This window comes from Procambarus clarkii, chromosome 85 (genome assembly GCF_040958095.1).
Source record: "Procambarus clarkii isolate CNS0578487 chromosome 85, FALCON_Pclarkii_2.0, whole genome shotgun sequence".
In the NCBI taxonomy this organism is placed as follows: domain Eukaryota; kingdom Metazoa; phylum Arthropoda; class Malacostraca; order Decapoda; family Cambaridae; genus Procambarus; species Procambarus clarkii.
In genome coordinates, this window is record NC_091234.1 from 20,120,173 (window position 1) to 20,408,066 (window position 287,894).

At 40.6% G+C, this 287,894-nt stretch overlaps 7 protein-coding genes and 2 long non-coding RNA genes across 21 annotated transcripts in view; 4 read left to right on the top strand and 5 right to left on the bottom strand.

The window, feature by feature from the left end:
• LOC123746722 (uncharacterized) overlaps positions 1-30,289 on the top strand; it is a gene marked incomplete at its 5' end in the record, with an annotated part of 42,440 nt that extends 12,151 nt beyond the window's left edge. Inside the window, 6 exon segments of the mRNA XM_069316795.1 lie at positions 6,613-6,789; positions 11,440-11,578; positions 13,463-13,885; positions 14,105-14,267; positions 14,512-14,857; positions 30,158-30,289. Coding sequence (XP_069172896.1) covers positions 6,613-6,789; positions 11,440-11,578; positions 13,463-13,885; positions 14,105-14,267; positions 14,512-14,833 — 1,224 coding nt within the window.
• Positions 7,666-8,989, bottom strand: LOC123750549 (probable serine/threonine-protein kinase DDB_G0278665). The gene has a single exon (XM_045732656.2). The coding sequence runs from the start codon at positions 8,600-8,602 to the stop codon at positions 7,700-7,702; it is 903 nt and encodes a 300-aa protein (XP_045588612.2). The 5' UTR covers positions 8,603-8,989; the 3' UTR covers positions 7,666-7,699.
• An 11,790-nt stretch (positions 30,290-42,079) lies between the features above and the next one.
• On the top strand, positions 42,080-63,911 carry LOC123746718 (probable maleylacetoacetate isomerase 2). Of its 2 annotated transcripts, none has more exons than XM_045728442.2 (8): positions 42,080-42,161; positions 49,082-49,133; positions 53,877-53,938; positions 58,390-58,470; positions 58,874-58,951; positions 59,966-60,092; positions 61,752-61,854; positions 62,888-63,911. In XM_045728442.2, the coding sequence occupies exons 1-8, from the start codon at positions 42,147-42,149 to the stop codon at positions 63,009-63,011; spliced, it is 642 nt and encodes a 213-aa protein (XP_045584398.1). In that variant the 5' UTR covers positions 42,080-42,146; the 3' UTR covers positions 63,012-63,911. The 2 variants fall into 2 exon arrangements, with proteins under 2 accessions (XP_045584398.1, XP_045584397.1); XM_045728441.2 differs by having other exon boundaries at positions 42,132-42,176.
• Positions 63,912-65,948: 2,037 nt separating this feature from the next.
• Positions 65,949-76,376, bottom strand: LOC123746719 (probable maleylacetoacetate isomerase 2). Of its 3 annotated transcripts, XM_069316801.1 has the most exons (8): positions 76,274-76,375; positions 75,433-75,484; positions 75,231-75,292; positions 74,859-74,939; positions 70,521-70,598; positions 69,366-69,492; positions 68,216-68,321; positions 65,949-66,593 (listed from the first exon to the last, which is right to left on the bottom strand). In XM_069316801.1, the coding sequence occupies exons 1-8, from the start codon at positions 76,286-76,288 to the stop codon at positions 66,482-66,484; spliced, it is 633 nt and encodes a 210-aa protein (XP_069172902.1). In that variant the 5' UTR covers positions 76,289-76,375; the 3' UTR covers positions 65,949-66,481. The 3 variants fall into 3 exon arrangements, with proteins under 3 accessions (XP_069172902.1, XP_069172903.1, XP_069172904.1); XM_069316802.1 differs by lacking the exon at positions 74,859-74,939 and having other exon boundaries at positions 76,274-76,376; XM_069316803.1 differs by lacking the exons at positions 75,433-75,484; positions 76,274-76,375 and having other exon boundaries at positions 75,170-75,237.
• LOC123746717 (kinesin-like protein KIF12) lies at positions 74,108-171,864 on the top strand. 7 transcript variants are annotated; one of them, XM_069316796.1, is made up of 22 exons: positions 74,108-74,260; positions 81,344-82,171; positions 103,801-103,914; positions 116,142-116,220; positions 127,016-127,234; positions 132,808-132,873; positions 141,697-141,837; positions 143,899-144,040; positions 144,644-144,738; positions 145,516-145,657; positions 148,939-149,057; positions 149,200-149,304; positions 150,513-150,612; positions 151,643-151,744; positions 153,857-153,999; positions 154,421-154,506; positions 155,445-155,498; positions 156,489-156,657; positions 156,908-157,026; positions 157,644-157,802; positions 162,431-162,540; positions 165,361-171,864. In XM_069316796.1, the coding sequence occupies exons 2-22, from the start codon at positions 81,387-81,389 to the stop codon at positions 165,450-165,452; spliced, it is 3,141 nt and encodes a 1,046-aa protein (XP_069172897.1). In that variant the 5' UTR covers positions 74,108-74,260; positions 81,344-81,386; the 3' UTR covers positions 165,453-171,864. The 7 variants fall into 7 exon arrangements, with proteins under 7 accessions (XP_069172897.1, XP_045584392.2, XP_069172901.1 ...); XM_045728436.2 differs by lacking the exons at positions 74,108-74,260; positions 81,344-82,171 and adding exons at positions 85,082-85,227; positions 86,690-87,085; XM_045728437.2 differs by lacking the exons at positions 74,108-74,260; positions 81,344-82,171 and adding exons at positions 85,143-85,227; positions 86,693-87,085.
• Positions 171,865-174,959: 3,095 nt separating this feature from the next.
• LOC138358676 (uncharacterized) lies at positions 174,960-178,047 on the top strand. The gene is made up of 4 exons (XR_011225528.1): positions 174,960-175,401; positions 176,442-176,662; positions 177,283-177,352; positions 177,912-178,047. It is a non-coding gene; the product is annotated as an uncharacterized lncRNA (long non-coding RNA).
• On the bottom strand, positions 177,881-189,502 carry LOC138358675 (uncharacterized). 4 transcript variants are annotated; one of them, XR_011225525.1, is made up of 6 exons: positions 188,738-189,502; positions 187,047-187,235; positions 183,842-184,004; positions 182,181-182,344; positions 180,838-180,936; positions 177,881-177,978 (listed from the first exon to the last, which is right to left on the bottom strand). It is a non-coding gene; the product is annotated as an uncharacterized lncRNA (long non-coding RNA). The 4 variants fall into 4 exon arrangements; XR_011225527.1 differs by lacking the exon at positions 187,047-187,235 and having other exon boundaries at positions 188,738-189,500; XR_011225524.1 differs by lacking the exon at positions 188,738-189,502 and having other exon boundaries at positions 187,047-187,382.
• Positions 189,503-195,140: 5,638 nt separating this feature from the next.
• Positions 195,141-271,377, bottom strand: LOC123746715 (dynein heavy chain, cytoplasmic-like). The gene is given in 62 exon segments (XM_069316779.1): positions 195,141-195,726; positions 196,336-196,504; positions 196,704-196,901; positions 198,517-198,720; positions 199,111-199,217; positions 200,150-200,293; positions 200,463-200,646; positions 200,747-200,941; positions 201,391-201,604; positions 201,723-201,964; positions 202,845-203,055; positions 204,230-204,453; positions 205,815-205,991; positions 208,271-208,482; positions 210,942-211,146; positions 211,621-213,927; positions 215,404-215,529; positions 218,303-218,438; positions 218,890-219,033; positions 219,262-219,460; positions 219,633-220,258; positions 220,364-220,587; positions 221,532-221,738; positions 222,044-222,221; positions 224,793-225,028; positions 226,852-226,884; positions 233,047-233,112; positions 233,369-233,515; positions 233,681-233,867; positions 234,387-234,621; positions 234,773-234,902; positions 235,018-235,151; positions 235,763-236,045; positions 236,777-236,923; positions 237,667-237,897; positions 238,035-238,200; positions 239,929-240,096; positions 240,459-241,738; positions 242,144-242,345; positions 242,708-242,916; positions 244,231-244,383; positions 244,708-244,860; positions 246,302-246,481; positions 250,061-250,144; positions 250,289-250,360; positions 251,875-251,925; positions 252,672-252,806; positions 254,702-254,833; positions 257,528-257,770; positions 257,924-258,112; positions 258,608-258,724; positions 260,035-260,278; positions 260,692-260,813; positions 261,141-261,361; positions 261,485-261,671; positions 263,376-263,504; positions 264,152-264,278; positions 264,386-264,559; positions 265,068-265,146; positions 265,149-265,160; positions 267,404-267,631; positions 271,245-271,377. Coding segments are annotated over 62 exon segments (13,998 nt in total). The 5' UTR covers positions 271,264-271,377; the 3' UTR covers positions 195,141-195,466.
• A 4,296-nt stretch (positions 271,378-275,673) lies between these two features.
• LOC138358726 (surface protein-like) lies at positions 275,674-282,397 on the bottom strand. The gene is made up of 4 exons (XM_069316890.1): positions 282,278-282,397; positions 277,679-278,246; positions 275,825-276,222; positions 275,674-275,730 (listed from the first exon to the last, which is right to left on the bottom strand). Exons 1-4 carry the CDS (start codon positions 282,284-282,286, stop codon positions 275,674-275,676), a joined length of 1,032 nt encoding a protein of 343 aa, XP_069172991.1. The 5' UTR covers positions 282,287-282,397.
• Between the last annotated feature and the right edge of the window lie 5,497 nt (positions 282,398-287,894).

Genomic DNA, 287,894 nt, shown 5'->3' on the forward strand with positions numbered 1-287,894 from the left:
CACACACACACACACACACACACACACTCAGGAAGCAGCCCGTAACAGCTGCTTAACTCCCAGGTACCTATATACTGCTAGGTAACAGGGGGCATCAGAGTGAAAGAAACTCTGCCCATTTGTTTTCTGCCATCGCCGGGGATCGAACCCGGACCCTAGGATTACGAGTCCCAAGCGCTGTCCATTCAGCTACAGGGCCCCCTTGTGTGTATGTGGGGGGGGGGGGGTGTGGCTTATATAATAGTTTAAGTAGTCTCCAGGATGACGACCACAACAACTCTCTATGTTCCTAATTACCACTAGGTGAACAGAGACATCAGGTGAATTAAAACGTTGACTAATCATCTCTGTCCTGTTGCCATGGGATCGTTCCTGATTTTGATTGGTGCCACCGGAGGCGGGTAGTTTATTGTGCACCCCATACTGATCCTGTGAGCGGTAGCGCAAAAATGATTACAGAGGGCACAAAAGGTCTTTATCAGACCTGAGGGGTGACTATTACATTAACAATTACATCTATCCTTCACACACTATAGTTACAATGTCAGCTAGTTACAGAGAATATTCTATTTCAAGAGCTATATATTTACTGTAAGTCATTATACATTAATGGTAATTATCGCTAATACATAATTGTTTGAGCAATGGAGATATTACAGAGTCACAGGGGAGCTGCAGTTTATTATTAGTCTTCACAATACACTACTTGTTTCTTAATCTCATATGTCGTTTACCTATTGGGAGCGAAATATGGATACAGCGCAAGGATTTCAGCTATTTTATCCAAGATAGGTTGCGATATCATACAGCGTGAGTTTAGATTTACCTCTAAATGGCTCAATTTTACAATCCAAGATAGAGTGTTCGAGTGTGTGTCCCTGGCTTTGTCCACACACTTTACACTTTACTTCATCTAGATCCCTATACAAGCCGAACTGCCAGAGATACTTGTAGCCAAGACTTATTCGAGCTGTGACAACATCTGTAGGCGATGAGTCACAATAACGTGGCTGAAGTATGTTGACCAGACCATATACTAGAAGGTGAAGGGACGACGACGTTTCGGTCCGACCTGGGAATCAGATTCACGAAGCAGTTACGCACGTACTTACGAACCTGTACATCTTTTCTCAATCTTTGGCGGCTTTGTTTACAGTTATTAAACAGTTAATGAGCTCCGAAGCACCAGGAGGCTGTTTATAACAATAACAACAGTTGATTGGCAAGTTTTCATGCTTGTAAACTGTTTAATAAATGTAACCAAAGCCGTCAAAGATTGAAGAAAGATGTACAGGTTCGTAAGTTCTTGTGTAACTGCTTCGTGAATCTGGCCCCAGGTTCGTAAGTTCTTGCGTAACTGCTTCGTGAATCTGGCCCCAGGTCCGTAAGTTCTTGCATAACTGCTTCGTGAATCTGGCCCCAGGTTCGTAAGTGCTTGCGTAACTGCTTCGTGAATCTGACCCCGGAACCATTCTCAAGTCGATTGTGAGATGTGACAACATCTGTTAGTCAGCTGATGTAGTTATTTGCCCCATACACATGTTTTACACATGTTGTTTTCACACATGTGAAAAGTGTGTGGGCCTTTTCACTGTAGTAAACAATGGATCTGCTAGTTCCAGGTTTGCACTGTTCTGCTGTCTTCAAATTGATGACATTCCAGACTCTTATCTTATTTCCCGTGGCTCAAAATCCCTGGAAACACAAACCGAAACTGTCTCTATTTTCCGCTTGTTACAACTTGTAATAAAGTTGTTACATCTTGGCTTAACGTGTTTATGACGTATTAGAACGTTGTTACAACTTGCTATATTGGTTGTTATAACTGGTTAGCAGGTGTTAAAACTTGTTGGAACGTTATACCAACGTCGTACAGGTGTGTGTACACCTGTACGGTGTGTGTACAGGTGTACACACACCTGTACAGGTGTGTATACACCTCTTTCGGTGTGTGTTTGACGGGTATATTCTTGGCTCGTTATACTTGATTCCGATGTGAAATTAACCCTATTTCTCACCATACCTATCCCTCCCCTCTCAAGCCTCGACCCTCGTCCTACCTCCCAATCTTCTATCCCTCCCATCCTCTTCATCGACCGCCCTGATCTTCGACCTGTGTAGAAGAGAACACCAGGGCCGCTTGGGCACCATCTGTAGCACAGCCGCGGGTACGAATGTCCAATTAAAATACCCATTAAATCTCTCTTTGATGATTTCCCTGCGAAAAGCTTGTGGTTGTGGACACCCAGTTTGAAACCTTCAAAATCTACTTCAAACATGGGGTCTTAATTAAAGCCTATGCTCCAGGGGGGAAGGGAGGAGAGAGAGAGAGAGAGAGAGAGAGAGAGAGAGAGAGAGAGAGAGAGAGAGAGAGAGAGAGAGAGAGAGAGAGAGAGAGAGAGAGAGAGAGAGAGAGAGAGAGTGAGAGAGAGAGAGAGAGAGAGAGAGTGAGAGAGAGTGAGAGAGAGATAGAGAGAGAGAGAGAGAGAGAGAGAGAGAGAGAGAGAGAGAGAGAGAGAGAGAGAGAGAGAGAGAGAGAGAGAGAGAGAGAGAGACTGTGTGTGTGTGTGTGTGTGTGTGTGTGTGTGTGTGTGTGTGTGTGTGTGTGTGTGTGTGTGTGTGTGTGTGTGTGTGTGTGTGGGTGGGTGTGGGTGTGCGCGCGCGCGTGCGTTCTTGTATATCTGTAACAGTGCTGAAGTAGGTGAGGGAGTACCTCCCAGGAAGGAACCGGAAAGTCACAGTGAAAAACAAACACACCGTTTAACTTCCACCACCGGAGCCGACACCTCCACTACCCCAAAGGGCCGGTGCGGGACCCAATACGTTGTAGGGACATGTCAACGGATCTGATATGGGACACTAACTCCTTTATATCAATGTTTGCAGAAGCCAATTTAATGAGATCAATCAGAAGAGGATTGAGATCCCATGTACGAGAGTCCTTTGAATAGACCTTACCCCCAAATCTAATACTTGAAGGCCTAGATGTAGTGCAGAATGATGCCATGCGCATCATCCTGGGTTGTCCTCGAATTGTCAGAATTGTTAACATGAGAAAGGAACTAAAATTATCTTCAGTTTACGAGAGAATAGTTCTACTTAGTAGTTTGTTTTGTGCCAAAACTTTACAAAAATAATGGTCCCTCTAGCTCTATTCCGTTTAAATAGAGATCCATTCTAAACAATTCTGACTGTTCCCTCAATCCGCCGCAAAAAGCTCCTTACAGTGTGTGGCTCAGTTGTTGTGCCTATAATCTTCTGAAACTAATTGTGTCTCTTAACCCTGATAAAACTGTTCACTATATTCCCCCTTGGAAAGATGTGGAGGTCTCTCTGCATTATACCCCCATCAGTGTAAAACAAATGTATAACACTGAAACTATGAGATCTATAACATTAGAAGCTATTGACAGTCATCTTCAAAATCTCAAACCAACTGAATCCTATGCCTTTACTGATGGCTCTGTGCAGTTAGGCACTGGTAGAACAGGTTGTGCATGTGCAGTACATAAAGGGAATGAAATGATCATGTCTAGTACACAGAGATTGAACAACTGGGCAAGCACGACACAGACCGAGCTATTGGGTATTTATCTAGCCACTGAGTACCTTAAGCTCAATGGTGGTGAAGTGATATTCTGTGACTCTAAAAGTGCTCTGCAGTCCTTAAATAACCCATCACAATGTATGTCTGAAGTAGCTTGTAATATTAAATGGAATGGAGTTTTTGCCAATGATAATAACTATTGTATAAAATTTGTGTAGATCCCATTCCATGTTGGAGTTGGAAAACATGACTTTGTAGATCGATTGGCCAATGAGGCTTGCAGGAAAGAAAACATTGATTATGACTTTGGACTATCTAATACAGTTATTATAAACATACAAATTAAAGAAATTAATTCAGATTTAGAAGAACTAAGAAATGCCCAGAAACCTGAAAGCTGCAGTATTAAATGTTATGACAAGTTTTGTAATAATAAGTATTTGTATGGTCAGCACAGTAACCGGACCAGGCAATGTGATGTAGTCATTGTGGTAATTTGCCTTGGCTATAGACTCATCTGGCAGGTTAGTGAGGCTGAGCCACTACCAGAATACTCAGATTGTAAACTCTGTGATAAACCTTTAATGCACTCACTAGAACACTATATTGATGAATGTGAAACCGTAAAGGATTTTAGACCTCCTGGCCTCTTGTACCACCAGCTGTGTAATTATTTCATTGACTCAGGTATCCTGGATGACATCCTAACAATTTATCCAAAATTTGCTTGTCCATTTTAAAGAATGAGGAACAATTTTCTTTTATTATTTTTTAAGTTGCATCTCTTATGAACCCATTCCTGCCCTTGTGTGGCAGTGCACAATAGAAAGTTGATTTTACATATTCATATATTAAAACATAGACTGTAACCATGATATTATATAGATATTATATATGTGCTTCAGCCTACAGTTTAGACCTATTGTCTTGTGTATGACCCTCTGTCCTGCGTGACAGTGAATACCAACATTATCCTCACTTTAGTAAGACTTAATTGAAATCCTCAGATTAGGCAAAATTGTAATTAAACTTTGTCAATATTTATTTATTTATGTATTTATTTATTTATTTATTTATTTATTTATTTATTTATTTATTTATTTATTTATTTGTTTATTTATATGCAAGAAGTTACATTGGGTTTTAACAGAGAATATAGAAAATAAGTTGAATTAACATTCTTGTGAAGCCACTAGCACGCATAGCGTTTCGGGCAAGTCCTTAAACTAAGAGAAAAAATAAATGATAAATTAACAGTAAAATTGATAAATAAAATGTTAGCAGGTATTTTACAGGTTTTCTTTACAAGTACAGATAATTTTAAGTAGAATAATTACAGTAAAATCAACAAAAAATGTTTACAGGTAATTTGAAGAAATTTTGACTCAAAAGCAGATTAGAATAATACACAATAATAACAATAAACAATAAAGAAACAAGGATTACTAGGTACATGAGGATAACATTTCAGGGTTATACATTGGTTCACTGAAGCACAATATGAGGATTATTTCCAGGAAAAGTTTCAAGGAATGATGCAGTAGAAAATGCACTCAATACAACAACCATGATATCAGATTATATCTAAGATTACAATGGTAAAGTAATATGGCTTAGGTACAAATATTGGGGGATTGAGTAGCACTAGATACAGTGTGAAGATATAGCACTTGGTAGAAAACCATGAAGATGAAATTAGGTACTTTTTGGTTTTATTTTTGAATAAGGCAAAAGTTGGACAGCTTTTCAAATCATTAGGGAGTGAGTTCCCTAGACTAGGTCCCTTTATTTGCATAGAGTGTTTATATAGATTAAGTTTGACTCTGGGGATATCAAAGAGATATTTATGTCTGGTGTGGTTGGCATGTGTTCTATTACATCTGTCCAGGAAGAGTTTCAGAACAGGGTTTGCACTTAGAAAAAGGGTTTTATACACGTAATTTACACAAGAGAATGTATGGAGTGAATTTATGTTTAGCATGTTTAGGGATTTGAACAAGGGAGCTGTGTGTTATCTGAAGGTAGAGTTAGTTATTGTCCTGATAGCAGACTTTTGCTGGATGATGATGGGCTTGAGGTAGTTTGCAGAGGTTGAACCCCAAGCACAGATACCATAAGTAAGATAGGGATAGATAAGTGCATAATAGAGTGAGAGGAGAGCAGAGTAGGGTACATAATATCTGATCTCAGAGAGTATACCAACTGTTTTAGAAACCTTTTAAGTTATGTGTTGTATATGGGTGCTGAAGTTGAGTCTCTTGTCTAAGTACAGGCCAAGGAACTTTCCATCATTTTTATTGCTAATGTTTACATTATCTATCTGAAGTTGAATTGCATTTGTTGATTTGTTTCCAAATAAGATATAGTAGGCCTTTTCTATGTTTAGTGTGAGTTTGTTGGTTGACATCCACAAGTGGACTTTTTTTAATTCATTGTTAACAATATTATTTAACATGAGTGGGTTGGGGTCAGAGTAGATGAGAGTAGTATCATCAGCAAACAATATAGGTTTAAGCATGTTAGAGACATTAGGGAGATCATTTATGTATATAAGAAACAGGAGGGGTCCTAGGATGTACCCCTACGGTTAGTGGTAGAGTAGGAGAGGTTATATCATTGATGGCTACATATTGGTGTCTCTCACTAAGATAAGATCGGATATAGTTCAGGGCAAGGCCACGGACTCCATAATCTTGGAGTTTAAGTAAGAGGTCGTTATGGTTAACAGTATCAAAGGCCTTTCTCAGGTCGATGAAGAGTCCAATCGGATATTCACTTTTGTCAAGGGCTGAGCAGATTAAGTCAAGCAGACTAACAATGGCATCATTGGTACTCTTTTGGGAGCGGAAGCCAAACTGACAGGGACTAAGTATATTGAATTTTACATGATAGGAGTAGAGCTGTTTGTAAATAATTTTTTTCAAATATTTTTGATAATATAGGTAGATTCGATATGGGTCAGTAATTATTTATGTCTGCCGTGTTACCTCCTTTATTACCGATCCTAATAAATAAAATAATATATAAAGAAGTTAATAATAATAATTATCATCTCCTCGACACAGATGCTGGTGAACAGATTCAGTCTGATGGAGAAGACACTCTTGACTATTGGCTCGGCTATGTATCTCTCAGCCTCCATCTTTGATCATGCCTGCAAGCCCAACTGTTTCATCTCCTTCACCGGCAAGAAGGTTCAGATTAGAACCCTCGTTGACATGCCCGTCCTCGACTACAGTAAGGTAAGACGGACGGAAGGGACAGACTGTCAATTTGACAGAGAGAATTGAGATGGTGGTAAGTGTAAAATGGTATACATGGGGTCTTGTTAAATGGTAAGCCACGAATGGCTTTGTGATTTGTATTAAGGCTGATTCAGTACTGTTTCTGGTGAAAATGTTTTTACACTTAGTTATTGAAGAAGACTTCTCCCAACCACTTGGGCTGGGCGGTAGAGCGAGGGTTTCGCGTCATGTAGGTCGGCGTTCAATCCCCCGACCGTCCACAAGTGCTTGGGCACCATTCCTTCCCTCACCCGTCCCATCCCAAATCCTCATCCTGATGACTAATGACACATCAGAAGATGGAGAAACGGTAACCTTTTTGGTCCGTACTATAACCGTTATCAAGTCATTATCATGTCATCATCAAGACACACATGATTTCATTATGGTCCATGATGGACCGGAACATTGTACTCGCTTCTCCATCTTCATCATATGGGTCATCATATCTTCAGCCACGTTATTGGGACTCATCGTCTCATCGACTCTGGTGTGAGAGTGAAGGGAACTATCAGGTGGAAAGCACCAAGCCATTACGACTATATAGCACTGGGAAGGGATCAGGATAAGGATTTGGGATGGGACGGAGGGAAGGATTGGTGCCCATGGTGTGAGAGTGGTTAAGGAAGACCAAAGACATTAGGAAGAATTTGTTCAGTGTCCGAGTAGTTAACAAAATGGAATACATTAAGAAGTGATGTTCTAGAGACAGACAGGCCGTGTGGATGCTTGTAAATGAATGGAGTTTTACCAATTCTCAACACACTCACACACACATTAATAACACAAAAAATATGTAATTTAATAAAAGTACTTTTTATTTCTTTAATTTTTATTATAAACTTAATAATGTTAAATCAGTTCCTTCTCACAGGGTGAAGATACCATACATTTTCTCCCGGAGAAAGCATAAATAGTCCTCCGTCCGCGCCTTGTCCCTCATAACCTGCTCCTTAGGCATCCTCAGTCCGTCTCTGTCTGTCCCCCACTTGGCGCACTTTGCCTCATACCGCTCAATCCTCTTGCGGTCTCGGTGGAAGGTGGAGTCCGTGGTGGTGTCGTCTCTGATGTGGTCTTGTAGGCGGCGGAGCAGGTTGGGCAGGGATGGCCGCCACTCTTGGTTGGACAATGTCGCCTCTTGGAACAGGTTCACTAGTACCGGATCTTTGGTACCTGTTACCTCTAGGATCTGTTGCATCAAGCGACCGTAGGAAAACACATCGGCGGCAAATGTGCTGCGGTGCCCGTCAAGAACTTCTGGGGCGAAGAACGGGAGATCCAAGTAGTCGTCTTTCGTGAAGACAGATTTCCCGCTCTTGCAGGCCAGGCCGAAATCAATCAGGCTAATTTTAGGCTGCTGGGGTGATCCTTGAATCATAATGTTATCGGATTTTACATCATTATGAACATAGCCCTTTGAATGGATGTGCAATAGTTTTATGCCGACCTGGAGTCCGATCTTCACCAAGTCGTACTGTTGGTCCCACATTACCTTGTCCAGGTTGGTGCTTCCTTTATAAGTCGTCAGGAGAGCTGAGGGGTCGTGAGACACCGCCAGTAGGAGGGGCGCGCCTCCAGCCCCCTTCAGCTCTGACAAGACGCTGGCTTCCCGCTCGAAGCTCTCAGCAGCCGATGCATCGATGGCTACTTTAAGTGCAGCCTGCTCTCCGTGCCAGTTAACAAGGTCCACTGTACCGAAAAACCCGAAACCAAGAGTTTTTATTTTCTTCCTTAGGAGCTGCGCCACGTCGTGAGCCCCAAGACGCTCCATTTTGCCAGACTAACTAGTCACATGGCCAGCTAGTTAAGCAGGTGCTAATATCCTAGATGCCAGACAATATAGTCAAGAGGATCACCAGGGCTGGCCAGAGGGGCAGGCAAGGGAAAATGTTCATGGTCCTCACACCATTTTGATCACCCGTCAACTTGTCTTAGCAACACCGTACACATTATTGACAGGACTTTATCCCTCAACTTGTCAAGTGCAGTTTGACGGCGACTGTCAAGATGTGTGGTAGTGATGATGGTGAGTAGTGTGGTAGTGATGGTGTTGGTGAGTAGTGTGGTAGTGATGGTGAGTAGTGTGGTAGTGATGGTGGTGAGTAGTGTGGTAGTGATGGTGAGTAGTGTGGTAGTGATGGTGTTGGTGAGTAGTGTGGTAGTGATGGTGAGTAGTGTGGTAGTGATGATGGTGAGTAGTGTGGTAGTGATGATGGTGAGTAGTGTGGTAGTGATGGTGTTGGTGAGTAGTGTGTTAGTGTTGGTGAGTAGTGTGGTAGTGATGGTGGTGGTGAGTAGTGTGGTAGTGATGGTGGTGGTGAGTAGTGTGTTAGTGTTGGTGAGTAGTGTGGTAGTGATGATGATGGTGAGTAGTGTGGTAGTGATGATGGTGAGTAGTGTGGTAGTGATGATGATGGTGAGTAGTGTGGTAGTGATGATGGTGAGTAGTGTGGTAGTGATGATGGTGAGTAGTGTGGTAGTGATGGTGTTGGTGAGTAGTGTGTTAGTGTTGGTGAGTAGTGTGGTAGTGATGGTGGTGGTGAGTAGTGTGGTAGTGATGGTGGTGGTGAGTAGTGTGGTAGTGATGATGGTGAGTAGTGTGGTAGTGATGATGGTGAGTAGTGTGGTAGTGATGGTGTTGGTGAGTAGTGTGGTAGTGATGGTGTTGGTGAGTAGTGTGGTAGTGATGATGGTGAGTAGTGTGGTAGTGATGATGGTGAGTAGTGTGGTAGTGATGGTGTTGGTGAGTAGTGTGGTAGTGATGGTGTTGGTGAGTAGTGTGGTAGTGATGATGGTGAGTAGTGTGGTAGTGATGGTGTTGGTGAGTAGTGTGTTAGTGATGGTGTTGGTGAGTAGTGTGGTAGTGATGGTGAGTAGTGTGGTAGTGATGATGATGGTGAGTAGTGTGGTAGTGATGATGGTGTGTAGTGTGGTAGTGATGGTGAGTAGTGTGGTAGTGATGATGGTGTGTAGTGTGGTAGTGATGATGGTGTGTAGTGTGGTAGTGATGATGGTGTGTAGTGTGGTAGTGATGATGGTGTGTAGTGTGGTAGTGATGATGGTGTGTAGTGTGGTAGTAATGATGATGGTGAGTAGTGTGGTAGTGATGATGATGGTGAGTATTGTGGTAGTGATGGTGTTGGTGAATAGTGTGATAATGAGGATGCTCGCGCAGCGAGCAATATGATAAAAGATTGTGAAGAAACTGAGTTTCTCACCTCAACAATCTTACCCCGTAGTGAGTGATTGTAAGAAGTCGCGCGGCGCTACTGTCTCCAGAAGTAACGAGGTGATCTTCCCCGCTAGATCGTTAATTATCGCTGTGATCCTTAATCACTGAAGGGCCTGAAGGTCGTCTTAGCGACCTACGGACTATCCAGATCATCGCCGCTTTCAAGTTTGGTCTGAGTAATTAATGTTGATAACTTTGGTTATTATTGTTTTATGACTTGATTATTTGATTGTTATTAATGTCTTGGTGATATGTAATCTTTTGCAGTGATTAGTGTGTGTGTTTGGGAGTACGTAGTGTCTCTGGGAGTACGCAGTACCTCTGGGAGTACTCAGTGTCTCTGGGAGGACGCAGTGTCTCTGGGAGTACTCAGTGTCTCTGGGAGTACGCAGTGTCTCTGGGAGTACACAGTGTCTCTGGGAGTACGCAGTGTCTCTGGGAGTACGCAGTGTCTCTGGGAGTACGCAGTGTCTCTGGGAGTACGCAGTGTCTCTGGGAGTACGCAGTGTCTCTGGGAGTACGCAGTGTCTCTGGGAGTACGCAGTGTCTCTGGGAGTACGCAGTGTCTCTGGGAGTACGCAGTGTCTCTGGGAGTACGCAGTACCTCTGGGAGTACTCAGTGTCTCTGGGAGTACGCAGTGTCTCTGGGAGTACGCAGTACCTCTGGGAGTACTCAGTGTCTCTGGGAGTACGCAGTGTCTCTGGGAGTACGCAGTGTCTCTGGGAGTACGTAGTGTCTCTAGGAGTACGCAGTGTCTCTGGGAGTACGTAGTGTGTCTGGGAGTACGCAGTGTCTCTGGGAGTACGCAGTGTCTCTGGGAGTACGCAGTGTCTCTGGGAGTACTCAGTGTCTTTGGGAGTACCCAGTATGTACACAGTGGGAACCTCATCATGGCTTCTACTAATTGTCTAATCGCTACATCATGTTAATGTGATATCTTGGTGCATTGTAAGATTATCACGGCGATTGTAATTGTAAGATTATGCTTTTAGATTTTGATTCGTACAGAAGTGTACAGTTGTAATTCCGATTCACTTTCTAATTCTGAGGTGCATTGAACCTCGGCGGGTGCCTGTGCATACGTTAGTTCCCTCTACTGTGAGCCTTCACAGTGGTTACCATTGATATTGGCACCGTAGCATGCAGGGCAGTCTTTGCAGGTAGGTCAAATATCCTCAATCGACTTGAGAATGGTCCACGACGGACCGAAACGTCGTCGTTTCGGTCCGTCGCTTCACCTTCTAGTGTGTGGTCTGGTCAACGTCTTCAGACATCCTTCCTCACCATTATCCCTGACTTACTAATATCCCTAGCTTTTTCTATTACCCCTGGCTCTTATCCTGGCTCACTGTTAACTCTGGTTCACCATTCACAGTGTCGCATTGGCTACGTGGATCCGGTAAACAGCGTGACCAGTCGACGGGAGAATCTGTACAAGAAGTGGTTCTTTTGGTGTGACTGCAGCCTCTGCCAGGACGAGGAGAGGGCCCGGATTGAGAACTCCATCGTCTGTGGTGGGTATTTGTGTATTGGAAGGTCGTGAGTGAGGTAGATGAGTGTGTGGTGAGTGTGGTGGGTGAAGGAAGGGACGTAGGTTCGAATCCTCGTCACGGCCTTTGTGGATTTGTTTCCTTACATGTTTACGACATAATTGCCTTTCGAGTTTCCACTGATATCAACTAGTCTTATTTTTTCGAAATTTAAAAAGGTTGTTCCTCGTCCTAATCTATTCCCCGTCTGTATCATGGATGTAGTGATCATGTCCCTTTTGCTCCTTCTTTCCTATATAGTCATGAGGTTGACGTCACAAAATTTTTCCTCATAGCTGAGCTCTTACTAATTCTGTACAAATCTTATTGCAAACCGATGTATATTATATTGTTTTTGCTTCACAAAGTGAGGATTCCATTCCAGTGCCGCACACTCTAGCAGTGGTCCCATACAGACTCTGTACATGGTCTTGAAAATGTTATTGTTTAGAATTATAAATGTTTTATATACTTTCATAGATTCTTTCTGGTCTCCTGCCACCTTATTCTCCTCGTCATCACCTTACACGTGTTCTCTGCCACCACTCCTGGGGCCAGATTCACGAAGCAGTTACGCAAGCACTTACGAACCTGTACATCTTTTCTCAATCTTTGGCGGCTTTGTTTACAATTATTTAACAGTTAATGAGCTCCGAAGCACCAGGAGGCTGTTTATAACAATAACAACAGTTGATTGGCAAGTTTTCATGCTTGTAAACTGTTTAATAAATGTAACCAAAGCCGTCAAAGATTGAGGAAAGATGTACACGTTCGTAAGTGCTTGCGTAACTGCTTCGTGGATCTGGCCCCAGGTTCGTAAGTGCTTGCGTAACTGCTTCGTGAATCTGCCCCCTGGAGGTTGTCAAGGTCTTCCTAGGGTGCTCTACAGTCCTCCTGAGTGTGCACTTTCATATCAATCTTGTTTTGTTTCATCTCCCTTAAGTACTCCTTTACCCTACTCAGTGTTCTTCCCGTTATCCTTGCTTATTTCTCCATATTATCCACTCACCTTATTTTGTACAGCAATATCTAAAGGTGTATGACCTTTCTGGAAGAAGCAACTGATCTACCCAGCTTCCCTCGTGTCTTTTGGTAACTTTGTTCTAGAACTCTATTAAGTTTGTTAGGCATGACATCCCGCCACACACACACCGAAACTACGACGTTGGTACAACGTTGGAACAAGTTTTAACACCTCCTAACCAGTTATAACAACCAATATAGCAAGTTGTAACAACGTTCTAATACGTCATATACACGTTAAGCCAAGATGTAACAACTTTATTACAAGTTGTAACAAGCGGAAATTAGAGACAGTTTCGGGTTGTGTTTCCAGGGATATATATATAATTAATATAATTATATAATTGTATATAATTAATATTCGATATTCCTCTCTTTAAAACCAAGTTGCCATTTATCACAAAGTTTATTTCCTTCGGGAGTTCCATCATTTTCTTTCTCAATACTTGAATATAATTTTGAAAGGGATACTGATGTATAAATTAGAGCATCTTGGGGTCCCCCCCCCCAGTTTCTTAGACATTAGGCCTTTTCACAGGTGTTGAGAGAGGCCCAACAGCTTCCACTCGTATCCCTGGTGAGGGGCAGGTGAGAGATGTGAGGAAGGAGAGTGCATAATGAGAAGGAGAGGGAACCACATATGACTTGAAATGAGAATGCGCCATTTTTGGCAATTTATGAATTGCAAAAAAATATAGCTGATGACTATATATAAATATAACTAAATATGACTATAAAATAAATAGCTGATGACAATGTTTCTCTTTTATGAAACAAAAAGCGAAAACTATTTGATTATTATGTAATATATAATAGGCTTTTATCCCCCCTCCGTTTTCCTTGTAGAGAACGTCGAGTGTAAGGCGCCCGTGTTCATCCCCGAGACGAGGACAGGCCAGCCGGGCGCTGGGCAGCCGGGCGCTGGGCAGCCGGGCGCTGGGCAGCAGGGCGCTGGGCAGCCGGGCGCAGGGCAGCCGGGCGCAGGGCAGCCGGGCGCTGGGCAGCCAGGCGCTGGGCAGCCGGCTACAGGGCAGCCGGGCGCAGGGCAGCCGGGCGCAGGGCAGCCGGGCGCTGGGCAGCCAGGCGCTGGGCAGCCGGCTACAGGGCAGCCGGGCGCAGGGCAGCCGGGCGCAGGGCAGCCGGGCGCAGGCCAGCCGGGAAGATGCAGGGAGTGTGGACAGGAGGTGCCGGCCGCCACCGTCAAGAGGTACCAAGACGCCGTCGCCTTTACCAAAAACACCCTCAAGACCATGACCGAGGAGAATCCCAGTATCCGTTTTCTCTCAATTTTCTCCTCAATTTCGCCTTCATCAGAGCAAAATAGATTCTATTTTGCTCTGATGAAGGCGAATTGACCCCAAAAATCCCGTTTAGCATTTTCTATTTTTCACATGTGGTTTTCCCCGCATATATGACACTTCAGAGACTATATTAGATGATAACCTTTGCTAATGGAGTACGGAGAGACGTTCCTTAACGTTGAGGCAGATGTGGAGCAGCTGCTGGAGGTGATAGCGATGCAGGGTAACCTCTTCCACCACAAGAACGTCTGGAGAGTTCGTACTCTCGACTTCGCCTTCAACGCCGCCATGTTCAAGGGCTTCTGGAGTCGAGCTCTTGATTACGGCGAAGAGAACCTCGCAGGAATGAGGTGAGGAGAACTTGACATGATTGATGTCAGGGGACTTGACAGGTAGAAGGGGAAAAGGTGGGGGGGGGGGGAAGGGATCCAGGACGGACCCAAACGTCGTCGTCCCTTCACCTTCTAGTGTGTGGTCTGGTCAACAACAAATGTACTCTATAACATTGTCCTATCTAATTTTCCTGATTAATATAATCTATCTTTCATGTTCCAACAGCTAATATTGACTAAAAAAATGCACTTCTCCCCACAGGTACTGCTACGGAGCAGATCATCCTACCTACTCCATATTCCTTTTCAAACTGGGTAAAGCCAGGATCTACTTCAAGGAATTCCGTGAGGGCCTTCGACTACTGGAGGAGGCCGAGCCCCAGATAATATTTGCTCTGGGTCCTGACCACTTCGTTGTCAAAGAACTGAACCTCGCGAGTCTAATGGCTAATGAAGACATCGAAATCTGCTTGGAGCGTCGCCTTGCCGCCAACGAGAAGAAGATGCTGGAGGCGCAGATGAAGGGCAACTGTAGGCAGACGATGCAGAAGAAGCTCTTCCAATATCTGAACCCTGTTGCCTAGCACATCATAATCTACCAAATGCAGGTGAAGTCACAATAACGTGGCTGAAGTATGTTGACCAGACCACACACTAGAAGTTGAAGGGACGACGACGTTTCGGTCCATCCTGGACCATTCTCAAGTCGATTGAGAATGGTCCAGGACGGACCGAAACGTCGTCGTTCCTTCAACTTCTAGTGTGTGGTCTGGTCAACATAATCTACCAACGTGTGAAACCTCAGTTCCATAGCAGCTCAAATTCAGTGTATTTTGATGAATTTCCATTTGAAGAGTTCATTTCAAAGTGTCGTTGGATTCAACACGTCAGACTCCACATCAACGCGGAGATGTCATCGCTAAATATTAATTTATGGTTGTATAAAAGCACTTTTTGGTTGTTATAATGTTAAGCAAAAGTGCCGCACACGAAATTCACATTAATTTTGTAACACATGATGAACAAATGAAAGACCCAGGTACTGAATGTCTGAACCAGTTTAGCAGTACCCGGCCCCAGCCAGGTTCCTGGTACTTGGGATACTAGTTGGAAAGTTACTTGCTGTTTCCGGCAAGTGCTTTCGTTTAACTCTTTGGCAGTTCTCATTATTCTGGAGTTGACTTTGCAGTTCTGGCATGTTCGGCCGCTGCATATTTTGGCCTAAGATAAGGGAACAATCTTCTGTTGTTAGTGCTGCTGCTGCTGCTGCTGCTGCTGCTGCTGCTGCTGCTGCTGCTGCTGCTACTACTGCTGCTGCTGCTGCTGCTGCTGCTGCTGCTGCTGCTGCTGCTACTGCTGCTACTACTAAGTCAACTACTACCACACAACAGTGTATAATACTGACAAGCTAATATCACCGTCTGTTAAGATGAGAAAATATTCACGCCATACAGCAGATGATACATATATATATATACTGTATATATATATATATATATATATATATATATATATATATATATATATATATATATATATATATATATATATATATATATATATATATTCTGTAAAAGCAAACTATGGTTTACCATTCAAACGGTAAAGCAAATATTGGTATAATTAATATCACAAAATTAGGAGATGAAAAAAACTGCTAAAAATTAAAATAATATAAACTAATCAAACTATGAAGTTTTAACAATTTGCTCAGCCTCAGCGTTCTACATCAACAGATTGTGTGAGGGCCATCCTGGATAAAAATCACTCTCGCATATTCCTCAAATAACATCTATTGAGTCCAAATGACTCAAAATATCTACAAAGTCCAGTATTTTAAGTCCAAAATACTGTGGCACCATACATGGTGTTCTTCACTATACTATGGCACCATACATGGTATACATGGTGCTTTTCACTATACTATGGCACCATACATGGTGATCTTCACTATACAGTACTATGGCACTATTAAAAAGACCTGGGAAACTTTGAAACAGACACATTAAGAGACAGAAATAGACCTAACACTGACCATGAGGCTGTGACACAACACACAGCTATACATACAGGACACAGCTATGCATACAGCACACAGCTATACATACAGGACACACATCAGTGAACTTTGCGTCCACTACCATGTTCCAGAGACAATTTAGCATCACCATCCCTACTTCAGATATCATACTGCCGGAATTATCAAACAAATACTTATCATCCTCAAAAATGTCCTTTAACATCGAGCATATATTAGGGGAGGAGACCTCTCACTACACATAAAATATCAAACAGCTAAAGCATTGGCTAAATATCTTCTACCAAGAAAAAATTAAGCAATATTTTATATCTATAAATTAAGCCGCCTGGACAATCATAGAAAACGAAGCTCTGACAACAGAAGATCAGCTGACGCGATCAGCTGACGATATAAACAAAACTCGGCCCATGGCGCCAAGTGCATCAAGTGCTCTTTAAGACGTGCAGTCACCGGGAGGATAAGACCCTTTATGCAAACTACACGTACCATCAAGAAGAAGAATTCTTAAGACACGTGTTAGCCATCTCCGTTTGCCTGAACCGGAAATAACAACAAGAAGTTACCCAAATAACCACTGACGTAGGTAGCATTGTGGTGCGTCTCCCAACATTAGCTCTCGTGCGGGCGGAAGGAGGAAGGAGGAAGCTCTCACACGCCACCGTGAGGAAGAGAGGAGGAAGCCCTCACACGCCACCATGAGGAAGAGAGGAGGAAGCCCTCACACGCCCATGAGGAAGAGAGGAGGAAGCCCCTCACACCACCATGAGGAAGAGAGGAGGAAGCTCTCACACCACCATGAGGAAGAGAGGAGGAAGCTCTCACACGCCACCATGAGGAAGAGAGGAGGAAGCCCTCACATGCCACCATGAGGAAGAGAGGAGGAAGCCCTCACACGCCCATGAGGAAGAGAGGAGGAAGCCCCTCACACCACCATGAGGAAGAGAGGAGGAAGCTCTCACACCACCATGAGGAAGAGAGGAGGAAGCTCTCACACCACCATGAGGAAGAGATGAGGAAGCTCTCACACCACCATGAGGAAGAGAGGAGGAAGCCCTCACACACCAAGAGGAAGAGAGGAGGAAGCTCTCACACACCACCATGAGGAAGAGAGGAGGAAGCCCTCACACACCACCATGAGGAAGAGAGGAGGAAGCCCTCACACCACCATGAGGAAGAGAGGAGGAAGCCCTCACACACCACCATGAGGAAGAGAGGAGGAAGCTCTCACCCACCACCATGAGGAAGAGAGGAGGAAGCCCTCACACACCACCATGAGGAAGAGAGGAGGAAGCCCTCACACCACCACCATGAGGAAGAGAGGAGGAAGCCCTCACACCACCATGAGGAAGAGAGGAGGAAGCCCTCACACACCACCATGAGGAAGAGAGGAGGAAGCCCCTCACACCACCATGAGGAAGAGAGGAGGAAGCCCCTCACACCACCATGAGGAAGAGAGGAGGAAACTCTCACACGCTACCATGAAGAAGAGAGGAGGAAACTCTCACACGCCACCATGAGGAAGAGAGGAGGAAGCCCCTCACCACCATGAGGAAGAGAGGAGGAAACTCTCACACGCCACCATGAGGAAGAGAGGAGGAAACTCTCACACGCCACCATGAGGAAGAGAGGAGGAAACTCTCACACGCCACCATGAGGAAGAGAGGAGGAAACTCTCACACGCCACCATGAGGAAGAGAGGAGGAAGCTCTCACACCACCATGAGGAAGAGAGGAGGAAGCTCTCACACCACCATGAGGAAGAGAGGAGGAAGCTCTCACACCACCATGAGGAAGAGAGGAGGAAGCTCTCACACCACCATGAGGAAGAGAGGAGGAAGCCCCTCTCACACCACCACGAAAAAGAGAAGAGGAAGCCTGACAACCACAAAAAGGTAGGAACAAGTGCGTAATTCACCCTCACATTCCCGCGATATTGGAAGTAACTCTCAGATCAGCCCCAAATACTCAAAATAATCCAGCAGTTAATCACCCCCAGGATTAAGACTCGTACCAATTAATCAACATTCTCTAGCCTCGTCCGGTGAAGCAGTTGTTGTGATGTCAAATAAAATAGGCTTTCCCGTTTTATAAAGTCATGTTAATAATAATTTTATATTGTCTTTATCGACATAACACAATTTGCATACATAATTTTTTCAGATTTTTACAATAATTTAGCTGATGGTAAACTGATTGAACTTGTTTGAGACAAGTTTTTTTTTTTTTTTTTTTTTGAGGGGTGGGGGAGCTCTACTATTTTTAATGTAACTGATTTTAATGATTTTATTGAAGATATTTATCAGCCTGATCAGAGACCGGGCCGTGAGGACGTTGATCCTCGGCACCAACGCAATGGAAGGAAACTTTGCTTGGATTATATTAATTTTCATTTAATAATAGAAAATGGCGAGTTACAATGAAGGGCTTTGTTGTTGATTATTTACATGTGGCTGAAGCTGTCGGCGACACATGTGTGGTTTTGGCTGACACATGTGTGGCTGTCGATGATACGTGTGATACTGTAAACAAACCAGTATCCAGGAAACTTGCACAGGAAGCCCTCAGTGTCTCACCATCCCAGCTAGACGCTGTGATAGACGAGCACCGAGCAGCAGCCTAGCATTGCCCGCTAGGCTGTGTCGGGAGAGGAGAGATGTTCACAGCAGTGAACGGTGAACACAGCCCTGAGGAGAAGGGTGCACACGGGCTCACCACAAGTGAACAGTCACGATGAACAAAACATCAACAGAGAGGCGGTCATTAGCCAGAAAACTGTAATTAAAATGAGAGAGAAAGGGCGGGAAGGAGGGATTTTTGGAGAGAGGGAAGTAGAGAGTTGTCAGAGTGGGAGAGAGAGTGGAAAAGGCAGGGAGATGAGGGAGAGGGAAATGGGGGGGGGGGGGGGGCAGAGACCCAGGAGAAGCCGGCCACCCCCTCATGTTACTTTATAAACGTAACACCTACCACCAACCACTATCACTAACCACACCCACCACCATCGCCTGGCCTTTGATCAGGTGTCAACAGCTTGTTGACACGAACAGCCAATTAGCTCTCATTCATATATATATATATATATATATATATATATATATATATATATATATATATATATATATATATATATATATATATACATATATATATATATATATATATATATATATATATATATATATATATATATATATATATATATATATATATTTATATATATATATATATATATATATATGTATATATATATATATATATATATATATATATATATATATATATATATATATACATACATACATACATACATACATACATACATACATACATACATACATACATACATACACATAAACACATGCGCGTAACCTCTAGCAGCGACAACAAAAAACTTATGATTTTTCGCATTGGAGGATTTTTGGGGGGGGACACTAGACGCCAACCTGGATTTGGTCCTTTTGAATCCACCTTGTCTTAAGGGTGGATCTTCAAATCATTGAAGTCAGCAAGAACAATATAATCAAGGCCAGACTAATGGTGCCGCGAATGTGAGACATTCGAGGGAGCCTCGCGGACTGTGAGAGAGGAGGAAATATTCGCAAGGTCTCACGCTCGCCACATCTCTCGTTTCTTATGCATTCCATAATACTCAACAGGTTCTCGGAAAATCACATCAGGCTTCCCAGGTCCCCGGCTATAAACATGTAAATGATTTCGGCTCCTCACTGTGGTACCGAGGGAGGGAGAGACGGGGATGGAAAGGAGGGAGGGAGGAATAGGGAAAGAAAATAAAGAAAGGAATTTAAAATGCAGAATGAGGAGGAAGAGACAACTGGAACCAAATGGAAAGTGAAGTAACAAAGGAGGAAGGGAAGACACAAAGCAGGGCCACGAAGAAGGGAGTAGAACACAGACCGAAGCTAGTCTATACCTGCAGTTCTGAACCCTCTACAAATTTAATAGATGTAAATTCTCCAGAAGCAGTAGAGAGAAGGATGACTATGCTAATCCCTGCCACTGGGAACCTCGCTTGGGTAGAGACTAAAAAATTTTACAATTTCTAGAAAGTTGTAGAGAAGGAATCAAAGTACGTGATTAAAATGTACATATGGATGAAAGTATTAAGCCACGGGAATATAGGGCTTAAATATAAACCCAAATTATAATACGAATGAATTCAAAATTAATAGGTTTTGATTTAGAAAATAAATAGGAAAATAGTGGTTTGAAAATAGGGTTGGAGGTATCTGGTACAATCATAGGCTTTCTTGGGGTGTCTAGTCGCCAACGAAAATCTAATTTGTGCTCCTGAAGTTATCTGTGACGGACAATATCACGAGAATGAGGCAGATAAAACTGATTTCAAGCAGCTACAGGTATGTCAAGACTTCTGTTAGCTGTCGTCATACTTCAAGACCTTCACCGTCCCTGAATACAGAGACTAGGTGTGGCCTGGGCGGAAACAGTACCTGAGGCTTCGCTAGCCGAAGGCTAGGCTTGTCTGGTGATAACTTTCTCTGTCAGGATGGGGAGCTGACAGCGGCCCACAAGTCCATATAAACATTTCAAACTGCCTGATCCGGCATTTTCTGTCTGAATTTGTCCCTAAGTGACAGGCGTTTACTTGTGTACTTCATTTTTACTTGTTGACTATGACCCTTCAGTCCCAGTTTGTCAAGAAGTTGAAGATCAGCATTCATATTGAGCATAAATTGTGTGCTATGACATTCAGGATCACATACACAGAAGACTCATGAAATTTGTGTATATTATATCTGCATGTAGCTTGTCCTTCATGGTATCCGAGACCAGATCACAGCTGTGAGAGATGGGAACACCTGTTTGGAGATCGATATTGATGTTCGGCGTTGTATAACAGTTACGGGGACAGGTGTAGTTATGACTGCTGAAATAAATATGGTGTTATGTGCAGCGAATTAATTCTTTTTTATGACGAAGGAATAAATGTAGCGATACTGACAGCAAGATGCAAGATAATCAAAGGTATTTCTGTGTCTTTTCCTGTTGATGCATTAGTGTTTTATGGTAGAGAACTGAGTGTTGACAACGTTCAATATAAAGCCATCTACAAATAAAGTTTTCTCTCGTTACTTCTCTAGAAACTAAAGTGATAATAATTCTAATAATAAAATAAATTAAAAAGTAGGAAATAGACTGAAAACGGAAAAGTTTCCGAAGTAAAAATGAAGATCTAGACTTCCAAGGGATAAAATATTTGAGAGAATTGGAGTAATAGTTCTGCATACTGTCGCCTGGGAAGCTTGCCTGGAAGTAATGGTGTAAAAACTGCACAGTCAATGCACCAATACCCAGTTTTATTGGGGCGTCTTCAATATAGCAAGATGGTAAACTGCATCCAGCGACCTCCCAGGGCAGTTGGGTAAACCGCTCTTTTTTTCCAACTTTGAATTTGAATTTGACTCGAGGCGTTAGGTCGGGTGCAATAAGATCCCATTTTCTGTGGTTGGGAGTGATACAGCGGGGACTCGTATAAGGTCTAAAGTTGGAAGTCATGATATTTACTGCTAGGAGCGACCGTATTTAATGCCCCATTTTGTGTAAAGCAATAACAGATGCACCTCGTATTGGCGGTCGTAAGTGCCCGTTAAATAGTGTGTGTAGTGCCTGTTGCGGTGTTTCCTGCAGGGACTCAGGCTGTTGTGGAGTGTTTCCTGCAGGGACTCAGGCTGTTGTGGAGTGTTTCCTGCAGGGACTCAGGCTGTTGTGGAGTGTTTCCTGCAGGGACTCAGGCTGTTGTGGAGTGTTTCCTGCAGGGACTCAGGCTGTTGTAGAGTGTTTCCTGCAGGGACTCAGGCTGTTGTAGAGTGTTTCCTGCAGGGACTCAGGCTGTTGTGGAGTGTTTCTTGTAAGGACAATCTGTCTTCAGGGAAGAAATCCGCTCACGGGAATGCACTGAGAACGACTACATAATTAGTACTATTATCTAATCTCTATCCATGGTTAGATAGGTTAAGGTTAGGTTAGGGTTTTTGGTTTCATTATGTTTGTGTACGTTAATATGGTGTATTATTGATGATAATGTGAAATATGAAATTCGAAAACTATTTGAGCGTACCCGAGAATTTCGTTTACAGAAAACCAATTTCATCAAAGAAGACGTTTTCATCATATATTTTATATATTTTAAACCATCGATTTAAAATACAATAAAGATATAACTTGGGAATAATCTCTGTTCGGGACAAAGGTTCACTTACCAGTTTCATGTAGACTATTACTGGAACTTGTAATAATGGTCCAAGATGGACCATTATTAATGGTCCACACGACTTGATCATGTTCCAGGATAGACCGAAATGTTATCGTTTCTCCATTTTCTGATGTGTAGTTTGGTCAGCATTGGAACCATAATATGCTTTTAGATCATCACAAATATCTAGATAACTATCGAGGTGGTTTGAGAGGGGAGTAGTTTATCACGGTAATGGATGGGCTCTGAGGACGGGCTCAGGGACACACACACACACACACACACACACACACACACACACACACACACACACACACACACACACACACACACACACACACACACACACACACACACACAACACACAACACACAAGGGGAACACGCACTAGGGGGACACAGGTGGAAACTGAGTGCCCGAATGAGCCACAGAGATATTAGAAAGAACTTTTTTAGTGTTAGAGTGGTTGACAAATGGAATGCATTAGGAAGTAATGTGGTGGAGGCTGACTCCATACACAGTTTCAAGTGTAGATATGATAGAGCCCAATAGGCTCAGGAACCTGTACACCAGTTGATTGACGGTTGAGAGGCGGGACCAAAGAGCCAGAGCTCAACCCCCGCAAGCACAACTAGGTGAGTACACACACACACACACCTGGTAGGGGGGCCTGGTAGCCTGGTGGATAGCGCGCAGGACTCGTAATTCTGTGGTGCGGGTTCGATTCCCTCACCAGGCAGAAACAAATGGGCAAAGTTTCTTTCACCCTGAATGCCCCTATTACCTAGCAGTAAATAGGTACCTGGAAGTTAGTCAGCTGTCATGAGCAGCTTCCTGGGGTGTGTGTGGTGTGGAGCATACAACCTAATGGCCTCGATGAGGACATGAAGCCTGCGGCTTGTCAAAGGCCTCCCCCATTTGTCCTGATGACTTTTTTCATATTGGATTTTTAAATTCAGCAGTGTTTTAGTATTTACGGCTTCGGCGGGTAGGCGGTTCCATGGGTTTATAATACTGTGGATGAAGAAGAATCGGTTCTCAGTCCCACACTGTGGCTTGTTGAGCTTGAACCCGTTGATCTTTATATCTCTTTATATATCTCTTATATATATATATATATATATATATATATATATATATATATATATATATATATATATATATATATTTATATAAAGAAATATATCTCTTTATTTGTGTTGCATTTGGATCTGGAAATTGTTCAGTATTTTACAAATTTCGATGAGATCCGATCTGTCGTGTTTGGGGCCAGATTCACGAAGCAGTTACGCAAGCACTTACGAACCTGGGGCCAGATTCACGAAGCAGTTACGCAAGTACTTACGAACCTGGGGCCAAATTCACGAAGCAGTTACGCAAATACTTACGAACCTGGGGCCAAATTCACGAAGCAGTTACGCAAGTACTACGAACCTGGGGCCAAATTCACGAAGCAGTTACGCAAATACTTACGAACCTGGGGCCAAATTCACGAAGCAGTTACGCAAATACTTACGAACCAGGGGCCAAATTCACGAAGCAGTTACGCAAGTACTTACGAACGTGTACATCTTTCCTCAATCGTTGACGCCTTTGGTTATATTTATTAAACAGTTCACAAGCATGAAAACTTGCCAATCAACTGTTGTTATTGTTATAAACAGCCTCCTGGTGCTTCGGAGCTCATTAACTGTTTAATAATTGTAAACAAAACCGCCAAAGATTGAGAAAAGATGGACAGGTTCGTAAGTGCCTAACATGTATGAATACACTCTGGCTTCCTGTCCCCCCGGCACAAGGATGAAAATACGTTTTCTGTAATTTCGTAAATAAGAAAACGCACTTGTTAATGGACTGACTAAAGAAAAATCAGTGTCGTTGATAAATAATTTATTGGGGACATGTAGCCTTCGTATAAACATCCGGCCTACATAAATATCCATATAGGCCCTACCTTTGCCGCTTGTGAATGAAGGATTTACCTGATAAACAAATATAAACATTTAAATAATTCAACATCGATGTAATTCAACAATTTTTTTAACAACATAAGTTGTTTTTTAACAACTTAAGGATCCAGAAGTCCTTGAATTCACTGTGTGACGAAACCTTTCACCTCAGAAGGGATATAGGTTATAGTTTTAGATTCAGCTATTTACAACAAAATTCCAAAGTAGCACGGGCTATGGTGAGCCCGTAATGGACTTACCTGGCACAGGTTCGGTGCTGTAACTCTCCAACTGTCCGGATATAGGTTTTAATAGTCCATAATAAACTTGACCTCCCCGGCAATTACCATCAAAGAAAGCACTTACGAGAATCACTGTTTCCTTTGCAATTCAATCTTTTTTCAGTTGAATTTGTATTTGCGTATATAAATTCTGCAATTATTGGTTAAGCTATAACAACAAATTGCTAAATGTTAATGGCTTTTTGCAAAGGATGCGCCTGGTAAAGTTACCAGAAATAATTCTTTGTGGGAGTGCATGCACTTTCGGCCCGTCTCTCAACTGTCAATCAATCAACTGTTACTAACTACTAATTGTAGTGTGTAATTAGTGTATAGAGTGTGTATAGACTTAGTTAATTAGTGTAACTACTAATTGCATTGTATGTACTAGCTCTATCTATAAATTCATCAATATTTGTATTACTCCTTATATGTATATACTTTACCTAAATAAACATTTGAATTTGAATTTTTAATATTTTTTTTGTTCTCACACACACACACCTCCAGGAAGCAGTCCGTAACAGCTGTCTAAATCCCAGGTACCTATTTACTGCTAGGTAACAAGGGGCATTAGGGTGAGAGAAACTCTGCCCATTCAAGTCTGTTTATTGAGACAAGAAAGAAATACATCTCAAAGGGATAGAGTAGCTTAGGCTATTTCTACTTCCCTCTGCCCATTTGGCTCTGCCTGCGCCGGGAATTCGACTCAGGAACCGAACCCAGGCTATACGATTACGACTCCCACGCGCTGTCTACTCAGCTACTCAGACCCCTGAGTGCATTGCACCACTCACACTGCACCAAACGTTTTGAGACAGTTGCGTGTGTTCCTTGCCCTTGGCTGGATGTAGCTGAGTGCATGCACACTATACACCTCGAGTGTCAGGTCTTGTACTCTAGCGAGCCTCTGGTAACGACGTTGTGAGTACTCATTCACGTTGAGTTAATTGTGTTCGCGAGTGAACTTGAATATAGTGGTGTAATCCAACCGCTTAAGGGAAGGTTGTCCCATCCGCCCGGTAAGTGCTAACTGATGCCTCTGTTCACCTAGCAATAAATAGGTACCCGAGAGTTAAGCAACTGTTTTGATTGTTGGCGTCTGACAGGATAAATCGCTTGTTGTTGTTGTTGTATAGATTTAGCTACTCAGAACGAAGTGTCCATGTAGCACGGGCTATGGTGAGCCCGTAATTAGAAAAATCGTCAAGCCATCACGATTATATAGCACTGGGAAGGGGTCAGGATAAGGATTTGGGATGGGACGGGGGAGGGAAGGAATGGTGCCCAACCACTTGTGGACGGTCGGGGGATTGAACGCCGACCTGCATGACCGTCGCTCTACCGTCCAGCCCAAGTGATTGGGCACTCATCCTATTAGCGAAAATTTATACATAACTATATCTAACCTACACATCTAATAATTATAATGTCTGCTAGTTAAAAAAAAACTGAATTTCAATATGTATTTACAATTAATTATTATTATACCTTGTTGGTAGGTATTTTGCTAATACATAAAATATATTAAATATGGGATTATTACAGGATCATTGGCAAGCTGTTATTTATTATTTGTGGAGTTACATCCTAGAGAGAGTCAGTACTTCCCCCTTAACCTTGGTGGGACCTCGATACAAGCCTAAAGTATATATGTACACGGGCTTCCTGTCCCCGACAAAAAACTAATTATTCGTGAATGCTCTTTCAGTATTTATAATTAGTCATACAGCATAAATTTGGTACTCTTATAATCACGTACCATGTGGATGGCATCATCAGGCTACTGGTGCACGATGTTTCTCACAGCTGTTGCTATAGATGAATTAAATTCCTAAAACTCGCTTTATGTATCCACACAGATGTTCAGAGTAAATATATGCATTTGGGATTATAATTATAACAGTACAAAATTTGTACAAAATGGCGACATTTGGGATACGCGTTTCCGGAATGTTGATATCTGTGACCTTCAGGAGACGTCGCTCGGTAGACTATAAATGTTCATATTTTTACGCACATTCCCAGTATTGAATGTTTTTTTTAGATATATATAGAATGTCTTTGAAAGGTGTTAAACTTAAAGACACTATACGCGATCAATTTTCGTCATCAAATCTCCAGTGTTTAGTTTTCTGAACATGTTCAATATAGGATTTATAGCACCACAAACCTAGCTCCATTGTAGGCTGTGGAGGTGGAGTTACTGAGGCATCCAGACTCACATAAGCACTCTCATGGCCATTCTCTGAATTATGTACACTATATACCTTCATTATTTTATTTTACCAAACTCTATAAGTCTCCTGATGTGTATAATTTCACCAATTACTGCTACTTAAGGTTTCCAATAGAAACAGTCAGTAAGATACCAAGTTACATGGGAGTGTGTACTACGCTCTCAGAGAGATAAGAGAACACAAAGCCACGTTTAGAGATTATGATAACACTAGGCAGGCGCAGTTGTCTAGAAACACTAGTTGAGCAGCAAAACCGGTTCAAGAGGTCTCTGTTTTTTGCTAGAGTAAGGGATTATACAGTGGGGGTCGATATTCAAGTTATTGTTGACTCTGGAACGGGGAGTACCATTGAGCCCTCCAGGGATCGAACGACGGTAGTACAATGTAATGTTAAAGTATGCCATTATAACTGTGGTACGTGCATGTTGTATTATACAAATATTGTATTTTATGTATAAGAACGCGCGGTCAAGAGATGCAGATACATGTATTAGACGGGTCCCTAACTGGGCAGTATCATCTAAGTGAACTTGTGATCAGGAGAACCAACTGCATGTAGCCTATTTTGTTATGATATTTTGACATGTATTATAAATGTGAGTTCGGTATTATTTCCATTAGTACTTCACTAAAAGTATCACTCATTATATTTTGAAAAAACAGTGTTGGTCTAGAGTGGTCAGATGTGGGAGTGTGGTATTACGTGATGAGGAAGGTTGGCTGCTGTGTTTAGCAATTTCTTTCCTAGACAGTTCTCTTCTTCCCAGTTTGCAAGATGTTTCAGTAGTGTCGACGGGAGACTGAGACGAGCAGGTTGTGTGTGGTCTAGTTAAGTGCTTGTGCTTTGCTTGGAGTCAGAATTGTGGCACATTACTGTCATGATATGTAAATCTTGTTTAAGCTCATTAAAGAGTGTGCTTTGTCAAAAGTAACTTTATTGAGATCAGTGAGTAACATTGTGATATTCTTCGTATGTTTTAATTATCAGTGTTTGGTGATTGTGTCATGGAACTTATTTGTATTATTTGTGCCTTTCCACAGATTATAGTGTTTTTTTAAGTAATGTTTATTTACTTAATCTCCCCCAGTTAATGTAATTGTGATCATTGCTGTCTTATATGTGTTTTCAATTTGCTGTATGGTGCCTATTAATCTTCGTTTAAATTACCAATCAAGCTGTCAATGCAATCAATCAGAGCTTTAATATACCTTCTAATCTCTCTCATCTCATTTTTTTCTTTCTTGCAATGATCCTGTTATCATTTTATTAATTCCGCTAGAATTTACCTACTTAAAATTATCTTGTTAGATTAAAGACCTGTCCGAAAAGCTGCGCGTACTAGTGGCTTTACAAGATTGTAAATACTATGCTATGTATTCTCACAAACCCAATGTACCTTATATAAATAAATAATTGTGGGAACAGGCCAATAAGGAGTCTTGGAGACAGCCACAAGAAACAAAAGCATCAACAAGTAGGATTGGTAACAAATCAAATAAAATGTTTATTCAGGTAAAACTACATACATACATAGATGAGTTACAAACATAATGTTGGTTTTCTAGATAGAGCTTAGTACATACTTTGCCCGCTAATACGCGCAGCGTTTCGTGCAACAAATGCCAAGCTACTCAACAGGTCAAGAGAGTACTGTCCAAAGAGTTCCTAAGAAGGTCTGTTGATTGATTGATGAAGATTAAGCCACCCAAAAGGTGGCACGGGCATGAATAACCCGTAAGTGGTGGCCCTTTTGAGCCATTACCAGTATCAAGAGCTGATACTGGAGATCTGTGGAGGTGCGACTGCACCCTGCGTGACGGGAGATGTCTCCACCAGAAGGTCTGTGTCGTGGTGATGGTCTTGTAGGAGAGGACACTTGTATTTGACCGTTTTCTTGACGTTGGGAAACCGTAAGAGGACGGGCTGGAGGTTCAGCTGTATAAACAGGTTTTAGCAACGGGAGCCTCAGTGCGGGTGACTAGGCTGCAACAGCCTTCACCGTTACCACAAAATACCTAACACGATAAGAGGCTACCGTGACAGAAGCCTAAAAATAAATGTTGAACCACTTGATTAAAAACAATTTGCATGGAGGTTTCTCTGAATTCTCAAATTGAAATTGAAATTGAAATAAGTTTATTGAGGTAAAATACACACAAAGGTATGAGGTAGCTCAAGCTATTCTAACCCTGTTCAGTACATCGTGTTCATACATACATAGACACACATCACAAACAATAAACATATTACCAAACATTCTGAGATAAACATATACATTTCCTCCTTCACAAGTAGTATGTTAAAATTCTCAAAGACTTTTACATGGTTGATCTTGCTAATCTGAAAACATATACGGAAATTGGTCGACATAATCTTCATTTGTACGTAATCCAATCCCAATACAAACCTGTAAGTTTCGAATTAAGCATAGTTTCACTTTGTTTTATAATCATAAATTGCTCGTCTTGTGTGTGTACTCTTGAATTGACATAGTGAATGATATCTTAGAACTATTGAATTTTGTGATATGGTGCTATATAGATAATTTTTATTATTATTATTTTTATTTTCTACCACAGACGTGGCCACACATTTACAATGCCAACTAGCATATATACATTTTCTTCTGTCCTCCATGGACAGGGTGAAAGATTTGTCAAACATATAGTTCAGAGATTTATTGAACAACCAGTCTCCGTGGTGTAGTGGTAAGACACTCGCCTGGTGTTCCGTGAGCGCTTTGTCATGGGTTCGTATCCTGGCCGGGGAGGATTTACTGGGCGCAAATCCTTAACTGTAGCCTCTGTTTAACTCAACAGTAAAATGTGTACTTGGATGAAAAAACGATTCTTCGCGGCGGGGATCGTATTCCAGGGACCTGCCCGAAACGCTACGCGTACTAGTGGCTCTACAAGAATGTAACAACTCTTGTATATATCTAAAAAAAAAATGCATTAATGTGAATATGTATGTGTATAAAGTATAAGGCTGATCAGAATTGCATTTCACCATTATATATAGATAAATGTAAGATAAAGATTTAATAACAAGAAGTGCCTCATATGGGCCAATTGGTCTGCGGTTCCCCTCATACTAATGTAGTCTTCTGGGCATGGCGCCATTTTTTGCTAATCACTTCTCATAATTATTAAATTGTGTGACTTGCAGAGGATGGAAGACGCGTCCACATGCATGGTGTGTCTGCTGGTGTATGAGATGAAAGGGAGGGAGCCGCTGGTGCTGCTGTGTGGCCACGCCATGTGTAGAGTCTGTGTTAACAACATCATCAAGTCTGGATCCCACACATGCCCCAAGTGCAAGAAGCAGCACACGCCTCAGGCCCTGGAGAACCTCTCTGTTAGTTACGATATTATGGCTGTAGCCGAGGAGTACGCCTTGATCAAGGTAAACACTACACTACTTAATGTAGATTTACTGCACTGTACATCTTAACCACTTACAATGTGCAGTGGGTTGACCAGGCCACACACTAGAAAGTGAAGGGATGACGACGTTTCGGTCCGTCCTGGACCATTCTCAAGTCGATTGTCAATTTGCCCGAAACGCTTTGCGTAATAGTGGCTTTAGGTATGTACTAGCCCTATCTATAAATCCATCATTCTTTGTAAAATCTCTTGTATGTATGTACCTTACCTAAATAAACATTTATTTATTTATTAATTGACTCGACTTGAGAATGGTCCAGGACGGACCGAAACGTCGTCGTCCCTTCACCTTCTAGTGTGTGGTCTGGTCAACATACTTTAGCCACGTTATTGTGACTCCTCGCCTGCTTAACACACTACATCTCTCTCTCTCTCTGCAGAATAACTCGTGTTCTACACACCAGCAGCAGCTGCAGTTCTGGTGCACGCTGTGTCAGCTGGCTCTGTGTGGCCGCTGTATCCTCTCTGGTCACCTGGACAAAGGACACGAAGTAATGATTGCAGATGAGTTCATGCAAGAAAAAAAGAAGAAAGTTGAAAGTCACGCCAATAGGCTTCGTAAAATCCACCATGGTCTTAAACGTAGAGCAGCTAATAAGTTCATAAATACCATCCGTAGCATCATTGAGCAATGTGCATTCTGTGAAGCCCTCAATGAATTCAATAATAATATAGAAAAAACATTAATTGAAGCCCAAAATTCGATCAGTATCAAAGCCATTGCTTCATCCGAATGCATAATGTCAGTACTTGAGGCGGATTTTACGAACTTTTATACTGAACAAAAAGCTTCATTGTTGGGGCCCAGCACTTCAAGACTCGGTCAAGACACTTTCAACGTATCTGGTGAGGAAGATACAGAAGAGAGAGTTGGTGGTCATGAAGACATTCACGCTTCAAACGTTGGCCAAGAGGCTGCAACTTCAGTAAGTGAAACGGAAGCTAAAACTCCAAGAAGCCCTTGCAAATCCTCAGCTTCAACAAGTCAGGAAGGAGTGATAGCTTCATCAGGCCAAGAAATGTATACAGCTCCTGCTGCTGACCAGACAGGGACTACAGCTTCCTCAGGCCAAGAAGGAACGGCTGAGCCAGCACATCGAACTGATGATGTGAGTGAACTTGAACAGGAGGAGGAGACAGCAGATGATAACCTTGTGTGGCCACTAACTTGTTGTGTTAGTATGGGCAAGGATCTTGAAGGAAGTCTGGTCAATGAGGAGGGAAGGCTCCTCTTGATAACCTCAACCAACAAGCAGACGGAATCCCTCGTTACGATTGGGGTAAGTTTACTTTCGACGAGATCATTGAGAAAATATCTTAGAGGGAGTGGGGGGGGGGCCGAACCTAAGCTATTCAACAAGTCTCGGTTCATTTGTCAAAGGTATGTGTATGGAATACTTTCACCATTTTCTCAACATTATATTCCTTATATTTAAGCAATGAAGAAAAGTTGGAGGAATAAAATTAAATTAGAACAGCAGCGTAACAATTTAAAAAATCATGAATGGAAATGAGTTACGATCCTCGTATTCTCACTCTCTTTTGGACGTTCGTTAAATCCGCGTTATTGTTCTTAATTTCGCCCTACTCGGAAAGCTAACTGCATGAGAAAGACATGAATTGTCAAGCTTATAGGGAATACGTGACAATGGCTGGGTTAATAAAAATAACCCAACGCACGTATATGAAAAAATTGGAAAGTGACGACGTTTCGGTCCTTCACGAACCCTTATCATGACTTGAGAGATCACGGATCGAATCGGCTCAAGGCGTCATGAGGATCCATGACGAACTGAAACTTGTCTTAAACCTTGCACATCATTGTTCTAAACCTGTGCTGCTGTATGACGTTGTTAGCGTATCATGTGTAATCAATATAATTGCTATTAAAATCAAGTGTATATAAAACATTTAAATAAGAACTAGAGTCTAGAGTGTGATTAGCGAACCCGAGGACAGCTTCGTGTGTGTGTGTGTATGTAGGTCAAACACCTGAAGAAAATGTAGGTGATGCACATTCTACCATTATCGGGCATTCACACTACCATGCAAATAATTATTTGTGACTGTCATATATTGCCATTTTCCATGATAAATGCATTATTCACTGTTGCTTTGCAAGCCATAAATTGCCGGTTTTATAATTATAAATTGTAATTGTGGTTAACTAGTATTTTGTATGTACAATTTTATTGACTTTCAGAATTTGTCTTGTGTGTTTCGTTATTTGTACAAGGATAGCAATTATGTTTGTGTAATGTGTGAATACTTCATGTGAATTTTGTACCAAAATATCACATGGAAGTCTCAGCAGCTCGTTTACATTAATATATTTTCAGTTGCATATAGTCCTGGGGACCATTCAGGCTTGTTTGCATTAATATATTTATATATTTTTAATGTTGCAGCTTGATGTGATATGGCGGCTGCTGGACCCGAAAAACACCGAGGTGTTCCTGGAGTTGGGAATCTCTGACCATTCCCTGGGTCGCATCAACATCAGTTTACGTTCTGGTATGCGACTAGCTAACCAGTTCGTGGCATTGTGCTTAGGCTACCAGGGGCCCAGCCTGGTCGGTTCTCGTATGTATCGTGTCGAAAAGCAAGATGAGAAGGGAGAGATGCTGGTGGGGGGCCAGTATATGAACCCCAACATAAACAAATTCGTTACCAAAGGCATTGTGGAGGGGCTGGAGTGGGGCGGTGATCATGGCACAGAGAAAATAGAGGGGCTGGTAATGAGCTGTAGTGGAGGACATGAGAGAACTGGTTCGCTCTTCAGCATCTGTACGAGGAGTGATCCTGGTGTCAAAGTGGATAACCCAGCATTTGGGATGGTTGTGTCTGGCATGGAGGTGGTGCATGCAGTCATCTGGCACAACCCTATTACTGATGTTACCATCACCAGGTGTGGCCTTGTGGTGCAGTGAGATCGCCAGTACCTGATGTAGCTTTGCTGTGTTATTGCTCTCTAAATCTTTACACTGTCACAAACATAGACGATTGGAGATTTTAGTTCTTTTCTGGTGTTTACCATGTGCTGTGTTAATCAAATTTTCCCCAGCCATGATGTTCATACCTCTGATGAGGCTTCGTGCCTGAAGAGTTCAGACACGAATATCTGGCTTTGGAGTCACGTACATCTGGCTTTATTCCATGAGAATTAAAACAGCTTGCAATAGTGTATAGTTTGTACTAGACGAGGCTTCACCCTGCTAGCCATGATGGTTGCTAGCAGTGTGTGTGTGTAGGGAGGGAAGAAGAGCTTTTAACTAGCGAGAATAGTCACACAAAATATATAACAAGATAATTTCGATGTTTTTTATTTGGAGTTTGGGTGGTACGTTTTTGGTATCGTAATAATTGCAAAGTGAAATGTGGAAGAAATATGTTGTCAAAAACATATTGTGTGTATGTCAGGTGTGTCAACACTAACCACAAAAGATGCTTATTTATATTGTGGTTAAAATATATTTAATTTCAATGCTCATCAATGTCTTACTTTGTTAATATCTGGAGATTTGTTGTCAGTTGCTTTGCTATATCAAAAGGCACTTATAAAACTCACTTGTAAACGTCTTAGTCAATTAATTGGTTATCACTGGTTGTAATTTAAAATTTGTTACAAAAAAGTAAAAATACTACTTAAATAGAATGTTTCTGTATAATTGTTTCTCTGTACTACTGAAGTCCTGTGCATACACTCTGCTTTTTGTTAAATTAAAACAAAAATAATTATAAATAGCATAAGGCCCTTCGTTAAATGTAACAAAAACTTCCTTCCCTGGGTACATACTTGTGAAGGAGAAGCTTATATAGTTGCAGACGATGTCACAATAACGTGGCTCAAGAGCTGATTCCCAACCCACCATTATCGAGTCGACTTTGAGGACGGACCGAAACGTAGTAGTTTCTTCATTTTCAGATGTGTGGTTTGGGAATTACGTTGTATAGTTGTTCTGGTTACCTCAGGTGGCAGCAGAGTGGCTGTTGGTGCTTCTTCTCTGACCTGGGGCTGGAGTCTGACTTGTTTGTCAAAATTATTTTGTAATTTTCATCTTTTTGAATTATGAATGAATGATAATGTGTGTAGTAAGCAGCGAGGCTTCGGAAAGCCTATTCCATCCCGACCTACTTTGCTGGACACACTTGAATAGACTGCTGACCCTTGCTCCTGTCCAGACCTACTCTGTTGGACACCGCCAAGTTGACCATTGTTGTTGTTTTAGATTCAGCTACTAGGAACAAAAGTTCCAAGTAGCACGGGCTGTGGTGGTAAGTTCGGGTAAGTCCCGTAGTGGACTTACCCGGCACAGTAGCGGGGCTGGATGAAGTTGACCGCTAATCCTATGACTTTAAGCTTTGACTGGACACTAGCTGACCCGTCTGATGTTTATCTTCCCTCCACTACCCCCCAGTAACACGGGAGACATCTCCCGTCACGCAGGGTGCAGTCGCACCTCCACAGATCTCCAGTATTAGCTCTTGATATTGGTAATGGCTCAAAAGGGCCATCACTTACGGGCTATTCATGCCCGTGCCATCTTTTGGGTGACTTAATCTTCTTCAATCAATCCCTCAGTAACAGTAACGTCTCGTATGTTGCAAAGTGCGACCAGTTCTCCATTACCTACGTCTTCCACTCTCCTCGGACAACCATATGACGCTCGACTGCATCCCATAGTGTTTTGAGTGAAGTCATTAAATATACAATGCGATCACAATAACGTAATGTATCCATGAGAAATCTTTGGAGAAGGACGCCGGAGGTTCGATCCCACCGTCCTGCTCCATAGATTTCCCAAAGTCATATTAAACTATGTAGTGGTGTTGAACTTATGTGTGTGTGAGAGAGTGAAAGGCCACCAAAAGTTCTTGCTGAAAAACCGGTAAGTGTATTTTCAATACTTTTCCCCAGTTATATAATACATTCAAATCACTTCCCAATATACAGTACATACAATCTGACTTCTATTATGCACATACATCCTTCAGTGAAATGGTATATAACCCGTTAACACCATCAGTCCATCCTCCAGAACATGTCTTCCATTATTTTAAGACGGGCGAGCAGTTAAGTATTGATGCCCAGTCATCTCTGAACGTGGAGGATTGACTGGTCACTAACTGTTCGCCCCTGTTCACTCAGCAGTATGGGCAGGTTCGAATCCTCGTCACGGCCCTTGTGGATTTGTTCATTTGTTGCATCACGTTAGTGTTATTTCTATGTATAGTGTGTAGTATAGGCAGGTCGTGTTTAAGGAGAACTATGGTAGGCTAAGGCTTACCATGAGCTATGGGAAGGGAAAAGTTCGCAGCCTGCTAACAGGAATCAGAACTTTTCTGCTCCTTGTTCTTACCTGTGTAAAAACTAAAAATACAAGCTATTAATGTCGCTCCTTGTATCTGGAATAAATAATATGAATAAAATTGTATGAATAAATAAAATGTATGTAATTATTATAGGTGTCATTTACACTGTATCAGAATTAGGAGAAAAATATATTTTGTACACTAAAGCAGCTCGCCTCGGCCAGCCCCAAGAGCTTACTGTGTCTTTATCTGACTTTGGTATTAGGCTTAAGCTAGGCCAATCAACAGCGGAATTAATGTGTTGTCGGGGACAAGAAGCCTGAGTATATACTGTATATGTTCTAGACTTGTATCGAGGTACCTCATGGTCTGCCCTCCCAGGATGCAACCTCATAACAGTTGTCTAACTCCAGGGGTACCCATTTGCTGCTAGGTGAACAGGGGCATTAGGTGAAATCTAGTGTGTGATATCATGACCCAGTTCTTGGTCATGGAGTTTGCACCTGGAGTGCTCAGGATTGAGGGAGGTTTTTCACCACTTACCACAGGTAACAGTAGCATATATACAGTTGTTGTTGTTATAGATTCAGCTACTCGGAACAAGTTCCAAGTAGCACGGGCTATGGCTACTGACTTACTGGCACAGGAACGGTGCTGTGTGTGTCCGGATATATACACATAAATCTCACTTTATAATAAACTCTACAGACTCGAACATTTGCTGAAAGGAAACGTACTCAACCATTTCTGTCCCCGCCCGAGAATCGAACCCGGGATCCCTGATTGTGAGTCGAGAAGGGAGTCAACTAACATGCGGTACTACGAGACTCAACCTAATATATATTTAAGATATTTTCTATATTGAATGAAGCATGTTAAAGTTGATGAATCTATCTTTGGGGCCGGTCGCTGGATGGAGTTGATTAAAATTAAGTCTACTTAACTTACTTTTTGCAAGAAGGTACAATGAGATGGTGAGATTACATAAGATTGGTATTTTTACATTCATATATAGCCACTAACACGTATAGCGTTTCGGGCACGTAATCTAACATATCTGGGAAGATGAAAAGGCACATTGCAGCAAGGTGAAAGGGGGGGTAGAAATAGCCTAAGCTACTCTATCCCTTTGAGATGTATTTCTTGCTTATCTCAATAAACATACTTGAACTTGCAGCAAGGTTTTATATCAACAAATAACTACAATATAAGTTGACAGAGGTGATTACACTGGTGAGGATATGTCTTAAGATCTAATATTGTGGAAGTGGGTAGTACAAGATACAGTGTGAGTTTAGAGCACAAGTTAGGAAACTATGAGGCTAAACGTAGGTATTTTTTGGCTTTATTTTTGGGCAAGGTATAGGTTAGACAAATTTTTAATTCATCAGGGAGCGAGTTCTAAAGACTGGACCCTTATATTTGCATAAATATAGTACTGGATTAGTTCAGGATTTATTTATATTAGCAATAATGTAGCTATATAGCCCTTGACAGTGCTCTCTATTAACTAGCTTAGCAAAACGAATTCTTAAGGGTTCATTTCCTAAACCCATTATGTGCCTCAGTAGCTGCATATGATCCAATGCATGAAGCAGTTGTGCTATAAAAACTTTGTTGACATATACATTAACTGTTTAACTATATAGCTTAACAAGATTGTAACTTGCTTAGCTAATCACCTAGCTGAGCCTATCATATATTTGCACCTCTAATCATTTTCCCTGCCGCCCACGGAATGGGCATGGGGTGCATAAGAATTAACTAAACGGAAAAACGTTATAACCCTCCATAGGAGTATAGGCCTAGCTGAAGGCCAGGCCTATAAGTCCAAACAGATAGGACTTAGATAGGACCTTAGAATAGGCCCAAACAGATCACAATACAAGTGTTGGTCTGGAATGTTGCCGGAGGCAAGACCATATATGTCTACTTCATTAGTTGTTTTGTTTAAATATATTTTATCCTTCTACCAGAGTCTTGGATCAAAAGCTGAATATGGAGCCTTTCAATTAAGCAAGCAAATTGATGAGTTTCACCTAATAATATAGGATAGAAACTAGAATTTCTGGTTGTCAGGTTGATAATGCGGGTGACAAGGACCCCAATGATGAGGTGTGGGGTTGGGCCCCTGTGGGCCCGCTGGGAACAGTGTTGCCAGTTTGGGCTACAAGTAGCGAATTGGGCTACTTTTGAGAGCCCCGCGCTCCCATATTTTTAATTTTGCTACTTTTTGGGCTAATTTAAAAGCAAGATGTGCTAATTTGGGCTATTGAATGTACGATTGCGAGTTACATGAAAGTAACTAAGCTATAAATAATTGTAATTAATAATAACTGCAAATAGTAATTAATACTAAATAATATTATATAATAAATTAGTCTCAATTCAATGCAGAGTTTTCTTCCAAGCACAGAAACTGTAAATATAAATACAAGATAATAGATCGATAAATAAATAGACAACTTTCAAATATTGCACCAAGTAATGGCAAGAGGAAAAAACTAGACAGTATACATTACATTTGAAATTTATAATGGATGAATGGAAATAAATTGGTGTATGTTTGTATGTATACCAGACAAAGTCCATTTAATAGCAGAATTTAGCTATTTTGTGTAAAAACTTTTATATCTCATATTATTAATTATAACAGTAATCGAAAAAAGTCATAGTTTGTATATACAAGAGATGAAACAGAGAGCCATGAGCTAGAGCGATGTGCTGAGTCCATAAGGAGGCCGAGCTTCCAGAAATACCTTCCTGTGATTGGCTGTTGCGGGGAATACCAACACTCTTTTATGAATCAAATTTTAACTAAGAAATAGGTCCTTGTGCACAACAACAAGGTTGTTGCGAAAAAGAACAACAGTTTCTGTTTTGCACCTGACAGAAATCTCCATCTAACTGAATAATTTACTCGAATAAGAGGGCAGAGCAGAGTATCATTATTTGTGTCAAGGCAACCGCCAATAATGACGTCACAAGTTAGGTAGCCAGCCCATTTTTATATAACACTCGTTACGTCCTGCAGTATTTAATTATCACTATATTAATACTTTTAAATACTTAACATTTCACTTTTAAAGTAGACTAAAGTTGAAGCAGAATGTCATAAGCAAGGATGTTGTGCTAAATAAAGATGATTTATTAAGTAGATGGAGCCTTTAGCCGATTCCTTCCTGTGATTGGCTGTTGTGTGAATGTCAACAAAGAATATCTACCAATGATATGCCATTTCTTATGCACCCCATACCATCTTGGGGCGGAGCTAGGAACTTCCTACCCGAGCACAACAACCCGCCTTATGGGTTGCTGTTTGGCTATTTATAGTGCGTTGGAAAAAAACTAGATGGCGTTAGTGGTATTTTGTGGGGTAATTTGTTATAAGTGTAATTTGATGTCAACAGATGGCGTAAGCTGTACCTTATGGCCACTGTTAACCAGCCAGTTAGGTGTTCTCTTCTGCCGACAGATGGCATCAGCTGTATTATTATTATTTTAATAATATTATTACATTAATAATAATATATTAATATTACTTTAAACACTGATCTATACGTCTGGTAGCTTATAATAAGGTTTTATACCATGCTGGTATTAGGTAACTAGAATTCTGCAATTACTTTTTTTTATCTACTGTTGAGGATATGTAAGACAAATGTAAGGTTTTGAGGCTAAGTAACGAAGATAGTTACAAGATACGAGCCAGATGGTGTTGAGATTGTAAAAGAGATTATGATAAGAACTTAAGCCAAAAAAATCAATGCATAAATGTTCGTAAATATGAGACTGGGATTTATTTCTCGAAAAGTTAGCAATAAAATACGCTTCTAGTTCTTTATTTTCAAAATTAAGACCAGAGATTCAGTCTAACGAAGCTGCAAGCTAAAACATAGTTATCCTATAATGTTCATCTGTAGCTTGACCCTAAATACTCGTTTATTAAACGAATTTATTATTAGAGTTCATTAGGAATCAACGGTGTTGAAGGCAGAGGTTCCAACAAATACCTTCCTGTGATTGGCTGTTGCCGGGAATGCCAACGCTTATATGAATAAAATGCAAAATAAGAAATACGTCCTTTTGCTCAATAACCTTGTTGTTGTTGCACAAAAGAATAACAATTTCTGTATTATACAAGACAGAAATTTCCATCTAACTGAATAATGTAGACCAATAAGAGGACGGAGGCATATTGTATCGCCAATATTATTTGTGTGAGGCAACACCCTCTGATGACGTCACAAGTTAGGTAGCCAGCCCATGTTTCTGTAACACTCGTTACGTCCTGCAGTATTTAATTATCACTATATTAATACTTTTAAATACTTAACATTTTACTTTTAAAGTAGATTAAAGTTGAAGCAGAATGTCATAAGCAAGGATGTTGTGCTGAATAAAGATGATTTATTACGTGGCTGGAGCCTTTAGCTGATCCCTTCCTGTGATTGGCTGTTGTGTGAATGTCAACAAAGAATATCTACCCCCATACCATCTGTGGGCGGAGCTAGGAACCTCCTACCCGAGCACAACAACCCGCCTTATGGGTTGCTGTTCGGCTATTTGTAGTGCGTTGGAAAAAAACTAGATGGCGTTAGTGGTATTTTGTGGGGTAATTTGTTATAAGTGTAATTTGATGTCAACAGATGGCGTAAGCTGTACCTTATGGCCACTGTTGACCAGCCAGTTGATAGTGTTCTCTTCTGCCGACAGATGGCATCAGCTGTATCATTATTACTTCCGAATTCCCTTTTAAAAACTGATCTACAAATCCCTTGGCTTATGATAAGGGTTTATACCATTTATGATAAGTATTAGATAACTGGAGTTCCGCAATTACTTTTATTTATCAACTGTTGAGGATATCATCATATAACGTCTGGTTAGGACGAACTGCTCTCGATTGATGAAGATTAAGCCACCCAAGAGGTGGCACGGGCATGAATAGCCCGTAAATACTGCTCGTAATATTATTCAGGGGGGGAACTATCAAGTGAAAGCGCCAAGCCATTACGACTATATAGCACTCGGAAGGGATCAGCTCGCTACTTTTAGGCCGTCAGCTCGCTACTTTTAGGCCGTCAGCTCGCTACTTTTAGGCAGTCAGCTCGCTACTTTTAGGCCGTCAGCTCGCTACTTTTAGGCTACCAGCTCGCTACTTTTAGGCCGTCAGCTCGCTACTTTCAGGCCGTCAGCTCGCTACTTTCAGGCCGTCAGCTCGCTACTTTTATGCCGTCAGCTCGCTACTTTTATGCCGTCAGCTCGCTACTTTTAGGCCGTCAGCTCGCTACTTTTAGGCCGTCAGCTCGCTACTTTTAGGCAGTCAGCTCGCTACTTTTAAGCCGTCAGCTCGCTACTTTTAGGCTACCAGCTCGCTACTTTTAGGCCGTCAGCTCGCTACTTTCAGGCCGTCAGCTCGCTACTTTCAGGCCGTCAGCTCGCTACTTTTATGCCATCAGCTCGCTACTTTTATGCCGTCAGCTCGCTACTTTTAGGCCGTCAGCTCGCTACTTTTAGGCCACCAGCTCGCTACTTTTAGGCCGTCAGCTCGCTACTTTTAGGCCGTCAGCTCACTACTTTTAGGCCACCAGCTCGCTACTTTTAGGCCGTCAGCTCCCTACTTTTAGGCCACCAGCTCGCTACTTTTAGGCCGTCAGCTCGCTACTTTCAGGCCGTCAGCTCGCTACTTTTAGGCCACCAGCTCGCTACTTTTAGGCCGTCAGCTCGCTACTTTTAGGCCGTCAGCTCGCTACTTTTAGGCCACCAGCTCGCTACTTTTAGGCCGTCAGCTCGCTACTTTTAGGCCATCAGCTCGCTACTTTTATGCCGTCAGCTCGCTACTTTTATGCCGTCAGCTCGCTACTTTTAGGCCGTCAGCTCGCTACTTTTAGGCCACCAGCTCGCTACTTTTAGGCCGCCAGCTCGCTACTTTTAGGCCACCAGCTCGCTACTTTTAGGCCGTCAGCTCGCTACTTTTAGGCCGTCAGCTCGCTACTTTTAGGCCACCAGCTCGCTACTTTTAGGCCGCCAGCTCGCTACTTTTAGGCCACCAGCTCGCTACTTTTAGGCCGCCAGCTCGCTACTTTTAGGCCGTCAGCTCGCTACTTTTAGGCCGTCAGCTCGCTACTTTTAGGCCGTCAGCTCGCTACTTTTAGGCCACCAGCTCGCTACTTTTAGGCCGTCAGCTCGCTACTTTTAGGACACCAGCTCGCTACTTTTAGGCCGTCAGCTCGCTACTTTCAGGCCGTCAGCTCGCTACTTTTAGGCCACCAGCTCGCTACTTTTAGGCCGCCAGCTCGCTACTTTTAGCAATTTGGATCTGGCAACCTTGACTGTACCGCGTCCAGTAGTGCCGCTGACGCTGGACGAGGCGGACGTGTATCGCTCTTCTCAACATGAGTACCACAAATGTAACTTTTTTATATGTAATTATTTCATGTGTAAATTCTAACAATGCTTGTTCATATGTGTGTATAGATCTGATAATAATATTACCACTTACTGAACATTTGTTAATTTATAGAATGTGAATTTATTTATGTATTTATATATATATACAAGAAGGTACATGCGAGAGTACATAGCATTGATGTGCTTTATATTCTTGTAAAGCCACTTGTACGTCCAGCGTTTCGGGCAGGTCCTTAATCTAATATATTAAGTGGGTAAATAAATAAATAAAACATTTATTTAGTACAAATTTATGAAATGTTAAGAGGTACATTGTAAGAATATTTGAGAGAGAGTAGTTATATTAAAGCACATTGATAGCTTTGATTGATAGCTTGATTGCTTGATTGATAATTTGATAGATTAGTAGGCACAATACATCAATCAAATCAAATCGTGTTGATTCAGGTAAAAGTACATGCATAGATGAGTTACAAACATAATGTTGGATTTCTAGGTATAAATAAAATAAATAAATAAATAAATGTTTATTCAGGTAAGGTACATACATACAAGAGGTTTTACAAAAATTGATAGATTTATAGATAGAGCTAGTACATACAATGCCGAAAGCCACTTTACAGAAAGGGTTTCGGGCAGGAAAAACATTAAAAACAGGTAGAGCTTAGTACATACAGTGCCTAAAGCCACGAATACGCACAGCGTTTCGGGTAACTTTAGTTTAGTTCATTTATTATGCACCCTATACCTATCTTGTGGGCGGTAGTGGAAAGGGTTACAGAGGCACATAATGGGCTCAGGGACTGAACCCCACAATTCATTTAGCTAAGCAAGTTACAATCTTGATGAGCTAGTTATAAAATTCAGTATAAGTCGTCACACCTTTCAGGCAAGGTGTGGTGGAAAAAAATACTTTGACTAAAACTTAATTAATATCAATTGAGATTATAGTACAGTATAAATTGTGTTGAAAAAGGAAAAAAAATAAGGGGGGAACATGGCAGAAATCAGTAATTAAACATCTTCAAGAGGAAACTAGATTGTTTCCTTCAAGGAGTGCTGGATCAGCCGGGCTGTGGTGGGTATGTGGGCCTGCGGGCCGCTCCAAGCAACAGCCTGGTGGACCAAACTCTCACAAGTCAAGCCTGGCCTCGGGCCGGGCTTGGGAAGTAGAAGAACTCCCAGAACCCCATCAACCAGGTAACCAGGTATACAAGTGGGTCAACAAACAGTATTGTTTAAAATAGCAAGACATGGGTTGACACTTAGGGAGTAAGGTAGGTTACATGGAGTTTATTAGGTAATACTTAGTTCTACTCTTAAACAACTGCATGAGAGAGGTACAGCTTTTGATATGATTGGGAAGGTCATTCCACATTCTGGGTCCCTTGATTTATTTAAGGAAGTATGGAAGGAAAAGCAGTATTTGTGCTGCTTTTTCTGCCATGTTCCCCCCTTTTTTATTTTTATTTTTATTTGTTTTCAACACATTTTATACTTTAATCTCAATTAGTATTAAGTTTTAGTCTTTAATGTTTTTCCTGCCCGAAACGCTTTGCATAATAGTGGCTTTAGGCATTGTATGTACTAGCTCTTTCTATAAATCTATCAATTTTTGTAAAACCTCTTGTATGTATGTACTTTACCCGAATAAACATTTATTTATTTATTTATTTGTATTTATTATTTATTTGTAGAGCATTTCTAGTTTGGTTAAGTTGTACTCTTGGAATATCAAATTTGTTTCCAGTGTGGTGCCCATGAGTTCTGTTACAACCTTCTAAGAAGCTTTTAGAGTCAGGATTGGCATTAAAGTTCAGAGTTTTAAATATATAGAGTACACATGAGAGGATGTGCAGTGACTTAATATCTAACATATTCAGAGATTTAAGTAAGGGTACTGAGTGTTGTCTGGGGCCAGAGTTTTTGTTATTTATTTATTAATGTATTTATTTTGTTATATACTTATTTATTTAATTATAAATACTGTATATACAAGAAGCTACATTGGGTTTGTGAGGGTATATAGCATGGTATTTACATTCTTGTAAAGCCACTAATACGCGCAGCGTTTCAGGCAGGTCCTTAATGTAAAAGATAATTTTAAGTAGGTAAATTCTAGCATAATTTATTAATTAAATGTTAACAGGTACATTTGAAGAAAAAAGAGATTATTAGGTATATTAAAGCACATCGATAGCTCTGAGTGATAGCATTGACAGCTTGATTGATAATTTAACAAAGATTAAAAGGCACAATACAGCACATTGATAGCACATATAAGACGACAGCAATGATCACAATGGTAAAGTTGTTTGGCTTAGGTACATATATTGGGGAATTGGGTAGCACTAGATACAGTGCGAGTTTCAAGCACTAGGTAGGAAACTATGAAGATGAAATTAGGTTCTTTTTTATTTTATTTTTGAATGAGGCAAAAGTTTGACAGCTTTCCAATTCATTAGGGAGTGAGTTCCATAGACCAGGTCCCTTTTATTTGCATGGAGTGTTTACACAAAGTTTGACGCTTGGGATATCAAAGATATATTTATTTCTGGTTTGGTGATTATGGGTTCCATTATATCTTTTCAGGAAGAGTTTCAGAACAGGGTTTTGTAAATGTAGATGGCACAGGAGAATGTATAGAGTGAGGTTGTTTAGCTTGTTTAGTGATTCAGACAAGGAAGCTGTGTGTTGTCTGATAGCAGGGTTTTGTTATTGTTCTGATAGCAGATTTTTGCTGGGTGATGATGGACTTCAGGTGGTTTGCAGAGGTTGAACCCAAGCACAGATACTGTAAGATAGGGATAGATAAATGCATAGTATAGTGAGAGGAGAGCAGAGTTACGTACATAATATCTGATTTTAGAGAGTATACCAACCGTTTTTGAGACTTTCTTGGTTATATGTTGTATGTAAGTGCTGAAGTTGTCTCTTGTCTAAGTGTAGGCCACAAAACTTTCCATCATTTTCATTCTATCAATACAAAAACAAATCAACTCTGACTAAAAATCAGGTGAGAACATTAATGTAAGGCTGATCTATTAGCTCCCAATAGCAAAATCTGGTTACAGCATAAGAGTATCTTCCAACATTCCTGAGTTTATGAAGTAATTACAGAGCTCAAAGTATCTTATTCCATTTGGTCTGAAGTCACTTATAACAGGGCTATCACAGATATAGTGTTGGAGAGTATGTCCCAGCTCTTGTTCACATAGTTTACAATTGGGATGTTCACCATTGGGGGGATTCATTACCTGCAGCCACCTGCCATAGATATCGATATCCCAGCCTAATTCTGGCAATTACAATGTCACACTGTCTAGCGGATGTTTTATGTTGCCCGTACATATAATTCTCTGTCCTAAACATATCATAGCTCTTTATACTCGTGCTTTCTGGCCTTTGTGTGTCAGTGACTGCTCTTCCGTCTTCCCTAATTTCCTGAAATATTGTGGCTTTTACAGCAGAGATTGGAATGCCCATATCCAACTCAATATCAGGCTTATCACATGCAGTTTTAGCTGCCTTGTCTGTGTTGTCATGCTGGATAACACCTATGTCAGATAATATCCATACAAGTGAGACTGAAATGCTTGCTCTTTGCATTAATGATGTTGTTTATGATGATTGTTACAACATTCTTAGTATCTGTTTTGCATGTTGGATTTTTAAGGGCCTGAGCAGCTGACTTTGAATCACAGAAAATTACTCCAGTTTGGAGTTTCAGCTCCTCCCTCATGTTGATTCTTGTGCATCTGGGGGCTCCAAGAATTATCCTCATGATTTCATTTTGGATTTTCTCTAAAGCCTTCAACCTATTGCTAGGAAGACTAATAAAGTGCGGGTCATGGTAGTTGACTAGTAACCTGATGAACATCATGTTGAACATTCTGGCATATTTGACATTATTACTGATGTGCTTTCCAGCAAGCGTTTTAAGAGGACTTATTCTTTCTTTAAGCTTAAACTGATTAATGCCATCTTTTATAGTTTTATTACGGATAATCGTCCTGTAGTCGGTGGTGGGAGAGTTGTCACAGATTTCCCAAACTTGGCATTTTATAATGGTCCTTTAATTTAGGTAAAGAATTAGATGAACATTGATGGTTATAAGTGAGGTGTAGATGAAGTGATTATGATCAAGTGCAAGTTTATGTTTTTTGGTTATATAAATTGTTTTACTTTTTAAGTACTGTACAGTACAGTATTTAGTGTTTACCCAAGAGCTTATATTAGTAAGTGTATATACCTGAGGAATGTATATAAATAAGTGTATAGACCCGAGAGTGTACAGTATATAAATAATGGGAAAAACAATAGTTGAACCTTGCATATATACAGTATATAAAAAAAAAAAAATCTGGATAACTTGACGACCTTGTCTGTTATTTCCCGGGGCTGAAGTCAGTGGAGACATGGCGACAGTACCCAGGCAGTACCCAGACAGTACCCTCAGGCTCCCTCCACTCTATATAATGGTGCCTTGCAGCTGCCTTTACTCTTAATCACAGGACAGATGGTTGGGCACGTTTCCTATCTCCTAATGGTTCTGTTTACCTAGTAGTAAATAGATAACTAGGAGTTAGTCAGCTTGTGTGGGGGTTACAGCCTGGTGGGAGGGGTCAGTAGTTTGACCTTTGGGGGGGGGGGCTCACTATAAGTATATTATGTACTGTACTGTATATACATAGGATTCCTGTCCCTGACAAAAATCATTATTACAGTACGTACAGTACTAATACAGTACTGTATAGCATTCCAGCATGCATATCAGCTGACTTTAGTTGACTGGGTTTATTCAATTTAGTTTATTTACTATATTTTTGCTACTGTATACCCATGCATTGAGCAATTCATGCCTCTGTCCTAGCCATGAGGGGGGGGGGGGCATAATAAATGAACTATCTGCCCGAAACGCTGCACGTACTAGTGGCTTTACAAGATTGTAAATACTGTACTATCCAATGTATTCTCACAAACCCAATGTACCTTCTTGTATATATATAAATAAATAAATAAATAAAAACTAAATCATAAGATCCTAGCCATAACCAATCTATGGATTAGCCTAGCTTTGTCTTTGTCCATAAACTGTTTTGTGGTGTGTTTATACATTCTTATATATATTCTTATATAGTCCTGCATTCTTTCTATTCATTCATTCTAATAATTTTATTCATAATTCATTCATAATTTTATTTAATTAAAATTTAAATTTAAAAATATAAATTTATAAATTTTAAAATTTATAATGTTGTGATGCTCCAAGGCATCAGAGTATGCCTTGGAGGAAGATATACTAAACAAGCTGTATAGCTGGGCAAATCAACACATGAATATGTTAAAAACAAGTTTTACTCATTTTTTTTTTACGACAACCACCATGGTTTATATCCACATAAAAGGTCCTGATAGTATAGTAGAGTTTGTTCTTGATTCACAATAAGGAATTCTGGGTTCGTATCTAGAAATGGTTGGGTGCATATCCTGCCTCCTAATGGCCTCTATTCACCTAGCAATAAATTGGCATGCAGGAGTTAGCTTGTTGTGGAGTTGCATCCTTGTCAGTAATTTGACCTTGGGGAGGGGGAGGACGTTGATACACACTTAACGTACGTACATACGTGTGTGTGTGTGTGTATAATATAATGTCGTACCTAGTAGCCAGAATGCACTTCTTGGCCTACTATGCAAGGCTTGATTTGCCTAATAGGCTGAGTGATTTTTTTTCAACAAATTGTTTCCAATTGGTTTATTTGAATTATTATTATTATATTAAGAACATAAATTACTGACTTAGTTATGTTAGTTTAGGTTAGGTTATGCTGGGTTAGGTTAGGTTCGGTCATATATCTACGTTAGTTTTGACTCAAATTTAAAAAAATGAACTCATACATAGTGAAATGGATAGCTTTATCATTTCATAAGAAATAATTTAGAAAAATATATAAATTCAGGAAAACTTGGCTTATTAGGCAAATCGGGCCTTGCATAATTGGCCGAGAAGTGCGCTCTGGCTACTAGGTACGACATATATATATATACATTATTATATATATATTATTAATATATTATATATTAATATATATATTATTAATATATTATATATATTAATATATATATTCACTGGCTACCTGTCCCCCTGACACAATGAACTATTTATTATAATAAACAAAAATTTACATTATGGCAATATCTTCATAGAGTGAAACGGAATTACAGTACAGTACAGTAGTTAAATTTTGGGTGTTAGGACTCGAGAAAGTTGCAAATAGGCTGTGCATAATTACAGGTAGATGTGGGGCAGAAGGATAGGAAGTCTTGTTAAGTGTGGTCTTCCATCTACTGTAAAGGCAGGTCAGAGTTCAACAAGTATTGAGTATATAAAAAAGTTATGTAATTGTTCTTATATTAGGCTATCATAAGGGTAGTAAAAGGTATTATTTTGCCCGAAATTTTGGCCGAAACACTGTGCGTGTTAGTGGCTTTACAAGAATGTAAAACATCAGTGCTCTGTACTCTCATAAACCCAATGTACCTTCTTATATATAAATAAATAAATAAATAAATTAAATAAGGTGCCTAAAATCTGGAAACATCCAGAATTAATTCCGGTGTGCAGTGTGCCAAGTATGCGAGTTGGATGCTGGATTATACTTGAGAATAAAACATAATTAGACATTAGGTTCCATTATTGTACTAAGAGTACTGAAGAAAATATACAGGTACCAGGAATGCTGTTGACATTTATACCATAGGGATTCTCAGTAGTTTTAACTTTAAATTTCTACTTAGACACAGATTAGTCTTTATGCATTTATTATATTTTGAGATGCCAACAAGCAAAATTGTACAAATCTTCAGCACCTTTCCTTCAGAAAATAATATACTCCTACCTTAATTTTCTTACCTACAGCCAGTCCTGTATTCGTACTACCGCAGCTCTTGCGCTTGGCGTGTCAGAATTGGTAAGTATAACTGATATTTTTGCACGTTAGCCAGTGTTGAAAGTTCCTAATATTATTTGGCTTTTAAGTAAAACTAATGAATTAAAAATATCGGTTTAAAATTACAGTAGGAATGAGATCTTCAGCATTGATAATCATGTACAGTAAGAATTTTTATAGGACTATTTTCAATACGTATATCTTATGGAATACAGTCCTGGATATTATTATAAATTCTAGTTGTGCATTAAGTACTGGTTTAAATGTATGTATATTTAAACATTGTATAATTGTTCACATTTAGGCTAAGGCTAGGCCTATACCTTGCTAAAAAATTTATTATATATATATATATATATATATATATATATATATATATATATATATATATATATATATATATATATATATATATATATATATATATATATATATATATATATATATATATATATATATATATATATATATATATATATATATATATATATATATATATATATATATATATATATATATATATATATATATATATATATATATATATATATATATATATATATATATATATTATATATACATACATACCTTGCTTGCTGTGTCAGGCAGAGGTAATGCACTTGCTCATGTAAATCCATAGCAGGTCTGTGTCTGGATTTGTGACATGGATTTAATTATAAACCTCCCTATATGTAATTATAGGACATACCTGGAATTTTGAAACTGTTCTAGGTGTGATTGCTTAGGATATTGGAATTGGGTAAGAAGCAGCTAGTGGTTTGTGGGTGTTGATTGGACATATATTAGTTGTAGCTGGATATTTGGAATTATTAATGAACTAGGCAAAGACATGGGTTACTGGCAGGAATTTTGAGTCCAATTGAAGTCAGATTAATGTTACACAAGCTATGTGACAGTGTCAGACCACGGAGGAAAATTGAAACAGGAATTTCCTTAAGTACTTTCGTATATTAATACATCTTCAGAAGGAGGCATTTTTAATCACGTGTTTATTTTCGTGATATACACACACGAGCTATGTGTTTAGTGATTTTGAACAAAGGTGGCCCCAGAATCTGTTACTATAGAATGCTAAGGGTGTGCAAATATCTGTCATGGTATGGGTGTCAATGCAGAAAGACTACCACAAGGCAAGGCAGAAGGCAATGCAGCTAGATAGTTGTAGGGTAGTATGCAGGAAAGAAGCTGAACACCCAGAGCAAGATTGTGAAAATTGTCATGAAGGTCGTGGTGGAGATTATTAATAATTTATATTTCATTGTGTCGGGTGACAAGCAGCTCGAGCGCATTCATACACGTTAAGTTTATATTGAGGACCTCCACCCGAAGGTCGAGTTACTGACCCCACCTAGGATGCAACCCTACAAAAAGCTGACTAACCCCTGGGTACCTATTTACTGCTAGGTGAACAGGTGCATTAGGTGATAGGAAATGCATCCAACCATTTCTGTCTTGCCTGGGCTTCAAACCCAGAATTCTCCATTGCGAGTCGAATGAACCTGACTACTACCTTGATCCTTTAATACAGTACAGTACAGTATTATCAAGGAATAATCTGCTATATCCAATGTGAGGAAAATATTCTTTTCTATATTTTTCCTTCTACAGTTTCTTTCCTGTGCTGGATATTTATAATATATGCTGTACATTGTTAATTTTTTGTCCTTATGTGCCAAGATGTTCCATCATTTGGAGTCTGGAAACAAAGAATTGGTAATAAATGGACATCTGCTTAGCTTCTTGCAGGGCTAGTGTTCAATCCCCAGTGGTCAATGTTTTACACTGTGCCTTGACACTATCCTTGTATCCCTTCAAAGTATTATAGTCGTACTGACTTGGTTCTTTTTCCTGAATTGCCTTGCTCCTTGCAAAAGAAAGATAGGAGAATTATTATTCTCAAGGAGCTGAAAGATGGGGGTCTAAATTTTTCTATAGTTGATTTTGGATTTTATGCAGTTTTAATAAAGTGAAGAGACGATGACGTTTCGGTCCGTCCTGGACCATTATCAAGGATGGCCTTAATCCTAGCCGCTACCAAGTGATAGAATAATAGATCACGAGTGAGCATGAAGAACATCGCAGTGTCGACCAGTTTCACCCCAAGACCATCCAAAAGCCACATGCGTTTTGCCCCTGTCACAGCTACTGAAGATTGTCCCTAGTCAATTTTGACTAAATTATTCACAGTACATGCAACAATTGTTCCTCATTTGGCTTTGCTAGCAATTTGTCGGCTGCTAGGCTTCATATATTTATTAGGGGAGCCGGTCAGCCGAGCGGACAGCACACTGTACTTGTGATCTTGTGGTCCCGGGTTCGATCCCAGGCGCCGGCAAGAAACTATGGGCAGAGTTTCTTTCACCCTATGCCCCTGTTACCTAGCAGTAAAATAGGTACCTGGGTGTTAGCCAGCTGTCACAGGCTGCTTCCTGGGGGTGGAGGCCTGGTCGAGGAACGGGCCGCGGGGACACTAAAAAAAAAAAAAAAATCCCCGAAATCATCTCAAGATAACCTCAAGATATCCATGTTAGGAAATACAGTATAGTGTTCATCTGTGACAACTAACATAGTTAATGATGAACTAATTTGTTTAATTTAATAATGTTTTGTTCATAAATAGTTAGTATCTAATGTGATAGTTTTCACAGTTAATTGCATTGGTAATGGTTTTCAGTTTCATTCTGTTTTCAGTACAGTACTGTATTTATTTTCCTGTTAGATAATGAAAAAGCCAAATCTTGTTTGGTGATTGTTGCAGAATAATACTGCAAATGGATTTGTATTTTCTTCTTTAATTACAGTGTTGTATATTACTTTGATATCTTTAAAAACATCTCATTCTTTTCTAAAGGAACCAAGAGGAAACGTATACTCTATCTCGAATGAAAATTTACTAGATTAAAAATGATTGTATGGCTACTGAAAGAAGGGTTAGCTTGATGATGATTTCAAATGTTGTGCCCATGTATGGCTACAGAAAGAAGGGTTAGTTTGATGATGATTTTCAAATGTTGTGCCCATGTATGGCTACTGAAAGAAGGGTTAGTTTGATGATGATTTTCAAATGTTGTGCCCATGTATGGCTACAGAAAGAAGGGTTAGTTTGATGATGATTTTCAAATGTTGTGCCCATGTATGGCTACTGAAAGAAGGGTTAGCTTGATGATGATTTTCAAATGTTGTGCCCATGTATGGCTACTGAAAGAAGGGTTAGTTTGATGATGATTTTCAAATGTTGTGCCCATGTATGGTTACTGAAAGAAGGGTTAGTTTGATGATGATTTCAAATGTTGCACCCATATATGGCTACTGAAAGAAGGGTTAGTTTGATGATGATTTTCAAATGTTGTGCCCATGTATGGCTACTGAAAGAAGGGTTAGTTTGATGATGATTTTCAAATGTTGCACCCATGTATGGCTACTGAAAGAAGGGTTAGTTTGATGATTTCAAATGTTGCACCCATGTGCACTGGAGCCATTCCCTAGTCTAGTACATATGTTTACATTTGGTTTTACATTAACCCTTCCTGATGCATGTCCATTTTGGCCCAATACCTATATGGTATTGTCCGAGGATAAAAATGTTCCGTTTTTACAACTTGTTACGTTTATACTGTAGTAAAAAAAATTATCTGCTCTTTGCACTTAAATCATTTCAAACAAAATTATGAAATTGAAAAAATATAGTTTAAGTAACTATGCTGAGCTATAAATATTTGCAGTTTATAAAATATCTTGAATACACTACATGAGCATGCTTCCCAAGGAATTTTCTTTATTGAAAAATGCATTTTTCCATCATTAATTTACTTCCAGTTTTCCAGCTTTTTCAGTTTCAAACAAAAGTTCTTGATATTTGTCCTCAACCATTATGGTGCTCACAGTGGTGAGTCTGGAACAGGAACTACTGTAACTAGTCCAGTGGTTACTTCTGTTGCCAGCAATACAGTCTCCGTGGTGTAGTGGTAAGACACTCGCCTGGCGTTCCGCGAGCGCTATGTCATGGGTTCGTATCCTGGCCGGGGAGGATTTACTGGGCGCAATTCCTTAACTGTAGCCTCTGTTTAACGCAACAGTAAAATGTGTACTTGGATGAAAAAACGATTCTTCGTGGCAGGGGATCATATTCCAGGGACCTGCCTGAAACGCTACGCGTACTAGTGGCTGTACAAGAATGTAACAACTCTTGTATATATCTCAAAATAGACGACAACTAAAGGGTGAGGAGTTACAATAACATAGCTGGAACAATGTTGACTAAACCACACACTAGAAAGTGAAGAGACAATGAAGTTTTGGTCCGTCCTGGACCATTTTCAAGTCGATTGTGCCATTATCATTATTGTGCCAAGCCATTATTATATCACAATCGACTTGATAATGGCCCAGGACGGACCGAAACGTTGTCGTCTCTTCACTTTCTAATGCGTGGTTTGGGCAACTATAAGGATCCGCACATCTTTTACTTACCTGAATTTACCCGAGGGCCGCTAATACTAGTGGCCTCGACAAGGAAAGGAAGCTCATTCGTATCCTTTATGAAGGCCAAATGTCTTGGTAACATTCTCGTTGTTGAAACTATTGTTATTTGCATTTGCCCAATATTGCATTGCAGTGACTAATTTTAGTTTTCCTCATTTCAACCATAATTGCATATTGCAGATTGAATGTAATTAGTCGTTGTTGTATTTAGACTAATTTTTATGCAGTATTGCATTGCAGTCTTAATTTTATTCTTTCCAGCTCTGGCATACAAAGGAGTAGAGTATGAGTATCGTCCAGTTCATCTTCTCAAAAAAGAACAGGTAAAATAATACTTGCTTCAGATTAATATGGAAAACCATTAAATTAATATAGAGTATAGTGGCTGTTGTACTTTCCAGCTAGTGGGCCAAAATTAGAATACAGTATACATACTTCTACTTACGGTAAGTAGTGCTTACCTTAGTGCTGATCTGAATCAGATCTGAAATCTGAAAGTAGTGGTTTCAGATTTTTATGTAAAGCTATTTTTATTGAGTTTGGGTTTACACATCGCCAGGCAGCTTATTTTAAGGAACTAGCTCGTCTAAAAATAATTCCTTTCAGTATAGTACTAGTTTTTTATATTTTAGTATTAAGTTTATGTGTGCACAATGTGATGTATCCAGTAATTATTGACACATTTTCATGAAATGCATATACAGTAGTATAAAGTGTATACTGTATTAAATTATATACTGTATAGGATATATAATCGACATATATTATGGATATATAAAAATCCTCCTCCAACCTCCTGTCTTGCTATAAGGAACTGTAGCATCTAAGGACATGCAGTCTCTTTGAGTTAATTGTAGTCTTACTTTCTTAAAAAAATAAACAAAATAGTCTGCTGAGATCATGTTTGCTCTGTTTATTTATCACTGTACTTTGTAATTTCTGCATAAGATACTTTGGGTTTGTACGAGGCTTTATAAATCAGTAATGTACAATGTTTTAGTACTCAAGAAGTCTGAGCTGTTTTAAGTGAAGGCTTAACTCTTCAGAATACCCAGATAAATGGATATTTACCTGCACTTACCTGAGGGCCACTAATACTAGTGGCCTTGATGATGACAGGAAGGTCGCTGCTTGTCATAGGTCCCCCCATTTGCCCTGATGATCCTTTCCAGCTGAATTTTAAAACCCAGCAGAGTTTTGGCATTCCCGCCAAAGTGTATAGGCAGTTCCACAGGTTTACAATCCTATGGGGGGAAAAGCATCTGTTTTCTGTCCTACATTGTGGTGTGTTAAGCTTGAACCCATTGCACCTCATTCGTGTTACATCTGACCTTTTGAAGAAATTGACTGGATCGATATCCCTCCAAATACCTGGTTACCTGGTTGATGGGGTTCTGAGAGTTCTTCTACTCCCCAAGCCCGGCCCGAGGCCAGACTTGACTTGTGAGAGTTTGGTCCACCAGGCTGTTGCTTGAAGCGGCCTGCAGGCCCACATACCCACCACAGCCCAATTGGTCCGGCACTCCTTGAAGGAAACAATCTAGTTTCCTCTTAAAGATGTCCACGGTTGTTCCTGTAATGGTTCAATATTTTAAAGGTTTCGATGAGATCTGCCTTGTCATGCCCAGTTAGCAATGTTGTTAGCCCATTGGCCTTCAACCATTCCTGATGTGTTGTTAGTCATCTCCTGATATGTGAAATGACTAAGCTCTAGTATTTTGTTGCCCGGTGTTGCACCTTCTTCAGAGCAGCTATGTTTTTCTAAAGACGAGGTCTCCATGCCTGGATGTAATAATCCAGGTAGGGGTGCACCAGACACTTGTAAAATTGAATAACTACAGTGGCACCTCGACTTACGATAATTTCGAGTTACGGTGTAAATTTGATTGAAAAATGCGACTCGACTTACGATAGTGTCGTCGATTAACGATATTTGTTGGTACACGTTTGGGTCGACCGAGCGCGTAGTTCCCGGTCACGCGGGTCAACCTGCCTCAGTTTACTAGAGCTGCCCACTTAGTGACGATCACGCCTATAAGAAATTCCATTTTTGTGGTGCTTTTTTGCTTTTTGAACATAAAACTGATTATTGTATATCACTCCATGGGTCGCAGAAAGTCAGTGGTAAGGTTTAACCTAAGAAAATAGTTGAGTTGAGGCAGTAGAGGATGTCCCTTCCTCATTAAGAAAAATGTGTGAAGTATGGGAAGAATTGCAAAGTTTTGTTGAAAAAACTCACCCAGATAAAGCTGTAGCAGGCCGTTGCATTGACCTTTTAAATGACAATGTGATGTCTTACTACAGACAAGTGTTAAAATGTTGGGAAAAACAAGTGTTTTTAGACAGTCTTAGTAAGACAACCACGCAGTGAACCACAAGCAGGTCCTAGTGGTATGCAGGCAAAACATGCCAGTGTGTGTATCCCAGAAAAGTTATCACTGCATGATGTTATAATGGAAGGTGACTCCCCTTCCAAACAGTAACACCTCTCCTCCCCCCTCATCACCATCTTCCATAAGCCATCAAGAGTCCACCATAAAGGTAAGATAAGCATATTTACTGTATTGAAGTTAGAGAACAAAATTGTATTCAGTATAAAATGTATTTGTAAGTTAATATTTTGGAGGATGGGGGAACGGATTAATTCATTTCCCTTTATTTCTTATGGGAAAAATCGCTTCGACTTACGATCCGTCTCTGGGAACGGATTACCATCGTAAGTCGAGGCCCCACTGTACTTTCTTTTCCTTGAAGGTACGCTTGATTATTTCCAGGGTTTGGTTGGTTTTTTTTTTTTTTACTGCTGCTCCCACGTTTTGTGCAATCTTTAATGAATGATGGATTCTGACTCTAAGGTCCTTTTCTTCATTTATCTGTTGTAAGGTAGTGCTATCAATTTGGTAGTTGTGACGTGGATTGTTATGCCCCACATGCAAGGTCTTTCATTTATCGACATTAAAAAGCATTTACCAGTCATCTGACCATTTGTGAAGTTCATGTAGATCTCTCTGTAAGGTCTCAATATCACCTTCACTTCTTCCCACTTTACCATAAATTTACCATAAATTTGAGTGTCATCTGCAGATTTGATGATGCGGTTTGTAATATTCTCATCTATGTCATTGATTTATATTACAAAGAGGGTTGGCCCCAAAATGGACCCCTGTGGCATCCCACTTAGCACATTTCCCCAGTCAGATTCATTCCCATTTTGCACGACCTTTTGTTTTCTATGTTTTGACCATTGTATTATCCATTTCAGTATTCTTCCATTTATTCCATGTGCCTGTAATTTCCTTGCCAGTCTCTCATGTGGTACCTTGTCAAAAGCTTTAGTAGAGTCCATGTAAGCTACATCTACCGGAAGTCCTTTGTCTGAATAGCCGGTTACCGCTTCCAGAAATGTGAACAGGTTAATAAGGCAGGGTTTATTTTTAACAAGCCTGTGTTGCGTTGATTTTACAAGACTGTTTTCTGCAAGATGATGTATGATTCCTTCCCTTAGGATTCTCTCTATAAGCTTGCAGATGTGTGATGTCAAGCTGATCGGATGATAATTTTCTGCCGAGCTCTTTCTGCCTTTTTTTTTTTTAAATAGGGGGGTAACATTTGCACATTTCTAATCCAGGGGGAACTATCCCTTGGTCCAGGGATTTTCTGAAGAGACGTTTGTGGCAAGCATAGTGCATTTGCCAGTTCCTTTGTGTCTTTGGATTGAAATCCATCCACATCTGTGGCTTTTGATTCTTTTCGTTTGTCAATGCTCTTCTTGATTGTGTCGCGTGTAATGGGTACATCCCTTAATTCATTCTCTTCGCCTCCTTCAAACATGTGTTTGGGTGATGGGATGTTGTTCAATCTTTCTAGTGTGAACACTGATGTAAAGTATTCAGAGTGTTTGCTGCCCTTTTATTATCTAATATAACATGGTTAGTCTGCAAACCATGGCTATTGTCAGGGTCTTTGGGCTGGTACTCACCTAGTTGTACTCACCTAGTTGTGTTTGCGGGGGTTGAGCTCTGGCTCTTTGGTCCCGCCTCTCAACCGTCAATCAACAGGTGTACAGATTCCTGAGCCTATCGGGCTCTATCATATCTACACTTGAAACTGTGTATGGAGTCAGCCTCCACCACATCACTTCCTAATGCATTCCATTTGTCAACCACTCTGACACTAAAAAAGTTCTTTCTAATATCTCTGTGGCTCATTTGGGCACTCAGTTTCCACCTGTGTCCCCTTGTGCGTGTTCCCCTTGTGTTAAATAGCCTGTCTTTATCTACCCTATCAATACAGGTAATAATTTGTGTGCTCTTAAAAATATTCTTCCCCCTTGGCCTTCCTCCTACCACCATAATAGGCAGTGGGAAATGGTTTTGGCTAGGTTGCATATGTCACACTTGCTTATCAATGCTTAATGGAAGAATGTCCCGCTTCCTTTTGTCTAGACTGTATTATCCCCATTTAGTCGTGCTCCTCCTTGTTGAGTGCTTCAATTTTCGGGATGATCATGTCTTGCTTTACTAGTATTCTGGTGGTCATTTATCCCCCAATAGAATCCTTGGTGAATCGGATACCTTAATATCGCTCACCATGTCCTTCTGCTCTCTTATTGGCATCGCAAGTGATATTTAGTGCTTTTTGAATACTATGCTACATAGTTGTCTCGGCTTGGCAGCTTCTTTTGATAATTACTTTACACTAATCGATTTTTACAGTGCAAGATAATAATTTTCAGAGATGGGTGTAGGCTAATATTTGCAAACCCTTTCTTTAGGTGAGTGATGACTATATGAAGCTCAACCCCATGGGCCAGGTTCCAGCACTCGTCATCGGTAGTCGCACATTGACGCAGTCGGTGAGTACATTATTGAATAGTTGTTAGTTACTGTTTGTGTATGGGGGAAGCCATAAGATAACATAGGAGACTTAAAAGGGGGACATTGGTTCTGAAGTGTGGAGGTATTATTTGTTGACCAGACCACACACTAGAAGTGTGGTCATCATGCCACATCGTGCCATCATGACAATCGACTTGAGAAGGGTCCCAGATTGACCGAAACGTCGTCGTCCCTTCACCTTCTAGTGTGTGGTCTGGTCAACATTCTTCAGCCACGTTATTGTGACTCATCGCCTGCATGTGGAGGTATTAGTGGTGCGTTTGTTTCAGCTTGTAAAAGAAATGCTTTATTTGAAGATTTCTTGTGCTATCATACTTTGTCATAGCTAAAATACTTAAATGGATCTTTTATTTTTTTTAGATGAGCATCCTGGAGTACCTAGAAGAAGCCTACCCTCAAAAGCCATTGCTACCCAAGGACTTGTTTTTGAGAGCAAAGGTAATCTTTATTAATGTGTGGGGGGGGGGTGAGGATGGGTGTATTCTTGTTGGTTCCATTAAATGTTTAAGGTCAATGGGTCGTGCTAACAGGCAGTGTTATAATGTACTGTAATAATATTAGAAATGAGAAAAATTGACAAATGGAATTGGAACTGTGTATGGGGGGGAAGGGGGAGAACCTGCACTTCACAACCCATAAGCTTTACATAGCATTGGACCCTACTTATTTTAATTATAATTGCAAGAAATATGTGAATGCTTTAGCGAGTGTATTTACCTGCCCGAAACGCTGCGCGTACTAGTGGCTTTACAAGAATGTAAATACTGTACTATCCAATGTATTCTCACATACCCAATGTACCTTCTTGTATATATATATAAATAAATATAAATAAATAAATAAATAAAATAAACTAAGTCCTTGCCTCGCAATGGTTATTTTTAGAGGCGATGCCTTAGCTTGAAGTTATCACCTGTACATGTTTAAATGATTTGCATGATATTTTAATTACCAATTTTGGTATTAAAACGTTAGTACCGTGTTAATTTTGTAAGTGATGTTTATTGATGAATTTGTATTCGATAAACTATTTGATAAACCGGGGAGCCAGTCGGCCGAGTGAACAGCACGCTGGACTTGTGATCCTGTGGTCCTGGGTTCGATCCCAGGCGCCGGCGAGAAACAATGGGCAGAGTTTCTTTCACCCTATGTCCCTGTTACCTAGCAGTAAAATAGGTACCTGGGTGTTAGTCATTTGTCACGGGCTGCTTCCTGGGGGGTGGAGGCCTGGTTCAGGACCGGGCCGCAGGGACACTAAAAAGCCCCGAAATCATCTCAAGATAATCTCAAGATAATCTCAAGATAAGAAGAAGAAGATATCACCTGTACATGTTTAAATGATTTGCATGAAATTTTATTTACCAATTTTGGTATTAAAAAGTTAGTACTGTGTTAATTTTGTAAGTGATGTATATTGATGAATTTGTATTCGGTAAACTGTCTTTTGTGTAGGTGCGGGAAGTATGCGAGGTGATAGCCTCTGGGATTCAGCCGCTACAAAATCTGTCGGTGCTGCAGAAGGTTGGCGATGAAAAGAAAATGGAATGGGCACAGTTCTACATCAATAAAGGTTTCATTGGTGAGTACCACTTCGGCAGCTTATGTTGAGTCAATATCTCTACTGCCTCATTGCAATGATTTGAGAATTCAAATACTTAATTCTGAGCCTAAAATTTGCATTATTTGTGTGATATTCCAGGCATAATTGAAATCTAAAATATATATATATATATATATACTGAGGGATTGTGACACAAGAGCCAGGGGTAGACTGGCACCAGAGGGGAACAAAAGGAGGGTTCTCCTACAGGTTCCATAAGGAACCTGTACACCAGTACTTGGGCAGATTATCCTCATTTTTGGGCAATGTAGCCGATGGTAAATTTTTTTTCACTTTTTTTTTTTAAATGGCAAAGGAGAGTCCAGGGTTTGATCACTAGTAAGATTGTAAAATTCAAACCACACCCACTCTTAACTTCTACACCAATAGGGTACTATAATAAACCCATGAACTCGCCTACCCACTAAACCATAGATGCCAATGCAGTACTGAACTAAAGTTCAAAATTTGGCTGAAAAAATTCTCGGGAATAATTGAGGGACCTTTGATAAGCTGCCGGCTTCCAGTCCCCATCGAGGCCACTGGAGATGTTGGCCTTCAAGTAAAAGAATGCACCAAGTACATGGCTAAAGAGCTTGGTCCAACAGACATGCTTGGAGCAGTTTGCAGGCCCACGTATCCACTATGCCCCAAGTTAGTTCAGCACTTCTTGCAACCTTGAGGTTGCCTTGAAATGATTTCGGGGCTTAGTGACCCCACAGCCCCAGTCGTCGACTAGGCCTCCTCGTTGCTGGACTGGTCAAGAACAAATTTTGTTCCTAGCATACAAATTGAGGCTATAGTACTTCCTCATTCAGCTTCAATTGAAATGTACCGTGTACTATAATTGTCTTGGTTCCAAGTTTAAGTGGGATGACATTTAGTAATTCAATCCATATATTATGCATCCTACTTAGCTAGTGGTATGTACTATAGCTGGAAAAAGGTTAGTGACAAGCATATAATGGGCTCGGAAATTGAAACCCAAAATTTGTTGTCGAACCTGGCCCCAGGCCAGGTTGATCACTGAGTAGGCCTGGTCGATGACTGGGGTGTGTGGTCGCTAAGCCCCGAAATCACCTCAAGGTAAAAAATCGCCTCAAGGTGAGGCCAGGCTCGGGGGAGTAGAAGAACTCCTGGAACACACTCCAGGTATGTACTGGAATGGTCGATCATTTTTATTTTTGTGTTAACCTATAAATAATCCTATAACTTCCTGCTACCCATGCTTACATTTGAATTGCCTACCATCAGTTCATACTTGGATCATACCTGGAGTGGATTCTGGAAGTTCTACTACACAAGCCAGTCTTGACTTCTGATAACTTATTTTACAAATATTCATACGTTAAACGCTTTGAAACGTTAAACTGCCCGAAACGCTTTGCGTAATAGTGGCTTTAGGCATTGTATGTACTAGCTCCATCTATAAATCGATCAATTTATGTAAAATCTCTTGTATGTATGTACCTTACCTGAATAAACATTTTATTTTATTTTTTATTTAAATGCAATTTTCTGAAATATGAAATAGGAATCTCTCTTATCGGTTGCAATTAAAGCCGATAGAGTTAACATTCCATGCTATTGGCGATTTTTATGTATGATTTAATGTTCATCTGCACATGTACCCTGCAGCCTTGGAACAGCTACTAGCAGGCTGTGCAGGAAAGTTTTCAGTTGGAGATGAAGTGACCCTGGCTGACTGCTGCCTTGTTCCCCAGGTCTATAATGCATTCAGGTAAGGCTTGTGGCAGGAAGTAGCCCTAAATAATAGTTTTGCTATATTACAATATAAATTAGTACAATGTTTATACAGTGTAGATTTTTAATATAGAAATATTAATGTGTGTTGACAATAACTTTGTTATGTATTGTTATAAATATTGGATTATCTGGTAATAATTTAATACAATGTTTGGGAAGATTCAGTGGCTCCTTGCATGTATACTAGATGGTTCCTTAAATTGGTAAAGGTATCCATACACGTCATAAAGGTTTTGACCTTGATTGTATGTGAAACCTGTGACAGATGTTAAAGAGGTTATTCCTCCATGGGCCCCCACAGATAATCAATTTATTTTTGGCATGTACAGAACTGTACGGCTAAAGCTCTTTCACATTCACAATTCTCTTACCGTAAATTTAAAATTATTTTATGTATCTTTTATTTCTTCTTTCTCATTGTGCTAGCTAAGAGGAATCCAGATTCTTTTTTTTTTCTTTAGTGCAAGTGATCTTTGATTCACAACTTATTCAGTCTATTTGATTATTTCCTATATTCATAGTATAGGAAGTGGCTATTAAATGCTTATGGCCACTCACTTTTTATTGAAGTGTTTGAGAGATGTTTTGAAAGGAAATGTGTCCAACCATTTTTGTCCACCCTTTTTTCCCCTGAGAATCACACCCAGGATTGCCAACTTGGTCGCAAGTGAAGTGAAGCTTGTCAGTGGGGAGTAATAAATTTAACGAACCAGATTTTTTTTTTTTATACAGATTGCAACTTGACAGGTGAAAGAAAGTTATATTTGGAGGAAGTGGAGGAAGGGAGCACGAGTCTAGATTAAGATAGATTAGTTATTAATTTTATGTATTATAGGTTCTCATATTTGTATTAAGTGTTCAGGCTGCAATATATTATTTTATGTTGTATTGCATGATGGGAAAGTTATTATACTTTAAAGCATGATTTATTTTTTAAATGACAAAACTTGCATTTAGTTTCATGCTGAAATAATTCTGATTTATAATTTACAAACTTTAATTTTCAGGTTTAGGGTAGATAAAACACCATTCCCCACAATCATGCGGGTCAATGATGCTCTCAAGGACTTGGAGCCATTTAAAGCAGCCGATCCCTCCAATCAGCTCGACTGTCCGGAAGAAATGCTATAACCTTCGACGAAGCAATTTTGAAATATGGTAATTAGCACCTTTAGTTAGCCTGTTTTGATATTACTGTGCCATACTTGAATTACAAATAGTTAGATATGGTAATGAGGTTTGCATTGAAGGTGAACATTTGAGTGTGACATCAATGCAAGTTGCTACTTGGTTGTCTTATAGACAACGGATGAAATAAAGATAAAATGGAATTTCAATTTGGTTCTGGACAATGTTAGTACATTCATTAAATATTGGTTAGGTTATCTTGAGGTTATCTTGAGATGATTTCGGGGCTTTTTAGTGTCCCCGTGGCCCGGTCCTCGACCAGGCCTCCACCCTCAGGAAGCATCCCGTGACAGCTGACTAACACCCAGGTACCTATTTTACTGCTAGGTAACAGGGGCATAGGGTGAAAGAAACTCTGCCCATTGTTTCTTGCCGGCGCCTGGGATCGAACCCAGAACCACAGGATCACAAGTCCAGCGTGCTGTCCGCTTGGCCGACCGGCTCCCGGCTTGGTGTATTGAACATTTTCCAACACTTCAAACCTTTCATAGGAATGACTATTTAACAGGAAATATCACAAGATTTTTAACAAATGTTTGATTATTTGTAATTCTAATGTAATATAGCATTTTAGTCTGTAATTTAAAAGTAGTGTATTGGTATACTTTAGCAGCTTAGCCAGAATTGTAAAGATTGGAAGGTTTCCATATGTCACAACACACACATTAGGGTGCATAACTGGTTTAAGAAGGTGTCGGGTTAAAACTTTGCGCGCATTCCAAGAACGACCATTAAGTCATTGTGTTTGGAGAACGGCCAAGAAATCTACCGTCTAAAAGGCAGCTATGTCCAATTAAGAATAATAACAGATTTTTTACCAATAAAATTTAGTTTGCTTAAAAACTCATTTCCCTAACATCCACTGATCAAGTAGCTATTAAATTCTATATATTACTGTATACGTAATACTGTAGGTACAAAGGTTCATTCATTTTATTATGTTGGCGATTAGCTGGTACATTCTTGCCAAGCTGCTGGCATACACAGCATTTCAGGCAAGTCTTAAAACTACAAAAGTAACTGAACTACATATTGGAAATTAGCAGTGATTTGGAAGTTAACAGAAGGGCAGTCATTTAAAAGTAATCTGAAGTTTTTTTTATTAATTTATGCACTCCATACCCATTCTGTGAGCAGTAGTCAGAAATGGTTAAGAGGCACATAATGGGATCTCTGACCCTTAAGGTTTAGCAAAACAAGTTATATGGTTTAACATTTTAAGTCAATTTTTATCACTAACATATCTGTATAATATTAGTTTACATATAGGCAGGTACATTGTTAACATTTTGGTTTGACTACTGCATATGACATTATTAATGGAAGATTGTAAAAAGGTGAATTTTCTTTCTTTTAATTATTGCTTCTACAATGCAGAAGTAACGTCTGCAACTCTGTGCAAACTATACTTAAATAATTATATATTGGCAGCCAGAGATTTGTCAGTGATGAAACCTACACCAATCTCTCGGCTGTGAAGAAATGTGTTCTAATCTTTGATTTGAACAATCGGAAGGAATATGGTCACCCTCAAACACTAAATCTGTGGAGGTTGTGAAGGGAGGAGCCGAGGCCAATTTCTCTTCCCAAGTCTTGACCATAGGGGAGAGAGGATGCAGTTTTCTGATCTTAGTATCCAATGCATGCACCAGTAGTTTCAAGCATTTAAGCTTAGCTGGAGCATACCTGGAGTGGGTTCTGTGAGTGTTTTCTCCCAAAGACTTCTGGTGCCAGGCATGATTTTGGATTTGTCAATATGCCATAGGCTTGCTCGGGTAGTTTAAAACCAGAGGCTCCCGGTCTTGAACTGACTTTGGCCTAGTCATTAAAGATACCATGCAGCCAGTGCCCGGGTTAACTCCAGCGTAACCCAAAAATTGGATATACAGCATAGGATGCATGAACTACACCTGTCCAAATGTTGGGCTTGATCTTTCACGGCAAAATAGTTGAGGTACTTGGAAGATGATAGAAGCAAGTTGCTGTCAATAGTTGCGACCAGATTGCCAACACTTGCCTTGTTACACTACTGCCAGCAAGTAAGTGCAAACTCCATAAATCAACACAGGACTACAGGCCATAGCTACTTGGAGAATTCATATTGAGTACCTTGGACAACTTCTATGACTTCAGTGTGCATCCATTCCACTTAACCTGGGCAATTTAGCCTACATTCTTTTAGTTTCTGGGTTTAGGAATGAGCAATAATATGCTTATAAAAGAGGTTTATATATACCCAGTAAAATGAATTTGAGGACTGTCAATAATTATTTCTGGTGTTCATGGGTGCTGTTATAGACATCTACAAAGAGCTAAGTATTGAGATATAAAGCTTTGTAAGTGTACAGAGCTCTCAAGAAAGTATGTAGTATGTTTCAAATGTGTGAAAAAAGCACTTAAAGTATTGGGAGCATCTCAAAACTCACCAAAAGTACTCGCTAGAAAGGAGATGAGAGAGAGATCAAATAAAATACATGTGGAAAATACTTGAGGGCCAGGTCCCAAATCTACACAGTAAAATAACAACATACTGGAGTGAACAATATGGGAAAAAATGCAGAATAGAACTGGTGAAGAGCAGAGATGCCATAGGTACAATCAGAGAAGACTGTATAAACATGAGAGGTTCATGGTTGCTCAACGTACTTTCAGCAAGTACAGTATAAGAAATATTGTCGGAATAACTGTGGAGATCAAGAGAAAACTAGATAGTTTTCAAGATGTGCCGGACTAACTGGGCTGTGGTGGATATATGAGCGGGCCTGCAGGCCGCTGAAAGCAACAGCCTGGTGGACCAAGCTCTCATGGAGGTTTGGGGGGCGTAGAAGAACTCCTAGAACCCCATCAAGCAGGTATGTAAAATCAAATGAGGACACTATATGTTGTCTGCACAGATTTATTTTTTTTTATATAGATTTACAGTGATGAAAAAATACTGAGGACAGGTTGCTGGCCGTTAGAAGCCAGAGCTGACGATAGCTATTCTTGGAAGAATTAACACTTGCCCAGGTTAGGCCTTGATGAAATAGAAATTCTATTTCTGAATTATCCTGATTTAACTTACTGTCTGTAAACATGAATCCAGAGTTTAATGAACACTGGAAATACACAATTTCTCACGATTTGGTTTTCCTCTCGCTACAGCTTCTCAAAATTGGCTATACATAATGTAGCACGAAAGGAAGCAACTTTAAGTTCGGCACTGAATGTCACTTCCTCCTGAAAAGACTTTACTTTTCACAAAAAGTAAATGTGTTAGTGATGGAAGATGTTAATCTTGATAGTAATAGATGAACGAAAGAGTTTAGTAAAGCGACGCGAGATGCTGGGCTGGGTAGTGTACTTGCATTTCAAGTACTGTACATACACTGCTGGTCCGTGATGTGGTTTTTAATGTCAGGTTTGGAGGAGTGTTACACAGGACTGGGCTGAACATCAGGGTGTGTACTCTTGAAAGCTTCCAGAGTGATGAGACTAGCATTCACACGATTGATTGTTGGAAAGGGCTTCATATCAACATTGAACCTGGAATGATAACGTGTTCAGCATTGTTTGAGACGTCAGGTCTGACACCTATATTTTATTTAAATTGCTTTAAAGCTGTAGTACTCAGATTCCTGAACATTTTCAGAGCTTTATGCAAATTTGTTTTAGTATATATCTTGTCCCTTTTTGTGAAAGGTTGATGTACTATATTCTAAGAATTAATCTTCTTGAAAGAAGAAAAGATACATAAATTACAATTTCCAAAGAGTATGGCTTATTGAGGAAATGTTACTACAGTATTATAAAATGCCAACAGACTGAGCTCAATACTGAGTCTAATTAATGTACTGTATTTGGAAGTACATACAGTATACAACAAATAATATTAACAAATAATAAGTTGTCAGAAAAGTAGGTTTCCTTTCTTTGTCAAGTTAATAGAGTGAAGCAGCATTATATCAACCTCTTAAACGTATTGATTCACTATATACAAAAGATATAATTGATTTATTAATTTTGACATATTTTATAACAATCAAATAGAAAGGGCTGCTGTAAATAAATATAGGTAAGGGAAGGACTTGTTTGAATATTTAGAAATTATTAACTACTATTAAACTATTAACTAGAAACTACTATGAAACTATTAAACTATTAACTATTAAACTATTAACTATTAAACTATTAACTATTAAACTATTAACTAAACTAGACTATTAACTCAAAAACGGCTCCTGTCGCCCTCAAGCAATAGGATGCCAATGGCTTGTGGGAGATGAGGTGTATGCCCTGTAATATATAAAGGTTCCACAGATTCTGTGTGGACACAAGAAACCTGGGCCAAGATTCAACAAGCATTTACACATCTGTTTATGAACCTGTACATCTTTTCTCAGGCTTTGGCAGCTTTGTTTACCTCTATTAAACACATTATGAGCATCAAAACTTCCCAATCAAATGTTATTGTTATAAACAACCTTCTAGTGTATCGGAGCCCGTGTAAACAAAGCTGCCAAAGGTTGAGAAGATGTACAGGTTCGGGCTAGTACTTGTGTAACTACTTGACGAGTCTAGCCTCTGGCAATCATTTGTCATATTGAAAAATAATGAAAGCCTTTGTTTGTTCCTGAGCCTTAGTAAAAAGATGGGCACCATGTCAGGTGGTTCACCATCCACCAATTGATGCCCATGCTACGAATCATTGATGTCAATGGTTTATGGCATCAATGGTGACGTTTATGAACCTGGAAGATCTTAATGGTCTTAAGATCTTAAGAGGATCTTAAGGAATCTGTTACATATAGCTTGAGAATTATTCCTCAGAATATGACATCAACATTTCTTCCTCACTATGGCCAAACTAATATTAGGTGAATTTGTTCACTTCTGGCATCATTAGCAATGTATTAACATAAAAATAATTTTTTAATTAATTTGTTTATGCACATCAAGAAACTGACCTATTTATAGGTGAACCTGGTCTAATTATAGGTGAAAGTGCAAGTAGGTTAAAAATTGTGATAAAATATTACATACTTAAAGAAGAATCTCATTTCGAGAAGTTCTGTTATACAACTGTGTAACTTTCATATAGAATTCACCTTGGCTAGTTAGCATCACAACAATTATTCCAAATCCCAAAGAGATAGAATCTAGCATACCTGATGACAGCATTATAAACTTGAGGAACAATGAAACAGTCAGCCAGGGTGAGGTTGTCGCCCACACAGTACTTGCCCGAGCACCCAGCCAGCACCCGCTCCAAAGCTGAGGACCAAGAGAACATGGTGCTGTTTGTCTCACTTGTCAGGTAGTTATATTTAAACTGATGTGACCCTTTTAGTATGGAAGAATCTACAAAATGCCTTCAGGGAGCCACAGAGGCTCTTCCAGAGAGAGGAGAAAAAAAACGAGAGAGAGAGAAAACGAGATAGAAAACGAGAGAGAGAGAGAAAACGAGAGAGAGAAAACGAGAGAGAAAACGAGAGAAAGAGAAAAAGAGAGAGAGAGAGAGAACGAGAAAGAATGAGAACGAACATCTGGGAACATGCGTAGGTTCGAACCCTCATCACGGCCCTTGTGGATTTGTTCTGAGAGAGAGAGTTCATTACGTTCAATGCTGGGTTTTTTGTGAGGCCGCTAATCATGCACAACATTCATTCTGAAATTATAATTTTGTCTTATCTCTTGCCCGTGGAATATGTGTAAGCAAAACGACATATTTCTCAGTGACTGCATGATTCCAAGATTACCACTCTCCAGTAGTTAGGATACATCCTTCCACTTTAACGTTTAAAGGGAATAACAATGAGATTGATCAGTGCAATGATCAAGAGATTATCAAATTTGTGAGGTTTGGGAAAATTGCACATAAATTGGCTACATTTTTAATACTATTGAACCTGAATGCGTGTCGTTCATCGATTGTGTACACTATACACATTTTGTGAGTGGTGGTAAAAAGGTTAAAGGCAGTCCATATCCATTTTGTAAATGGTGCTGGATTACTGAGGCACACAATGGGATCAGGAGCTAAATGTGGTTTATAACAATACAAAGCAATAGATGTCACATTAAAAATTTTAAACTTTTTATTGAGTGTATAGTCAGTTTGATTATATCTGAACAGTTTTATAATATGGCAGCATTACATTACAAGAATGTGATGAAATTTCAACACATGTTGCATATAATGATTACAAGATTAAGCTGCCAATGACAGCATTTGTGTTGTAAAGTAACCATTAGCATAACTACAACAAGACTTCCATGTAATGCATTCAGGGGATTAATATTCACAACTGTGCTCACCTGTGAAGCCCTTAGTGATGTTGAAATTGCTTCGTTCCAAACACGTTTCCTCGCCAAAGTGCATCCAGAGTGAAGGGCCTTGTATAGGTTGGATGCCAGAGTTGACGAGTTCACATATTTCCCGCACCTGCAAGAAGTTCAGTCCCTGAGCCCATTATGTTCCTCTGTAACCCTTTCCACTACCGCCCACGAGATGGGTATTGGGGTGCATAATAAATGAACTAAACTAACTAACCTGCAAGAAGTGAAATATTCTACACTAATTTATGCCTCTTATTGGTATGGTATTTCTCTTTACCATAATGTTACTACTGTAGTGGACTACTGAATGAAGGTTGAAGAGCAGTGCTAGAAATGTTTGTTGGTAAATTTTCACATTTTTTTCCACGACAAAGCATGTTTTTTTCATGGCAGGATATGATGTATTTATTTTTATTTATGTTTATTTTTATTTATTTATTTATATATACAAGAGTTCTTACATTCTTGTACAGCCACTAGCACAAGTAGTGTTTCGGCCAAGTCCTTAATCCTAATATTCCCTCGAATACGACCCGCCAAATCGTTTAACAGCCAGGTATCCATTTTACTGTTGGGTAAACAAAGGCTACGGTTAGATTTGCATACAGTAAATCCTTCCCGGCCAGGATATGAACTCAGGCTAAAGGGCTCACGAAATTCCAGGTGAGCGCCTTACCACTACGCCACGGGGACTGCTACAGTAGTACATGTTCTAGTGACGCAGAAAAACCATGATGTATTTGCCATAGCAGTGTATGATAAATTTGTTACAGCAGTGTATTGTCATGACACTGTATTTTATTTAGCATTGCGGTGCTTGTACTTTCTGAACATAGTGCAAGAAAGTGAATGGGGTTGAACCTCAAGGGTCCTACTGATTATCTCATCGATACATCACATTAGTGTAATTTCATTATGCATGAACATGGAGTATTTATAAATCGCCTATTTATATATTAGTATTTAATATTTTTGCAGAGTGGTAGACGGTTAGGACAAGTTAAGTGAGAAGGTGTTGGAGGCCAAAACCGTCAGTATTTTCAAAGGTACGACAAAGAGTACTGGGATGACAGAACACCATGAGCGTAGCTCTCATCCTTTAACTACACTTAGGTAATTACAGGTGTAAGTTACCTTGGCTCTGAGGAGTGTGTCCTTGGGCAGGAGTGGCGGCTGCGGATAGGCCTCCTCTAGGTACTCCAAGATGGTCATCTGAAACACACTTGAACTCCTTGAAACCACACCTTGAGAATGTTAACAAGAATCTGACTACTTACACATTGACCATTTCTGTTATATAATAATACTCGCAGCTAGCATGTCATGTAAGATGCTATTTTGCAACATAGTCTAATTTTTTTTTAAATTCTTAAAGCTATTATTGTATGTCAAATTTGAAGAAAACACTGTAGATTGTTCTATTGCTGCACTTTACCTGAATTTATCTTGGTTACCATTTATCTTGTGGCCTCGGTGGAGACAGGAACCTGGTTATCTTTAGGTTATCTTGAGATGATTTCGGGGCTTTAGTGTCCCCGCGGCCCGGTCCTCGACCAGGCCTCCACCCCCAGGAAGCAGCCCATGACAGCTGACTAACACCCAGGTACCTATTTTAATGCTAGGTAACAGGGGCATAGGGTGAAAGAAACTCTGCCCATTGTTTCTCGCCGGCGCCTGGGATCGAACCCAAGACCACAGGATCACAAGTTCCGTGTGCTGTCCGCTTGGCCGACCGGCTCCCTGACTTAATTAATGGTGACTTAATTCATAATAATTCATTGTGTCAGGACAGGCTGCTAGTGTATTAGGCTGTATTACATGAACTACAACGTACTGTATTAACATTGTATTACTATCGAGGCCCCCTGCAAGGTCGAACTACTGACCCTTCTCAGGATACAACACCACAAGCAGCTGACTAACTCTGGATACCTGTTTACTGCTAGGTGAACAGAAGTATTAGGTGATCGGACATGCGCCTAACCATTTCTGTCCCAACCAGTATTTGAACCCGAAATTCCCGATTGTGACTCGATCGAAAGCGCACCTACTACCTGGCCCCTAAAGGTCCCCCATTTTTTCCTGAGGGTTTTTTTCCAACTGGATTTTGAATTGGAGTAACATCTTGGCATTTATGCTTTTGACAGATGGGCAGTTCAATGGGTTTATAACCCTGTGGGAAGAAGAACATCTGTTTTTCTATCCTACATTGTGGCTTGTTGAACTTAAAACTGTTGCTCCTTGTTTGTGTTACATATGACCTTCAGAAGAAGTGGTCTGGATTAATATCTTCTTAACTTGTTCGGTATTTTGAAAGTTTAAATAAGATGAACCCTGTCATGTCTGCTCTGCAGTGTTGTTAATCATGTGGCCCTCAACAATTCTTGATATGAGTCTACTGTACTTAGTTCTGGGATGATTTTTTGTTGCTGTGTGTGTTTTTTTTTTTTTTTTTTTTTTACACACATACTGCAGCTCGTGCTTGTGCAACATTAAATGGATTCTGACTCCTAGGTTCTTTTCTTGGTCAACCTGCTGCATGTAGTATGATTTGATAGTTGTGATGTGCATTGTTATGCTCTACATGCAAAGTATGTTGACCAGACCACACACTAGAAGGTGAAGGGACGACGACGTTTTGGTCCGATCTGGACCATTCTCAAGTCGATTTGAGAAGTTTTGGTCCGATCTGGACCATTCTCAAGTCGATTTGAGAATGAGAATGATCAATCGATCAATCGACTTGAGAATGGTCCAGGACAAACCGAAACATCGTCGTCCCTTCACCTTCTAGTGTGTGGTCTGGTCAACATACTTTAGCCACGTTATTGTGACTCATCGCCTGCATCTACATGCAAAGTCTTGCATTTTTCAATGTTTAAAAATGTCAGGCTTCCACTATTTGTGGAGTTAATGTAGATCTCTTTGTAAGGCCTCCATATAATTTTTGGCTTCCTATTTTACCATAGATCATATGTCATCTGCAAAATTGATGTGGTTTATAATATTCTCATCTATGTCATTGATGTACAATATATGACAAAACGGGTTGGCCCCAAGACTCAGCCTTGCGGTACCCCATTCACCACATTTCTCCAGTCAGATTCATTTCAACCCTTTGCTTCTACCATTGATTTATCGATTCTAGTACTTTACCATTTATTCCATGTGTTTGTAATTTCCTTGCCAGGCTTTTATATAATACCTTATTAAAAGCTTTCAAGAAGTTCATATATACTACGTCTGCTGGAAGTCCTTTCTCTGAATAGTTGGTTTCCATCTCTAAAAATGTGAACAGGTTTGTAAGGGAGGATTTATTTGTAACAAAACCATGAGTTGATTTTAGTAGCTTGTGCACTTTGAGATGATAAATGATTTCATCCCTCAGGATTCTCTCTGAGCTTGCAGATATTTGAAGTTAGGTTGTTTGAAGATTTTAAAGATAATTACCGATATTTGATGATCAGTGATTATCTGCTGAACTCTTCTGCCATTTTTGAAAACAGGGGTGACATTTGCATATACTATACTGTGTATTCAGCCTACCCTCTCAAATTGTACATCACATTTTGATGTATAAATTTCCAACGGCTAAAATATTATGTACAGTACTATAAATTATAGAGCTTGTTCATTTTTTTCTGATTTTTTTCTCAACACAATTTATACTTTAATCTCAATTAGTATTAAGTTTTAGTTTGAGTGTTTTTCCTGCCCGAAACGCTTTGCGTAATAGTGGCTTTAGGCATTGTATGTATGTACTAGCTTGCAAAATTTTTGGGCTGTTGTTTTCTCTATTCGTGGCTCCTCGGTTAGGTCAGGAAAATTTAGAACATTTTTGTGACGTGACAACTTGAGAGGATGAGCTGATGTATTTACCTCAATTTACCTGAGGATCACTACATCTCCAGTGGCCTGGGAAGGGACAGAAAGCTGGTGGCTTGTCAAAGATACCCCCCCCCCCTTCCCATTGTTCCTGAAGATTTTTTCCAACTGGAATTTGAATTGCAGTCTCTTGGCATTTAATTATGGCTTCAGGGAATAGTTGATTCCATAGGTTTGTATCTCTATAGTTGGAAAAAAACATCTTTTGTTTTCTGTCCTACATTGTGGTTTGTTGAACTTCAGTCTGTTGCCATTGTATGCATTGCATTTGAAATTTGAAATAATTAGTCTGTAATAATATTCTCCATGTACAGTACTGTCTTTTAAAGGTCTCATACAATGAGATAAGCCTATTCTGAAATTACAAATCCGGCCTACAAAAAACTTCATTTTGCTAGTAGCAATTCTGTAATATAAAAAAACATTTAAATAAACGATCATAGCCTGTTTAGTCGATATCTTAAGCAAACACACTTCAAATAACTCAAATTGGGCAGATACGAATCTTTCATAGGAAAATGCTTCACTAAAGCACACTATTCAAAATCTTTTATTCACCTCAGCCCATCCTTATGAACATTGGCCCATAGTCATAATAAATGCCAAGATGATGATAATCTGGCAAGTCCCACTGTTTATGAATAAAAACAATACACATGACAACTGATTGTGTTCGAATTTTTTTCGAATAGTGCTTCACCCCTTTATCTGAATCGCATATATCTAAATAATTCACCCAGGGGGTTTCAAATTATATAATTGTCTACATAACCAAAACGCCTAACATATATACATAGTTATAAAGTAATAATATGGTATTTTATTAGGTTTTTTTTTTTACTTTTAAGGTATGAAAACAAAAAAGATGAGTACGTGAGGCTTTTGGGGAATGGTTGCAGTGCAGACAAGAACGGCTTGGAGGATGAATTGACATGTTGCGATGCTAGAGTACATTCTGCGTTACTTTTAGAATGAAGAAAACTTTGAAGGTCAGTCTGGAGCATTAGTAGAGTATTCTTGGAGGATAATACTTGGGGGGGGGGGGCAAATGGGGGGACCTTCGACAAGTCGCCAGCTTCCTGTCTTCGTCGAGGCCACTAGAGTTAGTGGCCCTCAGGTAAAATCTTAGCCATCAATAAACGTCAAGAAGCTGGTAAAAGGACTATTGATATGTATATGTGTAATATTAACACATGTATAACTAGCTTCACAAGATTGTCACTTGCTTAGCTAAATGAACCATGAGGTTGATTTTATGAATCCATTATGTGGCTCATGAGGCTGCGGTTCATCTGTGTTCTCCAATTTGTAAATAAGTGTTCACGTCACTTAGGCAATTACCCAGATATAGTGCTAAGTTACGGATTATATAGCACGGAGGATAAGAGCTTAATAGGCGGATTAAGTGAAGAAACAGTGGCCAACCATTTAGACCGGGGAATCTAACGGAAGAGCGTCTGTACCATCGCCTCGAGTGGATAGAGAACATACGTCACTGCCGTTATTCAATTATTACATTATTCACCCAGCATATAATTGTATCCCTGCGTCACTCAAAGTTGTTATTGTTCACTCAGCATCACTTACCGACTGTGTTATCACTTGTTTGCCGACGACAAGCGCCGGCACTTGACCCATCTGGTTCACCTCTCGATAAGCAGCATTCTTCTGTTGGACGTCATATGTTTAATTTACAGATTCAGATTCAGATGTTTATTCAGGTAAGGTATATACATACAAGTGATGTTACATTAATGGATTGATATATAGATAGAGCTAGTACATACAATGCCTAAAGCCACTATTACGCAATGCGTTTCGGGCAAATCATAGGATCTCTTAATTGCTAGCATTATAGCCGACCAGTAATCTGAGAAATGCTTTCTAATATAAGATACCATGATATCCAACACTTCGTTGCCGAGAAAAGAGCAGCTCTGTTGTCAACTTGTGCCTTACGTTTTCATTTTTCCTAAGGTCTATGGGATGGCCGTCGTATGTAACCCCCTTCAGTGCCATAGCTATGGGAAGAGAAAGCTCACTGATGAATCCCCCCTCACGCATATTTGTATACCATATACAACCCATTTGCGAGTATATTAATTGAGAAACGCATATCTGTATAGTACATAAAATGCAGCGAGATTAGACGGACACTCACCAATTCTGACGCGCCATGAGCAGGAACTTCGGAAGCCGAAATACAGCTGCAGCTGTGGAGAGGAGGAATTATTAGTCGATTGATGATTGATGCCACCCGAGATTTGGCACGGGCATGACTAATCCGTAAGTGGTAAAATTTTTGTTCAGTAAATGTATAGTGTGCTGAGGTCCCATTTAATCGTCAGGCTGCTATCGTGGGGAAGTCTTAGTCGTGGGAAGGCTATTAAGAGACGTATTGAGTGTATAACTCCACGTTTTTCAGTGGATAACTTCACTTTGCGGATAAAGAACGAAAGGTTATTCACGTTTTTTGCCAGCCCAACGTTAATTATATATGGCATTCTAAGTCGTCGTCCCTTCAATTTCTAGTGTGTGGTCTGGTCAACATGGCATTCTAAGTTTTGACTCATTTTGTATTGCATTACATATATTGCTCCTCATTGTCCAGGACAGGAAGCCTGCATATCCCAGCTCGTTTTTTTTGTCCCAACATTGTCAGTCCTCATATCCCAACTCTTATTTAGTCAGTCCTCATATCCTAGCTCTTGATCAGTCCTCATATCCTAGCTCTTGATTAGTCCTCATATCCTAGCTCTTGATCAGTCCTCATATCCTAGCTCTTGATCAGTCCTCATATCCTAGCTCTTGATCAGTCCTCATATCCTAGCTCTTGATCAGTCCTCATATCCTAGCTGTTGAGCAATTAACAGCAAAAGACGTGGCTAAAATATTTCGTTCAGTAATTATAAGATCACAAGCCAAATGACAATAAGGGGGCACTGGGATTGAGAAGATCTCAAATTTGCCAGAACTGCTGCAATATTGTAAAAGAAACATACCTTGTTAGATGCCATGTCTGATGCTTCACTCCACCGAGTGAGCGTGCAATCTGAGTGACTGAATTGAGGCCAATCTGCCCGTTTATAGAGTGCAGCATCTTGGAGAGAGACAGAAATGGAGGAACGTCTCTAAAAGTTCTGTCAAACATCAATAAATCTTGAATTATTATGCAGTTGTTGCATGTGAGCTTCGAATATTTTGAAGATTTATAAATTGACCTTACAAATATGTAGTTTGAGAGCTGATGTTAGGAACCGTCTCCGTTTTCAATGCCGTATGATCGCCTCGAGCTGAAATTTACCTAAATAGCCTATAAGCGAGAAATTGAAGGGAAAATCGGCTGCTTAATCCAATTTGTAAGAACTATTAGTTGTAACTTTAATCGTAATGATTGTTAGTTTTTTCAAATGAGATACTCGCATCTCGCTCTGTGGTTTAATGTAAAAACTTCCTCACTTTGGCATCCTTGTTGAGCGAGGCATTGTGCTAAGTCATGATGATAAGGAACCGTAAGAGCGCCATTTTTTTGTTTTTGTTTTTATATTAATATATTTAAGTACATCTGAATTTGTGCAGCGACCCTAGTCTATATGAAGAGTACAGAGTGTGTCAAAAAGCTAGCTACGTGATGCTGAAATCCCCCATCGTACTGAGAGCGCCATTCATTTAAAAAAAAAATGTTTATTTAGGTAAGGTACATACATACAATAAATTTTTACAAAGATTGGTTGACTTATAGGTAGAGCTAGTACATACAATGCCTAAAGCCACTATTACGCAAAGCGTTTCGGGCATGATAAACTTAAATGCCAAGCTTAATACTAATTGAGCATAATGAGTAGAATGAAAACAAGAAATGAAAACAGATGAAAAAGCAGCACAAATACAATTATGTCGACAAACAGCGACATTTTCTTTCTGTAAATTTCATTCACTTTAATTGAATCGACTCGACATTCACTTTAAAAACAATCGACTTGAGAATGGTCCAGGACGGACCGAAACGTCGTCGTCCCTTCAAATTCTAGTGTGTGGTCTGGTCAACATTCACTTTAATTCTTTCACTTCAATTTTCCAGACTCGTTGCCCACGCAACCTAACCATATCTTGAGGTTATCTTGAGATGATTTCGGGGCTTAGCGTCCCCGCGGCCCGGTCCTCGACTAGGTCTCCTTTTTGTTACACATCTCCCAGGAAGCAGCCCGTAGCAGCTGACTAACTCCCAGGTACCTATTTACTGCTAGGTGAACAGGCGCATCAAGGTGAAAGAAACTTTGCCCATTTCTTTCCTCCTCCACCGAGGATCGAACCCGGAACCTCAGGACTACGAATCCGAAGCGCTGTCCACTCAGCTGTCAGGCCCCCATCCAGTAAAGCAGTAAAAAGTGAGACTGTTCACTCCTTGTTGGAACAACTTTATGACTAATTCGTCCATGAGAAAGCTTGACAAAAGTGATATGAAACTTGGCTACAAGTATCTCTGGCAATTGGACTTGTATAGGGATCTGGATGAAGTAAAGTATAAAGTGTGTGGACAAAGACAGGGACACACAATAAAGCATTACATATTAGATTCTAATAAAAATTGCGCCATTTAGAGAGAAATCTTAAACTCCGCGTGAAATGGCAAACTATCTTATTATTAAGGAGAAAATGCCTGAAATCATTGCACAGTTCAAGTTCAAGTATGTTTATTGAGATAAGAAAGAAATACATCTCAAAGGGATAGAGTAGCTTAGGCTATTTCTACCCCCCGTCCATTTCAAGTCCCTCAAGGGGCGCACAAATTCAGTGAGTACAAACATTGCACTGTATCCATGTTTCGCTTCCAGTTGATAAATTACATGAGATTAAGCAACAAGCAGTGTCGTGTGAAGACTGACAATAATAAACAGCAGCTTTCCTATGACCCTGTAATACCGCCATAGCTAAATCACTTATGTATTAAGAGAAAAGACCTGCCATTAATGTATAATGATTAATTGTAAATACATACCTATTGAGATGGAAGAGTCTCTGTAACTAGCTGACATTGTAATTATAAGATGTGAAGGATAGATGTAATTGTTAATGTAATAATCTCCGTTGAGGTCTCATAAAAGATATTTTGTGCTCTCTGTAATCCTTTTTGCGCTACTGCCCACTGGATGAGTATGGGGTGCACAATGAACTAGCCGCCTCCTGCGGCACCAATCAATTCAATCACTGGATCCGGCCAGAAAATGTAACCATAAACCTGGAATTTAATATTGTATTATATACATCCTTCTACGATATAATTTATTTTATGAAATTCTGTAACTTATGAAAGAGGGATTACTGTGCAGTGACATACTTAATAACGAAAGAGTTATTGCACTATAGTAAAGAAATATGACACAAGAAAAACAGAAGAGGAAAAACAGCTGTGGCTGTTACAAGCTGAGATGTGCATAGTAAAATTTAGGGATGATAGTAATTTTTTTCATTTTTCACTATATACTGAGCTAATGGATCCCATAAGTTCAGGAGGTTACAGAAATAAGTTACATATCCAACCTGCTTGTTTTATTGAAATTGAAATTGAAATAAGTTTATTGAGGTACAATACACACAAAGGGATGAGGTAGCTCAAGCTATTCTCACCCCGTTCAGTACATCGTGTTAATACATACATATAAACACATCACAAACAATAAACATATTACCAAACATTCTGAGAGATAAACATATACATTTCAACCAAGCTTGTTTTTTTTAAACGAGTAAACAGTGGCTTCACTTTATCGGGGCTTGAGTGACTAGTAGGCGAGCACCATACTACCGGGTGTTGTATTAAAGTGAGGCCACGGAGGGATGGTTGCCTCATAATGAGGTCGGCGGCATGTTGAACAGAGGAGTAACGATTGGGCGAGATTCCCGGCCACAAAGGGAAGGCCAACCCATTCAGCAGTCATCGACTTGCGCGGAGTCCATTAGCAAGAAGGTTGTTTACGGGTGGTGCCTGTGAGGAAATAGTGTCAGGCGAGGTGAGGTTAGCAGTTGTTGTTTAAGATTCAGGTACTGGGAACTAAAAGTTCCAAGTAGCACGGGCTATGGTGAGCCCGTAGTGGACTTACCTGGCACAGGAGCGGGGCTGTAACTGTTGTGAGGGTAGCAGTTTGGGTATCAGGTAAGGCCAGGAGAAGTGAGGTGTCAGGTGAGGCCAGTGGTTGTGGACTCCTTACTAAAGTATGTTGCATTTAGTCACACGTCCTTTTGATACATCAGCATCTTCACGACCAATAAGAACCACAAAGATATCATTGCAGCCGCCCTAGACGAGCGGAAGGAAGTTTAATTTATACCCATGTATTAGTATTGTCTTTGTTTATGTATAAGCAAAATTCCACTTGACGCATTATTCTTTCATTACCCATGGCGTTATCACGTAAATGTCTCAAACATGTCTCAGCAATACATGTAGAATTAGATTCTTGGTGGTACCAAATATGAAGATCCAGATCCAATCAAGGAGAGGCTTCCCTCCCATTCATTTTAGGATTAACTCTGGCGGTTCGTGAGCTTTATTCTAGTGATAGCAGTCGTGCGAGGAAGGTGTGTCATGATTTCACTACAGGTTTAATTCTTTATTAGTGAATGAAACCTGTGTGAGTTTAACTGGGCAGTTGAGACAAGACACAGGTGTTGTGGAGTGACATGCGCAGTGTTACAGGCTATCTCGTAGCTGGGAATTTATCTTGACATAAGGAAGCAATGAAGGATGCCTGAACGACGTGTGTGAATCTGGAAAGCCCTGGGCGATGAGGAGCCTAGCATGTTTCACGCCAAGCTGTTAGGGTAGACACACCGTGTTTATAATGCAAAATATCACTGTAACGTGAAATGACAGTCCCCTCATAAGCAAGGGAGAAAGTAGAAACGTGTTGATCAGACCACACACTAGAAAGTGAAGGGACGACGACGTTTCGGTCCGTCCTGGACCATTCTCAAGTCGATTGAGAATGTCGAAAGTAGAAACGTATTCTTTTTCTTTAGCGATAAGTGAAAGAGGAGGGACTCTGCCAAGAAGAGACGAGAAGCCTCGCGTTAACACAAAATCTGCTTTTAGGAGACAGTGTGAGTAGGCACATTTACATCTTGGTAAAGAACCTTCAATTCAAAGTTTGCGTATAGAATAATTAGATCAAGACTGCAGAAATCAGGTTCCATTTTTCGTGCCGGAAATTTCCAGGAAATTCAGCCTAGTATGAATACTAGGCTAGAATTAAGACTACTTATCCCTGTTCATAGTTTACAAATACAGATTCCCAGTGTTTTGCTATAGCATATGGCATAGCCTATAGCTGTATTTTAGCAGTCATGCATATGCATTGGTAAATAGATATATTAAATTTTATCCTTGTAGCATTGTTAGGGGATTCCAATATTTTGATTGAAGTGGTATTATCAGTGTAACATCGTTCACTAGCATGCAGTAGGGTGTGAGTTGCAGGCAATTTATGGATAACAATTGCCAGTACGTAAATTCTGACATGTGTACTCTATTCGTCATTAACAATATATTATCGCTAGGTGAAGCGGGATATCAAGGTGTCAGGTGAGACCAACTGTAGTGGTGTCTAGTTAGGTCTAACTGTAGTGGTGTCTAGTTAGATCTAACTGTAGTGGTGTCTAGTTAGGTCTAACTGTAGTAGTTTCTAGTGAGGCCAACTGCAGTGGTATCAGGTGAGGCTATTACCAATCTCCCGCATATTGCCTCACTTCGCCCCCTATACTAGGCCATCCAGATATAATCTATTAGTTTGTGGGTTACCGCTCCAGGGAATGCATCCGCGCACCCCGGTATACTCCTGTATGTGAGAGACTGTTCACTCACTCTCTTCAGCCAGCTGTAGCACAACAAACTTTTCCACTCTTTACAAGTGTAAGAAATGTGAACCATGCAAGTCTGACACGAAAGATTTCATGTTAATTCCTTAGCCATTTAATTTTTGTGATGGCCTTTGCATTTTGTAAATATTTATGAGGATAACTTTCGTTATCATATGATAATTAGTTATATTTAGCTTTATTTTGCATCAAAACAGTGAACACGTTGCAGCCTTCGGCGTGGAGTACTGTGAGGTAGTGATGGACAGAACATTGAACAGGTCTTCTGTGACAGTTCAGGAGAACCTGGATCCCAGCAGGCAAGCCTCGTGCAGACGGTCCTCGGGGAACTTAGAGCGCAGGCCGAAGATGTCGAGGGTCATGCAGTCTGATGAACAGGTCACAAGGAGCAGCTTATGTGATGGCAAATTTATTAGCACTGAAAAAGTTGAAGGGAAACGTTCCTCTAATATTGAAAATAAGAAAGACGGTAAGAGAAGTAGAAAATTTAACTCCAAGGATAATAATAGATGTAAGGACTTTAAAAGTGAAAATCAACAAGACAGTAGACGAGAAACTAGCGTACAGAAACAGGATACAAGGCAAAAAGACCTTTTGACCAAAAAGGTGACGCAGGACAAAAAAGGCAACTTCAAAATGAGTGACGCTGTTCAGAACAAACGCGACATCCTTCCCCTGGTCCTCGCACACGATGGCAATATAACTCGTAGGATCGACAAGCTTCTAGCCAAGGCGAGGAAAGCCCTGGACAAGCGGCAGCGTAGTCCTGTGAAAGAGATTAGCAATGGCAGGAGAAACCAACAGGAGCTGCAGGTTATAAGTCACGTTGATAGTCACGTGAAAACAGCAGCTGCTGGGGAGCACAAGAACGCGGTGAAGCAGACAGCCATTTTTGAAGCCTGGAGCTCTCCCTCACCGGGAGCTGACATCATGGAGGACAAAGACCAACTCTTCATCAGACGGAGGTCTTTGGACTCTCTGAATGATTCCAGGACATCTAGTCGAATCGTCTTTCGTCAAGAGAGGTAAGCATGACATGATATTTCCTAGCTGTGCGTATAACTCATTTGCAGGTATATTTTCCAGATAACTGCTAGGCAATCTCGTATTAATTGCACAGAATTCTTATCCTTTATTACTGTTATATAAACTGCTTTAGAACTGTCATGCCACTTGAACTGGGCAGTAGAGCGACGGTCTCACTTATTGCAAGTCGGCGTTCAATCCCTGACCATCTCAGTGATTGGGCACCATTCCCTCTCTACGTCCTGTCCTTAAATCCTTATCCTCATATCTCTCTCAAGTGCTATATAGTCGTGATGGCTTAGCACTTTCTCCTGATAATTACTTATCATGGACAAAACTTGGTCTTTATCTATATTTGACATAATTTGCGAAAGTTGATGCTTTTCAAGTTGGAAAAAAATATCATTATTATATAACATTATGGCTGTATGGGCGTCCCAGGACATTCATGCCTACACCTTGACCTAAATTTACAATTCAGATATGTGTTCATGTGATATGTATTCTATTGTAAGACTAATAGCAAGAGTTCTTGCAAGATAATGAGACTGGCCCAGAGCTTGATGACTCAGACTGGTCCGCCAGGCAGCTTAGCTACGAAAAAAACGCTCACGAGGGAATGAACCCAATGATACATTCTTCTACTTTACATCATCTGACCCTTTATTAAGTTTCATTATCTTTCCTCCATATTTTACATGTGTCATGTAAATTAACAGTGTAAACACAAGTGGCGGACATTATTGCATCTATTTTTTTGGCCATCTCGGACGCAAGTGACGCTAACTTGGAGATACTTATGACATCTTGTTGCACTTGGTCATGCAACAAGATGTTATAAGTATCAGTTTGTTGCACTTAAGTCATGCAGGAAGAAGTAAAACAGTCACGGCCGGACCGAAGGGGATAAACAATGATTATAAAACTAATATTTTAAATTATCATTCCCGTGTTTCCCACTCTCAGGGGAAAGTGGGAAACTTTCCGGTCTATGGTCGCCATAGCCCGGATAAAATAGATGAAGAATATAGGTAAAGAAGGTTTTAGATATTGTTAAAAAAACAGAATACATATCTCAGGGGTATGTTCCTGGTAATCACCACTTCCAAGCTTATTTTTGCCTTACCGTAATGGTTCCAAAATGCGTTAAGTTTAGTTAGTGTTATAATGTACTTCAAGACTGCATGCAGCCTAGCCTCTAGTTCATTAAAGAACTGAAGTACATTTAGTGAATTTTACTACTATTTAGATAATGGATTTATGAACGTGGTCTGGCGATTATAATGAGTGTCCAGCCTCCCTCTTTAAACTATCTGGATACTTACCTAAACTTTTTTAAGGTTCTATTAATAGTCTTTTGGCCAGTAGACTAATTTGAGAACCACTGTGCTTTCAAATCATCACCAAAATCGTGATAACTATCCAGGTGGTATGAGAGTAGGTTTAGTGTCGAACTTCATCTTGAGGACTGGCTGTAAAGTTGATGAATGCATCTTTGAGGTCGGCCACTGGATGGAATGAAAATAGCCTGAGGATTGCTTAGGGGAGATTAGGGGATGGATTTAGGGGAGCCGGTCGGCCGAGCGGACAGCACGCGGGACTTGTGATCCTGGGTTCGATCCCAGGCGCCGGCGAGAAACAATGGGCAGAGTTTCTTTCACCCTATGCCCCTGTTACCTAGCAGTAAAATAGGTACCTGGGTGTTAGTCAGCTGTCACGGGCTGCTTCCTGGGGGTGGAGGCCTGGTCGAGGACCGGGCCGCGGGGACACTAAAAAGCCCCGAAATCATCTCAAGATAACCTCAAGATGGGTTGCCCACATACTGCAAATACAAAATATTGCCGAGAGGACCTAGACATCTAACCTAACCTATGCCTTACTAAACTCAAAATCCTAATATATAATAATATTAATTTTATATATACTATAGTATATAGTATAGGTGTCTGGAGCATATATACTGGCCGTGGTTCTCCAGCAGCTGGAGTATAAGTGGAGCATATATACTGGTCGTGGTTCTTCAGCAGCTGAAGTATAAGTGTCTGGAGCATATATTCAGGCCATGGTTCCCCAGCAACTGGAGTATAAGTGTCTGGAGTATATATACTGGCCATGGTTCCCCAGACGCTGGAGTATAAGTGTCTGGAGCATATATTCAGGCCATGGTTCCCCCAGCAGCTGGAGTATAAGTGGAGCATATATACTGGCCATGGTTCCCCCAGCAGCTGGAGTATAAGTGGGGCATATATACTGGCCGTGGTTCCACAGCAGCTGGAGTATAAGTGGAGCATATATACTGGCCGTGGTTCCACAGCAGCTGGAGTATAAGTGGAGCATATATACTGGCCGTGGTTCCACAGCAGCTGGAGTATAAGTGGAGCATATATACTGGCCGTGGTTCTCCAGCAGCTGGAGTATAAGTGGAGCATATATACTGGCCGTGGTTCCACAGCATTAACCCCTCCCCCCTCCAGCAAGGCGCCCCACCGCGCAGGCGCACTTGTGCTCGGTATCGATTGTAATGTAAAATATACATAAACTCGTCCGATTCCCTTGAATTACTTTAATTCTCATATTTTTCTACTAAAACTTTTGTGTTGCTTGTTAGGGAAGATCCCTAGTTCATGTGTTATCTGATTCGCGTCGCTGAGAGCAGGATTGGGATGTATTATACAGGGCACGGATGATTTACAGGTTTGTACTGATATATGTGATGTTCCATGTAGCCTAGTCAACAAACACTGTGGTATTTACTGTAGCGCATAGTTAACGTTGCACTACATATTTTTATTATTAGATTAATGCTTGTTTAAATACGATAATTGAGGCGTCGTAGTTAGTATGACTATCACGATCATGTTAATACGATCGGTATATGATGATAAGAGTTAAATTGAGTGAAGTGAAGCTTGTTTTGTGAGGAGTTGTCGCACCTCCGGCAGGTGTAGGGTTAATAGTTAGTTATGAAGTGTACAAGTTGAACGAGAACTTTCAGTCAGGACCTGACAGTGGCTACGACGAGGTGCTTCCGCTGGTGGACCCTTTTCCCTAACTTGTACCGTCCAGTGTTTTAATTCTTCTCGTGTGTTTAATTCCTCGTGGTTCTCCGTCGGCGCGTTTAGTATGTGAGATGAATCTTGGCCCGCGGGTTGCTATATACGGCCAGTGATATAGTGTTGAAAAATAGAACATTGTTATGAATGGCAGTAGTGGAAAGGTTGGGAGCATGCGTCAGGTGGAGCTCCCTTTGGCACGTGTCATCAGCCTATTCCGCCCACCAGTGCATGATTTATGTCGCAGTTACCATAAGGATATGCTGATGTTTATGTAATACTAGTTTTTAAGTTAGGTACGGTAATTAGGTCTACGTAGTGTGATATCAGTTACATATATACTTTGGAAAAAGCAACGCCCGCCGAATGATCACTTCGTTAATTCAGATTCCAGTCTTATTAGCAAAAAAATATTGATTTTCACACATGGTGAATATTAGGGAGATGAGAATATATTTCAGTGAACATATTGGGATATGTTGCCATAGATACCATAAGTTACAAAGTGGAATTCAAATGGATGGTTCTTGTGTAGCTAGCCGCTCTAAGCTATATCAAATTAAATAATAAAAACACCAAATCGGAAACATCGTTCTTGTGATTTTTAACTAATTTTGCTTCATAATGTGAAACCATCTCATTTCCCAAAAATCTTGGTAATTAAATGTATACTGTAGTCCTCCCTTCAATATTAATATCAACGTTACTGAATAAATAGTTCTCGTTAAATAGTTTGCATTATAAAAAGCTAAGTCAAGCTACACTTTAAAGTTTGAGACTAGGCTGAAAACATAGGCTACTTGTCAAGTAAATTCGGAATGAAACGTACGAATGTTGCAAAAGACATGTAATGTAAGACAAATATATAGGATTAATGGAAGCGAAATCCATTTTGGAGGATTAATAAATTAATCCTCCGTAACTTTGGGGCCATATGTGTTAGAACAACGGTCTTGTATGATTCGAGCCCAAATTTAAATCCTCCCAACGATCCAAATTGTGTATATACAAGTATACAAATAATTAGTATATATATATTGAAGTAAAACGCGGTTCGAACCGGGGCCAGGAGAAGGGTTAGTCTAGTAGTTAATGTTGAGAGAAACGCGAGGAAGAGACGGTATACAAATTATCCTTCACCGGTAAATACTTCCCCAATAGATCATTAATAGAGGGGACTCTATTCCCTAATAGAGGCGAGCGGTAGCCTATGCTGCAGCATACTTGGTCTCTATATAGATAGCTATTGTAAAAATAAATGTATATAAATTTATAATATGAATATAAATGTATAAATAAATACTCGGACAGTAGTTTCAGGAGATGTGAGTTCTCCTGTAACTGTGAATAAGTCTTAAAGAAATAGCGTGAATCACTTTCCGTGGCCATTTTGTTTTGTAGATATATTTTGAAATGTTTACATATTGCCAGTGGCTACGGCTAATTATTCTTTTACTTGTATAGCAGATTAGTGTGTCTGTGTATATTATTCACACCATAATTATAAGAAATATTTGACGAACAAATACTTTTCAAAGATTTTGTATGAGTTGTAGGCCTACAAACATGAACTGAGTTTGATAGGTTGTTAAAGTGAACGCCATACAGGCATGCCCGGACAAGTCGTATAAACAATGGTCAGTAGACCCACCACAACAACTCGCTAGTAGAACTTTGCTGATAACCCACGAGTGAGCACCGCTTGAGCGCTATGGTTGAGCGCCGAGTGGGCCGCAGGGGGGACTCTCCTGGGTCCAGGGAGTCCCTAATGTCTGGGGGCTCAGGGACCTCTGAGGGCTCCAGCCTCAACGGCAGCAGAGGCTTCACAGGACATTCGACTCTGCCTTCCCCCAGTGAAGGGTAAGTGTGCCGAAGACACGGAATGATTTATTCTTTTGTTTAGTGTTGAAGGCCTAACCAGGGGCGGGAAAACGGTTAATCGTTTTACATACAAGTATTTTGATGAACAAACCACGCTAGAAAGTGAAGGGACGACGATGTTTCGGTCCGTCCTGGACCATTCTCAAGTAGATTGTGAGAATGGTCCAGGACGGACCGAAACGTCGTCGTCCCTTCACTTTCTAGTGTGTGGTTTGGTTAACAGTTTTCCGGTTTGTTCAAATTCGATAGTACCGATTTCTAATTTTGTTCGTCAGTATATGTACCATGGTGCTCATCCTTCCTATAAGTACTCTCAAAACAGTATGATGGGCTGCCTTTGAGCATGTATTTACTATGTGTCTGCAGTATCCAGTTCTTGGGCCCCGCCTGTCTAATGTAACCGGTTCAGGACCTGTTTTCAGCTAGCATCTACTATATAGTCAAAGTTAGAGAAGGAAAATTATATATAATATAGATAAGTGTTTGCGCTTAATAATAGGTTATCCTAGCGCCCAGTCTCTGATCACCTACAACATGACACCTAAATTGACTATTAAAGTTCGTGCTTTTTCCTGTTACTGCTTAATACTAGGTTAGGTTAGATTGTTAGATTTGAATGATGATATCAACAGTGCAAAACCTAGCGCTTGCTTGAGCCAAAAGTGACGATAGACGCAAATTCAATAAAGGGTTCCGCATTTTTTTTTTTTTTGATATATATACAAGAGTTGTTACATTCTTGTAGAGCCACTAGTACGCGTAGCGTTTCGGGCAGGTCCCTGGAATACGATCCCCGCCGCGAAGAATCATTGTTACAACCAAGTACACATTTTACTGTTGAGTTAAACAGAGGCTACAGTTAAGGATTTACGCCCAGTAAATCCGGCCAGGATACGAACCCATGACAAAGCGCTCGCGGAATGCCAATTTACACAATTCCCCCATGCGGGATCTTTGTGAGGGCAGTAGCATTCCCGGTTGCACTTCTTCGCGTCTGGGATTATCCCGGACGTAGTTCGAACCCTCATCACGGCCCTTGTGGATTTGTTTAGAGCCGTCACTTTTGGCCCGACCTCTGGCGTTTCGATGAGCTATGACGTAACAATCGATCATCCAATGACATTTTATAAGATGCCATTCATTGGTCAGGAAGCTAGTAATCGATAAGCATTGACGTCACTACAGTTGGTAATCAATGATAGTTTGATTGCCAGTGACGTATGGGTGATGAGTTAAATGGCATTGTTTGGGTTAATATCAGTGAAATGAGAAAATGTCATTGTTTAACTAGTGGTCTCTACTTATTTCACTACCTTTCTGTAAGACTGTTTGCAGCATTGACTTTAACCTATTTGTCTATAGGTAAACAATGGGTATAAAACGTAAAAAATGTTTACGTTTGTGTATTAATTAGGTAAGTTTAGATTTAGGAAAGACGGGTAAATACTGGTTCTGTAACTGGGTTGTTGATTTCTGGAACCATTTACCGCGTACCATAATAGAAATAGGATCCCTTGATTGTTTCAAGCAATCAAGAGATATATTTATAGGTTAGATATATATGAGATTGGGTGGATATAAATAGATGTCTCTTTACCGAACCTGTATTTACCCAGATCTTTTCTAAATTTAAACTTGGCCAATTGATACTCATTTAATGTTTAATAACATCCTAGTAACTGCTAAACTAGTCAACCTGTCCTCTCCCCCACCCAAGTATTTACTAGACTTGTTCGGCTGAAAGCATGATGTTAATTTAAGTTCCGCTTTAGTAAATATAGATAAAATAGTTATTAAACTCATCTCTTCGTCATTATCAGTTATCTGACCTGTCTCCCATGATTCACAACAAGTTTTACAAATGGCCGTTCATGTTTAACAAATTTGCCATCATTTTATTCCAGCTCCTTTTAGGTCCTTTGACCTTTCTACTGAAATAGGCTACCGGATGGAGTAAATTATACGCATCTCGCTGAAATAGGCTACCGGATGGGGTAAATTATACGCATCTCGCTGAAATAGGCTACCGGATGGGGTAAATTATCCGCATCTCGCTGAATTAAGGGTATACCTTAATTGCAATAAGGTATACCCTTATACAATATGCAATAGGTATACCGCTGTGCGTCAGTGTGCACCTCTCACTCTTTCTCAAAATCAGGAATAGCCAATACCTGTGTCGTGATTAGTTGGTCATATGCTCAACTATTCCAGCATAGTTGAGGCAGTTGATTGTGGTAAGGTTCGTGATGTTGTGTACCTTGATATTTTTACAAAGCTTTTGATACAGTGCCATATGAAAGACTGATTAAAAAGATAAGAGGCTCATGGTATTGGGGGTGCTATATTAAGCTGGATTAGGGTACATAGGTAACAAAAGTAACTGCAGAAGGCTTATTGGCCCTTACGAGGCAACTCCTATTTATACCACCCAAATCATTCATGCATGTCCAACCCACGCATGAAACAATTGAGGTAATTGGTTCCACAAATCAACCTCCCTGTTACCGAACCAGTATTTACCCAAGTATTTCCTAAATCTAAACTTGTCCAATTTATACCCATTATGGCTATATTTGGTATGGAAACAGTTTCCTTTGGGGGGGGGAGTTAAATGGGGGTTAAGTCGGAGCGGGAAAAGGTTCTGTCCTGGGACCTCTGTTTTTCATAATAAGAACATAAGAATAAAGGTACCTGCAGAAGGCCTATTGGCCCATACTAGTCAGCCCCTATTTATAACCACCCAATCCCACTCATATGTCCACGCAACCCATTTAAGCTTTGTCAATCTTTCGTCCATATGACAGGTTTGAGGGCTTAACTTTCTTATCCTACGTTGGAGGCGATCTAATGAGTCTATAGCATGGTCACCAAAACTGAACTGCCTAATCTAAATGAATCTAATAAATCTAAGGTTGGTTATAGATAGGAGCTGCCTCGTAAGGGCCAATAAGCCTTCTGCAGTTACCTTGTTCTTATGTTCTAAGCCTTAACCAGAGCAAGATAAGCTGAAGAATAACGACGGAACGTCGTAGTCTCATCGTGTATGTGGTTTAGATAGGAATTTTGTATACTGCTCCAATACAGTTTGTCTACATTCCCTTGGCTCCCAACCACTTGGGCTGGACGGTAGAGCAACGGTCTCGCTTCATGTAGGTCGGCGTTCAATCCTCGACCCGACCGACGATAACAGTTGGATAATATTCCTTTCCCCCGGCCCATCCCAAATTATTATCTTGACCGCAGTCATGATGGCTTGGCGCTTTCTCCCGATAGTCCCCTTCCCTATCCTTGGCTTTCAACCTGGCAAAAATATGCTTCCCCATACATTTATCCCCAGTTCTAATTAACATTTCAGTATAACAATGATTACAATTTGTAATTATTGATTCAAGCAGGTATAATTGCCAGTAAATCGTTATAGGGAATCCAATTTTCATTAATAATTCTAGCAGGTCATCTCATAACCAATGGATATAAAATTAAAAAAAAAAAAATAGGTTAGAATAGGCTGTTAATAAATTGTCGCTTTCATTTATTAAAAGAAAATTCATATATAATAACTCGTTCATATTTAAGTGACAAAACTTTAATAACTCAAAAATAGAAAAGAAATATATTTCAGAGGCCTCTCTTAAATTCCGTAAACTTCATTACCTCATCGTCTGAATAAAACTGCAGAAGGCGACGTACACAAACATTAACGAATATATTCATCCATTGTTGTTTCCTTCCACGCGAGGATGTCCTCCTGGAGTTTGGGAAGACGACTATAGGAGCCCCGGTCCAGAGGGCACCGCGTGAAGGGGTCCAGCCCGGACTCCAGTATGAGGCGAATCAGCGTCGACTTGTCGATCACCATCTTGGAGGAGTGTAGCAGGACCGGCGCCTCCATCACCGCCTGCGTCACGCTGTCTCTGAACTCTTCCGGGACCTCCTCCGATGATTCCTCGTACGGCACTGGGAAATGATGGAAGAAAATACCGGAATCTGCTGCCTTCTTCGCAAGGGAAGATAGATACTGAGCGTGGTCAAGTCGCAGAACACGATAAAGTGATCTAAATATGGTGAAATCGCCTATGACTTTGTAAGCATCATCTAAGAGGTATACGAACAACTTGTATCTTCCATCATCATCTTCTAAGGTCAAGCCAAGTGTAACAAAGGACACTGTTATGGCAACTAGGGTATCTGCAGCGACCTTAGCCAGGCCAGGAGCTCTATAAGCCTTCCAGAGTTTCCGTAAATCCATAAGCGTCAAATACACAAGGATAGCATGCCCGGTCAAATATAATCCATCCTCTCTGATTAAATTTCGTGATTCCTCTGCCATTTGTTTTAAGACCTTCATTAGATTGTAGAGCAAAAATACTTCTGGTCCAATGTTAATTCTTGTTAACTGGCCAACTGCTGCATTACCAATACCAGCAAGGTGGCCATAGTCATGAAGATTGAATAACATATCTTCAAGTCCATGAAGTAATTTTGTATTTTTGTTCTCTGGATATAGGTGATCGAGATCCATATATTTTCCGTTGATTACCAGGCCTGCAGCTGCTTGCCTTCCAGAGGCGGCATCCTGCAAGAAACTCTTTGGCCAAATGTTGATTAAAAGAACCATTCTCAGACGCAGGTACGGGTTAGGGCACATCTCTGGGTCTGCGAACATTGTTAGTATCCAGGGCTTCACGATAGACTCCAGTGCGCTTAAATTGATGTCATTTTCGGGCTCACAAGATGGTGCTAGGTAAATAATTTTCCAAAGGACATCTTCCCATTGCCCAGTCATCTTGACCGACGTCGTACGCAAGGAAAGAGTTAATGTGCACAAAATTCCAAGTTGTAATCTGCCAGCAAATAACATCGTAGAATTGTTACTATGCAAGACAAGAATGTCTTTAGATTCGTCAATAAAGTCTAACATTTCGTCGGCAGAAAATTCTTCACCAAGGTTCATTACGTCGACTAAGATCGATAGTGGAAGACTAGGAAAATAATGAGCTACAGCTGTGGCATCCATTGTCTCGGAACGTGTGACAGACTGACAGAGTAAGAATAGTTCCAACACGCTACCAACTGCAAATGAATAACTCTCTTGACTCCAGGTTAATATATAGGTCGCGCTAGGAGGAGGTGACGTGACAAGCCTGGAGATTGAGGCGTATGTGCAGGCTGCTTCACTTGTTATTAATTAAAAATAAGTTTCTAGAATACAAATTATAGAAACAATCCTATTATCTTTGGAAATTTACGCATAAATATTAACTCTTTGCCTTTAAATATCTGATTCCATATCTGAATCGACTTGAGATTGGTCCAGGACGGACCGAAACGTCGTCTTCCCTTCAACTTCTAGTGTGTGGTCTGGTCAACATCTGATTCCATTTACTATCGGGAACTAATCTATGTTTTCAAGGCAGGTGATCTATTCTTATGTTAAAAACATAAGTGCTATTCTTATGTTAAAAACATAAGTGCTATTCTTATGTTAAAAACATAAGTGCTATTCTTATGTTAAAAACATAAGTGCTATTCTTATGTTAAAAACATAAGTGCTATTCTTATGTTAAAAACATAAGTGCTATTCTTATGTTAAAAACATAAGTGCTATTCTTATGTTAAAAACATAAGTGCTATTCTTATGTTAAAAACATAAGTGCTATTCTTATGTTAAAAACATAAGTGCTATTCTTATGTTAAAAACATAAGTGCTATTCTTATGTTAAAAACATAAATTAATAATTGAGTCTCAACATGGTTTTATAAATGGCCGTTCATGTTTAACAAATTTGTTATCTTTTTATTCTAGCATTGTTGAGGCAGTTGATAGTGGTAAGGATTGCGATGTTGTATACCTTGACTTTAGCAAAGCTTTTGATACAGTGCCACATGAAAGACTGATTAAAAAGATAGAGTCTCATGGTATTGGGGGTGCTATATTAAGCTGGATTAGGGCATGGCTATACCAAAGGAAACAGAGAGTTAGTATAAATGGAATCAAGTCAGAGTGGGAAAATGTTGTAAGCGGAGTGCCTCAAGGCTCTGTCCTGGGACCTCTGTTGTTTATAATATATATAAATGATTTAGATTCAGGTTTGAGTAGCAACATTTGCAAATTTGCCGATGATACGAAAATCGGTAGGGAAATTAATTCGGAGGAGGACTCACTATCACTTCAAGTTGATCTAGATAGGGTTTTGAAATGGTCAAAGGATTGGCAGATGCAGTTTAATGCTGATAAATGTAAAGTTCTGAGGTTAGGTAATGATGATAGAGTTACAAGATACGAGCTAGATGGTGTTGTGATTGCGAAGTCGGATTGCGAAAGGGATCTGGGAGTTATGATTAGTAAGAATTTAAAACAAAAGGATCAATGCATAAATGTTCGTAATAAGGCAAATCGGACACTTGGATTTATTAATCGCAGCGTTAGTAACAAGACACCTGGTGTGGTTCTCAAGCTATATCTTGCTCTAGTTAGGCCCCATTTAGATTATGCAGTTCAGTTTTGGTCGCCATATTATAGAATGGATATAAATTCACTTGAACGTGTCCAGCGTAGGATGACTAAGTTAATTCCCCAAATTAGAAATCTTTCATATGAAGAAAGATTAACAAAGCTTAAGTTGCATTCACTGGAAAGGCGAAGAGTTAGGGGTGACATGATAGAGGTTTACAAGTGGATGAATGGACATAACCGGGGGGATATTAATAGGGTATTAAAAGTATCAACACAGGACAGAACACGAAACAATGGATATAAATTGGATAAGTTTAGATTTAGGAAAGACTTGGGTAAATACTGGTTCAGTAACAGGGTTGTTGATTTGTGGAACCAATTGCCGCGTAACATTGTGGAGGTGGGGTCCCTAGATTGTTTCAAGCACGGGTTGGACAAGTATATGAGTGGGATTGGGTGGTTATAGAATAGGAGCTGCCTCGTATGGGCCAATAGGCCTTCTGCAGTTACCTTTGTTCTTATGTTCTTATGTTCTTATGTAGAGCCTTGAGGCACTCCACTTACAACATTTTCCCACTCTGACTTGATTCCATTTATACTAACTCTCTGTTTCCTTTGGTATAGCCATGCCCTAATCCAGCTTAATATAACTGAAATCAGATTTAGCATAGAATGGAATAGACCAGTAGGAGAAAATTCTGTTAAAGTGCCAGATTTTCGAAAAGCTGATTTTAATAGCCTAAGAAATTTTTTGGGTCAAATTGATTGGAAAGGCTTGGGTATGGGGTGTGGGCCGGTCTTGGAGCGAGACATGAACCCAGCGATAGGTGACTTAAATGGGGATTTCGATGTGGATTCAATATATAACTTATTTAAGAATATTCTAAACAAAGCACAGGAACGTAGTATACCATACAAATTGAATAGATCGTATACTAATGACCCAAAGTGGATAACAAAGAATTTGAAGAACCTTATAGGTAAAAAGAGAGCTTGGTACAAAAGGATTAAAAATGGGGAGGTCACTTTAGAACAGGAATTCGTACAACTGGTTAGAAATGTTAAAAAAGAGATAAGGAAAGCAAAAAGAAACTATGAAGTTCGCATAGCAGGGCAAGCAAAGACAAATCCTAAAGGGTTTTTTCAGTTATATCGTACTAAGACTAGGGAAAGGATAGGTCCATTAAAAACTGAGACAGGTCAAATAACAGATAGTGATGAAGAGATGAGTAGTATTTTTAATAAATATTTTGTATCTGTATTTACTAAAGAGGAACTTAACAATATGCCTTCAGCCGAACAAGTCTATGTGGGTGGGGACGAGGACAGGTTGACGAGTTTAGCAGTTACCAGGGAGGATGTTCTTAAACAAATAGTAAAACTCAAACCAAACAAATCCCCAGGGCCGGATGAAGTGTTTGCTAGGGTGCTTAAAGAATGCAAAGAGGAGCTTTGTGACCCACTGTCAACCATATTTAATAAATCAATAGTCAGGCAGAGTGCCAGAGTTTTGGAAAGTTGCTAATGTGATACCAGTTTTTAAGAAAGGAGATAGATCACTTGCGTCTAACTATCGACCAATTAGCCTAACGTCTATTGTGGGAAAGTTACTCGAATCTATAATAGCAAATAAAATTCGTCTTCATATTGAAAAACATAAATTAATAATTGAGTCGCAACATGGTTTTATAAATGGCCGTTCATGTTTAACAAATTTGTTATCTTTTTATTCTAGCATTGTTATACCAAAGGAAACAGAGAGTTAGTATAAATGGAATCAAGTCAGAGTGGGAAAATGTTGTAAGTGGAGTGCCTCAAGGCTCTGTCCTGGGACCTCTGTTGTTTATAATATATATAAATGATTTAGATTCAGGTTTGAGTAGCAACATTTGCAAATTTGCCGATGATACGAAAATCGGTAGGGAAATTAATTCGGAGGAGGACTCACTATCACTTCAAGTTGATCTAGATAGGGTTTTGAAATGGTCAAAGGATTGGCAGATGCAGTTTAATGCTGATAAATGTAAAGTTCTGAGGTTAGGTAATGATGATAGAGTTACAAGATACGAGCTAGATGGTGTTGTGATTGCGAAGTCGGATTGCGAAAGGGATCTGAGAGTTATGATTAGTAAGAATTTAAAACAAAAGGATCAATGCATAAATGTTCGTAATAAGGCAAATCGGACACTTGGATTTATTAATCGCAGCGTTAGTAACAAGACACCTGGTGTGGTTCTCAAGCTATATCTTGCTCTAGTTAGGCCCCATTTAGATTATGCAGTTCAGTTTTGGTCGCCATATTATAGAATGGATATAAATTCACTTGAACGTGTCCAGCGTAGGATGACTAAGTTAATTCCCCAAATTAGAAATCTTTCATATGAAGAAAGATTAACAAAGCTTAAGTTGCATTCACTGGAAAGGCGAAGAGTTAGGGGTGACATGATAGAGGTTTACAAGTGGATGAATGGACATAACCGGGGGGATATTAATAGGGTATTAAAAGTATCAACACAGGACAGAACACGAAACAATGGATATAAATTGGATAAGTTTAGATTTAGGAAAGACTTGGGTAAATACTGGTTCAGTAACAGGGTTGTTGATTTGTGGAACCAATTGCCGCGTAACATTGTGGAGGTGGGGTCCCTCGATTGTTTCAAGCACGGGTTGGACAAGTATATGAGTGGGATTGGGTGGTTATAGAATAGGGGCTGCCTCGTATGGGCCAATAGGCCTTCTGCAGTTACCTTTGTTCTTATGTTCTTATGTTCTTATGTTGTTGAGGCAGTTGATAGTGGTAAGGATTGCGATGTTGTATACCTTGACTTTAGCAAAGCTTTTGATACAGTGCCACATGAAAGACTGATTAAAAAAATAGAGTCTCATGGTATTGGGGGTGCTATATTAAGCTGGATTAGGGCATGGCTATACCAAAGGAAACAGAGAGTTAGTATAAATGTAATCAAGTCAGAGTGGGAAAATGTTGTAAGTGGAGTGCCTCAAGGCTCTGTCCTGGGACCTCTGTTGTTTATAATATATATAAATGATTTAGATTCAGGTTTGAGTAGCAACATTTGCAAATTTGCCGATGATTCTTTCATATGAAAGAAATCTTTCATATGAAGAAAGATTAACAAAGCTTAAGTTGCATTCACTGGAAAGGCGAAGAGTTAGGGGTGACATGATAGAGGTTTACAAGTGGATGAATGGACATAACCGGGGGGATATTAATAGGGTATTAAAAGTATCAACACAGGACAGAACACGAAACAATGGATATAAATTGGATAAGTTTAGATTTAGGAAAGACTTGGGTAAATACTGGTTCAGTAACAGGGTTGTTGATTTGTGGAACCAATTGCCGCGTAACATTGTGGAGGTGGGGTCCCTCGATTGTTTCAAGCACGGGTTGGACAAGTATATGAGTGGGATTGGGTGGTTATAGAATAGGAGCTGCCTCGTATGGGCCAATAGGCCTTCTGCAGTTACCTTTGTTCTTATGTTCTTATGATACGAAAATCGGTAGGGAAATTAATTCGGAGGAGGACTCACTATCACTTCAAGTTGATCTAGATAGGGTTTTGAAATGGTCAAAGGATTGGCAGATGCAGTTTAATGCTGATAAATGTAAAGTTCTGAGGTTAGGTAATGATGATAGAGTTACAAGATACGAGCTAGATGGTGTTGTGATTGCGAAGTCGGATTGCGAAAGGGATCTGGGAGTTATGATTAGTAAGAATTTAAAACAAAAGGATCAATGCATAAATGTTCGTAATAAGGCAAATCGGACACTTGGATTTATTAATCGCAGCGTTAGTAACAAGACACCTGGTGTGGTTCTCAAGCTATATCTTGCTCTAGTTAGGCCCCATTTAGATTATGCAGTTCAGTTTTGGTCGCCATATTATAGAATGGATATAAATTCACTTGAACGTGTCCAGCGTAGGATGACTAAGTTAATTCCCCAAATTAGAAATCTTTCATATGAAGAAAGATTAACAAAGCTTAAGTTGCATTCACTGGAAAGGCGAAGAGTTAGGGGTGACATGATAGAGGTTTACAAGTGGATGAATGGACATAACCGGGGGGATATTAATAGGGTATTAAAAGTATCAACACAGGACAGAACACGAAACAATGGATATAAATTGGATAAGTTTAGATTTAGGAAAGACTTGGGTAAATACTGGTTCAGTAACAGGGTTGTTGATTTGTGGAACCAATTGCCGCGTAACATTGTGGAGGTGGGGTCCCTCGATTGTTTCAAGCACGGGCTGCAGAAGGCCTGTTGGCCCATACGAGGCAGCTCCTATTTATAACCACCCAATCCCACTCATATACATGTCCAACCCATGCTTGAAACAATCGAGGGACCCCACCTCCACAATGTTACGCGGCAATTGGTTCCACAAATCAACAACCCTGTTACTGAACCAGTATTTACCCAAGTCTTTCCTAAATCTAAACTTATCCAATTTATACCCATTGTTTCGTGTTCTGTCTTGTGTTGATACTTTTAATACCCTATTAATATCCCCTTTGTTATGTCCATTCACCCACTTGTAAACCTCTATCATGTCACCCCTAACTCTTCGCCTTTCCAATGAATGCAACTTAAGCTTTGTTAATCTTTCTTCATATGAAAGATTTCTAATTTGGGGAATTAACTTAGTCATCCTACGCTGGACACGTTCAAGTGAATTTATATCCATTCTATAATATGGCGACCATATTATAATATGGTGAAATAGTTTAAATCCATTTATTTGATATTCAGCTAATAGTTCTCTATTTTCTACATTCATCCACGTTTCGGTAAGTGCAATAATATCTATTTTTTCTGTGCAGACAAGAGCATTTAATTCGTTAATTTTATTTTTTAGACTTCTACTGTTAGTGTAATATACCCTAAGTGAATTGTTATTTTGAGGCCCTTCTCTTTCCCTGATCATTTTGCCAATTCCTTTCTCCCACAAACACATACTTTTATTACCTCCTTCCTCCAAATCAATTCCCATACCACTATCTACTAACAGTTTAAACCCAAACAAACACCTGTAACCACTTCTTCCAACGAGTTCGCAACAGCAACAACCCCAGCCCTCGATAGATGCACCCCATCACGAGCATACATTTCATTTCTTCCATAGAAGTGTTCCCAGTTATCTATGAAAGATATTGCATTTGGTTTGCAATATCTTTCCAGCCGGCAATTGACACCAAGTGCCCTCGACATCCATTCATTTCCCTGGATTGGGTGGTTATGAATAGGAGCTGCCTCGTATGGGCCAATAGGCCTTCTGCAGTTGCCTTTATTCTTAGGTTCTTAGATTAGCTACCTTCCATGACTCTGGCACTCTGCCTAACTCTGTTGATTTATTAAATATGGTAGACAGTGGTTCGGAAAGCTAATCTTTGCATTCTTTAAGCACCCTGGCAAACACTTCATCCGGCCCTGGGGATTTGTTTGGTTTGAGTTTTACTATTTGTTTAATTAGATCCTCACTGGTAACTGCTAAACTAGTCAACTTGTCCTCGTTCCTCACCCACATAGACTTGTTCGCGTAATATAATAGAAGTGGGGTCCCTTGATTGTTTCAAGCGTAGGTTGGACATATATATGAATGAGATTGGGTGGTTTTAAATAGGAGCTGCCTCGTATGGGCCATTTCTTCTACAGTTACCTTTATTCATAAGGTTTTAACATAAGATAGATCACTTGCCTTGAAAACATTGATTAGTTCCTTATAATAAATGGTGTCAGATATTTATAACCAAAGAGTTCAAATTTGTGTGTAAATTTTCGAAGTAAGGTAATAGGTTTGTTTCTATAATTTGTATTCTAGAAACTTATTTTTAATTAATAACAAGTGAGGGAGCGTGAAGCAGCCTGCACATACGCCTCAATCTCCAGGCTTGTCACGTCACCTCCTCCTAGCGCGACCTATATATTAACCTGCGGTCAAGAGAGTTAGTTATTCATTTGCAGTTGGTAGCGTGTTGGAACAATTCTTACTCTGTCAGTCTGTCACACGTTCCGAGACAATGGATGCCACAGCTGTAGCTCATTGTTTTCCTAGTCTTCCACTATCGATCTTAGTCGACGTAACGAACCTTGGTGAAGAATTTTCTGCCGACGAAATGATAGACTTTATTGAGGAATCTGAAGACATTCTTGTCTTGGATAATAACTATTCTACGATATTATTTGCTGGCAGATTACAACTTGGAATTTTGTGCACATTAACTCTTTCCTTGCATAAGACGTCGGTCAAGATGACTGGGCAATGGGAAGATGTCCTTTGGAAAATTATGGACCTAGCAACATCTTGTGACCCTGAAAATGACGACAATTTAAGCGCGATGGAGTCTGTCGTGAAGCCCTGGATACTAACAATGTTCGCAGACCCAGAGATGTGCCCTAACCCGTACCTGCGTCTGAGAATGGTTCTTTTAATCAACATTTGGCCAAAGACTTTCTTGCAGGATGCCGCCTCTGGAAGGCAAGCAGCTGCAGGCCTGGTGATCAACGGAAAATATATGGATCTCGATCATCTAGATCCAGAGGAAAAAGATGCAGAATTACTTTGTGGACTTAGAGATATGTTATGCACCCTTGATGACTATGGCCACCTTGATGGTATTGGTAATGCTGCAGTTGACCAGTTAACAAGAATTGATGTCGGACCAGAAGTATCCTTGCTCTACAATCTAATGAAGGTCTTAAAACAAATGGCAGAGGAATCCTTAGATTTAGACGAAGAGGATGGGTTACGTATGACCGAGATTGCTTTCGATTTGTATTCGATGTTTTTGAATTTAAGGAAATTCGGGGAGATTTATAGAGCTCCTGGCCTGGCTAAGGTCGCTGCAGATACCCTAGTTGCCATAACCGTGTCATATGTTACAATTGGCTTGACGTTAGAAGATAAAGGATACGAGCTTTTTGTGGACTTGTTTGATAGAGCTTACGGATACATACGTGAATCTAATATATTTAGTTCACTCTATCATGTTCTGCGACTTGACCACGCTCAGTATCTATCTTCCCTTGCGAAGAAGGCAGCAGATTCCGGTATTTTCTTCCATCATTTCCCAGTGCCGTACGAGGAATCATCGGAGGAGGTCCCGGAAGAGTTCAGAGACAGCGTGACGCAGGCGGTGATGGAGGCGCCGGTCCTGCTACACTCCTCCAAGATGGTGATCGACAAGTCGACGCTGATTCTCCTCATACTGGAGTCCGGGCTGGACCCCTTCACGCGGTGCCCTCTCGACCAGGGCTCCTATAGTCGTCTTCCCAAACTCCAGGAGGACATCCTCGCGTGGAAGGAATTTAAGGAATATGTGGAATTGATGGACAAGTGCTTCGAAGAAAATCTTAAAGAGTTAGGTTACGAACACCTGCTGCACCTGTTTGATTCGGACAAACTCCAGGAGGACATCGATACAGGGAAGGAAATTGACGAATCTGTGGAATTGATGGACAAGTGCTTCGAAGAAAATCTTAAAGAGTTAGGTTACGAACACCTGCTGCACCTGTTTGATTCGGACAAACTCCAGGAGGACATCGATACAGGGAAGGAAATTGACGAATCTGTGGAATTGATGGACAAGTGCTTCGAAGAAAATCTTAGAGTTAGGTTACGAACACCTGCTGCACCTGTTTGATTCGGACAAACTCCAGGAGGACATCGATACAGGGAAGGAAATTGACGAATCTGTGGAATTGATGGACAAGTGCTTCGAAGAAAATCTTAAAGAGTTAGGTTACGAACACCTGCTGCACCTGTTTGATTCGGACAAACTCCAGGACATCGATACAGGGAAGGAAATTGACGAATCTGTGGAATTGATTGACAAGTGCTTCAAAGAAAATATTGAAGAGTTTGGTTACGAACACCTGCTGCAGCTTGATTCGGACATGGAGTTGTCCGAATAAATAATTAATGAAGTTTACTGAATTTTAAAAATGCCTCGGCAATAAATTTGTCCTATTTTTTAAGTTAATAAAGTTTTGTCATTTAATTTGAATGAGTTGTTTAATTTTCATTTTTAATAACTAAAAAGCGACAATTTTTTAACAGCCTATTTTTTTTTTTAACAAATTTTATATCTTTAATATAAAATTTTATTTATAATTTTATAAATTTTATATATATCCATTAGTTATGAAATGATCTGCCAGAATTATTTATGGTATTTGTGAAACAAAAAAATAATCGATTCTCAATAGCGATTTACTGTGAATTATACAAGCTTGTATCCATAATTATAAATTGAATGCTGAACTTGTGGGACTTGTGGGACAAGTCCTGAACCCAGGACTTGTGGTCCTGGGTTCGATCCCGGGTGCCGGCTAGAAACAATGGGCAGCGTTTCTTTGACACTATGCCCCTGTTACCTAGCAGTAAATTAGGTACCTGGGTGTTAGTCAGCTACCTGGTTGATGGGGTTCTGGGAGTTCTTCTACTCCCCAAGCCCGGCCCGAGGCCAGGCTCGACTTGTGAGAGTTTGGTCCACCAGGCTGTTGCTTGGAGCGGCCCGCAGGCCCACATACCCACCACAGCCCGGTTGGTCCGGCACTCCTTGGAGGAATAAATCTAGTTTCCTCTTGAAAATGTCCACGGTTGTTCCGGCAATATTTCTTATGCTTGCTGGGAGGACGTTGAACAACCGCGGACCTCTGATGTTTATACAGTGTTCTCTGATTGTGCCTATGGCACCTCTGCTCTTCATTGGTTCTATTCTACATTTTCTTCCATGTCGTTCACTCCAGTACGTTGTTATTTTACTGTGTAGATTTGGTACTTGGCCCTCCAGTATCTTCCAGGTGTATATTATTTGTCACGGGCTGCTTCCTGGGGGTGGAGACCGGGCCGCGGGGACACTAAAAAAAGCCCCGAAATCATCTCAAGATAAACCTCAAGAAGAAGGGTAGGAAAGGGAACTATCAGGAGAAAGCGCCAAGTCATCACGGCAATGGGAAGGGGTCAGGATAAGGATTTGGGGTGGGACGGGTGGAAGGGATATGGTGCCCAACCAACTTGGATGGTCGGATTGGCAAGCAGGGGGTCTGGATAAGGATTTGGGGTGGGACGGGTGGAAGGAATATGGTGCCCAACCAATTTGGATGGTCGGATTGGATTGAACGCCGACCTGCATGAAGCGAGACCGTCGCTCTACCGTCCAGCCCAAGTATGGAGGCAAACTTTATTGTTGAAGCAGTTAATAAATTACTAACACATGTAATTGAATTCCTCATAAGAAGACTGAACCACATAGACGACGATGTTTCGGCACCATTTTGACCATTTTTGCTCTGTATATAGCAAAAATGTATAGAGCTGTATATAATAAGCAGTGGGAGAAATTATGGAACTGAAAGTAACACAAATTGAGACGTTGAAATTTTGGCTTGCGACAGGGCACTGTTTCAGATGGTGAAGGTGAAATATGCGAATGTATGAAGCTTTAGGAGTTGATCCAAGAATTAGTGTGTTTTTGTCTTGTTCTTGTCAGTCATTGATTCCTGTTGCATGTGAGATGTGTTTGTGGATCATTTTGATAAAAGGGCGATGAACGCTTACCTGACCCAGAGTTCAAATGATTCCTAGTTCACTGTGCATATTAACCAAATAAGATGTATTAATATATGCAGGCGAGGAGTCACAATAACGTGGCTGAAGTATGTTGACCAGACCACACACTAGAAATTGAAGGGACGACGACGTTTCGGTCCGTCCTGGACCATTCTCAAGTCGATTCTCACAATGGACTTGAGAATGGTCCAGGACGGACCGAAACGTCGTCGTCCCTTCAATTTCTAGTGTGTGGTCTGGTCAACATGCATTAATATATTTCAGTAACTATTAATAAATGAACTTTTTTGTCATTTTACGGAGAAATCTCTCGTAATGTTTCTTGAGAGTTGACCTTTCATTTGAGGCTAGAAGAGTGAAGAGTACAGTGAAGCCTCGTGACATTACTGGTCGGCTTGATGACGTAAAATCAGCAGGCTGGCGGGATAAGAGTCTTTCACAAGACAGTCTAGCATTTGACTGTTAGACTGTCGAATGCTTGACTGTCGAGCAGTCTAGCTTATAAGCGAAACGAAAGAATGCTTTATCTTTATGATAGTTAGATTTATTGATGCTATTTCATATTCTTTTCAGTGAATTTTGGTTGTTTGTAGAATGTGAAGTATTAATGTCAAGTGTGTTTTTTGGCCCAGGCTTGGGTCGACGGTGAGCTCGCTGGATCAGACCATGACTCGCTCGCTGGGGTCCCGCGGCTCCCTCTGTGACGAAGCCGCCGACGACTGTGACAACATCAACGTCGTCGTCAGGTAGGTACTACCAACTACTGTTGCCTCAGAGTAACTCCTGTGTTGAAATACGTATATAATATTTTGACCAAACTACACACTAGACAGTGAAAGGACGACGTTTCGTGTAGTCGTTCGTGGAGTTTTTATGATGTATGTGTGTGACGATAATGGCAAGATGAAAAAAAGAAAAACAGAAAATATTTGACTATTTTATACAAAATCGACTTGAGAATGGTCTAGGACGGACCAAAACGTCGTCGTCCCTTCACTTTCTAACGTGTGATCTGGTCAACATATTTCAGCCACGTTATTGTGACTCCTCGTCTGCATAGGTATATAATATTTGGTGGATGGTGCACTTACCTGAACCAAAGTTACCCTAAGCTAATTTAATATATATTTCGAAACGGTTCAAAATCAGTTTGAAATGTGCATAAACACTTTTTAAGTTTAGTTTTGTACATTTATATAACCTTGAACAAAACTCTAAGGTACTTGCAAGTGTAATATTGTACATTTTTGTGGTAAATGTAGCTTGACGGTCACACAATAGACTTGACACGGTGCGCTGAAAGTTATCTCCAGCAGATATTTATCTTTTTAGTGCAACTGACAGTGAAATAAGGTAAAATATTTTCTGTTAGCTTCTTATTTCGTCATGTCATTATCATGTCATCGTCAAGTCATCGTCTCGCACATATATCACAAAAACTCCGCGAACTACGACCACTCACCATTCACACGCTGCTCGTCTGAATCGATACACAATGCCGATACTCCTACATGTTTATAGACGTTTTGGTATGTAATCTTAATATGTGATTGAAATAAGATTGAGGTAAAATACACACAAAGGGATGAGGTAGCTCAAGCTATTCTCACCCCGTTCAGTACATCGTGTTAATACATACATATAAACACATCACAAACAATAAACATATTACCAAACATTCTGAGAGATAAACATCTACATTTTACTTAATATGTGATTGTAAACGTAAGGAGAAGACGTTGTTAATTATATGGTGGGTGTTGCACTTGTTAATTTCACGAACGATCGCCATACATACTTCAGAAAGACCTTCGACCTTCTGAAGATGTATTTAATATACGAAAGTACTTAAGGAAATTCCTGTTTCATTTTTCCTCCGTGGTCTGACATTGTCATACTTCAGAAATTTGGTGCCCGATAGCACCAACGTCGTCGTCCCTTCAACTTCGAGTGTGTGGTCTGGTCAACTGCCCGATAGCAGTTTTCACCGGAGTGCCTCCCCGTCCATGACCCACTAGCCAAATGTCAGCTATCCTGAGGGAGATGAATAGTTTATAAGCAGGCAAAAAGATCAAGGCTTGAATCAGAATTGGGATTATATTTAGTTCCGTACTTGAGGTTTTCTTGAGATGATTTCGGAATTTTGTACCAAGATTATATTGTCAAATTCAACACCTAGTACATGACGTCTGGTAATATGTTTATCACTCAATGTTCGGTAATATGTTTATTGTTTGTGATGTGTGTGTATATCTTGCAGTCTCCGTGGTGTAGTGGTAAGACACTCGCCTGGCGTTCCGCGAGCGCTATGTCATGGGTTCGTATCCTGGCCGGGGAGGATTTACTGGGCGCAATTCCTTAACTGTAGCCTCTGTTTAACGCAACATTAAAATGTGTACTTGGATGAAAAAACGATTCTTCGCGGCAGGGGATCGTATTCCAGGGACCATAGGATTAAGGACCTGCCCGAAACGCTACGCGTACTAGTGGCTCTACAAGAATGTAACAACTCTTGTATATATCTCAAAAAAAAAAAAAAATATATGTATGAACACGTTGTACTGAACGGATAGCTTGAGCTACCTCATCCCTTTGTGTGTATTTTACCTCGATAAAATTATTTGTTTTAATTTCGGGGCCTAGCGTCCCCGCGGCCCGGTCCTCGACCAGGCCTCCTTTTTGTTATACATCCCCAGGAAGCAGCCCGTAGCAGCTGTCTAACTCCCAGATACCTATTTACTGCTAGATAAACGGGAGCATCAGGATGAAAAACTCGGCCCATTTGTCTCCACCGGGGATCGAACCCGAAACCTTAGGGCTACGAATTCCGAGCGCTGCCCACTCAGCTATCAGGCCCCTGATAACTCGCCAGCTCTTTCAAACCGCCTGTTCTCCCGAGCGTTCCCAACATCACTATTGTACTAAAATGCCCGAACCTAACCTATCCGAGGATCCACGAACAGAAAACTGGACATCGTCAATTTCGCGAACTGCTACAATTTTTTTTGCATATTTTATTTAGGCTTGAATAAATTATACGTCAAAATGCGATACACTATTAGAAGAAAAGGTTGCTTTAAAGCCTATTTTTGGGGGGTCAAAATTTATGATAAATACAGAAGTTCAAATTCAATTATGTTTATTGAGACAAGAAAGAAATACATCTCAAAGGGATAGAGTAGCTTAGGCTATTTGAGATGGGAGCTGCCTCGTATGGGCCAATAGGCCTTCTGCAGTTACCTATGTTCTTATGTTCTACCCCCCAGATAAATACACATACATACATGTGATGGGTCAAGATATGAAACTTGAGTTTATAAGGGCCTTAGTTTTAGAGTATTCAAGAACTAACGCGACGGAATTGAATTAATGGTGATGACAAATGAACCGGTAACTTGAAATCTTGCAGATGAGAATGACAAGTTGTCCAAACTTTGAGGACAATATACTGAACACGGATCCCGTAAGATTGTGCACAGGTAAGATAAAGAGAGCGCTAAGCCGATATATATTAGAAAAAGAGCCCAGACTTAAAACCTGGGGCTCGATACTGTGAAAAATCGTTCGGACATAATTCGCCTGGGAACGCTGGCCATTTCACCACCCAATATAAACATTGCAACGCATCTCTCCCTTTTTTTGTTTGAACTAAATTATAAAAACAAAATTTCAGACGTTATCCGGTAATTACACCAGCTTCTGAATCCCGGTTCATCACTTGTAATTAAAAACGGGAGCGATAGGGGAGGTGTATGATGGTGGAGGCAATGGTTGGTGTGTAGTGTTACTGTTAAACATTCAGCTACTGGGAACAGAATTTCCTAGTAGCATGGGCTATGGTGATCTCGTAGTGGACTTTTAACAACTTAACCGTCTTAGTTCAGGTACCAATCTTGTTGTAAACGTCTACATTATCTCGTGCTTCTGTGCTTAGAGATTCGGATTCATAGGTGCTGCATGTTCTAGTATTGGTCTCACATAGGCTGCATAGATTGTCTTAAGAGTCCATATTTAGGGGGTTAATTTGCGTTATGTTACGTGTCACGTGCTGCCGATGTTATCCAGTTTGTGTGTGCCTCTGGTGTTGGTGCTGGGATTCATATCAGTCACAAATCTTTTTCTTGTACGATTCATATATTTGATCTGGTATGGTGTGAACTCCTTGTGACCTCTGAGGAGGAAGGGGAGGAGCCTCTGCTGCTGCTCCCTGCTGTGCTGCTGCCTCAGCCGCTGCAAATGTCATCCACATGTTCCATGAACTATCACACACTGCCTCAGGATTATCCCAGAATCGCCGCCGTTCCTGGAATAAGCATGACAAATAAAAATAAGTTTTCTTTTATAATAATACATTGATAGAAATATTACTTACATTACATATATGTTGTGATTACATTTATAATCAAAATAATTCAACAATTATTATTATTATTTATAATCGTAACCCTCTTTCCATTTTGATTGCAAGTGTCAGAGGATGTTGGAACAACCTGGGGCCAGATTCACGAAAACACTTACGCAAGCACTTACGAACGTGTACATCTTTCCTCAATCTTTGACGGCTTTGGTTACATTTATTAAACAGTTTACAAGCATGAAAACTTGCCAATCAACTGTTGTTATTGTTATAAACAGCCTCCTGGTGCTTCGGAGCTCATTAACTGTTTAATAATTGTAAACAAAGCCGCCAAAGATTGAGAGAAGATGTGCAGGTTCGTAAGTGCTTGCGTAAGTGCTTTCGTGAATCTGGACCCTGTTCTATCGCATAATACATCGCATTGACGTCAAAATTCCCAACGAGCAAACAATAGTGAACTATGAATCACAGCGGTTCACAAACATTAAAGTTTTGTGTGTGTGCATGGATCGCCAAGATAGGTTGGGTGATGATCGGTTTGGCTGTTTCAGTACAGCGTTTTTTGCCCGTTGTGGCAAGTTGAGAGGACAGGCTGGGCTATCTTGAAATTATCTTGAGATGATTTCGGGGCTGTAGTGTCCCCGCGGTCCGGTCCTCGACCAGGCCTCCACCCCCAGGAAGCAGCCCGTGACAGCTGACTAACACCCAGGTACCTATTTTACTGCTAGGTAACAGGGGCATAGGGTGAAAGAAACTCTGCCCATTGTTTCTCGCCGGCGCCTGGGAACGAACCCAGAACCACATGATCACAAGTCCAGCGTGCTGTCCGCTCGGCCGACCAGCTCCTGGTAACAGTGTTCCGACCGGTCTGGTAACAGTGTAATCACAAGACTCTGTTATATTTATACTTCTGGTTGATAAGTTCTTCGTGGTAGTATGTCCGCTTGAAGAGTCTGCAGGGACGCGGGTTCGATCCCATTCTGTGGCTTTAATATTCTCTCATTTGCAGTCTTTAGGGCTGTAGAGTTTCTCAGCAGCTACTGGACGGTTTGAACTCGAACCGCTGGGATCTTCAAATCTGTCAAATGAGTCAAAGAAACTGGGAAATACTCGTAGCCTGCAGGTGATCTACGCCCGCAGGGGCGTAGAAATAGCCTAAGCTACTCTATCCCTTTGAAATATGTATTTTCTTGTCTCAATAAACATTCTTGAACTTGACCACCAGTAGAATGCACCGATACTAGTAGTTGTGAAAGCCTCTTCCTTCCACAAAGTTGAAGGCCAGATTTTAAGTACAAAATCTAATTCCAGGCAACTTCTTCCAGAAGAAGTCGGATACCAGTTTGCTTTTGTTAATGACTGGAAGCCTGTGAGTGAGTATTTTGTGAGCTTTATCTCCTGGGCCCCATTTCTGAACCTGCTGTTGAGTTGCCTAGTTGGCACGAGTCTATGATTGCCACTGTGGTGCTGCAAGACGGTTACCTGAGGTAAAGACGGTTACCTGAGGGAAGACGTACGTGTTCCGTACGTACGTATAGAGGTACACGTACCTCTATACGTGTACCTAGGATACACGTATAGAGGCGTGTATCCCAGGTACTGGAGTTACGTAGTGACCCACGCCACCAGATTGATTGATTAAGCCACCCAAGGGGGGTGGCACGGGCATGAATAGCCCGTAAACCCCGCCACTGTGCGTACGTGACTCGCGTAGTTCGTGCTCTTCCCTCGTGGTGGCTCGCACGAAAGAAACTTTTTACTTGTCGTTCTTGGTACTTTCGGGATTTATATTTTCACCTGTAACTTGGCGGTGCATTATGCGTGCTTTTTGTATAATTTTGTTATGGGTTTAACATCTGCATATTGGAGTTGGTATTTATGTAGGGGGAACCTGTCCTCAACTCTGCCCCCTTTCTCCCGTCTTATCCTGCCTTCCCCCTTCCCAGCCTGCCTCCCCCCCCTTCCCAGCCTGCCTCCCCCCCCCTTCCCAGCCTGCCTCCCCCCCTTCCCAGCCTGCCTCCCCCCCCTTCCCAGCCTGCCTCCCCCCCCTTCCCAGCCTGCCTCCCCCCCTTCCCAGCCTGCCTTCCCCCCCTCCCTCCCAGCCTGCCTCCCCCCCCCTTCCCAGCCTGCCTCCCCCCCCTTCCCAGCCTGCCTCCCCCCCCTTCCCAGCCTGCCTTCCCCCTTCCCAGCCTGCCTCCCCCCCCTTCCCAGCCTGCCTCCCCCCCCTTCCCAGCCTGCCTCCCCCCCTTCCCAGCCTGCCTCCCCCCCTTCCCAGCCTGCCTTCCCCCCCTCCCTCCCAGCCTGCCTTCCCCCCCTCCCCCCCTTCCCAGCCTGCCTCCCCTCCCCCTTCCCAGCCTGCCTTCCCCCCCCCTTCCCAGCCTGCCTCCCCTCCCCCTTCCCAGCCTGCCTTCCCCCCTCCCTCCTCCCAGCCTGCCTTCCCCCCTCCCCCCTTCCCAGCCTGCCTCCCCCCCCTTCCCAGCCTGCCTCCCCCCCCCTTCCCAGCCTGCCTTCCCCCCTCCCTCCTCCCAGCCTGCCTTCCCCCCCTCCCCCCTTCCCAGCCTGCCTCCCCCCCTTCCCAGCCTGTCTTCCCCCCCCCCTCCCAGCCTGTCTTCCCCCTGTCAACATTACAAGAGCAGTTCTGTCATTTGGAGACGTTTCTTCAGGATGTCTTAGCCAGGTGGCGAAGAGCCCACAACAGACTCCTTGTGCGAAAGGATGTTACATAGTGTGTGACGGTATATTATTTGTTGTTGTTGCTATAGATTCAGCTACTCTGAACAAGTTCCAAGTAGCACGGTCTATGGTGAGCCCGTAGTGGACTTACCCGGCACAGGAGCGGGGCAAGTAGCACGGGCTATGGTGAGCCCGTAGTGGACTTACCTGGCACAGGAGCGGGGCAAGTAGCACGGTCTATGGTGAGCCCGTAGTGGACTTACCTGGCACAGGAGCGGGGCAAGTAGCACGGTCTATGGTGAGCCCGTAGTGGACTTACCTGGCACAGGAGCGGGGCAAGTAGCACGGTCTATGGTGAGCCCGTAGTGGACTTACCTGGCACAGGAGCGGGGCAAGTAGCACGGGCTATGGTGAGCCCGTAGTGGACTTACCTGGCACAGGAGCGGGGCAAGTAGCACGGGCTATGGTGAGCCCGTAGTGGACTTACCTGGCACAGGAGCGGGGCAAGTAGCACGGTCTATGGTGAGCCCGTAGTGGACTTACCTGGCACAGGAGCGGGGGCAAGTAGCACGGGCTATGGTGAGCCCGTAGTGGACTTACCTGGCACAGGAGCGGGGCAAGTAGCACGGGCTATGGTGAGCCCGTAGTGGACTTACCTGGCACAGGAGCGGGGCTTTGATATTATTTATGTCCTCTTCGTTGAGTTCAGCTTCCGTATGTCCCAGTGGATGGTTCTTGGTAAAGATTTTGTCACAGATAATCGTTATTCATCTGTTATGCTTGATCTAAAAATATAGACAAAAACAGGCTAGCTATAAGTGAGAATGTAGAAAAGCTTCCTTCATTTATTATTCAGTCCTTTCGTGCAGGGTGGCGCATGCGGGTAGCACACCCACGGACGCACACGCACATGTAGGCACGGAGGTGTACGTACGCACGTACTCACGATACAAGAGGCATTCAACTACAGGCTAGTGTCCCCTCTAGTTGCCCTAATGACAGTCCCTATCCAGCAATACTGTGTAAGATGGAGTGTGTGCCTCTTTATCCTGGCATCTTGGTGCCGTATCCTGGCATCTATGGTGCCGTATCCTGGCATCTATGGTGCCGTATCCTGGCATCTATGGTGCCGTATCCTGGCATCTATGGTGCCGTATCCTGGCATCTATGGTGCCGTATCCTGGCATCTATGGTGCCGTATCCTGGCATCTATGGTGCCGTATCCTGGCATCTATGGTGCCGTATCCTGGCATCTATGGTGCCGTATCCTGGCATCTATGGTGCCGTATCCTGGCATCTATGGTGCCGTATCCTGGCATCTTGGTGCCGTATCCTGGCATCTTGGTGCCAGGATATCAGCTGCAGGGGGGGGGGGGGCTCAAGTCTGGGTCGTGATAACGGGTGACAGCCGGCAGCTGATTTGCCAGGTGAGGCGGAGGTCATCTCGTGTTGGGTCGCCATTACCAATGACCTCTACTGACCTTCACGTCTGGTGGTCGCTGTATCAGGGCAGGCTGGAGGGATCTGCGAGTCACAGAAGTTACAGCCCCGCTCCTGTGCCAGGTAAGTCCACTACGGGCTCACCATAGCCCGTGCTACTTGCCCCGCTCCTGTGCCAGGTAAGTCCACTACGGGCTCACCATAGCCCGTGCTACTTGCCCCGCTCCTGTGCCAGGTAAGTCCACTACGGGCTCACCATAGCCCGTGCTACTTGCCCCGCTCCTGTGCCAGGTAAGTCCACTACGGGCTCACCATAGCCCGTGCTACTTGCCCCGCTCCTGTGCCAGGTAAGTCCACTACGGGCTCACCATAGCCCGGGCTACTTGCCCCGCTCCTGTGCCAGGTAAGTCCACTACGGGCTCACCATAGCCCGTGCTACTTGCCCCGCTCCTGTGCCAGGTAAGTCCACTACGGGCTCACCATAGCCCGTGCTACTTGCCCCGCTCCTGTGCCAGGTAAGTCCACTACGGGCTCACCATAGCCCGGGCTACTTGCCCCGCTCCTGTGCCAGGTAAGTCCACTACGGGCTCACCATAGCCCGTGCTACTTGCCCCGCTCCTGTGCCAGGTAAGTCCACTACGGGCTCACCATAGCCCGTGCTACTTGCCCCGCTCCTGTGCCAGGTAAGTCCACTACGGGCTCACCATAGCCCGTGCTACTTGCCCCGCTCCTGTGCCAGGTAAGTCCACTACGGGCTCACCATAGCCCGGGCTACTTGGAACATTTTGTTCCCAGTAGCTGAACTGCTATTGCCCAAAAGTATCTGACAGGGCGAGACTTTTTGACACTTTTTTATTCTAGAAATAGCAATGAGGCGTGGCCCAAGAGCTGGCTCCCGTTCTCAGTAGAGAGATTAGGCAGGCACAAGGCTGCATTACCGTAGCGTGATCAACACTGCATTGTGGTGACGAGCTATATAGCCTATTGACACGCGGTTCCGACCCGCAGAGACAGCCTAGCTTTTTCAAACCAACAACACATGTTGGTTTGTGATAACATGGTTTGTTATCTGGTGGTGATAACATAGGAGATTCAGGTTATTTACACGTGAATGTGTTTCAGATATGTAACCTCAGAGCTTCGTGTATTAAAACTGGCTATGGATTGTAATATTGTGTTGCCTCAAAGTTGTTTCGTAAAATTCAAATGGTTTATTACGTTAGGAGGGTTATATTTATATATTTGTATAAAAGAAGGTACGTTGGGTTTTGAGACTACATATAATTTGTGTTCCTACATTCTTGCATAACCATTAACACTCAGGGCGTTTCAGGCAGGTCCTTAACCTAACAGATACAACCAAGAGTTATTAAAATGGCCATTGAAGCCGAATTAGATTTCTACACTTTTACGTAAAGACAATAAAAGTAGATATTATTGATTACACAGGTGAAGCTACCTGTCTTAACTACTAATATTGGGCAAGTGGGAAGCACAAGATAGTGTGAGTTTGAAGCCTAAGATAGGAAATTATGAGGGTTGAAATTAGGTACTTTTTGGGTTGCCTTTTTAATAAGGCATAGATTGGACAGTTTTTTTTTTCAATTAAGGAGTGATTAGCTTGGGTCCCTTTATTTGCATGGAATGTCTGTACAGATTTAGTTTGACTCTTGGGGATATCAAAGGTGCATTTATTTCTGGTGTGGTGCTCATGGGTTCTGTTACATCTATGAAGGAAGAGTTTCAGATCAAGATTAGCATTTAGGAACAAGGTTTTGTACATGTAAATAATACAGGAGAATGTGTGTGTGTGTGTGTGAGGGAGTGTGTGTGTGTGTGTGTGTGTGTGTGTGTGTGTGTGTGTGTGTGTGTGTGTGTGTGTGTGTGTGTGTGTTTAGCATGTTTATGATTTAAACAGAGGGGGCTGCGTGTTGTTTGAAGACGGTTTGCTATAAAGATATAACAATTCTAAAGAAATGTTATATAAAGATAGGTGAATGTGATATAGCAGTGGAGGAAGTCGATGGTGTTAGTGCGGAATTTGCATTCTTATATCACCGTTGGTAGTGTGACATAAGTATGTTAAATGTGAATGTTAAATCCGCTCCCCCCCCCCCCCCCCCCCGCGCCTCTTCCCGCTACTCGCCAATTCCGTCATCACTCGCAAGACTAACTGGGTTAGTGATTGACAAAGATTAAGCCACCCAAGAAGTGGCACGGGCATGAATAACCCGTAACTGGGTTAGTCATTATGACGGGTCTCTTATACTCAATCTTTCACTGGATAATTCCCCCTTTAGCTTGGCTCTTTCCCCTCGTAGCCATTACCGGCCGTCGTCCCTTCCCCTCTTATTACTTCCATCTGGGAAGATCAAGCTTTCTTCCCCTCGTCCTAAGGTAGAATTTCACCCTAGCACAATCACTGACGGCTACCGTGAGCCTCTTGTGGCCGGAGTTAAATTGATTGTAGCAATTAGGGGTTACTTAGGGGTTGCGTAACGAAAGCAGTTACGCAAGCACTTACGAACGTGTACATCTTTTCTCAGGCGATGAGTCACAATAACGTGGTTCAAGTATGTTGACCAGACCACACACTAGAAGGTGAAGGGACGACGACGTTTCGGTTCGTCCTGGACCATTCTCAAGTCGATTGTGGTTGTGTCATCACAATCGACTTGAGAATGGTCCAGGACGGACCGAAACATCGTCGTCCCTTCACCTTCTAGTGTGTGGTCTGGTCAACACATAGTATAAGAATTGCAACCGGTAAATCAACTGACCTACCACGGATCCTGCAGTCTCTCAGAGACACAAACCAGGTTTTTACACAATTCCCCGCCCATGTGTCTGTTCTCTTAGCAGTAAAAGGTACCTCTGGATTCAGCCTACTGTTGTGGTTTGCACTGTGTGGGGAAGGTCGAAGAGCTCCCTGAAATAGACACTTGGAAGTCTTGACACCAATCTGTGCTACAGGGAAGGGCAGGGAACTATCAAGGGGAAAGCGCCAAGCCATTACGACTATATAGCACTGGGAAGGGGTCAGGATACGGATTTGGGATGGGACGGAGGGAAAGGAATGGTGTCCCAACCACTTGGATGGTCGGGGATTGAACGCCGACCTGCATGAAACGAGACCGTCGCTCTACCGTCCACCCTAAGTGGTTGGGAATGTTAAGAGAATGTATTATATTAAGAGAGTATACTGTTATACTCTGCAGTATAATCAGAGGCAGAAATGGAGAAGGGAAAGTGAGATTCGTTTTGAATTAGATGGCGCGTTAGAATTAGATAGAATTATTGAACGAGTTTAAACTAAATAGGAAGAACCGGTCAGAAACGTAGTTGGTAGAGTGATTTGGGCACGGCGGGGGGGGGGGGGTGATGACCCCCCACGGCGGGGGGGGAGGTGTTGACCCTCAAGGCGGCCCTGATTGGCGCAGGTGAATGACCTAGGTGGTGGGGGGGGGAGGGGGGGGGGTGCAGCCCCACGGCACCATCTTGTTTTGGAGGCAGAGAAAGAGGGGGGGGGGGAGAGAGGGGGGGCTTAAGGGAATACACACACAAACAAATAGATCAACACACAAACAAATAGATCAACACACAAACAAATAGATCAACAGACAAGTAGAGAAATAGTCCCATAAATAGAATTGCAAGGGATGGGTGTATGAAGAGAGACTTCTTAACTGCTACATCAACTATCTTACACACCCAAACACTGTAGCTTAAGGCTGGAGACGCTAACTTGCTGTGTAATAAAATTAACAGCAATGGCCAGATGCATTAAACTAGGTTCATTTAGCTAGGAGACGGGACCCAGGAGCTGGATCCCGTCCCAGTAGATCCAACTCTGCAAGGTCACTCAAGACAGCTGTTCCACTCGTGACCTGGTGATGAATGTTGTCATCTGTCATGATGGTGATGAGTTATACAATCATTTACACAAATACATATGTCTGTCATGTCTTGTTGTTATGTGTGTGGTGCTGTAGCTGGCTTGACTGTGGAGCTGTACCTGTCTTGACTGTGAGGCTGTACCTGGCTTGACTGTGGGGAGCTGTACCTGGCTTGACTGTGTGAGGCTGTACCTGGCTTGACTGTGGAGCTGTACCTGTCTTGACTGTGAGGCTGTACCTGGCTTGACTGTGGGGAGCTGTACCTGGCTTGACTGTGTGAGGCTGTACCTGGCTTGACTGTGGGGAGCTGTACCTGGCTTGACTGTGGGGAGCTGTACCTGGCTTGACTGTGGAGCTGTACCTGTCTTGACTGTGATGCTGTACCTGGCTTGACTGTGGGGAGCTGTACCTGGCTTGACTGTGTGAGGCTGTACCTGGCTTGACTGTGGAGCTGTACCTGTCTTGACTGTGAGGCTGTACCTGGCTTGACTGTGGGGAGCTGTACCTGGCTTGACTGTGGGGAGCTGTACCTGGCTTGACTAACGTGCATGCCTATATTAACTATGGCGTGATGGTGTCTTAACTAATGCCTCTTGGGTGCCCACAGATGTCGTCCCCTGAACGAGAAGGAGAAGCTTCGAGGAGATGAGAGCAACGTTACCTTTCCTGGCGAAGGGCAAGCATGGGTAAGTCTTTCCTTCTTGGCTCCTCCCTTCCCTTCTTAACCTTCTTTCTCTCTCCTCCTCCTTACCCATATCATCTTCCCACTCCAATCTTTTCTCCTATCTTCGTGCTCTATCTCTACAGGGAGCAGCTTAGTGGGATTGGGTGGTTATAGATAGAAGCTGCCTCGTATGGGCCAATAGGCCTTCTGCAGTTGCCTTTGTTCTTATAAGAATATAAGAACAAAGGTAACTGCAGAAGGCCTATTGGCCCATACGAGGCAGCTCCTATCTATAACCACCCAATCCTACTCATATACAAATCCAACCTACGCTTGAAACAATCGAGGGACCCCACCTCCACCACATCACATTATGTACTTAGCTCTATCTATACTGTTCATTGTAACTCACAGTAGAGCCGCAAGTGAGGATAGTGATGCCGGCTACTGTGAGCGGCGCCTTGAGACAGCCTCGTCCAGCACGGTAAGGAGGTGGAAATAGATTTCTCAACAGTCGACGCTATTCATTTTAGCAACACATGCAATTAGATCTACACCTGCAAGGTGTAGATCACACCGGCTTGGTGGCAGGTGTGTAGCAGTGTTGGGTTGTTGGTGGCGGTATTGACAAGTCGTTAGTGAGTTACGGGGCCCTTACTGCCAAATGGCTGTTTGCATTTGATGTTATTTGTCATTCACTCCGTTGCTTTTGGGTATTATATATTCTGGTTATGTCAGTGGTAGAAAACTTGAGTCGTTGTCAAATGGCTTTGTTTGCCTCTCCATATGTCAGTTTAACAATTTTTTTGACTTGTTCATCTATAGCTTATTCATATCTTGGATACATATATATATGTAAATGAAAATGTCTGGTTGTTGGTGGTTCGAGGCCAGATGTTTAGGGCTAGCCTCGTCCAATTTTGCATGGTGGTTCATGTGGGGTGCGTTCCCAACATGGTCGGATCAGGGGCGATGACATTTAAGAGAGAACAGCAAAGCGTGGGATGTTATACTCAACCCCTCTGGCTCTGTTCATTAGCAGAATGTCCATATACATACTAAAGGTGTATATATGGTTATTTAGAAAAAATATTTAGAAAAAAAACAAAATACAGCTACAATACAATACAGCTGTAGATAGCATCACGTGACATCATACAACAATAGGCCTTCTGCAGTTACCTTTGTTCTTACGTTCTTATGATAGACGAAAGCAGTTGATCATCCCACGACATGTCTGTGGAATGGATACAAGCACAGCTTAGCGTCCACACTGGTGGCTGAGTGGAGAGCGCTCGGGATTCATAGTCCAAGGGACCGGGGATCGATCCCCGGCGATGGCGGAAACAAGTGGGAAGAGTTTCTTTGATCCCGATTCTCCTATTCACCTAGCAGTAAATAGGTACCTGGGAGTTAGACAGCTGCTACGGGCTGCTTCCTGGGTATTATGTGCAGGCGGAGGGAGGGGGGACGAAAGAGCCAGAGCCCAACCCCCGCAGGCACAACTAGGTGAATACAACTAGGTGAACTAGGTTAATACATTCACAAGGTTGTAGGGAACAAAATACAGCAACAATACAATACAATACAGCTGTAGATAGCATCACGTGACATTATACAGCAGATAGCATTGCCAGATAGTCAAATACTGACTTATTAACGTGGGTGATAGTCAGTATTTGTACTGTTGCCTGGGTGTTATCTTGAGATGATTTCGGGGCTTTTTAGTGTCCCCGCGGCCCGGTCCTCGACCAGGCCTCCACCCCCAGGAAGCAGCCCGTGACAGCTGACTAACACCCAGGTACCTATTTTATTGCTAGGTAACAGGGGCATAGGGTGAAAGAAACTCTGCCTATTGTTTCTCGCCGGTGCCTGGGATCGAACCCAGGGCCACAGGATCACAAGTCCAGCGTGCTGTCCGCTCGGCCGACCGGCTCCCCCGGTTGAAAGAAACTCTGCCCATTGTTTCTCGCCGGCGCCTGGGATCGAACCCAGGGCCACAGGATCACAAGTCCAGCGTGCTGTCCGCTCGGCCGACCATACTAGGCGTGCCTGGGAGTATGTGAGAGGCCCTCTGTGCTGCGTGCTTACCACCATAGCTCGCTTGTCACGTTCCACAAACAATAACATACTTGAGAGTGACCTGGTGACCTACATAGGGTTATTGATTAGTGACCTTGTGGCTTTTGTGAGGAGAGGGCGACGCAGCGACGTCTCTTGCACGGCGTCGTTGGATGCGTTTAGGGCGACGTCTGCCTTCCAAGACGTCGCTGGACGCGTTCAGGGCGACGTCTACCTTCCAAGACGTCGCTGGACGCGTTCAGGGCGACGTCTACCTTCCAAGACGTCGCTGGACGCGTTCAGGGCGACGTCTGTCTTCTATGGCGTCGCTGGACGCGTTCAGGGCGACGTCTGCCTTCCAAGGCGTCGTTGGACGCATACAGGACAACGTCTGCCTCCCAAAACGTCGCTGGACGCATACAGGACAACGTCTGCCTCCCAAGACGTCGCTGGACGCATACAGGACAACGTCTGCCTCCCAAGACGTCGCTGGACGCGTCTTGAGAGCACGTCTAGAAGACGTGGACCCCCAGAGAAGGGTCCTGCTCTCCTGACGACGCTGACGGAGTGGTATCATCACTACCAGCAGCTGATGAAGTACCTGCCTGGCCTTGGCCGCACGCAGAGGTGATTTTGGTAGTAAAGATTTTGGGTTATAGATCTATCTTGAGATGATTTCGGGGCTTTTTAGTGTCCCCGCGGCCCGGTCCTCGACCAGGCCTCCACCCCCAGGAAGCAGCCCGTGACAGCTGACTAACACCCAGGTACCTATTTTACTGCTCACTTTACTAACTTTTAACGTTAGGGGCCTTTCGTATCGCCTAATGCCTATGTTATACCTAGCAGTAACTAGGTACCCAGGATAGCTTAGAAAGTGTTCGACCTTATAAACCTAACATGTATATATACACTGGCTGCCTGTCCCCCTGACACAGTGAATAATAATGATTATTTATAATTAATATTACTACAGACCGTCATATGTAGCACAGAAATATATTGGCCCTTATATACAAATTATTTAGATGTATAAAAGTGACGTAGGTCAGATGCCTGCCGCTAGTCTCACCCAAATTCTCAAGACGGCATGTGCGGGGTTACACTTATGCGGGGTAGGCGTGTCATAGGTAGTCTGACTCGATCCCAGTACCACCATTTAAGAAATTAGAATAAGGACTCAAAAGGTAAACAACTGGCGTATTCGAGTAATAAACTTAATGGTATTGACATGAACACCAACTTTGAAAAGTCACGCAAACTTGGCTCATATGTTGATCATGCCTCTGGAGGGTTGCTGGCAGGAGGCTACAAATTGACCTGGACAAAGTGAATTAACAAGTGGCTACTTGAGTTTAACTCCACTAAGTGTAGAGTAATAACTAGGCTAAAGGAGGAGGAGGCCGGACACAAGATACCAACTGGGAGAGAAAATACTTAAGGAATCGAGTAGAGAGAGAGTATTTGTCGGGCGATATCACACTGAAGGTCTCTCCTGAAGCAGGCGATGAGTCACAATAACATGCCTGAAGTATGTTGACCAGACCACACACTAGAAGGTGAAGGGACGACGACGTTTCGGTCCGTCCTGGACTATTCTCAAGTCGATTGTGATTCGACTTCGACATCGTCATTCTCATAATCGACTTGAGAATGGTCCAGGACGGACCGAAACGTCGTCGTCCCTTCACCTTCTAGTGTGTGGTCTCTCCTGAAGCTCTCATCTAACGGATATCTGAAGTTGTCAAGCGGAACAAAAGCTTTTAACAATGTACGTAAAAAGAGTCATTCGAACTTTGAATAGTCACATAAGTCAGACCAGTCCTGGAATATGCAGCTCCATCGTGAAGTACATATCTAGTAGAGTACAAAACGAAGTCAGAAAAAGTTCAGAGGTATGCCAGGAGATTATTCCTAAAACTGAGAGGAATAGCTACTAAGAAAAGCTACGGGAATTAAATCTCAGGTTTCTGGACGAGAAGAGCGTTAGGGGAGACATGATTGTTACATATAAAATTCTCACATGAATTGATAAGTAGATAAAGACATTTAACAAGGGTGATACAGGCACACACACAGAGAGACGGGTGGGAATTAAGCACGCAAATGAGCCACAGCGATATTAGAAAGTTTCTTTTTTCAATGTCGACAGTAGTTAAGAAATGGAATTCACTAAGCAACGAGGTGGTGGAGTCAGACTCTATACACAGTTTCAAATATATTATTAAATATGACCGAAAAAGTAAGATTAATAATTCTAACACGAATTTTCTCAATATTTCTTATGGTTCTTTTCACTGTCGATGGTTATCTTGAAGTTATCTTGAGATGATTTCGGGGCTTTAGTGTCCCCGCGGCCCGGTCCTCGACCAGGCCTCCACCCCCAGGAAGCAGCCCGTGACAGCTGACTAACACCCAGGTACCTATTTACTGCTAGGTAACAGGGGCATAGGGTGAAAGAAACTCTGCCCATTGTTTCTCGCCGGCGCCTGGGATCGAACCCAGGACCACAGGATCACGAGTCCCGCGTGCTGTCCGCTCGGCCGACCGGCTCCCTTATTGATAATTGATAATTAATATGGTAATTTGAAAGTTTGAAATGTATATATGATAGAGCCCAATATGCTCGGGAACCTGTACAACAGTATTAGATGCTGAGAGGATGGACCAAAGAGCCGAAGTCCAACTTACGCAAGTCAACGTACAACTAGGTGAGTACAGAAGCATGCAAACTGTTCGCGTATCGACGCGCGGGAGCATTATGATACGAGCGTGCGCCCCGCACCACTGCTGCCATGCCGCCTGTTAAACAAACCCACTTAGTTCCCCGCACACTTAGGAATGTGCACTTCTTGCTGTGTACACTTGGGTGCACACGCAACACGAACGTCGCACGAACCAGGCGCCCAATGGGAACGATAGACTCCTCCATGTCTCCTAACACTGTTGGTATATACTTCACCATCGTGGCTACTAGAGTTCAATCCCAACAAGTGTAAGGTAATAAAGATGAAACATAGAGGTAGAGCACTAGGACGACTCTACAACAAACGGGAAGGTAACTGCAGGGATCTATGAAATATTTTGAAGTGGATAAAATTGTAGCACGAATGCCAGAGTCGCGCACAGAGTGTAACATCGACCTCTGGCCTGTAAGATAGTCTTCACCCTATCCACCAGTCCTAGCCAGCATTTACGGGACCTGGAGGTTGGTCAGTCTAGGAGGAATTCTATTCCCCAAAGTCAGGTTTGACTTGAGAGCTTGGTCCAACAGGCTATTGCTTGGAACGGTCCGAAGGACCACATATCCACCACAGCCCGGTTGGTCTCGCAGTCATATTTTTTCCTCATGTCTAATTCGGTCCTGATTACATTTTCTTTTGTGGGTTTAACATTTTTTTTTCTGGGGCATTATATCGCTGCCTTACTCGTCCCGGCCTTATTGCTCAAGTCATTATTGTCTTCATTAATCATTATATTGCATTAACGAAAGTGTTACGGTGTCCATTGATCTCTATACACACACATACCTCGCCCCAGCTCCCCTTCACCCATATTGAGCTCCAAGGTCACAAAACTAGCGTATACCACACTTGGTGCGTGTGGCGTGTGATCCATTTACGCATACCTGTGTGTGTGTGTGTGTGTGTGTGTGTGTGTGTGTGCGTGTGTGTGCGTTCGTGCGTGCGTGCGAGAGAGGAAGGGGGGGGGGGAGACGCCCTCGGTGTCTATACCAGTGGTTGTAGGTGTCCCTGTTGTGATTCTCGGTAGCCCAATAAATGTGTGTTGTAAGGCTTATACCCGAGTCTCAGTTTTTGCCAAGACACATTTTTTGCAATAGTTTGCCAGGACACATTTTCCTATTGGTGAAGGGGACTCGTGGGGCGTCAGGAGGTCGGGGAGGGGAAGGGAGAGAGTATGGCTACTCCCCTCTCATAAAGGGAAAGGGGAAAACACCACCAGCAGGGAGGAGGAAATGAAGAATAAAAAGTACTAGGCCAACACATAGCACTTGCAAAGGATGCTAGAACAAGGAGCTAGGATGTGAGAATGAGGGGAAGGAACAGTGCCTAACCCCCTTTGCGGCCATCTGGGATCGAACCCCGAACTTGCAAGACACGCGGCTGATTTTCTAGCGCCCCGTTGAAGCGGTTGGGCCAAAAGATTAAAAAGATTTATAGTTGAAAACATAAAAGTATAATTGGAGAAAGACGAGACCTTGTGATGGGGGGGGGGGGCCTGCGTACGCCTGCAGGGCCTGTAGGCGTACACAGAACCTGTAGGGGTACGCAGGGCCTGTAGGCGTATGCAGGGCCTGTAGGCGTACGCAGGGGCCTGTAGGCGTACGCAGGGGCCTGTAGGCGTACGCAGGGCCTGTAGGCGTATGCAGGGCCTGTAGGCGTATGCAGGGCCTGTAGGCGTATGCAGGGCCTGTAGGCGTATGCAGGGCCTGTAGGCGTACGCAGGGGCCTGTAGGCGTACGCAGGGGCCTGTAGGCGTATGCAGGGCCTGTAGGCGTATGCAGGGCCTGTAGGCGTATGCAGGGCCTGTAGGCGTATGCAGGGCCTGTAGGCATACGCAGGGGGCCTGTAGGCGTACGCAGGGGCCTGTAGGCGTACGCAGGGGGGCCGGTAGGCGTACGCAGGGGCCTGTAGGCGTACGCAGGGGGCCTGTAGGCGTACGCAGGGGGCCTGTAGGCATACGCAGGGGGCCGGTAGGCGTACGCAGGGGCCTGTAGGCGTACGCAGGGGCCTGTAGGCGTACGCAGGGGGCCGGTAGGCGTACGCAGGGGGCCTGTAGGCATACGCAAGGGCCTGTAGGCGTACGCAGGGGGCCGGTAGGCGTACGCAGGGGGCCTGTAGGCGTACGCAGGGGCCTGTAGGCATACGCAAGGGCCTGTAGGCGTACGCAGGGGGCTGGTAGGCGTACGCAGGGGGCCGGTAGGCGTACGCAGGGGCCGGTAGGCGTACGCAGGGGCCTGTAGGCGTACGCAGGGGGCCGGTAGGCGTACGCAGGGGCCTGTAGGCGTACGCAGGGGGCCGGTAGGCGTACGCAGGGGGCCGGTAGGCGTACGCAGGGGGCCGGTAGGCGTACGCAGGGGCCTGGTAGGCGTACACAGGGGCCTGTAGGCGTACGCATACAGATGATGTAGCGTACACCCAGCCGAAGTTTTACCTTGATGATAACGCCAAACATGCACTGCCACAAGGCACTGTCAACACCACTGGATCATAACCAATCTTCGTCTTACTGTTTCTGGTGATCACGCAATGATAGTGCGCCGTGTGCTGGTGATGTACCGTAAGCAGGAGGGTGTCGGTGGTGAGGCAGCGACACATGAGGCGGCGTGGACGTGCCAGAGGGCGGCATGGGCGCCCCGGGAACTGTGTGAGGTGAATATATCGTGCGCTTCGAAATTACGTCCAGCAAGAGATTTCTACGAAGACCTGTTTCAGGTGAGAGAGGTTGAGGTGATGGCCGCCCGCGTCAGTCCCAACACGCGACAGGGTACAACGCCTTACACCACACAAGAATCGACTTGAGAATGGTCCAGGACGGACCGAAACGTCGTCGTCCCTTCACCTTCTAGTGTGTGGTCTCGTCAACATTCTTTAGCCACGTTATTGTGACTCTTCGCCTGCAAGAATTCCTTCTTGGTCCCAGGGTTCAAAGAACACGGTCATTTGCCCACAGGATGGGTGTGGGGTCCACTACCACCCCACAGGATGGGTGTGGGGTCCACTATCACCCCTCAGGATGGGTGTGGGGTCCACTATCACTTCACAGGATGGGTGTGGGGTCCACTATCACCCCACAGGATGGGTGTGGGGTCCACTATCTCCCCACAGGATGGGTGTGGGGTCCACTATCACCCCACAGGATGGGTGTGGGGTCCACTATCACCCCACAGGATGGGTGTGGGGTCCACTATCACCCCACAGGATGGGTGTGGGGTCCACTATCACCCCACAGGATGGGTGTGGGGTCCACTATCACCCCACAGGATGGGTGTGGGGTCCACTACCACCCCACAGGATGGGTGTGGGGTCCACTATCACCCCACAGGATGGGTGTGGGATCCACTATCACCCCACAGGATGGGTGTGGGGTCCACTATCACCCCACAGGATGGGTGTGGGGTCCACTATCACCCCACAGGATGGGTGTGGGGTCCACTATCACCCCACAGGATGGGTGTGGGGTCCACTATCACCCCACAGGATGGGTGTGGGGTCCACTATCACCCCACAGGATGGGTGTGGGGTCCACTATCGCCCCACAGGATGGGTGTGGGGTCCACTATCACCCCACAGGATGGGTATGGGGTCCATAATATATGAACAAAGTATGTATGATCACTGTATTGATCGTAAACAAACTCGTTTTCAAGGTCTGACGTTCTGACATGTTATGTATAGAGATGTTAACCTTACATATCATGGACCATACATATGTATACATACATAATACATAACATACGTAATACGTAACATACATATCGTGGGACATACCTAATATGTCGTGTTAATTAACCCGACATATTAAAGGTGTTAATCTTACATATTTAAGGGGATTAATCCTACATATTGGGGGAAGGTGTTACTCCTACATATTGGATTATGTAGGTCATTAACCCGACATATTGGGGGGTTAACACCCCCCATATTGGTGGGGGGGGGGGTGTTAACCCCTCATATGCATTGGAATCTTTGATTAAATTTGATATCTTGTGCAATATGAAAAGCAAAATCCAACAGCACTGCGGTTTGAGGATTCATTCCGCAACCGATATGTCTTGGGTTCGAATCCTAGGCGGAGTGAGTCAATTCCTTACATATTATTATGCTTCTCTGTCTACGTAGCAGTAGAGTATCTGGGAGTTAGAGAGCTGTTGTGGGTTGCATCCTGAATGGGGATTGGGATGAGAGCCATACAGGCTTTCTGCCCATCCTCTGATAGGCTACAACTTGTTGATAGGTAGGCGTGGAGTGCCACTCAGACTCAAGCACCAGCTCTCCCATGATGGGAGAGATAGAGTGCCTCTATTCAGCCATGGCACCGTGGTAATTGATCTTCAAGCGCGCTCCCCTAATTCCCGGTAATTATGCAGTAATTATATGCATGCTCCATTACCAGTTCAGAAGGGTAGTTACCTTGAATTGCCTTAATAGGCGAGTATTACTGGGGGTATTGAGGCAACAGCTGGTGTTGCTTGGAGGCAGGGCCTGCAGCCTCTGCAAGCCTGCCTGCAGCCTCTGCAAGCCTGCCTGTAGCCTCTGCAAGCCCTGCCTGTAGTCTCTGCAAGCCTGCCTGCAGCCTCTGCAAGCCTGCCTGCAGCCCCTGCAAGCCCTGCCTGCAGCCCCTGCAAGCCCTGCCTGCAGCCCCTGCAAGCCCTGCCTGCAGCCCCTGCAAGCCCTGCCTGCAGCCCCTGCAAGCCCTGCCTGTAGTCTCTGCAACCCTGCCTGTAGTCTCTGCAAGCCTGCCTGTAGTCTCTGCAAGCCTGCCTGTAGCCTCTGCAAGCCTGCCTGCAGCTTCTGCAAGCCCTGCTTGTAGCTTCTGCAAGCCTGCCTGTAGCCTCTGCAAGCCTACCTGTAGCCTCTGCAAGCCTGCCTGTAGTCTCTGCAAGCCTGCCTGTAGTCTCTGCAAGCCTGCCTGTAGCCTCTGCAAGCCTGCCTGCAGCTTCTGCAAGCCCTGCTTGTAGCTTCTGCAAGCCCTGCCTGTAGCCTCTGCAAGCCTACCTGTAGCCTCTGCAAGCCTGCCTGTAGTCTCTGCAAGCCTGCCTGCAGCTTCTGCAAGCCCTGCTTGTAGCTTCTGCAAGCCTGCCTGTAGCCTCTGCAAGCCTGCCTGCAGCCTCTGCAAGCCTGCCTGTAGCCTCTGCAAGCCTGCCTGCAGCCTCTGCAAGCCCTGCCTGCAGCCTCTGGAAGCCTGCCTCCAGCCTCTCCACACCTGCATACTGTTAAGAGATGGTGTTCATCAGCACATTGCAGAAGGCGCGGAATTACTGCTGTTCACATTGATATAATTTACACATGTTCTCTTCAGTTTATACTCGTTAATGTTTTTATATGATCACTCGTACTTGTGAAATGGAAGGGTGAACAACTCTCCAGTGAACATGATTTGGTGCTGTTCCTTCAGACTGTTCTCTTGCCCCAGCTGCTTGTCTGTCCTATCCCAGGTCGTTGTCTGTCCTATCCCAGGTCGTTGTCTGTCCTATCCCTTCAAAGTGCTGCGTTCTAGGCTTTGCTCTTTCCTTCTAATTCCCATTTTCTTTGTGTCCGTGGACCCAAGAGAGACGCAGACAACATGGCGCGCAAACCTCGATGTCAGGCCGCGACAGAACGCGGCATTCGACGCCAGGATAAGGTATAGGGTTATATTAGGGCGTGCTGGGGGGGAGGTGGTGGTCCATGCTACCCGCATGCGACTCGTGGTCGTATCTCAAGGTGACCGGGGTTCGTGATCGTGATTTATTGTAATAATCTTGTGGGGGAGCACCCCCTTCCCTCTGGGTCTTAGTGCGACGGCTGACTCTATGGTTAATGTTCAGGTAAAGGTGGATTTGCTTGGTTTTATTGTTGAAACTGACCTTTCGCTGTCAGTTGGTTCTGCTAGTGGACATTCCTGTGATGTGTATACTGTGTAATTCCTATAATTAATGTGATGTATTTCTTCATTTTTGTCTGTCTTGCTAATTCCTCTCTTCGTCCCTCTCTCCTGTCCCCACTCACCACAATTATTCTGTCCTCCGTCTACAGGTGAACATGGACGGCGTGAACGGACAAGCGACGCAGAAGCCGAAGGTCTTCTCTTACAACGTGGTGTTCGAGCCAGAGGCCACGCAGGAGGACGTCCTCGAGCACTCCGGAGTCAAGCGGGTCCTGGACATGGCCATCGACGGCTTCTCCTGCACCGTCTTCTGCTACGGCCAGACGGGGTCGGGCAAGACCCACACTCTCACTGGACCTCCACATCTGGTGAGCGAGAGACTTGTGAGCTTTACTTAAGCGGTACGGTAAGCAGGCGATGAGTCACAATAACGTGGCTGAAGTATGTTGACCAGACCACACACTAGAAGGTGAAGGGACGACGACGTTTCGGTCCGTCCTGGACTATTCTCAAGTTGATTGTGAGAATCGACTTGAGAATGGTCCAGGACGGACCGAAACGTCGTCTATTCACCTTCTAGTGTGTGGTTTGGTCAACGGTACGGTAAGTTCTTTACACAGTTGCATTGTTTACTTAATCATTTTTTTGCGTATTTTACTAGTGCAAGATTTGAAGTCTGCCTCCCGTGGTATGGCTACCTCTGCCTGTAACTTTCCATATCACTAACAACTCTAAATTCCGACCAGGATTCGAATCCCCTGCCGCTCAGGATCACCCCTAAACGTACACACAGTACTGTGACCACCTGGCTAATGATACTCTATAGGAATTGGGTAGTCCTGGTACAAACTAAGCTCCAGGACTATTCAACCCCCGGCGATACTCGTGGTTCAATTTGGGGGATAGTTTGTCATCAAATTCTGGCACATGCCCGGGCCGCGCTGAGGGTACAAGTGTGTCAGAGACTGCAAGAATGCGCGTTCTTGTAGCCTCTCATGGCTGCAAGAATGCGCGTTCTTGTAGCCTCTCATGGCTGCAAGAATGCGCGTTCTTGTAGCCTCTCATGGCTGCAAGAATGCGCGTTCTTGTAGCCTCTCATGGCTGCAAGAATGCGCGTTCTTGTAGCCTCTCATGGCTGCATGAACGCGTGTTCTTGCAGGTGACCAATAGTATCAAAATCAGGTATTGGGAGGTAACATTTGACCCATGCTTGTATAGGCAAGTACACACACCAGGGGCTGGCGGTGTCCTGCTGTGTCAGGGGTCATAAAGTACACCAGGGGCTGCTGGTGGCCTGATTAGTCAGGGGTTCCGAAATGTTTCTACTTCTAAAATTCTCGATTTCTGTACGATCTCGTCTGTAAGTTAAACAGTGTTGGGTGACAATCCGGAGAGCCTCGCCCTTGGGGAAGGAGGGTGTGGGTGTAACTCTATAAGATAAGTGGGTTCCTGTCTGCGATGTTTGGGTCATGAGGTCTGACGTTTCGATCGTAGCTGGCTGTTAACCTGGGTTACGGAGAAAGTTAACACGAGTTAACACATTTTGAAGGGATAAATTACAGCACATTATCCATACTCCACACTTGAGATGAAAATAGGTGCGGTCAAAGATGGACTGAAACGTCTTTTCACTAATGTGGGGGAGGGGGGGAGGTTATATTTTCAGTTGCATTATTTGTGTCAGAAAACCTGACATGATTATTAATTTAAGAGGAGAACTACTAGGGACTTGTACTGTACTAAATTAAAAATTACTGTAATGCAAAATTAATTCAACTAAAGTCTCTAGCTAGGGTAAAAAATCCCAGCTCCTCTTTTTCCCTAATGACAGACTGTGGGTTGTAAGGGACAGGTGGGAGTCTCTTAGGATGAATGGAGAAGTTGACTGAACACCTACAGTCCACCTGCAGACAGGTATCTCACATCAGCTTGTATTGTTAATACAAGGATAACATTTAATAATACAGTTCTATAACTGAACACTGGTTCTGTCTAAATCAGGAATTTAAACATGTATACAGTCCAGCCTAGCATCATAACTATAACAGCCAATATATTCTTATGCTATAAATACAACAATTTATATTGTAGGAGTATGATATGAATATACAATCAAATGACCTTAAATGTGGTCTAAGTACTGTTAACTAAGTACAAAAGATTATATTCAATTAGATTAAACCTATATTATAAATTAAAGATAACTAAGCAACCAATTGTTAACTTAATTTATATGTTTAAGTATATAATCTATGTGAAGAGATTCAGTCAACTAGACTGGATTCTTCCCAGACCAGGGACACTCACGAGGTTATAAATCTCACAAGTATTCAGGGACTCGGAAGAGTTTCAGTCGCTGCAAGATTAATGAATACTCACTGAAATATGAGGCGTTGCCTCACCCTTTAACCACAGACAGACTTATTGTATATATTAAAGTTACACAAGCATACAATTGGCCAATTAATACACCAAATAACATTCAATATACTTATGACTGAGTGCCGGGTGCCTGTCTGACAAGTGACCAGACTGGATAACTCTCTTGTAGCGTTTAGGTACGATATTTTATATCACAGATTTGCTGTAATGTTCTGGTAGCGTTGCTAATTATGTCCTAAATTGTGTTTGCAGTAGGCTGAGATAGGTGATGGTGGAGGTGGAAACAACGTCACTTTGTGAGTGAGTTCCACTCTATCTATACACTTGTTTAGATAAAGTTCAAGGAATTTTTCTTGTAGATATAATGTCCAGGTACTCCCCCAGTTCTAGAGAGTAATCACTGGTGATAAAGATATGTTATTATGGTGTCCTTTACAAAGCAGTCTCCGTGGTGTAGTGGTAAGACACTCGCCTGGCGTTCCGCGAGCGCTATGTCATGGGTTCGTATCCTAGCCGGGGAGGATTTACTGGGCGCAAGTCCTTAACTGTAGCCTCTGTTTAACTCAACAGTAAAATGTGTTGTAACAACGTTACAACAACAACGTTACAACAACGTTACAACGTTAAAATGGTTGTAACAACGATTCTTCGCGGCGGGGATCGTATTCCAGGGACCTGCCCGAAATGCTACGCGTACTAGTGGCTCTACAAGAATGTAACAACTCTTGTATATATCTCAAAAAATTTAAAGATTATAAGTAGTACTTGCTAGCACTACTGATTCTTATTAAGGATTTGATTTAATCCGTACGGGAAATCGATTGAATTGTTCCAATAGTTTTTTAATTAAGATATTCTTCTCGTAGGTTCTAGAACTTTGAGAAATCATGCTCAAAGTCTCGTAGGCACCTATAGGACCCTATGGTGTACGTGATCATAGGTGGCATTGTCATGTAGGATCCAAATATATAATGAATCTGTAGTGATTCCGATATGATTTTAATATGATTTTGTTATGCTTTAGATATGATATCAATTTATTTAATTCTATAAATAATACATTCTAAGAAATAATACATTTCTTAGATAATATTGATATAGTGGGTAAAAATGTCCCACAATTCTGAGGCATTAATAACGTGCTGTATATCTCTAGAGAATATGTTCATTTCGTTGTTAAATGTTGTTCCTGCTTTATTAGTGATGATTGTTAACGTATTTTACTGTTTCATTCGTTATTATTTTTATTATCGTTTCGTTCGAAATTTGTGCGTTACTGTGGTGTACTGTGTATAGTGTCATGGTTTACTGTGTACAGTGTTAGTCTTCAATAATATTCGCTTATGTTCTCAATCCCCCTTTTCAAAACACTGCATATTGTGTTTGTTGTTGTTGTTGTTGTTTGTAAATATTTTGAATCGTGTTGTTGCTGTTTAAGATTCGCTACCCGGAACGCAAAGTTCCAAGTAGCACGGGCTATGGTGAGCCCGCAGTGGATTTTTAGTTTTGAATCATGTGAGCCGATTGTAACAAGTTTAGCGATTATCTAAATGCTATTGGCCGCTGTTGTTGTATATCACCGATGCGTGATCATCAGAAATTCTAAATCCTATTGGACCTGTAAGACGATTGGAATTATGGAAACTATAGGCCTACTGACCCTATTTATATCCGCACAAGCTCTAACGTCTAACCTACGCTTGAAACAATCACGGGATCCCGCGTCTTCGTTACTCAGTAATGTGTTTCACAGCTTTAACAACCTTGTTTGCAAAACCAGTATTTACCCAGGTCTTTCCTATATCTATAAACTTATCCAATTTATATCCATTGTTTCATGTTCTAGTTTGTGTTGATATATGTATTACTTTATTAATATCACCCTTGTTATGCCTTATCGTCTGGGCTCTTAGAGACTCGAACCATTGACCCCAAGGGTGTGAGATCGAAGCTGTGTCATCCTTATCATCCACTTGTTCACTTCAGCCATGTCATCCATAGCTCTTCGCCTTTCTGGAGACTAAATTAAGCTTTTTAAGTCTTACGAATAGTGCCTGACGGAAATCATGGAGCATTACCTAGTGTTTTCTGCACATAGTCTAATTGATCAGAAGCTGTGGTTCACAAAGGCTTCGCAGGTCTGTTGTTCAGGAAGTGGTGTAGGCCTAAATGAATAGTTGTGAAGTGGTCATTTCAAGGTTAAGAGCTTCGGTAACTACTGAACATTTAGACCCAAGGCACTGCGCGGTATAGCTACTTGAGGTTATCTTGAGATGATTTCGGGGCTTTAGTGTCCCCCGCGGCCCGGTCCTCGACCAGGCCTCCACCCCCAGGAAGCAGCCCGTGACAGTTGACTAACACCCAGGTATCTATTTTACTGCTAGGTAACAGGGGCATAGGGTGAAAGAAACTCTGCCCATTGTTTCTCGCCCGGGATCGAACACGGGACCACGGGATCACAAGTCCAGCATGCTGTCCACTCGGCTTATATAGACTAGAGTAATAAACTAGTGCTTCAGTTTGATCGTTAAATAACTGTATAGATCAGATATGATAAACTAAATAATCTGAAACCACTTGGGCTGGACGGTCTTGTTTCATGCAGGTCGGCGTTCAATCCCCGACCGTCCAAGTGCTTGGGCACTATTCCATCCCCCCCCCCCGTCCCATCCCATCTCAAATCCTTATCCTTTCCCAGTGTTATATAGTTGTAATGGCTTGGCGCTTTCCCCCCTGATAATTCCCTCCCTGTGACTGAATTACTGTCTTAAATGCTTGTTCTGTAAATTGATAGCATCCACCAGTGATTAGTGAAGGCTGGAGAGGTAGCTGGGTGCCCAAAAGTTACCTGGGGCCAGATTCACGAAGCAGTTACGCAAGTACTTAAGAACCTGTCCATCTTTCCTGAATCTTTGACGGCTTTGGTTACATTTATTAAACAGTTAATGAGCTCCGAAGCACCAGGGGCCAGATTCACGAAGCAGTTACGCAAGCACTTACGAACCTGTACATCTTTCCTGAATCTTTGACGGCTTTGGTTACATTTATTAAACAGTTTACAAGCATGAAAACTTGCCAATCAACTGTTGTTATTGTTATAAACAGCCTCCTGGTGCTTCCGAGCTCATTAACTGTTTAATAAATGTAAACAAAGCCGTCAAAGATTGAGAAAAGATGTACAGGTTCGTAAGTGCTTGCGTAAGTGCTTTCGTGAATCTAGCCCCCAGGAGGCTGTTTACAACAATAACAACAGTTGATTGGCAAGTTTTCATGCTTGTAAACTGTTTAATAAATGTAACCAAAGCCGTCAAAGATTCAGGAAAGATGTAGACGTTCGTAAGTGCATGCGTAACTGCTTCCTGAATCTGGCCCCAGGTTCGTAAGTACTTGCGTAACTGCTTCGTGAATCTGGTCCCCCTGGAGAGGCAGGTTGTAGTATGAACACATTATATAGCCCGGAGATCCAGTTCAACCATTATCTTATCTAACCTATATTTTTGTATGGCTGTAATTCTGGTGACACCCCCGCACTGTGCTGCCGTATCCGGGCGCGTGTTAGTACTACATGCCCACCACATCCAGAACCAGAGCCTCCAAAACGTCTCGGAAGCCAAATTTCTTCTCGGTGAGTGGCATCTTTGAGTCGATTTACGTGTCTTGTCCTCCTCCTCCTCTGCCATACTGTCCTGCCGGGTGGCGGGAGAGACGGGGCGCTTCTGGCCTAATACGCTTTGTTACTTTCGCAAATTTATCTCAGCAAAGTAGCTACTGGTGATGGTTGCATGGAGCTTTATAGTAGGGGCCAGATTCACGAAGCAGTTACGCAAGTACTTACGAACCTGTACATCTTTTCTCAGTCTTTGGCGGGTTTGTTTACAATTATTAAACAGTTAATGAGCTCGGAAGCACCAGGAGGCTGTTTATAACAATAACAACAGGTGATTGGCAAGTTTTCATGCTTGTAAACTGTTTAATAAATGTAACCAAAGCCGTCAAAGATTGAGGAAAGATGTACACGTTCGTAAGTGCTTGCGTAACTGCTTCGTGAATCGGGTCCGGTCACGTAATTCAGGCTTTAGTTTTTTAATATACGTTTATATATCTTGCTGCCTTCTCCGTTACACATCTCAACTCGTATTAGAATGTATAGAAGGACACCAATGACTGCTATGTTATGTTTCATGATGTGTTAAGCATGAATGCTTGACGCAGCATAGGTGTATAGTAGTATAGTTTCCTCAAATGGCTTCACGCTTTCCCGCACACACATGCTGCTTGGGTAACAGCTTCTCCCCTGAATCAACCTACCGTGGCTTTGCGCCCTGGAGAGGCCACTCCAGACCGACAACCAGAGCACAACTCCATAGTCTCCTGAGACTGATGGATGCCAAGTACTACCACAACCAACACACACACACACACATACAACCAATGAGTTGTATGGCATGAGTTGTAAGCCATGGGTTTAACCTTTTGGTTGTGACTCGTTTAGTTAGCATTGGACAGTGGGTGTTATAGACGCTCAGAGTTTTGTGACGAAATGTTCGACCCACCGTTAAGCAAGGTACTTCTGGGACCCGATTCACGAAGCGGTAACAGGGGCATAGGGTGAAAGAAACTCTGCCCATTGTTTCTCGCCGGCGCCTGGGATCGAACCCAGGACCACAGGATCACAAGTCCAGCGTGCTGTCCGCTCGGCCGACCGGCTCGCTCGCTTAAGTGTTGACTTGCATTATTCTCTCTAGTATGGTTGGAAGCTTCAGTTCTTCCCTCATGTTGATGGTTCTTGTGCATCTTGGAGCACCAAGAATTATCCTCATGGCCTCATTCTGTACTACTTCAAGTTTGTCCAACACAGAGGTTGACTGGGTTTTTTTTTTTTTATTTTTTTTTTTATTTTTTTATTTTTTTTAATCACGCTGTGTCATTTGAACTCTACGGGTAAATAGTGCAATTTTCAACTAACACGTTGAGAAATGCTACATCAGAGCGTATACATATTTTGTCGTCGGCCGAATGGTAAGTTAATTCATGCTGGCAATATTTTGCTTTCTGTTGGGTGACTTATGGAAAGTCATTACTTGCTTGTGCTAAGGCATTCTTAGCTTGGGCCAGGACATTACTTGCTTGTGCTAAGGCATTCTTAGCTTGGGCCAGGGCATTACTAGCTTGTGCTAAGGCATTCCTAGCTTGGGTCAGGGCATTCCTAGCTTGGGCCAGGGCATTCCCAGTTTGGGCCAGGGCATTACTAGCTTATTCCTAGTATTTATGCCCTATATGGTTCTATAGGTTCTGAACGTCGTTGGATATAGCAGTGTTCCTATATTGAAATACATTGGGATCTAACCTAATCCTTGCGTGACTGGGGTCGCGGTAGAGGCTGTCCAATTCGGGCTTTACCCTGAACGACTGGATTAGGGTATATTAATATCCTCCTGGGACGATTAGGACCAAGCTGTATCGTAATATTGGCAGGTATTGCGGGTGGGATCTCAGGACTAGGGGGGAGGGCAGTCCATGTGGACTCCTCCACCAGGCGGAGCTACATGGACTCCCTGGAAACACTAACCGAAACTGTCCCTATTTTCCGCTTGTTACAACTTGTAATAAAGTTGTTACATCTTGGATTAACATGTTTATGACGTATTAGAGTGTTGTTACAACTTGATATATCGGTTGTTATAACTGGTTACCAGGTGTTAAAACTTGTTCGAACGTTGTACCAACGTCGTAGTTTCGGTGTGTGTTTGGCAGGCTGTGGCTCCATCCATCTGAAAACATGAGTCCATCTGGTGGACTGAGAATCACCGTCTCTCCAGTTACCATCAACAAGCATCCATCATCCCAGCAACTGGCTTTCATGAGCCAGTGTTAGTATGCATTGATTGATGAAGATTAAGCCACCCAAAAGGTGGCGCGGGCATGAATAGCCCGTAAGTGGTGGCCCTTTGGAGCCATTACCAGTATCATTAGCTGATACTGGAGATCTGTGGAGGTGCGACTGCACCCTGCGGAGAGGTCGTGACCTGTATACATACAGTCCGTTCTCCTAAGGGTTGCTACAACGACCAAAATACGGGGCACTAAAACTCGTGAATCCAAGATACCGTCTTGGCCTAACCTAAAACTTATAGAAAACGGGGATTGTGAGCCGGTTACTTTTCACGGTAACTTGTATTTCAATTCTTCCTCAGGTAACTTGTCTGCTGGTTATGTACCCTTGTGGTAATCACTTCAGAATGGCTACATAATTATTGTTATTTATCCCTATCCATGGATAGATTTGGTTAAGGTTAGGTAGAATAGTGTATTACTCGAGTGTGAAAAGGAAGTGCAAAAATGTTTGAGTATCCCCTGGAATTTAACATTAAAGAAAACCTTGACCTTATCAAAGAAAACTAGTATACCACAGCCAATTTATATTTTAAATCCTGCATTTATAACACAATACAGTTGTAATTTGAGAAATATTCCTTATTTAGAACAAATGTTCACTTATCAGTTTACATATAGAATATTACTGGAACCTTTTTAAGCCTTCAGAACATCACAAATACATAGATAAATATCGAGGTGGTTAACCAGGGAGGTTGGCCAGTCGTTAGAATCACTTTACCCTGAGAACGGCCTGCCTCTGTCTATGTTCTTTCCGTACGGCATTCCGTACGGCATTCCATACGGCATTCTGTATGGCATTCCATACGGCATTCTGTATGACATTCCATACGGCATTCTGTTTGGCATTCCATACGGCATTCCGTATGGCATTCCATACGACATTCCGTATGGCATTCCATACGGCATTCTGTATGGCATTCCATACAGCATTCCATACGGCATTCCCCTGGGAGCACAAACCGTAACAGTCCCTATTTTCCGCTTGTTAGAACTTGTAATAAAGTTGTTACATCTTGGCTTAACGTGTTTATGACGTATTAGAACGTTGCTACAACCTGCTATATTGGTTGTTATGACTGGTTAGGTGTTAAAACTTGTTCGAACGTTGTACCAACGTCGTAGTTTCGCTGTGGGTCCATACGGTATTCCATATCCTTCAAAATAGGATTTTTTTTTCAAATGTAAGTAAATATTATATATTAGCATATATAGGTTAAGTATTTGAAATTACAATTATTTGTAATAATCGTACGTAGGTGATGCATTTTCATATTTGCGATTCGAACAGAGATTGTGAACTAAGCACTGTTCGAAAAATATTCGCACGTTATCAGTCATGCGTAAATAGCGTTCGTTCATAAATGGGGGGGTTTTGGGGGCTGCGTATCTTGTCCCTTTGGGGATCAGGGGTGATATTCACGAAGCAGTTACGCAAGCACTTACGAACGTGTACATCTTTCCTCAATCTTTGACGGCTTTGGTTACATTTATTAAACAGTTTACAAGCATGAAAACTTGCCAATCAACTGTTGTTATTGTTATAAACAGCCTCCTGGTGCTTCCGAGCTCATTAACTGTTTAATAATTGTAAACAAAGCCGTTAAAGATCGAGGAAAGATGTACAGGTTCGTAAGTGCTTGCGTAACTGCTTCGTGAATCTGGCCCCCAGAACTTATAAAATAGTGTGAATCACCACGACCGCAATCGGATCACACGCACGTACGCACGCAACCCCAAACTGACTCACGCACCCGCACACCCTCTCTGCCACCCACCCCCCCACACACACACACACACACACACACACACACACACACACACACACACACACACACACACACACACACACACACACACACACACACACCTACCTTGTTAGGTGAGAAGGTGGTGGAGGCCAAGACCGTCAGTAGTTTCAAAGCGTTATATGACAAAGAGTGCTGGGAAGACGGGACACCACGAGCGTAGCTCTCATCCTGTAACTACACTTAGGTAATTACACTTAGGTAATTACACACACACACACACACACACACACACACACACACACACAAAGTACACAAGGACCCCCTACCACAGCTGTGGCCACCTTTCCCCCCCCCCCCATCAGGTGCGTGCACTCTCTCACCTGTGTCAGCACCCTTGGGTGAGTGGTGCTATTGACCCTCTCCACTTCACTACACGCAAAGTGTGCGTGTGCAACATTCAACATGCGTGCACTCACTCTGCCCCCCCCCCCCCCCCTCTTCACACACCCTCATTTTCCTCCACTCACGGCTTTGTTCAGATAGTTCAGTTTTAATCAAATTACTTTTTAAGAGGCCTGATAGGTATATATGAGAGAGAGAGAGAGAGAGAGAGAGAGAGAGAGAGAGAGAGAGAGAGATAGATAGAGAGATAGAGAGAGAGATAAAAAGAGTGAAAAAGAGAAAAAATATGTGTCAGAGGTGCTGGTGACCCCGGTTCTCCCTCCCCCCCCCCCACTAAACACCTGTACACATGTGTCAGCCGTGACAGATGTGGAACGGGTCAGCCCACACCTCCCTGCACGCTGCTGTTATCTCTGTTATCAAGTGAGAATAGCCCCAACATGAACACTCCACACACCAACCACTGTTTATGTAGGAGCAGACGTAAATATGTGTGTCTTTGTGTATATATGTAGGTTAGATATTATATTATTATTAGATATGTAGATGTTATTGTAGATATGTAGTATGAATATGTAGATATTAGATATATTATTATTAGATATTATAAGCCCTGCAATCACCTATGGTTGATTGTTCAATAAATCACTGAACTATATGTTCATAAACTGCATTTACTAAACGATTTACGGGCTTAGAAAACCTGATATCTCGAGGTTATTATTGTTATAGAGAACTTTTTTAGTGTAAACATGTACACTAAGATGGGGGCAAAGATGCAAAGGTTTCGTTAATACCTGGTGAAGCCTGGCTCTGATACACATCTCAGTGGCATCAACTTAACACACACACGCACACACACACACACACACAACGAGCTGTGTGTGTGACTCGCAACGAGTCACACAACGAGGCTCTGCAACGAGACTCGTCCCAGAGCTACGAGGGATGGGGTATGAAGAGCGCCTGAGGGAACTGTGCCTTACGACACTAGAAAGAAGAAGGGAGAGGGGGGACATGATAGGAACGTATAAGATACTCAGAGGAATTGACAGAGTGGACATAGACGAAATGTTCACACGGAATAGTAACAGAACGAGAGGACATGGATGGAAGCTTGAAACTCAGATGAGTCACAGAGATGTAAGGAAGTTTTCTTTTAGCGTGAGAGTAGTGGGGAAATGGAATGCACTTCAGGAACAGGTTGTGGAAGCAAATACTATTCATAATTTTAAAACCAGGTATGATAGGGAAATGGGACAGGAGTCATTGCTGTAAACAACCGATGCTCGAAAGGCGGGATCCAAGAGTCAATGCTCGATCCTGCAAGCACATATAGGTGAGTACATATAGGTGAGTACACACACACACACACACACACACACACACACACACACACACACACACCACTCTTCTGATGCTTATGTTAGCCCTTGCTAGCGCTAGTTGCAAGGGTTCAAGGGCTGGTTGCATTAGTTGCAAGGGCTCAAGGGCTGGTTGCAAGGGCTCAAGGGCTGGTTGCAAGGGCTCAAGGGCTGGTTGCAAGGGTTTAAGGGCTGGTTGCAAGGGTTCAAGGGCTTGTTGCACTAGTTGCAAGGGCTCAAGGGCTGGTTGCAAGGGCTCAAGGGCTGGTTGCAAGGGTTTAAGGGCTGGTTGCAAGGGTTCAAGGGCTGGTTGCACTAGTTGCAAGGGTTCAAGGGCTGGTTGCAAGGGTTCAAGGGCTGGTTGCACTAGTTGCAAGGGTTCAAGGGCTGGTTGCACTAGTTGCAAGGGTTCAAGGGCTGGTTGCACTAGTTGCAAGGGTTCAAGGGCTGGTTGCACTAGTTGCAAGGGTTCAAGGGCTGGTTGCACTAGTTGCAAGGGTTCAAGGGCTGGTTGCACTAGTTGCAAGGGTTCAAGGGCTGGTTGCACTAGTTGCAAGGGTTCAAGGGCTGGTTGCACTAGTTGCAAGGGTTCAAGGGCTGGTTGCACTAGTTGCAAGGGTTCAAGGGCTGGTTGCAAGGGTTCAAGGGCTTGTTGCACTAGTTGCTCAAGCTTAACAACACCTTAGATTCATCTGTGTTGCAGATGCTGCTGCAGTGAGCTCTGCAACATGCATCTTATGGATTCTTTTGTTCCATATTGCATATCTTAATGCTTCTTCTGTTACTATATTAATGCTTCGTCTACTCGTTGTAATAAATTTCTCAATGCTGGTTCGATTATTTGCTTTTCAGTCACATTATTGTATCTAAGCATTTTTTGTTCTTTTCACAATCATGTGAAAATTTAAACTTTCTAATGATTTCCTACTCATCCAAACTCCTACTCGACCAAACACGACGACTGATTGGGAAAATAGAATCACCCAACCCGTTCTCGCACTTGCTTACAGTCAATATTGACTTAGTATGTCACATATGCACTTGCTTACAGTCAATATTGACTTATTTAATAAGTGCATATGTGACATACTAAGTCAATATTGACTGTAAGCAAGTGCGAGAACGGGTTGAATCACCACAATCATTTTCTGATTAACCAGCACGGTGAACATAGACCTAAAATTACACTATCAGTGAATATACACAGCAGTAGAGTACATCTTGTGTTGTATTGTACACAGTACACCCCGTGTGTACTGCTACTCTTTTACCCTATCATAAGTGTGTGTGTGTACTATTGCATCAGTACACCAGGAGTTGCTAGTCTTGCATGCTCCACGGACATCGTGGTAAATAATTTTGAAGTTGAGAATTAACTTGACAGATCGTAAAGTTTTTTTTATGTACTCAGTTTCACACGAGACGACTTTGGACATGTATCATACGTGTGTGTAGGGGTGGCAGCGTCGAGGTGTGTGTGTGTGTGTGTGTGTGTGTGTGTACTCACCTAGTTGTGTTTGCGGGGGTTGTGCTCTGGCTCTTTGGTCCCGCCTCTCAACCGTCAATCAACTGGTGTACAGGTTCCTGAGCCTATTGGGCTCTATCATATCTACACTTGAAACTGTGTATGGAGTCAGCCTCCACCACATCACTTCCTAATGCATTCCATTTGTCAACCTCTCTGACACTAAAAAAGTTCTTTCTAATATCTCTGTGGCTCATTTGGGCACTCAGTTTCCACCTGTGTCCCCTAGTGCGTGTGCCCCTTGTCTTAAATAGCCTGTCTTTATCAGTGTGTGTGTGTGTGTGTGTGTGTAACCTGGTTGTGTTTAGAGTATTTCTCAAGTTACTTATTTGTTAACTATCAGTCGTCTGATGCTGTAATTTCCGTCCGTAGATTTTTTCATAACTAATTTAAAACCGTGAATGGGATTAACATTCGCCCCCCCCCCCCTCTCCAATCACTGTCTGCATAGTTGGGAACTGCCTTGTTTCGTCCACTACATCTCATTTGAGCTTCAAGTTTCCGTCCGTGATGTCACGATGTCGTTAGCCGTATAGAACGTGTAAAGCTACTCTGGAAACCTCTGGGCTCCTTCCTGGTGTACTTCTCCTTATGTTTCACTTATTGGGGTTGAATTCAAATAGCCATTTATTAGATTATTCGTGTAGCTTCTTGAAATCCACTTTCAGCATTCTGAAATCGGGCTTTAAGTATTTTTAAGTATCACCTCGAGCGCTGACGTCATGGCTACGTCACGCCATGGGGCGCGCTCTGATTCGTCAAACTGGATACATCCCCGCATCCGACCAATCATATTCCCCAAAACCAGGAGACAGCGTCACCGCATTTGGCGGGATTTCTCTGCCGCCGTCACCTGGAGCCGGGCCGCCATCTTTGCTGCAGAACTCACTCTCACCAAACGAACTTAAAATCTACAAAACTCAAATCTTCGGCATCTCGCCTCCCTCTAATTGTTATTAGACGAAACTAGGGGCCTTCTTGGCTATGTACATAGGGGGAGTAGGACTCTTAATGGTCGGGCGAGGAGGGTAATTAGACGGTCCACGTAACGATAGCAGGCGTAGAGGAGTCGGTATGAAAGCCACGTGGGTCTAAAAGTCCTACTGGAGCAGTGAAAGTGTCTTAACTCTTTCCCCCCTAGTGAAAGTGTGTCCCTGAAGTGTGTTGATATCGTGAGCGTGTTGAGAGCCACTTTGTGGTGGTAGAGAGAGCAGCATTTGTTACTGGAGGCGAGTCCTTCCTCATCCAAGTCAACTCATCGACTCATTCACTCATGGCTCTCTCATCAGCGTCACTCCCATCATCACTGGTACACCATCACAACCCCCCCCCCCTCTCCTCTTTAAGCTCTCCTGAGTAACCAATCCCCCCCCCCATAACCCCTAACCAATCCCCCCCTATAACCTCTAACCAATCCCTCCCTCTCTACACCAAGTTCATCGTGATTACCGTCCCCCGTGTGTGAGCCTCACCTTCACTCACCATACTTATGTACACTTTCTCCTCCCCAGTTCGACAAAGGGCCCGACATGTTCTCAGAGAGCCACGGCCTCATCTTCAGATCGTTCGTGTACCTCTTCAACCAGCTGCAGAGTCGTGACGATCAGGAGTTCACCCTCACTGCCTCCTACCTCGAGATCTACAACGAGAAGGTAATGTCTTGGCACACAGGTTCGCGTCCTTCACAGGTGTGGGTACATTGATTGATGATTGATAAAGATTAAGCCACCCAAGAGGTGGCACGGGCATGAATAGCCCGTAAGTGGCGGCCCTTTTGAGCCATTACCAGTATCAAGAGCTGATACTGGAGATCTGTGGAGGTGCGACTGCACCCTGTGTGACGGGAGATGTCTCCCGTCGTACATTGATTGATGATTCATAAAAATTAAGCCACCCAAGAGGTGGTACGGGCATGAATAGCCCGTAAGTGGTATGTGGGTGCAGGAGTAGACGCCTTGTGACTCCTGTTAGCAGGCTGAGAGGTTTTCCTTCCTTCAGCGAGACTCCGTAGCTAGCAACGTCTCTAGAGGCAAGTCATGTTGACTTGCACGACTTGTTGGAGCAGGTGATACATCACGTCGATTAATTATAACGCCAGCGTGTCGACGACGCCTTGGCCGGCTGTGCTGACCGCGAACCCGCTCATCGATCTGCAAATTCCAGCTTGTGGTTCAGCGGGAGTTGTAGAGGAAGTCGGAAGACGTCACACTCTGGCCCCTGTGGCTGGGTGGAGATTATGACAGGGTGGTGAGTTAGTATGGTGGTGGTTGACCACCAGGAGGCCCTGTGTAATGTCTCCCCAGTGCAGGGTTGAGCATTTGTTTGATGTGGTTGGGTCTTGGTTATAAGGTGTGTGTGTGTGTGTGTGTGTACTCACCTAGTTGTACTCGCCTAGTTGTGTTTGCGGGGGTTGAGCTCTGGCTCTTTGGTTCCGCCTCTCAACCGTTAATCAACAGGTGTACAGATTCCTGAGCCTATTGGGCTCTATCACATCTACACTTGAAACTGTGTATGGAGTCAGCCTCCACCACATCACTTCCTAATGCATTCCATTTGTCAACCACTCTGACACTAAAAAAGTTCTTTCTAATATCTCTGTACATTACATTGTGTGTGTGTGCGCGCGTGCGCGTGCGTGCGTGCGTGCGTGTGCGTGCGTGCGTGCGAGCGTCGAGAGCACGTGTCAGTTGTGTAGTGAACTAGCGAGGGTAATGTTGGATGTACACAAATTCTACTCAAACTGCTGAAGGAGGCAGGACTTGTACACGTCGATATTTAAAGGCGAGACTGAGCTGGCGAGAATGTCGAGGACAGGAAGACTGCAAAATTCTACAATAGTGTTTGTAGAAGCTACATAATTACACAAGTGGCTACTGGAATTCAATCCCAGCAAATGCAAGTTAATGAGAATAATAGGAGAAAAGAGGATACTAGTGGTAGAGTTCAGGCTGAGGGGAAGGCACCTGTTAAATTCAGAGAGAGGAGAGGGTATCTGAGAGAGGGAACATTTTTAATAATATATTACTACTGTATGTGAATTGTCTGTAGTATCAGGATACGCAGAACCAGCATGGAACCATCGCCTCATCCAGCAGTACCAGAATTCCAGAGTTGTAGCGATGGCCGGTCGGCCGAGCGGACAGCACGCGAGACTTGTGATTCTGTGGTCCTGGGTTCGATCCCAGGCACCGGCGAGAAACAATGGGCAGAGTTTTTCACCCTATGCCCCTGTTACCTAGCAGTAAAATAGGTACCTGGGTGTTAGTCAGTTCTCACGGGCTGCTTCCTGGGGGTGGAGGCCTGGTCGAGGACCGGGCCGCGGGGACACTAAAAAAGCCCCGAAATCATCTCAAGATAACCTCAAGAAGATGGCGTTCATGTCTGTCAGTCTGTCCTCGGTTCACGTGAAAGGCATTATTGGTTTTAGCCTCTAGTGTCTTGGAGTTATTAAATTGTAATGGTTTGCATCTTCCTTGAGGAGCCATGGTTAATTCCTTCACGATGGTTTAACGACCTTAAAGCCTATATAACCAATCTAATATAACCCAAACCAGCTAACATATATTAGGTTAGGAAACACTATCATAACTTGAGCCTTTAGTATTTGAAGATTTACATTTCGAACTGCCTGCGTAACCCTCTGTGTTCCCTTTGGCCGCACCCCGCCACGGCTAGCGACGGAGACTAATGCCCAACGTGCTCTCCTCCACCAGGTGATCGACCTCCTCAACATGGGCACCAACAACAAGCCGCTGCAGGTGCGTTGGAGCAAGAAGAAACGCGGCTTCTTCGTCGAGAACCTCTTCGAGATCGAGTGCGCTGAGCTGGATGACCTGCTGGCGGTCCTCGAGGAAGGTTAGCTGCTGATGAGCAGGGGGAAGTTTGGGAAAGGTGTGAGGCAAGGTGAAGGAAGGAGCTTCATTCTTGAAGGAAGGATGTACAAGCATCTAAGGAAGCTTCATTTATGGTGAAGAAAGACTGTAAGAAGCGTATGGTGAGGAAGGGCAGGAACAGTATGTTGACCAGATCACACACTAGAAGGTGAAGGGACGACGTTGTTTCGGTCCGTCCTGGACCATTCTCAAGTCGACTGGAGAATGATCCAGGACGGACCGAAACGTCGTCGTCGTCCCTTCATATTCTAGTGTGTGATCTGGTCAACATACTTCAGCCACGTTATTGTGACTCCTCGCCTGCATAGAAACAGTAGTAATAGGACATGTACATAGAAGGATTTAAGGGATGAATAAAGGTAGAAAAGACACGATTTAAGTGTTAAGGAGACAGATTCACAGACAGATTCACACACCTAAGAGAAAACAGTTGCAAGTTAGAAATGAGAGTTCCTTCTTAATCATTGATTTACATCGTTTGTGCTCCTAGAGTATTCAATATATAGAATGGGAGACTGAAGAAGATAATCGGGATGAGTGAGATTAATAAGATTTGTTTCTTCAGGTCTGAGGAACCGGGCAGTGGCGTCTCACAATATGAACGAGTACTCCTCCCGCAGTCATACAATTCTCTCCGTCAACATCACCTCGGAACAGAAGGTCAGTCTTTGCCCTAATTACACTTCATCAAGAAATATAAATTTGAATGGTGATAGAACACTTGAACTAAAGCAAAGTAGGATTTGTTGACCAGACCATACACTAGAAGGTGAAGGGACGACGACGTTTCGGTCCGTCCTGGATCATTCTCCAGTCGACTTGAGAATGATCCAGGACGGACCGAAACGTCGTCGTCGTCCCTTAACTTTCTAGTGTGTGGTTTGGTCAACATATTTCAGCCACGTTATTGTGACTCATCATCTGCAAAGTGGGATATATTTTATGACTTTCTTGTACTATGTGGCCGTGATTTTGCATTTTATAATTGGATTATTAATGCTTGAACAAATCCACAAGGGCCTTGCTGAGGGTTACCTGGTTGATACCTGGTTGATACCTGGTTGATGGGGTTCTGGGAGTTGTTCTACTCCCCAAGCCCGACCCGAGGCCAGGCTTGACTTGTGAGAGTTTGGTCCACCAGGCTGTTGCTTGGATCGGCCCGCAGGTCCACATATACCTGGTTGATTGGGTTCTGGGAGTTCTTCTACTGCCCAAGCCTGACCCGAGGCCAGGCTTGACTTGCGTGAATTTGGTCCAATAGGCTGTTACTTGGAGCGGCCCGCAGGCCCACATACCCACCACAGCCCGGTTGGTCCGGCACTCCTTGCAGGAATAAATCTAGTTTCCTCTTGAAAATACCTATGCGCTGGATTTGTTCATTTGATGTATCACGTCATTCTGAGTTATGTGCGTGTTAATGTGTGTTCTTTGGCGCAGGCCGACGATGGGGTATACGTCACCAGGAACGGCAAAATCAACTTCGTGGATTTGGCCGGCTCTGAGATGACCAAGAAGACCAACTCTGAGGGCAAGACACTCGAGGAGGCGAACAACATCAACAAGTCCCTCATGGTACTGGGTAAGTCTGCAGGCGAGGAGTCACAATAACGTGGCTAAAGTATGTTGACCAGACCACACACTAAAAGGTGAAGGGACGACGACGTTTCGGTCCGTCCTGGACCATTCTCAAGTCGATTTATATGCACTAAATGGTTCATGAACATAAGACCAACAGGAAACTTAAGAAGGTCTAATGACCAATACATACAAGTTCCTAGAAGCAATAAGGGGATATCTTTGTTTTAATCTTAGATAATTTACCACTTTTTACAAAATATTTATACTGCGAAATTAATTGTAATATTATAATAAGATTAATAACTTCTCAAAACTCTATGGGGGAAATGTCCTCGATTTTAGACTATATCGAAATCCGAAGGGGTCAATATTTCTTAAATAAGGGCAATATGGCTGACTGCATCTAGTCTAATATGACAGTCATACAGTCATGACAATCATGACTTTGACAGTCCCACACCATCCTCGTGTCATCATTAAAAGTTGGGCGAGGATAACCCCCGAAGCATCTAGGCCTGCAACCTTGAATACAGAAACAAACTCTTAATATATTTATAGCTATGTGTTTGTACAAAATGCAAATTGATTACCAGGTGTGTAAAAAATATAGATATTTGAGCGATAATGAACTGCTAAAACAAGTAATTATGAGGGTTTCATAATGGAGCTAGATACTGTAAACACTTGTTATCCTATGTGAAGGGGAGTTGACAGGTCCCCCCACACTCCCACCTGTTATCTTGGCAGACGGCTGCCAATAAATATATCAGCAGACATGTTTTGACCACCACCGGCCAAGGCTAAGCGGTAGCCTAACCTGTGGCGCCAGTAATCTATTTTGGAAATTAACGTAAGAAGCATAAAAAGGAAAAAAATCTTCTTTATAAGGAGGGCGGGAAGAGGTGTCTACCATGATGATATAACTAAAATAATGTGAACAAAGACAATATCTGGGAAAATGCTAAAGGCATTTGAACAAAGACAATATCTGGGAAAATGCTAAAGGCATTTGAACAAAGACAATATCTGGGAAAATGCTAAAGGCATTTGAACAAAGACAATATCTGGGAAAATGCTAAAGGCAAGACTAGGTTCACAAATATACATTATCGGTTAAATACACGAAGAAGAGGCATAACAATATACTAAATACACGTATACCAAAAATGTTTAGTTGGTGCAAATCTACACACACACAGGCTAGATGCAGCCGGGATATAGCGATATCGAGCTGCTATCATTCAAGGTCACACGAGGTGGTTATTATGGCATGATGACTTGTTAGACTGTATTCAGCACTGTATATATTGTATGTCAGTGTTGACACGTTATACAATGTGACTTATTCCGGCCCACGCAAGATGTATAACCTGTGGTATAACATTGATATACATGGCCTAGTTAAGGTTAGGTTTAACATAGTTCTTATATTACGTTTTTGTACTAAATTGTTGCTACAAAATCATAAATCTATTAAGTGGTTGTTCTTCACGAGCACTTAATTAATTATTAAGGGACCCACTTTATTAATTAAGCCCTCACCATCCACCTATCGACCTCAGCCACGACATTAGCAGCATAATAATATTCACTTATTGAATTAGTGTAGAATCCTCTCGGACGTAGGTTCGAATCTTCATCACGGCCTTTGTGGAGTTGTTCATTTGATACATCACGCTATTGTGATTTCTGTGTGAATATAAACATTTCAAGTGTTATTTGGTAGGTAATTTATGTAGAGTGATATTAGAGTTGACCATATTTTCATAATATTAGTGTATTGCTGACCGCCATAGCCTCGCGCAATTTTTCAAACGAAAAAGAAAATAGAGAACCAATGCGTGAGGCTAGAAGCAGGAGAACAGGTCCGGCATTGTCCACAAACATAAAACAAGACACATAAAAGTAGTGTTTTTAAGGGGAAATATACAAAATTACATTTGAAGAATCTTGTCTGTTGGTGTAGAAAAGTTATGATGAAAGGGGAGAAACAATGGTTGCTAGGTAACTGGCCAACATACAATTTATTGATTGTTTAGTCGAATAATCTCACAGCTAATGTTCGTGCTGTTAATACTGGAAGTTTCTCTTATATTGAATAAGCATTTCGATTGTGGTTATAGTTCGCCACGGCTTTGGTAACTATGTCAGGTTTCAAAATGTTGTTGGTCACGCTAATCGGCTGACCATAAGTGGGAATGATTCCTTCGTGTGCTGTGTACGGCTCTTGCTCACTGTACTTCTCTCACAAATATCTCTCTATTTTCATATTTTAGTTCAAAGGTATAATGTAAAGGTAAACACATACACATGCATATATATTCACACAAATATGCATATAAAAGCACATGCACAAATACATAAATTTGTACACACACACACACACACACACACACACACACACACACACACACACACACACACACACACACACACACACACAAAGCGGCGGAGGCCAAAACCTTCAGTAATTTCAAAGCGTTATATGACAAAGAGTGCTGGGAAGACGGGACACCACGAGCGTAGCTCTCATCCTGTAACTACACTTAGGTAATTAAACTTAGGTAATTACACACACACTTTATATATAATATGGAGAAAATGATAAGTGAACCGGTAAGTATTCCAACAAAAATAATCCTGAAACACTTAACTACTGCATAGCATCGTCACTTTTAGGCGCCACTTTTCATAGTACTGTACAATACCTCCATCTTTAATTCCCTGGCGATTTATAACGTCAAAATACGGTGTATTATATGAGAAAACATGTTGCGTAATTAGGGGTGATTTTGTGACTGGATTAAGGACCATTGAGCCATTGTTTCTGAGGACGGGCTGACACAGAAGAGATAACGTTAAAATATGTTTTGAAGGGGTTTCATTCGTTTTAAGCGCATCTCTTAAAAGCCTTCTCCAACGTACAGTAGAACACAAATATGTCGTCTAGATATCATTATAACCTTGCAATTATTGCTCCAAATATAAGCTTTGCAGGGCTGGTGGGAATCTAGAGAGACAGTTAATCTGTAAATGGCATGTATAATAGCCTATTAACTTTCAGAAAACAAAATCATTTATCCTTTAGCATGTAGCACATTCAGTAGTAGTTGGTAGGCCTATGTTTTGGTATAGGTATGGAAATTACAGGCATGTATAATTACCTAAAGTGTAGTTACAGGATGAGAGCTACGCTCGTGGTGTCCCGTCTTCCCAGCAATCTATTATAGCATGTGAGCAGAGAGAGAGAACATGTTCACATGGCTATTCCTTCACTTTCAGGAACCTGCATAGCAGCACTTTCGGACTCCCGCAAGCGTGACAGTCATATTCCTTACCGAGACTCTAAACTGACGAAGCTGCTCGCTGATAGCCTAGCAGGGAATGGTGTCACACTCATGGTAAATCAAAGACAAATTTCCTTGAGGCTGTAATGACATTGTATCTTACATAACACTGATTACTTATGTAATAATTTACTAGTATTGTTACACTACAATGTACTCAGGATTGCATGCATTAAGTTTCGTTGTGTTCTTGCAGATAGCGTGTGTGTCTCCAGCCAAGTCCAACATTAGCGAAACGCTTAATACACTTCGTTATGCCTCCAGAGCCAAGCGTATACGGACCAAGCCCATCATAGTCATGGTTAGTACACACAAGGTCATCATAGTCGTGATCAGTACACACAGGACTATCACCACATTCGTGGTCAGTACACATAGGACCATCACCACATTCATGGTCAATACACATAGGACCATCACCACATTCGTGGTCAGTATACACATGATCCTCACGACATTCGTGGTCAGTACACATAGGACCATCACCACATTCGTGGTCAGTATACATAGGACCATCACGACATTCGTGGTCAGTATACATAGGACCATCACCACATTCGTGGTCAGTATACACATGCTCCTCACGACATTCGTGGTCAGTATACATAGGACCATCACCACATTCGTGGTCAGTATACACATGCTCCTCACGACATTCGTGGTCAGTATACATAGGACCATCACCACATTCGTGGTCAGTATACATAGGACCATCACCACATTCGTGGTCAGTATACACATGCTCTTCACGACATTCGTGGTCAGTACACACATGCCCTTCCTAGTGGCATCCACGACCTCATATAGGTGATCATGAATTTGAAATGTGTCTTTGTTTCTTGCTAGTGTAATTTGCTACATAACTACATTATGTAGCCTTCTCGCTACACGTGTAGCGAAGGTAGTACCACATTAGGGACTTGACTATGCATATAACTCAACTATGGAAAAGATTGTTAGGTTTAGTAATTTGGTGGTTGAGAATAATTAGTGACAATTTTTCTGCCTGATAGATAATGCTCGTGGTAGACACCTTTGTTGAGAAAGTATAAAGAGGCTTGAGGAATTTTTGTATCGATACGGTTGCCAAGAAACATTAAATGATATATATAGATCGTATTCATAGGCAGTGTTAATTGGTGTTGACCAGACCACACACTACAAGGTGAAGGGACGACGACGTTTCGGTCCGTCCTGGACCATTCTCACAATCGACTTGAGAATGGTCCAGGACTGACCGAAACGTCGTCGTCCCTTCACCTTCTAGTGTGTGGTCTGGTCAACATACTTTAGCCACGTTATTGTGACTCATCGCCTGCTTAATTGGTGTGTTTTCATAAGATTCCTTCTGGTGTATATATATTTTTAGTACTAAATTTTAGCTTCGTGGATGTGTGGAGACCAAAGTTTTTGTCTTTATCTCTGTCAGATTGTCCTTTATCTGTGTGCTTAGATACGTTTATTATACAAAATGTAACACTTGTGTCTTTGTTTACATGTGACCTCCAGGACCCCAAGGAGAAGGTGATCATGAGTTTGCAGAGGGAAGTGAGTCTGCTGCGGGAGGAGAACGCCCACCTTAAGATGCTCATCGACCTTGGCGAGAATGGTAAGTGAGGTTTCTTGCAGGGGAGAGAGGAGGAGATGCCATAATCCACCTGTCTTGAATTCGTGTGTTTAATGGGGATTATATCAACTATATGTAATGTAGTATTTCCCTTGTAAATTGATGTATATATGACCTTTATATCGTATATTATTTAGTAAAGAAAACAAAATCATATTCACTATTGCTGAGTGTGTCGAGTGGTGTGTCATATATTGTCAAGTGGAATGTCAAGAGTGTTAAGCTAAGGGATACAGGTCTTAATTACAGTGGTGGCAGCGGTGGGATTCGAACCCCACGCCTCCGAAGAGACTGGTGCCTTTAACCTTATTCTCCTGTCTGGTAATTTTAAATGTAGGAAGCACAGGTGAATAACAAAGATACTGATATATTAACAATATTTACCTGTCGTGAAAGGAAATACTTGTATCAATACATTATTGTATATAGGTAGAACATATTGTATATAAATACAGTGCATTAGAGTGAGTTCCATTTCAGACAACTAAATCTATAGCGTTTCCACACATTAGTGTTTATCAGTGTAGGTTATGGCTCTTAAATGGCAGCAAAATCAACACCTGACAGATTTATCTTTATTTTATTTAGAAGCACCTCAGATGTCTGAGGTGCTTCTCTTACATCTTAAATACTCAAGTAATTTGGAATGTCTTCAGAAAATTAAACATTAGGCCTTCATCAAGGGATTAAACTGCCAGAATAACAAAAGATATTGGAGATTCGTCAAATAATCTCAATGTACTCTTTCATTTCCTCCAACTGGTCTTTACATCTATATATATAGATATATGAACTTCGTAAATGATTCATCTCTACTTATATTCCAAAAACAGAATAAGAATGCCTGATCATACAGTAAGCATTAACATCAATAGCAGGCATCCTGTAATCTTGGGAGACGTTAATATTATGACAGTGTCTGGGATGCTCCCGGACGCAGGTTCGAATCCTCGTTATGGCCCTTGTGGATTTGTTCTTATGACGGTGACAATTAATAATAATATTTATACAGGTCTTCCCCGGGAGGGTGACCATGCTGGAGTGAGAGGCGGAGGAGCCTTACCTTCCCTGTCCACCACTGGTGCCAACATTCCCGGACCCGTCTCTGATGCAGGTATTACTGACACCACTCTCTTCAAGTTTGGCTGTAAACACGGAAAGTAAACACTACAAATCGCCAAACAAAAGACTAGAAAGCCAAAACCAATCATAAACACCCCTTAACCTAGTATAGAACACGTATATAATACCATATTACCCATCAACCTGTATTAAGTCTGGGATTGCATATTTACACATTGGACAGGTTAGGTAAAGGTTCTTTAGTTTCCCATATTTTTAGTATAACATTTGGGGGTAATTCAATAATAGAAAACGAGAACGTTTTAGCTTCAACGGGACATTTGTGTACGTTTGATCAAATAGTTACTGTAAGTACTATTGTTTATTTGAGGATGAGTTGGGACGGGTGTGGTCAAATCTTAAATAAGACAGTTCGACAAAGTTCTGATTGACCTGATTTACCCTGAGGTAAATCAGTTAGGTCACTGATTGCGGCCCTATGATTCTGTTATAGGGCCATATCCCCTATGATTCTGTCATAGGGCCATATCCCCAACATCCCGACGGCACTTGGTGGTAAGCCTGGGCATAGTTATTTCATCGAATCGCCTCACTTTGTGGGGCCACGTGAGCAACACAAATGCGAACAAGCTTGAATGGTTCCAAGCCAATATACAACTTTCAGTTGCATATTGGCTTGAGGTATAATATAACCAGAAATGAGTTTGGTATCATTTATTACAGGATTTTGACTCTACTAGGACAATTAATATGTTGTTGCTGTGTTATGTTTAATTTAAAGAAGGGAAATCCTTGATAGACAGTTCTAAACTGTTAATATTTTGTTATCAACAAGCTTAAGTATACACAGCAATGTGCTGCTACCCTATTCTTTATGAAAGATTACAGTGTAGGTAAAAAAAACTAGACACTAGAAGTTGAAGGGACGACGACGTTTCGGTCCGTCCTGGACCATTCTCAAGTCGATTGTGTCAAGTCTCACAATCGACTTGAGAATGGTCCAGGACGGACCGAAATGTCGTCGTCCCTTCAACTTCTAGTGTGTGGTCTGGTCAACATACTTCAGCCACGTTATTGTGACTCATCGCCTGCATAAAAAAACTAGCTATAAGTTAATCTAAAATCCCCATCTCACAGGAAGGTTTGTCATACATGGAATTAGGAGAGAACATAAAATGTGAAGTAGATCTATTAGCCTCCACTGGCAAAAATCTGGCTACAGCACAAGAATATCTTTCCAATATTCCTGAGTGTATGACGTAATTACAGAGCTTTACATGACATGTACACATTGTCTGAAGTGAACAAATCCACAAGGGCCGTGACGAGGATTCGAACCTGCGTCCGGGAGCATCCCAGACACTGCCTTAATCGACTGAGCTACGACATGGTAACTCTTTTTACCATGTCGTAGCTCAGTTGATTAAGGCAGTGTCTGGGATGCTCCCGGACGCAGGTTCGAATCCTCGTCACGGCCCTTGTGGATTTGTTCACTTTTTTTTTTGAGATATATACAAGAGTTGTTACATTCTTGTAGAGCCACTAGTACGCGTAGCGTTTCGGGCAAGTCCTTAATCCTATGGTCCCTGGAATACGATCCCCCGCCGCGAAGAATCGTTTTTTCATCCAAGTACACATTTTACTGTTGCGTTAAACAGAGGCTACAGTTAAGGAATTGCGCCCAGTAAATCCTCCCCGGCCAGGATACGAACCCATGACATAGCGCTCGCGGAACGCCAGGCGAGTGTCTTACCACTACCCCACGGAGACTGCATTTGATGCATCACGTTAGTGTGATCCCTGTGTGTTGTGTGAAGTCATGTTGGGTGTTAACCTACAAGATCCTTCCTCTATTTTGTGAATTTCTACCAGTAGACCAATGTTATAACTCGAGTGAACAGTTTTCAGTACCACCATTGTGGTATTTTTTTTGTTATTAGTGAGCTGTCTTGATTTGTGAGCCTTTTTTTATGGAATGACATTTTTCCACCCAAATAAACTTCCACTAGGTTTATATGGTAAACTCCCACTAGTAGTTTATATGGTAAACTCCCACTATATAGGTAGCAGTTTATATGGTAAACTCCCTCTCGGTAGTTCATAAGCTCATGTAGACTAACCACATGTGTGTATACCTCCACAGTGACACAACCAATGTCTCGACAAGGGTCCTTCAGAATAGATAACGAGAAGCTAGAGAACCTGGACAATAGAGAACTGATCAGACTTGTCCAGCACTACATGGCCGAGCACGAGAACGTCAGAATGGAAAACAAGGAGCTGCAGGTGTGTATGTGGGTGTACGTTTGGTCTCTGGCTAGGTTACGCCGATTGTCGTAATTGTTAGGTCACCTGCTGCATGGGTGACAGCTTCTCAAGTATCAACCTACCCTGGCTTTGCGCCTTGGAGAGGCTACACCAGACCGACAACTCTATAGTCTCCAGAGACTGATGGCTGCCCACTACTACTGATTATCATGTTTTTTAGATTACTAGTTGCCATATTGGTTAATTCCATGGTTGCCATATTGGGTTAAAGTCATTGGCTGCCACGTAATGTGTGTGTGTTAAATTGGTGAGAATATTTCCCATTGAGATAATTGGAAAGGTCAAATATACGTTTTCTTTCTCGTTTTCTTTGTACGTATTATAAATAATGGTTAGTTATGTTTCTTTTGATAATTGTGTAATACTTTTTATCGTACAGGAAATAGCAACATCGCTGGTGAGGGATCAAGAACTTGTGTGTAAGGAGAATGAACGACTTCTTCGGCAGTTGGAGGTCGTTAACAGGTAGGCCTATAGCAACGTTATCCTAATTTATTTTTAGTTTATATATACAAGAGTTGTTACATTCTTGTACAGCCACTAGCACGCATAAGCGGTTACGCAAGCACTTACGAACCTGTCCATCTTTTCTCAATCTTTGACGGCTTTGTTTACAATTATTAAACAGTTAATGAGCTCCGAAGCACCAGGAGGCTGTTTATAACTTTAACAACAGTTGATTGGCAAGTTTTCATGCTTGTAAACTGTTTATGGAGAGCATAGCATTTTGGGCAGGTCCTTAATCCTTAATATACCCCTGGAATACGACCCTCCAAATCTTTTAACAACCAGGTACCCATTTTACTGTTGGGTAAACAGAGGCTACAGTTATGGATTTGTGCCTAGTAAATGCTCCCTGGTAAGGATACGAACCCTGGATACTCGCTGGCGAAACGCCAGGCGAGTGTCGAACCACTACCCCCACAGGGACTGGCTGTATGTTGGCTAGGACTACGTTATTATGTATTATATATATTATATATATAACTTGCATAAACCACAAACCGATTACATCCAACCAATATTAATATTACAATAATCTTTCTTGTGAAGTTATGCTGTTTATTCTAACTTATCAACCAATGATATCTTTAATAATTACAATTAATAAATAGGTCATATAATTGAGCCCTGAGGAACTCCTCAGTGGCAGATTGACGTTTGAGGTCACAAGGAATGTGAAAATGGACATCACTGACATCACTACAATCAGATGTCACTAAAACAATAACTAAAATTTACACAATTTTCCAATTACAAAATATGCAAAATAATAATTTACGTAGATCGAGAGCATGTAGATGTTTGACATTAAAAGTAAACAAATGAATTAGAATTGCAAAGGTGATGTTTCAAGAGTTTAAACACAACTCTATGTAAACAATAATATATTTTCATTCCAGTGGCCCGAGTTCTGAGCCTAATGAGGACAGGGAAGACTTGTTTACGGCAGACAGGTGTGATAACTTACCTGTGTAAAAACCTGGGGCCAGATTCACGAAGCAGTTACGCAAGCACTTACGAACCTGTCCATCTTTTCTCAATCTTTGGCGGCTTTGTTTACAATTATTAAACAGTTAATGAGCTCCGAAACACCAGGATGGTGTTTATAACAATAACAACAGTTGATTGGCAAGTTTTCATGCTTGTAAACTGTTTAATAAATGTAATCAAAGCCGTCAAAAATTGAGGAAAGATGTACACGTTCGTAAGTGCTTGCGTAACTGCTTTGTGAATCTGGATCCTAGAGTGTGTGGTCACCTGTAGGTACCGGGAATGTAGTCACATGTAGTTACTGGGAGTGTGGTCACCGGTTTTGTAGTTATTAAATGTAACAAAAGGTGAAATCAAGGATTCTATCCCAAATCGTCTCTATTTTGCGCGTATATTGGTGTACCGTATTACTCAAGTCCTTGTATATTGGTGTACCGTATTACTCAAGTCCTTGTATATTGGTGTACCGTATTTCACAAGTCCTTGTATATTGGTGTACCGTATTACTCAAGTCCTTGTATATTGGTGTACCGTATTTCACAAGTCCTTGTATATCGGTGTACCGTATCAACCAAGTCCTTGTATATTGGTGTACCGTATCAACCAAGTCCTTGTATATTGGTGTACCGTATCAACCAAGTCCTTGTATATTGGTGTACCGTATCATAGAAGTCCTTGTATATTGGTGTACCGTATTACTCAAGTCCTTGTATATTGGTGTACCGTATTTCACAAGTCCTTGTATATTGGTGTACCGTATCATAGAAGTCCTTGTGTATTGGTGTACCGTATCACCCAAGTCCTTGTATATTAGTGTACCGTTGGTGTACAAGTCCTTGTATATTGGTGTACCATATCACACAAGTCCTTGTATATTATTATTATTATTATTAATATTATTATTATTTTTATTTACATGAGTAAAGTGTGTAAATATGACATTGTGTTTTCAGTGGAGGGGGGCAGCCACCCCCTGGTGAGGAGGACCTGGCGGGGACTACGCAGCCCTTCAGCCGGGGCAGTACAAAGTCCTCCAAGACAGCTTCCTTCAGATCTCGTTCCTTACCCTCGTCGTCTTCGTCAGACGTGTGGATCAATCCTCTGAACGACACCAGTGCTAAGGTAAGGCAGCGCCTCACTCCTCAGAGGCATATATAATACTAATTCTACTTTGCTCTGATGAAGGCGAGTTAAGCCGAAAACGCGCTTAGCATTCTCTGTTTTCCACATGTGGTTTTTCCGCATACTAATACATAGGGAAATGATGATGCATTTAATGAATTACAGTAGACAGTTAATGAGTTAATGAATTACAGTAGACAGAATTCTTTGAAATGTTGATGCATGATTGAACAAAATTGATGTTGATCAGGAGAGCGGTTCAGCGCCAAGCAGCAGAGGGCGGGAGAGTACGTCGCAGTCTTCACAGCGTTCAAACCGTCTCCCGGACTCTATTAACAAGGAGCTCGAGAAGAGGAGAATCGGCAAAAGGTGATACGATACAGTAGTTTGCTTCCCAACTGCAAGTATAATCTCATTTATCCGAATCTCTGGATTAGTTGCTGGCATCTAGTCGGGAAGTATGTGAATTAGCTGACCTCTGGCAGCGTGATCCTGGGATTACCGAATAAATCTGTTTTGTTCTGTTATTATGATGGGTTATATATGAAAATATTTGTAGTTATATATGAAAATATTTGTAGCACCATGGAAATGTTTTTGAATGCTCGTATAGTAAATGTCACGACTTGATTAGGATTCAAGGCATAAGAACATAAGAATGAAGGTAACTGCAGAAGGCCTATTAGCCCATACGACGCAGCTCCTGATTATATATATGTATGACGGACCGTAATTGTCTTAATTTCTATGTGGTAAATGTATTATTGGCGTTGACCAGACCACACACTAGAAGGTGAAGGGACGACGACGTTTCGGTCCGTCCTGGATCATTCTCAAGTCAATTGTGGTCAAGTCAAGTCGACAATCGACTTGAGAATGGTCCAGGACGGACCGAAACGTCGTCATCCCTTCACCTTCTAGTGTGTGGTCTGGTCAACACACTTCAGCCACGTTATTGTGACTCATTGCCTGTATTATTGGTGCAGCATGACTGACTTATCGGCGTCTGGAGGAGGTGGTGGTGGGAACAGCGGAGGGAAGCAGGCCATCTCAGACGGGAAGACTGACACCGGTGTCATACTTACAAGAAGAGCGCCAATGAAGAGCAAGAACCTGTCACCAGCGGGAGTTGTCGCTGGAAAAAGGTATGGTCACTAGATTAGTGCTGCGAGTACCAAGTGCCACACAGTACCTAGTCCTCTCGTGCATGAATACTTGGTTACCTTGAGGTGCTTCCGGGGCTTAGCGTCCCCGTGGCCCGGTCGTCGACCAGGGCCTCCAGTTACCAAGATGTTTGGTTTCAGGGAGGCAGTTAATTACGTAGAGACATGTTGATAAACTTGTATTTCTGCTGCTGTAGATCCTAGTTACGATTTAGAAATGGAACACATAGGCATAATTATTATATATTAGTCTGGTCGTTATTTTCTTTTGGGCAGGAGTTTAACGCCTTAGCTGATGGCTGTTTGAACTAAGGGTTGTGACTAGTAGATGAATGGGTAGAGTTGGTGGATACATCAGACTTCACACTGCTCGTGCTTTTGTAGTCCTGAAGACATAAACTGCAATAACTTTTATTTACACCTTCCATCATTGCACTCAAGGCCTGAATTATGCAATATATCGTATCACAGTTGACTGCTCTTTCCTCTCCACCTCTCTCTCCTCCACCCCCTCTCTCTCCTTCACCCCCTCTCTCTCTCCTCCACCTCCCTCTCTCCCCCAGCTCCCTTCCCTCTCTCTAACACAGCACCACTTAAGGATGCATTATTGTGCTTAGTGCAACCAAGGCATAACTTAGCATGCAAGGTCTCGTACCGCCACCAGTCTCTTGTCATCTCTGCTATCTCAGAAGGCATGATCGTACATAACGATAACAAATACTCCTTTTGTTTGTCCCGTAGACTGTTATTTACGTGAGCATGCCCTAGTGAAGCCTTCAATACCAATTTATATTTTACTTTGACAATGGCGCCATAGACAATCACGTGTAGGTGTTTACTGAACAGGGTTGTTGATTTGTGGAACCAATTGCCGCGTAACGTGATGGAGGTGGGGTCCCTCGATTGTTTCAAGCGCGGGTTGGACATGTATATGAGTGGGATTGGGTGGTTATAGATAGGAGCTGCCTCGTATGGGCCAATAGGCCTTCTGCAGTTACCTTTGTTCTTATGTTCTTTTGAAATATTAGCAGTCATCCTCGATGGCCACTCCCCATCTCCCCTTTTTTATACCCAAGTGGGTACAAGAGTAGACGACTCCAGAGAAGTTTACCTTCCTATATATCATGGTAAACCTTGCTCACTAGATTTCACTGGAACCCTGCATGTGCCACTCTGTTAAGGTACCCAATTACTGCTGGGTGAACATTTTAGATAATGGCGCAGAATGTGTAAAGCCAATGATGTTTGAAGGATTCGAAAATTGAAATTGAAATAAGTTTATTGAGGTAAAATCCACACAAAGGGATGAGGTAGCTCAAGCTATTCTCACCCCGTTCAGTACATCGTGTTAATACATACATAGACACACATCACAAACAATAAACATATTACCGAACATTCTGAGAGATAAACATCTACATTTCCTAAGAAGGATTCGAGGAGACACAAGACCCACCTGGCCAAATTTAGGTACACACGACGATGTAATGTTACAACTCGTTCTCGCACTTTCTTACAGTCAATATTGGCTTATTTAATAAGTACATATGTGACATACTAATTGACTAAGAAGGTTAGGTGAGGTCGATGTTTTCTATGAAGCTTTTCAAGGTAAACTAAAATATTCACAATCAATTAGTATGTCACACATGCACTTATTAAATAAGCCAATATTGACTATAAGCAAGTGCGAGAACGGATTGAATGTTGCATTGTCGTTGATGTGTATCAATAATGTGCTTGTAATTGATGCTGATGTGTATATCAATGATGTACATTAATTACATCCTAGTTCACCTATCGCGCCGGTATAGAACAAGTTACTTTCCTCCATTGTGAACTATTTACAGGGTCAAAATATATAGGGTTGCCATAGCAACCATGTGAATATAGAAATTAAGAAGGAAATAAACAGGAAATCCAGAATTATATAAATATATGGAAAGGCAAACCAGGAAATGTGTGTGTTCCCTTAAGGGAAGCGTACTGCCCTGTTAATTAAGGTATAAATTAGTGTTAATATACTGTATGTTAATTAGCAAATAGGAAATATATGGTCTGACACGGGTATCTGGCCAGCTAACCGCCCCCTGAACTGCCACTCGGGTCTGATCTTCAGATCTTCAGACCACACGGGTCTGAAGATCCTGCGCCAGGGTAGTTTATAGAGCTGCCAGCTTCACCAGGGTGCTGTTATAGAGCTGCCAGCTGCACCAGGGTACTGTATAGACCTGCCAACTACACCAGGGTACTGTATAGACCTGCCAACTACACCAGGGTACTGTATAGACCTGCCAACTACACCAGGGTACTGTATAGACCTGCCAACTACACCAGGGTACTGTAGAGACCTGCCAGCTGCACCAGGATGGTGTATAGACCTGCCAGCTACACCAGGCTGCTGTATAGACCTGCCAGGTATAACAGGGTACTGTTATAGAGCTGCCAGCTGCACTAGGGTACTGTTATAGAGCTGCCAGCTGCACCAGGGTACTGTTATAGACCTGCCAGCTACACCAGGGTACTGTTATAGACCTGCCAGCTACACCAGGGTACTGTTATAGACCTGCCAGCTACACCAGGGTACTGTTATAGACCTGCCAGCTACACCAGGCTGCTGTATAGACCTGCCAGCTACACCAGGGTACTGTATAGACCTCCCAGCTGCACCAGGGTACTGTATAGAGGTGCCAGCCGCACCAGGGTACTGTATAGAGGTGCCAGCCGCACCAGGGTACTGTATAGACCTCCCAGCTGCACCAGGGTACTGTATAGAGGTGCCAGCCGCACCAGGGTACTGTATAGTGACTACAATCTGCGACGGAATACACCCCAGCTAGCAGAGGGGAATCACCACCTACAATGTCCTCATTTTCAGGATATGAAATTTTGCTTTCCTAGTGTTCCTGTCACATGTCCTCCGATAACATTTTCAGTGAATCCGATACTTTAACTTTGATAGCCTTTGGTTTTTAGTTATGTTATTGACATCACAAAAGATTTGAAATTTAATATTCTGTGATGCAAACTGATTAGTTTCCTGGCTTTGTGTCTTGTTTTGGTAATTACTTGCATCCTTGAGCCGTATCCTAACCAGATGTCTGTAGGATCTTGGCTCAGTAGGCAACATTGTACTGCAGTGAAAAATAGTTTTCACCCGGTATATCCTCAAAGCCAAAATTATTTCTTGGCATGCAGTTTGGCACTGCATGTATTAATGCAGTTGGATGACACTTTTGGTTAAAAGACAGTTAAGATACATCTCACTGCATGACAGTTTAGTGAAGGTTCAGTGCACATATACATTGGAATTGTAGAATGTTCTGCAGTGTTGTAGATAGTGCTATATGTGGCATCAGTTTGGGGAACAACTTTCTTAGTTAACAAAGATGCAATAAGTAGCGACAGTTTGGGGAACTTTCGCCTTTGTTGTAACAACAATATGCAGGCACTCTCCTACTTCAGTTTTTTAATTAGTCATTAATATGAAAGTAAAAGATTTTATACTGATTATTCCATGACATTTTGGTAATTCAGTCATCTGCAGTAATTAATGTAGACCCTGCTGTCTCAATATTAGTGGAGGTTCACACATTGTTTTGCAAATATAGTTCAACAGAGCACTTGTGTGCTCTGTTGAACTATATTTTATATGAACTATATACAGTACTTTGTATATTGATTTAATCACATGTAGAATTTAGTTCATAGTTAAACTGCAGCACATTGGTCAAATGTAGTATATAATGCAGTATATTTTAATTTGTTTTTGCATATGGCCATCCATGTATGGTCATACGACCATCCATATGACACAACCATCCATGTATGGATATACAACCCATCGTCCTAAATTAATAGTTCTTTGGACCACGGTACCAATATTTAGCGATGGACCACCACAATGTTCACATTTTGTACTTTTATAGTCCAAGAAAAGGAAGCTTAAATGTAAACTGAAACATCCCTAGACCTGTATGTACTGTATTAGGCCTAGGATTGTTAAGACGTTAGGTTAGATTCATTTTAAAGAATGCTATTTGGGCTGATTTAGTTATACAAAATGTGAACCATTTGTTGGTCCAACAATACATATTTGTACTTTGGACCAAATATTGGCTGGAATATAAGTCTACTGAAGCATCATTGATTACAATATATGCTCTTGTTGCAAATTGGTTAACATTCTATAATGTCATTCTGTGTCAATAGTTGTTGACGAAATTCATTAGTAATTGATAAATTATGATCAAGAAAGCAAATAATCCTTAAAACCATCCAATGTTGGTATTGTCTTCCCTATATATATATAATAATGTTTTCTGAATGGTAGGCTACAAGTAGATGTTTCAAATAGATTTGCATGTTATAATCTTGTAAAGTAGTTCTGCTAAACTCTTCTAATAAAATTAGTGTGATGCAGAAGTTTTACATTAAACAAATTCTCTCCTTCATGGCTTGCCATATAAAGTGTGACTCCAAATAAAGATGGACTGTTCAACTCTCTCCTGTTGTGACTTTCTATAAGGTTCAATAATACTTAAGTGTTGATATGTGGAGGAGTCATTCTTTTCTGGCAAGCATGGTTACTTGACCATGGCATGTTGCAGTGGTGGTCGAGGTAATACTCGCTCAAAGTCGGTGCCACGGCTGAAGGGGGGAAGACGGGGCGATATTCCCCGTGGTCCTGCTGCCAGGGGTACAGATCGCACACCGCCAGGTATGCGGTCATCCTAGCTGCCTTGCTTCCTCAACGTTGCATGTAGCTGTTTGCATGTCCCACGCCTGAACTAATTGCTGCCCCACACTACTATTTTATTTTATATAACCTTCAGTGCTTTTACTTGTACTCTGTTTAAAGTTGTGCATATTGAACTTAAATGCAGTGTGTAAAATGTTAGTTTTGCTTAATTTTGTCTCATAATTGTTTTAACAACAATACTCTAATTTAATCACTTTTACAGACTCATTCAGTCTTGACACTTTTTAAGTTTTATCATGATGTATGCTACATTGTTTAATAATGCTCCAGAAAGAACTGTACTGTACAGTTGCATATTGTCACATTCAGAGCAATAGGGTTTAATTATGTTTTCCATGCCAAATGTTTTGGTCTCAAAAGTCGTGCAGGAATGTTTGGAATATATCATAAAGGTTATACTTTTAAATTAATTACTTGTCCTACAATAATAATCAAAGAAGGTACCAAGGCAGGAAGGGTATGTAGCACCATCATATGTGTGGGATAATCAGAAGGCACTAAATATCACCGAGGATGCCAATAAGAGAACAAACACCTAAGGCGAACGATATCAAAAGTATCCGATTCACCAAGAATTCTATCGAGGGACAAGTGACCGTGGGGGACAGTCAGAAAGCAAGACACACGCTCGTCCCGGAAGTCAGGACATTCAACAAGGATATGCACAATTGTAAGAGGGACAATGCAGTTAGGGCAATAAGGAGCAGGATGGTGCTCCATTAAGTGTCCGTGAATTAAGCGTGTATGGCCAATACGCAACCTTGCCAGAGCCGTTTCCCACCACTGGTTACGGTGGTAGGAAGAAGGCCACAGGGATACACTACTCTTAAGAGTATGCAGTTTGTTACCAGTAACAGAAGACCAACAACCCTGCCAACGGGCAGGCATGTGGGGGTGTTGCAGTCCCCTCTGGTGTTCCTGAATTGCTGGTTTGAGGTTCCACACTCCCCCTCTGGGATTGTTGGGTTGGAGGCTGAGGTTTCCTGGCTCCCTGCACTTTTCTTGCATCTGCTGCCTGCATTGTCTCGTCCCTGGTCATGTCCCTTCGAAGGAATACCTCTACTTCCTTACATATTGCAGTTTGCTCTTCTTTACTAGAATGTCCTCCTTTTGTGGCCTCGTTCCTGAATTCTACCTTTATCAATTGATTTTTATCTTTGTTGTACTGGCCAAGCTGGAAAACTTTCTATGCATTGCTCAGCCCCTTCAATTTGTATATCTTTCAGTATTCCTGACACTGCAGCTTTGTCCTTGGCCTTCCACTCTTCCTGCCTGGAACCTTCTCGTTCCTTAATACCTACGATTACAGCTCTTCTCCTTTCCATTTGCCGACTTGTGCATCTTGCTGCCTCCTGTGAAGTTACTGCTTTCATTGTAACTTCTTGACTGTGGACACAGCTTCTAGGCTCTTCCTCAGCTTTTCAGCAAAGGTAGCACCCATTGGGGGGGGGGGGGGCCTACCATTGCTATATTCCCTGCTACCTGTACTCACCTGTGGGTTGGTTAAGAGGGCCCCCCCCTCCCCCCCAAGTCTGAGTTTTTTTTTTTTTTTTAAATCTCCTGCACTGCACTTTATTCCAACTGTAGCTTACTTATGGTTTCCCTTGTGTCTCAATTCACCACTGATTTCCCTCCATGCATGAGCGATCATCTCTATGTAGGACTCTCCCTATCCCTCTCCTCCATCTGTTCTGTTGTCTTACCATCATGGGTGAATGAAGTCAGTATTTATAGTGTGGTAGCGAGAGTTGAGGACTTGGCTTCCTGTTCCTTTAAGATACTCTCGGCTTGTTTATGGATGGTAATGGATTAGTTATGTCATGTTCAGACTAGTTTCATGTCTGTTTAATAAATTGTATTTAAAATACAGCATTAGGTGTAATGAAATGCCTCTTTCTGGTAGAGCCCAGGTGGCTCCCTGATGTTATCCCGCTGCAATTGCTCGATCTAATGGGTCACATCACAGGAGTTCTGTTTGTCCTACCTGGAATCAGAGCCAGAACCTGATTTATCACCTCACAGAGGTGCAGAGAGCAAGTGACAATGTGCCACCCCACTGTGAAATCATCCAGAAAGTTGGGTGAAACTTTACAGACAACTGGAAGGGTAACAGAAAACGAAACCAAATGATAATGCAAATGAGTCAAATAAAATGGTCAGTTCTGGAGCTGATGAAAACTACTGATGAACCTGGAGGGAAGGGTGGGAATTTAGGAGCCACCGAGGCACTACCAGAAAGAGGCATTTCATTACATTCAATGGTGGGTGAGGAAGGAGCCTCCCAGTGGCTCCCTGCTAACTATGGAGTAACTAGCCAGACCAAACTTGGCGAGAACATTTTTAACACATGAAATGTGCATTATTGTTCGAGTTTGATAGAAAGGTTTAGGTTGGAGTGTTTTGAAAACCAAACTCTACCTTGCCTGGAACAACTTGACAACTAAACTTTTAAACGTTATAAAAAGTAAACCTTGACAATATTTTGATTCAACTTGTACCATTGGGAAATATGACAAAGTTTGGGTCCATTCTAAACCGTCTTTAATGTATAGTATTAAGTTTAATACTCAGTGTTTGAGTGACATCAGTAACTGTTTATGCAAGGACAGTACACCCTACACACCCTGCTTATTTATTTATAAGAGAGTTATTCACGTTATGAGATTGATCTGTGTTTTATGCACGTGTACATTAAAAGTTATAACACAGTTAAATATTTTCCAGTAGTGTACCAATGTAAATTTTTAAAAATTAATAATTTTTTGTTCTGATTTATAGCAGATCCCTCCTACCCCGGCTCCTCGCTCCCCTCCGAAGCTAGCACAGCATCGCTCAACAGTGCTGGTAACCAGCCGCCCATGTCTGCCTAACATACTGTACTAGAAACATTCATCAAAGAAACAAAGCAAAAACCATTCTGCCAATTAATTCTGTCTTGCACTCTTTTCGACATAAGGGTAATGTAAATTAATTTTAAAATGCATATGTAGAATGATTTATGAAACATAGCTAAATGAAATGATATAAGTTATTTAAAGGCTTTTAATTTGCTATCCAGCAGTTCTTTTAAATCAAATGTCATTGGTTAAAATTCTCAGCAAATCAAATTTCTTGTGTATTAGTAAATCTTTGCTGCAATATGTTCATCTTGTTGGTTATATAAGTTATTTTGAGTAATTTTGGATTTGCATTGCCAAACTGGCTTTGCTCTACATTTAATTGCAATTTAAGTTTAATTTTGAAACAGTGGCACTAAAGCTTTGTATGATTATCTTCTGATTATACAGTTTTGGATTTTTCTCAATAGTATGACTATTTTCATCCTTATGGAGTAAACTCTCAATGCCTCATTATTTTACATAAATTAGACTTTTTTGTTCTCATGTTTCCTGTAAACTTGTGTTTAACTTCCTTAGTTTGTTTAGCATCTTTCTTTTTGTTTAATAATACAGTATTTTAATTTACCTGCTTCCTTTTTATATCAAATTTGCTCTAAATTATTTGTTTGTAAATTAAAATTTGAGTTTAAACTCTTACATAAGTCATTTGACAGCTAAATTTACATACACCATGTAAAAAAATCATATTTTTATAATTATACTGTACTGTATATGTAATATATAAATGTATGTTGTACTTAATAGCCAGCACTACACCACTTAGCCTTGTGAGCAAGACCTATTTTGCTAAAAGACAAAGCAATCTTGCTTATTTTTCATTATTTAATTCAAAGCTAGTTACCTCCCAAATAATCAGTATCCCTAAAAGATGCTTGGGGCTAGTATCTCGCCAAACTTTACAGGGTGACAGGCCTTTGTCTGGGAATGGCCATAGGCAGTTTGTGGTTGAACCCAATGCTTCCCCTTTGCATGAAATGGCAAAATTTAACTACTTTCCAATCTAAATAAAATACTTCATCCTCACCAAGATTCATCTAGCATATTAAATGTTAGTTTCTCATATGCAATTTATTGATAGAAAATAGTTACAGGAATGGAGGGAAAGTGATGAAGAATAGAGGTATGAAAGTTAGGGAGCCGGTCCGCCGAGCGGACAGCACGCTGGGCTTGTGATCCTGTGGTCCTGGGTTCGATCCCAGGCGCCGGCGAGAAACAATGGGCAGAGTTTCTTTCACCCTATGCCCCTGTTACCTAGCAGTAAAATAGGTACCTGGGTGTTAGTCAGCTGTCACGGGCTGCTTCCTGGGGGTGGAGGCCTGGTCGAGGACCGGGCCGCGGGGACACTAAAGCCCCGAAATCATCTCAAGATAACCTCAAGAAGGTGGTAATGGAGAGAAGGTTGTGTAGATGGAGGAGGGGGGGGTTACTTAGCAATGCCTTGGTAGTGAAGATGGTTATAGTGATGACGACGCAGAGTCAGTCACCCGAGCAATGCTGGGTGCCCTCCCCAATATTATGACCAACATGAATTTCTAACTTAGGTCTAATTTATCCTGTTTGGTAGTATGGAAAAATGTAATTTGTATTGTTAAATTAGATTTCTATGTTTTTGCTATAAAAAAGAAATTACTACAATGGAACACGTTTTATAAGAACTTTTGATAAACTACAAAAATTTGGTTTGTTGGGAACTCTGGCTATCAGGTACAACTTGTGTATGGAAATGGTCACACAAGTGACCATTTTGATACATTGCAGAATACCATTTTTAGTTAAAGATAAGATACATCTCAAGACACTAATGTAATCAAGTAGTATACCATTAAGTATTTCATTACTTGGTACATTGAAACTATATGTATATTTGTTCTTAATATGGCTTGCTTTGACAATATTTTTTATAAACTAAAATTAATATTTTTGTTTCCTCATACTGAGGCAACTATTTACTTTCAACCTATTCAAACATTGTTTCATTGTTTAATGATGTAAAATCAGTATGATGACTATGTTGGTAAACATTTTGAGCATTGCTGTTAGATCTTCAACATTATAGTGAGCTGATGAACCTTACCTACAATATACAGGAAACATTCTGAATCGTCCATCTTGCTGCCAATGTTTTTTTGAGATATATACAAGAGTTGTTACATTCTTGTAGAGCCACTAGTACGCGTAGCGTTTCGGGCAGGTCCCTGGAATACGATCCCCGCCGCGAAGAATCGTTTTTACAACAAAGTACCTATTTTACTCTTGAGTTAAACAGAGGCTACAGTTAAGGATTTGCACCCAGTAAATCCTCCCCGGCCAGGATACGAACCCATGACAAAGCGCTCGCGGAACGGCAGGCGAGTGTCTTACCCCTACACCACGGAGACTGGTTAAAGTTTTATAAGAGAGGGAAGTGTTATAATATTAGAAAAAGGATTAAAATTATATATCGATACATTTTGTTAAACTGTACATATTTAACTGACACTACAAATAACTGTTTCTTTATTATCTTAAATATAACTTTAAGATGACTAATTTTCTAGTCAGCATTGTTTTAATGCAAAATTGTGTACAGTACCTTAATAATGGCATTTTCATGATATAATCATAGGAATTCAGTTGTACAAACAGTATGAAATTATTGTATTTCTTATGATGTGCATAACTTAATTCATAGAAATAGATGTATTCTCATTTTCCTTTGATTATCCGAGATTACTTAATCTTGTCTTCAGCAGCCAGTGTATAAATTTCTTTTTCTGCTTAAAAATTAAATGATAATGCTTGTACATATAATTCTTTTAAAAAGATGCCCAAACCTTGTACAGTCAGCACTAGGTATGCACAAGGGATGCTTTTCTGGGAAAGGTTGTGTGATTTAGTGCAAAGTCAACTTATTCAGTACGGGGAAAAACATGAATACAAATCATGTTGTACACAAGATGGTTCACCAATATTTAAAAAAAAAATACCTAACCCAAATGAACCTAACCTAACGATTTACAATTTTAAACAGAAAATGAGCTTTGTTGAATCGCCTTGTGTAAGATTTAGGTTTCCCCCATTCTGAATAACCAAACCCTATAAATACATATATGGATGTGTTCCAGATACCTTTTAAAGTCACTTTTTTCTCCACTCTCAATATAAACACTAAGAAGTCCCACCCCCTTTCCTACCACAAGTGTATTGTATACAGCACATTTGTAAACTCACCAGTCATGTTTATAGGTCCTATGATGCAAAAATATATTCCAAAAACCCAGCATTAATGTAATAAAATGCCTCTTTCTGGTAGAGCCCCCCGTGGCTCTCTGTAGCTATCTCAGAGATTACTCCAATCTACCAGTCTTTGTTCATATGGCCTACCACGGATCACAGCCAAAACCTGACTTCTTGGCATGAGGTGTAGGTGGCAAGTGTCATTCTGCCATTTCACTGGGAAAGCACTCAGAAAGTTGGCAAAGCTTTACAGACAACAGCTGGGTTCACAAAACCACCCAAAAACTAAAATGCCAAATAACTCCCAAATAATACAATAGAAACGCACAACTAGCTAGAATCCAGTAGTACCGAATGCTGGCACCAGGCGGCCCGGTGTAAAGTCCAGCATCAGTAATCAGATTGGTTCAATAGCAGATAAATACCACAACATGGAAGGGAGGGAGCCACAGAACTCTACCAGAAAGAGGCATTTCATTATATTCAATGCTGGGTTTCTGGGGGGAGCCCCATGGTGGCTCCTTGCAGCTGAATAACAAGAGGGGCAGGAGGTATGAAGTCAAAGCAGAGACCAATGTCCAGGAAACATGACTCAGGGCAACACAGGACTAAAGAGGACCAGGGACATTGACTAAACACCTGGCCACCATGACCCTGTTAGTCCTCCAAAACCCCCAAGCCCGAATATCTGCCCCAGGACATATTGGAGAAGACTGCCGAAAGTACAGCATATTTGTGATACCTGGTTGATGGGGTTCTGGAAATAGTTGTTCTTCCCAAGCCCAGCCCAAGGCCAGACTTGACTTGTAAGAGTTTGGTCCACCAGGCTGTTGCTTGGAGTGGTCCGCAGGCCCACATAACCACCACAGCCCGGTTGGTCCGGCACTCCTTGGAGGAAACAATCTAGTTTCCTCTTGAAAATGTCCACGGTTGTTCCGGCAATATTTCTTATGCTCGCTGGGAGAGTGTTGAACAACCGTGGACCTCTGATGTTTATACAGTGTTCTCTGATTGTGCCTATGGCACCTCTGCTCTTCACTGGTTCTATTCATGGGTTCGGGGATAGACAGCAGGTTTGCTAGCCTTGACACTGCGGACAGCCTGAGAAACAGAAACAAGCCTTGGAACAGAGACTAAGGAGACTGGATCTATCCAAACAGCATCCACAGAAGCTGAGGCGGTGGCACACAGGTATCTTGAGATTATCTTGAAATGATTTCGGGGCTTAGCGTCCCCGTGGCCCGGTCCTCGATCAGGCCACGGGTAATGACGAATCGCTGCCACCAGACAACACATTATACAACCCCCAGTGGAATCAACCAAGTATCAATAACTAAAGGACCTCTCTGGAAGCTCAATGACTCATACTTCACCAGAACAGGAGAAGACTGTTGCAAATGATGAAAATGCCAACCAGGCCAAAAAATACAGAACTTTGAAAAAGAGCAAGAAGCTCATCAACCTGACATCTGGAGGCAAGAGCCAGCAAAAACACCACCTTAAAAAAGGAATCTTGGATTAAAGGGGAAGATGTGAACCTAGGTAAAGAGAAGATCTAGGATCCTATCCAGGAGCCAAGACAGCTTTACGAGTGAACTGAAAAGGAAACTCAAGAAACCTTATGTAACAACCAAGGAAGAATAAATGCTAAAAGGCAACAGTAGCAGCTCCACCAGCAGCGCACAATAAGCAGCTCAGTATTGGGATTGAAATGTCTATCAAAAAATAACACAAAAAAATGCCACATAAAATGAAATTGAAGGACGACAGCAGTTAGCTTGGTGCTCGTTTCACCTCTTTCCATCTATGTCATACTGCTGCTTGGAAGACACGCAGGTGAGACATTAACAACTCTGCCACCTGTGGGCCATAAAAATGGCAATATACTGTACCTGCCTCAGAAAGTCCAGATACAGAGGTCAAATCAGTAAGGAGTATTGCCAGACCAATTCCCTGAGACAGCCACAGAAAAATGCCCAGGTTCAAATACCGTGCTAGAAGAGCTGGAAGGCTGAGCAGGCCACCAAGGAGCCAGAAGGATCACCCTCCCTGAGAACTAGTTTAGAAAGAGCCTGGAGTAAAAGCTGAACAGTGAGGGAAAAAATAAATGCACCCCATGTTGACCAATTCAGCTAGAGAGCATATACTGTGAGCCTTGCAACTGGGGAACAGCTTCCCATAGGATGGAAGGCATAGGCTCCACGCCGCTGTGAAGAGAGCCACCTCAAGGTGACCCGAACATCAAGAGCCACTGGAAGGACACATTGTTGGTGGTCCATTCAGTGGAGATGACATGGAACTGGGACAAATAGTCCACGAGAATGTTGTAAACCTCCAGCACAAACTGCACAGAGCTAAACCCCAAGAATCCAGAAGATGAGCCACCCACAGCATCCATCACCACAGGAATAGGACCAAATAAACTCCCCCACAGTTCTGGTAGTGAACCACCCGGGAAGCAGACTTTCCCGGTGGGTTCCAATCTTGCTCACTGACTTTCTGGATCCTTTCCTGTTAAAATGGCAGAATGTCATTTGCTCCCTGTGCCTCATGTCAGGGGGGCCAGGTTTTGGTTCTAGTAAGCCATATGAACTCTTGCAACTGATGTGACTGGTAGGTTGAAGAGACAATCAATGAAGCAATCTTGGTAGAAGATCTTCAACCTACAATCTTGTAGGTTGAAGCAATCTTGGTAAGATAGCTACAACGAGCCACCAAGGGGCTCTTCCTGGGAAGTGCGTTAAATACCTGGAAACCTTGTGCCAACCTACGATAAGCAAATCACATCAATGTGCTTATTACGTTTTGCTTTGAAGTGAAAAACTTTGTCAATTTTCATACATTCCAAAGTCGTGCATAACAAGGTCTGACTGTATGATAAATTTTTATCTTTAAAATGCATTGTTCCAATTTAAATTGTTGCTTAAATATAATTGTTATAAAAGTACAGTAGCAGAGTAGATATTGTGCCATAATATATTTAGATTTATTCAGAGGAACAAATGTAATAAAATCTGTTGTAGCTAGTTTATTTCAGCCCATTTTCCCTATGTTAGTCATAGTGTACAAGCACTGTACAATAGATTTCCTGTGCTGCCCTGTGATATTTGTTTAGGTTTTCAGTTAAGGAATCCTGTATTTTGTTTAAATAAAAAAAAAATCTTCAGTTGGTTTTTTATAATCAAGTTGTTGAAATTATTTTGACTTACCAAACTTCTAGGTCACTTAATTTTCCTCATTACTATTTTTAAGAAGCTAATAATCAAATTGCAACAAACTCGTCTCTCAAGCCAGACATAATACTGTATATACATACTTAATAAGGGGATCAAAGTTAAATTATTGTGGATCTCTTCACACATTGAGCTGTAAGAACACGAGAACGTTGCCAAGCTTGTGGTAAATAAATACATTGGTACCTCACATAACGAATTTAATCCGTTCCATGTTCGTCATGTGAAACGGACGTCATACAAAACGAGTGTCCCCCCATGTAACCAGTGTGATGCACTTTATTTATTTATTTATGCATATACAAGAATGTACATAAGGAATGTGAGGATACAAATATGGTAATTACAGTCTTGTAAAGCCACTAGCACGCGCAGCGTTTCGGGCAGGTCCTTAATCTAAGAAAATTTTAAGGAGGTAAATACTTGCAAAATTTATAGACAAAAAAATGATAACAGTTACATGAAATGAAAAAAAGAAGATGAGAGAAAATTGTAGGTACAGTATATTAAAGCACATAGGTAGCTAAGATTGATTGCAATGACAGCTTGAATGGTAGTTGACAAAAATTGGTAGGCACAATACAGCAGAAACAATATAAGATTGATTGCAATGACAGCTTGAATGGTAGTTGACAAAAATTGGTAGTCACAATACAGCATATGGCTAGCACATAAAAGAAGACAGCAATGAACACAATGATAAGGTTGTTTGATATTACATAAAAATTAGGAGATTGGGTAACACTAGATACAGAGCAAATTTAAAGCTCAGTGTAGGAAACTAAGAAGATGAAGTTAGGTACTTTTTGGTTTTGCTTTTAAATAAGGCAAAAGTTTTACAGTTTTTCAATTCACTAGGGAGTGAGTTCCATAGACTAGGTCCCTTAATTTGCATAGAGTGTTTACACAGATTAAGTTTGACCCTGGGGATATCAAAGAGATATTTATTTCTGGTGTGGTGATGTTCCGAACCTTAATGGAATCTGACCCATATATCAATCAGGTCAACCCATGTGTTGCGTTTCCAAAAGGGTCGCCCATGTTAGAATCGGTGAACGCCCTTGTAATATTGTTGAAAACATCTTAATAACTTATTAAACCAAAGGTCTTTTTATGTCAGAAGAACGGCAGAAACTGGATCTATATATGAAAACTCTTTCAGGACAAAATTTAAAGTAAAACTAAAGATATTTGTAGTTGTATAAAAGTTGCATTTTTCATCGGTCGTAGAGCCGGAAATCCGCAATATTCATCTCAGAACAATGCTTATTTCACGCAGAATCGTTAATAAACGTAAGATTTTTATACGTCTCAAGAAAAATAGAAACATAATCTTCATTTTAAATGCCTTACCATGGGCATATTTGTATTTAAAGCGAAGATAGGTGTATTTTTCTAATCGGCGAGCTCCGATCCCGCACAGATCGAGCAACGGAGTAACTCTCTCAGAACAATGCTTATTTCACGTAAATTCATTAATAAACACACATGTTTTATATGTCTCAAGAAAGATAGAAATATAAGCTTCATTTTAAATACTTTAACATAGACATATATAAAGCTCAAGTGAAGATACATACGTTTTTATAGTGGCATTCAGTAGCTTGTCGGTCATGGAATGCAGAAGCCTACGCACTTGCCAATATAGTGTGTAATTAACAAAGATACGCTTATAAAGCCTAAAATATTATATGCCTTCAGAAAGACAGAGATATGCTCGTTATTGTGAGTGCACCAAAGGAAATATATCTTGTTGGAGGACAAAGATATATCAATTCTAAAATAAGTTTCGACTCCCGCTCGGGCGAGAGATAGCGCGACTCTCGCCCCATCTATTGGAGATTCTGTTCACCTAATGACCCAAAGCTACTCAAAGCTTCCTAGCATTACTTAAATAATGAAGAAATATGGTATATTTATTCACTATAATGTTGGTGCTTAATGCAGAACACGAGAAAACATATATTTACTATAAAATAATATACTTCCATTATGAAATAAGTAAATATGTGGCCTCATAGGAAGTCAACGGTCCAGGTGTCAATGTTTTGGAGCGACTTATCCAAGATATATTGTTGTCTGGAAAGTGTTTGTTGGCATATCAACCTTTTGTACACAGTGATCCAGTCGTCGCACTTCTCTCCTTAAATGATCGCAAATTTAGTTTATTATATTAACAAGTAGAATACGTATTTCTAATAATATCTAACATAACTAGCCAGAAAATATTTAAGACTTATTGAAAAATACATGTCTGGAAGTTAAATCGACTTCATAGAACAATAGTGTTGGTCTATAGTCTATACTAATCGTTATTCGTTAGTACGCGTTCGCTACTTAAAACATTTACTGTACTGATGTAAAATCTCCCATGTCTCTTCGCACATGGAACACCGAACCTTACACACTCTCTGATATATTGTTTAATTAATAGAGATTCACTAATAAAGCTTATAATTGTATATGTTATCAAAAAGGCATAGATAAAGTCGTTCTTACGTTTTAGTCACAGAGATTAGATATTAGTAAAGTAAAGTTCATTTTATTCAGGAAAGTACATAAATAGTCGATTTACAAACATAATATTGGATTTATAGATAGAGCTAGTACATACAATACCTAAAGCCACTAGTACGCATAGCGTTTCGGGCATATTATTGAGAGAGGAAAGATATTTATATTTAAACAATTTATTTTTTTTTTACCGACGCTCTCCCTATTGATGAGAACTACAACCTAATGAAGATAAATGTTAATTTTATGTAGATACTGTAATAAACGAAAGTTTTTAATGTCATCAGAGAAGCAGAAATATAGGCAAATTTTAAATCCCTTGTCATAAATATAACTGAAGTGAAAGCAAAGATATATGCATTTTGATAGTTACAAAGACAGCTCTTTAACACGGGTGGAACACGAACAAGGGGAACTTAGTACCCAAATGAGCCACAGAGATATTAGAAAGAATTTTGTCAGTGTCAGAGTAGTTAACGAATGGAATGTATTAAGCAGTGATGTGGTGGAGGCTGACTCCATACACAATTTCAAATGTAGATGTGATAGAGCCCAATAGGCTCAGGAACCTGTACACCTGTTGATTGGCGGTTGAGAGTCGGGACCAAAGAACCATAGCTCAACCCCTGCAAGCACAAATTAGGTGAGTACAACTAGGTGAATACAGCTGAGGGGCGGGACCAAACAGCTGAAGCTCAATTCCCTACGCATAACTAGGCGAGTCCATAGGAATTACCGTTTGTCCTGGCGCCATCTATGTTTTGACAGCAGTACTACTAATGTTCCCACGTTATGTGATGATCACTATACGGGTGTTACGGTCAGTTGCTCTTCTATATATGTTTATGGACAACGTAGGTGATTTGAGGCAATTTGTGGCCAGAGTGAAATAGTATCCACGCGGTGAGTGATGGAGAAGGATATATACTGTTGTGTACTCGACCAGCGGGTGAGAGGTAAGTTATATCGAACAATTATGGGGAATAGATGGGTTATTTTAAGCGTAGAATGTCAGGTAACCGGTAACTACACAGATGGGGTAGTGTTTTTTTAAGTCTTTATTTACTAAAGTGGAACATTACATTATGCCTTTAGCTGAACAAGTCTACTGGTGGGGGAAGTAGACGGGTTTTATGAAAGTATTTTACCTAAATATTTGTATTTGGGTAACTAATTCAGCCGTTACCAGGGAGGGTGTTCCTTTAATCTAAAAATTCTAGCCGGACAAAGTGGTTTGGCAGGGTGCTTAACATTTAGTTTAGTTCACTTACTATATGCAGCCCATGCTTAAAGAATGCAAGTTTATCATATTGAATTTACCGTAGTTTTACTGAATTTAATATACCGTTTTTACCCTATTTAATTATGTCGGGTAAAGGCCGGTCGTGGAAAGTTCCTAATATAGCAAGTTTTAAAAGAAAAGTTTGAGTTAACTTTAACGCTTAAGTTAGTGACCAATTAGCTTGGTCTATTGTGAGGAAAGTTACTAGAATCTAACATTGCAAGTGCCATTTCTCTATTCTTTTTGAGAAACATGACTAGATACATGAATCGCATAGTTTTATTACTAAATGTTAATGGATTAGGTTGCATAGTTGAGGAAATGGTGATAAGGTTTGTGATTTTGTGTACCTTCTCTTCAGCAGAGATTTTGATAGTGGCGCAAAATTGATAGGGGCTCGGATCATTGGGAATGCTGACTGAAGTTGATTAGGTCGTGGCTATACCAAAGGAAATTAGTATAAATGGGGTTAAGTTGGGAGAAGTGTTGTAAGTAGTGCCTAAAAGCTCTCCTTGGACCTCCGTTATTCCGCAAGATTATGGTTTAGACTGCAATAGTTGCAGAATTGGCAAATAAAAAATACCGATGCCCTATATAGTTTTGAAATGGTTAAGACTACCAGATGCAGTTTAATGCTGACAAATGTAAGGTTTGGAGGCTAGGTAAAGATGAGATAGATGGTGTAGATTGTTAAGAGTATTAAATTTTTTGCAGGTGGTAAATTCTCCCCGAGCTGGCACTGCTCTCCAGCCTGGGATGTTGATTGGTTAGTCTTCAACTGCCTCCCAACATGGTAGTGAGGTCCTGAGCTGACATGCAGTGAGGAATGTGGAAAGCTTCCTGAATTGGCACATGGTATGCCTCCCTTTCAAACCAGCAGCTGGCACAAATGTTCCCGCTAACATCAGAATAGTGGATGAAGCCCACACTAAAATGTAAGTGGTACAGTAAATGGACACCCCCCTCCCTTTTGACACTGAACAGTTGGGAGGAAGCATTAAATGTTTGTTAAATAAGCTTTAATCTATAAATGTATAACACTTAAGGGTAATCACGAGTCAAAGTTAATGGCAGGAAAAGTTTTGTTCTGAGTGATGGTATTTTTCCCTTGAAAGTAAAAAAAAAAAATATTCAATGTTTACTTTAGCTTGGTTTTAAGTTTATATACTTTTCCAGAATGTGGTTTGGAAAGTCCAGAAGTCCCTCTATCAGTTGGAGTTAATTTCTTAACCAGAATCAGGCGAGTTGTAGTAAAGGTTAATCTGAATAGTTTTGCATAAAAGTAAAAAAATAGTAATAACTTAAACAATATAGCATTGGCTAAAGATAAATGTAAATTGCCATTGAAGTGCAGTTGTGGATAGTTTCTCAAATGACATTTACTGAAACTTGTCAAATTGATGCCATATATATTTATATTGCTAAATTAGATCTTTACTACTGCTACTAGAATATGTAGGAAAGGTAAATTCCTTAAAGAAATGTTTTCCATCTGAATTTGTAAAGTAAAGCATGATTGGCTTTAAATCTGAAATTAATTTGAAATATTTTGCAGGTGAAAGTGATTATGCATGGAATGGCTTGGAGTGAGGCTCCTTTACTCTGCAAAAGGAAATCTACAGTGGGTGAGTTTGAATTTGATGTTTTAGCTATATCAATGACCTAATCTTAATTCTCTTATCTAGTCCATTTATAGGTGTGTAACCATGTCCTACTGTTACAACCCACAGGGGATGATGCAGTTTGTACTGATCCTACCCCATTTCATAAAAGGGGACCAGGCAGTCTTGCAGATTTCCCTGGCTTGGCTTTTTCAGAGCTTTGCTCTACTACCCATCTAATAGATGGACTAGATTTGCATAGGTTTAGGGACCCTTAACAATGGTTACATTGTTAATTCTCACAGGGCTTGTTTGCTGAATGGGTGGATGCATCTAAAACTTTAGTGCCTGGCATGCATTGTACAGTGCTTTCAGTAAAGCATATGTACAATGTTGATGGCACTAAAGTGGTGGATGTAATGCACCCATTCAGGGAACAAGCTGTGCACTACAACCAGAGTAAGGGATAGGCCTTGCTGAGCCTATCTTGAAAGATAGGCTGTTAGGGTTTTTTGGGCTTATTATTAGGCATTGGTGATAATAAAAGTAGTGTCCCTGTTTAATGTTTATTTTTCTTTTACAGGTGATTGTCTCTGGAGTTGTCTTGGCCTTTTGGATCTTCTGTCATCTAGGAGCATCTGTCCCACAACCTGAAACAGTAATAAATATATGTATTAAATACTATGTAAAACTTATTAAATAAAACAATTTTAACGAAACTACTTTATATACCTTATCCTGAAATTATGCTGGGAATTATTGTTTACTACTATTGATGCAATGTTTAAACATCTGAAATTTTACTTTGAAAATAAATACTTGGTAAAATTTACACTTAATTGTAACTTGTTACATAAGTGCATGCAAAATGCATTGAAAATATGTAAGTGGACTACCTATTCAATTTACATAAACTAACAAATATTGCAAATTAGTCTGAAATATTAAAGTGGAAGAAACTTTTGTCATAATTTTAGTTTTCATGCTTGAAAGTAAATTTAAAGCTATGCAACACCTAAGCTTTGTACAAATTATGATTAACTAAAGATTGTTAAATTAACAAAACATTAGAAGTGTGAAAACCATGTTGTATAGATGCTTCAATGTCAAAGTCTTTGGTAACTTTAATTTAATCAAAGCTCTTAAATGATTTGTCTGCCAAACTCTTCAGATATTCTGAAATATTTTATCTAGATTAAAACCATCATTGTTTGAAAGGGCAAAACAGATTACTGTCAATTAGTTTGACCTAACATCTGCAAGGTCCTGAAGGAATGGAATTTTTTTTGTAAAACTGTTTGCTAAAAACAAACCCTGCCTAATGAACCTGCTCATTTTTTTTAGAAATGGTAATTGCAACATTACCAAAGGCCATTGTTTTAATAGCCAAAGTACCAAATGAAAGACCAAGAAGCAACAAACAGGTACATGGTAGAAAGGACAAAAGAATAGTTACGAGGACCCTTTCATTTGTTAAAGAAATGACTGGGAAAAATGCTGTCGTACCACAAGGGGTCTTAACTCTTGTCATATACATCACTGGCATTAATCTAAATATTACCAACCACAAAAATTGCTGATAACATGTTATAACAAAAATAGAATATAATATTGAAACCTTAATGCAGATCTCTAACTCTACAAATAGTAACAAGACTGGCAATTTCTTAATATAAAACAGAAAAAAATCCAAGACCTTGCACGTGAGCCAGAACAATCCATATCACAACTACCACATTAAAATGAAACAACAATGAAGGTAAGGTAATTACCAAAAGAAGGCACCAAACCGGGAAGGCCATGTAGCACCATCAAAGTGCGCTAAATATCACCAAGAATGCCAATACGAGAACAAAAACGAATAAGGCGAACGATATCAAAAGTATCCGATTCACCTAGAATTCTATCGAGGGACAAGTGACTGCGAGGGACGGTCGGAAAGCAAGACACACGCTCGTCCTGGAAGTCAGGACATTCAACAAGGATATGCACAACTGTAAGAGGGACAATAAGGAGCAGGGCGGCGCTCCATTAAGTGACCGTGGGTTAAGCGGGTATGACCAACCCAAAGCAGTGTCCCGGTTACGGTGGTAGGAGGAAGGCCACAGGGACACACTAAGTTTGAGAGTACGCAGCTTGTTACCAACCACAGAGGGCCAACGGGGAAGAATGAATAACAGGATAAAAGTCGGAATAAGGAATACCTTTACAGGAGATGGGACAAGAACGGATAGCTTCCTTAGCGGCAGCATCCACACGCTCATTGAAACACCAATATGGCTGGGAACCCAGCAAAACTCTACTGATTTAAATTTACTAGAAATAAGAAACAGCCAATGTTGAATCTCAATGACCACCGGATGGACAGGATTAAAGGACCCTAGAGCCATGAGGGCACTACGAGAATCAACTACAACCACAAAGGAGGAATGAGAAAGCAAGAGACAAAGAGCATAGAGAATAGCATAAAGTTCTGCCATGAAGATGCTAGTCTCCGGAGGCAGGAGACACAAAGGTGCAGTCAGGAAAAACAACAGAGTAGCCTACACCGTCTGCAGACTTAAGACCCATTGGTGAAGACGGAAATAGAGTGGAAGTGTGAAGAAAAGTGTTCAAGGAAAAGGTGATTTAGAACTGTAGGAGGGGTAAAAGTTTTAGTCATGTGGGTCAAGGCTTACAGAATTTAGGAACGGGGACCCCTCCATAGGGGCAAAGACGGAATGACACGAGGGGAAATATTGGTAACACAAACTGAAAGAGCATTTTGTAAGAGAGACAACCGTACAGAAAGAGATAGGTGGTGAAGGGGAACAGGAACCACAGGATGGGTAAAGGTCAAGGCATGACATAAGCAAAAGTGAGGGTGCTGTAAGGACCGTACAAGGTGGAGAAGACAGTAGCGATCATGGCATTCCTGTAGAAACAGGACGCCAGTTTCAACATACAGGCTTAGGGTAGGTGTCGAAGGAAAGGTACCAGAGCTGAGCCGTAACCCAGTATGATGCAGTGTGTCCAGATGGTGAAGGGTAGAAGGAGAAGCAGACGAGTAAACGGGGCCATAATCGAGTTTAGACAGAACGAGAGAGGAATGTAAAGAGAGGAGCAGTGTCGATTAGCTCCCCAAGAAGTATGGGACATGACCTAAAGTTAGTTAAGGGCCTTAGAGCATTCAACTCGGACGTAAAAAATATGGGGCGACAAAGACAAACGAGTGTCAAAGATTAGCCCTAAAAGCTTTAGCAGATTCTTTGTACAAAAGGGGATGACCCCTGTTACCTAACAGTAAATAGGTATCTGGGAGTTAGCTGTTACAGGCTGCTTCCTAGGGGGGTGCGTGTGTGGGAGAAAAAAAAATTTAGTAGTTAACCACTGAACTGCTCTGTCTCCAAATAACACCCTGGTGCACAAGAAATAAATTCTTTCCAAAAATTTTTTTTCTCTTCTTATATTGTTAAAATGCAGAGTCTGATCACGGGGAAACTAAACAAAAAATATTGTATGCGACTTACTTTAGCTGCGATGGAGCTGGGAAGTTGAGCAAATTATGGGCGCTGAGCATTGGAGCGATGGGGGTCTGTCGGCCCCGCCACCCCGTGCGACGGCAGTTGCTGCGAATAAAATGTTGCGCAATTATTTTGAAGTTTCTCATTCATTTCTTTTTTTTTTGCTGTAATATTATTTAAAAGTGTGTAATTTGTGGAATTTATATAATTCAAAGTATAGAACATCTCTATGCTCAAAATTATGGGCCTCATATATGCGACATATTCTACAATCAAACAGTGTTTTTGCTGTTATTACACTATATACACACATTGTATATACCCATCTACGTATGTATTCACCATAACGATCCACTATGTTGGTATGGTGAGCCCAAAAAACATGAGTGAGCTGCCACACCCTGCCAGTCCTCCCTCCCTCCTCCAACACATTACTCGCCAACATTCCTCCTCCCAAAATACTGTTATTGTGTTTATTACACTATTTACACACGTTATGTATAAGTATGTACATGTTTTATTCATGTACATACGTACATACTTGCCATCTCCTCACCTCTCTCACTTGCCTACTTAATGCTCTTGCTTCCCTCATCTCATCACAATCGACTTTATAATGGTCCAGGACGGATCGAAATGTCGTCGTCTATTCAATTTCCAGTGTGTGGTTTGGTCAACAATGAAATCTTCATGCAAGATCTTATAAAGAAAACCCCTAGAACGAGTTTTGCAGATACGAAAGAGTTTAAGGTGAGTAGGGGATGGTTTGAGAAATTTTGAAAAAAGACGTGGTATTCATAGTGTTGTGAGGCATGGTGAGGGTGCCAGCTCAGACAAAGTAGGGGCTGAAAGATTTGTTCGTGATTTTAAACATTTTGTAGATATTGTATTGATGGATATATTCCACAACAAGTGTTTAATTGTGAGGAGACATGGCTATTCTGGAAAAAATTGCCAAAGAGGACATACATTACCCAAAAGGAGACGTCACTGCCCGGACACAAGCTAACTTGGGCTAACTTGTGTCAGGATAGGCTAACTCTTGTGCTGTGTGGCGATTTGAAAATTAAACCCTTGCTCGTGTATCATTCCGAAAATCCAAGAGTTTTAAAAAATATATAACGTGCAGAAAAACTGTGATGTAGAGTGGTTTGCCCTGCCATCAAAAAATATCTGCAAGAGAAACGTTTGACACTAAAGGGCCTGCTTCTCGACAATGCTCCTGCTCATCCTCCAGACTTGGAGGATGCATTGTTGGGGCCACTATTTTTTTTTTAGGGATATTCCTGCATGGGCCCTAAGTTTCTGGCTAATGAACCAATGACATGAAGGAGGAGTTTTCAACCTACCTTGTGTTAGGTGTGCAGGGGTCAATAGGCTGAACATAATGTCAGGAGCAAAGGGGGGCGTTTGCCTCTTCAAACACAATTGTGACCATCTTCATCTCTTCGAACTATCCTAAATGCTCTCTTCACCTGTCTGACCAAATTGGGTGTCCAGACCACCTTTGAATCTGAAATTGTAAAATTAATGGTGATTTCAGAATATTCAGTCCATTTATACTAACAAAATTATATACAGTATACTGTAATTGAAATTTTACAGAATGATAAAGGCAATTTAGTAACTTTGTTAAAATGCACATGGGGGAAATACATGAAAATAGGTTAATATGGTTTGTAAGGTTGATGGGAAATGTTTATTACTTTTATGATTTAAAAGATGTATAGTCCTAATACTCCATCCTGGGTGCATTCCACCAGGTAATGACCACAGCAAAAGTTTTCCACAAAGCTCTATTGTCACACAAACTTTTCACATTTTCAAACTTGATTCATCTTTTTCCCCCTCATTCCAGGGGTTTTCTTTAAAAGGTCTTCATGCAAATGCCTTGGTTTCTCACAAATGATGGCCTCTGAAATGCTATCACCTGCTAACTCTTTGTTGTGTATCCAAATTAATAAAAACTTTTCAACATCCTCAAGTGTTTGTGTTCTTTGTTTCGGGATTGTTGATATGCCTTTTGCCACTTTAACGCTCATAATGTCCTTTTTCTTTAGCAAGTACAGTGCATATTGTTGACATAGATTTGTTGTACTGCCTAGCTAGTTCAACAACCTGTGCACCGTTTTGACGTTTATGAATGCTCTCTTGTTTTTCCTCTATGGTCATTCTCACATGTGTTTTCTTGGCTTGCTCCTTACCACTGGCTTTCTTGGGACTCATGGCAAGATATATAATAACAAATTTTATGTTCAAATAGCCAAAAATCCCAAAACAAATGTAATGCTTTATAAAGAATTCAGGCGCGATAGTTACTAGGCAGGAGACACTGGTAAACTGAGGTGCGATCACCATGCCACCACGAGCTAGGTCAGCCCATACGCATATCAACAAACTCATTTACCGAGGCAAAGTTTGTAACCCGATTCAAATTTTTCGAAGAAATTAGGCTCGTAACCCGAAAAGTTCATAAATAATCATTCGTAAGCCGAGGTGACACTATATATAAGTAAAAAATTAAAATTTTGTAGATACACTGTGCTGTATTGATGGATACATTCCACAACAAGTGTTTAATTGTGAGGAGACATAGCTATTCTGGAAAAAATTGCCGAAGAGGGCATACATTACCCAAGAGGAGACGTCACTGCCCGGACACAAGCTAACTTGGGCTAACTTGTGTCAGAATAGGCTAACTCTTGTGCTGTGTGGCGATTTGAAAATTAAACCCTTGCTCGTGTATCATTCCGAAAATCCAAGAGTTTTAAAAAATATATAACGTGCAGAAAAACTGTGATGTGGAGTGGTTTGCCTTGCCATCAAACAATATCTGCAAGAGAAAAGTTTGACACTCAAGGTCCTGCTTCTCGACAATGCTCCTGCTCATCCTCCAGACTTGGAGGATGCATTGTTGGGGCCACTTTTTTTTTTTTTAGGGATATTCCTACATGAGCCCTGAGTTTCTGGCTAATGTACCAATGACATGAAGGAGGAGTTTTCAACCTACCTTGTGTTAGGTGTGCAGAGGTCAATGGTTGAACATAATGTCAGGAGCAAAGGGGGGCGTTTGCCTCTTCGAACACAATTGCGACCATCTTCATCTCTTCGAACTATCCTAAATGCTCTCTTCACTTGTCTGACCAAATTGGGTGTCCAGACCACCTTTGAATCTGAAATTGAAAAATTAATAGCAATTTCAGAATATTCAGTCCATTTATACTAACAAAATTATACATACAGTACTGTAATTGAAATTTTACAGAATGATAAAGGCAATTTAGCAACTTTGTTAAAATGCACATGGGGGAAATACATGAAAATAGGTTAATATTGTTTGTAAGGTTGATGGGAAATGTTTATTACTTTTATGATTTAAAAGATGTATAGCCCTAATACTCCATCCTGGGTGCATTCCACCAGGTAATGACCACAGCAAAAGTTTTCCACGAAGCTCTATTGTCACACAAACTTTTCACATTTTCAAACTTGATTCATCTTTTCCCCCCCCCTCGTTCCAGGGGTTTTCTTTAAAAGGTCTTCATGCAAATGCCTTTGTTTCTCACAAATGATGGCCTCTGAAATGCTATCACCTGCTAACTCCTTGTTGTGTATCCAAATTAATAAAAACTTTTTAACATCCTCAAGTGTTTGTGTTCTTTGTTTCGGGATTGTTGATATGCCTTTTGCCACTTTAACGCTCATAATGTCCTTTTTCTTAGCAAGTACAGTGCATATTGTTGACATAGATTTGTTGTACTGCCTAGCTAGTTCAACAACCTGTGCACCATTTTGATGTTTATGAATGCTCTCTTGTTTTTCCTCTATGGTCATTCTCACATGTGTTTTCTTGGCTTGAACCTTACCACTGGCTTTCTTGGGACTCATGGCAAGATATATCATAACAAATTTTATGTTCAAATAGCCAAAAATCCCAAAACAAATGTAATGCTTTACAAAGAATTCAGGCGCGATACTTACTAGGCAGGAGACACTGGTAAACTGAGGCGCGATCACCATGCCACCACGCGCTAGGTCAGCCCATACGTATATCAACAAACTCCTTTCCCGAGGCAAAGTTTGTAACCCGATTCAAATTTTTCGAAGAAATTAGGCTCGTAACCCGAAAAGTTCATAAATATTCATTCGTAAGCCGAGGTGTCACTATATATAACTAAAAAATTAAACTCAGGATTACTTTCAACCCCCACCCCTTTTGCTCTACTCCATCGCCACCTACCTTCACCCCCCTCTATGATGTACTCTTCCATAGACACCTACCTTTGCCCCCCTCCTCCCCTCTACTCCTCCATCATCACCTACCTTCACACCCCCTCCCTTCTCCTCCATCGTCACCTTCCTTTCACCCTCCTCTATGATGTACTCTTCCATAGACACCTACGTTCACTGCATATAATGCTCCCCTCTACTCCTCCATCGTCACCTACTTTCACCCCTCCCTCCGCTCTACTCCTCCAGGGTCGCAGACAATTTCACGAGCGTGAGAACTACGAGTTCTCTAACCACTCTCACACTCCTACTCTCTCTCACCAGTGAGGGGGAGGGAAGGAGGGAGGAAATAAAGGAAGAAAGGTGGAGGAGAGAGAATAGGCAGGGGGGAGGAGGGCCTAGATACATTTCTTCCATATAGATAGGTAGACTGAGGGAGAGCTGCTTGCCAAGAGCCCTATCAGACAGGCTTCCTATTCCTCAACCCTCCCTAATATGCCACATCCTGGTCAGGACAACTTGCTCGATTGTTATTCTTGGTGTGACTCGAGAACTGACCTCGAGGCGCGGCATGGGCATGGATTATCTCCCTGGGGCACGCACCTCCCTGCCCCAGCTCACTCTCTCTCTCACATAATCTATCAAGGGTCTAACATGAGGTCATTGTGCCTACCAGAAGTGTATATGTCCAAGGCTGGCCACCTGTCTGGACCATTCAAATGTATAAACACGTAATTAGTCTATTAAAATTATATATAATGCTACAATTATAAATTAATTTGTTCATGGTCATTCGTTTATCAGTATTTTAATATGAGGTATATATACGCATGTATGTATACGTTGACGTACACATATATGACTATGTGTATGGAATGATTATGATTATGTGTAATCATATATGATTATATCTAATGGAATGCATTAGTAAGTGATGTGGTGGAGGCTGACTCCATACACAGGTTCAAGTGTAGATATGATAGAGCCCAATAGGCTCAGAAACCTGTACACCTGTTGATTGACAGTTGAGAGGTGGAACTAAAGAGCTAGAGCTCAACCCCAGCAAGCACAATTAGGCGAGTATATGAACGAATGCACATGTACACTTTCAAATGAATTAAGATACCTTGAGATACACAATGATTTAGTTTAAATAGTTTAAACACATTATGGTACTGAATTTTACATGCTGATGTCTGGAAGGGAAAGGGGGTGTGGGGGGTTATTGTCTGAGGTGGAGGACCAGAGGAGGGGGTCAGTGGAAGGATGGTGGCTGGAGGGATGCCATTGTTCTAATGGTTATGAAAACAATTATTGATGGCAGGAATTCAGTGGGTGTGTACTTCACCCGCACCATCACCATACTGTGCCCTGCTACAACACCCCCCCCCCCACTCCACCCATGCTGTGCGGGGCGTATTACACATTATGGGATAACCGACTGTCTGTCCATTCCTGTCTGCTCGTTATGCTGCCCTTCCTTTTGAAAATTGTCTGCTTTATCGACTTCCTTCAAGACCACACGTTAGCCTCTTATCACGCCCTCTTACCACTCTCAGGGAGCCGGCTCTTCTATACAATAGTTACCACTCAGTCCCCAAGGTGAAAGAGTGTCCGGGCATATGACTTGTTACGTGTACTTATTTGCGATTCGTTTGGGCTGTCACGTGTGGTGATTAGTGTTGGGTAAGGCTAGGCCAGGTCAGGTCAGACTAGGCCAGGTCAGACTAGGCTAGGTAAGGCTAGGCCAGGTCAGGTCTGGTCAGGTCAGACTAGGCCAGGTCAGACTAGGCTAGGTAAGGCTAGGCCAGGTCAGGTCTGGTCAGGTCTGGCTAGGCCAGGTCAGGTCTGGTCAGGTCTGGCTAGGCCAGGTCAGGTCTGGTCAGGTCTGGCTAGGCCAGGTCAGGTCTGGTCAGGTCTGGCTAGGCCAGGTCTGGTCAGGTCTGGCTAGGCCAGGCGAGAGAAGTAAAGCGGCAGGTACTTACGTTTCCGAGAAAGTAGCGGCGGTAGTATATTGTTGATTTAGATTCGACGACATCCTGAAGCTAGTAGGTGGCGGCCTCATCGCTCTCGAACTTCTTGTTGTTGTAGGGGATACGAGGCACACCCAATATCCCCCTTACATTGATCACATCGCACACTAATATTTTTACTATTTCGGACACCAGATTTGTCTGTTTCGTATATGTATAATTGTTCAATATTAAAACCACAATAGAATGCTCTAAGTACTTTCGTATATTAATACATCTTCAGAAGGAATGGTTCGCTCTGAAGATGTATTAATATAAGAAAGTACTAAAGGAAATTCCTGTTTCAATGCTTCCTCCGTGGTCTGACACTCTTATTATATATTGTATATACTGAATTTTATTATATATTGTATATACTGAATTATATACACTATGCTTATATAATATATACTGAAATATTGTTACATTTAACGTATGAAACAAAGTATATATCTGTATTTTTAATAAAATATAAAACATTAATATTTATCAACGTATCTCTGTGAATTACATAATTTATCAGTATTGTACAGCCTGTGATCTCCACCTGGCTGGCCACTGATACCTAAGTAGCTTTCATGTGTCCCGACACCGGCGATAGGATTATATTATTTAACTTTAAAGAGAGAGATATTTCTTGAAATGTTGTCACATTAACGTCTACATCTTCCTTCCTTCTGACATATAGATTTTAAGGTTAATTAGCATATATGGAAATAAATTACACAATTTATAGGCTGGTGTGAAGGGCTTCACACTCTTAGAGCAAGCCATCAAGAAACTGTACAGTATCAAATGCATATATCTTCGCTTTCACTTCAGTTATATTTATGACAAGTATTTAAACTGTAGCTTATATTTCTGCCTTTCTGTTGACATAGAAAACTTTCGTTTATTACATTATCTAGATAAAATTAGCATTGATCTTCAAAAGGTTGTAGTTGTAACTTCCATTATAAACAACATTATTATTGCAAACAGTAGGAGTTTCAAAGTCTCATTTGTATGGATACCTTCTCATATAGGTGTTGTCCAGCATGATGACACAAACAAGGCAGCTAAAACTGAATGTGATAAGCCTGAAGTTGAGTGGGATATGGGCATTCCAATCTCTTCTGTCAAAGCCGCAATATTTTAGGAAATTAGGGAAGACAGAAGAGCAGTCACTGACACACAAAAGCCAGAAAGCAAGAGTATAAAGAGCTATGACATGTTTATGTGCCTCTGTAACCTTTTCCACTACCGCCCACAAGATGATATATGGGGTGCATAATTAATGAACTAAACTAAGTAAACATGTTTAGAATCGAGAATTATATGAACGGACAGTATAAAACTTCCACTAGTGTCACAATGACAGTGTGACATTGTAATTGCCAGAATTAGGCTAGGATATCGATATGTATCGCAGGTGGCTGCAGGTAATGAATAGCCCCCAATGGTGAATATTCCAATTGTAAACTATGTGAACAAGAGCTGGGACATACTCACCAACACTATATCTGTGACTGCCCTGTTATAAGTGACTTCAGACCAAATGGTATAAGGTACTTTGAACTCTGTAATTACTTCATACACTTAGGAATATTGGAAGATATTCTTATGCTGTACCCGGATTTTGCTAACGGAGGCTAATAGATCAGCCTTATATTTTATGTTCTCACCTGATTGTTACCTTGAGGTAGGCCCGTAAGTGGTAGTCCTCTTGAACCATTAACAGTATCAATAGATGATACTGGAGATCTGTGGAGGTGCGACTGGACCCTGCGTGACGGGAGATGTATCCCTTGTTTCTTGTGATTGATTGATGAGGATTAAGCCACCCAAAAGGTAGCACGGGCATGAATAGCCCGTAAGTGGTGTTCTTGTTAGTCACAGTTGATTTTTTTTTATTGAGGCTGGTATTTTATCCCCTGATTCCATGTATAACTAACCATCCTGTGAGATGGGAATATTTAATGAACTTATAGCTAGTTTTTGATATACACTGTGTAATCTTTCATATAGAATAGGGTAGCAGCACATTACTGTGTATACCTAAGCTTGTTAATAATAACAAAAAAAAAGTTAGTTTCTATCGATAGGGAGAGCGATGGTTCAAAAATCCTTCTTTAAAATATGAATATCTTTCCTATCTCACTAAGATCTAATCTCTGTGATTAAAATGCAAAATTGACTTTGTCACTGCCTTTTTGATAACGTATACAATCATAAGCTTATTTGTGAATCTCTATTAAACAGTAAATCAGAGAGCGTGTAAGGTTCCGTGTTCCATGTCCGAAGAAACAGGGAGATTTTACATAAATACAGTATATGATAGTTTAAGTAGCGAACGCATACCAACAAATAACGATTAGTATCTATAACAAAAATATTGTTCTATGGAGTTGATTTAACTTCCAACCATGTATTTTTAAATAATCTTTAACGTTTTCTGGCTAGTTATGTTAGATTTGATTAAAAATACGCATTCTACTTGTTAATATCGTTAGATTGGATTAAAAATACGCATTCTACTTGTTAACATCATAAATTAAATTTGCGATAATTTGAGCAGAGAAGTTCGACGACTGGATCACTGTGTACAGAAGGTTGATATGCCAGCAAACACTTTCCAGAGAGCAATATATCTTGGATAAGTCGCTCCACGATATTGTTGCTTGGACCATCGACTTCCTTTGATATTACATATTTACATCTTATTTTGTTATGAAATGATATTTTTTCAGAGTAAAATTATGTTTTCTCATTTTCTGCATCCAGCATCCACATTATAGTGAGTAAATATACCATATTACTTCATTGCTTACGTAATGCTAGGAAGGTTTGAGTAGCTTTGGGCCTTTAGTGGACAGAATCTCCAATAGATGGGGCGAGAGTCGCCCCATCTCTCTCGACCGGGCGGGACTCGAAACTTAAATTAAAATTGCTATATCATTGGTCTCCAACATGATATATTTCCTTTGATGCACTCACAATAACGATTATAGCTCTGTCTTTCTGGAGGCATGTAATATTTTAGGCTTTATTAGCCTATCTTTGTTAATTACACAACATATTGGCAAGTGCGTAGGCGTCTGCACTCCATGACCGAAAAGCTACTGAACGCCACTATAAAAACATATATATCTTCACTTGAGCTTTAAATATGTCTAATGTAATGTATTTAAAATAAAGCTTATATTTCTATCCTTCTTAAGACGTGTAAAACATTTGTGTTTATTAACGAATTTACGTAAAATAAACATTCTTCTCAGAGTTGCTCTGTCGCTCAGTCTATGCGGGGGTCGGAGCTCGGCGATTATTAAAATACATGAATCTTCATTAGAACTTTAATTATGTCTATGATAAAGTGTTTAAAATGAGCCTTATATTCCTATCTTTCTTGAGGCATATAAAAAAATTACGATTATTTACAAATTTACGTGAAATAAGCATTGTTCTGAGAGAGAGTTGCTCCGTCGATCGATCTGTCCGGAGTCGGAGCTCGGCTATTATAAAAGAGTACACGTATCTTCGCTTTAAATTTAAATATGCCCATGGTAAGGTATTTAGAACGAAGCTTATATATCTGTCTTTCTTGTGACATATAAAACTCTTACCTTTATTAAGGAATCTGCGTGAAATAGGCATGGTTCTGAGATGAATGCTGCGGTTTTCGAGTTTGACGAGCGATGAAAACTGCCACTTTTATACAACTACAAATATCTTCGGTTTTACTTAAAATATTTGTCTGGTAGAGGTTTTACATATAGATCGTGTTTCTGTCTTTCTTCTGACTAATAAATAATTTTGGTTTAATCAGTTATCAAGATGTTTTCAACAATATTCTTTCAGCGTTCGTCTTTTCCAACTTGGGCGACCCTTTTGGAAGCGCGATACTTGGGTTAACCCATCCTATAGTTGGGTCTGTTTCCAACTGGGGTTCGAATAGTGATAATGGGTCCTATTACATCTGTCCAGGGAGAGTTTCAGAGCATGGTTTGCATTTAAGAACAGGGTTTTGTAAATGTAGTTGACACAAGAGAATGTGTGGAGGGAGTTAATATTTAGCAAGTTTAGGGATTTAAACAAGGGAGCTGAGTGTTGTCTGAAAGCAGAGTTAGTTATTATTCTGATAGCAGATTTTTGCTGTGTGATGATGGGCTTAAGGTGGTTTGCAGTGGTAGACCCCCATGCACAGATACCATAATTAAGATAGGGGTAGATTAGTGCATAATATAGTGAGAGGAGAGCAGAGTTAGGAACATAATATCTGATTTTGAAGAGTATACCAACTGTCTTAGAGACTTTCTTAGTTATGTGTTGAATGTGGGTGCTGAAGTTGAGTCTCTTGTCTAGGAATAGGCCAAGAAAATTGCCATCACTTTTATTACTGATGTTAATGTTGTCTATCTGTAGCTGAATTGCATTTGATGATTTGCTTCCAAATAAGATGTAGTAAGTCTTTTCGATGTTTAATGTTAGTTTGTTCGTTGACATCCATAAGTGGACTTTTTTTAATTCATTATTCACAACATTATTTAGTGTATGTGGGTTGAGGTTTGAATAGATAAGGGTAGTATCGTCAGCAAACAATATAGGTTTGAGAATATTAGAGACATTAGGCAGTTCGTTTATATATATAAGAAATAGAAGAGGTCCTAAGATGCTGCCCTGTGGCACTCCAACGGTAATTGGTAGAGTGGAAGAAGTTGTATCATTGATGGTTACATATTGGTGTCTGTCACTAAGATAGGATCGGATGTAGTCAAGGGCAAGGCCTCGGATTCCATAATGCTGGAGTTTAAGTAAGAGGTAGTTGTGATTAACAGTATCAAAGGCTTTTCTTAGGTCAATGAAGAGTCCAATCGGAAACTCATTTTTGTCAAGGGCTGAGTAGATAACGTCAAGGAGATTAATGATTGCATCGTTGGTGCTCTTTTGGGACCGGAAGCCAAACTGGCAGGGGCTGAGTATGTCGAATTTTACGAGGTAGGAATAGAGCTGTTTGTAAATAATTTTTTCATATATTTTTGATAGAATGGGTAGATTTGATATTGGTCTATAATTGTTTATGTCCGCCGGATTGCCTCCTTTATGGACTGGCGTTACTCTTGCTTCTTTGAGGATATCAAGAAAGGTGTGACACTCTATAGATTTGTTGAACAGTAGTGCTATGCATACAGGAGTTCATGCTGTTAAGGAAATAGTCAACTTGAGAGCAATTTTGTTGACCCAGGTCAATATTAAAGTCTCCTCCCAGAATGAAGTGGTTTTTGTTGAGATTGTTGTTTATAATAAGATTCCTTAGGTTGTCTGAGAAAGAAGCTATGTTAGTATTGGGAAATCTATAGATGGCTCCAATAGTCAAAGAGGATTTAAGGGATTTAATTGTAAACTGAGCAAAAGTATATTCACAGTAGTCATCTCTGTCACTAATAACACTGTTGCAGATAAATGTATCTCGGTAATATATAGCTGTGCCTATCGTTTTGTGTGCTTGCAAATAACGCACTCGCGTGCACCCTTGGCTTTAGTACTTGTAGGTGGTATGTAGCCAAGCTTGTAAAGCATAAGGTAGTATTGAAACGATTTTAGGAAAAGCTCAATTTGTAAGGTAGTCTTGAAAAGATCGCTTTGTAAGGTCCCACACAGGAAGAGATTCGGCTAGCCTCAAAGAGTGTCCATCAGTCAGGAAGAGATTCAGCTAGCCTCAAAGAGTGTCCATCAGTCAGGAAGAGATTCAGCTAGCCTCAAAGAGTGTCCATCAGTCAGGAAGAGATTCAGCTAGCCTCAAAGAGTGTCCATCAGTCAGGAAGAGATTCAGGTATTATTGAAAATATCAATGAACACCACCACCATGGAAGCCGCTAACACTTCATCTATGCTACTTGTATCAGATGCATCGTCACTGAACGCAGAAAACGATTCATCTATGTATCATCTATATAAATTCGAGATGGCAAGGGTGGGGCTCAGAGCTACACCTGGATACGCTCGCTGTATCATTCTCATAGGTGCTGTATCACTGGCATCCGACCGTTGTGTTAAGCCCTTATTGCGCCTAGCTTCACCAATGTTATGACCCTTATGTTCTTCAAACAATAGGGCCTGAATTTCACCGACTGAGCGCAGTCCTTCAACACCGTGTGGGACAGGTGTTTGAGAGCCAGAGGCACGTGTGCTACAAATGATTGCTCACGCAGTACTAACCCAGCCAGCAGCCCTTGTCTTTCATATTCATTATAGCAAAAGGTTCGTTCAGTGTTTGTTGGGTAGGCTGCTCCATTATGACAATCTTTCTTTGTTTCAAATGTGTTCCATTTGTTTTGTATTTGTCACTTACGTCTCAATAATGGAGCAGCCTACCCGACAAACACTGAACGAACCTTTATGGCATTTGTCCATTTTTCAAATTGTTTCAACAGTTTTTATTTTTCGTTTTTTTTTTTATTTAAGAAACATGGAGCAGCTGACCTGTAGACAACCGAACGAACCTTTTTGACATTTGTACTGGTTTTCAAAATTCTTCATTTTTTTTATTATTTACGTTTTTTGTATGTAAGAAACATGGAGCAGCCTACCTGCCGACCACCGAACGAACCTTTTGCTATAAGACAAATGAAAAATAAATATTGAACACATTTGAAGAAAGGAAAATGTCATAATGGTTTATTCAGTGTATGTAAGGTAGGCTTCTCCATTATTGAGACGTAAATGACAAATAAAAAACAAATGGAACACATTTGAAACAAATTAAGAAAGATTGTTATAATGGAGCAGCCTACCTGCCGAACACCGAACGAACCTTTTTGACATTTGTTGTATATCAGACATTTCATTTCTTTTTTCCTACAAAAACGTCAATGCTTTGCAACATCTCAGCAGTCACCCTTTTATATCCCAGCATCATTAGCATCTTTAAACAAGAACAACATAATTTATGTGCATCGTCGGAGGCGTCTAAGAATGTGCAAGAAGCAGCGCGACCCCACCGTGTGGTGTTGACGTTACTCAAACCAGCGTTCGTCATACGGGACGATTTGACGCCGATCGGGCCGTTCGTTACCCAAAATGTTCGTCTTTTGGGGCGATCGTTATGCGAGGTACCACTGTATTTTGACTTACCAAACTTCTAGGTCACTTAATTTTCCTCATTACTATTTTTAAGAAGCTAATAATCAAATTGCAACAAACTCGTCTCTCAAGCCAGACATAATACTGTATATACATACTTAATAAGGGGATCAAAGTTAAATTATTGTGGATCTCTTCACACATTGAGCTGTAAGAACACGAGAACGTTGCCAAGCTTGTGGTAAATAAATGCTTAAATGAACTCTTAAATGAATTTGAAGAAAAGTGTAAACAGAAACTAACATTCATAGTTAATCCCAATGAAATGTCACTTGGATTACTCAACCTTGACGACTAGCAGACATCTGAACAACTGCTCTGCCCTGCCAGTATCTGCCACAAGTCATGACAACTTGGGTCTTGGTACGGCCGTCAGGCATTCCTATTCAATAGCACGAATTGTTATGTCTGATGCACTTATTGCTTGGGGTCACTGGGAAGCTGATCATTTGTTTTGTGGCTGGTTCTGGGATTTGGTTAAAGACATGGTCAGTTCTCCAGCCGAGCTGCCAAATGAAAGGTACGTGATCTCAAACCAAACCCTTAATAAGTTTACACAAAATATTTTCCGAATCATTAATAGAATTTTTAATCTTCCTAAGAAGCTTTGTGACAAAGCCACTTAGAAAAAGAAACATGGTGCTTAGTGAATCTAGAACCTTGTTGACCAGACCACACAGTAGACAGTGAAGGGACGACGACGTTTTGGTCCATCCTGGACCATTCTCAACATACTTCAGCCACGTTATTGTGACAGTCTAGAACCTGTTTTACTTACCTAAGTGTTTCGAGTACACACAACCCTTCCTACTTCTCGGGGACTGTTTCTTGTTGCAGTGTACTTCCATTCTTCTTCAATATAGGTGAAAAAGAGCATTTTGGCAGTTCTATGCAACAATTTATATTTCATTTGCAAGAGAGGGAATATTTTTATGTAAATAAGAAATGTTTTAAACTATTTTCAATTATATGTATTTGGTTCTGGCTAAAAACAATAAAATGTGAAGTAGTCAATGTTTACAGTAATTATATTTAAAGTACAATATTTTACACAATTTTAAATTATCTCATTACATCAATATTCAATTGCCGATAAATTCCTTTAAAACTAATTTTTTCCTTGAGTAAGAAGCATCATGCTATTTAATTTTGGGTAATTTACAAAATGTTTAAACTTATCAGATGAAAAGTAGCAATTCCCACTAATTTAATCCTCAATAGTCGAAGTAATATTTAAATTAACTCTGGCACTAAACCTAATCAATAATATGAATTTAGTTAAGACTAACTGATGCCAAGAGAGCCACACCTCTCTCATAGAAGCTATGAGCGCTCTGGTTAGCAGCCATGTTGAGTTCCACGGTGAAGAGAATGTCACTCCTTGTGGCGTTAAGGTACACTGGCAGAGTTATCTTGTTGGTTTCGGTGACCTCAAGACGTACCCAATGCAGGATAACCATGGGCAGATCTGTCATTATTGTTTGGGCAAGCTGCAGGGCATTGTTAACACACTCGGCACCTTGTAGCTTCAAGCCTGAAAGGAAACAATAATATTACTTAAATTAGATTGTAGTTGTAAATATTTGACATAATACAATCAACAACTGAAACGGTCAAGAGGTTGTATGCAATTAAAGTGTTGGCAGATGTGCATTCCGAAGGCTAGAACATGAATTTTGCATGTCACTCTCTATGCATCAACTATAATTATCAACTTTTGTGCATTTTTTCATACTGAATGGCATTAAGCTACTTTTGATCAATAGAGAATAATTATTACAGTAGTATTATTGTCAGTAGTAGTGATGACCAAACCACTCGTCAGAAATTCTACAACGACAATGTTCCGGTCCGTTCTAGACCATTATCAAGTGTCATGAATAGTCCAGGACGGACCGAAACGTCGTCGTCCCTTCACTTTCTAGTGTATGGTCTGGTCAATATTTCAGCCATGTTATTGTGACTCCTCGTCTTCATATGGACTTTTACCAGCCCATGATTGGTAGCAAGTCTGAAGACATACAAGGGCTAAAGTTAGCAAGCAAATTTGCATTTAAAAATTATTTATAAATTAATAGGCATGGCAGTAATTAATACAAGTTTGTAATTAAGACTTATTTAAAACAGCGCAGTTCCAACATACCCTTGACATTAAATCCACCCCGAGCAGTAACTTGACCTTCTGCATCAGCAATTGAAACTTCCAGCATGAGTTCCTCCAGTGACCAGGAATTAGCCTGAGCAACACACTGGCATGTAGCCGTAATATAAGCTTCAGGATTAAAGAGCCCTCCAAGCCATACGGTAACATTCTGAAAAGGATATTTGCAATTTAGCTTAAAGAAATTAAAAAAAAACACTTGACACTTTAGAATCTTGGCTAAAAAAAAATTACTAAGAGCACAAAAAACTATAGGTAACCATTATATATATTTTTTACTAGTTATATCCTACCTTACATATAAACAAAAATTCCTAAGAATTCTCCCAATACAATAAACTGGTATTTACCTTGAGTTCAGAAGCTCCAAACTGTGCAACCTGTTGCGAGATTTCTTGAAGCTGTCGAACTCTCTGAGAAAAGTCCGTGACCCACTGAATAACAGTTGCTTCACGAGGAACTGTATAGGCTTTCCATTGGTCCGGAATGATGCCCTTCACCAGCTGACTGACCATCGTTCGGTGGTAGTTAGTTTGCTTCTTCTCACCCTGAAATGTAAGTGAGAAAAGGGGCTCAAAAGGAAGACTCCCAACTGCTACAAGGCTCATCAATTAACTTTTCAGTACACTAGAAAGTGAAGGGACGATGACGTTTCGGTCCGTCCTGGACTATTCTCTATCGACTTGAGAATGGTCCAGGACGGACCAAAACGTCGTCGTCCCTTCACCTTCTAGTGTGTGGTCTGGTCAACATACTTTAGCCACGTTATTGTGACTCATCGCCTGCAATTTTTCAGTAATTTCTACCTGGGGAAGGAGATGGCAGGTCACATTTGTGGCTGAGTAAACACAAGCAATGATAACTAGACTGCAAATTGGACAGGCTTGCAAATGGGTGACAAAAACCTAGAGTTCACAGATGATATTAACATTTTGGGAATGAAGTTTGACTCTTCAGTGACAATGTAGACCCACATGCTTAACCTAACTCAGAAGGCAGCTAGGAAACTTACAGCCCTACAGCACATCTCGCACCTTCTTAACAGCAGGGGTTGTAAAACCTTATATGAAGCACAAGTTCACTCCCATCTAGAGTATGCATCCCTTTCCTGGATCACCTGCCCCCCCCCCCCTCTCATTCATCAGACTGTTGGACAAAGTGGAGAGACGGCAAGAACGTTCATTTCAAGTCTCGACCACATCTTGTGTGAACGGTCTTAACATCAGAGCCTCCAACACCGTCATGACGTTGTTGGTCTTACTGTTATGTTCAAGGCTAACATTCTCAAAGTTCTGCACCTGGTCCAACTTTGTGCATAACCAGTAGTTGGTAATACTAGTGTTTCAACCTTCAACAGCCATGCTGGAACTGCCTTTTTCAAGAACAACACTCCATCAGCATTCATTCATTCTTAGCCTGACTCACATCTGGAATGTGTTTGATTAACAGGTTGATACATGGAAGATCAGGTCACCTAATCACATGAAGGCACTAGCACAGTTGGGTACAGGCTCATCATGTTCCTTATATGACTGATACTTAAATGAAGTTAATTCCTAATGATGCTTATAAGGTACTGTTTTGTAGTGGCCATAGAACTGCCCTAACTGAAAAGCTTAGCACAGAGGCAAGGTCACTTGACCCAACCTGACCTTTGCCAGACCTGTGAACATTAACACTGAAGGTGTGACCTTTGAACGGTTGACAACCTGACACCGCCAATATCCTGTGTGAACTATTTTTCATTGTATGTCAATATTAAATACAACCATTTATGGTACAACAATCATTAGTGTATTTTAAATGTTCTTGTCATTTGAATTCTTTGTCTTACCTATTCTTGAAGTTGTAGATGGAAGAGGCTTATGACGTTTCCTTGCATTCTACTTACAACCCATTCATCTTAATGTTTTTTGACTCATTTGTATTTTGTCCGTGGACAAAACGTGCATGGAAACGTTTGACACAAAACATGTCAAATGTTTCATTTAAATTGTAGATAAAATAGAGGATATTGTATATTTTTTTTAAACACAATGGAGTAAGAAACAAAGATAATTGTACTCTCTGTATGGATGGGAAAATAAGTGCATCTCTATCACCAGCAACTTGGTGATAGGAATGAGCATTTGTCATATGGACAAAGTATTACATTGAACATACCTTACAGATGAGTATGACATCACTGAGGTCACTTCTCACAATACGAAGTAGCCTGGCTCCAGAATTGACCTCGCGTTCAAAGTAACGATAGAGGGGATCCTTGATATTGTCCAACGTGCGACGCAATGTGCTAAGTGACTCGGGAAGGTGGGAGAGCCAAGTCACGGCAGACTGCTGAAGTGTCACCATCCACGAAGGTCGACCCTGAGGATGAAACATGTTTTAGTATCTATACAACAATATCTAGAATGGGAAATCTTTTTTTTTTATATTTCAGCTGCACTGCTGTAATTTCTTCAGATTATAATTTAACTATTGCCACTTCTTTACTTGTTGCCTCCATCATTCATCAGACTGGTGGAGAAACGGCAAGAAGGTTCATTTCAAGTCTCTACCACCTGATCAACCAGCTGTGACTCATACGTCAGGCTGCGAGCAGCCGCGTCTAACAGCCTGGTTGATCAGTCCAGCAACCAGGAGGCCTGGTCGACGACCGGGCCGCGGGGACACTAAGCCCCGGAAGCACCTCAAGGTAGCCTCAAGGTACCACATCTTGCATCAATCCCAAGAAGTATTTTCTTTTGCTATTCTTACCTCCACATTCTTGCGCTCGGTGCCAGGGCTTTCATCTCCGCCGTAGGCCAGTTCATCATCATCTTCTAGCACCTGCATCTTTAACAACTTGCTTAACATGTCTGTACCTGTCGACAAAATATTAAAAAATATTGATCTGCAGCATTAAGGAACCAGTGGTCATTCTATATTTGGAACACACATAACTGATCCTTCTCTTGGGGTTTTAAAAGACTGTTTAGGCAATGTGGACAAAAGCTTTACTAAATGACAATTGAGAACAGTGAGGGAGCCGGTCGGCCGAGTGGACAGCATGCTGGACTTGTCATCCTGTGGTCCCGGGTTCGATCCCGGGCGCCGGCGAGAAACAATGGGCAGAGTTTCTTTCACCCTATGCCCCTGTTACCTAGCAGTAAAATAGGTACCTGGGTGTTAGTCAGCTGTCACGGGCTGCTTCCTGGGGGTGGAGGCCTGGTCGAGGACCGGGCCGCAGGGACACTAAAGCCCCGAAATCATCTCAAGATAACCTCAAGAACAGTCAATAAAAAACGGAGCTAGGCTCCAGGAAGGTAATGTACCTCAACAAATTTTACAAGTGGTAAGGGGTTTAAAATACTCCGGCAGACACGAGGTCATGGAATTTAGCACTACATGTCTAATAATTGAATAGGAATTATACTAGTATTCAAAGATGTCAAAATGCAGTGCTAAATCCAGAAATGTTAGCTCGAGTATATAAATTTAAGGCAAGATCTGTGGTATAAAAAAATAGCACTGATGATGTAATATACAGTGTAAAATGTATATCAAAATGTAAACTTATAAGTTCTATGACATGACAAATTTTGACTTGACATGAGATTTACACCATGCATAATAACGCATAAATTACTGAACTGTTCAAATCACAACTTCAAAAGTGACGAACTGTTTTTCTTAATTATTTCCGGCTCATCGTGCGAGATAATATATGGCAGCTTTTTTTTTTAATGGAAACAAAAAATGACAAACAAAAATAATGGACTAGTGACAAACATAATGAGTTCAGCTGAACACAAACCTCTGGTGGTGAGAAGAACCTTCTCGGCGTTGTTTGGCAACCCAAGCCATGATGGAGTCTGCCGATCACTCAGAGATTCAACCCAATGCAGGAACTGATCTCTCCTGATACCATCTGGCATTGTGATATTCTCACCCTCAATACCTGCATACAAAATATTACAATGCTTTAAATATAACAATGAGCGATAAATCTCTGCACCATTTATAGAATTTAATAATCAGACAACTTTTGATATTAAAACATTAATGGTACATTAATGGCCATTGTGGATTTGTACATTAATGGTATTTTAAAATATTAATAAACTCACCATCAACATTGATGACAAGTGGGAAATCAGGGTCGAAACTCCTGGGTGTGAACAGCTTCGAGAGGAACGAGGTAAGGAGTCTCTGGTCAAATTCGTTATCAATCTTGCCACCATAGATGCATTGGGACATTAGGGTGGCCAAAGCATCCCACGGTACTTTCTCAGGCGGAAGATTTGTTCGTCCCTATAAACAAAATTTTATACAGAAACAGTGATGACATTTACATTTGAATACATTATATAATCCTCTTTAAAACCTTACGAATGCAATGTTGAACACCTACCATTGCTGTGGCCTCAATCCACGTGTCAAGCGTATCACAAGCTACTCTCAGATCTGACTCGTTGAACTCGTAATATTTGGCCCAACCAAGAGGAGCATAGCGCAAGCGCTCCTGAGTGATGGCATGGAACCAGGCCAAGAGGAAGTACAGCCGCGCACGTTCGCTGGGGGCACGCATCATACGCGATGCTGGTACCTGTAAACATTTGTAACTTTACGCATGTGTAACAAAATACAATACTGTACTCTAGTTTCCCATGCACTGTATATATTTCAAATTTAGGCAAATGTGGCATGAACACAAAATATGCAATAATTGTAACTTGTATAAACACACATGCTTGTGAAGCATTACTATGGAAGTTTATGTCAAGTGAAATATCATGTATTTCTGTTTATTAGTTGAAAATGTTAACAATGCCATTTAATTTCTGGAGAGAAAACAGTCTAAAAATAGACTTGTGAGAGGTTGAGTATTTGAGTTTATATACAGTAACTTTAGCCACATGGAGAGTAATTAATGCGACACCAAAACGGTCAGTAGGAATGAGTCGGCAAACATTGGTGTCAGTTTTCTTTTAGTCTCTAATGCATGGAATGAAGGAGAATTCACATAACTCCAATAAAATATTTAAGATTACTTACGGTGCTGAAAGTTCGCATCAAATTAGCCCTCACGCCAGGTGGAGGCTCAAAGACAAACACGCGACCAGCACGCAAGAGGTTAACTGGTAAACGAGGAGTAATTTCCATTGTTAGGAATAGACGGAACTGAGGATGTGGATGGAGTGAATGCAATTTCTTCTCCAACTGCACAAGCCATCCAGGAGCAAGATGTACATTCTTCAGCATCACCCACCTATTTTAAGAAAAATTAATTACTGTACCGTATTATATATAATGGAAGAGTTCTCAATAACATTTACAAATAACTAAGCACAAGACAAAAGATTAAGATTATACCAATGGTAACTAACCTTCCATTTTTAACTGCAGAGTTGATTACTTTCTCTGCTTGACTGAAGCCTTCAGCTGACCCAATAGCAATAGCTGTGATTGGTTTGTTCAGCTCAGTTGCCAAGTCGTCAACTCTAGCAGAGGCATCAAAGCCCTGAACAGCACACATAAGTACTGGAGTGTTGGCCTTAACTTCATTCTCAACGACTCCTGCCATATCTACCTCACGTTCTCCAATGGCTAAGAAACCATCACCTAACACCTGCAATAAGAATACAAATTCAATCACAGATATCACAGCTAACTGAAGAAGGTATCCCTTGTCCTTATACCAGCATCTTGATACACATTATGAAGCATGTTCAAAAATACAAAAAAACATTTCTGCTCTACAATCAGTACTGTACAATACTGTAGAGATGTAATGAGGAAGAGACTTCAAGTGGGTGGCATCAAAGCCTGCTACATTTCTGAAACTAGTATTGTAGCAAATCTCTGGACTTTGTGCTTCACAAGGTGATAACTACAGCTAGTGTTGCATACTTAAAGCCTGACAAGCAGTGTATTTAATTGTGTTCTGAACAAGTCTGTTTAAGTCCATAATAAAACATTGCTACAATATTTTGCCTGTATGTGCCTCCAATATATCCAAATATAGATCCTTCTCTTCCTCCAATTCCTGTACATGCCTCTGCTTTTCTCCTAGTATACTCTTAACTTGCTCTCCTTGGTACCTCCCTGTTTGCCTGTAAATTTTCCATGCATTCTCTATCCAGTATTTGGCTTCCTTGTAATGTGTATTTAACCACTCTTGCTTCCATAACTTCTACTTTCCTAAGTAGATAATCTACTTTCCTAAGTACAGATAATCTACCCCGTATTATCAACATGGCAACCAGGAGACCTGGTCAGAGACCAGGCAGCAGAGACGCTGATCCTCGGAATCGTCAACAGGTAGATAGCTTTTTCCCACACCAACGGATGCAACATAGTCCAACACACTGTTCATATGATCACACACACTTGTAAAGTTCAATGTTCAAACTCAATATATGAAATGTTACAATCTAACACGCCAAACAAAGAGTGCCCATGCATTTTCTAATATCAAAATAACATTTGTAAATGTTATAAAGACTTACATTATTGACAAAGATGCTAACAGCTGCACACAACCTATCGGGTCTGAACGCTTGGAGAGCCAACACCTGGTACATGGCTTGACCAATAGGTGTCAACTGCCTCTCAGTCTCCCAAATGGTGGGCACGTGCAGCTCGGGAGAAGCAGATTCAAGCCAACTTTGGAACTCCTTATTGCCCACAAATCGGTCAACGTTACCAAAAGCTTGCACTCTGCTCGGAGAAGAAAGTTTATCTGTCATATTTATGGCAAAATAAATGTTGGTAACATTTTCTGTAAATTAGAATCAGAAACAACATTAAAGATCTTGTAAAGATCCAATATATTTGAAAAAGGCAAGCATTAAAAGGTGTTTACATTTATATGCAGTATATAAATTATTTTTAGCCCATTCCCACTTTCATGGGATAGGGGGAGGCATCAGCCTGGAGGAAAATGAGTAATATACTAAAAGAAATTAACATAATAAATTACTAGTGTCCATATATCATATTTAAACTATATATTTCTTGGATGAACTTGTACAATCACATTGCAGGAAGTACCCACAACAGCACCCCACCACTTTCATGTGTAGAGTGCTCCTCATGCATTGTCATACTGTACAAAGGAACACACTTCACATTCAGTGGGCTGGACGGTAGAGCGACTGTCTGGTTTCATGCAGGTCAGGGTTTCAATCCCAGATCATCCAGGAGGCCTGGTCAGAGACCGGGCTGCAGGAACGCTAAGCCCCGAAATCATCCCAAGGTAATCGCAAGATATCCAAGTGGTTGGGCACCATTTCTCGATAAAGTTCATTGAGCAGTAATGTTAACCTCGCCATAAAAAGGTAGAGCAAGTCAAAGTGATTAAAAACTAATGATAATGAAGCCTTCTTAGCATATTTTAAAAGAGTAACACAAGGCCTTAAACAACAGACTAGTGTCACAAATATGAATTTTGGGTAAAATATTGTGAAAAAATTAGAAAGTGGACAGAAGAACACCTGGAAAGGACTACATGAGGGTGGATTAAAAATTATCGCACATGATAGGAGGAGCTAGGAAGGGTACAAGTATGGGCAGGCCAAAGTTACAACTTACACAATCACCACCCGAACCCTAAATTCTCTATTAAAGAATTGTTTTTGCTGTGAAAGTTCATTGGACATCTCCGAAGCATAAAGGGCCTCACTCCATTTGCACTACACACTTGTATTGTATACAAAATATCTAATTAGCTAAAAGTTTAATGTAATTTTGAATAAATCTATAAACAGGCCAAGACAAAGCGGTGTAGTAACAATCACAGGATGAAATAAAACAAATTTAGTTTCCATTACTAATAAGCAACAACCAGAGGAGAAACTACATTTCAACAGCGACTAAAATATACAATACTCACTTATTGCTCAGCCTTAACATTGAGTCAGTCTGTTCTGGTGTGAGACCGGGCATGGCGGAAATATTGGAGCTCAAAAGGCCTTCTTTGCTCTTTAGCAGGAACTGGAACTCAGAGTCGTAAGAAGACTCCGACGTCACACCACGAAGACGGATGCGTGCCAACAATATGGCAAAAACAAGTCGATCCGTGTGCACCATTCCACGTGCAACACGCGTGTATGTTAGCTGCAAATCATCATTTCAATATTAATCCTTTCGTAACAAGCATTGCATTAAGCACGTGGTAATTATAATATTTACAACATATTCTTCAGCATGTCTTAATGATGCACTTCATCAACACTGCAAAACTGCAATTTTTCCTGAAACATCCTTGCTAATCCAGACACCTTACCCGGTAATTGTCACACGATTCTCTCACTGCAGCTGAAATTCCATTTAAATATTCAGCAGTTACATTTGAATAAAATGTCACTAATAATTATTATTATTCACACTTTAATGGAGAGAAAAGCAAAATATTTACCCCTTACATCGGTCGCACTGACACGGCAAAATTGTCATCACCCACCGTACAAGTGCCATTTTAAGGCTTGTTAAATCTATACATTTTATTAATTTAGGATATTACTACACTTCAAACCTAATTTAAGATATTACTATTTAAACCCAAAGTTACAATAATATTACAACTAATTACTATCTTCAGATACTACATAGAATACTGAAAGTACGTTTATGTTTTCTGCGGGGACCATGTGCGCTACACAAACTGTGATTCATAGTAATTTGATCAATATCTTCCAATACAGCAATGCCATTATATGGTTTAAACTTGCAATGGTTTCTGCATAATAATAATAATTTATTTATTTATTTACAAGAAGATACAATGGGTAGGCAAAATTACACAAGATTGGTATTTTTACATTAGCGTTTGCATAGCGTTTTGGGCAGATATATTTATAATGGTGGTTGCATAATATCATGCAGGGAACGTCACTGGTTTTGTAACCCCTCTCATAATGTATCTTTAGTCCAAGAATAACTAGTACGTATTTTTTAAATAAATTTTTTTTTTACAATTGTAATAATGTATGTCGTTTACATTGTGCTGCTGGTTAAATGACACTGTAATGGGTTCTGGCAAATTTTGCCTTGGTACAGACAATAGCACATTCATTAATAACAATTCTCGTGTATTTTTAATTATTGTCCAAAAGATGAGCTTACGTCGACCCCCCCCATGGTGTGGGGGGTTGGCAATTCGAGTCTCCTAGTGCCCAAGTTAATGAAATGTAATGATTAATTGTATATAATACAGTACACGTGTAGTTATAGACTATGTAACTTTTCAAAACATTAACGTTAGATAATTTGTAAAGTCCTACACAGGTGGATTCTGGCTTTGATTCACATCAGGGAAATGCACAAAGTGTACAAGACACTGCTACATGTACAGCATGGAGATCTGAATGTGTATTATTCAAATCTTCATTATTTTATAGCTTACAATGAATAACATTCCCACGGAATGCTGTTCCTAACGAGCGTTGTTCAAAATTAAACCAGAGCCAACCACCTACCTGGAAGAGATCGTTGGTTATGATCGATAATCTGCGAGCATATTCCGTCTGGTCCTTGATGTTCGGGTTGTTGGAGAGAACATCGGTGAACACATCGAGGAAGAAGTGCAACGAATACTGGTACAGGAAGTGAACTTGATGGAGAGCGTCCAAGGTAAAGTAGATACTGGAACATGCCTGAAAAATTAAATTAAATGCAATATATTCCCACACAAAAATCTGCAATATTCCTTTTGTTTCGAGATTAGTACGTGATAACTACCCGGTACCTAGCAATTCTAGGCCCCACTCAAATTTGCTTACCCATCTTAACACTTTCGCACTTTCCGCGAAGGTCACTCAGCCAACCGAATGTGCGCGCGGCGTTTTTATCGCTTAAGCGTAAAAACAAAAATGTGTATACTCTTTTTACTCTTCTGACCTTAGTTCTCATGCTACGTATTTCATTTTGGTACCAACGTGTTCGCAATAAAATTCTCTAGAAGAACATCAGTAAAAAAAGTCACGAAACGTATAGGGATACCAGCACCAAATAAATAACTACGAAGATGACTCGCCGTGAGCGCCCATCAGCAACAAAATGTTTTTACTCTTGGGATTGTAATCACCTCCACACTTATTCTACAGCGTTAATTTTGGTATCAATGGACTCGCAATGAAATTCCCAACACGGTGATATGAATATAAGCGTAGAATAATGATGCGGCCCGCCCGCAAGAGTGTGGGAAGTGGTGAAATTGTTACCCGGTATCGGTGACGGGACGACGCACGGCGCTTTGAAAGTTTATACTTATTTCACTCTCATGACATTAATTTTCTATGTACGTCATTCATTTTTGTGTCAATGTGTTCGCAATAGAATGTTCTATGTGCCCATAGGTAAAAAATATCAACAAAGCGTAAGTTAGAATAGCGCCAAATATAAAACAACGCTGGAACATATCAGTGAGCGTCAAACACACACGAAATGTTTTTACTTTTGTTATGTTTGTCAAGTTTATACTTGTTGCACACAGTTATTTTTGGTTGTATATTGATCGGAATAAAATTCCCTAAACAGACATATGCATATAATACATGATATGGGGGAAGCATTACCAGTATAAACGGCTAAAGTCACCCACCTGCAACCCGTTTGGGACAAAATACCATTTGATCGAAGTTATCCACACCTTTCATGAACTTATTGTACCATGCAGCCTAGTGGTGAGAAAGAGAGCCTCATAGCGCGCAGTTTGAAACAAACCCAAAGTAAATCGGATAAAAATTGAATTTTATACAAATATTTTAAAAGAGGACTCAACTTTATGTCCACTATGCGTTAGCGTTAGACGAAACGGGACGCGCCGGCGCGTCCAGATAGCGCGAAAGTGTTAATTAAGCTCAGGGAAGGATGACCATTGTTCATTTATTACCTACAGATATAACAGTAAACTTTTTATATTGATACCAAAAAGAATTTAAAAACAAATCCACAAGGGCCGTGACGAGGATTCGAACCTGTGTCCGGGAGCATCCCAGACACTGCCTTAATCGACTGAGCTACAACAGGGTAAAAAAAAAAGAAAAAAAAAAAAAAAAAAGGTTGAAAATTTGTAATATTTTGCTCAACCAGAAGCAGCACAACACTATAAAAGAAACTACAGATCTATCCATATTCCTGACATACTGAGGTTTGTTCAAGTTTGTGTCCAATACCATATTACTGTGTTAAAGAACCGTTACAAAAATATGCACCAGAGTAAAATCTAATATCCCAATGTAACAAGGAAAATAATATCCAACAGATTAATGCTTGGTGAATTCTGTTACTTCCTCTGAACAGCAAAAGTGTTCTCAAAGATACTAAATTAGGATGCAAATAATGGACCATATGTTTGTTTTTCAATGTCAATGTCAAAGAACAAGATATACCGATTTTGAACCGGCAATTTCCCAGTTTAGTGTTTTATGTTGGTGATGGTGACCAAAAATATGGGGATTATTTTTTGTAGGAACTTCAACTGTTCACTAAACTATGTCTATAAAAGTTGTGTGCATGCCAAGACATTTAACGACGCGCCTGAATAGCGAATAAACAAGGCCAGTTGTGACTGGTCTCCTTATCCCCATTTCAATCTTTTTATAAGCATCTACATTATGCAGACACTGAGTTACAATAACGTGGCTGAAATATGTTGACCAAACCATACACTAAAAGTGAAGGGACGACAACGTTCCGGTCCGTCCTGGACTATTCTCAACTCGATTGTGTTCTCACAATTGACTTGAGAATGGTCCAGGACAGACCAAAATGTTGTCGTCCCTTCACTACTAGTGTGTGGTTTGGTCAACATCTACATTATGTTTTAATAATCATCTACATTGTTTATGTAGATACCAAATACCAAACGTTTTATATTCCTGTAATATTTAGGGTGAATTATTGTGTACTATTTTAATCACCCATTTCTTACCGTCGACAGTGGCAGGTACTGCTGAGAAACCATTTCAATTTCATTCATAGTCTTGTCTGTTTCTTGTACTTTTAATGAAATATCAGCAGCTTCCTTCTTGAGTGTCTCCAAAGTTGTGATCACAGAGTCATCATCCAAAATTTGACCCTTAGCATCGTTCAGTACTTGTAACAAGTTCTTTTCTAACTGTCTTAAGCGGAGCTGGAACTCACCTGTGTCAAATAATTGTGTCATTTAAGGTCAACACACAATGCTTGCCTGTTTAAAATTAATAAAGTATATAATGCTGCATCAGCCTAAGATTGGAAGGAGCAGGTTGTCAAAACAATGGATACGGAACCTGTCTAAAAAAAAAATGAGTGGGAAAAAGACGAGAATAAATGCATGAAAACAAAAAATAATTTGATTTAGGGAGGTCAAAAAGGAAGCCATCAAGTTGCTATGGAACAGAGCAAGAAAACTGGAGGTAAAGCTAACAGGAATACAGCTGCCTGGTGTGGCTTGATCATATTCATAAGGAAAATTTAGAAATTTTGCCAATCTCCTGTGAACCAACACCTATACTGACAACAAAGCTGTATATAACAAAACTTGCTGTATGCACAAAACCACCACAGCATACGTGCAACTGTGTGATTAGCTTCCCCTCAAGCATATGAGACCCAACTTCCAGAAAACGAACGCAGCATGGCAGTAAACATGCGAAATTATGGTCATGCAACGCTTCAAGAAGCAAACAGGAATTACACCTTGAATATGTAAAAAGTACATTACTGTGGTAGAAATTCAAGAACAAGTGATGGTGTTGTAATTGCAAATTACAAGAAAAAGTGAAACCAAATTATCAGCTGTGATAAGGTGTCACAGCTGAACTAATATTTTCATGCAATTAGGACAGAGATAAGGAAGAGGATGGGATGCCTGTTGTTCAGTTTACAAAGTGTTTTGAGGACAAATATATCACAGGAGTAGATAACAGAAAATATTCTAATGTGAAAACTACTAGTCAAGCGGTCTTGTACATTCCACAAGTACACAATAGGACGAAAGCAACAACAAGTCTAAAAGGTGTGGAAAGAGCAGCATTAGCAGCCAGTAGTAAGAGTGATTACGAGAGAGCAGCATTAGCAGCCAGTAGTAAGAGTGATTACGAGAGAGCAGCATTAGCAGCCAGTAGTAAGAGTGATTACGAGAGAGCAGCATTAGCAGCCAGTAGTAAGAGTTATTACGAAAGAGCAGCATTAGCAGCCAGTAGTAAGAGTGATTACGAGAGAGCAGCATTAGCAGCCAGTAGTAAGAGTGATTAACCAACTCTGAACAATGTGATCCACACCATGGTGGGGTAAGACAGCCCAGAATACAAGACAACCAACAAAAGGAGACAAAGTGACAAACCAGCATAAGGCCAAGTATTCACACTGGAACAAGACATAGGAGGAGACTAACCTGGAAGTCAGTTATCAAAATCAACTCCACCAGTTGATTTTTAAACCTGAATATCACTAGACACACTACAAATAACCAAGATGCTTTCTGGAGGTGAAATGGTATAATAAACTACAGTACATATAAGGGATATCGTAAAACACCACAAGTAAGCACTATGCCATTCCCTGGAAGCTCACATTCTGGAGCAGTTTCTCTTCTTCGGGGAAGCAGCAGCAGCACATCACAGGATACAATGGCAACAAATAGTTTCCATGTAAGAAATTTTTTACTAAAAATAAATGGGGGTGGTAGGAGTAAAGCCTCTTCCCTCTAATGCAGTGTGTGGTTTCCTCCGAGGCTAAGGGTCCCCCCTTCTTCCAGCCAGAGGTGGTACTCCCTTCCATATTTTTTTTAAATAAATTTATATAATCCATGTATAAACAAAAATGCCAGGAAGCTAAAAAAATTATAAATGTTTAAACCAGAAAGAATTCCCGAATGGGCAAACACTGAACCAGCCCCTTCGCCTGTTTCAATAGTACTTACAGTAACGATATGGACCATCGTATATATATGGAGGTAATGGACAATTAGAAAGCAGAACTTGATACTACTGAACTGGGACAAACTGGTAAAGGTTTTTATTTATGTTCCTAATAAAACCTAACCTAACCATCCTATGACTAACATATTTCTGAAGCCTAATATTATTCCTATTTGCTATACTAGACCTAGTAATATACAAGTTTAGTGTTTAGCTTATTTTTTCTGGACTGAAGTGAATAGTACCAAATTCTACCTAACTGTCCATATTTCAATATACATACGATGATCCACATACTATGGTTACAAAAAGTACTATATCAGTACTAAAAAAAGTACTATATACTATCTAAACAAAAGTCTTGGTTGAAACAGTGTACTGTATATGCCTTGCCAAGCAGTACCGATGAACCAGTCCAACTCGGCAACTGATACAAGCAATGCCAATACTGTACTGTATACATGTTTTTAAAACTTTTGCTCTTATTAATAAATACTAGAAAATACATATTTTAATATTCAATGGAACTTGTGCAATAGTGTATGAAGCTTTTTTTAGAAGTGACTGCAACCCCCTCTATCGTAGTGTCTCGGCCATGTGCCTTTTCCCTCTAATGCGGTGTGGCTTCGATACCCATCGATTCAAATGAGAAAAACTGTAAATTAAGAACTGATTATTAATATAAATATTCTCACTCACCCTGCAATTTGAGAAGGTTCGAGCGCTTGTCGTCAATATCTGGTCGTTCTGCCTTAAGAACTTGGTTCAAGCACTGGGACTGAAGTGACGACCTGGTCACAGTGAAGTTGACAAATGTGACTCTAGAGCATATGTCTGGTGGGAATTCCACAGTTGGGTCACGTGTAGACAAGAAGATGGTGAATGCTGGAGATAAATCAATATCCTGAAAATTGAAATACATTATATAATTTGCAGATTTACCTGAAGAAAATCAGATTTCCACAAACATTGAATAAAATTATACTTTTAATCAATTACCAGTATTTTATACAATGACAAATTGTAAAACACAAACTAATTTAAAATTCCAAAATACAAATTTTGAGATATAAACCAACCTTAATTTTGCATAACCCCATTAACAGACATTTATTTTTGTTATACAGATAATCGTAATGGCTTGATGCTCTCTTCTAACAACTACCTTACCCGTGTTTTGTGTCAAACCTGCAGCAGGAGCTTCTTGTGGTACCTTAGCCATGTCATAATAACTTAATCCTTGTCTACTGACAACCTAATTCAGTAGATATGACTATCAGAATGGCATCCACACACCACATTCATATATTGCAATCCCTAGAGCAAATAAGCAATTGAACTTTGAATTTGCAAACACTTAAGAAATTTAAAGTCATACCTGATCTCCTAGAGTTATGAGGACACGTCCTCCTGTTCTGCGTAGTTCCCGGTTCAACACAGGGTTAAGAATTGGATCATAATTCTCGACATCTTGGACAAGAAGTGGGTTACCAAAGCGAAGGGCAGATTCCAAATTCTTCCTGAAGGAATCATCCAAAAAGCTGGTCTTGGTTATTTTCTTCTCCTTGAATTCATTCATGATGAAATCTGTGGCTTGGCCAGATGGGTCAATGATCAGTGGATATCTATTGAACCTGTTCAGCATAATTGCATTCTCTGTACAGAGTTCATCAGCAGGAAGAGCATTTGCTTGCCACCTCAGTCTCTCATCTGGGTTTGACAGATACTCGGTTCGAGCAATATCTCCACGGAACTGGATGCTTGCTTGCTGGAGGTGGTGGCACCAGTTTGTGAACAAATTCTCGCGGAACTGCTGATCAAAGTATCCACCGTAAGCTAGGAAGGCAGACGATAACAACACATCTCCAATGATTGTCGACATCTGGTACTTAAATGTATCTGATGTTGCAGCCCAGCGATCCTTCTCAATACTTAGATTCCTGATGAGAGCCATGGAGCGGTCAACCTTGGCCTGCACATTTTCTAGATCTGTCTTAATGGCTTGAGCTTGAGATATAAGCACGGCATATTCATCCTTATATGCAGCAATAGAGCGCTCAAGACGGTTTATTAACGTCTTTACGTCTTCATGCTTTTTCTTGTTTTCGTCTGCCATATTTTCAAGGCTACGCAATTCATTTCTCAAGGGCTCGACCCTCTTTAGCATGTCGGCATATTCTATTTGTGCAATTGCCCATTTCACCATTGGGCCACAAGCCAACGAAGCCCGATTTACCTTCTCAAAGTTATAATCGGGGTTACTGAGGTATCTGTTCTTCATCTTTTCTCGGATATCATCCAACAAGTCATCAGTATTGAAATTAACAACAGTGTTAATGAAATTGTCCTTCATGATAATAGACTTTATAGTCTTCCAGTCTGATGTTGCTTCACCAAGAAGAAGACAGATCGACTCCAAGGCTAATTTTACCATCGGAGGAGGATTAGCCATTGATCGAACCTCAACCAAGTGCTGTTTCTTGATACTCTTGACAGCATTTTGAGCATCTTGCACAGCAGGCTCCACCTTGCTTAAATCTTTCATCACCTCCTCCCGTTTAATACTGATACCTTCCGTTTGGGCTTCAAGCTGTTCTTGCAACTCTTGACTGGCCACTTTTTGTTTCTCGGCTTCTTGCTGATCCTTCACCATCTGCTTCAGTTTCATATTGGCTGCTTCATTCTTTGCTTGCAATTCCTGATTTTTGATGGCCAGAGATTTCTGCATCTGTTCCACCTGTTCCACTGTCTCGGCAATTTTGCCTAAACCAACATTTAGATGAAGTTGTTGCTCTTCAAGCTCGGATCTCTTTTCATTGTACAGCTTCACAAAGTGGTTAATGAAATCCAAATAATGCCTTGGAGTGATGGCCATCACTGTGCTTCCACGCTTAGCTAAACGTGTATTTGCTCTGTGTAATGTCTGGTGAACGTGCACAAAGGCATTAATAATAGCATCACGGTGGGATGGGGGTGCTGGAAGGCTTTCAAAAGCTACAGGGAAGTAGTCTGGTGGGTGCCAGCTCATCTTATCCAAGTCGATACGATTGGTGAACTCCATACCAACCTGGAACAAGGCGCCATTAGACCAATCTCCAAACCAGTTAAGTACACATCTGTTGAACAAGGCTGGGGAAGTAGCAGCTCTATCTTTAAGTCCATCTGTTGATGGATTCATTGTGAACACAACATGAAGGTTGCGCATAACCTGCCCAGTGAACCACTTATAAAGCTCTTCGCTGGAGTCGAGCATTAGACCTTCTCGCTGACTGCCCTCCTTACACTGTGTCATAAGAGTTGTATACTCGTCACCCTCAAACAATCCTGGCACTTCTCCATTAGCCAGGAGTGTGTTCATGCGCTCGAGGAAGGAAGAATCCAGCACATTTGACTCGTCAAGGATAAAGCAGATCTTTTCATCCTTACAACCAGAGCGCCTCAATACTGCTCGCAAATCTTCATCAAAGTCCTCTGGTGTGTATTTGTTGTGAACCTTGATTTGGAAGATGGACAACCCATTCATCCATGCCACAAACCGAGACAGAGTTGTTTTGCCAGCACCTGAAGCACCGATAAGTAGAAGATGACCTTGTGGTTGGCGGAAGATCCGATCAATTCGAAGAACGTGATCCAAGACTTCATTAAACAGCACTAATGGCACATCCAATTCCTCTTCATAGAATACCTGTGTGGAATTTGATATTTTTAATACACTAACTTTCACTTCCTAAAATCTAAAAATCCTAAAATATTTGACAAACTGAACCCTGAGAAAAAGTGTGTTAAAAGCAGCAGATTTAGTCAGAATAGACACAAAGGTGAGAATTTTCATGGGTAACTTTATACAAGCAAATAAAACTTGAATGAAGAGAAATAAGTTTGGCAATTGGAGAGTATATAAGGTCAAAACAAACAGACCAGCACTTTCTTAACTATGATATCTTCAGAACACAAGTATAGGAAGCTCAAGGCATATGTATCAATGTGTATGGATGTAAATTACAAGCTTTGTTGGTAGACAAGGTTTGCCTAAGCAAATACAAGCAAACTAGACCCCCATCAGAAGGTAAGGTAAATCCCCTAATATAGACTATACACAGATGGACAAATGAACATCACTATATAGCAACATCCCACGACCCTTTCAGACTGGTCAATAATACTGGAATTAAATGACAGGTTTTAATTAACCAAGTATAGCAGAGATTAGGGAAGGTTGAATCCAATGTAAGTAAGACTAATAATTGTACACCGATAGTCTAGCAATTTTGTAAAAACAAAAAATTAGAAGTTTAAATTTGAAAATAATCAAAAGTTGTATAATATCACCAAGGATTCTGAATGCTTCTCCTGATTGGACAATATGCTAAAGAAGAAAATATTTTCAAGTAGCCATGACTACATTTTGAAAAAACAATTCATAAAAACATTATGAACATATTACCCTACAGAAAATAAATAATAATAATGTGGAGGGTTAACTTCAATCGTGAATACAAAGTTAAATGAATTTATTTTTTGACCAGACCACACACTAGAAATTGAAGGGACGACGACGTTTCGACTTGAGAATGGTCCAGGACGGACCGAAACGTCGTCGTCCCTTCAATTTCTAGTGTGTGGTCTGGTCAACATACTTCAGCCACGTTATTGTGACTCATCGCCTGCTTAAATGAATTTGGCCATTCAAAAGCAATACTAAGAACACCAATAGGATATGAGAAGTAATATGCACAAGAATTTTGGGCACTCCACGAGTTTGGATGAATACAAAGCAGTTGAATATTTCTGTAGAGACCAACTGTGGAAACCAATTATGTGACAAAATCAAAGTCAAACTGAAGTCAAAGTCTAAAAACTGAAGGTAAAGCCAAATACTTTTGGCTTTATGCCCATAAGTCACTCACTACGAAGACACCATTTAACTATTTTAATGACTTTAGGCATGGCATTGTAACAGTATTATTTGTAACATTAAACAAAATTAATACAGTACCATACATAAATATCCACAAAATCAAATTTATCCAGATATAGCTAGAGATCAAACATGCTACAGATGGCAGTATTAAAAAGACTTCTCAGTGTAAGGGAACTCGTAATGAGAACATTCGTAACTGTGTAACGAGAACATTCGTAACTGTGTGCTTAATAATCATACCTTGAGCCTGGCCTTGACGTAGTCTCTGAGCTCCTCCTGATCAACTGGGAGGTAGTCCTTGGAAAGCCAGTTGGAGTACAGAATAGGACGCAGCAGAGATCTCTCGCTGTCAATGTTCGGGAAGTGCTGAAAAATACAAACGTTATGAAAGATTCTTTAATGTGTCCTAAAGTTTCAGACGCAATCATAAAATTCTTTAAGTAACCTCAATATATTGCTATAATGGGTAGGTGTGTGATAAATTACATTAATGATGAAATACACCATATTAACATTGAAAAAGAAATATGACCTGTCTGTGCATTATAGATTTTGAAAAGAATGTCGATTGATAAAAATATGAGCCAAGTAATGGCTTCCCAAAATATTTGTAAAATATCTCTCTTAAGCTAATTTATTTATCTCCCTGTAATCTGGCTCGTGTAGAACTCCCTTTTGCCATAACAAAAGAACCACCAGGCAGCTCTTAACTATTCTTGTGCATTCTATTCCTCCGATATCTATGTAGTAACCTTACATATCTATTTCTCCACTTGACTTTCATACTGTTGCTTGCCTCGAGCCCCTTCCGTTTCATTATTGTGCTCTCCTGCAATTCTAACATTCTCTTCCTAAACACCAATGTGTTTAATAACACCCAGACCCATATTAAGGATATTTTGGGTTACACCAAGCAAGAATTCAAGGCCCTGATAATTTAAGCACCAGGAGAAACAGATGAAAAACACAATACTAAACTAAAAGTGAAACACGAACATGACCACGGAAAGTGGTCACACGAACCCACAATTTCTTGACTGGCCCGGGGAAAACAAAATTAGGCACTATTGAGCCAGAACACAATAAGCCATTGGTTAACAACTTTGCTAACTAAGTGCCTTTCTTTGCACATGGCATTTTCTACTATTTAGCCTTCCAAGGATGGAATTTTTCAAATGTATTAAATATAGATATAAAATTAAACTGTGGAGTATGACATTGAACAAATGAGGTCCTAAAAGTTATTGGAATCACAATTACTCAAATGTAACATTTGAATCAGTGAATACCATGACTTGCTTAGCAATTTAAGATAACATTTTCGTAACAAGAAATCATCCATTCTATATGAAAATATGCCTAATAATGCAACATATTTTTACAACAGCCCATCAACACCTAAGGCCTTCATCCACACTATATTATTATACAACTTTCTGTATTTATGGAACTTTAAATTACTGCAATAAAAGACTTAAATAACTGTCATACTTTTCTAAGTATAAATAGTTCGAGATAAAGAGCATCCAATACAATAGTTAAATTTTCATTTAACAACAACCGACTGTTCTGCCAAGATTCAACCAAGAAATGTTTTGATGTCTCGTCACATAAAGAGCCGATTTAAGATTTTGAATTTTCCAATATTATGACAGTTGATACATGTGTAATGCACACAGAAATCACAATAGCGTGATATATTAAATGAACAAATCCACAAGGGCACTGATGAGGGTTCGAACCTACACACGGTATGTTCCTGGTTGATAACTGGTTGATGGGGTTCTGGGAGTTTTTCTACTCCCCAAGCCTGGCCCGAGGCCAGGCTTGACTTGTGAGTCGTGTTCCCAGTTCTTGTGTTCCCAGACGCGCCTTAAGTCAACTGTACCATGACATGGTACATGTAATGTTTCGGGCCAGACACCGCCTACCTCCGATCCAAACTAAGGTGAGAAACTTTCTATACAGCACTTTGTATAGAAAGTAGCCACAGAGGGTTAAATTACCTATTTTTAAGAACTTGAATTTTAAATAACTTGTTTAATTTCCATGAATTGCTCTCCTAAGTCAAGGCCACACGAGTATATCATTACGAATCCATTCTTCATAGTTATAGTAAAAAATCCCAGGCATAAGCCGAAGTAAAGATTCAATTATCTATCTTCACTGTTACAATTATGATTTGGGAGCCGGTCGGCCGAGCGGAAAGCACGCGGGACTTGTGATCCTGTGGTCCTGGGTTAGATCCCAGGCGCCGGCGAGAAACAATGGGCAGAGTTTCTTTCACCCTATGCCCCTGTTACCTAGCAGTAAAATAGGTACCTGGGTGCTAGTCAGCTGTCACGGGCTGCTTCCTGGGGGTGGAGGCCTGGTCGAGGACCGGGCCGCGGGGACACTAAAAGCCCCGAAAGCATCTCAAGATAACCTCAAGATAACCACTATCTTTAATTTCACACACAACTGGGCATAATCTTCAATTCAGCTCAGTATCATTGTTGGAATTCCATGGTAGCTACCAGCCCCAGGTAGAGTTTTTGGTTTAACAAAATTGTTCTAAATAATGTGGGCCAACTCAGTTATTTTATTTAAGCTTTTGGTTTTTATCTATTGATTAAATAGATAAAAATGCAACATGGTGGGATGGGTTGTAAGAATTTTTTTTTCCAACCCTGCTGAATTCAGACGAAATATCCTCATTAAAATGACACCGATATTCTTGTCTACTCCTGGTAAAACATAACCAAATATATTTGCTAAACCCACCATCGATACTCTGTATATACTTACAGTATACACCATCGATACTCTGTATATATGTACTTACAGTATACACCATCGATACTCTGTATATACTTACAGTATAGTAAAAACCTTATTATACAAAAATTGTCAGACGCTTAAAAAGATCATACACTTTTGGTTATGATTAAGTCAGAAAATACAGAAATTGTAATACTAAAAGTTAATAAGCAAAATTGAATAACTATGCATCTTTCAAAATTTGCCACTTGACAAAACCAAATAAAACCAGCATATGATCAGATAATTGTACAGTAAATGCTATGTTTAATTCACCATGAACACGTGTACAAAAACAAACAAGAAATTATTATTTATTTGTTTAAAGTGTCTTAAATACCTTGAGTGCAATAGCATCGACATTCTCATTAGTCCACTTGCGTTCATCATCCGTAACTAGACGATCGTGGAACAGTCTCAGAGCTTCGTGAGCCCAAAGCCTCACTAGACCCTCGGCATCAAGTGTCTCAAGAGGCCTAAAAGAAAAAGAAAATTAGTTTAGCAAATAAAAATACAAACATTAAAAGCATATTGTAGCATTTTGGAATCATTGGCAGATAACTAAACTGCCTTCTTACAAACACAATCAAAACTACTTGAGGTTATCTTGAGATGATTTCGGGGCTTTAGTGTCCCCACGGCCCGGTCCTCGACCAGGCCTCCAACCCCAGGAAGCAGCCCGTGACAGCTGACTAACACCCAGGTACCTATTTTACTGCTAGGTAACAGGGGCATAGGGTGAAAGAAACTCTGCCCATTGTTTCTCGCCGGCGCCTGGGATCGAACCCAGGACCACAGGATCACAAGCCCCCGTGCTGTCCGCTCGGCCGACCGGCTCCGCTGTCCGCTCGGCCGACTATCATCAAAAAATTTGTTTTGTTGTATAAATGTCACCAGTTATTTCTCGTACGTTTTTTTAATAATTACCTAATTGCCTCACAAATTCCTCGAACCCAGCGAGTCATCTCTCGAGGAGAGTAGACATAATGAGGCTGCATGTCTTGAGTGAACCTCTCTTGAGACTGAAGATAAAACTCCACCATGGAATTTGTGAGTGGATCTGCATATGATCTGAAAAAAGTAAACCATTTAATGTAGTCACATGGTAAACCAAAAGAAAAATCATGCCCCCCCCAAAATGAAGTCAAAATCCATTCCTTTTCATTCCCCCAGTGAATAAAATTGAAAACTAATCAACTTATATATAGTGAAAATTTTTTGTTAAAGGCCCCTTGCTAGGTTAACACCGTATTTATATATTTCATCTATTATATACTAAATTCATAGTTACATAAATACCTGAGAGACGGAATGATTCGTAGCATGGCCCTGTTGAAAGTACCGTAGATTTGCTTTAGCGAAGTCTCTCCTGGATAGTCCACATACACAACAGGTACATGGCGCAAGAAACGGTGGGATAGCGGCTTACGTCCTGGGTCAGTTGGTGGATTGCAAGCACCTACAAACTGGATACGTTCCAACCTAACCCAAGCTTGGTCTTAAGGAGAAAAATGATAAAATTTTAGATAAAGTAATTATCACACTGGGCAAGGCTGGGAAAACAACATAGCACTGTCAATTGTAATGAAGTACATTACTATTCATCAATTTCTACACAGTATTCTACAATATTTGTTAGGGATAATTTAACCAAAAACATCATAACAAACCTGATACTCTGTAAAATCCACCGTGTTCCACCATCTGCCGAAGGAAGCTGATGACTCTCTGAGTGCCATATTTGTCCATATCAGGCAAGTTGATTTCATCACAGAAAACCACTAACCACTTGCCCAGCTGAACTGGTGACAAGATTATGCCATTTGGCGTTTTGCGATATTCACAGTAGTGATCAAATGTCTTCAGAAGTAGCTCTGGGGTTGTTGCACTGGAGAAATTCAATCCAACAACTTCCAAGTCGGGCAAAGCTCTCAAGGCAGAGAAGAGCGTCATAGTTTTACCCGATCCCGGAGGACCGCACAAAACTAATGGCTTGTGTTCAGCGAGCCACGTGTAGAGGAGGGCTTCGTGACGCACCGTGTCAACAGTAGGCACCACCACATCTGGTGCAGCTACCTTGTGTGTCTCAACCTCCATGCTGGGAACCTTTGTAGACCACAACATCCATTCACCACTGATGGCCACCTCATAGTCAACAATAGGGGAGTTTGTGTTTGGTGGCAGAGGTATAGTGGTACAGTTACGAATGAAATCGCCCATGTCGCTACGTGCTTTCAACTTGCCATCGCCAGCAAAGCTCCACAGGAGTGAGTGTACCAAAGCCTTTGGTATATACCTTTAAAAGAAATGAGAATGCTGTCAATAAAAAAATAATAATATTGTTCTAATAATAATATCACTTATTTGAAACACTTGACAAAAGAAACACACTATGACCTACCTCTCAAGCTGATCAGATTGCATAGGGAAGTCTGGATGGGTATTATTGTACTGCACAACATTCCTGACTGCCTGATTCAGGAGAGCAAAGAGTGAAGACAGTGCACGCATCCGAGTGAAGTCCATAATATGCTCCAAGTTGTTGGACGCGTACTCCAGACACTTTACAACCAATCCATCTGGTGTCAAATGTGGGCTAAGAATAGCAGCAACATCACGCTGAACCTGTTACAAATATATAACATAGAAAACTTTACAAATATGTTCACTTGCATTCTATTCATCTGCACAAAAATATTCTATACTGAACAAAGACTGCACAACAGCTCCCAATTAAACTATAATATGTACAACAAACTTACAGCAGTACTTAATGTACATTAATTTCAAAATCTAAAATACAATCTGGATCCGTTTTATTTAATGTCAATGTATTGCTCCCATGAGATAGCCTTAAAAAAATATTACAATTATCTACAAATATTTTCTTTACATACAGAGGTAAGCTTATCCTTCTGATCTCTAGACTCATGCATACCAATATTCCTTATTTCCTCGGGAATTCCTTATAAAGAATTTCAGTCTTTTTTTTCTTCAGACACTAATGTTTAATAGTTCCTACTGTGTTATTGTACATTCTTTTGTGATGGATGGTCATATGAACTACATAGCCTCTGCCTTCACTGTAAAAGTCTGCTCTACCCCTCAGTCACAACCACTTCTTGTTTACATTGAATGCCATTTAGTGTGTTCCTATGTTGATAAATTAATGTGTGTGCCCTCTTCTTAATGCTGAATTATACCCATTTCCAGTATTCTATGTTATCATCCCCCCCTTACAGTGAAGATGCCACCTTAACTTGCCCTGATCTAGTCGCTTGCTATGATTTTCTCCTGTGCACAAATTGCCTTTTGCCATTTTCTCCCCATTAGATTTCTTAATTATTTTTTTCCATCATGCACACCTCAATGTGGTACTTTCAAAAAGCCAAGTAGTCCATGGGTTAAATACAGTAATTTAAAATTGAAATGATTTCCCGTGTATAAATTGTGTTACAGGTAGAATGTCCCACTGCCAAAGAAGCATAATTAACATTTATCCAAAGCTATTCCGAGTGCACAGACCATACAAGTTAGATGCCCAATTTACTGCATCGTAGCTACATTACCTGCAATGTAGGCGTGATGTCGTCATCTTTCTTCTTCTCGGTTTTCTTCATGAACGCAGCATCCTCTTCTGTCTCCTCGATGGGAATGTTGGAAAGCCGAGCAAGGAAGTTTTCGAATATCATTTCAACTGACAGCACATCCTCCGAGAACCACACCATGCCACATCGTGAGACTGTTGCTAATGTTGCATATTTTAGATCTTGAACCTGTTTCACGAGAAAATTAGTATTTTCAGTACATGCATCCAAGTATCACTTCCAATCGGCAGGCCGCCAGCATGTGCCTACAACTATCTACTATTTACAATCTTTTTGCCCATTACTTGCCCTAAGCTCCATTATGTCCACATGACCCCAATTGACATATCTCTTTCATTCAACTATAAATTAATGCTTTAAAACATGTTCCTGAATAGTAAATGATCACACAATGTCCCTACCTCTTCTGATAAGGTAAATTTACAGTATTAAAGTCAAACAGAATATTTCCTATTCAACTATAAAATCCTCACCTCAAACATGATGCGGACATTTGGTGGAATAGACAATCGCTCTCCGTTTGGAAGAGTGAGTAGTTTGTTATCATCCAGTACAGAGTTCAAGTTCTCGACCCACTCTGGATCAACGTCTCCATCGAAGATAATCCACTGTCGCTTGTTGATCTCTCCACGCACATTGTCAATGATTTTCCTGTGTGCATACGGTAACAATTATATCTCCACATTGCAGAGTATAAGAACATAAGGCATTATATTTTATATATACAGTATACATGTACATGGATTGTATAGTATATGAGTACCTATGTATTTACATGTATGTGTTGTACCTAATAGCTGGCTTTGCGCCCTGGTGAGGTCACTCCAGACCGACAACCAGAGCACAACTCCATAGTCTCCTGAGACTGATGGATGCCTACTACTACTACTACTACAACCATAGTACTGTAATAGGTCTTGTAAGCAAGACTAATTTGAAATTAAAAAAATCAGTCACAACATTTGTTGGGTTTTAATAAAAAATTACATATGACTACATTAATTAAATTTGGCCTAGCTGTAGCTAGGTTAGGAAGATTATAGAATAATAAGCATATTTAGGTTAGGTCTGATTGCCAAGCTAAATATGGTATAGAATGTTAAAATGTATATTAAATAGAACATTATTTTACAACTTAAAATAGTCTAAAAATTAAAGAAATTCTGTCTGTTACGAAACTCTAGGTAAAAGGTATGAGAAGTATGGCATGTGTTTTGCACTTCTATTCTCACCTCTCCTGCCCAACCACTTGGGCTGGACGGTAGAGCGACGGTTTCGCTTCATGCAGGTCGGCATTCAATCCCCGACCGTCCAAGTGGTTCGGCACGATTGCTTCCCTCTGTCCCATCCCAAATCCTTATCTTGACCCCTTCCCAGTGCTATGTAGTCATGATGGCTTGTGCTTTCCCCTGATAATTAATTCCTCATTGCCTCCACAACCACACAATTTGTATGAACACACACTACTGTAAGGTTAGGGGCAAGAGAGCCGGAGAATCCTTAGAGTGGGTTCTGGCAGTTGTTATACTCTAAGCCCAGCCAGGGCCAAACTTGACCTTTAATAACTTAGTCCAAGAGGCTGTTGCTTGGAGCAGCCCATGGCCCCAAATATCCACTACAACCTAGTTGATCCAGCACGTCTTGCAGGAACATGTCTAATTTCTTATGACTGCTGAAAGGATGCTGAATAGTCGTGGGCCTCTGATGTACATACTGTTCCTATGGCACCTCTACTCTTCACTACGTCTATTATACATTTCCTACTATATTGTTCACCCAGTATGCTGTTATTCTACTGTGCAAATCCATGAGCAAACAATCCAAGAGCAAGTAGCTAAATGCCTCCCGGAACTGAAGAACAAGAGCTACGAGGTAAGGTTAGAGGCATTAAATATTCCTAAACTAGAAGATACTGTAATAGAGAGAGGGGTAATATGATCACTATGTACAAAATAGTAATGGAATTATAAAATTGACAGGAAAGAGTTCCTGAAACCTGGAACTTTTAAGAACAAGAGGTTATGAATTTAAACTAAACAAGGCTGCAAAAGAAATAAGAAAATTCACTTTCGCAAACAGCGAGGTAGACGGTTGGAACACGTAAGGTGGCGGTGGTGGAGGCCAAAACCGTCAGTAATTTCAAACCATTATAAGAGTCCTGGGAAGACAGGACACCACAAACATAGCTCTCATCCTGTAACCCCACTTAGTGTAATTACACTTAGCCCTGTAACTTAAGTGTAATTACACTTAGATAATTGCTCAAGGCAGGAAAGCAGTGATTTGAAGGAAATAACTATCTACGGGCTCACCATAGCCCGTGCTGCTTGGAACTGTTTGTTCCAAGCAGTGAATCTTTAACAACAAACAAAAGTGATTTGAATAGTAGGACCATCATGGAGGAATCCCTGGGTTTTAAGGTTCTCATAATTCATCATATTACTTTCTTAATGTGATGAATGATGATGATATAATGATGCTATGTTCATTTTGTTATGCTCACTATATGTTAGTTTGTCATGTATCCTTATTTCAAGATCCTCTACAATTTCTTTTCCTTCTGAGATCCAATCATCTTGTATCTAAACTAAATCCAATCATTTTGTATCTAAACCTAAGTATCTGGAACTTGTCAGTGTTAAATAATTATCCATTACCCAATCAAAAACTAATACCAGCTTGTAATTTTCTCAAATGTCTTCTACAGAAGTCATTTTCATGCTGATTTTTGCAGTCTGCAAAAGATGACATGAAACTGATTTTTATTTTGGTCCATATGACATGAAAATGAAAAAAAAGCAAAAGTTCAAGGACTGTGCCATGAGGAACAAAGCAGTTCACTTTGCTCAGGATATATTTGGTTTTACTCGCCATTACTTTTTGCATTCCGTTTGACAAGAAATTGAATATCCACTGCCTTACTTTACCTGTTATTATTTCTTCTCATTTTATGGGGCCATCACTCCATGTCACATTTATCAAATGCCTTCGTAAACTCTGTGTATACAACACCTCCATTTTGTTTTTCTTCCAATGCTTCCATGATATCAGGAGGCCTGGTTGACGACCGGGCCGCGGGGACGCTAAGCCCCGGAAGCACCTCAAGGTAACCTCAAGGTATGATTTTTGGATCTCACTCCCTGTACACAACATGGAGTGGGATCAACAGGGGTTTGTGTATACTGGGAATATGTGTGTACACAACAAAATTTCGCAACTTGCCTTAGAATGTGTGTAAAGAGGCCATCGGTCCATTCCCGCGTATTTGGATCAAGAACACCATACAATGTTTCTTTGCTCATGGCTTTGGGGTCGATGACATGAGCAACACCTTCTATCCCTTCAAAGCGTTCAAGAGCTCTGAGCAGGACCCGCCAAGCAGTCGACTTTCCTGAGCCGCTAGGACCCACCATCATTAAGCCATGGTTCAAGTTGCTAATCTGGTACAATTGCAGTACCTGAAAAAACATAACATCACATTACAGTAAATATATAAATTTGACCTTGTAAAGAAAAACAGAAGCCAATTTTCATTACCCTTTAATTGTGCATGACTGAAATGAACTTGTTTCTATTGTTGATTGTGAAACATGAAACTTAACATACTGCAGTAAGTAGCTACAGAATAGATAATGTACTTATATTTAACTCTAAAATCTCTATAAATACTAAATGCACTTGGGTGAACAGCACTGAACAATGTGTACAAATCTTTTAAGGCTTTATCACATGAGAGAATGACCATACAAAGTGTAGATAGTATCGACGAGAAAGAAAAGCATTCTTAAAAATAGGACAGACTGTACAGCCAGGTGGTGAATGCTTAAATGATTCAGGAAAGTTGAAGTTCTCCAACAATTATCTATCACCTTTCCACTAGTCGGAAAACAAAACTAAAAACCAGGAACAAATATTTTCCCCATTTGCTCTTCACATACTTTTTTTTTTTTTTTTTTACCGTGAACAATTATATTTTTAGATTAAAGACCAAAAATAATACATGTTAGCGAACGAGATATTTTCATTCAACTTTCCTTCAAAATAAGCAATTCACTTCCAGAAAAATACGTAGAATACTAAGAAAGATTAAGTTCTAACAGAATACCTGATACCAATTTACACAATCATCAAAATGGATTAAAATCAAATACTGAACTACAAAAGTATGTTGACCAGACCTAACACTAGAAGGTTATCTTGATATGATTTCGGGGCTTTAGTGTCCCCGCGGCCCGGTCCTCGACCAGGCCTCCACCCTCAGGAAGCAGCCCGTGACAGCTGACTAACACCCAGGTACCTATTTTACTGCTAGGTAACAGGGGCATTCAGGGTGAAAGAAACTTTGCCCATTTGTTTCTGCCTCGTGAGGGGAATCGAACCCGCGCCACAGAATTACGAGCCCTGTGCGCTATCCACCAGGCTACGAGGCCCCTGCAAACGTTTCGATCCGTCCTGGACGACGTTTCGGTCCGTCCTGGACCATTCTCAAGTCGATTCTCAAGTCAATCGACTTGAGAATGGTCCAGGACGGACCGAAACGTCGTCGTCCCTTCACCTTCTAGTGTGAGGTCTGGTCAACATACTTTAGCCACATTATTGTGACTCATTGCCCGCACTGAACTACAAATGTTGCTTATTGGCTAAGCACATGGTAAACATACTTCATATCCTTATACTTGGGGGGATTGATGACAATAGACAAATACAAAAATGTTCTTGCTACTAAGAATCTAAGAGTCTAAGTCCAAATTTGATGATTGATACCCAGTTCCTTCAGCAAATTGGTTCCCGTAACATTCCAAGTTGTGCAGATTTAACAAGTTATTTTTACTGATCATTTACCGTGCAAGTTACACTTCACATTAAAATTACTGTGAAATTACAAAATATGATACTGGCTCTGTTTTTCATTTATAAAATTCTTGCAAATGAAGAGTACAGTACAATGGTTTTGTATAAACAATGCAGCAGCAGTGATTGTGGAGCTAATGCTTGGCAGCTATTTTCAGCAACTGTGCTTATCTTAAAGAGCAAAACAAGAAGTTTCAAAGCCAAGAGGTAACTTTATAAAAACGCGTAGGAACTAAATTTACTCCTACCAGTTGAATATTTTACAGTTTCTCTATTAAATGAGTGGCTGCAAGGACAAGCCAGACCTCCACCAAGCTAAGAAAGTGCATCAAGCTGGGAACTTTGAGTCAGGATGGGCAAAGGTGAGAGCAGGCACTGTAGGGCCAGACCACCCTCCCTAGGAACACACCTAGGCCAGCATTGCCCTTACCTTCTCACACCAGCCCTCCCCAGGGTAACTCCCCTTTGGCAGACATGGGGGTAAAGTCATATGTAAATCAACACGTATGCACCAAAAAAAATCATCAAATGCTATATAATCATGAAAAAGTTTCCAGTGGTTAACAACAAGATGACAACCTGTCATATCACAGTCAAATCAAAAACATACTTATTCATGATTCAAGCAGTAATTTATAATGATTTTCATAGGGTGCCTTTAAAAAGTTGGCACACCCATAAAAAGACAATATTGGGAGCCAAATATTTCAATGACACATACATACATCAAGGCACTGATTAGGTCATTGTGATATGCTAACTACAAAAACATTAATCAGAGTGCTACAGTTTAAAGAAAGTGACTACAATGGATACATTTTTTATTTTTGGGGGGGAGGCATGGGGGGGGGGAAGTTAAATTTGAAAAATATGCGGTGTTGTAACGAATTATCGACACAAAGACAAAACAGACACTGGGGGGGGGGGAGTTTGATTTGTAAATATGCCAATATGTCAAGCGATAATGGTGTTAATGCAAAAAGAGCACAAGTTATAAACTTCTAATCTCTACACTATTTCCCTCAAAATTTAATCACAGAACAGCATCCCTCTTACCCTTGAAATTATTGACTTGCATAGAGAAAACTGAACTGTACAGTTCCCCCCAATTTGCACAAGCATATTATCTTATCACTCTTTTAATATTTGATTGCCTAAGTGTATACCTTTATTTGACATCATTCCTGTCCAATTAAATAATTAATTTGTTGAATAAACACGATGGCATGGAGCAAATGGATGCGGGGGCACCACCCACATCTCAATAGTGCCCAATACAGACATATGCATCCAGCACCAACATTAGAGAAGCTCAGTCTTGTCTACTTATTATTTAAGAATACAGTGTTCAGTGGGTCTGCAAAATTTGTACTTTGTTGCACCCTATCTATGATTTAAAGTTAAAATGAGTGCTTCTAAGATGAAAGCCGAAACACTGTGGGAGTCTAAACTAGAAATAAACGTCTAAATATTACATTTTAATAATGTGGATGGAAAGCCGTGTGTTTAATTTCCAAAACTGTTGCAGTGCTACAGAAATACAACTTAAAATTGCCACCGAGATCAAGCACATTAGTTAATATAAATATTATGACTTTGCATCTATATGAAGTGTAAGGCCCATGAACTGAACCACCATTCATAAAGTTGCCCATTGGCTAAGAATAATTGCCCATCCCTGGCCTTGAGCAAAATATATTATGTGGGAGAATCATAACATCTCTACCTCTCTCTTCACTCTAAAGTATTGTACATTTCAAGTTTAAAATCAATGCGACGAGGCATTCGACACATATAACCTAGAGGAAAATTTGGCAGGGAGAGGTGGGGAGGCCACCATAAGATATCCCTACCACAATACCTAATTACTACCAACAGAATGCTCCAGGATGTACTGTAGATATCTAATTTCTAACCGTTTATAAGAGGGGAGCAAAACTAAAGAACAGGGATGAAAGTAACATGCAGATTAGCCCGAGGGATGTCATCGGAACATTTCTATTTGAGAGACGTGAGAAAAACATTTATTTGAAAGAAAAGCGAGACGACCAATAAGCAAGAAATGGACTGATTCCTTACACGTCTCAGGAACAGGAATGATAAGACACTAACCACGAACAAACCCCCCTTGATAAGACACTAACCACGAACAAACCCCCCCTTGATAAGACACTAACCACGAACAAACCCCCCTTGATAAGACACTAACCACGAACAAACCCCCCTTGATAAGACACTAACCACGAACAAACCCCCCTTCAATCCCACACGAAAGTCAGAGCTCAACCCCCCCACAAGCACAACTAGGTGAGTACACCTGGTCAACAAAGAAAATGGGAATAACCAAAGCTTTACCACTACTTTAGACTTTGGTAGGAATGTACCGAGAAAACATAGAAGTTGTCCACTGCTATGTGGACAATCAAAAAATATTGGTGTAATGATAATACATGCATAAGTGGCAATATGATCACAACAAACGGGATGCCGTTCTTGGAAACTCGTGTAAGGAGTCATTCAGGACTTTGTATACCACATGTCAGACCAATCCTGGAGTATGCAGCTCCAGCATGGTGTGTCCATATCTAATCAAACATAAAACAAAGTTAAGAGAATGTTCAGAGGTACACCACGAGACTACTACCCTAGCTGAGGGGTATGAGCTACAAGGAAACGCTACTGGAATTGAACCTAACGTCACTAAGAGACACGCGAGTTAGGGGAGACGTGATTACCATTTACAAGATTATCCCGGAATTGACAAGGTAGACAAATTATTTAGCATGGGTGGTACACGAATGAGGCGACACAGGTAGAAACTTAGTACTCATATGAGCCAAAAAAAAAAAAAAAAAACAAGTTTCCATTGCCAGTAGTTAACAAATGGAATGTATTAGGCAGTCTATAGAGGCAGACTCCATACACAATTTCAAATGTAGATATAAGAGCCCAATAGGCTCAGGACACCAGTTGATTGATGGTCAAATGGCAGGACCCAAGAGCAGAAGCTCAACTCCCCAGCACAACCAGGCAAGTAATGAATAGAACAGACAAGTTGAAGAAATACTTGCATGCAGTGAGTTGTAATTAAGTGTAATTAACTTTGGAAAGGTGGTGAAAGCAACCATAATTAACAGTTTCAAAAGCAAACAGAGAAGGGAACTGGAACATCAAGAGAGAGAGAGAGCACATCTCCATAAAACTAGTCTTCCATAGCTGCTTTATACTTCACCTTTCCATCAACTTGTGTTCCCTAGTCCATAAAGACATTAAATATCCAATCTTCTAAAAACTTATAGTACCTACGGCAACTGTGACCAAATAAACACCATGTAGAAGGGGGTAATAAATCCCGAACGACACCATAAATATGACTCTCGACTCTTCAAACCCTCGACCGACCTCGCCCTTCTTCTACACATGCTAAAATGCATTTGTATTTTCATCCCTTGAGTAGCCTAGAAATCCACACCAATATCTATATTTAACCCAAATACCTAGTCAACCGATCAGCATTTAAATAAAGCCTACTCTCAGGCAAGCTTTAAGAAATTTGATTTCCATGGTACTGACTTTGCACGATGTTTTTGTACCAAACAATGAAATAACTTTCCTTGCAAAAACAAATACACCGTGAGCATGAACAAGCGTGACATATGGCAAATACAATTCATTTAGCACAATTGAATGCATTATTTTTTGTTATCACTTCCTTATATATTTTACTACTTGATAGTTTTAGTTTTAATGATAAAATGTTATCTCCAAGATATTAATATTTATGTATACATGTACAGCATATGTAAGCATGTACATACATGCTTACATACACGGTATACATACAGTAAATGTAAAATATAAAATTTTATATATTAATTAGAAAGCTAAATTCTACGCAAACATTCCATGTAAAAGAGTATTACTAATGCTTCAATATCGATTTTAAAACCAATTAAATCACTAGAAAAACACACTACATCACAATGCATTACCAGTAAGTAGACTAGTTATTATTGAAGTTATAACTCATTTTAGAAATCTGTCTTGCTAAATAAATCCTAAGCAACTATTTTTGTTGAATTATAGATATACTTGTAGGTCATTCATCATAATTATAAAATACAGTATTTTGAATTTCATTGCCAAATTGGCAAGAATTAATCATTAAAATCACAGCTCAATGAAGTACTGCACTTCCTTAGACTGTAATAAATTTATCAAAGCAACAACTTATTTCCATTAATACCAATTCTAAACAAAATTCATAATCTATTGACAAGCAATAGGTGATCTGGTATGATTAAATCACGGAGGTAATATTTTTCCCAATACAGTAAACAACAGCTGTATTGCTACTGTTGGAATACATCTACATTTTATAAATGTTAAAAAAGACCTAGACAACATTCCAATAAAATATTTTCCATAGAAATTTGTCAAAGTGTTAATTTGCTTCTCTTTCTCAATTGGCATTATCCTGAAGCTTTTCCTAATCCATGTTTAACTTATTTTCATTAGTGGCAAGCAAGTGCAATAGTCATTATCCCATTTCTTTATCTGCTTTCCTGACGAAGAATCTTGAGTTAATCATTAAGTAAATGAGAAGTTATCGCCTCGATGAAAACCCCGAAACACATGCCTCCCATCCCCACTAAAGTGAAGGACAACGAAATAATAGAATTTTCTTACAGATGTTGGGTGAAAATAATACAAGGTAGGGATTTTTAAGAGATAATTTAAGGCAAGATGAAAATGCTGCCATGAAAGAAGACAGTATAGAGGTAAATAGAACAATATTGGAAGGCAACCAATATCATAGTGAAAACAAGACAACACTGTAACAAAAAAAAAAAGCAACTGCCACGAATACATCAACATTTGTAGCCAAGCCAGTTTGGAAAAGTTAGGGAATAAAGTTTTAGTCAACACCTGTCACCCAGTATACAAATGCTCCCTCACAAAAGCATTTAATTTCGGCATCAAAATATAACAAGATGGGCGCATCTGATCTCTCGATCATCGCCGCCCCTCAACCGTAAGGTTATGTTAAATTTGCCTATGAAATATTATGCAGCATCTGCCATGTTAGTGGTTACAGAGAACCCAGGATAAAGTATACTGCACAAGTCTAATGCCTACACGATATGGTTTAACCATACGAGAAGCATCGACATAATGAGTGAAAACAGCAAAACATTCAAGTAAAAATAAAAAGGAAAAATCTAATTCATTGTTAAAAAAAAATTGTAATCAAACAATATGAACATTACCATTATGCAGTTTGAATTTTGTTCATGAAAAGTAGTATTACCAAAATACTATGCCAATGATAGTCAGAAACTAACCATATAATGTTAATGCCCCTACACATCACGGTGAAATACTAAAATGAGAAGCCTTATGCTATAATTAGGTGGTGGGTCATAAAAGCAATTATACAGTATAGGGAATTAGAATAGGTGATGGAATGTACGGGAAGAAATATTACTACCGTTGTCCGAGAAAGGTAAAGGGACAATGACTTATTCAATTCCAAATCTTTGGCTGCTTATTACTTATATAATTTACTAAACCTAAAATATAAATTTTGAAAAATTTTAACCACTCATTCTTTTGAATTTATGGACAAAGCTTACAGGATACTGACAAGAGATACATGGATGTGAATACCCAATCCACTGTTTAGATAATCATGTAGGTCGTACACGGGTAGTTTCTGTATATATGTTAAAAAGATACACATTATGAAAATTATGCCATTTTCTATATTTGATCTGAAACCAAGTTGTTTTGAGATGAATCTCGGCTCCCAAACCGGAATCTCGGCATCTCGGCTCCCAAACCGAGATGCTACGTATGTCAAAATAGTATATATATATCTTGTATATAAAAAAAATGCTACTACCATATAATCTTAAAACTGTAAATTACAACAAAAATTATAAAGCTAATATTTTAATCAAATTATAAGAATAGTATATGTATTAAAACCATCTCTAATGATGTACAATAATTTCATGTGTTATAAAATTTTACCAGACAGTTAATTTCAATGCTTTTTCTGTTCTATGATGTTCTTCATCTTTAAGAGCATGAACACGTTTCACAAACTGTTACTGGTGTTGCACGCTCGAGCTCTTACAAACTGAACTTATCAATCCATAACTAACCAACCAATTTTGTTAATAGTTTCCATGTTGGTACATTATTAAAATCTGGTTGTAAAGATAAAATAATTGCTTTAAGAGCTTTATGAGTACATATCAGTTCATTAGTAATGCATAAACACACTTTATTTAAAATGCAAAAAATAAAGTAGATGAAATTTATGTTTTCATTAAAAACTTGCATTTTATTGCCAAAAAAGTTACTAGAACAAAATACTAATTATAACTATTGTTAATTGTATTAATCCACTTAACTATTTTCACAATTGAACAATTAATGAGAAAAATCAGTAGGAGTTGTGAGGAGGATTTGAACTTATGCTCTGGGTACTCCCGACTGATACATTACGTTAATGTGACTTCTCTGTGCATTGAACAATTCATTTTACGACACCTTGGTCAAAACATTTTTAATTTAGGCTACTAAGACATTAACTGAGGAGTGTGAGAAGACATACCTTCTCCATCCAGTGAGCTCCTTGTTCCTCTCCTTCACCGCAAACCAGGAACTGCTCAGCGCACACCTACACACAAATAAATGTTAAAGTCTATACAGAAATATCTAGTAATTTTACTGTACTTTAACAGTCGAACATTCAGATACTGAAGAAAAACATCACAGTTGCCTTCATTGAAGATCAGTAGTTGCTCTCAACTTTGATTCACTGCATTTTACTGTTTGATACAAAAACTTTGAACCTGACTTCATTTAATATACAATAAAACTTCATCAGCATTAAAACTTACCGTGCATAATTAAATACTATATACTGTACTTGCCTTTCTTATCTCGTCTTTCAATCCAGTCATCTGGGCACGAGTGTACTCGATGCCTGGGAATACATCAGACAACAGGGAGAAGAGCAATGGAATGTCCTCTGCTACAAGCTTGGGTACCATTGTTTCACACACACTCTGGATCAAAATCTGTTGGCAGAGGATTAGCTTCAGAATATGCTTTCAGAATATGCTTCATGTTCTAAGTTGATTCTAGTTACTCGTGCAAGTAGAATGCTCGATGAGGCAACGAAGCAAAGATATTAAATAGATTCCACAAATGGCACCAGTAAGATTACGCGATTAAAAACCAACCTCTTGTTCGGGAAGGTTCTCGGCAATAGTTCCTTCGTCAATTATCGCGTCTTCACGACTTCTGAGATCCTCCTTAATTCGCTGAATGCGGTCACGCTTCACATTACCAGCAGACACCAGCACCGACTTCAAGGCACGTAAACCGAAATCATAATGCGACTGATTGGACAGCTGTTCATCACACAGCCTGTGCAATAAATAATGATCAGCTGTCAGAGAAAGATAGGCGAAGGAAGGGTATGGGTGAGGGGTAAAAAAAAAATAGGGAAGAGGGGTAGAAAGGGCTTCACATGAGAGACAAATTTGCTCACATAGAAGGGAGGTGGAGATAGGTGACAACAGAGGGGCAGAGAGCAAGAGAATGAGCCGTGTGTAAACAAAGATCACAAATAAAGGTATATGAACATTTTTTTCAAGTAAACAACAAAATTAGGTCTTTAATGTAATTAAACACTGCTTTCAGGGTAGATTCTTGTCTTCCTGATCTTCAGCACTAGAACCATTAGGCCCTCATCATTCCAGACTTCCACAGGTCTATCAGAATGAGGTCCTGGTAGGCCTGCAATTCTCTAAGGAGCCTGGTACAATTTGAAGGCTTAGAGGTAGGTACCAGTACCGAAGTTCAGGGAAATGACTGAGGGAACAAGCCAAGAAAATATTTATAAGGAATTAGTCATGTAGAGTGACTACCAAAATCATTACTTACTTAAAGAATGGAACAATTTTGCTGGCAAGCTTTTCAGCCGACCTGAAGCCTTGACTGAAGAGCATCACTTCGGCAATAAGTTGTCTGTCGGGTTTAGTCATGGCAAGGGAACGGAAGAGCTTCTTCAGGTTATCAGGAAGGTTTGAGCGGCCGGCATAGCCAGGGTTCATGGTGATGAAGATGGCCATATCGGTTGAAACCTTGACTTGCTTGCCCACCAGCTCAACAGTCAACACTATTGGTAAAGCAAACCATTAATTAAAAGAAAGTCCATCACTTTTCAAATGGACACCGATATAAAAAAAATTGACATCAAAATGCTTGCTTTAAACATCAGATACCTTGCTAATTAAAATTATTTACAAATTAAATTCATTGCAACGAACCCTGAGATCCAGTCTTCTCTCCAGCTTTTTCCTTTAGTGCCTCCTGTATGGTCTGCACTTGCTGGGACACAGCCGACAACATTCTCTCCTCCAAACGGTTGAACTCATCAAAGCACCCCCATGCCCCAACCTGCCACATGAAACATACAATATGCATCAATTATTCAAAACCAAATGTATTCTAATATTACAAACACAATACACGAGCAAATACTTTAAAGTATCCTAATATCACGGATCTTTACCTGGCAGAGTCCAACAAAGATACGACCCATTGCTTGGAAGTCAAATGTCTCATCACAGTTGAAGACTAGCACGAAGCGACCTAACTGGTTACCAAGTGCCTTAACTGATTCCGTTTTACCCGTGCCAGCAGGTCCTGTAGATAAATGAAAATCATGTTAAAAGCTTCCAAAGATATCATTAAAAACCACTATTTCACCTAGGTAAATGGGGGGTTGAGGGGGCCTGGTGGATAGCGCGCAGGACTCGTAATTCTGTGGCGCGGGTTCGATTCCCGCACGAGGCAGAAACAAATGGGCAAAGTTTTTTTCACCCTGAATGCCCCTGTTACTTAGCAGTAAATAGGTACCTGGGAGTTAGTCAGCTGTCACGGGCTGCTTCCTGGGGGTGGAGGCCAGGTCGAGGACCGGGCCGCGGGGACACTAAAAAAAGCCCCAAAATCATCTCAAGATAACCTCAAGATAAGAGGTACCAAAACTATATAAAAATTATTTTCAGGTGTTTCAATATAGCCCTCTAAGTTCAAATGTCTAACAGTATAACAAAAAGTTGTATAAATATGTACAGTGTAACAAAATCTGTACAAGGCTAAGAAAACAACCCTTTTCCACCGACTCCTCCACCGACACCACCGGTTTGTTCCACTGACTCTAGAAATGTATATACTGTAGTTTCAAAGCACCACATCAAAAATTATGACTAGATTAAGTACAACTGGGTAAGAAAATTACAACATGGAAAACTTACCAAAGGGTGAGCCTCCCAAGCGTGCTTCAAGAGCTTGTGTCATTGTGAGATAGCAACGGTCTGTTAAGGGTGTCTGAACAAGCTTGTCCTGTACTCCCAAGTATTCAAATCCATAGTTGAACTTGGCATTGGCCATATGGATGCTCAACTGCTTCAGGGGATCGCCTTGCTTGGGGTCAAAGTAGAATCGCATCTGGCACAGCCAATCAAATGACTTTGGATTCACCACTTTATTCTTAATCAGGTTCCTGGTTACCGTCCTCTTATGAACAAATTCACTGATCTGGAAAATAAATAATAAAATTACTAAGGTGCAATACAGTAACACAATTCGGCTATAAACTATGATTCAAGTTGATATCCAATGTGAATTCACAATAATTGCACTAACTAGCACTGAATTTTCAACAGTTTACTCTATTCAACCTGTTAGCACAAACTCAAAGGGCAAAGCAAAGTACTATGCTAGAAGTGATGATTAGAAGAACTTTCAAAAGCAAAATCCTCATCCTTGGGAATGTCTGACGACTTTCTATGACACTGTACGATAAACTTACAGTACATACAGTATAAACAAATTTCATATACCCAAGGTGGTGAAGGGACGACGACATTTCGGTCCGTCCTGGACCATTCTCAAGTCGACTGTGACAATCGACTGGATAATGGTCCAGGACGGACCGAAACGTCGTCGTCCCTTCACCTTCTAGTGTGTGGTCTGGTTAACATAATTTAGCCACGTTATTGTGACTCATTGCCAGCATATACCCAAGTTGCCCTTCATCTCCGAATAAAATATATGGAAGTAACTGTATTTCACTGTACAGTCTGACAAATTGTTATGATATATACTGTACTCTTAAATAATGACACGTACAAAGAAATTAAAGTTACACACAATCGACTCCAGGACGGACCGAAATGTCGTCGTCGCTTCAAACCCCACACACTAGAAATTGGTCAACAAATTAAAGTTACTAAGCACATGAAGAGGTCTTATAACTTGCAACTGACCAGGTGCTCCAACTTCTTACGGCGCAGAAGAGGCTGTTCCTGGAGAACAGAGTCGGCCAATACATTCAGCGTCGCTTCCACCTGTACCAGGGCTTGTTGCATGGGGCCCATGTCGCCATTAGCAGCAGCAGCCAAACCAGCTTCAACCTACAACATTAAAAGTGTACTTTTATTTGGTGTTCATGTAATATTTGACTTTATTAAATAGCAATGCCATACTGAAGATTATACCTACATGTGAGGAATAATAAAACCGTAATAATTCATGGATTAAATCAAAGTATCACACAACGTTTTCTCAAGAAAATCTTTTCAATAAACCAGTCTACCATCCAGCTCATTGTTATGTTTAGAATACATGAAATACAATGATTTAACAAAATTTGTTCCATACTGCTATAATGCCTTATTACTCACTGCACACCCCGATTCAAAATTTATTTTATCATTGACTCCTTTATTTTCCATTGCATTTAATCTCGGCTATGCATTTTGATTAAAACAAATAGAACACTCTTGTGCCAATGATGATACCTAAATAAATTTGCAACATAAAAATATTCTATGCCATTTCATAAATAAACATAGAAATCAAATCTAGTAGGAATTTACTGCTCGTTCTCTAATTTCTTAGCAAATTGGAATCATTGTTACATCTGACTTTCAACTGTGATGAAGGAGACTCATTTGTTGGTATAGTATAGTTTAAGCTCTCTAGCACCAAATTAAACTTAATTAAGTGCCATTTAAAAATCCCCTCAATATTATTTCCCCATTACCTAGAATATTGCTTCTAATCAAGTTTCTAAATGGTAGCTTATAAGTACTTTCACAGCTAAGTAGCTTTCATCATTCCTTCCTACTTAAAAGTATTTTAACAACGAACCCACCTCTTCACTCCAAGAAATCTGTGCAGCCAGTACAACAAGTTGTGCTTGATACTTGTCACACCACTTTAGGTAATTTGGCGTGTCAATAGGACCATGTTTAAACTGCTTGATGTCTGCAACAGCAGATGCTAAATTCTGTGCCAGTGTCATACGCATCTCGTGTTCAACTTGCTTAAGCCACTCGTTGATCTTTGGGTAGTCCACTGTCGAAACCACCTTGTTGAATGGTACCTAAGAGAGAATAAATATTTTAATTATTACATGTTTAGACACTAATCTTGACAAGATTTGTTGAAGTTTCTTCACAAAAATAGCTTCACTCATATCACCAGTGAATATATCCAGTCCCAACACTACGTAATAATTACCATTTCACCTTCCCGGGAAGCAATACCAGTGACGATGGTTTCAGTTTCATCAAGGTTGATTGCAGTGACGCCAGCGAACATCTTCTTGAAGTGCTTCTGCAGACGTGGAATGTTCTTGCTGTTGCCAATGATCTCCAGCAGATCTTCATCTCCCACAAAGTAGAATCTGTATCAAGTTATTTGTATATGTCAACATATTGACTGGTAAGATTACAAATCCCCAAATGTCATCTGCATTATATTTGGAAATGATCCAACCTTTCAACTGCATGAGTGAGACTGAGGTAGGCATACATGGTGTCCTATGCTAGGATATCTCTTGTTGTAAACAAAATGAAATGATACAAACTGAAATGATCTAACCAGTCGAGAAGCGGGACGAAAGAGACAAAGCTCAACCCCTGCAAGCACAACTAGGCGAGTACAGTTAAACATTTAAACAATGACATTACTCACATACCATGGTATCAAAACACTAGTGACATAACATAGTGAGACTCGTGATGGATGACTGATTGCATTATGACAATACTAACAAAGACATGATAACAGAACTAGTAAATTTAAACGCTAATTCTTGAAATTGTGACGTGCAGTCAACCACCTGAGGGAACACAATGACTTTATAAGTACACGAGATTAAATAATCAATTTCCAAATATATTTGAAGTTACTTTGTTTTTGAGTGTGTACTGCTAATTAACCTTAGAGCATATTTTAAAAGTACTGGTAACTTTTCCATCAATATTTTTAAACAAAAATTTATCTTCAAGTCCACAAAAATTACCATCTCATACAAAAATAAAACACACACAATATTTTGTTCTGAGCAGTGCAAGGATTAACAAATACTTTAACACACACCATCATTACCAATTTTCCCCATTAGTGGGAAGTCATAGCATCACATGATGAACTACTGTGTGACAATATACTACGAGGAAATTAGTAAAGCTGTGAAGAGGGTTCGAACCTATACTCAAGAGTACTTACTCCCACATCACATGATGAACAATCAACTTGTGAATGGTCCAGGACAGACCGAAACGTCGTCGTCCCTTCACTTTCTAGTGTGTGGTCTGGTCAATCTACTCCCAAGTAAATGCCTTGAACCACTACAATACAACATGGTCAAAAGCATTGCAACCTGGGATTCAACTGAATCCTCTAAGGTTCCTGAGGCTTCCACTTTAGCCTAATCAGGATTTCATATAATGCTTCCATGCACTCTGGTCTGTAGTCTAAGAATTCTTCCTCCAACCCTCCTCTTCAAATGCACCAAGAAATAAAATTAACGTGATGCACCAACGAAAAAATCAGAGAGAGCCATGAGGAAAATTAGATCCTATGCTCTGCGTAGTCCAAAATGCCTTAGCACGACACTGCCAAAAGCATTGCATCACCACCGCTAGACTAGCTTTGTTACACCATGTGCAACACAGTAGCACATGGTACTGTGCAATCACCTTTTTTAAGATGCTTGGTAATATTGAAGGCTTTTAGAATATCAGTACACACATTTTTCTATAAAAGCTATTATCAATTAATATTTTGTAATTATTCTATTATATTCACCACAGTGCAGTAAATATGATACCTGGTTAATGGGGTTCTGGGAGTTGTTCTACTCCCCAAGCCCTGCCTGAGCCAGGCTTGACTTGTGAGTTTAGTCCACCAAGCTGTTGCTTGGAGCGGCCCGCAGGCCCACCTACCCACCACAGCCCGGAACGTCTTTTAGAAAACAGTCTAGTTTTTCTCTCGAAGATGTTCACGATTGTTCCGGCAATATTTCTGATGACTTGTGAAAGGGAAAGGGAGAAACACACACACAGCATTTCCCTTATGAAAGGGAAATGCCGACAAAATACGTTACCCTTTTGATTTCGAACCTTACCTTGGGAATGAGGATCTCTCCCGCTCCAAGTATTCACCAAGAGCCTTCTGAATCTTGCCCAAAAGATCTGCCAAGCGTTCTAAGGACCGCTGAACACCTTGAATATTCAGCACATCCATCACCATTGGAGATTTGCTGACCTTCTTCATCAAGTTCAGGAATTCTGTGCTATTAGCATAGAAAATATGAAAATTAACATTAAAAGGCCATTTAGTTAGCACAACAGATTAAAGATGGAGAGAAGAAAAACTCACCAACCTGTGAACACATGCATTTGTGTATCATCACGTGGGATTTTAAAAGTGCACACCGAGTATGATTCAGAGTTAGATTTAGCAAATTCATCAATTTACAAAATGTGTAAGATGATAAAACCTAATCTAAAAATAATTTTAAGCCTTTTTTAGTCAGCTTGGATTAAAAAGTAAATCAAGAGTAATAGAAATTCATATACACAAGTCATTTTCAACATTACAGTACTAGTACTATATCCTGAAGACCAAAGTAAGGCATTCATTATGTAAACTTACCTAATACTGCCAAAGCGTGATGTCTCCACTGGCAAGAGAGCTTTGATGTCTGAAGAACCAGAGAAGATGCCTTCAAGATATACCCAGCGTCGCTGAACATCAATCCACACGTCAAACACCGCATTAATGCGATTAAGCTTTTCTTCCCAAGTGAGTGCTTCTTCCTCAAACTCTCTGTAGTATGGAGACAGTTTCATGGCCGCCACAGAATTGATGTGTTCCTTGACTTTGTTGAAGAGGTCATCCCAGCCTCGAATAAGTTTGCACTTATTCTGGTAGTTGATGAGGTCTAGCTCATAACTCTGCCATGATTCCCGCACTTGCTTCAGGAACTCTTCTAAGGCCATTTCTCCTTGAGCAGTGATGATCACATTCTTGATGACAGGTTCATTCTTCATTAGGTCAACATCCCACACTTGGCCCAAAGTAAGGTCACTCAACACCCAGTTGACATGCAACTGCTTCATCAATGTCTTCCAATGCCGCTCCTTGAGAGCATCACTCTTCAACTCTACAATGGTCATGTTCACCTTGGTGTAACCCTGCAAAAGCCTCTTTACAAACTCGTAGCTTGAATACTGACGCAACCTAGCAGGCAAGTCCTTCAACTGAGTCAGCAAGTGATCTAGCTGGGCCCGAAGCTTACGAGGTTGTACCGACAGCCAAGGCTTCTCCTTCATTTCGTCAATCTGCTCCCATATCTTGGCCAGCTCGGCCCAGACACCTTTCAGGTCTTGGAGTTCCTCAAATGCCACTGTCATTCTGTCTTCAGATGTATTAAGAGCACCTGGCTCTTGTAGTTCCAAAGCTTCCTTAGCCTTGGCAACATTGTCACGATCATCCTTCAGTCGTGTAAACTTGCTTTCATACAACGTGAGACGTTGCAGAGCTTCATCGGGTCGCAAGTGTCCTTCTACGGGCTTTCCGTGCTCCCAGTCTCCCAGGAAATCATTTGTTCTCGATTCCACAGCTTTGTCCTCGGCAACAATCTTAAGCTGCAACGAAGCCACCTGTGTCTGAATGCTCGAATCTTTACGTCTGATGATCTCATTAAAGGCACCCCATTCACCCTCAATGTTGTCAACATGAAGCCACTGGTTTGGGAACTGGAATCTTTGGCGCTCCAAGATGCGCTGACCCTCTTTGTACATGTCAACATGCTTCTCCCAAGATTTCATCTTGCGTTTCAGTGACTGTACATAGGTAATGAGTGTCACAGCATCAGAGGTACTAGCGGCATCAATACTCTGTTGTTCTAATTCACTTCGGCTCTTTGATACCTGTAAGAAGTCAGGATGTTACGGTAGAATAAAATTAATGTACATACTTTCCATAAATACTAATTCATGTTTTAATGACATTCTATTAAAATTTGAAATATTTACAAATATAAAAATCTACATTTATTCACATTAGTTTTCAAGTAATTTTAAGCACAAAATTCACGTCACCCAAAATGTTATCAACATTATTGCAATATCAATACAGCATTGTAATTACTGTATAGTAGTAATAATATCAAACTGAAAAATATGACTATGCAAAATACTGATGCAAACAATGCACGATATTGATGCATAATAAATATTTTACATGAACCACAATCATTCCTATTTTAAGAAAATCACGAAGCATAACACCGAGTAATACAACACAAAAGAGTAAACAAAGTTATACTTCCTTACTTGAGCATGGAAGTGTGTCATCTCTTGACCAAGTAGTTGACCAAACTTGCTGAGGACATCCTTATGCCACGAGTCATACTTCAGAGACACCTTGCTCTGAACTTTGGTGTAGTCCACCACAATGGGACCAAAGCTGCGTCGTGTATCCGAAGTATCGAAGGTTGTTCGGCACTGTTTGATGTCTTGCAAGAGCTTCATCCACCTGTGACCAAACATTTACACTAAGGTCAGGAATCATTATTTCTTTCATTTAAATTACTTAAACAATTACATAAAATAAAATTCTCTATTTCAGAACTATCATAGACCTATTTCTGAATATAAAAAACCTTTGCTAATGTATATAAAACATGTACAAAATTATTAAAATCTTTTCCCCCATTTCCTGTTAATATGATGGCTCACCCTTGAGCAGTGTTTCCTGCACAGTATATACCTGGCTCTTTACCCAATACAATCAACCAGTTGATTGACGGTTGAGAGGCGGGACCAAAGAGCCAAAGCTCAACCCCCACAAGCACAAATAAGCAAGTACATCTGTTGAAACCAAATCCCAAAACTAACTTTGCAACATCATCTCCAAGCTGTCCATAGAGGTGGTCAGGCTGCAAATCCCAGAGAGCTTGATACTGAAGCCACTCCTTCACGTAGTTGGACACCTCAAACACCACCATGTCTACAGCGCGATAAGCAGCCTTTATGTAGACGTGTTCATCAGGAAGCTTAATGAGCAAATTCCTGTACACCTGAGCAGTTGGACGATCTAAGCCAACCTGTGAACAATCCAGTCAACATTATCCCAACGTATCCAGCAACTATACAATGTATGCTACCAATTATGCAACGAAACACTTTCACGTTATCTCGAGATGATTTCGGGGCTTTTTAGTGTCCCCGCGGCCCGGTCCTCGACCAGGCCTCCACCCCCAGGAAGCAGCCCGTGACAGCTGACTAACACCCAGGTACCTATTTTACTGCTAGGTAACAGGGGCATAGGGTGAAAAACTCTGCCCATTGTTTCTCGCCGGCGCCTGGGATCGAACCCAGGACCACAGGATCACAAGTCCAGTGTGCTGTCCGCTCGGCCGACCGGCTCCCTAAGTGTAACGTTGCCAGTGTAATATTTCTCAAGCCCCTAAATGTATAAAGGCAGGAACAGGTAGGCCAAGCGCAGAACATGAATGTTTATAACTAAGTTTGAAAACTATTTTTGTACAGACATGCTATTCTTTTACATGTACTGTTAATAATTGTTTGCTTTATTATTTGTTGATAAAACAAGGAATTGTAATTGTAATAATTATGTGCCCAACTCCTGTCACCGAGGTGTACTGGCCATCGGCATAAAAGTGGAGCTCGGAACATTATATTTGATCTACATTTTATACAAATACAGCTGTTTAATATTGTATGGAATTTTTTTATTTTTTTAAATTTAATTGCATTAACTTTTTGTCTCGCTGGAAGAGAATTTGGGCCAAGAGAAATGCAAATACAACTGAAGGATTCAGTTCTGGCCTGTAATCACTGAACAGGATGCATCACAAAACTTCAGACATAGCTAGCCCCATGTTCATGCTAAGTATAAATAAAAAAAATTCACAAAATGATATTTGAAATACAATAGTAAACTACACTTTCTAAGTGCATTAGCCCATCAAAATATGCACAAAACTATGTTCTACTATTTGAACTTTTAAAAGCACAGTATATATATTTGGCCAAAAATGGAAAAAACTGCTAGAAGGCTACTTTGCTGCATGAATGTGAATTGATTCAGTCAAGATTCACTGCAGAGAAACGAGTCTTACAAATGACTGCTATATTTTAGACGCAGAGGACTTCAGACAATCTAAAATTACCATGTAAAAAAAAAAAAAAAATAAAATCATTTAGTAAATTAATTTGTCCTAACCAAAATTGAGAAAATCTCAACAAATTTTGCATCTAATAATGCTTTGTTCTAAAGAATTAATATTGTAATACCAAAAGATATGTAACCATTCATGACCCATTAATGTAAAAAATAATGCCATGCAAAAAATAAACAAACCCTAAGCAATTTGATGTAATAATTATTCACATACCTGGTAGCGTGTGCTCTGTATACGGTTTTGGCTGGTCACAATTGCCTGCCAACTGAAAAACTGTTGCATGATTTGATAACGCGATTCTTCAATTGTCGGATGCATATACATTGTCTGGTTGGTGATACGAACTTCTTGAACAACTTGGGTAATCTGTATACAAATATATGTAACAAAATATTAAACATCTGACCAAAAATGCTCAAAGTATATAAGCAGCTTTGGTGTATTTTTGGTGTATATGTGGTAACTTTGGTTTTGAATTGATTTAAAACACTATTGAACTAAGCAGGCGATGAGTCACAATAACGTGGCTGAGGTATGTTGACCAGACCACACTCGACTGGAGAATGGTCCAGGACGGACCGAAAAGTCGTCGTCCCTTCACTTTCTAGTGTGTGGGGTCTGGTCAACACTATTGAACTAAAGCCAATATTTTTGCTCGTGAGTGAAAGCCATTTAAAAATCAAAACAAACCTTTGGATCTCCTCCGGGTTTATGAGTTGGTTTGTCTGGTGTGTCGGTGTCCATAGGAATATCAATGTCCTCATCCTTCTGTCTCTGCCCCTGTAAGGCTGACGTCCATGCCTGCATGCCGGCCTGAAGCCTTCCTGCCAACTTTTTCTCAACCTGTGTAATGTACATTTATTTACCAGGTTAAAATGATTCCCTTACATACAGTCATTTTCAAGTTCTGAAAAGTGGAAATTAACACTTCTTTCCAGGTGAAACTAATTACTTAATGCTGTCAATTTTTAATTTTACTCCAATTGCATTTTATGACAGTGGCAGATGTGAATGAATTACAATTAAAAACTCAAAACCAAACAATTTTGTTTTAAATATCTTGAGATGATTGAGATGATATGCTCAATTGCTTTTCAATTTATCAAACTTCTTTCATTATGGCAAGTGATAAATCCAAAAAATGCAATTAGAGCTCCAGTATATTAAAAATTACTATTCATATCCTCAAATTCCCAATACTCTATAGCTTCAACTGAACAAAATCTTAATTTCACCATCATATGATGGATGCCAATTATGAAACCCTGACAGCATTCCATGTCATCCTTAAGTCTTTCTATGAACCAGTTTAAAATATTTAAACTTTTCTATGCAAGAACATGCATTTTATAATGCTAACGAACCTTACAATTATTCACAGAAATAATATTAATTTTATCGTCTTGTTAATAAACCTAAACCGACTGGTTACAGATATAAAAAAATTTATGCACTAAATTTTTGCTTTTAAAGCATCTTATTTAAACAAGACCTTAAAAATCACATAATTCAATTTGGGGCAAACACATCCCCGAATAGACCCAAGTGTCTATTGTGAATGCTATTTACACAAATTACCATTATTCCAACTATCACTTTTTATTAAAATGATAGAAAGACAAATCTAAATCACTGGGAGAGATCTGTTTACAAAATATGATCTTCAGAAAGAGCACAAATTTCATTTTATTGGACACAAGCCATGTTGCTGCATTTATCTAAACATTTACACAAATTCTTTGTCAACACTTGTATTTATTCACCAAGATTTGTAAACATTTGTAATAAACATGAAAGAATGGCGGCATACACAGCCAGCGTGATGCATAAAATGAACAAATCCACATGGTTCTTTTGATCATGTTGTAGCGCAGTCGATTAAGACAGCGTCTGGGGATGCCCTCTGACGTAGGTTCGAACCCTCGTCACAGCCCTTGTGGATTTGTTCAAATATAAAACCAAGGAATTTATCAATACTAATAACATTGTATGTCATATCAGTAATTCACATGAGAAATCAAGCATGCAGAAATGAGCTGTGGCATTACTTGGGAGCAATACATCTATTTTATGAACAGAAGTGTAGACGACCGAACAATTTAAAGCACAGTAGTGGTGGTTGATGCCAAAACCATCAGCAGTCTCTCAATGTCCTATGACAAAGTTTTTAGGGATGACAGAACACCACTATCATAGCCCTCATCCTCCCACTTCACTGTATTGCGCTACAGTATTGCGTGTTTCGAAAGATATATAATACATCACACAAATTCTAAAAACCTACCTGCTCATCAAGTCGCTGCACCCAAATGTGCAAATTGGAGTACTGGTGGAGTGATAAATCATCCACAGCCTTCTGGATCTTGTTTAGAATCTCGGCAAAGGTGAAATGTGCGTACTGGCAGGTATCAAGTGACCTCACGTCAATATCCAGCTGCTCTTCCAACACTAGCAAGTCATCCACCTATGTATTAGGCGAGTAAACACACACACTGTTACTGTATATGCTGTAAAGTTTATTTTAATAATACAAACAAAGAGAATAAAGCAAATATGGAGAATGAAATGTGATAATTCTACAGCAAGGTGAAAAATAGTGAATGATGGAAACAGAATTAGGAGAATTAAAGATGGGTAGTAAGAGGGGTAGAGGCAAGCTGAATAGAAGAATAAAACAGATTGACAGCTAGAGTTGAAATAGATAATAGTGCAGGAAAGTAGAAGCAGCTGAAATAATATTAAGAACAGATGCAGGCTAGAATGCCAGTAGTTGAAATATATAATTGAATGAAAGTATAACGGTAGATATTAACAAGGTGCTAAACAAAATATAACAAGTAATACTGGACAAAAATGATACAAGTTGAAATTCAATAGAACATGTGGGTACTATTAAACAAAATTTAAAAAACGTAATCTATGGAAACACATTGAGCCAAGATGATACAAGATAAAGTATATTTAGTTGCAGTTAATTGAGGGAATCCCCAGTTCCCACAAAAAGCTTTTCTCAATGGTTAGGATGAATTGGAGGGTGGAAAAGGTGGAAGAGATGAGACAGGCGGAAGAGACGAGACAGGTGGAAGAGACGAGACAGGTGGAAGTCATGGAAATGTGGGGACATTTTTTGTGGCCAGTTATTTATTTTTAGTTTCTACTTGCTGGTAATTCCCTGCATACTGTATCTTATAGCTCTCATAATGCATCTCTTTAAAAGACAAATGCAAGTTATATGGCCACACTGTCTAACAATAAATGTTTCTACTTGCTGGTAATTCCCTGCATACTGTATCTTATAGCTCTCATAATGCATCTCTTTAAAAGACAAATGCAAGTTATATGGCCACACTGTAACAATAAATTTTAAAATAAATTTTAGGAACAAATATTTTAAGTGTTGACCAATACAATGAGGCAGCCTCCATTACAATTTACCAGCATCTACTTTTGAAATCATTACGTACAAAGAACAAAAAATATAACCACAGCTTGTGAAAAGAACAAGGAAACAAATTCAGACAGTTTAGAGCTCGAGTTCAAAGTGTTCAGTGTTTACAAACAGTGTTCACAGTGTTCACACACATTTTGCTGTCTTAACTGCAATTGTTACACACAAATTATTGTATATTGTTACTCAAACATTCTGTACAATTTTATTAATGTGTGATATTTCTTTCTAAATAAAATTAAAATTTAACAATAGCTCACATCAAAGCTTCACAACAATCCATTAATAAATAGCCCGAGTAACTTCAAGAGACGACTTCTGTATGTTGCCCACTTCCATGTCAAGTGCTTCAGTGTAGTCCTTAATGTTGATTTTTCCCATTTTAAAATCAATATTATAACCCTCAAACAATCAAGGGATCCTACTTTATTATGTCACACAGTAATTGGTTCCACAAAACAACCCTGTTAGTGAACCAGTATTTACTCAGGTCTTTCCTAAATCTAAACTTATCCAATTTATACCCATTGTTTTGTGTTCTCTTGAGTTGATACTCTGTCATTCTACACTAAACGTGTTGTGAATTTATATCCATTCTATAGTATGGTGACCAGAACTGGACTGCATATCTAAATGGGGCCTAACAAGAACAAGATTTAGCTGAACACCACCAGGTGTTTTATTATTAACACTTCGAGAAATAAATCCCAGTATCCTATTTGTCTTATTACAAACATTTATGCATTGATTTTAGTTTTAAATTTTTACTAATCAGAACTCCCAGATCACTTTCACAATGCAACTTTGCAATCTCAACACCATCCAGCTCGTATCTTGTAACTATCGTCATTACCTAGCCTAAAGACCTTACATTTGTCAGCATTAAACTGCATCTGCCAATCTTTTGATAATTTCAAAACCATATTTAGTTAATCTTGAATTGACAGCAAGTCTTTTTCCATGTTTATCTGCCTCATGATTTTCGTATATTTGGCAAATTTGCAAATATTGCTGCTCAAACAAATCTAAATCATTTATATATACTGTATTATGAATAACAGAGGTCCCAGGACAGAGCCTTGAGGCACTAACTGTTTCCTTTGATTAAGTCATGCCCTAATCCAACTTAATATAGCACCCCAATATCGAAAGTCTCTTATCTTTTTAATCGTCTCATGTGGCACTGTATCAAAAGCTTTGCTAAAGTCAAAGTACAAAACGTCACAATCCTTACCACTATCAACTGCCTCAACTATGCTGGAATAAAATTATAGCAAATTTGTTAAACATGAACGGCAATTATTAAAACCATGTTGTGAATCATTTATTAATCTGTTTTTCCTAAATAAAGACGAATGATATTTGCAATTATCGATTCAAACAACTTCCCCACAATAGACGTTAAGCTAATTGGCCAATAGTTTTATGCAAGCGATTTATCTCTTTTTAAAATTGGTACCACATTAGCAACCTTCCACAACTCTGGCACTGCCTGACTATGATTTATTAAATATGATAAACTGACTCGCAAAGCTCTTCTTTGCATGCTTTAAGCACCCTGGCAAACACTTCGTCCAGCCCTGGGGATTTGTTTGCCTTGAGTTTCACCATTTGTTTAATAACATCCTCCCTGGTAACAAACTAGTCAACCTATCCTCTTCCCCACCAACAGACTTGTTTGGCTGAAGGCATAATGTTAAGTTGCTTTTTAGTAAATACAGAGATAAAATATTTATTTAAAATACAGTACTACTATTCTCTTCGTAATTATCAGTAATCTGACCTGTCTCAGTTTTTAATGGACTTATCCTTTCCCTAATCTTTGCTCAATTTAACTTAAAAAAAAAAACTAAGATTTGTCTTTGCTTGGCCTGCAATACAAACTTCATAGTTTCTTTTTGCCCTCCTCCTCTCTTTTTTTTAACATTTCTAACCAGTTGGACGAATTCTTGTTCTAAACCGACATCCCCATTATTAATCCTTTTTTACCAGGCTCTCTTTCTACCTATAAGGTTCTTCAGATCCTTTGTTATCCATTTTGGGTCATTAGTATTCGATCTATTCAATTTGTATGGTGTACTACATTCCTGTGTGTTGCTTAGAATATTTTTATATATTACTTAAAATAATATATACATTTTATATAAATAAGTTATATTTTGAATCCACATCAAAATTCCTTCTTATGTCACCCATCACTAGGTTCATGTCTCACTCTCAAGACTGGCCCACCACCCCCATACCCAGGACTTTCCAATCTATTACACCAAAAAAATTTCTTAGCCTTTCGGAAATCTGGCACATTAACAATTTTCCCCTACAAATCTATTTCATTCTATGCTAAATCTGATTTCTTTGTGATCACTATTCCCTAGCTCATTCCACTTCGATGTCATTAATTTGTGTCTTCGTTAGTCAACACAGTCTAAAATATAATTTTCTTGCATATACAAGACTTATCAACCTACACAACCATTTTCCATTACATGTAAATCAAAACCTTATTATGACAGCTACAGACTTAATCTCAGACTTGACACTACACTACATCAAGAACATTTAATGTAACAGTATTAAAATATTTAATGAACCCACCTTCTCTTGGAAGCTGAAAACACATTCAGCAAGACGTTGAACATAGGGGTCCAATTTGTATGACTCCCACACCAATGACATGCCCTTTAAGGGAGAAAATGCTATGAAAATATACATTTCTAAAATGATTATAAATACATTATATTTCATGTAATCAGTAATTATCAACAACATAATGGTAATGAAGCTTTAAGCCATTAAAGTTCAGTGAAAAACCTACACATTTACCTCTGAAACGAGCCCCTGAACTTCCTTCCGCATCCCTGCTACAAGGAGTAATATGTTGGTCTTGTCTTCCATCTGTAATGAATACTAACGTAAAACATTTGTACAACAAAAATAAAGTGTGACCAAAATTCAAAGATTTATGAAAACTAATCAAGAAAATGTAACTAGTCTTGTTCACTACTGTTAACCATTGATGATCCTGGTATTATGAGGTCTAGTTCTGATAATTTACCTTACAGAATATTACTTTAGAATACAATTATATTCATTTTAACACACTACCCTCAGGGTTGCATGCAAAAAATGCTATGCAAAGTGTTATTTTGAAATTAAATACTGTATGCAAATCCAGTGATGCTGTAAACAAATTTCAAACATGCTAGTTAAGCATTAGCAATTAAAATTAATAACCAGACAATTCTAAGTAATCACATATTGATGTAACCGAGCTCAAACAGCATTATTCAGGGCCTGACCCAATTACTGTGCGCCATCTCTGAGCGAGCGCTAGCGAGGCTTTGTGGGGTAAATTCATAACCACACAATAAATCCAGCATGCAAGCCCCTGACAGTGTTAGTATTCCACCATGCAAATCACCTCAAATTAAGTCCATTACATCTTACACAGTCTCCAAAGATACTAGACAATTATCCTCTTCACATCATGCGCAGCCACCAAACAGTGCTCCACCAAGCTCCGTAATAGACAAGGGGGGACGAAACGACAAGGGACAAAAATTCAAATGACGTCAAAATTGATTTTGTCTGATTTACGTCAATAAATAAGCTGTCAAAGAAAATGGATTTTATTTGCATCTACAGGATTCATAGCAGATGACACCCAAACTTGTTTTTTTATATCATTAACTTGTCAAAATGTTGCACACTACTGAATACTAATTACAGACTCATCACAGCCACGGGATAATTAAGCAAGGGCAACAGCAAAAGGGAAAGCCTCAGCATGGAATAAGGAGTCATCACAAATGATATTAATAAGTTCCTAATTATTAAATTACTAAATTATATGCAAGACAAAAGCTTTGACATTTGTAAATGTGCTTTTACACACCAAGTGCCTCTCTTCGTTAGATTCCTTGACAATAGAATACCGAATCCCTCAAGGCATAAACAAAAAAAAATCTTTATATATGAAATAATAAATTTTCTGGTAATCTAGTTAATTATATATACTAAGAATCTGTGCTTATAGAGCTATAGTAAGCAGGGGAAATGAGAGTGTATATGAGGGATATTGAAGAGCAAAAATCAGTGTGGAAATACATCATAGACTATTGCCTCTACCCTCACATGACATGTCCCGACAGCTTCTGTTAAGCTACGAGTAATTCCTCTCCAACAGGCTCCTGCATGCTTATGTTTATTATTTTCTTAAAGCATTACTTAGCTCTAACAAACCGTTCATTATTCATTAAAATTGTTCATTTTATCAATACAAAATCTGTCATGTGAGGTGCAGCAAAAGGATTGGGGATAACAGTCAAGTGTTGTGATGGACGAGAGAGCGCGGTTATGGCAAGAGTTACACTGATGAAGCCACACAGATTCTGACAAGACGAACATACCAACAGGGACGCTTTGATGGCAGGGCTGTGTGGTCCACCCCGCGACAACAGCTGTGGTACCACCATAACATCAAAAATCATTACCAACAAGACAGATGTTGGTTGTCAGGATTGGCAAGTTAGTTGTATCAAACTTTATAAGATTTTCTTCATAACTAAAGTTTTGGGGAGGGGGGGAGGGGGGGGGGGTTAAATAATGCAAGGTAAATCGCTAGTAAACATATTAGGTATACCACTCCACAAGATCCTAGTCACACATTAGCATCATGGATATCTACACCTATATTTTTAAATACCCATTTATCTTACTAAATTTCAAGTCATTACAAGTAACTTTCAATAATCTAATATAATATTGAAGCACTAGATTTATATATATACTGTATATCCTTTAAAGCCATAAGCTATAACCCCTGTAAATCTATTATCTAATATATATATATATATATATATAAGAAAGCAAGAGGCCTGCCCCATGATGCAAAAAACAAAACAAAAAGCCACTTCAAATATCAACGTAAACACACTAGCCAGCATCTATTAACAGCATGAGCAAGCTGGGAAAACGGCAACACCACCACTCAAACTCACTTAAAACTACAGTATTAGACTTTACAAGTAATTATTTGAAGTGGTTTTTCTCTACACTGGAAAAAGCTTTTGAGCCTGCAGTACTCCCATTTCAAATGGTATATCAATATACAGTATTCACGTCGTCGTTTCCCAGATTCCATTCTAATTCATGAGAGTACCGCTGCTATGAGTCTTAAAACATTCAACGAAGATTATGCCCTTACCTTCTCCAATGTTCGTTCATATGTGCGGACACTCTCTATGAGGGAAATGGCAAAGGGATACAGCTGATTGGCTTGATGTGCCTTGTTGACAATAGCTAACGGCACTCTGAAGCCAAGATTCTTCAGGTTCCGAACCTAAAACAAATGCATACAATTATATTAAATATTGAAATAAAATTTATAGAGATAAAAATAGCCTCTATCATCCATGTACACACAAGGTGTGTACATGGAGCAATTATATTTTTAAGCAAATTCAGTCTGTTTAAGGACGCTATGAGCAACAGGCAAAAATGTTCAAATTTCAAGGAATTTGTATCATCTTGCAATACTGTGTGGGGTAAAAACATTCCACATCTTTCTGTTCCCAGGTGGTTCCAGATAATATTTAGGTTCAATCCAGAGATCCTAAGATTCATTTAGGTCAAACCTCTTACCTTGATTACCCAAAAGTATCAGCCCATAGAAGACCAAAAGATTAGCACTCCCACTGGAAAACTTTCAACAAATTGCATTAACATTTTCACAAAATTTAGTTTTTCATTGAACTTTCTTGGATTTGGACAGTCAAAAACCCTAGTCTTACAGGGATTCAATGGATCATGGTTGGCCAAGTATAATAAATTAAAAATGTCACATGCAGTTCAGCTTTCTCTGCACGTGATTTTCTTCCCTGCAAATCTCAATTGTTCAATTAATGAAGTACAGTGGCATCTCAATTCAACACAAAAATTCAGCGAATCTCCAGTTGGAACACTTTCCATGCCCGATTTACTTGCCAAATTTGACGAACAAGAGTTCGCTGAAGCAGGGGATGTGTGGATTTGCTTTGGATGTTGAGACCCGAGCTCATACATGGAAGCAATATTACAAGAAATAGTCAAGACTTGGGAAAGTCACTGAGCATATTTAAAACTAAACTATGTTCCCCCCCCCCAATTGCAGAGTTTTTGGTCAGTAAAATATATGGGCCCTTTATCTTTTGAAAACGAGATTTCAAGGCTTATGCATAACAAATATGCTGGATGTGGTTAAATCTTTATCAGACAGGTTCTCTTGGCAATTGCCCTTGTATGACAGCTTGAAATTATAATTTCGCTCAGTGTAATCAGCCCATAAAGCGTAGGAAATATTAGGTATGAATGGAAGCACTTAACATGGCTCCATGTAGAACAGGATACGACGGTGTCGCGTTCTGTTCTACCCCTATGGCTTCAATCACGTTTTTAAAAGATTGTCATAGTAAGTAAATAAGTAAGAGGTTTTGGGAAAGCCAATTATCACATTTAAAACCAATTTCTATGGTTCATTTTAATCGAGATGCCCCAGTTTTCGTTCAATAATATGGGTCCCTCCTCTGAAAATGAGATTTCAAAACTAGGGTATAAAATGCTAGATGTAGTTAAACCTCTCTACAGGAAGGTTCTCTTAGTAGTTGGCTTTCGTACGACAGGCTGAAATTAAAATTTCGCTCTGTGAAAACAACCCTTTGAGGGTCAAAAATATTATGGAATGAGTGATAACCAATAATATGGCTCCAATCACAGTTTTGATGGTTTTTGTAGATGGACTCAACATTACACAAAACAGTTGGAGCCTTAATTAAATTATTTACGATATTTAAAAACCAAATTCTATGGTTTGTTGTTATTCTGAGTGATCAAGGTTTCTGCTAACTCAGATATGGTCCAGTTACCTTTTCAAACAGTTTTGAGGCTGGGAATGTGAGAAATAAGCTAGATGTAATATTTTTTTTCTAGACATGTTCATTTGGTAGTGGTCTGTTGTAGGTTGAAATGAAAACTTCACTAAGGGAAATTGACCCATAAGGCATGGGAAATGCATCCTGGAGATATCTCTGGTTACAACAAATTGGGGTTGGTTCCATGTAGTTCGTTGAATTGAGGTTGGACTGTATGGCCAGCTCAGAATATAACAAAAGCATTAAACTGGCCAATGGGGCTTCAAACATTATTATTTTCTGAAATTGATGGCAGAAGCATATTTGGCATAAATTTAAATTTACTCACCTCTTTGGACAGTGTGATGATTTCTGGCAAGAAATTAACTTTTAACTTGCACTCATTTCCTTTACCGGTCTTTGATCGAAGCATTTCAATTGCAAAGATGCGGCCAGACACACCCAAATTGCGTTGCTGAACCTAAATGAAATATTACAAGACATTAATTAAACAAGAAATTATGTACAACATATGGACAATACCAACGGACAAAAGTTCATCAACTATATCGACAAGCAGCAACAACACGTAATTTAATCTTTCAATCGGAAAATTCAATCTTTTTCATTAGCAGTCATATCTGTCTACTTTCATGAATCTATTAAGCTCAAAGGTTAAATAATAATAACTATAAAAATTAAAACCTTCCATAGTATTCACAGTGAATTGTATTCATAATGTCATACAGGAAAATGTGCTATGCTCACAAGTATGAGGAAAGGGTATATTAGATGTAGATACATTACAACATTGGAACTACCCTAGATTGTTATACTAGACTTAATACTGTGCTACTTTACGCCGGTACACCAGGACGGACCGAAAAGTTGTCGTTCCTTCAATTTTCTGACGTATGGTTTGGTCATCATATTTTCAGCCCCGTTATTGCGACTCCTCGTCTGCAGTTTATATAATTATTCACGACTATGCTTTTACTTAGTATTTATGGCTTTGTTAATGTAAACATTTTAGATAATGAGAAATTTCCCCCAGGAGTTTATAATAATTATTTATTGAACGGTTAGTAACTGTTCAGTAAGGTTGGCTTGCTGCACAACCCTTGCCTATGCTGCCTTTACTTGTATAATGTGGATTTAACTAATTCATTTACCGTTAGCAGGCATTTCTTTTACCTTTCTCATTTTATTATTTACCCTAGACTCTTAACGTTTATTTAGGCCAATAACTTGAAAGTTTAAATGTTTGAAGACAGTATTAATTTTTGGAGGCAAATTGTAAGATACAAAATGACAAAACCCGGCCTACTAACTAGTGGTATTCAAGTAATTCAAAGTAAAGCATTAAGTGTAATATTACCACCACCCATAATGCTTTCCTAGGAAGTACCTCTTTCTCTGCACTTTCCATAAAGTTTGCCCCATGTCACCATCTCCATTGGAATCCATCATCCAGTCAATTTTTTTTTTTTTTTTTTTTTTTTTTTTTTTTTTTTTTTTTTTTTTTTTGAGAGATATATACAGTTGTTACATTCTTGTACAGCCATTAGTACGCGTAGCGTTTCGGGCAGGTCCCTAGAATACGATCCCCTGCCACAAAGAATCGTTTTTTCATCCAAGTACACATTTTACTGTTGCGTTAAACAGAGGCTACAGTTAAGGATTAGCGCCCAGTAAATCCTCCCCAGCCAGGATACGAACCCATGACATAGTACAATTTATCTGTGCAATAACATCACCGAGCAAGGCACCGAGCAAGCCAAGCTCCAAGCACTAGGAGCTTGGCTCCCATTGGTATCCTATTTATGACCTTAAGACTGTTGTCCTCATTATACTCTTCCAGAGCCTCCTGCTCTTAAGAGGATATTGTACGATCACTACTAACATTGTCTTGTTTTCTAGCCCAACTACTTGGGCTGGACGGGAGCAACAGTCTCGCTGCATGCAGGTCGGCGTTCAATCCCCGACCGTCCGCAAGTGGTTGGGCACCATTCTTTTCCCCCCGTCCCATCCCAAATCCTTATCCTGACTGCTTTCCAGTGCTATATAGTCGTAATAGCTTGGCACTTTCCCCCTGATACTTACCTTACCTTGTTTTCTATCATTACCATGTCCATTATATAATCCTGTGCATCCCCAATCTCTACCACAGGTTTTCTTAAATACTCGAATGCATTTTCAATAGCAATGATACTCCTTCGTATCATTTCTTTGGTAACGTTATAGCTCCTTGAATAGACAGTATCACTCTACGATTATTTTTAAATTTTAATTTATGTAGTTACAATTGTGTGGCTGCATCTCTTGTACCTTTTTTGCAATTTCAAATGCTAAGATGTCATACCATCAGCATTTGTAAACATTACTGTTCCTTATTCTATTTATACTATTGCATTATTACGGGGGGGGGGGGGATAGAGGCCACATGCAGGATAAAGGGGTTCACCATGCGTCATTTTGGAATAGAATTCGTTACTGTATATTGATAAATTGAATTTTAATACTGCCACCTCAGAAAACTTGAAATATGTAATATAACAAAATAGATAGTGTTTCTGCCCGAAACGCTATGCGTGTTAGTGGCTTTACAAGAATTTAAAAACATCAATGCTATGTACTCTCTAAAACCCAATGTACTTTCTTGTATATAAATAAATAAATAAGTAAATAATCTCAAATTAACTAATAAGCCTGTAATACTTTACTGCACTTTCTCAATTGCTATTCTAGTAGCAGATTCTCATTCTTCAAGCATCTTGCCCAAGACCACAACCACTTTTCTGATGCAATTATCCCAGGAGTCTTATTTTATTATATTTTGGCCCATGTAAGGTCTGTGTATTGCAGAGTACGAAGACCATTGAACTTTGCAGTTACTTCTCTAAATGAGAGAGATACATATATGACACTTTGCAATAATAGTAATTTAATTTCATTATTTGTTACTGTACTAATGTTTGTTAAATAATATATATTTACTATTGGCAGCATTAGATAAAATAATGTGAACTGAGCATATGTTAAATTTGTTTAAGCTTGTTAAAAACCTATACTGATAAACTGGAAAAGATTACCCATGCTGCAATTACAATTTCTTATGTATAGTTTTGATGACGAATTGACTAAACAAATCAATGCAAAACAAAGGAAAACATACCTTTCTTGCCCAGTCATCAAATATATCTTGAGTATTCAACTTCAGTCTAAAAGAATCTCCATCTCCTTTGAGTTTCTGCCCTTCAACATGGCTTTCCCAGCCCTTGCCGAGAACATCCTCTACTCGTCTCATGTAAGCAGTTAGCTGACGATCAATCTGCTTGGCCCAAATAATGGATCCAGATACAGGAGGGATGTCTCGAACATGACTCATTCGACACGATTTGCTTTGAGGATACTGGACCTAAAATGTTAACAATAATATTACTACAAACATTTCAATAAATACAATGAACTTAAAATGTATAGTAAAGTACATGAAAAAATTCAGGTTGTGCAAAACCATTAAAAATCATAAATAGACACCCTTTTATTAATAAAGTAGCATTGTACCTACCTTAAACTTTTCATGAAGGCTCTCAATGTCATCCTTCACTCGCTGAATGAGCTGTGTCTGATACTCCCTGATGGCACCTCGAATGTGTGGACGCACAAACAAGGCATTGAAACGAGAAAATATGCGGAACATCTCATTGGCATTCTTGGCTGTACCCAATTGGTCCCTCAGGCGAGCTGTGATGCGTGTCTGAATAAAATTATAAATAATTATTTAAAGCTGTAATATTATTTTCTAAATTTGCAGTTTATAAAACAAAGTACTTTATCTACCTGAATTTGTAAAGAAAACACTTAACATGGTGTATTAAAAACACAAGTCCCCTAGTACTATATGTATACTGTAGGTACGATAAATTATTTTAATTTATAACTATAAAGTATTGGAAAATATGATTATTCATTCGATTGACAGGGATGCAGTCAATAAAACAGATACAAATGAGGACAATAAATTGTAGTACTACTCTATCTCCAAGTCCTAATGCCTTGAATATATACAGCACTGTTCATATCACTTTGATTCATCAATAAAAATGCTGTTCATTATGACGAGTATAATACTAAAGGCAAGAAATGTTACATAAATATATTCATAATAATAGTTTCCATCTACAAAAAATGCTTGACAAATTCAGGGAAATATTCTGTAATAGTACACCATAATTTAACGTTTCACACTTACCTCCACACGGTCAATTCGTTCATCGTAACGCTTCAGTGCAGCCTCCCACATTTCTGTTCCCTCTTTGCTAATATCTAGTCCATCAACTTCCTTCACATTTTCGTAGGCTAGATTAACCTAAAACAACGATGACAAAGGGTAAATTTAGCTAATGGTTCTGGTGAAGGATAGGTAAAAATGTTGACAAACCTTAAATAACAAAATTTGTTATTAAAATATGTGCATTCCTTAACACTAGCTGGCACGAAGTGCTAGTTCCCTTCACTGCTTCGTAGGTCTCCTTAGAGTTACCCAAGAAGGAACTTTTTACTTGCCCAAATTACTTTTATGTTACCCAAGTAACTTTTGACCCAAAAGTTACAGAATACAGTACAATTCCTCACCTTCATGGAGGTTGGGAGGCATCAGTCAAGAAAAATACTACAGTAAAAACAAAAGAAAGGTACCCCATCCATGTGAGCTTATTCCCACACTAAATGTTTCAGCACTGCAGAGAACCAGCACCATCACACTACAGCAATACAATTGCAGCAGCAGCAATCCACTGCTTCATGTAAAGTCTAAAGTGCTTCTTTCAAAATTCCATTTTCCCTTGTTTTCTGCAATTTCTTGTGCACTCTTCTCACACACGCTTCCTCACACTCATTAACCACGAATGGCCATCTTGGCTTCTCATTCGTTGTCGTCCTTTCAAGCTCGCCCATTTGCCAGCCCAACATTTGCACAGAATGATTAAATCAATTTGATTAACGCAACCTTATTTACCAATTTTTATAATTTTTAAATTAAATATGCATCCTTTACACTATCGTTCAAACAAATGCATCTGTCCATTTCAACATCCATACATCTGTTCATCAGGGCACATACTACAGTACTCCTCTGCATACAGTGTATGTAGAGGAGTACTCCTGCATACACTGTATGCAGTACACTGTCTGTATACAGTACTCCTCCATGCAACCCTATTAGCTACCTCTTCTAACCAGGGCTTTTAGTATAAGGAAAATAGAATTTTCAAATGGAAAAGTGAAGGGTGAACGTGCTCTAAGCCTTGAAGATGAGAGTACTTACCCTTGCTCTTTAATTAGTATATAAACCTGGTTTAAAACACGGACATAATTTAGTAATATGTCTTAAGAAACAACGTATTAATCTTGAGTATTTCACAAATGGGACAGGTAATTGATGATGAAAAATGTAAGAGGGTGAGGATTGTACCATGCACGAGTTTAATTAAATTTCGGGCTTTGAGCTGTATAGTTTAAAGAAAAATATGACTAGCAAGAAATACATATGGCACATATACAAATGTAAAAATATAACATTACAAATTACAGTACTAATCAGATTCTATCGATTCAGTAACCCGTATTATTCTTGGCAAGATCTAACACTATTAAAAAATTATAAATGGGTGCTCATACTTCTTCAATGGCATTTAAATCAGCAGCATCCATCTCCGGCTTGAGTTCTGCTGTATCACCATCCGCTAGAGTTGTCGTCTTCACCACAGTTGGTCGAAGAACCCGCACTATGACGGTTCGTAGTTGTTCGTGCTGACGACGGAACTTGCGCATTTGCTCCATACGTAACTGCAACTTCTTGTGAGCAGGAGATACTCGCCATACCATTTTCAGCTGCTCATCGCGCTTCTTTTTCACAATGTCTCTGTAAAGAAAATTAATCAATATATTATACTGGTGTTGACCAGACCACACACTAGAAGATGAAGGGACGACGACGTTTCGGTCAGTCCTGGACCTTTCTCAAGTACTTGAAGGGACGATGACAAACGTCGTCGTCCCTTCACCTTCTAGTGTGTGGTCTGGTCAACATACTTTAGCCACGTTATTGTGACTCATCGCCTGCATATTATACTGGTATCAAATATATTACCTAAACAAATTTATACTAATACTTATGTAATATTTAACCAATTAAATATTAGCCTAAAATATTATTCTCAATGCAGTTAAAAAATATAGACTATTTTTAAAGATGTCAATAACATACAAAAATGCAGGTGGGAAAATATTAGATACAAAATTCCAAAGAAAAAAAAAGTTGAATTGGATACCTACCGAAGAAGGCCCTGAAGCTTTTCATATTCATCGTCCCAAGCAATGAACACATCAAAGCACTGGCTCATCACCTTCTCGAACTCCTCAAAAGCAATATGCATCAGACGACGCGTTCCCAGGACCTGTGTAGTTAACATTAAATATTCACATAGTGAGTGCAGATCATATCAACATATCAATATCATACCATATCAACATAAAGGTGTTGATATGGTCAACATATATAAGTGATAAAAGACAGATCTTCCAGGTACACCAAGTTAATAGTTTCTAATGAATAAACTTATATTAAGCTAGCAACCTCATCTCTGGAGCCAAGACTGTTTTTATCCCTACTTTAACTTGATTTCACCTATAGCACTATTTCAAACATCAATATTTAAACTTTTTGTTTTTAATGTATGCACATATTTTAGTTTAATTTATATTTTAATCATCATAATGCTAACCTTTAAGATCTGGGATGACAAATCTCTTGAAATAGCCTCCACCAGTCTTAACGCTCTCTGAATAGGATACTTTGTTGATCTAATCTTCCGAAGGTGGTTAAAGATAGCCTGTACAGCCGAGCGGATCTTCTCCAACTCTGTGGCTGCCAAGAGGTCATTCAATGGGAAATCCTTCATGAGAGGAGCATAATCATTCACTGTTGCCAAAGCCTGTTTTAGACCTGTAATGATAAACGTACATATTTGATTAAGATCCGATAAATTAACACTAATTTATACTGCATATCTATAATACTTAAACATGACCTCAATATGCATGTTCTTTATATTATCCTCTTACTTACCAGTATCGGTATCGAATGACACCGTTGCATGAAAACGTTTCCCATGCTTCAAGACATCCAGCGTAAGCGCAACCTCTAAGCTTTCTCGCTTATCTTGTATTTTAAGTAGAGCCCTTTCTAAGTTGAGCCAGAAGCTTATCTCTTGCAAGGCAGTACCACTTGATGGATCTCTGTCCAGCTTGGTCACCTGATTTACAAAGATATTACATACTATCAGCTTAGATGTAATTTCAAAAGGCATGAATGTTACACAGTATATCAGCAACTGCTTGGGTACATTTAGTTAAGTTTTTCAAAGATTTAACTAGTCTATTTATGGACACATTTCAGACCAAGTCAGTATAGTATTTTATGGAAATTTACAGTGCAAATGTAGTCCACTTTTTGTTAACTATTCAATAAAGGGTTAGCATAAATGAGATATACAAATGGACGAAAGGGTATAACAAGCATGTTATTAATAGGGTGCTAAGTAAACAAAATAGAACAAAACAATGAACACACACTGGATAAAGTCGAGATTTGGAAAAAGCTTAGATAAATACTGGTTTGGTAATAGGTTTGCAGATTTATGGAATAAGGCTATTCACCATTTACCAATCGGGTAATCCATTACAATTATTTTACATTTTCTACGTATCACATCAATGAAATTATATTAGCTACACCAAAAAACTTCCTTCACATTTCTTTTATACTAGCAAATATGCAATATAATTATCCCCTTAACTTTTGAGCTCCAACTAGTAATTCATTAACCCTTGAAGAGTGACTTGTCATCTAAAGTGCCAACTCGGCCCAAAGAAATCCTGCTTCTTTTTCAGTCATGTGAGACGTGTACAGTAGCCAGGTGGAAAAATCAACACATCTGCATTACAGTATACACACAATTTGTCAACTTGTGTTGACGAGGCTCAAATGATGAAATTGGGCGATGTTCATGGTTTTATCTATTAGAATTTTTTTGTACTGAATACTTAGCTTATGTACATTTAGTGCATATAAATAGGTACAAAACTAATCAAGCACTGCATATAGACCTACAATGAACAGTAATATGTACTAAATTCTTTATTCATATAATACTTAAATCTGTTCCCCCCTGGCACAGCTCACCCAAGAAATTGCATTACTACCCACTCCTTTGCTGGTCTGGGAATAGTCTCCTATTTTGTCTGGGAATATCAACCAGAGATTCCGACACTGACGGGAAAGACCAAAATGTGACTTGGCAATCACAGGTTACTAGAGGTTAGTTACTATAACCTCGATTTGAGCAATTAAAAAACAAAAACTAAGATTTTAACATAGGTCTAGGTACTGTATACGCTACTCATTACACGCATCAAGAGCTATTATACCCTTTATTACCATTATGGGTATACAAACCGGACAACAACAACAGAAATCCACACAAGACGATAAGCGTATTAGCCCGGGGGAATCAACACATGACAACTGCTCTTAAGGGTTAAATTATAATTGGTATCCAAGAAAATATGCACTTAATGCCTATTTATGTCATATGCCTATATATTTTTTTTTTTGAGATATATACAAGAGTTGTTACATTCTTGTACAGCCATTACTATGCGTAGCATTTCGGGCAGGTCCCTGGAATACGATCCCCGCCGCGAAGAATCGTTTTTACAACCAAGTACACATTTTACTGTTGCGTTAAACAGACGCTACAGTTAAGGATTTGCGCCCAGTAAATCCTCCCCGGCCAGGATCCGAACCCATGACAAAGTGCTCGCTTTGGTTATTAATATTGGTTACAGCTATATTTCAACAAATACAAGAGCATGCACTATATATTTATCCTGACCAGGATTTTGCCTATATGTTAATTACTACTAGAAATATAATTTAAATATCTAATATGCAATACCTTCTGGATCTCCCTGATCCACCTAGCCACTCCATTCTGTAGCTGGTTGAGGAAATTTGAATCTTCTACTCTATCACCAAAGTCAGCAACCTTAGGACGTGTTCCTTCATCGGCACACTTCTTGATAACCTGTAAACAAAACATGCCATACAATATTTACAAAAATAGAGAATGAACTCATACACCAAATGTGCATTTATTAAATACAGTATACATTTAATGCTATGTTAATCAAGTTCAAAAAAGTAAACTTTCATGATTTTATTTACATCATATTCCACTCTTACAATTAGCATTCCCTTTGATTCAAGTAGCCATTTGATAAAGCAGCTCAAAGCAGTAGAGATAGGCCATGTTGCAAAAGGTCAATTGGCACCTTTTACCCATGTAACAACTAAAAAAAAAAAAACAATGCATTACATTTCACTCAGTTTGTTCTTAAGGCTCAACTTACACATACATTACACACAGAAATTACAATAGCGTGATGCATCAATGAACAAATCCACAAGGGCCGTGACGAGGATTCGAACCTACGTCTCGAGAGCATTAAGGCAGCGTCTGGGATGCTCTCAGAAGTAGGTTCGAATCCTCGTCACGGCCCTTGTGGATTTGCACATACATTGATAGTCTTGCTTTACTGTACTTCAAACTTAACACTTCCTTGTCAGCTACTGCTGTTTACCTCTCATAACCTATAAATTTCAACACAATTCATTTATGTCATGAAACCTTAATTGTAAACTACATAATATTTGACATAGAAAGTGGCTAACCTGTGCAACAGTTGGATGGATGGGCAGAGATATATCTGGGATATCAATATTCTGTTGCAAATGCAGGAGGCCCATTTCCAACTCTGCAATCTTTTTTTCAACTGATGGTGCCATTTTATCTCCATCTCTAATGTGAAGAGAAGAATAATTAATGAATTGCGGTACAATCAACCCACAATAACACACACACTGAAACTTACACTTGTAAAATACAAAGAAAAGCTAAATACTTGCCTCTCAATCTTGCCGGATTCTTTAACAAACGATTTAAAATATGGAGCAACAGCATTTGCAACGATTGCATGCAGTGTCTCGTATGGTGAGCCATCACTCAGGTTCAAGGTACGTATCTGGGACGCGATCGACTTGTCTGCCTCAATTACTCCACCTCGCTTGATACACAGGATGCTGAAAAGGTAGAAGAAATATAAATGTTGAAATCTCGTCAAAATATTTTAAAAATTTAATAAACTCTGGTATTGCTCCTCTAAAATTATGCTATAGTTGCCAAAATTAGTTGTTTAATTTACACTATTTTGCATGAATGTTACTGTAAGAACTAGCCTGATCAAATTATATCAATACAACTTTAAATAAATGACTGAGTAAAGAAGTACAGTACTGTATAAAGAATAGCAATTCATCTTGGAAAACAATGATCACAGCAGTGTAATGACTCAAGAACGTGATCCAAAGAGTGAAGAAACCAAAGATAATTGTGAGAAGTCACCGCCACAACTTGGCATTAGGAAGTCATGCACCAAAACCCGTGTACTGTAAACCTTACGTCAAATTTCTAAACTTTACAGTTTTAATACTTTAGAGGTCAAATCTATACAGGTGTGAATATGTGCCTTCAAACTCATATAAAACAAGGGTTGCCTGTACTCGTGAAAATTCAGGAATTCATATTAACCTGTTCATTTTTATCGAGGTAAAATGTACACCAGTCGAGATTAGATACACCACCTCCTTTTCCTCCTCCATCTCTCCCCTTCTTCTGTTTCTTCTGTAAATATTAAATAATTACATAATTTAAATTATGCATTGTAACAATTACATTATATAATTATTAACACTTTTGCATGCCCGGCGGGCCACCTGCATCGCACCGGAGGGCAAGGCCGGGCATTGCCGCTGAGCACACAACCCAATTGTAAATTCTTTCACTCACAATGTTTATACTTAATAAGAATATGCAAAAATGAATGCATGATACCGAGAGCATCATCAGGATGCCAAAGTGTTAATATAATAATCTTTCAGAAAATAAAAAAAATTACCTAACTCCATATAGGAAAGAATGAAACAGATGCAAACACTTATGAAGTACAATGTATACAATGAACCAGTCTTTTCAAACACCTCAGAACATCAGCGTAAAATAGTGTGTAAAACAAAGAATAATGTATTGGACTTCTTTTTGTAACAAAAGTGACACGCTCTGTCAAAAGGAATGACCTCACACCTGCTGCCAATTGGCAATAGTGCCTATATGGTTTGTGTAGTGAATGTTGATAGGACTCCAGACAAATTAATATAATATAGGTTCTACAGTTCAGCTAGTATATAGACACTGCCCAATGATTAGAACAAAATTACCTTGCCCTCTCTAGCAGCAGCTAACCTGTTTGTTGTTGATTCATGTAAGAAATCTTGTCTGCTCACTCTGCATTGGCAATACCTTTTACCTTATTTTAACTCAATACCTTCACATACAGAGTATAGGATTACTTTATCACCTTCACAGTCATAATCCAACCCATTCTTTCGTTTAGATAGTAATTTTAAACTAAGTGCACCATAGTACAAAGATTGACATACTAAGCAATTAGATAATAGAATTTGGTACTATTCACTTTATAGAATCCAAAAAATGAAGCTAAAAAAACACTTAAATATTCCTAGGCCTAGTACTGTATAGTGCACACACACTATATTAGGCCCAAGATAATGGGTATTAGGCCTAGGAAGGTTAGGTTAGTTTAGATTGTGTTTGCAACAAATACAAAACCTTTTCTGCTTTGTCCAAATTCAATAGTACAGATTTCTACTTTCAAATTATGTTGTACGTTGGTATATGTATTATGGTCCTTGTTACGAATCTTACCTCCTGTGGAGGTTTGACTATTATAAATTGTTTATTAATATAGAGGAGTTGATTAGTGTGTTTTCTTGAAATTAATCTGCACCTGGCAACTAGGAGGCCGCGAGTGACTGATATTACCCGCCCAGCAAAGTACTGTAGTTCCTTTGAGCTGGAGATCATTCAGGAATAAGGTGTATTGTATAGCAAAACTATGTGAAGGAAAAATGGAGTATCAAAAAATCTACATAGAGAATATGGTAAATGGTATTAGTAAGGGTTTTGATTGGAAATGTTGAAAGATAGTGTATTAAGGGGGGAGTGAGAGGACAGCGACAGACGCCATTTTCACTAGACGCGGAGCAGCAGCTGTCTGACCAGTCTTTGTTTGCCGAGGGATTTCTCCAGCCATACCATAAGATAAGCCACAGGGTTGTATTAACGGGGTTGCAAGGAAGGGTAGAGTACACCGACAACCTACTGAGCAGTTTCTAAGAGAGTCCAGATTTCCTCGGGATTTATGTGTGTGTGACACTGGATGACAGAGGTGGTGGAGGAGTGCACAGTTCCAGTGTCGGACTAACAGCTATAGGGGAACCGAGCCCCATTAGGGTTATAAGATAATATTTTTCTTTCTGAATGCATCGAGTTACAAGGAATTAATTCTGTTATGTAATATTATGTTTTATAAATAGATATTTGTGTCATATCTACTTGGCTGTTTTCCCTACTTGTGTCTCCATTGGCTCAACTGAAAGCATCAAAAACCCCTAGACAACGTGAGCTGAGTAGTGGGGAAAAAGGTCGTGACACTGAAAATAAAATAATAACCCCAACCGTGATGGTCCTCATCGTTACTATTAGCACTACCAAAACAGGAGAATGGGCTGCATAATCAAACAGTAGCTTTAGCCCTTAAACTGTCAACAGCTGTCTGACATTCTTTGGTTTCTATGGCATTCATCCCACACTTCTGGGAATGTTACTTTCAATCTACTGTATCAATAGCCTCAATAGTGTGTATCAATATCTGTATCAATAGTGTGATTTTTCAGACATTAACATTAATATATATTGCACATTAACATTTTCACAAAATATCCTCAATCCCTATCTAATACCAATATATTCTAACTGTATAATACTACACTACAAAATACCATTACCTTTGGTAGCACATCTTTGTATGAGGAGCGATTTGGACTGAGAGTCTCCAACAAATTTCCGAATAACCTCCAAGTACTGCGGAGCGTTAAGAGCAGTTTGAAGTTCAACCGATGGTTCGTCGTCATCTTCAAGCATAACAGACGCTACTCGTTTTACATAGCGCACGACTGTGTCGACCTCTGCTACTGCACAGACGGCTTCAAGGCCTCCATCCCCCCCACCCTCTCCTGTTTGGAGAATTAAATTTATTAAACTATTACACAATGGGATTACAATATATAGATAATAAATTTTAAAACGTGAAGAGTTAGTTACTCTATACACACAAACCATTAGCAAGAGTATAGCTGACTACTATAGTACAAAAACATTAAATTAAAATACAAACACAAAATTTAATGTTACAAAAAAAACATTAGATGAAATGGACTGCTTCAATGACAACCTCTGGACCAGTTTAAAATCTTTAGTACCATTCCATTAAAGTTTTTTATAACTTTCGCAACTTATATTTAGTACTGTATTCTATTATGTTTTCATTATGTATCAGAAGCATGAACTAACATTTCAAAACCTATTCATAAATTTACGGAGTGAAAGATATAAACTGGTCCAGTAATGTAAAGTATCACAGAACCAAAATAATGCAGTGTTTAAACATATTGAATCCAACATTCACAATCCTTTGATATGGCCAAATTTCCCCATTCAGAAAAATTTTCTAGCTGGTGCAGAGCATTTGTAGTTCAGGGCGGACCAAAACGTTCTAGTTGGTCTTCAAAAAAAAAGCTGCACTTTAATACAATATAGCCCTGGGGCTTGTGATCCCTGTGTTCTTCCTGGAAGAAAAATTGCAAGATGCATTGCACCCCCTCTCTTCCTGGAAGGCTGCAATGTAATGAGTTTTGTGTCCAGTTTGTATAATTATACAAAATTAGTTGGTCAAGCTATTATAGTAGCCTTTATATCCCTCTTGACACTTTAGCATAGTCTGTGGAATTTTTAGAGGTTGTGTGTGGGTGAGGGAGCCGGTCGGCCGAGCGGACAGCACGCTGGACTTGTGATCCTGTGGTCCTGGGTTCGATCCCAGGCGCCGGCGAGAAACAATGGGCAGGTTTTCTTTCACCCTATGCCCCTGTTACCTAGCAGTAAAATAGGTACCTGGGTGTTAGTCAGCTGTCACGGGCTGCTTCCTGGGGGTGGAGGCCTGGTCGAGGACCGGGCCGTGGGGACACTAAAGCCCCGAAACCATCTCAAGATAACCTCTCAAGATGGGTAATGAATGGGTGAGAAAACTAGGTGCCTGTTATGATCGCCGTCTAATAGTCGTCCTTTCCGGCCTCAAGTCATTTTTACCTATCTAGATAGAAAGACCGCAGACGGCCCAAGCTGTAATCTAAGTTAGGAAGGAACGAGTCATACACAATCTTGCATGATATTTGGCTGTAAAGGGGCGAACCGAGGCAGATTGTGAAACAAAATGGTGCCCAGGTGGGCGGTGATACATCCAGGGCTTGGTGGAGTGTCACGACACATGCCTCAAGCTCATAAATCGTAAGAGATGACTGGTTGGGGCTCAGGTGCTCGGCTAATCAGCAACGAGCTTTCTGTGATGTCATCGGCGGGCACCGAACCCACCCCAGGAAGCAGAGCCCAGCTCACTGTTGAGCTAGACTTCAGACGGGGAGCTTGTGACCATGGGTGCTTTGGATCTTAAGTGGCGAGTTGAGCCTAGGAGAAAGGTAACATGACTGACCGTAGTGAGGTGCCACGGGGACCTTTCTAGATAAGGTCATACGAGTACTGTCGACAACAGAACCTGCTGAGAGTAGAAGAGACTTGATAGCATATGTTTTTATGTCTATCATCATCTAGTCAGACTTTGTTTACCCTGTTAGCACAGGTGGTTCTCTAGCTGCTGCAACTCACTATTGCTGAGCAAGCAGTGGTTGAGGGAAGAGCCATTTGGTTCACCACAATATCTGCACTTTCCTTAGCATATGAATAGCCTAGATACGATCATTTTTCAATACTGAAGGGCGACACGTAATTAACATCTTAAGGTTACCTTGAGATGATTTCGAGGCTTAGCGTCCCTCGGGGCCCGGTCCTCGCCCAGGCCTCCTTTTTGTTACACACTTCCCAGGAAGCAGCCCGTGAACAGGTGCATCAGGGTGAAAGACACTGCCCATTTGTTTCCGCCTCCACCGGGGATCGAACCCGGAATCTTGGGACTACGAATCCCAAGCGCTCTCCACTCAGCCGTCAGGCCCCATCTTTGTCAGAATGTTGATGTACTCTGCAGGAATGACTTCTGATGTCAGAGACCAAGTCTAGATTTAGGCTTAGTTGGCCTAGGGCGATCTCAATAAACCTGACCTTCCCTGAATGCAAACCTCAAATTTGTCTAAATCCTGGATACCCTTGTCAGTGTTAAGTGAACAGTGGCACCAGGTGAAAGAAAACATACCAGACATTTGTCTCCTTAAACCAGAGCTTCCTCTAAGATGTTCGTCGTCGACTTGAGCTGACATCTTCCTTCACCGACGAGTTGATTTTCAATTTAATTCAATTCTCAAAATAAACAATACCCAAATTTGTAACAAATTAGATGGCAAATTCCTTGGCATTCTCATTGACCACAAGCTGAATTTCCAGGGACACATTCTAAACATATCAAAAAAAGTTTCAAAAAATGTGGGCATTCTTTCTAAGATCAGATATTATGTACCACGCCCTGCCCTGGTGACTCTCTATTACTCCCTTATCTATCCATATCTCAACTATGGTATTTGTGCTTGGGGCTCTACTACCCAAAATCACTTACGTCCTCTAATTACTCAACACAAAGCTGCTATTAGGACAATATCCAATTCTGGCCCCAGACATCACTCGGTACCCCTACTTAAATCTCTGAATATGTTAGACATTAAGTCACTGCACATTCTCTCATGTGTATTATACATATATAAAACGCTAAACTATAATGCCAATCCTGATCTCAAAAGCTTCATAGAAGGTTGTAACAGAACCCATGAGCACCACACCAGAAATAAATACAGTTTTGATATTCCTAGAGTACGACTTAAACTAGAAATGCTCTACAAATCAAGGGGCCCAGAATGTGGAATGACCTTCCCAACCATGTTAAAGACTGTACCTCTCTCAACCAGTTTAAGTTAAAATCGAAGCTATACCTAATAAATTCCCTGTAACCTACCTTACCCCTCTATTGTCAACCCATGTATGTTTTTTGTTTTTTTTTTGTTTTTCAAATCAACGCTGTTTGAATGTAATTTTCTGTAATAATTTGTAATTGTATTTGTGCTGCTTTTTCAACAATGTTCCCCCTCTTTTACCTCTATTTTTATTTGTACTCAACGCATTTTTTTCTTTTTACCCATTAGTTTTAAGCTTTAGTCATTAGTGTTTTTTCCTGCCCGAAACGCTTTGCGTAATAGTGGCTTTAGGCATTGTATGTACTAGCTCTATCTATAAAGCCAACAAACTTTGTAAAATCTCTTTATGTATGTACCTTTACCTAAATAAAAATTATTATTATTATTATTATTAATTTTTATATCAAACAATCCCTACAAGCGAACCTTATGATAAATGCACAGCTACATCATTACTCATAAACACGCCTCGTCTTCCAAGCTAAATAAAATATGCTAATTAAAGACAGGAACTGTTTAAAACAATTAAAACAGCGGGAGGCAGGGAGGGTAAACAATAGACCCGGGAATTACTGCAGGTGAGGAACAATAACAAAGAGCTCCTCCTGAGGTACAGACGGAGCTCCTGAGGTACAGAGAGGAGTGAGCAGCCTCCGCCTACCTTCTTCACCGGGATCCATGTTGACCAGAGTCACAGCACCGGCATATGGCGCGGCTGGTGTGTGTATAGAACATCCACAGACACCACCAACACCCTGGATCACCTGACACTGGGGCGGCGACAGCTGACTCACTGCCCGCCAATACCGTTATAAACGACACAACTCCACTTAAATAGGTTCAGGACAGCCGCTGCCACCATTAGAATGCGTCTCACAACCGCTGCCACCATTAGAATGCTTCTCAGATACCATTACCTCTGTTCCTCTGTTTTATGCTGGCAGATGCATCAGTTCCGTCGTCTATACTAGGGAGATTCGATCCACCGCTTACGGTCATTGATCCGAGATATTTTGCAAAGTACTTTGTACTAGATAATGAATGATATATTTTGTAATAAATGTGTAAATATTTATTTAATAACGGAAGCTTGAATCGCAAATATTCCAGGTGGGCGGAAGTAGGTGGGCGGAAGTAGGTGGGCGCAGCATGCAGGAGGAGGATGACTTGCTGGGCGCCCAGCATATATGGTGCTTGTGCATTCATTTTTGTTTTTTAATTTTGCCCCGAGGGGCGAGTTTATTGGGCAGCGCCACTCAACCTATGAGTGGACATACTGCCATAGCAGCATGTCCACTCAACCTATGAGTGGACATACTGCCATAGCAGCATGTACAACACTCCCCAATAGGAAGAAAACCCGCTGGGTTGCATGTGCATCTATGTAGATATGCATGAGGTTCAACTCCTGCACGAGTTGAACCTCATGCATATGTACTCATATGCATGAGTATATGCTCTTTATATGTACTCATTTGCGTATTCCGTTTCCATTGTGACCCTAATATCTTGTCCCTCTTCAGTATGTAGTGAAAATTGATACACAGAGTTTTAAAATCTCATTTGTATGGATACCATCTCACAGTGGGGCCTGACGGCTGAGTGGATAGCGCTCGATATTCGTAGTCCTATCCTAGCGGGTTCGACAAGGGGCGTTAAATAAAGTAACATCTGAATGCAGCATTTTAGGCTAAAAGTATCTGCACAAAAGTCCAAAGCAATGAGACTAGGTGGCAACACTCCAGACAGGCAGGTTGCACAATATCAATATCTCGGAGTGTAGATAGATTCTAAAATTACATTCAACAAGAAAATTCAATATCTGAAGGAGAAAGCAAAATCACGACTGAATATAATGAGAGCAATCACAGGGCCCCATCTAGGAGCGGGTCACAAGGTGTTTTACACAAAAATGTTTTACATACATGCCGTTCATTCCCTAGTTGATTATGCAGCGCCTGTCTTACTCACTCTTTCTCCTGGTTAGTGTTAAACCTTGAGGTTATTCAAAATGATGCAATGCGAGTCATAACAGGAGCTCCCAGATGGACTAAAATACTGAACCTAAGAATAAAAACCAAGCTAACGTTATGGTAAAAGGGATTGCTGCGTGCATGCTGACCAAGATATTGACTAGACTTAGAATCAGTTCACTTAAAGATATAATCACTGGAGCACTAACTCTGGACAGAAGAGACTCCAATAGCAACAGGTGGACCCATTGTGCGATAACAAACACAATCACTGAGAGGGATGTCGACGAAATACATGCAGACTTTGTTATGCAAGCCCCTTGGGAATCTCCGCCAGCAGATTTTAAGATTATAGTTCTTGAAGGAAAAAAGAACCAGACTAATCCTTATCCGCTATGCAATATTGCACAGATGCATATAGAAGCAAACTTGGCATCCGACAGCTTCACATACTTCACAGATGGATCAGTAGACCAGCAGGGACAAGAAACCGAAGCTGCAGTTAAAGCAGCAAACTGTAAATAGTTGGAGACTCTCAAACGGGTGTTCGAATTTACAAACAGAGATGCTAGCCATTCAAAAGATATGATAAAATCCATCTGATCACAAATGTCATATCATTAATGCAAACACTCAAACATCAAGGCCGTCTGGGACTTATCAACTGGGTGCCAAGTCATGTGGGAATAATAGGAAGTGACATTGCAGACGAAGCTGCAAAACTTGCAACTAAAAGAGGAAATGTAGACATTTACATACTACAGAGTCTATTACAGATTAAGAAAGTAATTAGAAGTAGAGCAATGCAGAAGATATACATTGACTACAACACAGCAGTTGCAACATCAGGATCTACGGGTTGGTACAAGAATTCAGCCAACTACGAACCACTTAGTTTGATGAAAGGGAGCAGTAGAACAACAGAAGTACACTTATATTGCATCAGGCTTGGATACCCATGTGTATGGGAAATAGGCTTATAGGTTTCGGAAGATGAAAGGAAACGTCAGCACTGTGGAGAAATGCCCGACAAACCAAAAACACCAACAACAAAAAAACATATGGGAACATTATCCAACACAGTGCACAGTTACAAAACCCAAGAGGAGTTGTCAACAAACAATATTGGGTTGACATTTAGGGGGTAAGGCAGGTTACATGGAATTTATTAGGTAGTACTTAGTTTTTCTCTTAAACTTGTTGAGAGGTACAGTCTTTGACATGATTGGGAAGGTCATTCCACATTCTGGATCCCTTGATTAGTAGAGCATTTCTACAATTGATATGTTTATCCTACACACCTCCCCCTATCCAGTGGGCAGCGGTGGATAGGTTACAATCACTTAGTTACTACCTACAGTTAGCAAACTGGGGATATTTGGCTAAAATTTCTGGTAGCAGACCATTTTGAATGAAATATTTACACATCTATGGAACATTTATTATAGAATTGTCTGAATTCACGTATCTTTTCGCACTCCATCACATAGTGACGGAGGGTGAGCGAATAATTTTGTTGACACAGTTTACATTTGGTCAGGTCTACATCAGCAGATAATGAGATCTCCCAGAGATACTTGTAACCGAGTCTAAGCCGAGCAGCAGTAACATCTAGAAGTCTGCTGATTTTATTGGATGATCCATAGATGTGTGGCTCCTCTTGCATGATAGTATGATGATAGATGGAATTACTGGTGTCGATTTCACTTTGCCTCAGAGCTACAAGATTTTGTTGAAGTTCTTGGTGTGCTATTGACAAACCTTAGATTGTCAATAAGTAGACTCGCCAGCAGAAATGTTGTTGATTTAGGGGCGAGAAAAAATATTTTGTTTATTATTAAATTTTGATCCTCAGGTTTGTGTAGTAGAGACCAACTTGAGTTATATACGGTTTACGTAAAACTACGACTGGAGGTGTAGGGTGAAGCAGTGTTCTTAGAATATTGTTTTAGATTCAGCTACTGGGAACCAAAAGTTGCAAGTAGCACGGGCTATGGTGAGCCCGTAGTGGACTTACCTGGCACAGGAGCGGGTTATGGCAGGTGGCTGCAGATAAGGAATCCCCAATGATGAACACACAAGTTATAAGCTATGTGAGCAAGAGCTACAAACACACTATAGGACATTTGTGAGTGCCCTCTTACTGTATCAATGATTTCAGACCAAATGATAAGAGATACAGTACTTTGAACTGTAACTATGTAAAATATACTTCTGCCCGGCTTGGCGCCTTCTTTTGATAATTACTTATTAGTGCTGTTAACTACTTCATTCATGTCTTCAAGAATATTGGAAAATATTCTTGTGCTTTACCCAGAGTTTCAAGTTTCCTCCTGATTCCATGTATGACTAACCATCCTGAGAGATGAGGATACTTGATAATTCGTTTTGTCGGGGGACAGACAGCCTGTGTATATACATATGTTAGATTCATATCGACCTCTCCCCTAGGTCGAAATATGACCTTTCCTATAATGCAACCCACACAGCAGTTGACTAAGTCCCAGGTATATCTACTTAAATTACTGCTAGGTGAATATAGGCATTATGTAATAGGAAACGTGCCCAACCGTTTCTGTCCCTCCTGGGATTCGAACCCGAGAATCATCGATCGAGTCTGTACTACAGAGACTCGAGATGAACTCATATAGCAAGCTTTTGATCTATACTCTGTAATTCCTGGTATAGGATTAGGTAGCAGGATATTGCTTTGTGTAGATATATAAGCTTGTTATTAAATAAACAAATAGGTATATCCTCACCTCTTCTTCAGAAGGCTGTCATTTATTTAATAATTCATTATTTTTGTAATAAATTGATTCAGTAGTGTTCCAGTAATTATTCAGTGAGGATTTCGATTAATAGTTTATTCAGTTAATGAGCTTGAGATTCATGAGGTGTCGCAGTGAAGTGACAATGAAGAGAACATGTCATATCATGTCGTGTTATGTCATGACATGACACAGAGAAGTCATGAGTATCCCTCTTGCTTGTGTTATGCTGTCAGACAGAAGTGGATCTCAATTTCCTTTTCCCCCTGTAACATTCTTCATGTCTTGTTGATAGTGTAGTGACCCCTCACAGGTCACGTCATTGTGACCTGTGTTCTTCATGTCTCTAATCTACTACTTTCACGTCTGTTTTACATGTCTTGAAGATGAAGGAGGAAGAAGTCTTAGAGTAAGAAATTATAACAATGAACAAGAATATAACAACTCTTGTATATATCTCCAAAAAAAAAAACAATAACACATAATATCATATTTACAGCACTGGTAAGCATTTCTTCCCAGCACACAAATATTATAACAATTTGTATATTTATATGGTGAGAAAACTCGCCGTGGAGGACCAGCCGGATACGGTTAATCAGATTAACAATAATTATTTTAGTTTGCGCTGAAAAACGGGAAGAACGGGCGCAGGCTCTGAGCAAATGTAAGGGGAGACTCTGCAATTTCCGCCGCTGCTCCAGCGCTAGGATGAGCTTGGCGTGGTCCACGGTGCCAAAGAACGGCTCGTTCTTGACCAGCACGTAGGCGTGAGGCGGGATTTCCGGTCGATAATTGGAGAAGTAGAAGCGATCCCTGGCTTCCTTGGTGCGTGGGGTCGGCGGCACGAATTTATTCCGCGTCTCGCTCGGAATATCGTTCTCGTTAGGGATGTCTGAAAGAAGGGAAATTGTGGGGGAAAGTTAGTTTTAGACACAAAGTTAAAGAGCATTTTAAAGCCTGCTATTTCCCTAGCTCAAGTCTGAGTATAGTAATGTGTATTATACACATTATATAAATGTTAAATCTATGTATTCATTTACAACAAACTCCATGAGTGGGCAAACAAATGGTTCCTAGAATTCAACCCCAGCCAGTGTAAGGAAATGAACTTTGGAAAGGGAAAAATGAGACCAGGAGGTATTTATGCTATAAGGGAACGACAACTAGAGGAGCTGGAGTGAGAAAAGGATTTTTGGGGTGAATATAATTCGAATACTCTCTCTCCAGAGGCACACATAAACAAGGTAACATCAGCAGCATGTGGGACGCTGGCGAACATGATTGCCTATTTCAAGGCAATCCACAGACAGCCTTTATTAAACCACTACTGGAATATACAGCACCGGTCTGGAATCCGAACCTTGTGAAGCATAAAGCCAAAATTAAAAGGTATAAAGATTTGCTACAAGAATAATGCCAGAGCTAAGATCGAAAACTTATGAGAATAGCTTAAGGGAACTGGATCTCACATCTCTAAAGAAGAGAAGAAACAGGGTGGACATGATCGCAACATCCAAGATACTGAAGGGAATTGACAAGGTGGACAAAGACAGCCTCTTTAAAATGAGAAAAAAAGAGAGGCGAGAGGACATAAGTGGAATCTGGAAACGTAAATGAGTAAAAAAAAGTAAGGAAATACTCGTACCCTGTAAGGCTAGTCAACAAGTGGAATGTATTGATAGAAGAAGTTGTAGAAGCCACCTCCATCCACAACTTTAAAACTAGATTCGATAAAGAATTCGAACGTCTGAATAGTTATATGATAACACAATAGGTACAACAAGGTTAGTAGGCTACACCTCACTTCCCCATCGACATTGGTAGGTAATTACTGATAGGTAAGTAGAAGAAACAACAGTTTCAAATTCCCCGTTACGGGCTACATGGAAACTTTGTTCCGAATAGCTGAATCTAAAACAACAGCAAGTTCCACGATCTTCATTTGTTGGAGAGAAAACAAGTGAATTCTAACTCTCTGTAGGAGGGCGTTCTAACCCTCCTACAGAGAGTTAAAACGCTCTTCCACCACCTATCAGGAGAAACCGTACAGGCCAAGACAAGTGCTTCAGCTGAGAATAAAGCTTGAGCACCATGGAGAGAAAGGTTCCACTCTGTGTCAACTTTCAGTCCGGCTAGGGGCCGCTGGATACATTGTCTCTCAGGTAAATACAACTGTGGCAGTCAGTGGAGAGGAGTCGCCCACTCTGGCAACACCAACTCTCACTTCCAATATATCAACCCCACTATCAACTTCCGTTGCTTATCATTCTCATAGAAGCCAGATTATGTATAGATGCCAGAACAGCAGGTATTCCTTGGTGTACATTATATTACGTTAGTTGATCTACCTGTCGCTTGGCGTCTGGAGCGGTACTTCTTGGGTGATCTGATGGAGTTGGCAGCCTTGGTCTCCTCCCTGGTCTCCGTGTTGGACGTGTCTACAGCCTGTGTCTCCTTCCTGATCTCCGTGTTGGTCGTGTCTACAGCCTTGGTCTCCTCCCTGGTCTCCGTGTTGGTCGTGTCTACAGCCTTGGTCTCCTCCCTGGTCTCCGTGTTGGTCGTGTCTACAGCCTTGGTCTCCTCCCTGGTCTCCGTGTTGGACGTGTCTACAGCCTGTGTCTCCTTCCTGGTCTCTGTGTTGGTCGTGTCTACAGCCTTGGTCTCCTTCCTGATCTCCGTGTTGGTCGTGTCTACAGCCTTGGTCTCCTCCCTGGTCTCCGTGTTGGTCGTGTCTACAGCCTTGGTCTCCTTCCTGGTCTCCATGTTGGTCGTGTCCACAGCCTGTGTCTCCTCCCTGGTCTCCATGTTGGTCGTGTCCACAGCCTGTGTCTCCTCCCTGGTTTCCATGTTGGTCGTGTCGGTGGGTCGGCAAAGCATGGGCTCCGGGAGGCACAGTAACAGCCCCAACAACAGTGTCTGAAAATAGGAACTTTGGTTAATGTTACACAACATTTCCACGCACATATTGGTTAATGTTTCACATTATGTTACTATGTAACTCCTAATCACCTTCCCTCTGACTCTCTCACGTCATCAAACAGTGGAGGAGTAATTTTCTGTGATTCAGATCAGTTCTTCACGCTTTCGAAAACCCAATATGCAAAATAAATGCTAAGAATGTTGTAACATCCATTGTAAACATCATTAACACACAAAGCAAGAGTTTCAGAGTCATTTTAATGGATGTCGTCACACACAGGTTTAGTCCAGCATTATATGACACAAACAAGGCAGCTAAATCGACAATCGACTTGAGAATGGTCCAGGACGGACCGAAACGTCGTCGTCCCTTCACTTTCTAATGTGTGGTCTGGTCAACATACGTCAGCCACGTTATTGTGACTCATCGCCTGCAAGGAAGCTAAAACTGCATATGTTTAGTCTGAAACTGAGTTAGACTCAGGCATTCCAATCTCTGTTGTTAAAAAGTAATATTTCAGGAAATTAGGAACGGAAGAGGAGTCACTGAAACTCAAAGGGCAGAAAGTAAGAGTATGAAGTTGTTTAAAAACCGAGAATTATATGTAACGATTGTACAAAGAATACACTAGACAGTGTGACATTGTAATTGCCAGAATTAGGCTGGGATATCCATATCCATGACAGGTGGCTATAGGTAATGAATCCCCCCCCAATGGTGAACATCCTAATTGTAAACTATGTGAACAAGAGCTGGGACATACTCTCCAACACTATATATGTGATTGTCCTGTTATTAGTGATTTCAATGGTATGAGGTACTCTGAATTCTGTAACTATTTCATACACTCACGAATATTGGAAGATATTCTTGTGTTGTGCCCAGAGTTTGCTAGTGGAGGCTAATAGATTAGTCTATTTCATATGTCCTCTCCTGATTCCATGTGTGACAAACCATGCTGTGAGAAAGGGATATTAGACGAACTCATAACTAGCTTTTGATCTCATTTTGTTTTGTTTATATATATATATATATATATATATATATATATATATATATATATATATATATATATATATATATATATATATATATATATATGTCGTACCTAGTAGCCAGAACGCACTTCTCAGCCTACTATGCAAGGCCCGATTTGCCTAATAAGCCAAGTTTTCCTGAATTAATATATTTTCTCTAATTTTTTCTTATTAAAATGATAAAGCTACCCATTTCATTATATATGAGGTCAATTTTTTTTATTGGAGTTAAAATTAACGTAGATATATGACCAAACCTAACCAACCCTACCTAACCTAACCTAACCTATCTTTAGAGGTTAGGTTAGGTTAAGTAGCAGAAAAAAGTTAGGTTAGGTTAGTTTAGGTAGGTTAGGTAGTCGAAAAACAATTAATTCATGAAAACTTGGCTTATTAGGCAAATCGGGCCATGTATAGTAGGCTGAGAAGTGCGTTCTGGCTACTAGGTACGACATATATATATATATATATATATATATAATATATATATATATACAAGAGTTGTTACTTTCTTGTACAGCCACTAGTACGCATAGCATTTCGGGCAGGTCCTTAATCCTAATTTTCCCTGGAATACGACCCGCCAAATCGTTTAACAACCAGGTACATATTCACTGCTGGGTGAACAGAGGCTACAGTTAAGAATTGATGTGCAGTCAATCCACCCCGGCTAGGATACGAACCCAAGCAAAAAGAGCTCGCCAAGCGCCAGCCCAGTGTCTTACCACTGCGCCACGGGGACCATATAGAACAGCCTAGCAACACATCGCTGTGTATACCTAAAAAGCTTCACATCAAAGTCCCGTAAGCGGATGGCTTCACAGTGGCTGCGTTGGACGAATGTTTTATGTCCAAAAACTTGGACATAAGGCCAGATGTCCAAGGGGACGGGGTGTCCAGGGTCCCGTAGTGTCCAGAGGGAGGAAGGAATGTCCACTAGGGAGAAGTGTCCATAGAGAGGGGTGTCCCAGACCGGAGTAGTGTCAAGAGGAAGGTCGAGGGAGTCACAGGGCGAAGGACAGCCAATAGAGGAGTCCTTCCATCACGAGAAGAGTCAAGAGGTTAAGGACATGAGGGAGAGGCGTGGAGGGACAGGTTAGGGGGACCATGAGGGAGGAGTCTGCCCTCCCAACAGTGATGGACACGAAGGGGAGGGAGAGAACCATTATTCTGTCGGTCATATATACACATAGTGATCTCATTCACTGCGAGAAAGCAGCCCAAGAAGGCAGGGCATGAAGGCAGCGCGCCTCTGTGGAAAGCCTAGTGTTTGCCAGGGAAAAATCGTGACCGCTTTCTCCCCAACCTGTTACCCTGCCACAGGTGGTGGTGGTGGGGGGGGGGGGAAGGGGGAACACAGGTGATGGAGGGGTAAATTACAGGTGTTGGAGGGTAATTACAGGTGCTGGAGGATAATTACAGGTGCTGGAGGTTTATTACAGGTGCTGGAGGGTAATTACAGGTGCTGGAGGATAATTACAGGTGCTGGAGGGTAATTACAGGTGCTGGAGGGTAATTACAGGTGCTGGAGGGTTATTACAGGTGCTGGCGGGTAATTACAGGTGCTGGAGGATTATTACAGGTGCTGGAGGATAATTACAGGTGCTGGAGGGTAATTACAGGTGCTGGAGGGTTATTACAGGTGCTGGAGGATAATTACAGGTGCTGGAGGGTAATTACAGGTGCTGGAGGGTTATTACAGGTGCTGGAGGATAATTACAGGTGCTGGAGGGTAATTACAGGTGCTGGAGGGGTAATTACAGGTGCTGGAGGGTAATTACAGGTGCTGGAGGGTAATTACAGGTGCTGGAGGGTAATTACAGGTGCTGGAGGGTAATTACAGGTGCTGGAGGATAATTACAGGTGCTGGCGGGTAATTACAGGTGCTGAAGGGTTATTACAGGTGCTCGAGGGTAATTACAGGTGCTGGAGGATAATTACAGGTGCTGGAGGGTTATTACAGGTGCTGGCGGGTAATTACAGGTGCTGAAGGGTTATTACAGGTGCTCGAGGGTAATTACAGGTGCTGGAGGATAATTACAGGTGCTGGAGGATAATTACAGGTGCTGGCGGGTAATTACAGGTGCTGGAGGGTAATTACAGGTGCTGGAGGATAATTACAGGTGCTGGAGGGTATTACAGGTGCTGGAGGGTAATTACAGGTGCTGGAGGATAATTACAGGTGCTGGAGGGTTATTACAGGTGCTGGAGGATAATTACAGGTGCTGGAGGATAATTACAGGTGCTGGAGGGTTATTACAGGTGCTGGAGGATAATTACAGGTGCTGGAGGATAATTACAGGTGCTGGAGGGTTATTACAGGTGCTGGAGGATAATTACAGGTGCTGGCGGGTAATTACAGGTGCTGGAGGATAATTACAGGTGCTGGAGGGTAATTACAGGTGCTGGAGGATAATTACAGGTGCTGGCGGGTAATTACAGGTGCTGGAGGGTAATTACAGGTGCTGGAGGGTAATTACAGGTGCTGAAGGGTAATTACAGGTGCTACAGGTTAATTACAGGTGCTGGACGGGGCGATGCATGCTAAACAGAGACAATGTAATGACAGAACCGTGCCAACAGTGACAGTCACTGTTGGACAGAACCGTGCCAACAGTGACAGTGGACAGAAGTGTGGGGTCTGTAAGACTCATCGAGGTGTGACGAGAGTGAGTCAGGATCAGGTTCAACTCACCTTTCCTTCTCAGGTCACCCATCCACACACCAACATCACCATAATATATATATATATATCCTCAGGGGATTCGAACTCTGGGTGTCAGGGCGTCTCCCAACCAAGAGCACTTCCCCCACAAGCGAAAAACACCCGCTAGGGAAATTTTCAACTTTTTCCCCTGTGTCGCACACATTACCCACGGGGGGCAGGAACACCCCCCTGTGTCACACACACAGTACCCACAGGGGGCAGGAACACCCCCTGTGTCACACACAGTACCCACGGGGGGCAGGAACTCCCCCTGTATACTCACCCTCAGCATGGCTGGCCGGGGCGGTTATACACCTGTGTACCGCCTCAAGTTTCCCGCCAAACTGCCGGCGCCACGCGCCTCAACCCCAAGAAGAAGAGAAAGGCACTAACAACTCCTCCCCATCACACTCAACTCTCCTGAACTGCTCCGTTCACGTCACAGATATCCTGCACGCTGATTGGCTCTAGCTCTATACCAACCGACAGATTCTCATGTTGCAGCTTATGCAATATGGTCAATATATATCTCCTGCATTGCTCTCTCATTATTTTCTTAATCTGCATTAGACCCTCTGGTACTTCTATGTCTGCAATGCACCTCTGAGTTGCAAGAGGGTCAAACCTATACATTGGGTTTACCAAATGTAAACCAATGGTTTATTGGTATACATTTTTGGTCCTCGTAGAGCAATAATACCTGGTAGTGGGGGGGGGGGTTGGCAAAAGGCTTGCATAGTAATATCTGTATGTTGACACTTCTCTTGGTCATTTATTGACCACTCTAAGTATCAGGTTGTCTAATAAAATATTAATACTGTAATGATAAAATTGTTATCTATAGTTTAGCCTAACAATTACCTTATCAATTATGTCCAGCGAAGATCCTTCCACAAGTACATAGAGGAATTGCTCTCTCAATCACTCCTTGCATCTGATTTTTATTTTATAAATCAAATCTGATTAAGTTTTAAGATTTCATAGCAAAATAAAATAAATTGTGAGGTAACTTCTAATATTGCCAATATTGTATTCACAAAGGCTCAAAATAGGGCTAAAATCCTATTCTTTTTTCCTTGCGTTATGTTAAACAAGAATACACAAAATTTGAAGAAAAAACAATCCATGAATAACCTGTAAAGGTATTCACAAATATATTATTTAAATATATTCAAGAAACGTTAATTACATGGATGTATCTGGCGACATTTACAATATAAAAACCGGTTAGTCTCCAATTGGAACGCGGTTTGATGACGTCATTACAGATATCAATGACGTCATAGAGAGGCAGGTAACTGCCACTCCCTGAGGGAAATTTCCGAAACTTTCCTACGTCATGTATAAATAGTCCTTAACTCAGGTCATAGTTATTTTAAAGGCGATGACGAATGCTTCAGAGACTACAAGATTGCATAGCCTCCCTTAGCCCCAGTCCGTTAGGCCTCCCTCAGCCCCAGTCCGTTAGGCCTCCCTCAGCCCCAGTCCGTTAGGCCTCCCTCAGCCCCAGTCCGTTAGGTTTCCCCGCCTCGGTCCGTCAAGTTCCCCTGCCTCGGTCCGCCGTTTACCCCGCCTCGGTCCGCCGTTTCCCCCGCCTGGACCCGTCAAGTTTCCCCAGGATATATTTACCCCGCCCAGCGTGCCGGCTCACGTTACCCGCTCACCTGGAGCAGCAGGTTTCCACAGGGGAGCTCCCGCAATACTTTCTAAACACACATCCTTGTCATGGACACCGGAGAAAAAGAAGGCTGATTTTGCTTTGAAAATTAACTTGTGGGGTAACATTTTATCGTCTCGCAATTTTAGCATCATGGCAGTTTTGTATATACTTAATTGTCAACCGCCATGAGAGGACTAGGCTATGTGGAGAGTTCCCGCCATGAGAGGACTAGGCTATGTGGAGATTTCCCGCCATGAGAGGACTAGGCTATGTGGAGATTTCCCGCCATGAGAGGACTAGGCTATGTGATTTCCCGCCATGAGAGGACTAGGCTATGTGGAGATTTCCCGCCATGAGAGGACTAGGCTATGTGGAGAGTTCCCGCCATGAGAGGACTAGGCTATGTGAAGATTTCCCGCCATGAGAGGACTAGGCTATGTGGAGAGTTCCCGCCATGAGAGGACTAGGCTATGTGGATAGTTCCCGCCACGCTTTGGCGGGAACAGGTATATACGACTCGGATTCCTCTTGGACTAATATGACACGTCAGGGAAGGACATATTGTGCTGTAGAGCTGCATAGCATAAAACTGTATAGCATGTGTCACAGCTTATTTATTTATTTATATATACAAGAAGGTACATTGGGTTTATGAGAGTACATAGCATGATGTGTTTACATTCTTGCAAAGCCACTAACACGCATGTAGCGTTTCGGGCAGGTCCCTAATCTAACAGATAATTTTAAATATGTAATTTGCAGCAAAAAATAAAGAATATTAACAGGTACATTGTAAGAAAATTTGAAGAAAATTAATAGGTACATTATAGTAAAATTCGAGAATTATCAACTGGTACATTGTAGCAAATTTGAGGATTATTAATAGGTACATTGTAGTAAAATTTTCGTTCAACATAATAACCAGGATTTAAGATGATAGCAGTGAATACAATGAAGTTGCATAGCTTAGGCACATATATTGGGAGAATTGGGTAGAATAAGATACAGTGTGAGTTTAAAGTACTAGGTAGGAAGAAACAGTGAGGATGAAATTAGGCACTTTTTGAGTTTACTTTTGAATAAGGCATAGATTGGATAAGCCCTAGTTAGTATGACACATGAACGAAGGTTGAATCTAGCGTGATAAAGGAAGTGTGACACTGGAAGAAAGACTTAAATTAGCGTGACAGATATCAAATCAACTTTATTCATGCCACAATACACTAGCTAGATGACTGCATTACTTCCTGCATAGGAGAGAGAGAGGCATTTGCGCTTTTCCTGAGTAAGAGAGCGGATTGCATCACTTTAAATAGTGTTCAGATGTCCGTTGAACACCCTGAATGCTTCCTAAGGGCATCAAACACTATTTACAGTTGTTTCTGATAAAACATTTGCCCCATGAATAGATTCTACTTCTCAGTGTTTGATTTCAAGACATCCTCTCCACCGTGTGAGGTTATCGTGTCCAAACCGGTGCTGATTCACAGAACCAGTTTACGATCAGCAGCTCAGTATAACCTGTGCTAGGCTTGCGTAACCTCACAACGTTTGTTCTGGCTATTGACTGTAAGCCTTTCACATCATTCTCCATGTGCCTTAATTTTACTTAATACATTATTATGATAGTTATACACATACATACTCCTTACTATATATATATATATTATATTATATATATAAATATATAATATATAATATATATATATATATATATATATATATATATATATATATATATATATATTATATATATATAATACTACTGAATATAGTCCTGGGGACCATTCAGGCTTGTTTGCATATATATATATAATATATATATATTATATATATATATATATATATATATATATATATATATATATATATATATATATATATATATACATATATTAGATTATTTTGCCAAATTCTGGCTCTCTGCACATATTTGGAGTTTAAAATTGCGACTTTTTATACCGAAAATATGCCAATTACTGAAAGCGGTGGTGGGTTACATTTTGCCCAAACCCCCCTGCAGTTTTCGGAATATCCCAAAAATCCCAAATTCGACTCCTGAGTAATATTTTGGAGCCAAATTCTGGATCACTGCACCTATTCGCAGTTTAAAATTCCGACTTTTTATACCGAAAATATGCCAATTAATGAAAGCGGCGGTGGGTCACATTTTGCCCAAACCCCCCTGCAGTTTTCAAATTATTTCAAACATCCCAAATTCGACTCCTGAGTCATATTTTGGAGCAAAATTCTGGCTCTCTGCACCTATTCACAGTTTGAAATTGCGACTTTTTATACCAAATATATGCAAATTACGGAAAGCGGCAGTGGGTCACATTTTGCCCAAACCCCCCTGCAGTTTTCAAAATATCCCAAACACCCCAAATTCGACTCTTAAGTCATATTTTCGAGCCAAATTCTGGCTCTCTGCACCTATTCGCAGTTTGAAATTCCGAATTTTTATACCGAAAATATGCCAATTACTGTAAGCGGCGGTGGGTCACATTTTGCCCAAACCCCCCTGCAGTTTTCAAAATATCCCAAACACCCCAAATTCGACTCCTGAGTCATATTTTGGAGCCAAATTCTGGCTCTCTGCACCTATTCGCAGTTTGAAATTGCAACTTTTTATACCAAAAATATGCCAATTACTGAAAGCGGTGGTAGGTCACATTTTGGCCAAACCCCCCAGCAGTTTTCAAAATATCCCAAACACCCCAAATTCGACTCCTGAGTCATATTTTGGAACCAAATTCTGGCTCTCTGCACCTATTCGCAGTTTGAAACTCCGACTTTTTATACCGAAAATATGCCAATTACTGAAAGCAGCGGTGGGTCACATTTTGCCCAAACCCCCCTGCAGTTTTCAAAATATCCCAAACAACCCAAATTCGACTCCTGAGTCATATTTCGGAGCCAAATTCTGGCTCTCTGCACCTATTCGCAGTTTGAAATTCCGAATTTCTATTCCGAAAATATGCCAATTACTGAAAGCGGCGGTGGGTCACATTTTGCCCAAACCCCCCTGCAGTTTTCGGAATATCCCAAACATCCCAAATTCGACTCCCGAGTCATATTTTGGAGCAAAATTCTGGATCTCTGCACCTATTCGCAGTTCAAATTTCCGACTTTTTATACCGAAAATATGCCAATTACTGAAAGCGGCGGTGGGTCATATTTTGCCCAAACCCCCCTGCAGTTTTCAAATTATTTCAAACATCCCAAATTCGATTCCCGAGTCATATTTTGGAGCCAAATTATGGCTCTCTGCACCTATTCGCAGTTTGAAATTGCGACTTTTTATACCAAAAATATGCCAATTACTGAAAGCGGTGGTGGGTTACATTTTGCCCAAACCCCCCTGCAGTTTTCAAATTATTTCAAACATCCCAAATTCGATTCCCGAGTCATATTTTGGAGCCAAATTATGGCTCTCTGCACCTATTCGCAGTTTGAAATTCCGACTTTTTATACCGAAAAAATGCCAATTACTGAAAGCGGCGGTGGGTCACATTTTGCCCAAACCCCCCTGCAGTTTTCAAAATATCTCAAACATCTCGTATCTGACTCATTTTAAGGCAATCAAGTAAGGCAAGAGTTCCTAAGGCAACAGTAAGGCAAGAGTTCCTAAGGCAACATTAAGGCAAGAGTTCCTAAGGCAACAGTAAGGCTCTAACTGTTGACTATCCTTCGACCCCACCTGTGTAAGGCCCCAAGCTCTATGGTCTGGGGCCAACCCTCCCATTATTCTGGGCTCTAGGAGGCTGTAACTCTGGACCCCACCTGTATAAGGCCCAAAGCTCTATGGTCTGGGGCCAACCCTCCCATTATCCTGGTGCTCTAGGAGACTCTACCTCTGGACCCCACCTGTGTAAGGCCCCAAGCTCTATGGTCTGGGGCCAACCCTCCCATTATCCTGGTGCTCTAGGAGACTCTACCTCTGGACCCCACCTGTGTAAGGCCCCAAGCTCTATGGTCTGGGGCCAACCCTCCCATTATCCTGGTGCTCTAGGAGACTCTACCTCTGGACCCCACCTGTGTAAGTAAGTAATTATCAACAGAAGGCACCAAACCGGGAAGGCTATGTAGCACCATCAAATGTACGGGATAATCAGAGGGCGCTAAATATCACCAAGGATGCCAATACGAGAACAGAAACGCATAAGGCGAACGATATCAAAAGTATCCGAGTCACCAAGAATACTATCGAGAGACAAGCGACTACGGGAGATGGTCGGAA

Coding starts and splice junctions, on each gene's coding strand:
- LOC123750549 (XM_045732656.2), bottom strand. CDS start 8,602: ATGGAGCGTCTTGGGGCTCACGACGTGGCGCAGCTCCTAAGGAAGAAA.
- LOC123746718 (XM_045728441.2), top strand. CDS start 42,147: ATGAGTACCACAAATGTAACTTTTTTATAT. Junction 42,177..49,081: donor CAAATGTAACTTTTTTATAT/GTAATTATTTCA, acceptor TCTTACCTACAG/CCAGTCCTGTATTCGTACTA. Junction 49,134..53,876: donor CGCTTGGCGTGTCAGAATTG/GTAAGTATAACT, acceptor TATTCTTTCCAG/CTCTGGCATACAAAGGAGTA.
- LOC123746719 (XM_069316801.1), bottom strand. Junction 69,493..70,520: donor ACACACTCCTCAGAGCCAAG/GTAACTTACACC, acceptor AACTTCTTGCAG/GTGCGGGAAATATGTGAACT. Junction 66,594..68,215: donor GTTTATAATGCTGTCATCAG/GTATGCTAGATT, acceptor TTATCATTCCAG/GTTCAATGTTGATATGAAGC.
- LOC123746717 (XM_069316796.1), top strand. CDS start 81,387: ATGGACAGAACATTGAACAGGTCTTCTGTGACAGTTCAGGAGAACCTG. Junction 127,235..132,807: donor TCACTGGACCTCCACATCTG/GTGAGCGAGAGA, acceptor GGCGCGTGTTAG/TACTACATGCCCACCACATC. Junction 156,658..156,907: donor TGAACGACACCAGTGCTAAG/GTAAGGCAGCGC, acceptor GATGTTGATCAG/GAGAGCGGTTCAGCGCCAAG.
- LOC138358726 (XM_069316890.1), bottom strand. Junction 276,223..277,678: donor CTCCAGACGCCAAGCGACAG/GTAGATCAACTA, acceptor CCCTTCTTTCAG/ACATCCCTAACGAGAACGAT. Junction 275,731..275,824: donor AAGAAATGCTTACCAGTGCT/GTAAATATGATA, acceptor TCTTACTCTAAG/ACTTCTTCCTCCTTCATCTT.